This window comes from Lichenostomus cassidix, chromosome 2, assembly GCF_008360975.1.
Source record: "Lichenostomus cassidix isolate B80296 chromosome 2, HeHo_3.0, whole genome shotgun sequence".
Lineage (NCBI taxonomy): Eukaryota > Metazoa > Chordata > Aves > Passeriformes > Meliphagidae > Lichenostomus > Lichenostomus cassidix.
Window position 1 is genome coordinate 12,436,036 of NC_139482.1, and position 243,793 is coordinate 12,679,828.

General features: G+C 38.2%; 3 long non-coding RNA genes across 3 annotated transcripts; all 3 read right to left on the bottom strand.

Annotated features, from left to right (window-relative positions):
* Nucleotides 1-92,246: 92,246 nt before the first annotated feature.
* LOC146440815 (uncharacterized) lies at nucleotides 92,247-95,947 on the bottom strand. The gene is made up of 2 exons (XR_014850369.1): nucleotides 95,838-95,947; nucleotides 92,247-93,377 (listed from the first exon to the last, which is right to left on the bottom strand). It is a non-coding gene; the product is annotated as an uncharacterized LOC146440815 (long non-coding RNA).
* Nucleotides 95,948-125,626: 29,679 nt separating this feature from the next.
* On the bottom strand, nucleotides 125,627-237,257 carry LOC146440816 (uncharacterized). Its single transcript, XR_014849678.1, has 4 exons — nucleotides 237,157-237,257; nucleotides 134,333-134,426; nucleotides 126,849-126,892; nucleotides 125,627-125,827 (listed from the first exon to the last, which is right to left on the bottom strand). It is a non-coding gene; the product is annotated as an uncharacterized LOC146440816 (long non-coding RNA).
* LOC146440817 (uncharacterized) lies at nucleotides 161,260-168,211 on the bottom strand. The gene is made up of 3 exons (XR_014849677.1): nucleotides 167,863-168,211; nucleotides 166,118-166,295; nucleotides 161,260-165,700 (listed from the first exon to the last, which is right to left on the bottom strand). It is a non-coding gene; the product is annotated as an uncharacterized LOC146440817 (long non-coding RNA).
* Nucleotides 237,258-243,793: the final 6,536 nt, after the last annotated feature.

Genomic DNA, 243,793 nt, shown 5'->3' on the forward strand with positions numbered 1-243,793 from the left:
CTTTGCAAATGGAGCATTGGAACAGTGGTGAAAGAAGAAAATAACCTAAACCCTATAACCCAGACAAGAATCCTGCAAAGCTTCTGGGGAGAAGAGAAAGGAAATAAGTACAACAGCATGGTCTGCAAGATCAGCAAATGTATTCATATGATTTTATTTCAAAAGCTCTCAGAGTTTCAGGCAGGGGGAAGAAGTTGATTTTAAGCCACTTAGCTGAAAAGCAGTGAGAATTAGTCTCTGTCAAAAATATGGAAACAATGTCCCAGACGTGTACTTCTGCAACATCTGTATTTTCCATTTCAAGAGTAAATACAAAAAGGTTGGTTGTAGGAGGATTTATCCTTCTCCTTCTCTCCCTCTCACCCCTGAGAGTTGTGTCTCGCCCTTAAACTCAGAGCAGTGGAGGATTATAAAGCATAAAGAGATGTGGATAATTTCCACAGCACTGAACTTGAGATCTACTGTTTCAGAGGTACCATGCAGACAGAAAAGGGAAGATGTATTCCTGGGCAGTGGTAAAATGTCTCTATAATACTGAGATTATGAAATCAGGACACATCTACTGCTTATTCTTTCTTAAAGGAAACAAAAGTTCAAATCTAGGGGAAAATATTTTAAAAGCTCCCTAATTAGTAATCAAAAGCATGTTTATGACATGATATTAGCCTAGAATTAGTTTCCCCTTTTACCCTTATACAATTCTCCCACATCTGCAGTTTTCCTTGTTTCCAGGATGCATCTCTTTGTTACCAGTCTAAGCTTCATTCCCTCCTCTCCTCCTACCAACTTCCATAGAGCAACCCACATCAAAATACTCTGCTAGGATATCAAGGAGGCTTTCCATCTGTGCCTTTACAGCCTACTCTGACCAAGTGTAAAAGTTTCTTATTTTGATTACTTACATGGACATATAGGTGGCCTCAGGATAGCATTTAGCTACAAGTTTCTCTCAACCATCAGGAAAAAAATATGTTTCTGGATGAAAACTCAGTAATTCTGTCCTACCAGTACTCATTGCAACATGAATCAAACATATTTTTGTCGTTCATGTCTGGTGAGTTACAGCTCACTTTTTAGCATTCATTTTGTAGACAGTAACACAATACAGCAGGAATTGTTGCAAAAAAAAAGAAGACTTTGTGAGAAAAAAATAATAGTATAATTTGTATACTTTCTGTGCAGAAGGACACCATGCTGAAGATTTTGGCAACTTACTTGAAATGTTTATAGCAGCTATAATACTTGCCTTTCAAAAAAATGATTTATGGACAGCTGGAATTTACACACATTGCTTGGAATCTGTGGAAGAATCTATAGGGTGGCTCATGTCCTTCAGAAAGCTGGATGCCTAAAAGCAGAGCTACTGAGACTGTAGAAAGTACACTAACAAAGCATCTGCAAACTTGTGCCAGCATTCTTGCCTTTGTCATCAAGCAATGGAAAGGCTTTTTTAGTTAAACTGAAGTAATTAAGTCTCCCAGCTTTCATTAAAAAATAGAACTGTCTGCTGTTGGTCTGAAGAAGTGCACCGAGGGAATGTAAATTTTAATTTCATGGTGCAAGTGTTAAATTATTGCCATCTTAGCTGCCTGCCAATACTACATGAAATGCCACCACATTTTAATAATTGTCCTTTTGTTTTAGGTAGAAACACCACATGTGTTATGATTTGGAAGTTTTTATGTGCAATTAGAGCCCTGAGAACTACAGCAACATAACCACATTCAGTTCACCTAATTGGACTGAGAGGAAACTATCATTTCTGAAATGGTTTTTGTCCTTTTGTGTGCCTGTGTCAGTGCACCCATGCATAAAAAATGAAACTTATTTACTCCCTCATCCTGTGTTAAAAAATGAGAAGCTCCCAGCAGTTCAAATTGAAGATACAGCTGGGTGTTCTAAATTAATCTCAAAACAATTGTTGGAATGCATGTAAACACAAACCTGCCTTTCTGAATCCCAGAATTGTTTCCTTGCATTTTCTTTTTTCTCTCTTATGCTGTTAGTATGGATTTTTTTATCAATTACCTGTCTTTACAGCACACTGGATGACATTTTTCAGACTCCCAAACTATACAAATCATAGCCATTTTCATTACTGTAGAAAGAAATACTAAATTTTTTTCGGAAGTGCAGAACTAATGACAAACTTATAAGATTAAATTGTTGTAAGTGGCATTAACAAAGAAAACCAAATGGAGATATTTTCACCATAAACAGTTTTGAAGGTATTTATAAACTTACACAGGAAGAACATGGAAAAAGCATAAGTGAACCTCAAATACTTATGAAACAATCAACTTCTGCTTAGGCATTTTCATGGTGTGTTGTGGGGCCTTCTCTAAAGGCTTCTAGGTAATACAACACTGACATTTCTACATGGCCAGTGTCTCACTGGCTCTGCAAAGTCCCTCACCTTGTCAAGGAATTAGTTGGTGTATTTGTGTCATTAGTTTTTCAATAAGCAGGTTCACCATTCTCTCTGGACCCACAAAATTAACACTGCCACAAGTGCAACACAGCAAAATCTAGAAAGACAAAGTAATGCCATTAACCCTGCTCTCCTCTGACTTCATGATTTCTTTCCAAAAATTAAGGTAAGAATTGCAAATCCAACCAAAATTATGCTCCCAAGTCCTGTTTCAGTACCTAAGCTTTCCATTAGAACCAATAGCTGAGTACACAGAGATTTAAGAGCTCACCTACCCTTGAGTCTGACCTTTTTTCAAGTAGCAATGGAGTTTCTGAGCTTTTCCTTTCTTTTTCTCCCCTCTTAGAGAATAAAAAATTTGTCCAGGCTTAAGAAAAGTAAGTTCAAAGGAGTTTTTGTCCCACCTTCTATGCTAATAATATTCCTTAAATCATCTGACATCAAATGATCATCAATGGCACCATTCCCTCCTGCTAGAACGATTCCACTTTTCAGGATTCCAACCCTATTGGAAGGGGGGGGAAGTTGATCCTAAGAGAAGTCTGAAGCTTATGTCTCTAATAAGTGCATCTGATTCTGGAAGAATATCCCCTTTGTTTCCTTTGCAGATTTAACTGTACAGTGAGACACCAAAGCAGCTGAAATATTGAGATTTGGAGATTGTCTTGTTCAAAGCTATAGGTAAAACACTGAGGTACCACAGTCCTCTCTTCCAAATGGCTGCAGACATGGGCAGTTCTGTGCATGCCATGATTATCAGTTTTGGACAAATTTATTGACAGAAAATTAAACTTCGATGGGATCTGACAGAAACTAGGGAGGAGTCTTGAAGATCAGGAAAACTCCAACAAAATCTTATCTGTCTTACTGGGATATCTGAGATGTTTACAAGTACCCAGGATTTGTGTCTTTAACCAAAATTGTCTTACTAAGACAACATTGTCCCAACCCCTGCATTTGCTGAGGTGACTAAACCTGTTATCTCCTGCCTTACCTTTCTCCAGGATTCTGCCAGCCATGCAGAGATGCCCACTCTGACAAGCCAGACATTTCTCTACACTCTTAAGTGTCATGTTGATACAGTTGTCTAAACTTATATTTCTAGTGCCATTAGAAGCACACATAAAGTTGGCAGAGAGAACCCAGGATTCTCTCTAACTAACACTCCCAAATGTGGCAGCTGAAGGAAAATCAGGCGTCCTATGACATTTCATGGTCTTGTGTGTCAACAATCCATCTGAACCCTGGATGGGAACAAATGCCTACATAGATGCCATATAAGCATACATAGAAGTTTTGTGTTCAATCAGTGGCAGTGAATCCTATACAATCTGCAGCAATGAATCCTGCCCAAGAGTAAGAGGCTCTGAAATTAGGACATAACCTAGTGGAGTCCCTTGGGACCTACCTAAGAGTTCTTTCTTCGCTTGCAGTATTCTGTGCTGCTTGTGATTCAGTAACTGCAGGTAGAAGAGAATGAAATTTCAATACAAGATACTTGTAAGCTTATTCTTTTTCCAAGAGTACAAGAACAAAGTGACAATTATATTAGTTCTTAAGGTTTTATAGCAAATAAATTATCTTTTTACATTTAGCCTGAAAATATGTGTAATTATCATGCATGTTCCATCAAGGTTTACTGGTGAAGATCTAACCTTGTAAACGGTCCTTGTTTACACAAAAAGACAATTGGGTCTTCTTTTGTTTCAGAGTTTACATTGTTAGAGGCTGAGATCATTATTTTTGAAATGTGATGATGGGAAGACACACTAAGTACCTTGTGAAGTTTTCACAATGAATTCTGTAAATAAAGCCCACACCAGAAATGCACATGTTTCCAAAGAAACAATTATCATGTACTGTGTTTAAATAATGACTCACAATATTTTATCATCATCTGTTTACATAATAAGTCATAATGGCATTTCAAAATATGGTGTATGCATTTTTATGATTGTCCTAATTGTGCAGAAGGGAATTGCCACAGCCTATCATCATAAACTTTGTAAACCTTTCTTGGAGACTGCTTTTTTATCCCCATCCTCTTCTGCTCAAACAAAAGTGTGAAGGAAACAGAGCACACAAATAAAACTGCTTTAAAATAGTCCCATGTGTCTGGCTAAAACAAAAGACAGGACAGTCTTAAAAGTATGGTTATAAACTGAAAAATGCCTATAAACATGGCTTCCTAATGTCCTGGTTTTATGTATCCATAATTATTTCTCTGTCAATATTTTCTTTGTTTATAAATATGCAAATGGCACTGGTCAAAGTGCCAAGACCACATTCCTTGTCTGAGATCTGGAACACAAGTCCTGCTGCTGTTGGCTTCTACTTCAGCCTTAAAAATGCGACTGAATGAAGCCCCTAGATTTCAGCTCCTGAAAGTTTTACATGACATGTTATGTCTAATCTTTAACCATAGTCCACTGTGGAGACTAAGCTCTTGATTGAGCTTTTAAGAATTATATGTTAAATCTCAATTAACTCCTGAAATGTCAGGTGGGCAAAATGCACTGCAGTTCCAGCAAAAGTACTCAGCACTGTCCAAGGGCTTCAACCAGAGACCCTGCGGCTCACAGAAAAATCTAGAAAGGAGCCATGGGGCTCTTGGACCCAAAAAATGCAACATCTGCCAAGACTTCGGGCATGTAGCCTGCAATCCAAACCCAAGATTAGATATTTGTTACAGGACACATATGAGAGTTTAAATGTCTGAGGACACTAGCTCAAAGTAAACACAATAGAAAGATCTAACTCTAGCTCATAACACTGAAACTGAAATGATCTGATCACCCTCTGAACTTTAGACACTGGGTGTCACAGCTGAAAGCCATGGCTGCTCCATCTAGATAGGATCCATGAACCCTGAGGGCTCCTCAGCTGTTCCTCAAAAGTTCAAGCTCTCTTTAAAACTGACAAAAATTAGACTGTAACAACACTTCATACACATTCCTAATTCTACCATTTAATGAAAAATAAACATGAAAGTTTTGTGGAGCAAGGACAGCATGTTCTGTACAGTTTCTCTCTTCTCATCTATCTCCGTGACTCTTAGTCACTTGCAGCTGGAGTGAGCACCACCTGCCCAGCTATGTTGGTGAGGCCAGGACCCTGTGGGTGAGGCCTGTTTCATCAGAAATGATATGTTTAAATTCCTGACATCAAAGCAAACGTGGGGTGGAAAAAAAAATCTTTCTGAAACGTTCACATTTTTGTTGAAGCATATTAATAGAATGACTTGGGTTGGAAGTGACCTTCAAAGATCATCTAGTCCAACCCACCTGGTTGCTCAAAGCCCCATCCAACCTGGCTTTAAACACTTTCAGTGATGAAACATCCACAGAATCTAGATTCTCTGGACAACCTTTCCAATGTCTCATCAGATCTCTTGTGGAAAATTTCTTCCTGATAGCTAACCTAAATATAACTTCTTTCACTTTAAAATCATTGCACATGTCCTGTCACTACAGGCCCTGGTAAAAATTCTTTCTTCATCTTTTTTTTGTAACACGCCCCCTTTTTTTATTGAAAGACAGCAACAAGGTTTCTCCAGAGTCTTCTGTTCTCCAGGCTACACAACCCCAACTCTCCCTGCTTATTTAATTAGATGTATTTTAGCACACTTCTCAGGTCTCAGGTACAAGCAAGCCACCTCACTTCTCTTCAGAATTACATGAGTGCTTAAATTAGATTACCTTTACCTGTCATCTAATTTAACAATTTCTGAAAGACAACCAAAACTCTATTGCATGACCTGAAAAGATTCAAAGCAAGCAGAGGAGTCAATTATTTTTAAATGACACTGATGTCAGGCAACCAATGAGTGCAAGGACTTAAACTTGCAGTTTCAATGTGGCAACTTAAACCTCACTGTGTTCTATTTTAGTTAAGTGGTTTTATTGACCCTTACCTGTTGCAGGTTTTTGAAATGTAAAAGCATGCAAATATGTTTCCCATGCCTCATGTTGCTTTTGCAATAATTTCATAATTTCTTATGAAGAAGTAAACAATTACAATTAAATTCTCAGCATAAATGAACACAGTTACAGTTCAAAATCTGTTGCATTTCCAAAAAGGCATTCCTTCTTTCTTTCTTTCTTTCTTTCTTTCTTTCTTTCTTTCTTTCTTTCTTTCTTTCTTTCTTTCTTTCTTTCTTTCTTTCTTTCTTTCTTTTAACATAGAACACTTCTGAATTCTTCAGGTTTTTTTTTAGGACTTTCTGACATGTATCATATGCTTTAAAGTTTATTTATGTATTTCTCATGCATTGCATTCTTATGGCAAAAAGATCAAAAGGATAGATAGGTTCAGAGCACAAGCCGTAAACTAGTTTGATTTCAAGATGATTGACAATATTTGATTCCTGTTCTGACAAACTATACAAATGACTAAAGAAGAAGGATTCTTCAGCTGACTCTTTTAAATAAATTTCCACTACAGGACTAGACATATCCTATGGCAAACGAAGGAGTTTGCTCTCTGCACAGCTATGCAGCCACTGCTGCAGCTCACAAAGCTAAAGCAGGTATACACCACCTTGGACATAGCTTCTTTTTCTTTCCTGTAAATGCAGGTGCATGGTCTTATAATTCCTGCTACCAGCTCAATTTCTATTTACCTGATCTCTGAGGGATCTTTTTCTCAAACCATATAATCTCCTGATATTTCACTTGCTCAGTTAATTTGGGCAAGAGAAATACCACTCATGGCCATATCAGTGGAGTCTATGCACAGTGTTGGAACACATAATTTATGTTTCCTCCATGATGGCAACTGTCTTGATATAGAACTTCCTTTTGCTTAATTATTAAAAGCTGTATAATGTATCAAGACATGCAGCAGTTCATGAGTAAGCCATTTTTTCTGTGGTCAGCAACTTCTGGCCAACTTAGAAGCTTGAAGAGCATCCAATTTATACATGAAATGGAACTAGTTTGTCTTCTTGGGTCAATGAGTTCTTCACTTCACCAGCCAGGATCTTTCCATGGTTGGTTTTTTTGGGGAGGTTTTTTTTGGGTTTTTTTTTTTTTTTTTTTTTCTTTGTGGGAAAAGAAACAAATTTCACAAAAGCTAGAAGCCCTTGTCAATTTGTATCAATTGTTCTGTCATTCTGATCAGGTTGAAAAGTTCTTATAATTCAGTATTATATATTTAAACCTGTAAAGCTTTTAAATCATTTATGTTAGACATTTTTGGCTTCTTACCTCTTACAAATTATAAATCCTACCCTTCAGCTTTAGTTCTCTTGCAGCACATAGGTTTTCCTGGCAACACCGAAGCAAAACATCTAACTTTAATGTCAGAAAAATTTTCCTATTGAAATTAATCTAAATATTAATTTCCTCTCTATTCTTGGTGTTTCAATGTATCAAATATTTGAAGACAGTTGTCATGTTCCTTGTTATGCCTCAGTTAACTTACAGTTTATATTTTTTGCTCCTTTAATCTTTCCCCATAAATCAATTTTCCATACCCCTTAATCATGCATATTTGTCCTTTCTGAACTCTCTCCAAAATGGAAACCTTTTGTTTGTTCTTTTAGATCTCTTGCATTAAAAGTTCATACTTTTAAATTTATTTAGGCTCACAAGGGAAATTCCAAATATTATATAAAATATTTAATACAAATAAAAAATAATGTATAATAATAACATTTCCTATAGGTTTCATCATATAGCAAACATACTCAAATAAAGTATATTGCAATGTATATTACAAGATATTCCCTCCTTTTCTTTTGCAATTTGTTTTTGTAGGATGACACAGAGTAGCTTTACTGCACTACAGGTTACAATGGCATTTATTTTACCTAATTTTTAGATTGTGTAGTCTTCTAATCTCAGTACTTAAAACCCAAGTGGCCCAGTTTAGATTGCTGCTTCAGAATGAGATGAATCACTGCATTGACTACAATGACTATGAACAAAGTCTCAGACACTCAGAACCCAATCTCACATGAAGTTACTCTACCAGAGGTCTACACACAGAGACTTTTGTGTTTAGTCAAATGAATTCCACCTTTGTGTCATCTTCACATTACACTGCTTGAAAAAAGTGTGCTTGAAAACCAAAGTTCACTGCTCTGTAGTGTGAAAATGTTCTTCCTGCAAATCAGGCTAGCCAAAGTATTGTATTTATCTGAGGATCTCCAAGGGTTTTGGTGTAAGATACAACTGAAGTCTAGACAATGCAGAGATGGGAAAGTTCTCAGTAATTAGAGATCAAGACCCCCCAAGGCATTATATCATTCTCTCAAGCAAGACAGTACCTGGGAAGTTGGCATCAGAGTCAAAATTTACACAGAGACACATACACACCATATAATTAGAAGATTAAGGCAAAATTATGACACTGCCTTTGGGAAAGCCTATCTCTTAATTGTCAGAACAATGATTAAACCTGCCACGTCAGATACTTTTGCTAAACTGAAGATGTTAAGAGGATGAGAATTATAAATCAGAGTTTCTTTTCATAACTCCTAAAGAGCAGCCAGTAAATTGGTAAATTTCTTGTCAAAAACATCGTGATCAAAAAATGATTCCTTTTAATCAATCCCTCCAAAAACTTCAGGTAGGTTCTCATTCTTCAGATAACCAATTTCTCCTCAGGGAAATATTTGCTTCCTAGAGTTCTTCTGTCAAACATTTTTTTCCCAACCAACAAACACGAAAATGCCAATCTTAAGTGATCTAAAAAGCACATAAAAATGTCCTGTAATGAGTGAATGTCCATTTTCTGCAATTTTGGCAGACCCATCTCCTTCCAACCTCAGCAGTTTGGAAGAGTTTCTCCTCTGTGAAGCTGTGCTCATGGAAGGACAGAGAGACTGGAAAAGTCACCAAAGGATCACAAGACTCAAGCCGTAATGCCACCACTTCTGTGGAGCTCAACTTCAATATAGCGCCTGCTTGGAAGAGCTTTTGAAATATCACTGTGAGCATCCCAGGGAAGTGCAGCAACACAGCCAAAGGTGCACAAGTCATTCCTGTGAATGACAGGGAGTAAGCCCAACAAGGAGTGTTAGGCATTCTTTCTGGTAAAATATCTCCCTACAAGAAAATTGAGGTTTTTTCCTCAACGGTATTAGACCACAACTTCTGCACATGATAAAGCAATTGGTAGTGCAACATTGTTCAAGGTCATATCAGATATTAGTGCACCTGGTACGGAGGTTTCCGTGTTATTTAGTGTTGGACTCAAAATTAGTCCACTGTTTTAACAGTAGTGACAATAAACAGACTCCATGTGTAAGACAATCAGACTCCATGCTTTTTTCTTTTTTTTCTCCTGTGTTGCCTGTGAAGTTGTTTATTTATATAATAAATAACAACATGATAGACTATTCAATTAAAATTAAATGCCAATACCAGGATAGATTTTTTGTGTGTTTTAAAAACTTTCATAGATATAAATAGACATCATAGTTTGATATATGGGCATGTGTTTCTCTTTCCATTTCTGTTTTAAGACTTAAAGAAAAATGTGCAGAAAGATGGAGATACAAAGTAAAAATTATAACCCCCAAATATTTATAAGACCTGAAAGTTTTTCAAAACTCTCCCAAAAACATTCCAGTTCCTATAAAGACTAGTAGAAAAAAAATTGCTTGAAAAACATAATTACTAACCTGTTAGATATTTCTCTTTTATTTTACCACTTTCCATCATACAATCAGGATCTTTAAATTGTTCCAAATAAGTTAGCTTTGCAATATACTCTATCCCACAGTTTCAGAACTGAAAAATCTTTTGCCATATAATTTTTAGGAGACCCCTCAGTTTCAAATACTTTAAAGTCACTCACTGTCCAGACTGCATTTTTTCACTTGCAGTTTTGTCCTTCTTTCTCATGTCCTAGTGAATGTTGTGCTCTGTGCCAGTCTTTGTGCCATCTTAGAGGATGGACCTGTAATGAAATTTGAAGTTTCCTTACTGCCAGCACAAAAAAATCCTACCCTGAGACATGTGCTGGCATCACGTGGTGAATCTCAGTTTGTATTGGCCCATTGAACCACTTGATTCCATCTCCCACTACTGGAACTAAAGACCCATTTTGATTCTAGTTATGGTTGGGAAAAGCCAAATAACAGCATCAGCTGTAGTTGGTGAATATTAGAATATGTAAACACTGCTTGAAAAAAATTTACTTCCCACCATCTCTGCAGTGGCAGCACAAAGGAGCTAAAAAACACAAGTATGACATTCAAGTAGAGGTTTAATAAAGGAAATAAACCAACCATATCTGCCAGAATTTTTTTCCATTGCTTTTCTGCAAGGACAGAGCCATATACAATAAACAAACCTTTTAAAGAATTTTTAATTATCATCATAAAAGGGTTCAAAAATTAAAGTAGGCATTGCTTTTGAACAGAGCACAGCTAGCTATTTACAGCTGAAGCTATGTTATAGCATAGCACAGCAATTCATTCTAGAGTAGAGTATAAAATTAATGAGAATGCATCAAGTACACTCAGAACTTCATTACATATAATTCTAAGTGTTCAAAAATAGTAAATGTTTAATGGTGATACAGAAGGTAGTAGAAGAGCAGTCAAAAAGGCCCCTAAAGGATTAAAAAAAAACCCAACTAAAATGAATAAATAAATCAGAGAGTTGAAAAATAGGTAAGAGCAGCAAAATGAAGATTTTACAGAAGGCTACAAAGTTACAAAAAATGCTTTTAAATATATAAGATCAGAAGGTCAGTGAAGAATACAGTAATGCCTAAAGAGGATAATTTTTTAAGGGATGAGGCAGAAATTACTGAGAAATTTAAATAAATTCTTCACATAGCTTATCAGAATGAAAAATTATAGGCAGACAGCAGACCTGTACACACTCAGGTAATACCTTTCCGAAGGCAGAGAGAAGTAAACACTGCAGCAAATACAAAATGTATCTGAAATATTACAGGTGACAGTCTTAGCATGTACCAGATGAACTAGTTCCTCAGAGCTAAAACATATCCACTTCAGAATTCACAGAAAGGGACAAAACTGAGACCACTTCACAGGAGTAATTTAAATCACTTCATTGTTCGAATAACTAATTCCTTATGCAAGACATTACTTTGAAATCAATGAGGTTGTTCAGATAAGTGACAGCAGTGGGATCATGGAGAGGAGGAAGTTTTAGTGAATTTGAAGGAAAATGTGTGGAGCTGCTCAAGAAGGGATCTGGTAAAACCCTTCTTGCAGTGTAACAATAACAAAGTAAGGACTGTATTCGAGTCAGAGAAATACTGTCTCCTTCAGGCATAGAGATATCCTTTTGAGACATTTTTGTCAAGTCCAAGCATAGAAATACTACATGCTTATGGGAACTATGCATTACAAAAGCAATAGAATGTAACTTAAGCAAACTATGGAGCAATAGCTATTGCAGTGAGAGAATCTACTAAAGAAAACCAAAAGTTTCAACTCTAAACAGAAGTGATGAATTCTGCTAATCCAGATTCAAGTTTAAACTCCTAAAAGTAAACACTATTCTACATCAAAGATAGCTATATACCATATGTTTAGCTGCATCTATGAAGGAGTTCAGTAACTTTAGCCTAAAAATTTCAAAGCACAGACACATGTTTTCAGCCAAAACAAAGTGAAAGCCAGCAGTCATTTTGATTCTCTTCACTAAATATTTTTTGATTGTGAGAATATGTGTAAAATGGATACAATTGTAGTCATAATAGCACAGGGATGTATAGGGTTTATAGTGTGAACACTTTGTTGAGAAAGAATTTGCATGCCTAAAAGACTATTTTCTTCCAGGTATAGTGGTTCCTGTAGGAAAAGTATTGTTCTTCCCAATCTTACTCTTTCCTAAAAATCTTAGTTTCGGAAGAAACAAGACAGCTCAGGAGTTTTTCTTTTGGGCCCCTGAGAACAAATCAAGAGTTTTGGAAATGCCTTCTTACTCTGCACATCCACAGGAGCCCTGCTGGCTCCCCACCTGTGCAGGAAACTTGGCTCTTCTTTGGGCTGAAGACAGACCAGGAGAGACACATGGATGTTTGCTCTCTGCTTGCTGACTGAAAACATAGTCTTTTCCTCCTCTGGAGAGAGGACAGTCACTTTGCCAGGGATGTGCCTCTCTGAATCTTTGGAGATGCTGCATGGGAAGTCTGGAAAATACCTGCACGCTGTGAGGTGGGAAACTGGATTGGGCTGTTGGATTTCCCTTTTGTTCAAAGAAATAGGGCTTTGAACTTTTTTGTAAACAGAGGTGCTTCAAAGGGAGACAACTTCCCCCCTCAATCTTTCCATAGAGGAATAATCCTAACTTCCAAACTTTTAACCAGTCAACAATACCAAGAGCAGTCCAGAAACAAAGGGTGAGGCAGTGATTGCTAACGACTGCTAAGATATTAATTGTACACAATGTCTGCAGGTTTCAGCTCAGTTTTAACATGACACTTTTTAAATACTTGGTATTGACCAAAATAAATGACAAACACAATAGCTGCAAAGCATGTAGATGCTTAAGCGTAACTCTGTGTCTTCTTTCCACTCAGATACAAAAAATATGTTTCCAGTCTGTGAAATAAAACAGAAATAAATGGAAATGGTGTGTCTACAAACAGACAATCAGAGGAAGCATTGTTAAAGCAGTCAGCAGGATTATTAAAAGCCATTCATCATTAAAAATAAAATAAAATAAAATAAAATAAAATAAAATAAAATAAAATAATAAAATAAAATAAAATAAATAAAGAGCTCTATCTCCAGAGTCAGCTGAAGACAAGATAACATAATATTAAAAGACCAAACAAAACTAGTGTCTCCCTTTCCAGCCTGTTAGCAAGTCAGTTAATCTGTACAGGATGACTGTGTCTCTAAAAAATATAGCAACAAGAACTAACAAGACAAAGCTCTATCATCAGCCTGAGTCAAAAAAATTCTGGTGAGGCATGACTTAATGTTAAGTGCCTTAAACAAAACAAAATTAAAAGCTGGAATTATAAAAAAATTCATTTTGGGATTTCCAACATACTTTTTTGATACAGTTTTTCAGGACAAATTACAAGGTATCTAAAATATCCTATAGAAAATTAAGAGAAGACAGTGACTGCCTCTTACTCAGTATATCCCAGAAGTTACACACTTAGCTCACCAAACCCTCATGTATTCACTACGTTGATGCTTGAAGTTAGCTTCACCTTCCTCATCCAGATATTATCCAGTTTGCAGCAGAAAATTTCTCCATATCTTACCAGCTGCAGCTGATTCATTTCATGCAAATAACTAGTGGATAAGAAAAATAACATACATAAAATAGCTTGAAAATTCACCTGACCAAGAGACTGCTTGGCTTTAATCCCAAGTACAGTTGACATTTCTGCTTCTGTAAAAGGCTAAAGCTTCCACAAGGAACTGAAAGATATCCTCAGCCCTCACAATTCAGTGAGGGTGAGGAGAAGGAAATATTTGAGTATAGTTGACCCAAAATGTATGTGAACAACCTCATAACTGGACTACAAGCTCTTCCTCCTCCTCCAGTTGGAAAAATTTGCTTCACCCCACCCCAAGTTTTACACCATCTCATTGCTTTCTAGTTGTCTTTTCTTTTTGTTTAATACAGTAGTTTTTGTTGGAATTTCACTTGTAGTTTGGGTTTGCTTTTTTAATTTGCAGAAAAACTAAGAAAAGATATTTTGTGATAATGTGTAGAAAGTTTATACAAATATTTGTAGTTTATACAAATATCAATGAACCAAAAAAACCAGATACTTTATAGAGAACTGACCTTTTCTGTATCAGGTCCCTTTCTTCACCTTCATTGTTATTCCTGTTCTATGGCAAGATTTTATTGAAAACACTATTAAAATGAGTGCATCTGCACAGCTGTAGCTCTTCATGAACTCTTCATCCTGTGCTGAAAGTTAGTTTGAAATTGAGAGGTTGCACTTGTCAATGGGCATTTCTGATGTTTCCATTAGTTTAAAAGCTTTCTTTCCACTTAATTGCAGCTAATTATTTCATTTAGGGGACATAGCAGAGAAGCCATGATTTTCTTCCTCACTCAGTGGTCACAGAGCATGTGGGGTAGACCAAAGTCTAGAAGGATATCTCCAATTGTGACCCATTCCCATTATTTGCTTCTATTCTAAGTTATGTCAGTACAGAGTTTTATAATATGTGACTGAATATTTAAAGTAAATTTATAGCTTTCAGTGGCAAATTACAACTAGATGTGACCAAGAAAGGATTAAGCCCATCATTTTGTTTAAGAGCTCAGATGGTTGGAGTAATTGGATGATAGCTGTAGGGCATCCTTTTGGTCTATAATTAGGTCATTTCTTTCTCATCCCCTCGTGGTGTGTATAATTACAAATTAATTTGAAATCCCACTGTGAGTAAAGAAAATCAGTTTAATATAATGGAAGCGCAAAAGCCACAGGATATTATTTTTAAAAAGATTTTTAGTGTTTATGCCAAAATAGTCTGGCCCAAAGTCATGTCCCTATGGACTGCAGGGCTCACACAGGGTTTCTTTCTTGCCTTTCATGTGGACACAGATAAACTTTCTCTGCTATAATAAATGACATTTCAGACCACACCAGCCATAGGAGTTCTGATAGGCAACAGTACTGCCAGAGGACTCCCAGGCAGGTCGATGATCTAGTCAGCCTTTTCACTCTTCAGCCCTGCCGTAATTTTCTTGCTCTTTGAAACGTTTCGCTGCTTTTCCCCTGCAAGTGTTAAAACGTTGCCCAGCCCTAGCTAGCATACCTGCTCCTGAGTGCTGCAGGAGCTCACCTGTTTCATCTCCTGGCTGAGCAGTGCTGCTGGCAAGTTCCGCTTCCCTTCCTTTATCACCCTCCGCGGTGGGATGCGTTGGAGCTCCTGCCTGCCTGAGCGCCGGCACAGGTAAAAACACGCACTCCTGACAAATGGATAACCCCAGCCCGAGACAATGTTTTGACTTGCTGAACTTCCTCTTTTGCTCCGAGTGTTTTCATCTCTCCCCAGAAATCTTGAAAGGGGTCGGTGAGAGGGTCCCAGGTGTGATCTGAGCGCCGGGAATGTCGACAGCCAGCCGGGGGCTGCGTGGGGTGTGAACTTGGAGGGAAGAGGAGGAAAAAGGACTGTCAGTGCAGAGAACAAGGCTAGCAAGATTTGATCACATTTGTAGGTGTCTTGTAAAAACTGTAGAACATCCCATGCCGTTAGCTTAGTCTTCTGGCAGAAAAATGTAAAGAAATAAAGAAACAAAAGAAAAGAAAGGGAGGGGAATAAAAAGGAAAAAAAAAAAAAAAAGAAAGAAAGAAAGGGAACTGCTTAGATATAAGATCCAAAGTTCATTAGGAGTGTTCTTTATTGCATAGCTCCAAAGCCAAGATGTGCTGGGGCATGTGGAAAAATAAGGAGGTGTTAAAAATCTACCAAGCTTCTTAGTTTTCAAAACCAGTTCAAAGTCCCATTCTTGGATTATGCACACTGTGACCTTGAGGCCTGTTTGGGATGCCATAAAAACTATATTCAGGAAGGAAGAGATTTTCAAAAAAGAAAAAACTCCTTTTCATTCTAGTAATGTCTTTAGAGCAATATTTATTTTTTTTTACATAAAACCTTTCATTTGAGTATATCAACATAATTGTTAGATTAAAAAAATTAAAATCTCAGCAGCACAAGGAAAACCTGGGGCAACGAATTAGGAAGAAGAGCTAGACATTTCAATGTACTTATCACTCACAGGAGAGACATGAAACAATAAGGTAACCTAGTCTTCTCATCCTAGAAATAAAATAGACATGATAATAGAATACATCCATCACAGTGATTCCCTTGTGTAATATCACTCTGCAATTTTTGAAACAAGTTGTTTTTTTGGATTTCCACATCAAACTGAACCAGCTAAACATTAATTTTTGTATTTTTATTAGATTTTTTTAATTCCGAGGAAAAAACTAAAAAATGTGTTTTTTTCAACTAAATCTCATTTCCTACTTTGAAAATTTTCCACGTCCTCCATAACACATGGAAGTTATAGGAAAAGCAAAAATAAAAAGTAAAGGAAAGAATTAGCTGCTCTAATTGTAATTTTTCTTGCTGCTGTATTTAAAACACTACATTAATTAAAAGAGATTTTGTGTCTGTAATACAAATAATACACCTGGGTGGTTAGTCTTCTATAGGAAAAAATCTATGATACAGATCTTCTACTTACAGGTATTCACTTACCCTTCTATGATTTTTAAGAGTAAATTATTTTGAATAGCTGACAGCTGCAAGTGAGAGTTCTTATACAAAAATAAATACAAGAGCCAAACCAGAAAAATTATTGGGTTGTTTAAACTCAATTTCTTAAGATTTTTTTAATCTCTCTAAACCACAATTTAAAAAATGGGTGGTCTCAAATTAGCTACTATATAATAGAGCTTAAATTATGTGAGTGGTGAATTAACTCATTTCCCTCTAAGCCTTTACAACTCTCTGTTTGCTATGTAAATAATTCATGACATTTTACTTACAGTGGGAAATAGAAACCCATAATACAACTTTGTCCTTCTTCTCATATTATTCTCAATACCTTAATGCTAGCAACAAAAAATATGCCATTGGCATAAGCATTTATAAGACAGAAAAACATTTATCCTGACTGTAAAGTTGCCCTATAATCATTCCCCTGTTCAGGAGTGTACTAATGCACTTAGAGCAAATAAATCCTGCTCACAGTTTGCCCACACTCCACCCCTCAGGATGCTACCAGGGCAGCACAACACTCACCTCAAACCTCAAAACCACTGGAATAAAACTTGGTTTGATGTGTTCCTGACCCTCAGGCAATGCTTACAACAGTTCATGAATGCAATTTGAGGTTTTGTATGCATCTGGGAAGTCTGTGGTTTCTCAACCCTTAAAGTTTCCCAGGTGGTATTCTTCCCACTTCCTTCCACCTTTGCTTGGTTCAGATGCCTGGGGAAAAAGCATGGAGATGTTAATTTAGAAATATGGCTCCTAAAAATGTTCTGATGTGGTAACAAGAGAGAGGACATCATGAAGAAAAGGAAAAAGCTGAATGGAGGATGGCAATTCCACTCACAGCAAATATGAAACTTATCAAATTCCTTTGTGCTTCACATTAATCATAGAATGGTTTGGTTTGGAAGGTACCTTAAAGATTACCCAGTTCCAAACCTCCAGCCACAGGCAGAGACACATCAGAGCTAAAAAATGTCATGAACATTTTTCCTAAAATACAGGATTGTGGAAGATGTCTGTTTTCTTTTAGACACTTGATATAAGTGAAAGAAGGAGGTCTACAAGTGTGGGAGGCCAAGTTAGTGGTCCCTGATCTGATTGATATGAATGGTTACCTTCAGTGTGTATCTGTCTGAACCAGGACTTTTTCAGTTCAGTTCACTGCCCTACCCACCCACTCTGAATCCTGGGCTTTGGTCCTTCCTTTGGGGGCATTTCCTTCTCACAACTATTTTACTTTTGGTATGTACTATTTCCCCAGCCACTCTGTCTGCACTGTTTTGCAGCAAATTTGCTACAGTGTTTCTAGGTGGAACCATTTCAGGAAGCAACTCAAAGAATTAAACAAGATTTTAAGTGAAATTGATTTTCCAGCTTTGAAGTCAAATTAGTCACCTCTGTGATTATATGCTGAAGCCTCAGTAAAAGCTTGATTCCTTCATCAGGAGCGGGTTAGAATTTAGCGGTCTTGTAAATCTTACCAAAGATGATAGAAGTCATAGTGCTTTTCTAGGGGTTGTTAGTTTAAACAGTCCTTGGCTGGCTGAATCTTCCATCTTGGTACAAATCCAACCCTGTGTCGCTGGGTAAAGGAGGAGCTTTTCCTCCAATTTGAATTCTGATGGTGTTTCCATCTGCTTTTCCTTCAAGTGCTTTTCTTTCCTTCCTTCAATATTCCTCATAGGGCTGGGCGATCAGTTCCTGTTAGAGTATTTTATGTCCAGCTTTACCTTTCACTTCAGGAACATTATTCTTTTTCAGTAACATGCCATTCATTTTTGCCATGGGCTCCTAAACCTAGTATTCTATACCAGCAACACAGAGAAAGAGACCTATTCCTTGTGTCATCTTCTTGCAGGTAGTAATATGATAAAATTTATGAGATAGCTCACTGCACCTCACAGAAAGAGGGGTCTGCCTGTACCTGATCTATTCCTGAGGGCAGAGGGAGTGGATGACAAAGACTTGTAAGGGTCTGTGAGTGCAGTGTAGTCTCAGGACCAATAGATATTTGGTAAGGCTGATTTCTAATTAAATAAATCTAATTTCAGATGAAGCTACTATTCTTGACAGTGTACCATAAGATTAGTGTCCAATCTTTGGTGAAAGGTAAAATTTTAGGTATACTGTGCAATGATGCAGTAGCCTATAATTATTTTTTAAATTCTGGTTCAAAATTTAAGCCCAGATCACCTCTGCCACTTCCTCCAAGCTTAGATCTATCAAAGTAGCTTTTCATAAGACCAAAAATGGTATGCTGGTGTTTGCCAACAGGAACATTTCCCTCCATTCTCTTTAGAATATTCTATGTTGACACAAGAGCCTTCTATGTTCTTTCTTTCATTGCAGAAAGGATTATTAGACTACCTAGGCATTCTCACATTTCAACTGTAGTAATAGGGTTTTGGGTTCAAGTAGGACTAACTTTAGTTTCCAGATCCTGGGGTTGCAAATGAACATATGTCAGCTGTAATCCTGAGATTATTCAAGGTTTGGGATGCAGCTCAAATTTAATTAAAAGTTTTCATAAGCATTTTCTTAAGCTCCAAGGAGAAGAGAAAGGAAAAAAAGAGCCTACATGAAAAAGCAGGCTGGACTGAGTTGACCAGTCCACTCGTAGGTTTGAACTCAGAAGTGACCAGCTTGTCTGACCTCAAGTTACAAAGGCCATAGATTTCCCCCAAGGAATTTCACCCTTTCACTTAGCAACTCACAGTTGATTTGATCTTTTACAAAAACATGCAGTGTCTATTGAAAATCATGAGGAGTTTATCCCTCCTCACCAGCAGACTTACAGGTAATATTGCATACTAACAGTTGTCACACTTCTAAGGTTACTCAGTCACTGACAGGAAAATCCATTTAAGAAACAAATCTATCCTGAACAAACAGGCCTTTAATCTCTTGCATTATCTCCATTGAAGGTGATTTTACTCTAGGAACCTCAGTAAAAAAGGGTTTTATAATGGCACTGCCTGCATGTGAATGTGTTTAATGACTTTTTAACCCATTAGACATCCATGAGATAACAATCTCAAATAAATGTGCTTCCCAGAAATAGGTAGCTAGATTAAAAAAAATCTACTTTTTGTGGCATAGTGGATTATAATATAGACACTGGAAAATCTTCATAGGAAAAAGGGCTGTAAGTGTTCCAACTACAGAAAAGTTCCATCTGAAAACCTCCGTTTCATAGGCAACACCTATTGAATTGCTCACCCACAAAATCTGCCAATGGGAGTGTATGACCATTCCTCTGAAGGACCCAGGAAATGTGGACCACCATCAGAGGGATCTGAGGAATCCAGCTCACCTTGGCTGAGTTCTTAGTTCTTTTGTCACAGAGCTCTTAGTCAGATTTGCTTTGCTTTGCTTCCAGTTCTGTGAATGTCCTTCTTTTCCTTTCATTATTTTTCTATTTCTTTTATTTTTCCTCCAATTCTCTAAGAAACACTTCCCGACACTTCCCAATTCAATAAATTGAAGAATCTTAGATGAACAGAAGCAAAAATTCTGCATTTTGTTTCAGCGTAGAAAAAAAATAACATCTCTAAGCTAGATTTCATTTCAACTCTTTTTTGTCTTTGTGTCTCAGCTGCTGGCTCACCACCAATCCCTTACAGCATGCCTGTGCCTCAGGGAAGGCACATTCCCACTTCCCCTGTGAAGCAGGACACTGAACAAGTGCCAGAGAAGCACAACCCCCGCCTGCCAGGGCTGCAAATTACAAAACAAATTTAAACATGCATGTTACAGAGAAGTAAATCAATGTATGAAAAGCCACTTGCAGAAGAACAGGAGCAAGGAGAGGATTTTTCTAAGTCCAGCCACACCTAATCCCCCTGTGACTGGCATGCTTATCAATACCACAGCTGGGTTCATTCTATAAAGGTTTATTTCAGCTAAACCAGACAACACATGGCTCTAAATGGTATAGTTCATCCTGCAACAGCAGGGGTCATTTTGGAAAATGTGAGACCAAATGCTCTAACATCAGTTGCGTGGAAATCCAACAGTAGGGAAAACTGTGCTGTCCATAAAGAAGGACAGTATACTGAACCATGGAGAACTATAAGCAGGAAAACAATATTGAAAGTATTCTGAGAAAATAAAAATAATTCAGGAAAGACTTTTCCGCTTTTATTCATTTCTAATGAAAAGAACCAGACCTACTAAGGATGGAGTTACTACCATGGATCTTCCCATCCCCACTCCATGCCAAATCAATATCCGTAAAGATAAAGGAAATTGAAAATAGTACTCTCTTCCTGTGAGGTGATCCATTCTATAGGCCTGTATCAAAGGTTTGAGATTTTAATGGGTAATCAGCCATCTGGAGACATTCCCTCGAGGTGCCTGCATATTTTGATTACAGAAGAATTCAACACTACAGCTCTGCTGCTCAGGATGAGCTTTCTGTGTCTAGTACCTTATATTATTAGACATATATTTTGTATTAATTTATACCTTGGGGAATTCTGGCACATTAGTTTGCAACTTGCAGAAATCACCTGTCTCTTTAAATTGACATCAGGTGAAGTTCCTACAGCCACAGAGTAAAAGCTTCCTCAGATACACATATGAAAAAAAGGCCTCTCCCAGGGACCAAATGGTGATGAAAATGGCCACTTAGAAGCCTTCCACACCTGCAATTTTGCCAGCTCTTGACATTCGGGTCTCATGATTAAAACTTTAAAAGAGATCACAAATAGACTTTGTGATTGTCTTTTTTCTTTCTTTCTTTCTTTTCTTTCTTTCTTTCTTTCTTTCTTTCTTTCTTTCTCTCTCTCTCTCTCTCTCTCTCTCTCTTTCTCTCTTTCTTTCTCTCTTTCTCTCTTTCTCCCTCTTTCTGTCTCCCTCTCTTTCTTTCTCTCTTTCTTTCTCTCTTTCTCTCTCTCTTTCTCTCTTTCTCTCTCTCTCTCTTTCTCTCTCTTTTACTTTCTTATTTTCTCTCTGTTTCTTTCTTTCTGTCTCTGTCTTTTTCTTTCCTTCTTTCCTTTTTTCTTGCCTTCTTTCCTTCTTTCCAATTCTTTCTCTGTCATTGTGAGGCCTTGGAAACTTCAAATCTTTTAAAAGCCAACACAGTGCTTTTCACTCAACCACATTACTGTAGTATATGATCTTTTAAGAAAACCATCAGATATTGCAAGGCTCACTAATAAAAACACTGCAGCTGGCAACATGGTCGAATGAATCATTCTCCCTAGGATTTTTGTATAGACCAAGTATGCTGGCATGAGCAACTGCTCTCCTCAAATAGAAGTGACAGAGCCAGAAGCAATGATTACAGCAGAAAAACTGTGACCTGTCCTTACTAAGCTCCTTTTTATATCTGGCTGTGTTATCTCCTTGTTTACTCTTCTGTGAGCATAGTCAGAGTATGTATGATCTTTTGCAAACAGTCTTGCATCTGTCTTACAAATCTTCACAGACAGATAGTCAAATCCAAACCAGCTGCAAAATAAACAGGTATTGCAATATTATGCTCAAGATTGCAAGTCTGGCTGAGAAGAGCATAAGAACCTAGGCTCAGTGCCTGGTTTACATGTCTGTTTGTTCATCTTACTCACTAAAAAACTAAAAACAGCCTCATGTGTCCACATGAATAATCACAGATGTGTAACCCAGCGTTATCTCTCATCACCCACCCCCTTTCAAAATCTCACAGTTGATTTGTTGACCTTTCTTTTTTCATTTTTTTCTTTTTTTCTTCCCTTTATTTTTTCACTTTTTTTTTTCGTGTACTTGTTCCTTCTGGCCTGTGAGCCTGCCCTCCTTTCTTCTCAGAAATGGAGTCCAGCTGTGTGCTATGGGTACCATTGTGGAAGGCCAGTTCTAGTCCAAATTTCGCCATTCACTTAACAGAGTTAAAATTGTCTATTTTAACACAAATCAGCCGTAGCTCAAACATTCTGGCCCTAAGGAAGGTGTGCAGAAAAGACCTCACATACTGTTTGAGAACCCAGTCACTCTGTGACTGGGATTGAAATAAGGAGTTAGAGGAGGGGTCCCATGAAATCCTGAATGCTATGTCCAACACTGAAGTTGTCACAAGTCCAAGATGTTTGTTGTACTTTAAATGCATTCAAACATTTACCATGAAAATTCCCCAAGTGCCTTGAATTCTGTGTCTCTGTGTGCATACAGAGACCTCCTAGGGTCTCTCAGCCAAAGACACAAAGGTCAAAGTCCCACCAAAGCTCTAAATCCACAAATGTAGATATCCTCTAAACATGACCTAAAAGACACAGGAGCATATTTTGAAAACAATTCCACAGACATCATTCTCTTTTTTTTTTAACATGAGCAGAGTAGGAGTATACACCCACCTCTCCTATTCGTTATTTTGAGGGTAAGAGCTTATCACCGAAAACCTGATAATACTCAGCCCTACATCACCTCTTTTCTAGATGCTATCCTAACTTTTAAGCTATGCAGGTAAAGAAGAGCACAATTAAAGCCCTCCCACCAAAGGTTTTCCATTTTCTATTGAAGTATTAAGGATCTTCTAGTAAAGGAGGAAAATATAGAATACAAACCTAAGCCTGTGGTTACAGCACTCAGCTTGCAAAGGGGCAAAAAAAGTCATGGCTGTTGAGCTCTCCAGGCCTTTTCTGGATTAAACATCCATGGGATAAAATAGAGAAGCAGCCTGTGGTGGAGTGGGCAGCACCATTCCTTCTCCAAAGAGAACTCTCTAACTGCCTGGAGAATGGGTGCTCCCTTTGCCAGCAGCCTACAGAGACCATTGACTGCTCTCTGAGCTGTCACCCTGGGAAAATAGGGTCTCCATTTACTTATCTCCAGAGAGCTCAGATATGCAAAGGGACTGAGCCTCCTGCAGTTTAATTACAAGACTAAGGGCTAAATTGCTCTCCCCACATCCTCTATGCTGTTATTAGAAGGAAAAAGCATGATCATGGTTGCACTTTCAAAAGAAAATTTGCAGACGCTGATCTGCAGGAGAAGCTTCCTTGATGTGAATTTCTCACGAGTGACAACACTACTTCATAGTTCTGAACAAAAGTCCTAAAATTCAGGGAGAGGGAGCATTTTTATGTAAAACAAATAATTCATCAGTGTTTCTTTGTTACTTAATTAAGAGTTCCTGCTCAAAGCCCTGTTTTAGGCATAAAGTCCAAGTATTGCATATCCTCAGCACTATCACCAGGAAGTTTTTCTAAGAGCCTAGATGCAGATGCTAGGCTGTGCCACAGTCAGCATTTTGGTGTCCACAACTCTGGTCAGAGGCTCTAAACTAAACATTCAGAAGTGGAATGGCTCCCAAAAACATATGCTCTGCCCTTAAATTTCTGACACATAATTGAAATCTGAAAGGATACTTAATTATCGACCTGAAAAAGTTAATAAAAGCATTATGTTCATGGCTGTTCTTGTATCATTTTTTTGGCCCTGATAAATCAGGGTCCTGATTAATTTGATTGGATTAGTTGAAAAATTTGATACCTTTATTTGGTAAAATGAATAATTAATTTTATATCAAAGAGATATCATTCTATTAGTGAAATACCTAGAAGTAGCTTGTACTTGCATTTACTAAATATTATAGGTTTATTCCTGATACAAACTAAAAGTATCATGGAAGATGTTGCACCTAAATGGTAGGAAAATATATTACTTCATAACTGTAGTAGATATTTAATTTAATAATTTTGGGAAAATATAACCCTTACCTATTTCAAATTAAATTCTTATTTCATTACTAAACATCTCATGACTGGTTTGTGTCACCACCTCTAGAAAATTAATTCCAAACCTGAGAAAATACAAGTGAAGATTTGAAATTCTAGACTACTAAATTGTGGAAAATTTTAAGCACACAGGGTCCTGAAGGCAATTTTTCCTACAGGAAAAGCAAAACTAAGACAGAGGTGAAAACAAGTCATGACAGGTTGTGCATGGACATTGCTAATGATCTCTGCCTTTGACTCAACATTTTCTGAAATTAGTTTCGCCTTCATTTGCCAACTTTTGTTTTTTGTATATTCAAGTGGTATATTTTTCCTCTCAGTTACTAAAATCTTCCAGAATTATCTAATACCTGACTTTTACAAAATGTCTTCTGTGCAGCTGCTAAGAGCTGTCTACATGGAAGCCTTGTTCAAAAGCTGCCAGTGTCTAATGGCAGTGCTAAATAGCACTCCAGCTTTATAGAAGTATTTAAAACCCTTCAAAATAATCAGAAGGACCTGTCATTCCCCCAGGGGACTTCTGTGCAATTTAGCTGTGGTTACAGGGGACTGGCACTGGCTAGGGATTGCTGGTGAGTGGTAATACCTGTTTGTTTGTGGTAGGTGGTGGTGGTGATTCAGCCTGATGTCGAGGATGTGCCAAATAGCACTAATGCCACAAATACGGAAGGAAATCAACACTTGGAGAATAGGTTTAAAACAGACAGAGTAGCAGTTTTCTGCAGGGAGTGTGGTAAGCAGGAGAAAATCTGAAGAATGGAGTATGAGAAAAGGTTATCTGGGGAAAACATTTGATTAATAGCAGAATAGAGGCTCAGCTGACTGAGATGAGTGAGATGGGAGAAAACACACCAGACTGAGGAGGACAGGAAAGGAAAAGGAAGCAGGTGAAAAAAATCCCATGGAAAGACTTCTGATCACAGAGGTTACTGTCTCCAATTCCACCCCACAATGGCTCTCAGCCCCACAAGCTTCTGGCTAAAATGACTGATTACAGTGTCATGACCATACTAACCTATCATGGTCAAAATTAATAAAATCAGCCCAAATAAAAGGTTTTTATTGACTAGACTTATTGTGACTGAAATGAGAATAGACAGGTCCAGGGAAACCTTATAGCAGCCTTCCAGTACCTTAAGAGAGATCATAAAGCCAGAGAAGATCTTTTTATGAAGACATACTGATAATAGTGATAGTATAAGGGGATACAGATTTAAACTTTAAAAGGGTAGATTTAGTTTAGACATTAGGAAGAAATTTTCAGTCTGGGGGTGTGAGACACTGGCACAGGTTTCCCAGAGAAGCTGTGAATGCCCCATCCCTGGAAGTGTTCAAGGCCAGGTGGGATGGGGATTTGAGTAACCTGGTCTAGTAGAACGTGTCCTTGCCCATGGCAATAGGGTTGGAACTAAATTATTTTTAAGGTTCTTTCCATCCAAAACAATGCTATGATTCTATGATTCTCTTTCAGAACTGTTCACAAAAGGCTAATTTATACCAGAAATAATAATACAATGGGGAAAGTAATGTTATAATTTGATATAAATGCAACCACACAATGATGTGTGTCTGAGAACAACATTCAGATAGCTAACCACAGCTATTTAGGGAGGTGTGGCTGCACAGTGCTGCTCAGGGACACAGCCAGGTCACCACACCAGATTGGCCAAGGATACAGCTTTCCATGGCATTGCTTAAAGCAGCAGCACTGGAAATATAGGCATAAGTAGTTGGTATGGGCCTAGAGCAGAAATGTGTTAGCTACCTTCTTTCTAAAACAAGTATCTAATGAATTTAAGGGGGAATTCTGACTCTGCAAATCATGAAGCACTAGATTTTGAACCGCAGTCTTCCATCTACTTTTTCACACATTTTCCACATTGTGGTCGAGATCTGCCTGATTTCTTATGCCTAAATAAATTTCAGCTCTTCGGGGAACACAGAGAATTTATATAAACAAGCAAACACTCAGTTTCTGTCCAAATGTGTTATTTTCCCTGACATTATAAAGGAGTGAAACAACAGCAGTGAGAAACTGCAAACATAAGAACTATTAGGCCAGCAGAAATCACTGCAGAGAGGGGCTATGACTGCTGCCTATAAATGCATCAGAAGCTAAAACTGCAGGAAAGGAAGCCAAAACCAGGTCTGTCCAAGTGCTGACAGACACCAACTGGGGGGCTGAGCTGGGATGTGAGCTTGCCTGTGGCAAATGAGACCCATCCTTCACCCTAGCATGCTAGCAGCAGTGTAATTCCAGCAGTCAGTGTGCACTATGCTCCAAACTGAGCACCAGTGAAGCCAAAGTGCTCACTGCAGCATGGGATGAGTGCACAGGACTCATCAGTGATGGTATTGTCAGACAAAAGGTAGCAAAATGAAGCCTGCGCACTAAAGAATGTAAAACTACATCCTTAGGTTCATTGAGTCTAGCTACATAGACATTGAAGGGATAATAAAACTTTACCTAATAAATGCTAGTAACCTCTAAACATTACTTAATAGCTTCAATTAAGTGATTTGGGGCTATATCCAACATCAGATTTAGAGTCACAAAAATTTTGGGTGACTGGTCTGCATCATGGAACCTGGTTTATGTGCCAAAATTCCTTAAAGGGAAGTCAAGAACCTCAAAAAAGGACCCAAAACAGCTCAGCGAGGAACAGCATGGAGTTGCAGAGCTCAGCACCCCCTTCTAAATTTAATATTTTCTTATCTTTGAAGGAGCACCATGAGTTTTTCAGAATTGGAAGCAAAATAATGTCGTAAAGTCTACTGATTGTTGTCTTCATATAAGAGGTGGGGTTCACTTGCTTTACAGCAATGCATTAGAGCACACACACACACACACACACACACACACACACACACTAAACAAATACCAGAGCCTGGAAGTAGATGGAAAAGTTTTCCTTAAAAAGTGTGATTTTGGTGTTTTTTTAATAATAGTACATGTAAGAAGACACTAAATATCTGACTGCTAAGTAATTGGTTCTGGTGGAAACAAACCAGTGAGAAAGTGCAGTTCAGGCAGTCAGAGGTGAAGGACATGGCTCTGCAATATATTACATGGCTCTCATCGCTTCATGTGATATATGTGTGAATAATTAAAAACTCGAAGCTGCAACATTTAGGTTAGAAACAGGGAATTTGATTCCTGATACATAATATCTAGAAGCAGATACTTATCAGTCACACTAAATATTATCGGTGTGGAATCTATGTAAAACAAAACAAAACAAAACAAAACAAAAAAAAAAAAAAACCACAAAAAAACCAAACCCCAAAATAAAAAAATCAACCAAAATAAAACAAAACAAAAAAAAAAATGCAACATGTAGTTCCCAAAAGTGAAAGGCAAGCAGGTTCAAGTCAGCCCTTTCATTTCCTCTCTTCACAATTGTAGTTGAGAACACAGTTAACTCAGTCAAGAATCTTCTTTTTTTTTTCCTCCTTTTTATTTTGACAGGGGCTTTCACTCCCCCCACTGAAGGAAACTAAACTCAGAGAACTTTACAGGCATTTCTATTGACTCTGTGAATAATCTTGACTCTATGGATTATCCTCAAGCAGCTGTGGAGAACACAAAAGATTTCTCCGAACATAAGAAAAAGAATACTGATGCAGCCTGGGGCAGTTTTGGGCAGGTTTGGTTTTTTTTTTCCTCAGCTCTCAAGTGATTTTTAAGAGCCAGCAGGTCTGGAAAATGATGAATTTGTTTGTAGGAAAGGTAAACACTGCCAAAATCAACAAGTTCCTTCCTTAGGGGCCTGTGGAGCAAATTGGTCCACAGATTAAGACAGTTCAGTTAAGTCATGTTGGGGCTGACATGAACCCTTCAGGCTCCTTCACTTTTACCCCAGAAAATAAAAAGAGAAGTGATAATATTCTTATGAAGGAATTATACATCGTAGGGTCAGAGAAATGAAATAAATTAAAATTGATCTCCTCTGTAAATTTCCTGTCACAGGATTTGAGAGGCTTAACTGAGAGGGCTGGGAGGTTTACCAGTAACCTCCTTTGTACAAATTGCATTCAAATATGCTCTGTCTTGGCTCTCTGGACTGGTATAGGTGAAGGATTTAACCATGATTAGAGCTGTGTAAAATGATCTCCTATATTGTCACCTCCCAAAGAAATGGCAGTGGGTGAAGTCTAACCCTATTCACAGTAATTTTTCCAACCCAAGCCAGGAAATGTGTTAAACAAGCAGAGCCACCCTGTATTACAGAGGTGGGTTTCATCTTCATGAATGCACAAGATGTGTATGAAAGACAAAGTGTAATGGGAAAAACAGCATTTTACAATCTGCTTTGCACTTTCCCAGCACTTTTTATTTCAAAGGCATGAAAGAATTAAGACAAACTGTTTTTTAATCCTGATAAGAACAAAAACATTCATCATTCTCATTTCATAGATTAAGAGAAGGAAATAGAAACTCAATGCTCATGCCAATTCTAGTGCCATAAATCATAAGAAAATTTTGTCAGAAACAGTGTAAAAGGAAGGTAAGGCAAAGTTTTCAGATTATTCTACTAAACAAAGGTGCCTAAAACTTTAGCAGTTCTGAATACTTTGGCTGGCTGTAGCTGACATGGCCAGGTCATGCATAGTTCAGTTGGACTTTATTGGCATGACAACATCTTCACACACAGCTACAGGAAATCAGCAATGCAGCTGGGAGGGAACACAGGTCTCCTGACCAGCAATTCTGTGTATTAATGACAATACTCTCTTCCCAGTCCCTTACATCCTCACAGCATTTTTCAACCATTAACTAATGCATCAGTGAGGTTTGTTTGAGATGGAGATGCAGCAAGCAAGCTCAAAATAGGAGCATTTAGGGCCACAATTTCAGTGGGAAAAGGTTAACTCACTCTAATTAAATCCCACAGAGGCTCTCTGTTCAGAAACCACATTTTAAAACCAATGAGAGTTAATATCTCATTAACGGGGAGGTTAGTTGCTATAAGTCTGTTACATAAAAAATTTTAATGCTTATTTCTGCTGGAAATTAGTGTAGGGGAGTATCATATTCAAAAGTCTTTGTCAGAAAGGCTAAAGAGCTGCTAATCACTGCAGTTACATTCTCATTCTGACCTAAACTCACACAGCTCTGCAGACTTTTCCTGCACATCCACACACCAGACCCTCAGGGCCACAACCAGAGGGAAAAGCAGAGCTTTTGCACTTTCAGGAGGGAAATATCAAGCCTGCTCACAGTGCTGGTGATGTCCCTCACTGTGCAGAGCTCCTGTGGACCCAATTCTGTCCTGCTCCAGGACATCAGGCACAAATGCTGAGCCCCATCAGTGCCATGGAATTGCTCAGCTCCATGAGACAGAGGTACCACAGCACCAGCACAGCCTGAGCCTTGCTCACAAGTTGTGCCAAATGTGGAGCTGGCATGTAGCACTGATCTCTGCCTTTTACTGAACACAGATTTCTTTGTATTGCTCCTATCATCATCATGACCTCCCCTGACTATGTTTTCTGTTTATTATTGCCACAGAGAAAAAGTTTTCACATGCTTGGTATACGTGCAGACAGTAAAACTTTGCCTACTCTCAGAAAGATGTTTGATTTATAGCAATGCAGTGTTATTTCGGAAGTGAGTGACCGACTAAGAAATTTTAATGAGTTAAAGAGAGACCCAAGGAAATATACACCTCGTTTATGACTCATAGTCAAGAAAAAGGAAGGACTTAGGCCAGCTAGAAGAAAATAGCAAACAAACAGCATACGTGTTGCTAGCGATTCAAAGATATAATCCACAATTTTACTCATTGAAGTTCAAATTTACAATGTCACTCCTGGTTATAAGAGAGAAGGGTTTATTTCCAATACAGTCATGAGTTAATAACTCTAGTTAGTTCGTAACAATTGAAAAGTAGCAACAGGCATCATCACCGATGTAATCACCACAGGGTGGTAACAGAATTAAATGGATTTTAGAGAAAAATACTTAAAATGTCAAAACATAAGCTTAACTGAAAAAAAGATTGAAGTGTAAGCCCAACCCAGAGAATGGAAAAGTACTGGATAAAACACTGGAAAATATACTGCAGGGAACAATCCCTCTTTGGCAGTGGGATAGACTAAATGACCTAATACAACTTTTCCGTCTCTAATTTATATGATTCTATGATTCAACAAAAACAAACTGTGAAATTAAAAACTGAAGCAAGTCTATAACCTTACTACCACATTTTATAAATGTATATATACACGATTCCATAGGTATTTAAAATAGTGTCTGTCTTGGCACTAGTACTACAGGAGATATATGCAGACTGTCAGATTTCCTCTTAAAACATTCATGTGGCTGCCAGGCTGAACAGATGCCAGCAGCCTAAGAGATAGACCTAAGAATAACCCTTGAGACACTCTGGAAAGAAATATTCACTAAAGCTGAAAAAGTCAATTATGATGACTGCTACGAGCTAAAACTCTGTTTTCTTTGTGACAATCAAGGCAAAGAAAAAAAAAAAAAAAAAAAAAAAAAAAAAAACAAGCAAACAAAAAAACCCAAAAAACAGGAACAGAAGGAAAGTTGGGTCCTCAATGTCATCAGCTGTGTTGGAGAATGGATACTCTTAGGCACCTACTACCCTTTAAAATGTTGTCCTTCTCTGTGGGGACAGTCACAGATAAAGTTCAACTATATGGACAATTAATGAGTAGACTGGTCAGAAGATATAGCATTAAATTCCTCTCCTTACCAGATACATGCACATCATGAAAAATTTAATAAATATGTAGTACATCTGAGACCCTTCATACCTTTCTTCTTTTTTTAATATAATGATCTTCTATTAAAGGAAATCACTACTCTTAAATGACTGCAAAGAGAGAGATATATATTTAGGTTCTCTTAGCTTAGTTTAAAAGTATTCCAAATAAGAATATGTATTAACAAAGACTGTCCTGTTTTCTGAGAAGGAAATACTGACTTTCAAATGTGCTTCCCCATGCAGATAATCCTGTGACCACAGAGGTTCCTGCAGTTGTAAATAATTTGAGACCACCTGGACATGTCTAACATAGACAGCCTGGGGAAATAAGTCATTCAAAAGAAAAACGAAGTCCTCTTATTTGAGTCCCTGGGTAGAGATCTGTAGCTCTAAGGCTAATCAATTAGCTCCCAGAAGAAGAATGAGTGGCTCTGTTCTGGAGTACCAGCTTCAGTGCCTTTCTAAACAGTGGAAGAGCCCTGTCATCCTGTTTTAAATAAGGAACAAATTTCACCACTGAGGAGGACAAATATATGATTTAAACAAATAGTTTATTAAAGGAGTGGTTGTAAAAGAAAAGATTCATCCTTTTTTTTAAAAGGAGTATTTGTGCCATCTGAGAAAAACAGCTACTGTGAATTGCTTTTCCACAACAGTGAGCTTCCAATTATTAAAGAATTTCTTTTTCCTCAAAGGAAAAAAGAACACTAGAAGTGTTGAAAAAAGAAAATGCTGGGCAGACGATAATCAAGATGATTACCACTGGAGTTGAATCAAAAAAAATTACTTGGGAAGGTGACACAGCAGTTTCCTGATGGTAAAATAGAAATAGTAGATGCATAAAACCACAGGCTCCTTCAGCTGCTTCTAAACGCTTTTAAAATTGCCTTATTCATTACCATCCCACTTCTCACATCTGCTTCAGCCCTTATTCTACAGCAGATGTTTACACAGCCATCAAATCCTTACAGAATCTCTCATCTCATGACTTAGGGATATTTTAAATAAACTCTGAGATATTTAGAAGCCAATACTACTTTTCAGCAAGGTTTGGGCTCCTAGGACAAGATTCCCAAGAGAATTTTATGCAGAGGCCCAGAGTTTCTACTGCACTGTCCCAGTCGGTCGTGACCCTGGAGGCCACAGCTCTCAGCAGCACAGGAAGCACAGAAGCATTGGCTGGACAAGACCTGCAGACACCCCAAGAAGGAGCTTGATGCTATAGATGGAAATGCCATGGCTTTGTTCGTCTCTCTTCAGCTGCTACATTTGTTTGGCTCCTGTAACTACATTTGGCTGCAGATAGGTCAAAACTGTAATTTAGACCCAGCTTTATAAGTTCAAACTCGACCTTCTCAGATCTAACATAGCTTCTTGACTTGTGCAATTCCTTTGTACAATTCATGGAACAGTGCATAACATGAACATCCCCCCAGTAAATCAGCAGACACATGGAAGAGAAATGCTGCACCAGGCTGAGCCAGAGGATATTTTGTGGGTTTAGCTTCAACTCACAGTCTAAGCAAAGCTCTTGGCTCCAATTTTGTTTCACAGCCATGAACTTTGCAGAGCCAGAAAGCTAAGCCTTGCACAGAAAAATGGAGGGAAAGAAGGGAAAGGTGGAAGCCAAAAAATTCCCTTATAGTGTTATGACTGGGATATTTATTTCAAAGATCTACATTCGTATTCCTCTTTGGGTAATTGAATCTGAGCCCAAGCTTCTCTATGCATATGCTTTTGGGTATCTGGGGACAATGTTTCTCAATTCCTCAGATCTTTCCCTTTCCATTAATTAAGTAGTCTGCTCTTTAGGGTAGAGAGAGGAAAGCAAGAAATTAAGTAAAGGAAAAGGCTGAAGGAAAAAAACACCCTCTAACTTGCCAAACAGAACATTTTCCTGAGAAGTAGGACACCTGGAGCTGAAACAAAGTTGGATGAACCCCATTTTCCAGGGCTACATTTTCTAACCAGGCCATTCTCCTGCAACTGAGAGATGCTAGAGAACGTGTAGGAAATTTGAGTTAGACTAAGTACATCTACCCAGCAGGAAAAACAAGATACACTTAAGGATGAGCTATGTGGACCAAAGTACCACTACTGCAAGTATTTTAAATAAGTCTGTACACCAGCCAGAAGGAAAACCAGAGGGCATTTTGATAATGATGCACAGAGAGCTATGGTGGTACTTAGTCTTTGGATGTAGAAGAAACAGGCTGGTGATATGGATCTAGACTTTAATCACAAGGGTTTAACAGGGTCCCTTTGGAAAATGAGCCTGCAAGTACCCACATTCCCTTTGAAGTGGTACATGGGTGTTCTGAAGGTGCCTTCCCTGTGCAGTGAATGTCATGCAGAGACCTGATGAGTGCAACACCCACAAGTGCTACAGCTGTGCTCAGTAGGTCTCAGGGGTGTTTGGCTGTGTCAGAATTGCACTTCCTGGATGCCCCAACCTGGGCCAACATGGCTCAAATTCTGTTCTCCCTTTATGATAGTTAACTACTACTTTTTATGCCCATATCTATATTCTTGCCCTAAGGAAGCTCTTAATTATGCTTAACAGTATAATGTGCACACCCCGATTGAAAATGTTAATGCCAGTCCTTCATACCCATCTTCTCTATAAATTGGGTCATATGGTGCAGTATACACAGTCTGAGTAACTAGAGTAGGAAATTTGAAAGAACATATAATTCTCTCACAAACAAAATAAGGTGTTGCAATATCTTGTTTCAAACAAAGAATTATTTTATTACTTATTATTTTAATAGCTAAAACCACAGTAATAATAAAACACCAACACTGAACTGATTTTTTTGCCCTCAGAAAATTCTAAAACTTTGAGAGTTTGGGCCCACTTAGAACAATGACAGATTTTTGAAAGCTTGAAATATATTATGGAATGGAATGTCAGCTTTCTTCAGACTTTTAGATATATGCAATTTAGGCCCCTAGCTGCAGTGAACTATCTGGTTTTATGGGGTCTGTCCAGATAGTCTGGATTCTTTGGTCTGAATCTGCAAATGTTTTTTCCCATGCTCAACTTTCCTACTGTGTGTGGTCCCACAGAAATCAATACGATTCCTCACAGTAGTCAAGCTAAACATGAGTGTGATTTTTTGAGTGTGAGTCTCTCATGGCCTGAGACTGCATATTCCCATGGAAAAGCAAGTGTTATCTGGGGAGAGGGAAGGTCCCCTCTGAATCACCTTGCACACTTATTATTCTGTGTAAAAAATGCAAATAAAATTATAGTGTCACTTTTTCAAACTGAAACTGTCTGGAGGCTTCCTTATATGATGCCAAGAATCATAAGTCATGAACCTTAGAATAGGCAATGAGTGTTTCAAATTATTCCCTTATTTTCTCAGGTTGCCTGAGCAAGGATATTTTACATGGCCCTTAATTTATTATCTTTCATAATAAGGAATGTTTTGCAGAAATATAGCATTATGGAACATGGTTGAGCATATTGTTAAATCTAATCATAGTAAATGGGTTTTCTTTTTGAGATTGTATGGTCCTATCTTTCTCCAAGATATTTGGATAACTGGCATTTTCATTCTTCATACATTTCAAGCTCTGTTTGTGTTGCTAAAAGACCTTAACAAAAATGGGTGCTCTGGTAGGTTAACACTGCTTTTCCTTAGGGGAGGGCAACAAGTGCTGAGTCAGAGGGAACATGCAGAAATTACAATGGTCCAGACCATTGTATTCATCTCAAATGAGACAAAAAGTCTACATTTTAAAGAATTAAGAAGGTATTAAGAAAGGTATTAAGAATACCTTTCCTTTTTATTAGTGTTTGGGGTTTACATAGCACCAATTTTAAAACAGTCATTATTTTTATTTTTCCACTGGGGGGAAAAAAAACACACAATCTCATAGAATCGAGTTTAGTATGAAGCGATGACTGATCACAAACCTTGCATGATAGAGGGAGAAATTGTGGAGTCAAATAACAGCTGCCAGCTGTGATTTTGAGCCAGAACAACAGCTTTTCTCAGCAGTGTGCTGGGAGACATCTCCAGGGTGTGTGGGATGGTTTACAGTGCTCTAGGGGAACGGGCTGTGTCACTTCTGTGAGGAGCAGAGCACAGCGAGGGAAGGCAGAAGCCAAAAGATGGGGACAAAAATAAGTACCTGTGCCCTGACTTGCCTCAATGTAATCCAGAGAATGTAACTCATCTGCATTTCAGCCATTTCTAGGATTTTTGCCTTCCTCCCACTGCTAGGCTGGAGCAGCAGCTTATGCAAGTGTGTCTCAGGTCTGAAAGGAGAGAGGAGTAAGAGCAGGGGCAGCAGTACAGGCCAGGCACTAACAAAAGTGCTTCCAAAAGTCCCCATGAAATATTATCTCTCACAGGCAGCTGTTCAATACCTCATGATGTGTGTTAGCCAGTGCTTTCCTGCCAGCCTACTGGACTGCACAGCACATTCACCCCAGCTTACTTTTCTTTATTAGACTGTGAATTCAAAAGCATTATTCTCATTGCCCCACAAACAGCTTCCCTCCCCAGTGACTCAGTGCTGCTCTTTTAACCCTCATGGACCCCCAGCACCTCCCAGGCCATCGTTCATCTCAATATGTCAACCAGTCAAGTGCCTGGGAATGCACTCTGATCCACTCCATGCAAGTAAAACAAATGTATATTTCATGCACATATATGTGCTAAATGCTCCTGCAGATGGCAAAGTTAAATTAGGTTAAATTGTCATCCTTTTCTTTTGTCTGCCTGCATGGGAATCTTCTGCTTTGTGACATTGTGTCTTCCAGGGATTTAAAGCCAAATGAAAAAGAAATAGATCCTGGACATCCCTGCTCACTGATAGCAAGTCCCTTGTACTCCACCACAGCCTGACTGTGAGCTGGTACACAAGCACAAAACACGCTGGAGAGTGCAAGCCCAGCAGGATCCAAGAGGCATCAACATTCATTAATCTGCTGGGGTCTTAACAAAATAATGAAAAAGGAACACATCTTCGGTGTGAGCAAGATGAATATACAGATAAGTTCCATGAGGAATAATTCAGAGGAACTTTGCAATAATTTTCTGCTGTTTGGATTAGTCAGCACAAATAAAAATATATTTATTCACAATCTTAAATCCAGGCTAGGATCAAGAGCATGCTCCACAAGGCTCAATCTGCCCTATAACTGGAGTTTAGAGTAAGGCTTCAACAGATCTCCGAGAATATTTTATTGCGCACCCCTTAATACTGCAAACTCTCCCGTAAGTAGCCTCTTATTTTACTGGCATAAATGCAGATTGTTTTCCCCCAGAGAACTGAAAATAGAAGGCAATAACTCCTTGATGAGTCAGGCTGGAACTCTCTGGATTATTAAACAGTCATTTAGCCAAGCTCCAAGACCACCTGTGAGTCTAGCAGAAGTTCACACACAGCATGGAGGAAGGGCGTGGTGCTGGAGACTGCGACCTCCTCCAATTTTTATCTCCATGGTGTAAAAATTACACTTACTGGAAATGGGAAAAATTAGTATCCTGGAAAACATGGACAGCAAGAACTTCTCTTGTCTGGGCTGCATCTGTTCACCACCTTGGGGGCCACCTTATTGCTGCCAGAGCCTTGAAGAGTATGGGGAGACACATAGCAGTCTCACCACACACGCCAAAGCATTAACCAAAAGATGACTATAATAAATGTCAGAAAGATCAAATTAGGGTCAAGATAGCTTGGTGTCCTTCTTGCTTGCTGCTTACTCAGAAATAATTTCCTCTTTATGTGAGTTATTTGCTCAAGAGAGGTTTGTAAGAGCCCTTATCTGACTCAGCCTCCAGGCAATGATGTTTGCCTCACTAGGTCAAATTGTGCAGCCACTGAAAGCAATGGGAATATTCCTTGGGATTTCAAATGGGAACAACGGCTGAGTTAGCATACACTACAGTACATATTTCCTAAAACTCCCCACAAATGAAAAAGACCTGCCCATTAATAAAAACTAAAATCAACTAAAATTATAACAGTTTCGACAGCTATTATCTTCATGAAAAGATCTTTTTTTCTCCCAAAGGGAAGCCTACTCATACATCTAACTTCACCTATCCTTCCAAGCTAAAAGCCACTGTATTTCCCCATTAAGGTTGAGGACAAATATTGCACTAGCTCCTAAGAAAATTATGCCAAAAACTTGATGGTTTCATATATTAATCAGATAGATTCAGGTTTCCAAAGGGTTTCTGCTCAGTTTTCAAGCCCTTTTAGGCTCGCATTTACCAACTAGTTCACCCTTTTCCTGATTGAGTTTTGAGCCACTTGCAGAAAGACAGAAAGGATTCTGTATTTGCGATGATACTTGACATGTAAACATACTTCCATTTATATCTGAATCTCATAGTTTGCAACTTTTCCATCATCTTCAAAGTCTTTTAGATTAATTTGTTTATCAATGTCTTCCTTTTCTTGAAAAACGGACTGCTTTTCTTTCTCCATTTCACTGCTTTTGGGTTCTCTGTTAGCCTTGAGATAGTGTCTTATCTAATTTTGTGAGACTATGGAATAAGCATCCTATGTACTTTTGACTTCACACTGTTCTCTTCCTCCATCTGTGCAATCCATATTTTGCTATTTCACGTTTTAGAAGTGCCTTGCTTTTACAGTAATCATGAAAGATGGAATCCTTCCCTGCGAGAGACTGTAATGCTGGACTGCTGACAGCACAGCAGCAGCAAGGAAATGTACAAAGTGTAACCTAAATAAGAATTCTCCTTTCCTGGCAGAGTTTTGCATTTCTGCCAATGCAAAGACAGCAGCACCAGCTCAGTCCACCTGGTCCAACCAGCCTGCTGGGCTTGGTTTGGTGCAGTCTACATCTATAGATAATGCTCTTTAGTATCTGTTTCTTTACACAGAGGTATAAATAGTGACCATATATCAGAACCTAAGTCCCTAAAATATTAATATAGAACAGGTACCATAGAAATCTGCCTTTTTTGGTGGTGGGGGGGGGTTTGGAGTTTTTTCACTCAATGATTAGTCATCACTCCAGGAAAACACCAACTTTTTTTTAAGCATCAGAATTTAATTCTTTATTCACCCAGTGTTCCCCAATAAATAAATTCATTTGGAGAGCTAGTTTTATCCAGCTAATACCCAACTGCTGCTGAGTTAATCAAACTGAAGCAGCAAGGAGTGAAAAACAGAGAGCTGACCTGCCACTTACATGCTTTGCAGACAGTGATGAGCAAGCAACCAGCCTTGCTTGCGATAAACAGCTCAAAAATTAGATCCTTATCCAGAATATGTTTCTGTCCATCTGTCTGTAAAAACAAAAACAAAAACAAACAAAAAAGTAAATTAAAAGGACTGAAAATACTACAGAAATGAGACTTTAAAGCAGCATTTTGCAAATCTATTAAAAAAGAAAAGGAAGCAAACAGAAAACAAACCTCTCCATCCCCAACCAGGGATGCAGAGATGCAAGAGGCACTCTTTTGTAAGATTCTGCTTTGCCTCTCCCCACCTTCCACTCACTTCTACCCAACTCCCAAGTGATTATGTTAGAGGTAAAAGAAGGAACAATAATTTTTCCACAGAAATGGAATTAATTAAGGAAGTGATTACTCACTGAACCAAAACACATCCCAGAAGGGCCTTTCTGTCCATGACATTCAGTTTGACAATGAGCACTCTTCTGTAAGACTTGTGGCTTCCTGAAGCTCTACTGAGACCTGCAAGTTGCAGTGTTCAGTCAGCCCTATTCAAACTCAAAACAGAGCTTTTGTATTCCTTTGCCATCTTATTGTTCATCTTCCTCAATTTATAGCACTCTTCAGAGGAGAAATTTAAAGGGCAACACTTCATTCAACAATTGCTACAATCAGGGGCAGCTAAAGAGTTAACTTCAAATGATGTTGCTGTCATGATGCTGTTGAAAGTGCCTTCTTCACAAGAATCCTATTTGTACCTGTCTTCCAAATAAGCCTGGAATAAGATTTCCAAACACTGAGGTTTCCCCTGAAGCACAGACCAACTTTTAGTCATCTCTGTGTAAAGCTAATTCACATTCTAGTGCAAAATCCATCTGGTCTAATTAGGTGACAGAGTCTGACTCTCCCTGTTTCTCACCCTTTTCTATTCAGTCCTGTGCAAGATGGAATAGAAAACTTAATTCTAGATGGTGGAGACCAGCAAACTGAAGAGCTGTTAAAGAAATGAAGCAGATCTCCTAATGCAACTGACTTTCCTTCCATCAGACAAAACCCTGTGCAATGGAGACCCATTAAATGAATATTTGAGGAAGCTGGTCTGTAGCACATCCAGCACAAAGGCTAAAAAAACACTATTAAATATATCTATCCAACCCAAAATATATTTCATATAATGTGATATATTGCCTAAACAAGTATCTCTCACTGAAGTGAACTGCTAAAGTATTTTGGTGCAATGTGGATAAATATTTAGCAGATTTATACTTCAGATGGAATAACCCTTTAGAAGTTTACCATGCCTATGGCTTCAAAATCAGGACATAAGACTACTGACTGCTAATAGGGACTTTATTGATGTCTTTTCCAGTGCAGAAGAAAAACTGTGTGGTTCACTGCTATTGACTTTCACAGCTCCTGACTATTCTTTGTACATGTTTCTTCTTGTTTTGAGGGGACTTTTTGACTTTGTATTTCTTATGCAAAGCCAGGAGATCTGTCACCAAAGGGACTTCAGGCACTAAAAAGATTATTAAAAAAAGAAACTAAAGTTCTATTTTTAAAAAATTAATTTTTCCTCTTTTTTTCTGGATGAAATTGATTAGGATAAAATAATGATTCTAGTGTCAATGGGACCTCTGGAGCATTATTGATTTTAAAAATTTTATAAAATTTTTAGATTACAAGTTCCCTAAGCATCAGTCAGTAATCAATGTCTTAGTTAAAATTCCATCTCTGATAAATCATGGGCATAACTTTTCTGAAGAAAGTTCTTGGAAATAGAGATTGCCTGAACAGGAGCACTCTTAGACTTCCAGGAGGACAAAACTCAGATTCTTTCCTGGAAAACCCCCACTGCAGTCATTCATAAAGCAAACCATTCAAATAATTTAATGTCAAGTCAGCTGACCTCTACTGTCAAAAAGGAATGAAAAAGAAAAGCATTATCTTAATTAAGAAGGCTCCAAATTGTATAAAAAATCATAAATCAATGGCAATCAGTCAGAAGCTGATAGGGAACCAGACACTTAATCAGTGAATTAAAGTAACGTGCTTCATTCAGCTGCCACTTTTAAACAATTTCTGTCATTTATTTTGCCTCAACGTTCAGGTATGAAGCATATTTCATAATGTAGTTTGGAAATCCCAGGGGTATGGATAACAGTAGCATCCTTAGAAATTGCAGATGCCTTTCATATTCACATTAATCATTCTTTCTCCTAACCTTGGCACAATGAAAAGGTACAGCAGTCTTCAAAATGTCCATCTCTGCCACACAAATCATGACCTGAAAAAAATATAAACCTGGTTTAGAGAGGAATTAAAATTAGAAACATTATCTCATGAAGGAATTTCCTGGAAAATAAAGAAATAAGGAATTAATGTGTTTCTGTCTCCTGGTTGATAAAATTTTCCATGGCAAATGAAAACGGCAAAGCCTTTTCATATGGGAAGTCAGAGAATTTTGACTCATTTTTTTCCTCTGAAAAAGTATTCATTTTGAAAACAGTAGAATTTTCTTTCAGGTAGTGACTTCCACAGAAAACCTCTGCTCAGCCCATTAAGCACAAGAAGTTTTCCAGATTCTCCAAAAAGTTGACATATATCGCACGAAAAGGCGCCATGAAGAATTTTGTCTATATCATTGTAACACAAAATGTGTTACTATCTCCTTGTAGTGGCTAGCAGTGCCTTCTTGTCTTAGAGGGGAAATGCAATGGAAAAGAGAATTCCCAGTAACACAACTTCATGACATACTGAAACCATGAGGCAATGTTTCCTAGATGTACTGACATAAAATATGGTAGAAGGGTGAAACTTCCAATTTCAGCGATGTCAAGACTTTTTCCCTCACAAAACGCTGACATTTCAGTAAAAATACATATGATTTTGTAGTGTGTTTGCATTTCACTTGAAAAATAAAATGGGTAGGATGAGTGTTTCCAGACAAGTTCTCTCAAGGAGTGAAAATGGTTGGCAGAAGTTCAGTTCTAAGACCATTGCTTGTCACTTCAGGACACACATCTACCACTACAGAAGCAGACATTCTCCAGATCTGGTCTGAGAGAGCAGTAAAAGCTCACCACAGTGAAAACAATCTGACTTTGCTCCAAAAGAGAGAAAACAGAGATTCACCAAGCTATATACCACCTGGAATGGCTTTGCAGGTCAAACTTCAAATATATTCTGTAAGAGAAGAGTTTATTTTCTTTTTGCTTCCAAGAAGCTCCTTATTAAAACAAGCTAAGTTTGTGGGATTTATTGCACCTAAACCCACTGACAGAGTCTACACAAAGCTACTTGTGTGTTGTCAGGCCATAAGATATGCTGCTAGGTGAAGGTACAAAGAAGACATCACCTGTGCAACAGATTTCTTCACCTAATGATATATCATTTTTCCCTATCTGGAAACAGAATGGATACACAAAGGGTCTTAGGAAACAACTCTATGAGATAAGATATAAGGGAGTTTTTGCCAGCTTAAGCCAATCCAGGGTCCAGTGAGATTTTCCAGCTGGAATTTGCTTTTCCTGCCTCTTACATGTGCACTCACAGCCAACGTGTGAATTTGTCATCAGGCTCTAACAAATTGCTGTTTGTTTTGCAGCCTGCCTATGTCATCCCCAGCAGGAGAGAGCAGAGTGCAGAGCAAGAGGTCTTACAGCTGGAGCAGCAGCCCCACTGACAGACACGAGCCAACTGCTGGGATTCAGCGTCTCCCTGCTCCCCACACAGGCTGATCCTGCTGCACAAACCTCCAGCTGGGTCTCTTCCCACTCTTTTGCCATGTCTGTGCTCTGTAATCCACAGCTCCAGGAGAGATTCCCTTTTTATGGCCACAATTTCTCTGTTCTAGCAGAGATCCAGTCAGCAGACCTAGAACTAACTCAAGATTGCAAAACCCTCTCAGGTAAAATCACCCTGAATGTGACAGAGCTGTGTCCTGTCCCCACAGGCACGTAATCAATGCCAATTATTCATTTCTTTATAAGGCAGTATTAAGAGATTCTGTTACACATGCTGCAAGGACATTGTCATTCTTTCAATTTCTCAGTCTGCAATGGGAGTAATCTCCATAGAGCAGCAAATGATGATAGATGAGTAACCTAAACCAGGAGACTTCTATGTTGTTTCAAGAATATCACTGGAAGGGCTTTCCCTAGCTTCCAGAGCATAGTTATTGGGGTTTTAAAAAAAATAATACATATATATTTGTCACTTATACATTTCAAGGTCATCACCACAAAGAGGAACTCTTTTTTCCCTCACATGTTTAACATTCATGTGGTAGTAGTTAGCAGGACTCTCCTCTCCTCTCCTCTCCTCTCCTCTCCTCTCCTCTCCTCTCCTCTCCTCTCCTCTCCTCTCCTCCCCTCTCCTGCAACTCAGTATACATCCTTAACAACAAACCTACCCATTTTGGAAACACTCTGAAGGCATCCTCCTTAAATAAGTTAATGTGTGTGTGTGTGTATATATATATATATATACATATATATATATATATGTGCATGTTTTTTCTATTGTTAAGTTCACCGGGGAAAAAAACCACCTTAAAATTCCACTTCCTGGTGCTCCCTATAAGCTGAAATTAGAGCGTGACCCCCACAAGCACAAGTATAACAAATATACCTTTACCAACTCTATCAATGAAAAAGTAGAGGGAGAAATAATTTCCTGCTGCAAAATAAAATGTCCCATACATTGCCTTTGACATTAACCTTTTACCAAACACAATTATGTGGCAGATTGTTGCAGTGACTTCTGCAGTGATCATGAAAGAAAGAAGTCTTGCATACATCCCTGAGAACAGCCCTCTTTCTCTCAAGGTGCCCCTCTGCTTCTTTCCCCAGCCCTTAGGACAGAGAGGAAGCCTCACCTCAGGTTTGTGTTGCCAGGCAATGAAGCTGTACAGTAGACTTAGGAATTCTGACTCTCAGCTCTTTAGCTTTCTGCAAAGTGCATCTGCAGGCAAAGTCAAAAACATATTTTGAGAAAATTCTTCATGGCAGTTTTTGTCCTGAAAGATTTTCAGACAGACACAAGAAGAAGTGAAGAAATCTTACTTGAGCATCCAAAATTATGTTCAGGAGGGTAAAAGGTACATAAGCACTTTCCTTCTGGCTGTCCTCAGGCACCTTTGACTCCTTTGAGTCACTGCTGGAAACCCAAGCAAGAACAAAACCCAGCTGGGTGGATGCTCTCTGTGGGAGCAGTCTGCATTTTATGGTCAAAATTTGGACAAATCATGATGGATATCCTGGCCACTTCTTGGTGAATTCAGACTGTAGCCATCAGTTTTACTCTCAAGGGGAGATCCCACTGTAGAGGAAGGGAGAAGGAAGGCATCAGGCTGCCAAATATCTCATATTTCTCCAGAGAAGAAATTAACTCCTGAAACTCAAAGAGGTGTAACCAAGTTCTGCCACTTTTCTTTAATGTGTGATTGTTTTTCTTTCCTAATCTTCATCTTTGGGGGTTTCTTATCATTCCACACAGTCAGAACTTGTCTTGGGACATGATGAGTTCCAAGTCACTGGGTTTTGTCGGATAAGAAGGAGGAGAGAGGCAGAACACTGATTACTGTTGGCTAAGCCTTCCCACTGAAAACCAGGGGGACTTTGCTTGGGCATGGGACTGAAGGTGAGGGGGGATAAAAAGTGCATCTGATTGTATCTACGTGGGTTAAGAGGCAGGATTTCTCTCAGATGAGAGTTTGCATATTGATAAGCTGCCCTGGCAGCCAGCAATGTGAACCCCGTGGTATGCAGGAGAGAGAGGCTTCAAATTAATTTCCTTTAAAGCCAGGGCAGCTTTTTACCTTGGTCAGGTGAAAGACTGCAAGGATCTGGATGCTCTTGCTGTACCCATTAGATTTTTTTTCATCTTGCATTTTAGAGATGCTCCAAATGAAGGAGAAAGATTTCTGCCTAAAGGCTCCTTCCTGAGTTATATGAAATGAATCACAACTTTATGCAAGAAAACAAAGTTATCTCTTCACAGGAAAGAAGAAACAGAGAATGTCGGAGATTCAGAAAAATACAATGTGTGGACTTCATGATTCTTGAAATTTATTTCTGGATGAAAATCCAGACAGCACATTGTCTTGGGTCATTTAAAATCAGTGCCATTTTTGTTCTCAGCTGTGTACTCTCTGCTGAATTCAGAGCTGCCATGGCTCTTTGTTCCTAAATCTCTGTGAAGCCTTGCAAAGATGGAAGCTGTTCTACTTCTCCACCTTCACTGCCTTCAGGTTTATTCTCCTTCCCCCTCTATTGCTTCTCTTTGTTTTGTTGGTTTTTTTAATCCTCTCCTCTTTTCTCTTCCCTTCAGCTGCTCACTCCTCCCCAGTCACATTCAGCCCTGTCCATTGGTCTCTGCTCCCCTCAGCTCTTCATATTTACTTCACTTGTCTTTTCCCTTTCCCCTTTCCTGTCTTATGCTTCATGCATCTCACCTGTTCTTTCTTGGTCCACAACAGCAGTTTTAACTGTTGCATTTAAACTTTAGCTAATATAAAAAATAAAATTATTGACAATTATAATTAAATTAAATCAATTAAATTAAATTTATAAATTAAAAATTGAAATTATATTTCACCTTGAGAGTAACACACTGTTTTATCTCACAGAAACCAGGACCTCTGCAATACATACAGGCTTGAACTGTCCAGGCACACTTTTCTTCTAGTGTACTGTACATGGAAAATAGGCCAAAAAGGCATAATTTTAATCTGTTCATTGAATTCAGCTGTTCTGAATTTATTCACTCTGACAACTACAGGAACTGAGTCGACCCTAAAAGAAAGTACTGCTGGTTGGGTATTTTGCAGGGAAACTGCTTTTCCAAAGAATGGTCATTCATCAGAATCTTTTTGCAGCTACAATGAATACTGAAAATACTGAAAAGGGGGACTTTCTAAGATGAGAAAGAGAAAAATCTTCATAGATTTTTGTTTAAGACAATTGTCCTTTCATGTCCTTCATCCAGACTCAGCTCTTGTCTGGCTGCTTAAAATAAGTTTCTTGCATCGTCATACTCCCCATATCAGGAGGAGCTTGAACATATTCAGACAAGATTTTAGTTGTTGGTTTGCTGTCCCTGATTGAGCTCTGTGGAGGTTTTGGTTGGGCTAAAGATAATTTTCTTCACAGTGGCTGGTAAGGGGATATGCTTTAGATGTATTGTGGAGTTTGTAAGGTGTGTTTTGAAGTCTTAAGTTCAGCAAAGACAAAGACCATATCCAGCAAAAAATAATTTCCTGTCCCATTCTCATAATAAAAATCTGCACCTAACATTCTGGGAAAAAACCACAGGGAATTGATGAAATTTCCTTTGCCACTGCAAAGGAAGTCATGCACTATGGTTCAAATTTTGTACTACTAGGAAAAAGTGCTATTGTGCTAACTTCATTTTGTACTGGCAAAGATTTTGGCCAAATATGTAGGAAATTCTTATAGTTCTGCTCAAACTTTCTTCTACTGTTAGAGAAAAGGAAGGTGCCAGACTTTTTGTGCTGCCCAGTGACAGGACAAGGAGCAAGTTCCATAAACTAAAACACAAAAATTTCACCTCAACATGAAGAAGCACTTCTTTGCGTTGAGGGTGGCAGAGCACTAGAACAGCTGCCCAGGGAGGTCATGGAGTCTCCTTCTCTGGAGACATTCCAAACCCACCTGGGCACATTCCTGTATAATCTGCTCCAGGTGACCCTGCCTTGCAAGAGGGGTTGAACAGGGTGATCTCCAGTGGTCCCTTCCAATCCTACAAACTCCATGATTCTGTGAAATAAATTTTTTTCTGAAAAGGGATGTGTATTATGCTAGGCAAAAATAGCCCTGCTTGTTATTCAGTACAGAAGGAGTTAAACCAGGACAAAAATGTACTCTCTGAACCTGAGAAATATTTTTGGAGACAGTGCTTTGGAAAGGGGAAAACTTGCTTGGTTTTTGTTTAAACTAAAACCAGTATTCTACTGGCTGGATTAGGTTTTCAATGCGTTTTCCAACCTGTTGAACACCTTCCACAAATATAAAAGGACACTACAGACAGAAGTGAAGAGAAAGAGAATGTTACTTTTGTGCACAAATTCCTCCCCAGGGGTTTATAAAGAAGGTCTGTACACATTTTTGTGTAAAGATACAGGACAAATTTACTACAACAGAGAGAAGCAGTAAAAGAAAATTTATTATCATTTTTATCATTCCTGACAGTATTTCCAGCAGACAGCCCAGGTCCATGAACTGTGCCTCAGAGTTTCCACACTGGACAAAATTTGGGAACTGAAATACACTGCTCCTGTCAAAGTGGTCTAAAAGAATGGGCCACCTCTTCTGGTGCACACTGTGTTCCTGCACACAAAACCATAGAAAGGGAGCATCTGGGGCAGGAATGCTTTTTCCAGAAGCAAAACAGATTTCTTTTCCTGATGAGTTTAACTGAAAAACTAGGTAGTTTAGCATGGTGTTTTGTTGGGTTTGGGTTTTTTTTTTAATTGTTAGTTGCCTTTTTTTTCAGATTAAAGATTCTTTTCCTATCTGTTAACTCTGGATCGTTTTTATTCAGTGCCACCAAGTTAACAGCTCTATGTCTGAGGACAGGGATGGGAGATAACAGCAGTTTCACAAAAAGCAGAATACTCTGAGTCAAATACTGTTCCAGAAGCAATAAGCCCAGTGATTCACACTGTCCCCACACGGTATTTCTGCAGGATCTTCTTCACCATTGAAATAAGGCTGTCACGCACTCTCTAAGAACCGAATAAATATATTTTGCACCTGGAATGAGAAACATTTGAAAAAAAAAAATAGCATTTTTCCATTGCAACTGTTATTACTCATTTGATCTGCAGGCATTTCTGCTATATTCCTCGTGGGTCTAATGGAAAGAGTGTATAGCTGAGTATAGCAGCTCACAGCACTGCATTGTTATGCAGTTCAGGACTAAGGGAGCTAGATAAAAGATTAAATACATCCCTATTAGAAAAAAGCATCTTTCTAAAAACAGAACTGTTTCTGTAATATATCAGGACTTTGAGTCTCCTTTTCCACTGGCTGATCTTACTGACCAAATTCTGCCCTTTCTTTGGAATATAACATTTGGCTGCTCTCTAACATTACGCAACATTGTTCCATTTCAGCCTCCGTGCTTCATACCTCCACAGTGTCTAGGGAATGAGGTAGTAGGCTTATTCCAATGACTTTCCAGAGCCACAGGCACTGAACAATGTCACCTGGGACTAGGGTCACCTCACACAGTAACCCCAGAGGAGATACAAAGGGGTCCAAGAGGTTCAATTCCTACATCTTTTCCAAATTACATGAAAAAAAGAGAAAAATAATAAAGTCCACTTTCTGTCCTTTATGGTTACATCAAATTTCAACACCCCACACTTGGTGCTCAGATCCTAGATTCCATGCACAGCTGACACCTGACTTGTCAGGTGAAGCATTTTTAAAGGTGGGCTGTAAAACAAGTGGGTCTGGAAGGAATAGTATGCACATAACTAAATATAGCAAACTCCATTTATAACTAAAATCTGACAGTTCCAGGGCTTACCCAAAAATCCTAAGCAGTTACTTTCAGTTGGCTTCAATAATCTTGGAATATATCTACTTATAAAATTTATTAAGGAAAATTTCATCACAGCATTCTCCAAGATCTCTGGCAAAGAGTAAACATGCTGAAGTGAATTGCTTCTGACTTGAATATTCACCAACACTGTTTATCTTTTGGTGGCCTGTGAATGCAACCATAATTTTACATCTGTGTTTTCAAGTTCCCTCTGAGTTCAGAAACATATTTCCACAATCTGCTAAACTATCAAGAATTAGGTAAACTCTTCTTTTTCAAAACAAACTTTATTAACGTTCACTGAACAACAGAAGTAAATGCACTTAGGAAAATGACTGATACTTCTTTACTTTGCAAACAGAAAGATAATGCTGTCCAGAAAGTTAGAGGGGGAAAAAAAGCAAACAAAAAAAACCAGGGATGCCTGGATATTACAGTATTTTTATTCCAGCTGCCAAGTCACTAAGATCACAGAGATCTTCTGGATTCATGGCAATCATCAGCTTCAGAAAGCATTTGACTTTTCTCTCAGTGCTGCAAATCCCTTTCCCTGAGGATGAAAGTGAAGACATAGTGCAGTACCTATCTGCAGTGTGAAACTCAACTGTAACAAATTGCACCCCTCTACTCATTTTCCTGCACTGGATAAGCATCCTGCATGAAATTTTGGGGTAATAGAGTACTCCCCATACATGAGGCAACACTTGAAAATTTTGATGCATATTTAATTTCTCCTTTAGAAATTTGTTAATAATTACCACATCTGTGAAGGAGAAAACAAAATCAAATAAGCTACAATTTTTTGTCTGAATCAAGTACTGAGAAAGTGCATTATTAAATTGATGAGTATCTTTTGTACTTATCACCATGATTGCAGGCCAATGTATGCACTGGATATGCACATAATTAATACCAGTAATTTCATGAGAGCATCTGTAAGGTCTTTAGAAAAGTTTAAAAACTGGACCAACTTCAGGCAAGAGAGAAAATTGCCAAATTAAAAGGATTTTTACAGGCAATTCATGCATGGAAGAAAAGAAATCCCCCCTATGACTTGATGAAAACATTCAAGGAGAATCCTCATTCTTCTAACTAATTGCTATTTTTTTGTCAGAAATGTAAGCGATTGTCATGGCACATCATAAATTACTGATAACATATCACCAGTGAACATTTGTAAGTGAGATAAATGCAGAAAGTATTTATCCTGCTTCCAGACCAATTAACACTCTGCCACCCTTCACCACCCAAGTTTGCTGGTATTTGAGTTATGGACAATTTGAAGCTGCTTGTCTTTGAATAATCTGAGCTCTTGTGGGGTATTATTATCCCAGATGCAGTGCAGAATTCCAAATGCAAGTCAGTTATGAAATTTTCCCCCAGCTCCCTCAAAAGGGGCCCTTGTTGATTTCTCAAGTGCTGCAGCAGCCAGCGCCCACAGTTGCTCTGTGGAAAGATGTGACTCATGCCCAATTCCCTCATTTAAAATTCTCTCCAGCTCAATAACTTCTGGCAGTCATTTCAGCCCATTCTCTGGGTGTCAGAAACACAGGCTGTTTTATCTGGATGTTCTCTCTGGCTTCTTAAGTGGAGGAGCTGCATTATCATTACATTCCCATCAATCAGGTGCTGTTCACCAAATATTACAGATGAGCCAAGAAAGAACATTGTAAAGCCATACACTGTTTTTACTGTTGGAATTGCTGACCATTCAGTCATTACATTATAATTTATTGGAAATTAAGGAATATTAAGTCACAACTTCAGTAATTTCCTATAGCACAAACAATTTCTGAACTATTCTAACCCAGAGTGACTCAAACCAATCCTTGAACTTGTATTCCAAGAACTCCCCCTTCTCTAGCAAACTCAGACAAACCACTGATTGACATTGCCTGAGACTGCTTTTTGGAAAGGTAAGTCTGTGTCTTCCAGCAACCACACTGCTTCTTACAGCTGCCTTCATGTACACATGGCTTCTCCTGAGAAACACCAGGCAATGAACAGCTCCTTCATTAGGAGCTGCTAGATATGATCAGTTCCCACTAAAATAATATTCCTATTCTGTTCACAGTACATGTGGAACTAATTAAAAAACCAATCTACAATCCTATCATCTACTGCAGCAAAATGCTATAATTCACCACTGTCTTTTAGATAGAGAAAAATAGTAAGATAGCATTATCCAAATGGCAAGCCTTTACATTTTCACAGCCTTCCAGGCTGCATGACATGCACAGTGTGTCCTAAAGTGCCTTCTCAGATCCTGAGGCTGGGAATGTTTTGACACTAGTTTGGATTTACTAATAAAAACATTACTAAGCTTGGGGAAAGAGACACACAAAGTGCAATTTTATTGCGCTTTCTCTTTTCCAATGCCTCTGCTCATCAGTCTACTAAAAAATATTGATTTTCTGGGCTCAAGACAATCTTCCATACTCAAAATTCAATATATCCTTTTAGACTTTTCGGCAACACCTGCATATTTCTACATTAAAAATAATGTCATTGGATACATCAGAAAGAAATTGAGGAGTCCTGTCCCATTTTAATACTTCTTTGTAAAAATTGCAATGTACTTAGGATGCTCACAAAACCCTACACAGCTGGCAAAGCATACATCTGACCTACAGCCATATTTAGCAGAGCCAACTATCTGAACATTATTTTGACAATTTGTCAGATACAGGATTTTTAGAACTATTTATGTAAGGCAATATTTGGAAATGGCTATTTAAAGCCAGCTCAAGCAAGAGCAGAACTTACAAAAAATTTAGCAAAACTTTTTCAAGTTTTCCATTCAGCTCTCTCGATACCTTTTGGCTTTGATTCATCATGGCTACCTTTATCCACCTAGAAATTTAATGCTTCACCTAAGATAGGTAGCTTTTCTCATTTTGGTCAACAAAAATATACAGTTACTCTACTGTAGGTCTACAATTCAATTCCAAATTTTGTATTCTTCCTGAGACAATAAAACCAGAGGGTATTTGCAGTCAATCGTAAAGCACATACGATTCAAAATTCCGCTGATATTATGTGTGAGTTAGAACACACCTCTATTTATTGGTAAAGGGAATCAGGCATTTTGAGGTCAGTGATTCCTTTTAAAACATTCCCTTTTTGTTTACTGTAGCATTCACATTATGCTATCAAAAACTGCATTACTTGAAGGCACAATTTTTTAAAAGAAAAAATGCAATCTCTTAAAAGGTACTGTTAAAAGACACCCAGCAATGTACTTCCAGATTGCCCTGACTCTGGGTACAACCCAGCAATGCTATGTAGTAACACCACCAATCCAAGTGTGCAATTTTACCCATTCAAACCAAAACAAAGCTTCTTACCCAGGCAAGAGTCACTGGAGATCCACTCACAGCATTTGCATGGCAGCAAGAGCATTGAACTTCAGGGTATTGTTCAGGTAGGAACAATGTGATATCAATAATTCACACTGAACTGTTTCTTACAGATAAGTGCCACTGATTGGTCTGGCACCACTCAGATTACTCTGTACAGTTTTCCTTGGTATTAGATAGGTGTTAATACTGCTTATAATGAGTGCATTACTAATTAGGAAATTCTAGTCTGTGGGCTGATTTTGATTCCCATTGATTTTGATTTTAATTTTTCTCCTTTTAGGAGAAAATTAGGCAGGCAGCTTGGGCATGGGTGTGTTAGGAAAGTCAGGAAAGAGAAATCAGTTGTGAGTGTTTATTGTTCTTTCTGCACTTTCTCAAGGATGAACTCAAGCAGATTGTTTGGAGGAAGGTTAATGAATTTAGACCAGAGTTTACAACAGCTGCCAGCGTTCAGGGAAGGGCTGGGGGGGAGCAATCTGCCCGAGGTGAGGAGAAGCTCTTAGAGTAGCAGGAAAGCACATGCTGAGAATTCTGCTTTTTTGACAGGTCAAGTAAAGTGCAATTTATGAGATCAATAAACAGACCTGCCATTATTATGGATTAACCAGACTTTCCTTCATCCAGGGGCTTCTGCATTACTGGAGAAAGTGTATGTTATTCTGGGACCTTCTGAAATAGGCAGTTTTAGTTGGACTATGCAGAGAAAAGGAGGAGGGGGAAGGGAGAGAAAATCATCACAAGTTCAGTTTTTCTTACTATCTGCTTCATCAGTATATTTCTACACATAAATCTCAATATGAAAGTTCACATTTTTTCCAATACTAAACTCATTCACACAGAGCTTCTAATGTGACAAATCCACAGGGAAAAAAATGAAGATTTGGTTTCTTTATCCTTAGATAAATTTTCCTTATTACAAACTCTGCATTAAGCTCTCTCCCATCTAATGTTTACTCGTGTGTCAGCCTGTTCAGCTCTTCACTAAAATAACAAAACAGGTGAAAGCCTCATGCAACTTCATTTTTTATGGTGCTGTGCAGGTCTCCCGTTCTCTGTTTGGGGCCAGTTAACATACCCTGTCAGAGATGAAATCATGCTTCTTGGCAAGTTTAGGATGTGGTAGTAGTGAAATAATGGGTCTGGAGCAATAGCAGAGTTGAGCAGCCAAATGATGAACACATAGTAAATTCCATGATTATATGTGAGAGCATGAAGTTGAAGTTCAGAGGAGGAGAGAGCTTATCTTCCTTGAGAAGGAGCATACAGGGACACTGAAACCACTTACCCCTGAAATTATGGACTTGCAAGAAGAGCTTATCTTTAGCTCTGTGTTCCTGAAACACTAAGAATTACACAACTTCAGCTCTCATTGAGGTTTCTTAAAGCTAATATCTAATATCAGTAATACAGAATCTTGTTCCTTCATTTTTTAAAACATATTGCCATATGAAAAAATAATGTTGCCTTGCTTGAAGCCAAGCAAATCAATTTAGATTTGGAGAATGAATAGATATTATCAGCACAAAAAGAATAAAACAAAAGTGACAACATTTGCATCAGACCTGAAAGTAAACTCATTTCTTATAAGTTTATTGCTAGGTAGGTAAGACATGTACCTCATGACTGTGTTTCATTTAAGATATGACAACAGATTATATTTTCTCGTGAAGATTTTGGTTGAAGTAAAAAAGTCTTTAAAATAAAAAAACACCTGCAAACATTTAAATCATACCTTTTATAAATATATATGTAAGTACACACATATTTAATTTCATCCTCCAAGATTCTTGGCAGTGTGTATTTATGGGGAAAGCTCTACTGCCTGAAAAGTAAGAGAAAGAGAGAAACTAAGTAAATGTCAGTTAATATTTTAATAGCTATTTTAAGTAACTATTCTGTGCTGCTGAAACGCTAATTATTTGTTCAGGGAAATGAAAAGTAGTAATTTATTTAATGGAATACATTTCAGTTTCAAAAAAAGTCAGGATCACACAAACCATCTGGCTTGTCTTATTCAGGTATACTTTTATCCACTTTTATCCAAATTTATCTGAGGTATCAGATGCCACCACAATCTGAGTACAAGGACAAGAATATGAATATTCTTGTGTGTTTGCATACTTTCACAAATGTCAATACAACCCTTGGGGCCATCTTGTCATCTATGGTCCTTTTTTTTCACCCTTCTCCATGAGGAACTAAACAGACCAAACACCAAGAAAATAAAATACACAAGTTGAAAGAGTCCCATGGCTTTAAGATGTAGTATTTCTTTGCTACATTTACAATGGTGGCACTTAGGCTCCTACATCATCTGCTTCACAAGGTGCAGGTAGGAGACTTCCAAGCTTGCAGCCAGCTGCTGCACATTTATCTGTTTTATACTCCTAGCCCCAAGGCTCTGACCTTCAAACACTCTTATTCCCATGCCTGCAATTTTGGGAAGCTGCTTGGCTTGTCTTGCAACATTCATGTCTCCTATTTTCCCCACAGAAAACTTCTACTCCACAAGACACCACAGATTTTTCAGTGCTCTACCTTCAGTTTTTCAGCTCTCCATCACAACCCTGATTTTTTCCTCTAAAGACTAATTCCAATCCACAAAATCCCAGTTTCATCATCTAAATAGGACAAATTTTGGGCAAGACTGAACATACAGAATAAAGGAGACTCAGAAGGGTAGATCCTCTATCATGCACAGTTTTTAAACTTCCTGTAACACAGAAAAAAATTTAAAAATGGGGAAAAAAGTGAGATGTGTTCTATCCCATAAGATATTTTTTTAAGAAAAACATTATTAGTAACAGTGCAATACGAAAAAATACATCACTGCAAGTAGTACTGGTCTCATAAGTCATGAGAACTTATGTATTTTGCAGTTTCAAAACCTCGGTTTTAAACGTATTTCTTAAAAATTCTACGTTCCATGTCTGTCAATGATAAACTCAAGTGTAGCTGCAACAAGATGCATTGCCATTTTATAAAGGGGAAAGGGATGTGAGAAAAGAAGCTGTAGTCTTTTACAAAATATCAAATACGCTAAATAATACCTTAACTGTACATTGTATCTTCTTGGGATTTTTGTGGGTTATTTTCCCTGTCTTTTCAATGAAGTTATTTTTAAATTTGAGGCACTTGTGAATGACATTGTTTCAAGTGTGGCAATACAATCTCAATTATTGAGTGTTTTCCCAAGTGGTAACTAGTGCTGCTCTTCGTCACTCATGCATGTGTGGCACAAGTTCCTGCCTGAGGCTGAGGGTTGCTGACCTGTTTGTTCTTCACAGTGTAAAGTCAAAATTCTTCAATGAATGATCTTATAACACAATTTGAAGGGCTGATGAATGTGAGAAGACAGAGCCAGTGGTGGGAGAAGAATTGGACTATGTTTCGTTTAAATATACAGCACTGCCTGTCCTGTAGACACCTGTATTGCCTATTTAGGCTGTTAATCCAAACCTCCCTCTAAAAATCATTTCAGGGTGTTTACTTTCAACACCTTGTAAATTTTGGAACTGTGGAAGAATGAGAGGAGGAACCTGTGGAATCTCAAGGCCTGCAGGAATCCTGTCAGAACTAAAATTTGCTGGTGGAAGGTAGTCCTGCAGCATTCATATGCTGATAAACAGGAAAGAGCCAGTCCCACAGGCTGCTTCAGTACTGAAACAGCCTTCGTGAGAAGGGTTTGGTTGCTGGGCAGTTAGATAGCAAAAAAGATCTGATGATTAGAACACTGCAGACTTATCCCTCACCTTTCCACTAGTGTTTTACTCAACATTTTCAAAATTAAATGTTTCAGTTTCAACATTTGGAATGGTTTGCCATTTTAGAATTAAACTGCATTTTTGAAGGGGTTAAATAAGCATGGGGGAATAATGTCAGTGTTTCCTCTAATCCAAAGTACTTTTCTCTGGTTTAATGTTGTTTCGTTTTATTGAGAAAAATTGCAAAGGTTTGTTACCCAAACAAAAAAACTCAGATACTAATGAATATAAATTAATTTGGAACAGGAATTAATTAATTGCAATTAAGCAATGATCTTCTTAAGTTTAAGAATAAAGTAAATATAAAAAATTCCCAAAATTTTCAACAGAATCCATACTTTAAAACTACAGCTGCAGATAAAATTTCACAAATTTAAGTACCTAAAGGAGGACTGCCTTTTTTGACCTACTTTTATGCACTCCTAGAAGCTAATATGACTACAGTTTCCTATCTCAGGGAGCTGATTTTCCATGATTATTGCACTCTGCGACTTTGGATATTACATAATATATTGCAGATTTTATATATTTTCTATTAGCCTGCTTCTAATATACATCCTACCATGCATAGTCTAAGATGTATGGATTTTTAAAAAGGTGGAGTTCCTTACCAGTAGAGAATAGTGTTCCATCATCTTTTTTTTAGGCATCTGAAAGTTCATTATTTGGCTGAAGATACTGACTAGGATCCCTCAATACCAACATAAGCATCTTTGGAATTAGATTCATCCATCTGAAATAAGGGACACAAAGCAGGTCATCTGAATTACCTTCCATTCATTATAGAGGACTCTAAATAATATATTGTGAAGTTTTGGAAAGCAAAATTATGATTAAATCAATTGTGCCTCTGATTGTATAATGTTTGTCTTCAGAAACAGGAAAAAAAGATAAGATTTAGGAAGAAAAATCCTTTCATTTTCTACAGATGTTTCGAGTTCCTGGGCTAAAAAGTGCTGCCAAAAATTACAGAATTATTTATCCTTTTTATGTACTCAGTCATGGTCAATGACCAGGTATCTAGGCTGCATGCATAAATTAAACTATTCCCTTTATTATTATACTCGATTCTTAACTGTAAAGTTTTTTCCTATAGCTCTAAATATTCAAAAATTACCTCTGTCTTATCAGAAGCATAAAACAGTTTTTCTGTTCTCATAAATTTTCAGTGACTGGATTTTTTGCTACATCTTCTTATGGCAAACAAATACATTAAAAAATTACATAGTCTTCTAGTAATCCACCTTAAAACATAAACCTTTCCATGGTGCTTCTTTAGAGAGGCTGAGTGTTCACAGTCCCACTTAGATCAGCCATTCTGTACAAGTTCCACATTACCTCACTTTCTCAACTTAAAAAACCTGCTCTGCTCATTGAATTATTAAGACTTCCATCCAGATCTGTCCTCTATACTTACAACATTATTGTATAATTGGAAAATGGTTTAGCAACAGGCTGTGAGTAGAAAAATCAATAGACCTTGATAATGAGATCTGTCTTACATGTTCCTAATCAATTATTTAAAAGAAAAGAAAGTATATTACAGGAGGTACTTCACATGTTACTAATCTTGCAAGCTGATGTTCTGTATTCGTATTTTACTAATAAGGTCTTGTGAGGAAGGGTGAATTCTGTTTAAACTATCATTCATCTTCATTTCATATCCTGCCAAGTCCCTAAGCAAGGCCAGAAGGGCACAAAGCTTTTGTGAAATAATAAACTATTCCTTACTCAGAACGTTGATGACATTATCTTCACTGATATAGCATCTGTTTTCTACCTCATTAATCACAAACATTAAAATGCTATAAACTCTGTCCTTGAATCTTAAAGAAACAATATTTAGCTTATTTTGGCTTAATCTTTTTGACAAGCTCTGCTCTGCCTACTGTAATAGCAGAATTGTTTTCCCTTCATGTCCGTATAATTCAGTATATCTACGTATAATTCAGTAATCTATACAAAGTTAATTTTTGTTCTTCTTTTAATCAGATTATTTCACTTTAGGAGAAAAAAAAACTCCACTGAAATGCAGATTAGACAGCTTCTCTGTGATAGTAACTTTCCTTTTATTTTTGCATTTTTAAGTTTTTTAATACCCAAGCAGAACACCTGGGGTACCAATATGGCATTTAGACCTTGACCTGTGCTGAGTGCATCATAGCTGAACTGCCTCACAAGAACAAGAGTAGAAGGAAACTCTGAAATCTCAACCTGAAAGTTGTGTTTGGCTTCCCTTTATTCTGGTGTCACCTGTAACAAAGTAAAAGTTTTATTACTAATTTCTGCCACCCACAAGAATAATTAATCTTCCTCTCTCAAAATAGTAGACAGGAATTTAAAAGAATGCAGTCAGTAATGCAGGTGATTACCATCATTAATATAAAGAGGAGATTTTTTAACAATTCAGCATTTTTTTCTCTCATTTTCTCTGTATTAAAGCATTTTTAGTCACATTTCATCTGTACAAGATTTCAGATATAGTAAGTCAGACATGAGAAAGAAGCAACAGAGAGTATGGCAGGTTTCTGAATATGTGGTAGTGTTTATCCAGATGCATAATGTGATTTACAAAGTTCTTAGTATGCTGAATTCAAAGCTGTTACTCTTCATCAGCACAATGGCATATATTTTTAAAGTCTCCTTAGAAGGTCACTGGTATGGATTTTTAAATGCCTTGAAATGTCTATTAATCTAAGTTATTATCAAATATCTCAAAGTATTTGATTATTTAACTGGAAGTTATAACTACTGTAAGAGTCATGTTGTCAGTGATCACCTCATACTTCTATGAGGTCTGTGTCTTTTATAAGGGAAGGCAAATGATTTATGAAAAAGGTGAACAGCTGGAGAATGAAACAATGCCTTTTTTGTCTTTTCTTAAACCATGTTTCTTCACATGTGTTTTGATGGGAATGATTTGGTTATAAAAGCACACCAACAAAAGCATGAAGGGTACAGATATATTTGCAGTTAAGGGCAGCCATAGGAAATGCCATGAATGAGGGTGCAAGGTCAGCCTTGAGAACCAGAGGGTCTAAGATTGTAGCTATTAAAACAATTGCAAAATCACACTATTAATGATGCTTTTGGGGTGGTTTGGGGTGGTTTAATGGCAATTGCATTGTATTCGTGTTCTGGATTCTCAATTATCCATTATTTGGATTTGCATAAGCCTTTTAAAATTTCTCCACAGAGAGCTAGAAACTAGCTTTTGTAACAATATCTGCAATTCAGCATCTGCTGTACGGAGGTTTATAAAACTTACCAAGTACTGAGGAAAAAACCCATCAAAAAAAACCCAAATGAATTGGCAATCCTACATTAACATAAAAGCTCTTCTCCCAGTGACAAAAGTTGGTACCTCAACAAAAAGAAATATTTTGTTCAAGACTGTCATTTTTACTATCATTCTTACATACTCAAATTTTACAGCTAACTTATTTCATTTGAATCAAGTCTGTTCTTGTTTTGACTCAAATCAACAACAGACCTCATTATCTTTATGATCATCAGTGCAGGTATCACAGCTTGTCAAGTTCACAGCAGGCCTCATGTCAATAGCTACAGCTGATTAAAAATGCAGAGGTCGTCTTCCTTGTGCTCTTATCTTTCATTTTGATTAAGTAATTAGGAATTTTCTGTAATCAGTGATTGAACTAGCCAGTGCTAAGTTCCTAAAGCAATTAAGGAGGTCCAGGAGAGGCTAAGCAATTTTTGGATACATACAGTTATGTATCTGAAAGTCAATCCAACCTTAGAAGTAGAGTCACAGGGACAATTCAGGCACAGTTAAATATGTATTTATTTAACCATCAAATGTATTAGACACAAGTACAGTAATATATATGGCAAACTGCACCAAATGTGAATTTAAAATAAACCTCCTACAGCCTTGTGATAATCAAGAGAACAGACATAAGCAGTGCCCAATGTGCCATCAATAGTAAAGGGAATTCTGTTCCAGATCAGATTCTCTCTTGTGCCCAGTGCTGAGCTTCACAGAGATCATTTATGCTGAGATCAATCGCTGCAGCACAGCCTCTCGTGTGTGGAGCTGCTGAGTCTGTGCATGGGCAGCCCTGAGAGGCTTTCCTTCAGGATGGGTAGCATTCCCAACACGTCTCAGAGAGAGCACAGGGGTGCCAGAGCAGTGCACAGGGTGAACAATCTAAACTCAGCCAAGCTACCCCACGAGCTGAGACACACAGTTGGATCATAATATGTGGCTAAACAAACTCATATCTCATAATGAAGGAAAAAAGCTCCTTTTTCTGCCTGTGTGGATAGCAAACAGCAAGGTATTGCTTTACCTCAAGTCAGCTCACTCATAGTGTTGGACCACACAAGTTCCTTGATCATGTCATAAATTATCAAAACTGAGCAAACAGTTGACTTCAACCTCAGAATCTTTAAGAAAAGCACCAGATGTCTTATCTTTGGTCTTTCTCTCTGTTTATGTCTCTATTGTTAAAGTTTGGCATTTTAACCTCTCAGTGACATCTCTGCTTTGAGGAGGGCCACAGTAAACCACCTGTCCAAAAGCTGGGAAATCCTGTTCTGGTTGATGATTACCACTCTATTTTTGCTCTCTCATCCCGTTTGAGTTACACCCAAAGAGAATTAGCACATGCACAACTGCAGGAATCCCTAATACATTTTGATTTACTACACACATGTTAATCTGGCTCAGGAGCCCACAGCTGAGATAACACTTTTAAAATTGCTGAGTGCTCTAACCTTGGCCTGTGATACAGAGATGATGAAAATAACTTCTCCTGATAAGTTAAACTGTTGGGGACAAGAATAGGTTGCTACACAGAGAAATCAGTTTTCAATTAATTATAAAGCTGACAGAAAGATTAATAGAGTTGATGTAAATATTTGACCAAGGCCATTTAGAAAGTCCTGGTGTATCTCTCAAACAAACAGCTGAATATCACAAAATCAAATCCACACAGTGCAACTGATTCGGTTTTGGAACTATTCCCAACCCTGACCTGCATAACAAATAGGTGTAGTTACCAGCAGATGTTTACACAGTGTTTTAGAGTTTAGTATTGCAAGGTAATAATGAGTAAGCCTTTCCAATAGCCCAGAAAAGTGAGCAGTCCTTAGACATGTAAGTACTGAGACATTGAGAGGATTGCCCCAAACCCTTTCCAAGGAACAGGAGAAAGAACTTGTAGAAAAATCTCATTTATGACACTCAAACACAGAACTTTAAAATTAACTGATTCTTTTCCTCAATGAAATGCAAACACACACTGTTTCTACCCCTTTAGATTTTTGGTAATCAGCATTTGAAAAATATCTCTAAAAGCCCTGTTTTTGACAGTAGAGTGCAAGAAGAGCAAGGCAGAACTGTGTGTCTAACCCTGCTCTAGAGCTCTGGGGCCATGTTAGCCCAGCATCACCCTTGGGCAAACCTCCCCCATCTCACACAGCTTCCATGAAGTTGTTTGCAGACAGACATGCTGCCAGCAGCTCACTCTGGAAGATCTAAACACTCTCCAGACACACTGGAGTGCTCAAGCCAATCTGCACATTCTGCCAGCACTGCCTGAGGAGCAGCACAGCTCTGTGCAGACCTGACCATGGAGATTTTAGCTCAGTTCTGCCTTGTGCTCCTGAGCTGCCTGAGCAGCTCTGTGGTACCTCTGCTTTGGATGGCCACACGAGATGGTGCTGACCACAGCAACAGTGCTTCCCAGATCATCCTTTAAACCATCACACACAGAGTTCTCTACTTTAATAAATGTTTCCTGTGCCCAAAACCTTTTCTTCTCTCATTTATTAAACCAAGGTTCCATTAATGAACTAAGGTCCAGAACCAGAATCCTTGGACTCAAATTGTGTAAGTAAGTTCTTCCTTAAGTAATGCTGAACCTGCCTATAAATGTAGGCTCATGAAAAGAGAAATTCCTGCCCCACTACATATTTCAAGATTTCTGCAAAGCTATCATAATCTAGCAGAATATTTCACATTGCAACAAATATTTCTGGCTTATAGGAGCTTGTGGAACAAGAAAGAACCTGTAGGTCTTGTGAAAGTCTCTCAATGTTTTGTTCAGCTTACAAAGAAATGTGTTCTCTTACTGAAATCTCTGTCCCATAGCTGGACAAACAGTGCTTGAATTCCAAACATTGCAACAGCTGAAATCCCACAATATTCTTGTCACCACCAGCCCTACAAACCAAAACCAAAGCAAAAACGAGTCTGCTCCTGGCTGAACTGGTTGGAGTTATGCTAAGCTATTCTCGGTACAGAACTGACAATCAGTAGTTCCGAAATGCTGATAATGATAGCAATAAAAAGAGTGACAGTAATAATAATTATTATTATTATTATTATTATTATTATACACCTACATACCTCAAGCTGGATTTAAAATCACCTAAACAGAATAAAACTGATAAAGCCAGATTCAGCATGTCACAGTCTGATCCATCCGCCCAGGAAATTCAGAAACACTTAGCTCACCACAAAGAGAAAACAATGAAAACACTTGCAACAGTTTCTTGTTAATGAGATATTTATGGACCAGTGCTTAAAGTGGAAAAAAAAAAAGAAGAAGCCAGAAATGCTGATCAGTGTTCTTTAGAAGTTAAAATGTTGGGTTTCAGTGTTTCCAAATTAATTACAACACTGAAAAATTTAGTGAAAGGTATAATTCAAAAATGGTCTCAAAATGGGACATTAAAATAAACCCTCCAAGCTGAAGGAAAACCACAGCCAGTGTAACTCAGCAAAGTTACACTCATATCAATGTAATTATACCAAATTGCACCCATTGAGGTTTTGGTAAAAAGTGCAAGGAGAAAGAGGCAAAGGTATATATAGAGATGCCTGAAAGCTAAAGGAAGACATTTAAAAATACTGAATGGAATACATAAAATATCTGAATCCCTGCTTAAACCTATGCAGTCAGCAGAGACTTAGCTCAGCTGCCTGTGTGTGGGAGCCTGCCCTGTGGGGAGACCAACCAACCCCAAAGCTCCGTGTGCTTCAGATTAAAATTCCATTGTCTGTTACAGAAGTTTATAAACCCACTTTACAGGTGAACACACACACAAATGCCTAAATTTAGGTAACTGAATCTGCAAGGCCATTCCCTCCTGAACACCACAGGTAGTGTAGAAAGACAGGCACAACTCCACAGCAGCTATCTGACCTCCATTAGACCATAAAGCTGCATCAAAGTGAACCATTTTCCAAACAGCAGTTAAAAAAATCAACATTTTCCTTTTAGTTCTTAATGGAGCCCAATTTTTAATTCTCAAGTCCTTGCCCAGAATGAACCTCCAATCTTAAATGTTCAGTGCATTCATTTTCAATATGCATTCATTTAGGTAATATGCTTAAATGTTTCATAACATTTTTGGTTTGCTTTGGTCTTCAATTTCCTTTTCATAAGGGGACATTCACCTCCAGAAATGTTAGAAATGGCTTTCATTACTGTGCACACATGCCCTTCAACTTGCCCAGTATTTGTAGAATAGAAAGAACATATTTTCAGAAGTAATGTGCTGGTACTGTGAGGGGGAAGTCACTGAGGAAAACTGAAATGCACTAACACTATGGCTCCCAAAAATAGGTTTCCATTTAGATGTGACTAAATATCACATTTACCTGTTCTTTTTTTGCCTGAAATATCATGTTCTTTACAGCATCTGAATATTTGGGATCACAATTAGCATTGAAAATAAAGGGTATCCACAGCTAGCTTTTCTTCTGTACCTTTCTCGGAATTCTGTTCACTTGCCTCATCCACCTTTCTCTTTTTCCCCGAAACAATATCCCACCTAGGGAAGCATCTTTTTTTTTCAAACACTGCTGGAAGAAATATGTTTCACAGAGAAGGTACAGGAGCTCTGGTGGCTGCCCAAGGGGCTCCTAAAGCTGCCAGCTCATCAGTGTGGCAGGGTTTGTCCATCACACCTCCATCCTGCCCTATATCCCCCACCCTGCACTCTCTGAGGAGCCCAGAGGTGCTGCAGAGCCCAACACAAGTGTAATGAGGGAGATTTCTGCATTAAGGTCAACTCTAATGGAGTCTAGGGTGGATTGCTGTCTACTCTTTTTTCACAATTCCTTTGCAATCAAATAACATGGTGTAAAGACCTTACCTAACAAGTAAAGAGGCCACAAATTAAGACTACAGGTGTCTTGCCCAAACAAAAGAGAGAAAATTTACTCCTTTCTTCTTTTTCATCTCCTTTGAATTGCTGTTATTGCTTGTACCATGAAAATGTTTTCCACCCATCATCACTTCTCCCCAGTAGTTTTCATCCCTCCTGACATGTAGAAGCTTAGTACCAGCTCTCTCCAAAATGCTAAGGTGAGCTGAATTGACTCTCCTGTTGTTGTGTTAACATTTGAATAGAAAATTACAAGCCTTTCTTGTAAATTTACTTGTATTTCCTGCTTTCAGTCTTGGCTGCAATCCAGAGAAACAGAGATGTATGAGAAAATGGAAAAAATGTCATCATGTTTAGGGAGAAGGAAGGATTACTTTTCAGTATTTAAAAAAAATAATCTTTATTCTCACATTTTACTTTCTTTTCAAAATGTTATAGAATTATTAACAGGGAGTTTGTTTTTCTCTCAGGACATCACACACACAAGGAGCAATGAGATTTGGAGCGCCACAGTCCCAAAGCAGCATCCATTTTTACCAGGTAATGCAGAAACATTTTCCACCTGCCTCACCCCTAGAGCTAAGGACCAGCAAGGAGTAACAGAGCCAGCTAAATTTTAATTGATGATTTAGCCACTCCATAGTGTAGCACAATAAAACTCTTTGAAAGCAGTTGCCAGATTTTAATAATTTTAATAGTTGTAAAGCAGACCTAGGGTGACAAACCCATTGCCTGCCTGTGCTGCAAAGATGAACTCCCACATGCAGAGCCATTCCCTGTCTAGTGGCACAGACTGTGCACTACAATGGGTGACATTAACTCATGGAAATTAATGGATAGCCAGACTGATTAAAGTCAGTTTTCTGCTTTGATTTGCCCCAAGCAAATTAAGTGGTGACCCATCATCTTAGATAGGAGCTTTTTTATTTGGTTTGACCATCTTGGTAATCTGTGTGAAAGGTGAGCAACTACAGTATTTATCAGCCCTTAGCCTCAGAGCTGCAGAGAATGCAAGGAGAGCAGAGCAGAAGACAGAAGAGAGAATCTAAACATCCTCTTGTGCTGGAGACACTTGTGCCAATGGTCAGAGAAACTTCTTGGAGTCATGTAAAACTGAGGAAAGGAAAACAAACTGGGCTCTGTTGAAGATTCATCTAAAGATATACATGCTGGAAAAAGAAGTTATGCCAAACAATCTCTAAATTATAGTAATTTTATTTACCATTTTTGGTCCAATGATCTGTGTCATCACTCTTAAAGCTTCTTCTGCTAGAGCATTTGCTACTAATTTTATTAAGTTCTTACTAATGGAATTTTGATCATATTTTCAGTCACATTATTTTCCTTTTGGAAACCAACCTTAAAGTAATGGTTTCACCTTGGTCCTAGGAGAATGTACAGATTCATTCATTTAATATCTTGTAGCAGCAGCACCTTTTCTGTCATTTTTGCAATTTCTTCTTTTCTCATTAACAGTTTCTGTGTTCTTTCATATTTCCAATGGTATTCATACCTTCTTCTACTACATAAATTCTTCTTTAAAATCTCTTACTCAATAATTTTTGTATAAAAATATAACAGAGCCCACTGGATACTTCATTTTCCTGTGAGAGTTTGCTCTTTTTGGTAAACTGATGTTGAATAAGGGCAGAAGGAATCATTAAGTGCTTAAACTTAGTCCCAAATAACACATTATGGAATTCACTCTGACACTTATACTGGAGAAGGTTTTTCTTCTTCATAAAAGATCTCGTTATCTCTCCAGAAATTCAAGGTTCTTTATTACATTAGGAAGAAAAAGGTACACAGAAATTAACAGGAACAATCAAAGAACCAACACAACAAATATAGAGAAAAAAACTTTTTCATCTAAAATTGAAATGAAGACCTTGCCTCGTCAAAGGACTGTACTGTTTGAGAAGCACAGGTCTCAGAGGGAGTAGAGCAGTTAATGATAGAGATAACTCAAAACATATGATTGTTTGAAAAAATGTTTATAAATATTATTAGATTTGAAACCCAGAAAAACTGTTGTGATTATCTAATCTGACACTTATATATCAAGGGAGCAGATCTTGTAATTTCTGCAGTGACTCCACGGTGTCTGTCTGAATAAAAGCATTTATTAAAAAGACACGTTTTCATAACTTAAAAATAATCCTAGTGATAGATAATCTGACAAAATTTACACAATATTAGCCCTTTGTTTACTTACCCTCACTGATAATACTCGTTCATGTCTCATTTATTCATCAATCTTTTAATTTTCAGAAAGTTTCTTACATTTAGCTTTCCTTGCATCACTGTGCTCAGATCATGCCATTTTTAATATTGAATTTCACCTCCTGCATAAAAATACTAGTTGATGCAATAAAATAATTCCTATCCCTTCTTTTGTACATGTAGATCTCATAGACATTATGAGATGGAGGATCATCATTGTAGTTTTTTCAATTCCATCATTCCTATTAATCTCCTTTATAAAGCATAGATACCCTAACAGAACTCGGTGTTATGGCAGGGATGTTACTTATTGTATTTGCAGAATACCTGTTCTGCACAGCTTTCTCTAGTTTTATCCAGGGATTTTTACATTTCTAGTAGCATCATGCTAAAATCATATTCAGCTAAGCCTTTTCCAAGTCTTGAAGATATTTCTTACCTTCCAGAGCATTGCCTGACACACTGTAAACTTGACCTCTGGTTTTCCTTTCCAGATGTGTGATGTTTTGTTTGGCAGTATCGAAAGTAATATTTTCAGAGGTTTTAGCCAAAAAATTCACACTGACCTGTGTTATTTATTTATCCTATTAATAAATTCTCTAGTAGCCTTTGTGATATATATGTCTTACCAGCATTTATTTTATATTTTCTTTTATATTACTGACTAAAATGTTAAATAATATTTAGCCTAGAAATGCTTCACAGTATGATGAATTCCCATACATAACACTTAGAGGTCTATCAGTAAACCAGTTTTTTATTTAATTTAGAACACTACATTATGATAATCATTCTTTTCTTCTTGACAGTTTCCATACTTCTGTGTATTGTCTACATCATTTTTTCCTTCTTTTGTGGCTGGACAAACCTATAAATAACTTCCGTTTGAAAGCCATGAGTCTAAAAATAGAGTGGAATGGAGCTGAATACTCTGGAACACAATGCACATTGTTATTTTGCTAAACGGGTGGGGAGGGGGAGCATACACCTAACAAGTATTTGAACATTTTCTCAAAACTTCCTGATTTAAAAGAAAAAGTTCTGAAGGACTTTTGAAATATCCATACATCCAATCTACCTAACATAAGATTCCAGTTTGTGTCTAGTAACCACTACATTTACAGTGTCTATAGATTTTTTTACAGAAAGTACCTATGAAGAAGGGGAGATCCAGCCTAATTCAGAGCTAGATTTCTCTCTTGAGCTAGGATATCTACACTAAAAGAGTTGTCCAGGTTCCCTGTGCAAGGAGAGATGTGTACCTTCAGACCATTTTAGATAACCTAATTCAGATAACAATTTTAGGAAGAGATTGTGTTCTGAAGGCAACAGTGTCTCTCTGTAGAAGCCTAGATTATTAGTTTGTATTAAACAACTAATTGTTTGTAAAAGCTGAGATGACTACAAATGTGGACACTTAAACTTGGGCAGATGGCAACTCCTGCTAGAGCCTTGCCAGGGACACCTCCTCCTTCCACTGCCACTTGGAGGAGATTCAGAGGTGCTCACAGTCTTCACCAAGAACTTCACTAAAACATATGAACAGGTGAGACACCTGCATAAGACATTACTAACAAATATTGTTGCAATCTGATTAAATAGATTTCAAATTCAACATGTCCTATTTTTACATTAAAATCTTACTAATTGCATCTTTTTACAATCACTTATTATTTTCCAGATTAGCCTTACCTCAGTTTTGCCAAAGAGCAGTGACTTCTCTCTCATTACCAATCAATACCATCCTGTTTGAGTGACTTCTGAAGGATTTTTTTAGGTTCCTCAGTGCTGCAAGGTTTGCAAGTAAAAGAAATTCAGTCTCCTCATTCTGACTCCTTTGGCACTCAAGGGTGCCAGTCCTGCTGATTTCAGAAAAATATTTTACTTCCACTGTTTAAGTTTATGCTCCTTCCTATCTGCTAGCTCAATAGAAAGTATTTCCTTAATACTTTATCACAGGAATACATCATCTTGCTTTTCTTCAGGAACAGATAAAAAAATATTTGTTGAACACTTCCTTTTCTCTGCTGTGATTACTATCCTTATCTCATGTTGTACTGATACAGTTGTTGAACTGTTGTTTGTTCCTGACACACTTAAGAAATTCTTTTCTGAAATTCCCTGATTGGTTTTCTGCTTTTTCAGTGATGTTTATTAACATTTATTAATATCAGCTTAAACACCTTTTCATAACTTGTTGTGAAAAGTAGAATATTACAATCTGTGTGATCCAAGCGTCTTAATGCACTTTTTCTTTGCTTTTGGCCATGGCTACAATGTATCAGAGCATTGCCTTCTATTCACAGTACTGAATCAGAAGTTTGTAAAACTCCCACTGTTTGTTTCTCTTAAAGCATATTTTGCTGTTAAAACAAACTGGAAGCACAGTCAGTCAGAAGTTCTGCATCTCAGTTTGCTCCTCCCAGTTTACCCCAGCTGCTCACATGTCAATCAAAACCACTTGTTATGAATAGATTTGATATCTGCAGAGGTTAACAAATTGAGACCCCATGATGCAAGCTGAGACCCAAGGGGAAGGATACAACATATGGAAGCCAGGTTTTGGTGAGCCATAATAGTCCTGCCTATTCTGTCCAGATGATGGCTGGACTCCAGATATGTCAACCTCCCCTTGGTGTATCACATTGTCAAATAGAAAAACCAAAACACCATGAGAAAGTCTGTTCCCATATGCCTGTAACCTTGCTGAAGCCAGATAAAGCCAAGAACAAGCAGGTTTACAGCCAATTTTCTAATTGAAATACAAAAGACTCTGACATTCTCTTTATTCTGTAAGACTACATGAGAGTTTGACTTCTGTATTTCAAAGGCAAAAGAAATGTGCATATATTCTTATAAGACTAATTTGTAAACAACTTCTAACCCCCACCTAAAAAAGTTGTTTGTTTGCTAACATCCTTACTCTCATGTAAAAATTAGGTGGCATTTTGGAAACTTTCATAGAGAATCAAAGTGAGAGCAAGAAATAGAGTCTAGGTACATTACAGGAGAGGAGAATTAGGAGACTTTTCATAGTACTAAAACTTTTTTTTTTTTAAAAATAAACAATTCTTTTCCTGCATGAATTTTTAAGTTTAAAATATACTAAAATTATTCTACTTCCATGTCTGAATCCACACTTCCTTCAGTTAACAGAGACAGAGAAACACCTCTGGAGGGGTGATTCTATTCATTCTAAAAGGGAATTCAAAGATCTTATATGCCTAGAGTATGTAAAGAAAGAGAATTTAGGATAACTCATTAAAAAACACACATCTATTTACAAACAAATTCAGCATTAGATGTTTAGGTTGCATGCAGGAAGAAACTCTCAAGAAAACTTCCCCAGCTATTATCATTACTTATTAATTATTACTTTGATTAATAAGCTTCTTTTAAACTTTTAATGTTACTGGTTTATTTGATTAGAACAATAATTGAAAGAGAGTTGCACTAATCTTGGCTAAAATTGCCTCAGTTTCTCTTTAAAAAATCCTCTGTTGCTCCTTATGACTTTTCTGAATTTTATCACACCAGCCGGAATTTTCCATGCTAGAAGCAGCCATTCAGTTTCACGTGGAATGGAGGCAGAGCAAGAGTCAGATGAAGGTGAAAAGGAAGAAGTCTGACAGAATTATATATCAATTTCCTTGAGTGATGGTAAGAGAAAAATGAGTTATTTTTCCCAGGTTGATATGCTTGTACAATTGGTTCTTCAACATGGGTCTTTGCTTCTGTACTTTGAAGCAGCATCTGGAACTTTGCAACTGCAGGAGAGACCAACATGTCAAGTATGCAAACCTGCCATAAGAATATGCCAGCACTGAGCCTTTCTAAAATGTTAATAGCCAGAATTTATTTTTTAAAAAACATGAAGGGTAAATACTGTAAGCTCCTACTCTAATCTCTGTGTAATGCTGCATATAGTCTAGGGCTTCAGGTAAAAGAATGGATGGTCCTAAAATCAATATTCAACCTGCTGATGCTGAAGTGAGCCTCTGCAGGAGAGCAGTCTGTGTTGAGTCCTGCCTTTCACCCATCACACCCACACTGAAACCCAGGAAAGGTACTATGCAGCTGAAGATGAAAGATGCTGTTAATCATGTCAAAAATGTAGTGATAGGAGTAGAAAAGTGGGTGGTGAGTTCGGATTGTCTGGAGATTTATTAAAAGAGATCAATGTTGCTACCCACCATGCTCTTAAATCCAAGATTAAACCAAAATACAATCACATGGAATCACATGGAAACCTTGTGATACAGGCACATCTTACCTCTCTTTCTTCCAGGGAGAATTTTTTGCAGTCCCTATAATAAGGGAACTTATAACAAAGACGGAGAGGGACAGGATGTGACAGGCCAAGAGACAATGGCTGTAAACTGAACAAGAGTAGATAAAGATGGGATATAATGAAGAATTTTTTATTTTTCAGTGTAAAGGTTGTGAGACACTGCAACAAGTTGCCCAAAGATGTTGTGGATGGCACCCCACTGGAAATATTCAAGATCAGTTTGGACAGGACTGTGAGCAACACCATCTAGTTGAAGATGTTTCTGTCCACAGCAGTGGGGCTGAACTAGATGATCTTTAAAGGTTTCTTTCAATCCAAGACATTCCATGATTCTGTAATTTTATGTCTGGTCTAAATGATAAAACCCACCCTGGCAGACCTGTTGGTAATGGTAGATCCACCAGATTGACCTCTGTTTCCCAGTTGTATGTCTCAGATCCTCCAGTGACCAACAGAGCCTCATTCCACCTCATATATGCCTGCTCTGCATACATGCCTGCTGACAGGCTCTTGAATTACATGATTTCATAACTTATCTTCCATTCAGTGGGTGAATCAGCAACATTTTCTTTTTCCTCACAGCATTCATGGAGCAGTTTGAGCCCCATTTACTGGGACTCATCCAAGCCTTACCCAGAAGATGGAGTCACCCATTACCTTCTGAGGGTTTGTATGGGCATGCCTGTGCCATACAATGAAGGGTGGTGCTCAGACTGCAGAGTGCTCCCTGAGCCAGCTCTCCAACCAGGAGCAGTGTTGCCACACCAGCAGTGTGCTGCAGCTGAACTGATAACCTTCCTTCCTTGGAGCCAGAGCTCACTAGCATGGGTGCAGTACTGTAGCAGACAGGTGTTTCCATTTTGATACCTGCATGGTTATGGACATTTTGACAATCTCATGGCTAGCTGGAGTCATGGTGTAAACATGTTTAATGATTCTCATCACCACAGCACCAAGATTTAAGCATGCACAGGGTCAAAGCACTTTCAAGCCTGCGTCAAGGCACTTCACCGTTCTTTAACCTCAGTTTTAGAATCACTGGCTAATTCTATGCACTTCCTCCTTCCCACAAATGCACCTAAAAGCACTTCTCTTCAGAAAACTGAAATTAATTTAGAAAGTCTAGTGCATGCCATTCTGAAGACCAAAAAGCAAGTTCAAAGCATTTTCAGAATTGATCAAGCAAATTTTCAATATATTGTTTTCACTAAAAGAAAAAAATATGTATCTATATATATATTTCCTGTAAGTGAGATGGGTTTGGCTTTCAAAAATTTTAGTGATATTATTTGCTTTCAGAACCCCAGAAGTTGAGGTTCTGAGGACTGTGGTGATTGGTGCTAAGTACCACTGCTCTGTAACTTATAAGGAATGCATGTAGGCAAATATATGAAGACATCAATCATTACAGAGAATTTCTGTATTTTGGAATTTATATTTTTATGTCAGATAAAGTACGAATTATAGACTGTGCCCATTCCACTACCAAAACACATTCAAGCTTTTCTATAAGAGACACAAATTAGTCATGAGCCAGCAGGTTTGAGAAACACAAAGAGGTAAATTACAAAGCAATGTGCAGGGATTTAGCTGCATGACTCCCATTAACATCAATGGGATTTGACTGTGTGACTCCCTGTGCACCACTTTGCAAATTTACCCTAAATTGACTAGCGTGGTAATTCCTAGACAGCATGCAGTGGGGAAGTGACTGCTTCTGTAAACACAAGGGACTGTTGATTCTCAAATGTCTCCATGCTGCACTCAACAAAGAACAAGCATTCAAAGAAACATTTTATTCCCTACATCACAGGAGGACAGGAAATAAAGACACAAGCTCAGAACTCCATAGGGGACTCCAGTTCCAGAAATGTCATTTAGGGAAAACAAAAATCTCTTAATGATCCCTGATACTGTCAGATTCCTAACCTTCTGAGCTCAAAAAATACAATCCGCATAGGTACTGAAGCACCAAAAGAGAGTAATTCCTTAGTTCCTGTACTAAAATGGCCTGAGAAAACATAGACTCATAGACTCATAACATGAGGATTGGAAGGGACCTTAAAGATCATACAGTTCACACCAGTATTCTCTTCAATACTGATCCTTCTGAAAAATTGATCACAAGGAGTTTTATTTGTTTTCTGATATAAAAGGTTTATTCATTTTCTTCCCTCCATTCTCATAAAACTTCTCTCATTCTTACACTATTAGTTTGCTAAAGGTTTCATTATTAGGTACTTGAATCTAGCTCACCTTTTATTACCTTTACATATGAGCTGGAACAGTTGTATTCCTGGCTGAATAAAAGAGTACAGACCTCCTTTGCACTGTGTATTTCCCAAAGCAGAGCACACAATTTCAATAAAGGCAAGAAACACAGCATGTGGGACAGCAGAATATCAGCATGCAGGTGGTTTGTGATTTGAGGGGGATGGAGATAGTCAATTGAAAATTATAAAGAAACGTTAGAAATAAAAATTACGTACTTTTCTCCTAACTGAGCCATTATTTTTATATTTTCAGAGCTACCTGTAGTTTTATGTCCCGTAAAACCAATCTGCTGCTCCTCAATAGGTGTCAATCTGACAAAAGTCGATTTGGACATAGCACTGCTTCCTGGAAAGGCAGTATAATGTTGTAAACCTGTTGTAGAAATACAACAGCAGAGGAAAGTAAAGAGCAAAGCAAAGCTCTTCTGATTGCATTATTCTTCCTGGCAAGTTATTATTATGTTGCTGCTTATATTATGCCAGTTTCCAAGAGCCTTAGTAAGAATCTGGCCCATCTCTTGGGTGCAAAATTAAGACAGGTGAAGCCCAAACCCCAAAAGAAGGGGCTAGACTGGTGTGATAAATCATACAGATGTAAAAAGGCACAGACACTCAGACACATACAAGATACATCTAAGCGTTCATCATTACCAGTACAACAAGCCTGTTGTACTCCACTGTACAATAAACTAATTTTTTCATCAGAGAGCCCAAACTTTCCCTTATACTACTCTTACTAGTTCTTCAGTACTCTCAGAGTTAAAGTATGGAGTTCAGGAATGAACTGGAATGAACGAAAAGAGTTGATAAAGGACAGTCCTATATGGCATCAGCTTCCTTCCATACTCTTCAGTCTTTTTTTTTTTTTGTGAGCCTGGAGGAAGATCAGCAGGTATCTATTTCCACCCTGTATTATCTAAGGACTCTCATTTTCATCTTCCCATTTGAGGAGTAAGTAATACTTCTGTATCACTTAGCTCCTCTATTAGCACTGAATCTCCTGAGCCCCTTTAAAGTGGATTCTCAGATTAAAATCAGCTATCCTCACAGTCTCTTCATTCAAAATGCACTGAAAAGCACTGAGAGGGAACTGTATGTTGGATAATTATCCTGATATCTCAGCACAGTGAAAGGATACACACATCCCTTTCATGTCTGTGTCATTCTAAGGGGTTAGCAGTTCAGATCTGCTTGCTCTGATTCAGAAACTAAAAGCAAACCTATCCCTGACTTGATGTTTTTCAAAAATACTAAAAAAAACCAGTGTGTTTTTAGTATAGCATCTGTGAGAAAAAAAATGTAGAAACAAAAACAATTCACCCCCACTCAAAGGACTATTCCTGTTGAAAGAATACTCCCTTTTATCCAAGAATATTCCTTCCCCAGTGAAAATATTGAAACTGTTACTGGATTCCTCTGCAGTCACTTCTGCTGATGAACTGTAGAGATGTAAGCATATGTGCATACTCAGGCATTTCAATACCACTTGCAGTTCTGAATTTTATGGTGTTAGACCAAATATTGTGGATATTAAGACACTCTCAATGATTTATATTTCAGCAAGCCTTTCTACTGCCCTTCATCTGGCCCACAGTCTTCAGCCAAATGTATTCATTTTAATGGTAAGCTTTCTTGTAATCATCTTTTTACCTAGAGCCTTATTCCTGGATTCATGGAGTTATAGAAGATATTCCCTTTTTTTGGTTTTTTTTTTTTGTTTTTTTTTTTTTTGTCTTCACACAAAGAACAATTAGCAGGAAAAACCTGAAAATGTGGTTCCATAAGGTTGAAATGTAAAAATCACCTACTTAGTTGAAAGTAGCTTCTGAAATGCTAGTAGTTAGTTGTTATACCTAAACAATTAGCTTGTTATATTGAAAGAGTGATTCTTCAGGTACCCTGTGGCCTCTTGAGAACTTTGCCTCTCACTTCTGAGTGTTTGGGGCTACAGAGTATGTAGAAAACCCTACAAAAATGACACCACTCAGAACATCTTGTATTCTGCAATTGTCTGCAACCAAGAGGACTCTTGAATTTCAGCTGTGCTCAACTGAGGAACAAAGTCTCTGCTCATTTCAAATGTCCCCTCTCCCCTTCCATGTGTAGGAAATACACCCAGTTAAATTGGTCACAGAAGAATATCAGACACAAATCAGTCTACTGATCCACCAGATTGATGTTTTGTTTTGTGTGGTGGAGGACTCTTGCTGGTTGCCCTGGAGCTGGGGACAGTTAATGAAGACTCTCTCTACCTGATCAGCAGCAGGTATGAGATAAACAGGATCCCTGCTGGGTTCTTCTTCATTTCCTCCCTCCTTCCCCATTTTCTCCTCCTTGTCTATTGTCAAAAGGAATTGAGTAGTTTCCAAAAGACAACCTCAGCAGTGCCCAGCAGGAACTGAACTCAAGCATGGCAAGAGCCTGAGCTCCCAAATCCACATTGATTTGCAGCCCCACTGCAGCAGGAGGATGCTGGGGACCTCACCTGGATCAGCAGCAGACAGCCCAGCCACTTGGCTTCAAACATGGTACAACAGCCTTGTGACTCACAGAAATATAAACTGAATATGTAGTTAGCTCTTCTGTGGGCTGGGATTAGTAATGAGTATACACTAAGATACCTTTTGAAATATCCCTGTTCCTAGATCCCCAGACCAAAGGCCTATTTCTCAGTCAAAGCCATTGGCACCTAGAAACTACATATACTTTCTAAAGGCAATTTGGAAAGCAGGACTGAATGTCTGCATCGAGCCAGAAAACATGTACAGTATTACATAAACCCATTCTTGAACTCTTCTCTATCAAATTTGTTGAATTCTTCACATGATCTATCTGGTTTTAAGAGTGAAGAGTTCAGTCAGTTATAAAACTATAAAACTATTTTATTTTTCTCTAGTAAGACTAACACAAAGAATGGTACACCATGTGTGGCAATTGTTTTGAGACATAGAGACGTATTGAATAGAAACTCAAGCAAAATATTTTAAATTCACCAACGGATAAATTTCAGATAAGAACAAGAATTCAGAAACAAGTGTTGCTATTGTCAATAGATTCAAATCATCCACCATGGTTCTGCATATCCTTTTGTTAAAGCTATGCTGATCCCCCAGCAAGGACTTAGAAAATCTCTTTCTTTTCAGTTCCTGGAGGCTTTCAGTAGCATAATGAGAACTCCAAAACAAGGACTTCTGTATCTACTTTGTAAAAACTTATTTGGCAAGCATCTTTCAGTAGCAGGAAATAACTGTTAACTGATAGCAGATAATCAAAAATGTCTAGTGTTCTGGTCACAGAAATTACTGTGGTATTCATCAGGTAGGAGAAAAAGAACTCATTTGTGTTAGTAACTATGCCAAAAAGAGTTGATACTGTAAAGTCTGATGGAGCACACACTGTATGCATAGCTTTTATTTTCCTGGAAAAGTTACAATCAGATAAAATATATTCATCGGCTTTCAAGCTTACAGAAAGCTATCCAAGACAGTCGTTGTAAATCTATCATTCAGTGATGTCTGCTGTATTTTACTGACTCTTTGATTTTCATTTCTATATACAGCTTCAGGTGGAGACATTTTGGCTGGTGTTACTGTGATAACATTAATAGGCTTCTTGCACCGTTTTTGACTGCCTAACAAAATAATTTATTACTTACCTTCAGGAAGTTACAACACAGGGAACAAACTTGTAGGTTACAATCCATTAAAGCTTTGTACAGGCATTTTGATTTCTCAAAATCATGGGCTGAGTATGGACAAAGCAAAAAAAAAAAAAAAAAGACAACAATCTAGCTGCTTGAAACAAGAGAACTCATTATTAGAGTGAGGTTGAAATTTGCAGCATTGACATCACAGATCTCTCTTCAGGTATTTCAATTCAAAAAAATAACAAAGAGGGCACGGCAGGAAGATAAAACAGCAAGGAACTTGTCCGACTGACACCCATGGTAATAAAATGATAAATAATACTGCTGTGTGCATGTTGACAGATACCTGTAATATTCAGTGCCCTGAATGCTACCTTCAGCATAAAAAATGGGTCAAAAGCTATGAGGCACAGTGCATTGGTATCCACGTGTTTGTGTCCTGAGCTATTGATGGAACTTCTGAGCTGCCTCCACTGCTTGGGGACAAGCTTTGACAGATGCAAGCCACAGCTGTACACAGAAGTGCTGCTGCTGAGCTGGGAATTTTTTCTGACACAGATTCTGCCAGCTTCAAAAAAACAAGGTTCATTTATGGGGAAAGCAAGCCATCTGTGCTGTTCACCATACTGGGGCTGGTAAAGTTTCCTTCCATCAACTACCTTGGTACTCTACAAGTAATAAAACAGTCTCTAGAAAGACTGACTTCCTTGCCAGGCTGCATCTCCAAGCTTTATAACAGAGAACTGAGAACTGTCATGCTTTGCAGTTGTTAATTTGTGACTCCCCTGGGTATGTTGTAGCAATTCTTCCCTCTCACATTTGCCTAATTTAGCACTCCTGACTTAAGCAAATGTTCTGTTCTACTCGCTGTAGGAGTTATGTCTGAGAAAAGAGGCCTGAGTAGGTCCCAGCAGAAAAAAAAGGGAACAGTAATAAGGTAAATCCCACTGTAGTGGAAAGGCTGCATTCCTTCCACACTAAACCTAAATCAGCTGAAAACTACTGTAGTGTGCATTGCACTTGAGGGGGTTTCATGTTTGGACTTGAAAAGCAGCCTGACAGTGGTCAGAAATATGTTTTGAGACATCAGCTTTATGGAATAACAGAATTATGTGAAATTATGGCTGGAACTGTACAGCAGATAAGAATGCCCTTGAACTTGGCTAACTTCTGAAATAGTTACTCATTTCAAAAACCTAACTTAGTTTTACTTCTCCTGAACTATTGTAAAATTTATTGTTTGAGAAATCTTCAGCTGGGGGGAAATTTGAATTAGACAATGGGCTTTTGCATTTCAAGAAGTTATATCTTGTAGTGGTGCTTCTGGCCTCCCTTGTGAATAAATCCTCAGCATATTTATATCTAAGAGAGAAGATAATCATAAAACTACCAAATTCTAAGTTCATTTTTAGTCAACAGTTTTCAAAGCACATTTTTACTAGGACACATTTTAAAAAAATTCAAAAGAAATCCAAGGAAAATTAATTGTATTTTAATTAACTTAATTCTTGCTTTTCAAGACAGCTACAGTGTAGATAAAAGTTATGGATTTATTTTCTAATTATAAGATTGAAGACAGAATTTTTGTCAATTCTGCAGAAATATTGAAAAGTTTAAGAAAACAGAATTTCAGTGAAATATTCACTGCTTATTTTACCCTCATATCACTACACGTTACAAGCAGACAACAAATAAAGCCTCTGCCAAAAAAAAACCTTACAAGCCACAAAGTCACATTTCAAATCTAAGAGTGTCCAGGGAAATGGTACCTAGAATAGTCTAACATCAGTAGTTGGTACAGGTTGCAACACTGTGCAGTGGCTTTTTTTCCACAATTTTGAATGGAAAGACGGAACTCTCAGACTCTCTGACTCTGAGTGACTATTTTTGGGCTCAGGTTAAAGCTGTCTGGTTCTATAATAACTATCAAAAGCTTACGAAGGGCTAGCAAATTATTTATTAAGGGTTTTGCTACCATTAACTCCATGTCCTGATATTAATAAGACAATAATATTGTGGCAAAATAAAGTTGGGTAAGATGGATCATGCACAAGAAAAACTCCTGGAGCAACTAAGACAAATCAACATTTAAGCTAAAGTTTAAGTTTTGTTGCCATCTAAATCAAATCCTCTGAGCAAAAGACTCACCAGAACATTGACAAAAAGTAGAAGCAAATTTAGAACAAGCTCACAGTACATTCCAGTATTAGTCTTTCATACCCTTAGAGATTAAATGAAGAAAACTTTAAAGTCCCCCTTAAAATAACATAAAATTTGGAGGGCCTATAAAGCCCCTGATTTCCACACATTCAGTCAGAGTTGCTTGTAGTGTTACAAGTGTGAAAGAAATGTTTGGTTTGGATTTTATTGGGTTGTGAGTCTTTTTCCCAAATGCTAAGAGTAGGTGACTGCAGAACTGGCTAGAAGGTGAGAGGTGTGAGCTTTTTCCATATGCTCACTCAGTTTGTACTTTTATTCCCCTTCTTTTCCAGTATATCTACCAAGAAGCCTTTTGCAGCAGCCTTTTTGTACTTGTAAATCCTGGGGAAAGTGGCAGGTGCTGATTCAAGCATTCTCCAAGACTTTATTTCATTTCTTTTCCTTGTCTTCTTAATTTAAAATACATATTTATCATGACAAAAGTCAAAGGTGTATCACAGCTCATGCAACAGGTTTGAACTTCATGGCAAATGCTTTTTATCACAGCATTGAAGGCACTTTTTACAGGTTAAGGAAGTAACTTCTGTCTCTCTTGGATCCCTATAGCAGACATCCTTCAAAGAGCTGGAAGGCAGATGACCACCACTCCAACTGTTTATGACAAATCCTAACTATTCCAGGAAAGAAGATAGAACAAGAAATCTCTTCCTTCACAAACTGCTCTTGGGAAAAAAAAAAAAAGAGAAAAAAAAAAAAGAAGAAAAAGAAAAGGGCTATTGTCTTCAGACAGGAACAAAGATTTGACTTAAGATAGTCAAAATGTTGCCTATTACCCTCACAAGGAATAGTGACTGTTCAAAACCACCTACATGTCTACAGTCACTATCTGCATAGTATCAAGTGATGCAACATTAATTTTTTACAAGTTCTTTTCTCAGGGAACTAAGGAGTCTGACTCAGTAAATTACTATTCAATTAAATCAGTCAAAATCACAATCACTGTGTGTTAAATGAGAGCTGGCTAGGATCTTCTCCATATTTTGTCTTTCCTTGCAATTTCCACCGTCACCCTTTTCATTCTTTTAAAAAAAGGTGATGAAAATGAAGCCCCACCTAAATTCATATTTTTGCATGCTTATCTCTTTGAAGGAACAGGTTTAAAGCAAACTTCCCACATCATCAAGGTTTCAATCCTGCCAATCTTTCTGAGGATGGACATTGCAACAGGAGGGTAGAGACTGAGTTGGCTGCAAACCCACCGACCCTGCCTGGCTCAGAAGGGGCAGAAATGCTAAGCAAACATATGACCTGCAGTGATGAACAGGAATACAGGATTTAAAGATAAGCTCAGTCAGTCAAGTCCGCAGACACTTGGGATTGCAGGATTTGTTTAGCTGGGGTCAGAATCCTGTCCTTGTTCAAAAGTACCCTAATGTCAATCCACTGAGAACTGACTAATAAAGAGCACCAGAAAATTATCTCTGCGTGTGAGAAGACTAAAGTGTAGAATTTCTTGTAGGCATGGAGACAAGTTATATATTAAAACAGAATTATTACAATTGCCTGTCAAAGCATACAAATCTTTCCTTTCTTATGGGATGTAACACCTTTCCAACCATACAGAAAGAGCCATTTTAAATAATTCTTCCAGGAACTGTTGGAAATCCACAGCACCAGATATTGATCCACCTGTCCTAAAGCATCAGTTTCATGAGCTCATATCCTCTATTTTTATTCCAAACCAGCAGTATTGCTGTGGTTCCTTGTAATTCTCTTCTATCAACAGCAAGGAAGTCAAGACAGGAAGTATCCAAACAGCAAGACCACAAAGGGCATATTTATTTAGTGATTCTAATGTGCAAATCTTGAGCACGAAACAAACTTGTATCTGTCATGGTTGACCCTAGGTCTGCCATAGGTCCCAGCATGTTATGCTCAATTAAATCATCTGACATATGCTGAAACTTTTGACTGTGCAGACTGTTTAGGCAGCAACATCCTCACCAGATATATTACAGTTAGTTAAGCCATGTTAACTTCAGTGTAAACCTTAAAATCTTGGGTCTGGATCATGTTCTGAAGAAAGCTATTCTCTCACATTATTTAATGCTGTACACACTGTAGGCTTTGTACTGACACATTTAACAATGGCAATCGGATTTCTTATTCCCCAAAATTCATTAAGCCAAAGCATGGAGCAATACACTACAGGTAGCAAACTGTAGCAGATTCTCACTCACTTTAGTAGATAAGTGACCAAATAACATCATTGTAAGTCTGCTCCAAAGCTATCTCAAAAGAGACAGATTTGCTGTGGTGCAGCAGGTGATAGTTTTTACACTGATGAACGTGAGCCACTGCTATTTCTGTGATGCTGCCTCTCACCAGAAGCTGCAGAAAACACTGCCAAACATGCTGTTAGCTGATATTCATCAAGCAGCAGCCCGACCTTTTGTGCTTTCTCGCTCTCCCAGGGAGCATCCTGTGCCCCCACGCAAAGGAACACAGGAACCCAAAGGAGGAAAATAACAAAACATCCTCATTGACCAGCGAAGGGCAGACATCACCCCACACAGTGATCAGCTCAGTTTGATCACAGCTTCACTCACCACTTACAGATGCCTAAAGCCAGAGTGTCTCTGACCCTCATACCTCTCCACAATCACTCAGCTGGACACAGTTCCAGCCTGCAATGGTCAAGAGGACAACATGTATTTGCCCACTTTCCCTGGCTTCAGCTTTTGCCTTTATTGATTATGATCAGCTGTAAAGCCTGTGAATTCTGGGTGCTCCAGGGGTTTTCTTGACAGCTAACTAAGCCTGAGGCAAACACAGACTCATGCAGCTCCAAACAATCCTACCTGGGTTTCTTCCTCCTCCCCCTTCACCATGCACTGCATTTAATGGTAATTGTTTATGATAAGGAGATTGTAATTAGGAACATGCACCAGCATAAGTGTCCAGTATTTCACATGCCAAGCATGTGCCACCAGCACAGTCAAAATACCTCCAAAGGTTCCTTTAAATTTTTATTATTTTCTTACAGAGATAAAGAATCCCTCCCCCACTATGCACACATACATTTATGCAGCTGAACTCCACTTTCTCTTGACAGCTGATTCAAATACAGACCAAGTTACTAATGCTGCACAAACAAAGTTGGGGGTTCTCTCCCTCTAAGTAGGAGACAAACGTCACAGAAACCAGTCCAGTGAACTTTTAAAAATGGCAGTCAAGCACAGAAATTTAGGGCTAAGCATATGGACAAACACCTAGTCAATGTGTCATTCCCAGTCCAGTGTTTCTCTGAGAGTGAGAGGCAGTGTGCTGATCTTTGTTTGCAATTCCTGCTTGTGCTGCAGGAGTTCAGAATATATATAACGTAAGACTATTAGGAGAAAGTAAGTAGATACAGAGTTCCCTTGCAAGCACACACAACTCCACACACATGCAAAGACAGCAATCCTGTGAGAAGGGAAGTTTCAGGTTTGTAAAAAGTGCCAGTGGGAATGGTAATTTGAGTCTTATGTTAACACTTTTTCTTTAAAAGTTGCTTATTCATTCAAGCTATCAACATGTTGACTCACTTCTGTTTGGATAGAGGTAATAGCTGCATTCTCCCATGCATTCCAGTTTCAACCAGATTAGAGTGCAAGTTAAGATTCTTCTCCCGTGGCTGACAGTCTTACAGAGCTGTCAAGACAGCAGAAGGCTTTCTCCAGGTAAATGAGATCTGCATTGCCATGGCACAGTTCTTGCTAAATCCTTTTATCTGATGCTGCCATCAGTGAGACCCACCAAGGAAGAAATACATGCCATGCCAACAATTATGCATACTCTGCTAATTGAGTTTCCTTGCAAAACAAAAAGCTTCAAGGAAAAAAAGAAAAAAAGCTTTATGCAACTGCCAGAATTAATGCCTCAGTCTTTTGGATTTCACTGCAAATATAATGAACAAAACCACTCCAGTTGTATATTTTATAGGATCTAGAGAAGAAAAAGGCCTTTTTCTGAACTACAGACACTTGTATAAGCACTTTTTGCAGTTTAGATTTATCTGAAAGATGGCTATTTCACTTGATTAAATAGAGATGCAATCATTGTTTGGAAGATGGATTTCAAAGCAAATTATCAGGCAGTTACAACCTTAATGTTTTATCATTCTACCTTACTGAATGGAGCTCAGTAAATTGGTTGTCTAAGAACCCCAAAGACAGACTATGCATTTCAGAGCCTTTATCCACCAACCTACTCCATGCCTCATAGAGCAGCCTAATCAAGAGTCTAGAAATGCAAAGGAGCCCTTTAAGATCAAGAGCTTTGTTGTATTTCAAGTCCACAGCATTAAAGAAAGAACCCAGTAAGTTTTCTGGACAGTCATGCACAGAATTCATGGCAATGTCTGAAATAGCAGGTGAGCACTTCTATACATTATCATTTTCCCAACTCAAAACCAGCTCTATCAATCCAGCTCTTACAGCTCTTGCTTCCTCAGGTCAGTCAATACAGATTTACCCTCATCAGGAAAAAAGAGAAAAGTCAGTCTTAACTGTTATGAGAAGTAATGTCTAAGGTAAGATAATAGCATTATATGATAGAAACAACCCTAATGTTTAGGCTGCTCTTCAATTATGAGAGATTATGACCTTTTCCTGAGAAACCTTTGCAATGAAAGCCTTTGCTGCAGACCTTAGAAATTCAGCAGAGAAAACCCTTGAGGTAAAAAAAGTTACTTCCCCTTGTCTGAAATGAAATTCCATTCAATTTCAGCTGCAATCTCAACAGTTAAAAAATTTTAAAATCATATTTCCTTTCTTTCCCTTGCATGCCCCAGAATGTAAGAACAGCTGCACTAAGTCAAACTAAAGGTTCATCTAACTCAGTTCCCTTCCTCTCTGACAGTTGCCAGTAGCAGGTGTTTAGGTAGAACATGTAAAATATAGGGCAGACACACCATGATATTCCTAGCTAAACCTCCCAGCTTCTGACAGCAGTTTAGGGACTTCCTGAGTCTTACTTGAAGCCCACCACACTGCACATATAATTAGATGGTATATTCCCCACGTGCATTACTTTGCATTACCTATCAACATGAATTTTGTCTGCCCAGACATTCAGTATTCTCAGATAATCCTGAAGATCGTTTGACTCCAGTTTATTGTTCTTATGACTGAAAAATTTTGTATCATGGTCAGTCCTTGTCAAGTGATACTTCATCCCTTTCCCACGCTATTTAGTAATACCTAAAGTTGCACAGTTCTGGAGCAACTTTCTGTGACATTCAAACACTAATCCCATGCCATTCTAAAAATTACCATTTATGTAATTCTTAACTTTCTTAATAATATTTCTTAACTTCTTCTTAACTTTCTTAATAATATTCATCCCATGATAGCTTTATTTCATTTAGAAGCTTTGGTAAGGACTGCTGAAAAAGTTAGGATTTTTTAAGCTTTGTACGCAATATTGACCAGGGCAACACTATCCACATGATCCTTTACTGCTTCAAAGAACTCAAATGAATTTATTCACAAAAGCTGTGATGGCTCTTTCCCACTGAATTGGTCTGTGTACTCATTCACAGTTTTATTATTGATTACACCAGATTTCCTAGTACAAAAACCAGACAATTACTCAAAACTCTCTGGAATTAATTGTAGACACTGGTGCCATGTTTCATTCTTTATGCAAGTTCCTTCTGAGGTTGTGGGTAAACAGCTATGACAATTTGCTACCACCCTTTTCACTGTGGAACAATGCTCCGTAATGAAATATCTCCTGTTAATACATGACTTTCAGATAATTTCTTTCCAAGTCACCCAGCATAAAATATCTCCCTTTCATGTGATCTGTCTCCTGTCTCCCTCCAGCCCACAGTGAGCAAGGTCCTGGGCTGCCCATGTGCCTCCACCTGAGGATTTCTCAAAGCAGAATAAAGCAGCGACTCGGTTGTGCCCTGTGAACTTCTATGATCTCTCTAACTTCCAAAGCTACCACTGGGGACCAATTTAGGAACACTAAGCTCTGAAGGGTATTTAAAAGCTGTTTAATGTAATTCTGAAATACACACACTGTGATTTTAAAGTCAATTGCAAATTAAACACAACTTTTTCAAATTCTGTCTAATTAGGGGATCAAAAACCAGGGATGTCAGTTCTCTAAGCTGCAAATAATGTTCCTAAACTAGCAGCTGCTATTTATACCCTTTTCACATTGCAAAATGGCTCCAGCCATTTGATTCAAGGAATACCTGCACAACTGTTTTGTGTTTGAAAGCAGCTGGAGGGTGAAAGTGTCTTTGGTTTGAGCATGGCTGACCTGTTTAATTCTGCTGCCTGAACCAGTCTGTAAAGTACTATCAATTCAATCTTTTTCACTGGCACAGCCTCTGGACACTCATAATAAGGCCTATGCCAAACAAAAGGACTCCCTTTGGCATTTCTTGCAGGGGACACAAGTTTTGAGTGTAAGAAATAAAGGGGATATTTTATTCAGACTACTGAGCAGAGGCACTACCTACACTTCTCCTTGGCTCTTTCATTTCTAGACCTAACAACACAGAGTACACTGTAACTAGTGAGCTGATGCTTGCTCTGCCCTTTAATGTGTTAGCTTTTCAAAACTGAATTCATGCACATGGGTGACCCCTCAACCAGCACAGAGAAATAAATGATTATTTAGAACCTCATGTCAGTGAATCCCATTAAAATTCTTACTCTATGATTTAATATTTTCAGCTTACTACATACCCTCGTGTTGAAAAGCATGCTTGTAGGCAGAAATTGTCTAGGCAAAGCTGGTTGTTTTAAAAAGTCAACAGAGATATGAAGCAGCTGAAACTCTTGATTTAAGGAGCATATGATTATTTTTGGCAACTAAAAACAAATGAAGCTTTTAGGCAGAAATAGGGGCAGCTGTGACAGGCTTTCCATGAAGAAGAGAAACACCCGTATTTGCTACATCTCACATGTACAACACAATGTATTACCATGAGAAATCCACTAAAATAAGTAACTGTTGGATTTATAAAGTCTGAAAGTTCAAAATAGGAATCAGGCACCTTTTTACTAAACTGTCAGCAGGGTGGATAACATAGTACTTCAGCACCTTCAATCTGCAAACACACTGAAAACTGCATCAGTCCTGGCAACATGAAGCTCTGGGTGTACACAGTTTGCAGCTAAGTCCTGGGTTTTGCTCAGCTAACACGTCTAACCCAGATCCTCAGGCTTTGATCACACCTATCACATCCAGACTTTGTACAGGAAACACTGAGGTAGTTATGAATTTTTATTCCACACCAGTGTTATCAGGGCATTTAGCAGAAAACTGGAATGTCAATCTGGTCCTTGTTTTAAATCAGATAAAACTTCAAAAACCTCTGTCCCTTTACAGGTGGAGGATGGTGGCAGTGCTTAGACATGGATAGGCAAGAGAAGAGACTCTTTCTGTTGTTGAGGAGTCCTTAAATTCACCAGAGGGATGGGGATAGATGAAATTACAATCTGACAAGGACATCACAAAAATCTCCACAGATTCTAAAAGACCCTTGGTAGCTAATTAGCACATTGTGAAAAACTATTAATGTTAGCTATGAGATATTATTTTGGTGTTTCATTTCACTATCTTTACCTGGTTATGAAAAAAATCTAAATTACCTAATTCTGCATCCATGACCTCTGATATAGACACATAGCACAATTTCTCCAGTCCAATCCCAGCTGGGATGGAGCAGCAAATACTGCATCATTTCTGAACCTAGTTTGAGTGAGGAAGAAAAATGAGCTTTTGCACCTAAAATCTAAAACTCTTTTTTCCTCAAAGTATTAATTAATTAAATACAATTATATAAGTTAGTTGTTGAGGATCCTAACCATTTATCAGCATTATAAATGTCCCTGAGTGTACAGTATAGAAATAACAGTCAGAAATGCTCTCACTCCAAATGATGATTTGCTCCAAAACTGTTACGTTTTTGTATTATAAGCTGCAACTGTCAAAATACTGAGTTGCTAGAAGTTTTGAAAAAAGTTTTGCAGGTATTTGTGTTACTGTTCACTCCCAGCTCCTTGAAATCCCACACTGGGTCACACATTCCCCCTTGGACAGGCATGGGTATGTATATGGGGGATGGAGGAGTTAATTAGAAGCTGGAATTCACACAGCACAGCAACAGACACATGACAGGATTTCCCAAGGTTACAGATGTAGCTTGGTGTCAAAATTTTAAAGTAATTTTATCAGGCTTTAGATGTCACATCTCTTTGATATTAAATATCCAATAATCTGATTATCTAGCATCTCAAACAGGTGGCACTGCACAACTGCACAGTTCTTCAAAATAACTTTGGAGCATAAATCTTAAAACAGATTCCACTAAACTCCACTTACCTTTCAGTGAAACACAGCAAATTCAGACGAGCTACAACATGTATTGATGTGTACTAGATACACTGACCTTCCTTTAAGATTAGCCATTTAAAAATAAACACCCAAGAATTACTTTTATTGTGGTTTTTTTCAGATCACGGAAGAGAAAAAAACTAAATATTCATACATTCCATGTCCATTTTCCATGGAATTCTACCAATCTTCACTTTCATTGCTTCTTTAATGTTGGCAAGGAGAAATTAATTGCATTAATTCCTTAATTTTTCTACGAGGAATCTAACTTTGATTTTTAAGATATGGCACTTTCCTAATTAATTTTATTTGAGGATGTTCTTCCCTGAAAACAAACTTCAGGCGAGGTTATATGTAACCACATATTTTGCCTTGGTTTGAAATCCTTATACCACTAAAATTTTTTTAGCACTTTCAAAATAATTAACAAAGTCAAAAAGTCTCTCATGACATCACATCTCAGCCATGCTAAAGCTTTCTGCTTTAATCTCCACTCTCTGGCACTGAAGTAGCACTTAGCTTACCTAGGTGTAATCAATTAATGCAGGAAAAATCCAGTCCATGATGTCCTTCATTCTGTAGTCTTAGCCACCTTCATGAAACTTCATGCCAGTAACTATATTCTATACAACTGCATAAAATGTTAAAATAAAGTCAGGCAGAAAAACCTGGCTTTTTGCCAGTTTCAAAAGGCACGGAAATATGTTATTCTCATCCACTCCAGGTTTACAAATTTTGCTGTGAGCAAAACACATTTTTGCTGCATCCTTCCCTAAGTAATTTTCCCAGGGTAGAATATGATTCTTCCTTGAAGAATTTTGCTTTGCAAAAAGAAACTGCTAGAACTTTTTTTCTTTAAAAGCACTTTTTTGGAGTACATTACAATGAAACACCTCTCCTAACCACCTAATTATTCCAGCATCTATAGAAATCAGAGACAGGTAGTGGCAAAGTATCAGTTCTAAATTCTTCCCTAAAGGTTTATTTTCTCTGCACTTTCCCAGCCTAGTGGAGCTCATGCTAGCCAAGTTGCTCAGACATTCACCTGAGGATGCCAGAAGAGTCTTCATTTTGGACTAGGAGTGAAAAGAAACACCATTCTTTTTGGTGAGATTTAATAATCCTCAAACCATCTTTCTCAAGGAAAATACATTCATTAGCATTGCACAGTCCACGCTACTGTGTTATCCTTTAGCAACACTGAATCAAGTTGGGTCTGAAAAAAAGAGAAATAAAACACTTTCTATCTCTCAACTGCAAATTCACCTCAGCAGGGGCACCTCCTGGAACAGGGCAGCTGTTTGCCATTCCTTGTACACCATAAGGACCAGGTGCTTTTCCCAGTCCCAAGTGAATGCATAAGCCTCTCCTTCAGGCTGCTGAGGGATATTTACACTGCAGGTCATGCTGTCGTCTTCAAGCTTCCTAGTCAGTAGTGTCCCAGTAGCACAGCTATGGCAGCACAGATATCAAGGTGGGTAACAAAAGGCTGTGAAAGAGAAATGTGAAGAAATAAAGTAAATATGCAATAATTAGCCCTAACAGAGTTCTTTTAGCTGCTGTGGCCAAAGTGCTACAGAGCTCTAGGCTAAGTTGTTTAAAGCTGCTAAGGGGTGTCTTACACTCCATGTCCTTAGCATTCCTCAAAAGCTCCTTTTCCTTTCTGTTCCACCCTGACTGGATGCTGATCCAACAAGACACTTCTGATTTATTTTTTTGGATGAAGTTGGCAAAACCATGTATGTCCAGTGGCTTGATTTGTCTTCCGTGGCTCTTTCATTCCACACCAGTGAGGAAGCTTTTTGTATTCCGTGGCATGCTGTAAGGTTTGCTTTCTTTGCTTTTTTAGTTTAGGTCATACAAATTAGATGCAATCAGATCTCATGCTTGTGATCTGAACTGCTCACCAATATGTCATATCTTCCCGAGTATAATACACTTTACAGATGCAGAAAGAGCAGAGAGTGAAAGTGCTCTGTTATAACAGTTATGGAGGTTGGACTTGGTAAATCAGTGGCTTAAGCTGTTATAATAAATAAGATGGGTATTTTTATGCAGTCCTCTGTACACAGACTCAAAAACCTAACACAGGAGAGGCAAAGTGCAAAAACAGATCTCAGCAGAGCCAAGATGATAAGCTTGCTGCATTAAAAATATTAAATCAATAACTTTTTCCCAAGTGGTCACTTAAAAACAGCACATGTCAAAGCATTTTATCAAATGAATAAACATAAGGAAAGTGTGGTTAAAAGAAGAGTTAAGGGCCAGGGCTCCAAAGCTAACAATGACTCCTGGTTGTCACAAAAACAGTCAGTGCTGGTAGAGGAGGGTGGAACTGCTAGAAGAGCTGAAAGCTGAGCTATGCTTTCTGCTCAGGCACTGGTCTTACAGCCCCTAGAGTGTGTGTTTGGGTTACTTTAGTGTCCTCTTTGTGAGTTTTGAACCTTCTAAGGATTATTTTACTTATTTCTACCTCCAGCACATTATTTCGAAGGCTTGACCTCAGGCCAACACAGCTAAATGTGTCTGTGCACTCAAAAGTATGATGGCCCTTTATCTTAAATTTACCCTGAGGCCACCAGATAACAGGCATGCATCTATGCAGTTAGACTGGCAAGGGTATGAGGCAGAGAAAATAACCAGTTTACACACTCTGGAGAGGCAGAGCAGGATATTCACCCTGTGCCCATTGTGGGTGACACAAACCCCACTGGCTTCAGCATCACTGAGGCTCCACCACACAAGCATGCATAGTAACTGAGCTAAAGTTTAAAACTTGGGCTTCACAAAGACTTTTTTTTCCTTTTATATGATGGAAAACCAGACATGCCTTACATGCAAAGTGAATGCCAGAAGAAAATCCTTTAAGACACCGTGCTGCTGAAAATTTTGGTCGAATATACTTTGGCAAACTAGATACTCACTCTATATGTGCTCTGTGAACTTTCCCCTGGTGAAAAAAAGTCATGCCTTGCAGCTATTTCAGAAATGAAAATACCCCATGAAGGTTATATTAAAATATGTGAAAGTGTATAAAATATATACACATTAAATGCAAAGTCTACTGTCAAATGTAGCATTTAGGTTGCTCAATCAACCACACACATCAGGAAATTCCAAAAGTTAATGGTCCATGGTCTTCTCTTGTATAACTCCACTGAAACTATTTTGCATTCCCAAAATTCACTGACATAGAAACACAAGAAGAATTTCCATTCATTTTAATTTATTAATGTTTGTGTTACCTTATTCATGGTGGAGACTAGTAGAAAGTTTTATCTGGGCAGGTTAACATCATGATAAAAATGAGCTAATTTCAATCTGGGTGTATAATCTTTGCATGAGAAACATGCAGTCAAGACCAAGTGTTCCAATTTAGTACTTAACATCTCAAGAGTTAATTTCCTAGCTCTACTGCAGATTCCAAAGTGACCTTTAGTAAATCACCTAAATCTTCATGCAACAGTAATTCATCCCCATATTGGTATGTTTAATATAGAATAACTTTCAGCTTGATCTACTTTATTTTCCTCTGCAAGAATAATGAAATAAGCCAATTTTGAAGCTGGCCTTTGTCATATTTTTTTATTCATTTGAACATTTATCTTGAAATCATGTCAAAAGGAGCCCATCTTTCCCACACTGTCATAGCACAAGTAGCCTTTATAACGCTTTACGAAAACTCAAAACAGACTCACTAGTCATGGAAAACATCATCTTGAAAGGACTTTTAGAGAGCCAAGACTGACTTAAATAGGATTAGAACTAAATCTTGAACACATAAAGCAAATTTGGGCAATTATCCCACTGACTTTCCCATTGTCAAAAATGTCACCTAGCACTTGTGCCACATTAGCTGTCACTGTTACATTTTACATTCTCCAGGAAGAAATGCACATAAGTTTGCTGAAAATATTAAAAAGTTTCATAGTTCCATTGATTTCTTTTCAGAAAATAAGATATAAAGAAAGCTTTTGTCTTGTACTTTTGTTCCTACTATTTGGTTCTGTTACAGTTTCCTACTAATCAAAGGTTGGGTGAGGAATGTTTATTGGTTTTAAATTGTTCTTTAAATTTAAAATGTATTTTAAGGTATTAATATATATAATATGTTCTTATGTATTTGCCAAATACCTTTTATTTTTCCCTTAACCTAATTACTTACTGAAAAAAAAGCAGATCAGCTCTATTTAAACAAGTCATTGTCTGAATTACTAAAAGATACTCCACTAAAACTGCAAATCCTTAGTGTTTGCTTAGAGAAATTAAGCTGAAACATATTGGCAGCACTAAAACACTGTAGGCACTGTTGATTCATACTATAAATTGTCCTTGCATTTTTATTATTTTGTTGATGTGTCTTGTTGATTAAATATTTCATATACCTTCATATATATCTTTATCTCCTCTAGAAGGTAAAATATACATGTGGACTTCTTATAGTAGACTCTCACTTTTCTAAAATGCAGAATATACTTGCTGTATTTAAAGCAAGTCTTTCACATGTACAAACTTCATTGACTTGCATGGAAATATTATAAAATGCAGATATTTGCTCCTGGGGGGTGGTTTCAAAGGTGTTTAAAAATATGCCATCTGGTTGTCCTCTAAAATATGGCAAAACTTTGTTATCCCAATTAGTTTACATACTGATATGGACCAAACATACATTGATATTCCTTGTTGGGAAGTATATGAGATCTAGTTATAGATGCTCAGTTTTCCTTTTCAGGGTATATCTCAATTTGAGTGTAAGCACAGTATTAAAAATTGTGTAAAAGAAATGGAAAAAAACTCCCTGATATTTCTCAGCCTTGAAGTGTGAAGTTTTAGAGATGTCAGATTTCACATTCTGTTTGTTCTCAGAGATATATTTTTGTCTTTAGAATTGCCAACATATGGCTAAATAAATGTGAAAAGCATTTGCAAGGCTGTCATGTACAAAAATATCTGGTTAACCTCTATTTTGCATGAAAATAACTATTTTGCATGAAAAACTCTGTCTCCCAATGTATCAATAAAAAAAATAGGACTGATTCCCCTGGAAATGTCAAGTGTGCTCTGAATTTCAGAAAAAAAATCAATAATGAACACTCGTGCTCTGCAGATCCAAGTGCCCCAAGAAAATGCTATAAATCCAAAGAATGCTCCTGCATGCTGCATTTTATACAATAATCTCTAACTTAGCAGACAAATGTGAAAAAGCACATGTAGCCAGGAAACTCCCTCATGACAGCACAGGGGGATGGGAAAGAGCACACATGTTACAGGTGAGACCAGTATTCACTTGGGCTCAAAACTGAAAACTATGCTGGAGAAAATATATGTATACCACTAACTAAATAAACCTTGTAAGAGTTAAGCCCTTCCTCATCTGTAAAACATTAGCCATAAGTATTATCGTTACCAAGTGCTACAACCATCTGATGTAAAAAATGATTTTACATTGACCATTTATTTTCTATTTCTAGGTAGTAACTCGTGCTATGCCCTGGGTTCAGTAAAGATATCCTTGGACTGCCCCAGTCAGAAGTACCACTGCTAACAGGAGTTTGCTGGTGCTGCTTCTGCCAAGAGTGGCAGCTAGGGTGGAACAAGACCTCATGGCTCCCAAGCCCACAGCTCTCCACTAGTCCTCCCTCTGTGACTTGCAGTGGGCTGAGGAAAGGATAAACTACAAAGTCACCCACAGTGCTGGGAACAAGGACCAAAAGTTCAGATCTCTTCTTTCCCAAGAAATGGATGGCCTGAGTGGCTGGAAGAGGTTAGTATTCATTGCAGGCAAACCTCAGTGCAATGCAGGGATGTAGGGTCCCTGGAAATTCCTTAAAACAGAGGGAGATGATTGCTTATGTTACAAATAAATCACAAATGAGAAAGCTCCAAATTACCTGGAGATTGGAAAAGTGACAAGTGTCAGGCCATTCCTGACAGATTTAGCTATATCACTGCTAGAGAAAATGTTTCAGCTTCCCAGATTTTCTCAGCTAAAATACAGTCAAAACAGAAATGAAAATGCATAGTTAATAAGATGACAGTTGTTTAGACCCCCAAAACAGACTTCTTTTGAATTAAAAATGATTTCTGAGAAATAAAAAGTCCAAATGCTTTTTCAACATTTTTAATTTCAAAAAAATAATAACATTCAAAAATTATGGCATTCTTTTAGTCTGGCTTTTTATTTGATAATTTTTGTGTTTCCTTAATTATGCAATACATGGCAGACTCTTGGATTTTCCCAAGAGGTTATAATACACCATCTCTTAGAAACAAACACTTTAATTGGGTACACTCTCTTTCTGGCTTGTACAATGTGTGTAATCATCTTCTAAAGCAGAAGAATGCAGGTTTGCATTCCACCAGTTTGAGTAAAAATATGAATGCTGGAGTGGAGGGTATTTATAAAGGCCATATTTGGTCTCAGGGGTTAACTTCCTTATGCAATGTCTCCTGCTTTGAAATAGCCTCTGCTGGAGCTTCTCTTGCTACCAAGCACAGGGAGAGTTTCAAACCAAAAAAAAAAAAAGGCTAAATTCTCCTTTGTGAACACCCCACTGCTAAACATGGAGGATTTTCTCATTAAGAGATTAAAGCACAGGTACATTTTAAATTGTCAAATGCTCACAGACTGATGTCTTCATGCTGTCTCCAAATCCTTCTGCAGCTGGTGCTTCTCTCACCACGATCTCTGCAAGTCCCCTCAAAACCCATGTGCATCCATAAGTTCTAGCTGGATTCAAAACCCAGCAAAACAAGGCTTTCTTGAGCCCTACAGGATTAGCAAATACTACAAACTTAAAATTAACTACAGGAAATGTAATGCACAGTGCACAGATCCAGTGAATGCTCCAAGAGATCACTCCCAGGTGTAGAAGGTGTAGAAGGACAGACTCAGACCAGCTTCTCATGGTAGTGATAGAAACATTCCAACATTCACATTTTGCACACGTTTCAGCATTCATATTATGCAATTACTCCATAGTGAGAGCTATGTTCTCTGAAGCATGAATATAAAATAAAGAAGCTTTCAGTGGAAAATATGTATGCTTTCATCAGTGTTTTTCATTTAAATGTTCTTGCATGCTAATCAGAGCAATCATTTAGAACACAAACTCACGCTTCTCGTAGCTCTCAGTTCATTGACACTGCACAGAAAGGCCTATGGATTTCAGAAGAGGCATCAGTCCAGAAATTGCTCCACTTGGGAAAACCTCTGAACTTCTGTTTTCTTCCAGATAAATTAAGGACGTTTTATAACTATGGACATCTGAAAATCTGTGGGTGATAAAATCTGAAAGAAAGATCAATATTTAGGTTAGCAGATAACTCTCCAGAGTTGTCCATCCATCCATCCATCCATCCATCCATCCATCCATCCATCCCCACTAGAAGGTAGTTTCACATCAAATGAAGGGCAGTAAATCTTTCAAACACACAAACACAAAGGGAATGAACTTAGTCTAAGAGTCATCCAAAGCAACACACAAATGCTTTCCTGAGAGACAACAGGAATATCTCTATATGGATATCAACAGCAGTACACTCTGCCAGAAGTCTGACAACTCAGGATAGGAAGAAAAGACATATGCAAGAGTCCAGACCATGTTTATGAAGGTCTAAAAAGGGAAAGCCACAGTTCTTTCGTAAGATCACGATTCCCTTATATTTTGTCATGTAAGTCAATATTATCGGCAGCAAAATTGCTAAAAATCATCTCATTCAACATCTGTTCAACTTTCACATGACAAAGAATCATCTCAGTCCATATATTTTTCTAATAACTAGATAAGCTACACTTAATTTTCTCTAGCACCTCAGTAGAGCCTAGAGGAGAGAAAATATGGGGTTTAGACCTTTTAGAAAGTTCATGTGTGTAGAAGTATATCATGCTGCCTTCCAATTTCTCTGAATAGGATTAAAAAAAAAGAAGATTCCCCAGAAATGCCCAGAGACACAGGACACAATCTGGCAGTCTTACTCATAGGCTACCCATGGAGTAAAGGACTTCTTAAAACAAGTACAATTTGTAGGTTCCAGATTTATAAAGCTAATGGAAAATTGGGTCCTTTTATTTGCATTGTGTGAAATGTAAAAGCAGTAAATAGTAGAAGAAAAGATTTCAAGAACATTTTTGTTTGTTTATTTCACATTATCAATTAACACCACATGTTAATACTCAACATTTTGTTTTTTAAGACTGTGGAGTCCTAGGCTCAGATGAACTATAACTTCTGGTTAAGCTTGATTAACTTCCCAAATTCTGCTCTGTTCATTCTTGCTGTCATATTGAAATCCAATATTCAAGGGGATGCCAAGTCCTTGATGAAAACAGTCTTTAATGATATCCTAACCAATGGATTAGAATTAGATTGGGCTCATATGGGAATAATCAATCACAGTTTACATTTAGGCCATTCAGCACATTCAATATGCACTCACACATACAATGTATAAAAAGATATATACTATTAAAAGCATTGTTTTGACAGAATTGAAGAAAATACAGATTCAAAGTACTCTAGGTCATTTGGACACATCTTTCTTCCATTAATTTTAATGGAAGAGATGGACCAGGTTCATACTTGGCTTGCAGTGACACAATTTCACAGAAGTCAGTTGGACAATATTGATTTACTTTTGCTAAGAATAAGGGTTTAGATCTCCCAAAAGAGAATCAGTTTGTGAATCAAAATTATACTCTGCCAGAAAAATTCAAAAGTACTCTCATTTGGCAAAGATATATTGATTAAAAGCCCTGAGCTGTATCCTTTCTTTCAAATGTTTCATTCTTACTGACTTTAGCATGTATGAACACAAAATATTTAAGTCCCTTCTAACATTAAAATTTTTCATAAATAAGGGCTACTAGATAAGCGATCTTCTGGTTAACTTCTTGATAGGTTTCTGAGAATACTGATATCTTAAAAAAAACGCTACTGGACTTTCTCAGAAACATGTTAATTTCGGCAGCATTTTGTTTCAGCAAAATATCCAAGCAAATATTGTTCAGTTATATCAAATCATGCCAACACTGTAAGAATGCTAAACGACTTTTTATTTACTTTCTATTTAACACATTATAAAATACACTATAGCATAAAATAAAGACACAAAATCAAGACAAAAGAATCTTGATTACCTAAAACATATTTTGAATGCATTTTTCCATATGCATAAATGTACTGCAGCATAGGTATTTCTTAAGATACATAGTTCTTAACATGATTCGTTGACATTCATTTCAAAATATTTCACTGTTAATGGTTTAGGTTGACTACCTACCTAGATAATGCATTTTACTCTACTACATAAACATAACACAAAATCATTAATTAATATAAGTATGAATTAATGAGATGATGCAAGCTATCAACAAATCTATGTTCTATTTATTATCTGTAAATTTTTGTCTTCAGAGAAGATGATTTTAACTTATGATTTTAACTTTTTTAAAGGAAACCCATTGTGAATCCAATCTAAATTGTAATAAAACAAAGGTTATGATAATCCACTTTTTTCACCTTCCTTTTTTTGATCCTTGAATAACATGCTTTTTTAAAAATGTCCATTAAAAACTTCAAAAAAATAAACAGCCAAAAAATCAGACCTTATTATCAGGAGAGTTTCTCAAATTCATGATTCTCCAAGAGTGAATTACTCAGATACAAGGTAATAAACTTTTTAAAGCTCCTTCTTCGCCATATCATATACACGACAAGAAGATTTCTGAGTAAAGGAGAAAAATACTTACTGTCTATTAGAGGTGGTGGGAGATGCTGAATTAATCTTTCCATGGTGTCCTGTAGGCACAGTTCAATAAGAAGAACCACAAATAGCTGCATATTAAAAATATAGTACAACTTACAACCAGAAAAAAAAGTTCTATTTCTCTGGAAAAGCAACCACCAGTTACTCATTACCACTCTGTGCTCTCTGATTCCTGGCTTTGTCTTTCAGATTCCCACCCAATCAGGTCTACTTCATGTCCAATATTGGATTTTAGTTTCACTGAGGGACAATAGTCTTTCCAGTGGAAGTTATTTTGAGCACCCCTGAGTGTAGCTTTGCCAGACCTTTATACAGCTCAGTTTTCTGCTTTTATACTTGTGAACAGACTATTGAATGAATATAAAGTGTCCCTGGTCATGTTACAGCTACAGCTCCATGAAACTAATCTATGTGTATGTTAATATATTAAGGACATGCTATACCTTGTTTTTAACCTGCTGCAAGATTAAACTACTATTCTGGAATACCTTGAATATTTTTTCCTCCCTATGAAGTTTAACACAGAAAAATACAAAATTTTCAATGCAGTCCTACAATGACATTATGGTGGTTCATTTTGAGTGCTCATGGCAGGAGGGTGCTGCTGTTTTCAAAAAACTTTGCCTGGAAATACAGAACTATAGAACAAATAATTTCAAAAATAACCTTAAAAGGCCATCTGGTCTAATTCCTGCTGAAAACAGGACCTGCTGTAAATGCCTTCCACAGCACTGAGTCATATCGAACAGCTTGGTATTTCTATTTATCTAGAGACATTTCTTACAAAATTAAATGGGCCCTGGACATTTATGCCATACTAGAAATTCACCTGTTCAGAAAGGATCCTCGTGAGAATGATGGGTTCAGCATCAGTAACAGGACTCAAGAATTGCTGAAGTGGTTGCCTCTATGCACCACAAGTCAGTTTTAATAAGTGATCACTCTTACATATTTGATGTTTTGATGACTGTTAAAATCTATGGAAATTTTGTGCTGATGTGTTACAGGTGTCAAAAATGTCTAATGTGTGGAATTGTTGGTTTGTCAGGTTTTTTAACATATTTTGTTGTGCTTCCAGCAACAGTGGAGGGATAATCTTTTTGGGATATTGAGTCTGATTACGTTGAGTAAAGGCTGATTTTTTGCCAAATGAAAGTATAAAGCTGTGTGTAGGCTAATCTGGAGACAAGAATTATTATTTAATTGGTTTGTGCTGATAGCTTGGTGGTTTTTTTATTTAAATAAAACATCACAGAACAGTTGTGACATTTCATCTCTTTAGTTAAGTGGAAAATATCACATGCTTTAACAAACAGACTTTTTTTACTTACAAATCAATGCAAGTATGAATTTGCAGACAAAACAATAATATATTCTGCCTGCTAATAACAAGATGAAAAGCTTTGTAATTTGTAAAATAAGAGGGGCAAAGAGCTAAAACACAATACAAAACAAAACCAAAAACTGCAGGGTGCCTCAAAAAGAGTTGTTCAGTTCACAGCTGCAATCCTTTTATTTTCCCTTTCCCTCCTACACCAGAGCTGAATGTTCTGGTGGTATGCAGTGATTGCCTTCTGTAATGGCCAGAGCAATGTATTTCTCTCTTTCTGAGGACCTTTATTTCCTTCTGCATTTTAAGAAGACCCCTCTGGAGAAAAGGGCATTGAGAGGTGATGAATTTGGTATGGAAAAGACATCACAGAGCAAAGTTGCAATATTAGGATACTGCTAGAACACTCATTAATGTCATCTCATTATAACTGCTTAAGACATTCTATAAGCCTTGCAACCATTTCCTGGGCTATTTGCTTTTAACACCTTGCTCCTTTCTGTGTGTACCTCCAGCACTCCCACTTTTTATCTCATCAGCCATGAACTCTTCACCTTTTCCTTCAACAGCCCACTCCTGCTAGCTCACAAGGACGAGCAAAATGTTGCCCACATCTTAAATTTACACACATTTTCATATTTCAAGTCCCTGACAGTGTCTAGGCAGCCAGTGGCCTGAGATCATAGCCACACATGCAGCCCTGCATTGTCTTGCAGTTTCTCTGTGCTTCCCCTGGTTGCAATGGACCTACCAGGTGTGTCTGTCTTGTCCTTAAAAGCTGTGAGTCATACAATGAAGGATTTTCTCCCTTCCTAGTCTTTTCAGAGCATGTAGTACAGCTTGGTCAGTGAACACTGCTAGTGCAATAGTAACATACAATCAAGGGGTGATAGAAAAATGTTTGCTCACAAGAAGCTAACAAAAGTAATACTGTTTGCTACCCTCTTTGATAAAAATAATGAAAAGTTCTTAAGACAATAAGACCCAGTTTGTGTAGTTGCTAAAAGTTTAAAAACTGATAGGGCTGTCTTTTAATTGCTAACTTGCCCTGAATCAAAAATTACTGCTTGGTATCAACAGCTTGATAAAGCCAGCCATTCACTAATTTATAGGGTTGTCTAGCTTTTAATGGATTTATGTATGGAAATGCTAAAAAAATTAAAAATATTTGCAGAAATATGGTCTACAAAGCCTTCAATAAAACATTGTATCATCTGTGGGAATGTGTAATATACTCTGGTACTCAGTGATTTATTGCTTCCCTTTTAAATGACACTTGCTGTATTCTAAAGGACTTTCATTTGACATATAGCATTTCTTTTCTAGTCCTTAAATACATGCACATTCACACACAAAAGCACATTGAACAAGACAGATGTACTAACATTTGTTAGCAGGTCAAACTAAAACATTTTCAAGGACGCAGTGTTCTCTTTGACCTGTTAACACTTAAGCAAGCTGCAACAGCCCTATATAATTCAAATTGTAATATGCTTTACTTAACCTTTGTTAACTAACACATGAAGGAACAGCTTTTCCTTTTAGTGAGGACAAAGCATGGTATTTCAAAAGGGCTTGTGTGAGTTGAGAGTATGGCTCTGCACACAGTAAAATCCTACATTTGACTGCTGAACCCATTCTTTCCCCTTCCCACCCAAATCTACATGGAAACAACAGAATAGGGGGAAAAAAAGGTGGAATTAAAAATACTTTGAGTTGTTTTCCATACCAGAAAAAAAAAAATTAAAAAAATCATTTTGCATTTGTGCATGATATTCTCCTGCAAACATGAAATTTCTTAAGGCACTTGTCAGGAAAGACCAAGGAATGAAGGATTAAGCTCATAAATATGCTGCAAAATAAGCTGCACTGGTTTATCCACTAACTAAGTCACTGGAGCACATTTTATAATCTCCAAACTACAGCTCTTGCCTCTGCTTCTGGGATTTGAGGTCAGAATTTTGACAGTCCTCAGCAGAGCACGCCTTCACAAGAGTGCTGTAAACTCCTCCAGGCTGCTCCTCAGAGTAGCTGGAGACCAGGTAACATCCTCATCACTGAAGTGCTGAGTTACTGGAGGGTAACTCCTCTCCTGGTTCTTTTCCAGGGGTCATTTAAGCACACTACAAACTTTTTAGCAGCTTCTGTTTCAGAGAATGTAGGAGCTCAACGACACAAGAAAAATGTCATCTCTTTGGAGGAGAAATTACTTTATTCAGACACACTCTGCCTAGCTCAGATCTCCCATGTGGATTCAGTAGCCCAGTCACCACATTTTCAATTTCTTCTTAGCTTTTTGAGCCTCCTAAGCCTTTTCACTGTGGTCTGTGATTGCACTTGACCTTTGTATAGGAAACAGAGTGAGGGAAGGAAAAGGTCCTGCCAGACACAGGCTGTCCTTAACAAAAATATCAGTAAAAACAAGGCTATCTTAACCCTCCCAACATTGCTCCTCCATTTTCAAGAGAGAAGCTTTTTCTTCAAGGGCTGAAGAAGTGTCAGGTGTGACAGTTACATGAATCTGTAAAAAGGATTTATGAAGTGACTGATTTTCTATGCACAATAAATAAATGATAAATACTTTCTGCAATGTTGAAAAAGCTGTGCTTACAAAATCTCTAATTATGTCTACTTTAACAATACAAGAAACAGCTCAAAATTTATAAATATATTTTAATTTTCAAATAAGCTCAGCCACAAGCAGAAAGGTGTTACTTTTTTTTTTTTTTTACTTACCTGGTTTTCCTATGATCTCAGACAGAGTCATGTTCTTCAAGCCCACTTCTGCTCTGAGGAATCAGCCCAGTTTGTATAAAGTATGTGGGTAGACTTTTCATGACCATCTGAGTTTAGACAACCTGGCAATTGATGCCAGGGCTGTAACAATTAATGATGCCTCATCCTGCTGCATTGGGAAGTTTTCAGGAAGACATCTCAGCATTTATGATTAAGGGACCAACCAGAGCAGGTGTTATGTGCCAAAGACCTTAAGCAGAGAAAGGCTTCAGATAAAAACTTTATGAGTTTTTCATGCAGAAATGTAACACACATGAAAAAACTTCCCATGGTGTCCACAGTTTCAGGCGTCAAACCATGTTTTCAAACATAAACTGTGTTGCTGAAACCAGACAGCATTATACCAGAGGAAGTATTAATCCACACCTGATTAAAGACCCTCACATTGCCTCCAAGAGACAGGAAGACAACTACCCAGGTGAGTCAGATTAAAACCATGACACTAAAACCAGTAAATGAAACAGCCTGGGGAGAACTTGGTGGCCCTGAGACCAAGGGACACAGATCAGGTTATGTTCCTACAGCTTCTACTTATTGACATAACCATAGAGATTAGGCAATCTGCCAAACATACAGAATACTTCATGAAGACATCTAAAAGTATGAATAATTTTGATTTCTGCATGGCTTCTGCTTACCTGACTGCCCTTCATGGACTGCATGAAGTGCTCTGAGGGCTGGAGCACCTCCCCCATAAAGGCAGACTGAACAAGTTGGTGCTGTTTAAGCTGGACAGGAGGCTGATCCAACCAACCCTTGTAGAACCTTTCACAATCATAAAGGAACCTACAAGAAGGCTGGAGAGGAACTTTTCACAAGAGCATGCATTATCCATTTAGACTGGATATGAGAAATAAGTTCTTTACCATGAGGGTGCTGAAACACTTGGAACAGGCTGTCCAGAGAGCTGCTGGATGTTCCACCCCTGGAAATGTTCAAGGTCAGGCTGGACAGGGCTCTGAGCACCCTGATCTAGTTGAAGATGTCCCTGCCCATGAGAGGGAGGTTGGACTAGCTGGCCTTTAACAGCTCCCTTCAACTCAAACTATTGTTCAAGGCTGTCATTGACCTCAGGTCACCCTGTGTTATCCTTCTTTCCAGGAGCTCAGTGCACAGCACCAAAGAAAAGGAGAAATTCCCTGAAAAGCTAAATATTCTGTCTCAGTAAACAGGCTGACTCCCTATAGGTGGAAAATGTTGTCCTGGTGAGTCTAGCAAATTTTGGGGAACATCAGAGATAAAAAGCCATTATCACTGAGCCCTGGTGCCCTTTGACTGTAGGGTGGTCTGGGGAATGTCCTTCCACCCCCTCACTGCAGTCACCCACTGTATAGAGTGCAAATGTGACTCTTAATTCAATTCCACAGTCTATTAACTTTCCAACACCTTCCCTTCTGACATATGAAGGTAAATGTTTCCCCTCTTTTGCTGTATCCAATTGCCTATGTGTAGAAAAATTAAGTCTCCATAAGGTATAATATTGAAATATGAAATGAAGACTAGAGTGTTCAAATTATCTTACTTGAATGATCTAATGCCAGTAATCTACTTGAAGAATTTTGTACAAAACAAAAATTTCTTTTCATTTTCTCACCCAGTTAATTGTAGGATTGTGAGTCCTGAAGAGCTCACGGCACTGGGCAAGAGGAATATTGAAGAAATAGCTGTCTTGGATCTTATCTTGGATCTTCAGATCTAGTCTTGCACCATTCTGGGATCTCATACGAGTCTGTTGACCAGGGCAATGATTTTAGGGATAACTGATACTACAACCTAGACTTAGCTAAAAGCAATCCAGCCTTGTAGGCAAATTTAATTTTCCACTGTCAATAAAAAGGATTCTGCCAGGGAGGACCTCAGAGAAGCAGTGAGATTTCTGTTGGAAACCTCTAAACTGAAATGCTGAGATTTTAGGAGGTTGATGGGAACGAGTGTCTCGGAGGTCATCGTGCAGTTTATAGGGTCTCAGGAAGCTGCAGACATGGCTTTTCTCTTTTCCCACTTCTCATTGCTTCCCTATCATTTTCTTTCTATATGAAGTCAAACCACTGAAAAGACAATAAAAAAATCATTCCAGTGTGGATCAGACTTGTGAAATAATATGAAAAACCACCATCATCTGTTTATTTTCTTTTCTTTTCCACCATTGATCTCCAGGAGAGCTACACAACAATCTGAACTTTGTGATGCAACCTGTCACTGGCTTGAAAGCAGGCAAAGCAAGGAAGGAGGGGGAGTGAGAATTGCAAGAAATTAAGAGAGTTCTCAAGACCCACCCTTGCAGATCCTGGAAGATGTTAACATAAGGTCTCCTAGTGGCTAGGAGCAGTTCTGGAGGCAGATGAGTAAAACTAAAATAATTTTAGAATAATAAAAGCTGAGAGAATTTCTGTGACTCAGCATGTCCCCATTTTTAAAAATGTGAGTATGAAAGGACCACTAAGTAAAGGCCTCCTGTCTTCTTATTTAAACAAATGAATTACAAAACACATCAATACCAAAGGGATACTTGCTATATCAACCATGAGCAACATTTTTTCTAAAGTGCATAAACCATTGGGGAATACATGTTATTGTCCTATGTGTGAAAATTCAGGTTCGTGGAGGGCTTCAAATACTCTCCAACACAACTATTGTTTCCTTCCTCAGAGTGTTCAGAACAATGGTGAGTGCATGCAAGGAGAAGGTTTCAATATCTGAAATACAGCCTGTGCTCACAGAGTAAACAGTTTCCTTAGTGGCTACTATCTTTCCTTCCCAATACCCTGGTCTTACAAAGGAAATAATTGAAAAAAACTGAGCTATACAAGGAAGACTGCCAGAAGAAGACAGACCATCTAAAAATACTAACTAACTGCAAAATAATCCTTACAGGTAAAGGCTGAAATCACTGACAGATCTCTGATACCCAGCCAGAATTGCCTCCCTTGGCTTTCAGCCTTCTACCATATGTATATGGTGACTTATCAAATAATATTACACAAATTGCTCCATTTCTTGGTTAGAGCTCCTTACATGTGACATGGGGAGAGTACCAATATCCATTATTGTCTGTTTCTATGTGCCCCTGGTGTTCTGCTAAAACGTCTGTAAACATTTAGTCATCACTGTACCAAATAGTTTACATTCTAAATTTATGTGACATTTATCTTTGACTTTGTCAGGAATTACCATCCATGAAGAAAAATACAATTCAGAAAAAAAGTGTTGTAGGCAAACATTTGTCTCAATAAAAGGCAACAATTCACTCTTTTGTTGCTGTGTTGCTGTAGCTGTTTGATATTCTGAGTTTTAGGTACAAATTGCAATTCTATTGTGAAGTTATGAAATATCACATTACTGTTTTCAGCCCAAATAAAAGCACATGCTTAAAGAAATATTGTGTACTTTAGTACTCATAAGACTGATTAGTTTGGCTCTTTAGTGCACAGGTTCTTTGGTGTCACTCTCTTTAACATGTTAATAAGTGTTCAGCACCTGAAACGTCTTTAAAGCATTATGCTAACCCTAATTGCCTCTGTGCTACCTTCTCAATGGCTAAAAATGCAGTAATCACTAAACACTAATGAGGAATTTATTTATATTACGACTGTATCTCACAGTCTATATCTGCACATTGAAATATCCTAAATATCAGCTCAGTCTCCACAGTACATTTGAAGGGGAGAACGAATGAAGTGGGAAATTTTATTTCTAATATTCCTACCTTCCCCCTTTTCAAACACAGGAATAAGAATTTCTGCTTTCAGGATGTGCACTGTGAACCATGGGTTTAATTCCTTAGCAAATCTACCCCAGGATACACAGGCTGAGCTCTAGCACTCCAAGAACCCTAATAGTCCAATCCAACTGCTTCAGTCCCAACTTTCCTGTTTCTCCTTTCTGTGCAGGGAAGGAGCCAAAGTGGTGTGATGTTCATTCCTTGTATGACTTCACCTGCCATGAGTTTGGCACAGACAGTTACAACTCCATTCTGAACCTAAGACTTTCCAACAGGACTTGAAACAGCACATGTCAATAACACTTCCCCATGAAAAGATAAACAATGTTTTCCCATCAAAGTTAGGTTATTGCACAATTTTGATTACACTGCGTCAGTTTTAATCAACTGCTTTGCTCTGTGATACTGCTTAAGGAAGAAAAAAAGAAGGAATATCATTTTCTCCTCAAATCTGTCATCAAGAACACCAACTACCATCTTAATAAACTTTCCTTCAAAACACAAATTTTGCCAATCTCAAAGGCTGTCATCTCTGAGGTACATTGAACTAATTAGTAATTTAGCACGAGTAGAGGGAAAGAAGTTCACTTCAGGCACTTTGGTAGACAGACAAAGAACAAAGTCCCTTTATCTGTATTAATACTTAAAAAAATAGAATTAATGTCCTGCAGCTAAAACAGTACCTGGAATGATTTTATGGAGTCAGTGCTTAGTTTCAAAACATTCACACACTAAAAATACTTCATTAAATAAATTAGGAATCAAATTGCTTTCCTTTCAATGGAAGGAAAACAATATTAATAAATAAGTAACCTTAATATATGGATTATAGCAAAGTCAGACTCACCAGGATTTCACACAAAGGCTACAGCATGGCAGTATCTGCCTCCTAACAACTAAATGGTGATTCACACATGACTTTGTTGTGGCCAAGTCTGTGTCTATCCCCACCCAGCTGCAGGCAGCCACAGCACTTGTCCCAAAGTCTATTTCACTATTCTGTTTCCCTTGTTGCTGTCTTCCTGATGGGAGTCCAGTTTATTTTCCTAGGGAAATTGGATGATCCCACCATTAGAATATTTTGTTTTCAAATGCAGGTCCATGCCATTTCCAAAGCCAGGGTGGACAACCCTTTGGGTGGCCAAACAGAATCAATTTCATGTATACTCAAGAGAAAATAATAAAATCTTTTTCTTACATATACAGCCACCTTCCAAGTCAGCCCATGGCTAATAGCCCTGACTTCTGACAATCTGTGCCCTCCAAATGAAAGTTGTATCAAGTTAAGCAGCTATACCACAGCCCAGAATTGTACAGCACATTCTGCTCTTTCCCAGCAGCCTCCTAGTCCACCTAGTTTAAATGCCTTGCCTCCAATAGCCTGGTTGCATCGGAAGCAGAATATTTTCTATAGCAATTAATGTGCACAATTTGTAGAAAAAAAAAATTTATACACACAACAATGAATTAAATATCAAAAATCAGTATCCAGCTAGTCATTATTGCCTGTAATGTGTTACACCTACATGCATAAAGTCAAAGAAACAAACACAAAAAGGTTTTTATATGTGATTAAAAAGAAGGGAAAAGTACCCTGAGAGTGATTAAATGTACTCTATTGACCTTTATTTTTCATGTTTAATCTTTCAAACAAACAGTTTGCATGATGAGAGCTTTCAAACCTACTGCAAAATTCTTGTGAATTAGGAAATCATGCAGTGAACTGATATAAACTGCTGGGGTTTGGGACTTTAAGTCAGTTGGTTTAAAATAATTTCCTTGAATTACAATGCAAGATATATTTTAGTAGAATGAAGAAATAAGTATTGGTGTGATGATGAAAAAGTTGGTATTGCAAGTGCATGTAACCTTTGCATGGCTTAATCTTTTCTTCTTTTAACAATCAAAGCCAAATATAAAGCCACTACACAATTCCCCCAGTCTTAAACTACAATTCACTTTTTATTTCCAAGGGAGTCTTGCTCACTTTGGTGTCATAACCATGTTGTTATCTCTTGCAGGACCAAAGATGTCAATGGTAAATTGTATATGAATGCAGTGAAAGGATTTTGTTGCTTTTTTCATATTTATATGAGATTAGCCTCATATAAATATCTCATATATGAGATTATGTGGGAAGCAAACTACTGTGTATATATGTCCTTACCTGATAGATGGCTGGTAGAAAATTAGTAGCCAGAATAATCTTTTTACCACATAGTCAGAGCATAAGGCATTCTAATGCTAATTGCAATTGCTTGAAGTATAAATACACAAAGAAAAATATGAAATGAATGAAAGAAAAATTATATTTTCAGTGTCCAACCTTTCCAGGCTTTCTGGAGCTGGGCACTCCTCTGACTCACAGAGCCTTGTGACACCTGTAACCCAGCTAAAAGGGATAAGGACTGCAAGAAAAGGAAGCTCCAAGACCAGTTTTGGGAAATTATCTAAATTTCTTAAATGTAATTTGTAAAACTTTTGTGTCAAGTCACTTGCCTAAATTGACACAGACACTTCCCAGAAGAAAAGGAGGCCCTCTGAGTCCCAGAAAAGTGGTTTAATTACCTCAGCATTCTTCCTTATCAGGAGCCATAAGGCAATAGAATAACTACATAATAACAGTGCTTAAAAGCTCATTGTTTAGACCATGCAAAGTGAACTGAAGTGCTGTAAACTGACATTTAGAAAGCTGACCTGAATGGAAAGCAGATATTTTTTTTCAGTCACTTATTCTCTCCGCTGCAAAATTTGAATTCTAAACTACAGTTAAATGCAACCACTGGCAATTATTATTTTAAAATACCTTAAAAAAGGATGAATATATGAATTTTCTTCTGTCTGAGGATACCAGTACTAGAATGGGATGGTATAATTTAAAAACACTCTGAAACAAGCAAACTCACACCCTATTTCAATTTCTTAATTTTACTTGTAAATTTTCACCAACATGCCATAAGTAAACTGCTTGCAGCATACTTTAATCATTTGCCAGTCACAGTCAAATAAGTGAGATTTCTGGGTAGGCCATTTGCCTTGGATTTGAATCCAAATGACAGAATTATTTGGATATAGCACAATTAAGTCTGTCCAGCTATGATGGCCATTTAATGAGCTTCAGCAAGGCAGAAGGGAGTTGGCTCTACCTGTCTAACCAGGGTTTTAATATGCCATAAAGCTAACATAATAAATAATTTAAGTGTTGAAACATTGCAAAGCTAAGACTTTCCCAGTGACTCAGTAATGTGGATTGTCACACATGGAGACAGCCATTAGAAATCCAACCAAAAACAAAGTGCAAAAAAGTAGATCACAATATTTGACTGCTAAATATTACAAATGTGCTGTCTCTCTTCATAGGAACGTGTTATGGTTTGAGATAGTTGTAAGCTTCACTTGACAGGCATTTTTGTGGCTCTGCCTATAGGTCTGCTCTCAGGTGTCATGTTGCTAGAAGGCACAGTCCTGAGGAGGAGAGAGTGGATGAATGAAGGAAGACAGGGAGCATCTCACAGAGTTGTATCAGAAATCATACGCTGCCCTATTTTAAACAGAAAACCCAAATGATTTCTATCAGACACTAAATTAACCCAGCAGGGATTTCTGACTGTTCCAGAAAGCTACTTTATTCATAAGAATAATTGGATATTCGAGAGATCGTCATGTTTTGTACCACGAGTCGTAAGTGTTGGCTCATCCATAAAGGATTGTCATGGGGTCTGTGCCTCTTCACCAAGGCAATTATGCAGTTGGTTAAGTTCAGCAATGCCCTGAAACCTAGCTTTAGGACAGAGTCAAGGTCCTAAACCAACAGGAGTTGGTCTTTTCAATGACAAGCAGGGATGAAGTGGCAGCATTGCCCTAGGAGCCTCCTCTGTCACTTATTACATGGACCAGCTAAAAGGAAATGGAAATGATGCTGGAAATGGAGAAATGCATGGAGGTGAGGGGGATAAGAAGACTGTCCACCTTTAAGAAAGAAATGTGAAAATTACCCTTAGTTATGGTCCTCCAGGAACAAAAAGAGGATATGATTGTTACATCTGCTAAATTTTCCAAGTCCTCTCTTCTTTTCAGTGACAAAAATACATAATTCAAAGACAAAACATTTTTTTCGCCACCATAAAAAGTTCACAAGTTAGGAGGTAATTGCATTAGCACGCTGAGAAAAGAGAAGAGAATGCAAGAAATCCTGATTGGCGTTTCTCTGTTTAAAAGGAATTATTTTCCAATACCTGAGCATGCCCAGAGGAGCTAGTCTCTGAGCAGCTGTGAAACAGAACCTTTTTACTTCAGGGTTAGTGCAGGGAGCTCATTAGCACAGCCTCAACCCTCAGCTAAACAGCCTTGTTTGCATATTGAAGCAATAGAATGTGAAGGTGTTAAAAAAGAAGAATTGCAGCCGCTACTCCTGACTGACATGTCTATCTGGGCTCTTGTGTTTACAAGAGAATAACGAAGCTGCCCCAAAGCCCCTACTGGGCCTGATTATTATGCAGAGGCTTCTTAGATTATGTATAATTGATATCCATTTTCCCTCCAGCTAACCAATGGCAGCTCTCAGGAGTAATGCTCACTCTCCTGCATCTTACCAAGCAAGCAAACACTGGAAATTGCTATCTTTTGCTAGGCTTAATAATTTTTAAAGACCAAAAATTGACATTTACATTTTTCAGAAGCACAGATTACTGCACTGTTGGTGGGGTTTTCCTGCTAATAGCAATCAAACTGTGGAGATACTGTATTTAAGGGTGATGATGATCTGGGGCTATGTTAGTGTGTCATTTCTATATATTTATGTACACACACATTCAATGGACTGTGTACATAACGTGTGTGAATGCCCCAGTTTTTCCATACAATAACAATACAGCAACAAAAAGCAAGGGCAAGTTCTGAAAGCTTATTTTCTGCCATTTTTGGTGAAAGATTTGCAAGGTGAGTTATGCAGGCAAGGACATTCCTTCAATTACATTTACTGGTCCCCTTTCTGTACTTACAATAGTTATCTTCATCCTTACAATTTAGGCCAAATGCTCAATTCCTAAATCTGACACAGGCATGAAATTGAGTAGTGCAGTGCTCATCTTTTATTGCTCAGATAGTTCTCTCCTCTTCTAAGAGGAAATCCCATTGAAGTTCTTCCTCAAAAATGAGATATTCCATTTAGCCTTTCAATTACAAAGAAGTTATGAGACATGAGAAAGGGGAGGATTTTATTTCATTGGCCAGTTTTTTTGAGATTGGTATTTTTTTCTGCTTCAGAGCTTCTAAAAAGATGTTTGTGTGGGAGGATTGGGGACAATAATTGTTAAAGTTTTTCCAGTAAAGAGTTGATTTTGAAAATGAAATGCTAATAGCTGCAGATAAATACAGCAAGTCTGTATAACCCTCTCAATGTGCTGTACTTCAATCCTGACCTTCAGCCTTTTTGCTGTTTTGGTCCTGGATATCTCCTCAGCACAAGCTGTCAGTTGCATGGAAAATTTTTTATCCATACAAATAGTTTCCAGAATAAGGATGTGTCCAGTCCAATCATTTTCATGTCACCTTTCCCTCTAGAGGTGAAGACCTAACTCACTAATCCTTTCTGCTACCTAACCTTGGCAGAATTTTAATTTTAATCTGCTCTCTGAGGAGATGCACAAGAAAATGCAAGGAATATTAATACATGGGCTGAACTGAGTTGAATGTGCAAAGGTGAACTTTCTTCCAGTCACTTGGATATATACCTATTCACAAGCATAGCCATTATGAGTGCACTAAACCCCCTCTCTGCACAAAGCAGGGCAAATCAGCAGAAAGGAAGATCGTGAATTAATTTAACCATTTATACCTTCAGATTTACTTGCAAAAAATCTACATACTTCTTCCATCCACTGAATACCTGAGCAAAATTGGATACTAATAATAATAATAATAATAATAATAACAAGCGAGGAGAATACAACCTTTACATAGCTGATTTTTGTTCCAGTAACTTTTCAGAAACCAGGGAGTAGCCACAAAAAACTGAACAGTTTGCAGCTGCCCTTACCTTAGCATACCTGCCTTTATGTTACAGAAACATAAATAGACAGAAACCAACTGTAGCAAAAAAGATTCTGCCTAAAGAAAAGCCAGGAACAGTCCCAACAGGCAATCATTCATATAATGATCTCCTGACCTCTATTTAACAAAAACTGCACACTAGTTCTAAGAAAGAGTGAAGTCAAATAGTCCTTTCAGAGTTGCACCTTTGGCCAGTGGACCACAGGACTGCAGTCTGCACTATCACACAGGGATTTCAGGCCAAATAATTACATTCCAAGCAGTGTTAGTCCTGCACTGACCATGTAAATCTGTTAAGAGCTAGAATAGGTCTCTTTCATAATGTAAGCTTTACCTAAGCCTGTGCAAAGTGGCTGCTGCCGTTCTACAGAGAGCTTCCTGGTCACATAGGTCTGTCTCTCCACCTCCTTTCAGGTGCTAACTTTCATTAAAAGAAGCTTTAATTAAATATTAATTTATTACTTATTTATTACATAGTGCTTTTCCATGTCAAGAACTGCTGAGCTTGCCATACAGATACTATTTGATCTCTGGGAGGAAAGGAAGAAGTCTCTGTGTCCGTGCATGGGAGGAGGCATGATCCGTATTGAGATGCTGCCCACATTATGAAAGACTTATGCCACATCCAGCATTTATGATAAATCTCAGGAGTGGCTGTATTATAAGGAATGTTTGTGTTGCTCACACCCTCAGTATGATTTTGAGATGCTCCTCAAAATTATTTGTGGTATTCTGCCTTCACCTCTCCTTGGAACAAAAGGTTAGCAGAAAGACAGTCTCACCTTTTCTTTTGCCTTTCCTTTAAAAACACTGAAGAACAAGCCTTCTTGGACTTCCACCACACTTCCACAACACTTCCACCAGTGTCCAAAAGAGGCTACAATACTTTCTTTTTATTCAGAAATATGGAACCATCTCAATTTGGGGTCATCTTCTGCAGTTCTCTCTCATGAAGAGGGAGCATGTCTGGCCTGATTTGCTAAGTACTTGTAGAAGCTGTCAAGACACAGAGGCTGGCTTTAACAACACAAAATTTAGACTGTTACAGTGATATGACTCTTTTCCTTCTATTTTTGGTTCTATAAGCCTAAAATAAGGACATAAAGCCACCCTTCTGTAGAGTAGACCCTGTTTCTCAGTATTCTTTCCTTGAGAAGTGATTTAATTAAAAATTATTTTTCTTTCATAATGGAGAATACTTTCCAAAGTTCATTTACCATCATCACAGGGAGAAAATTTGTGTTGACTGTCCGAAAAAGATCATAATCAGTAAATATGCCAGGTGATGTACAGCCCAAAACTTTCATCCAATTCTCTGTAGGATCAATCAGCAGCAAATAAGAAATATTCAACATTTGGTCCACAAAAGCATTTAAGCATTAACTTACATATACAGACATATTGAGTTCAAAAGGTTAACTGAGAACCTTGTAAGAGGATTTTCTCTTTCTTTACATTTGATTTAAATCACACCAGATTTTTCTCACCCCATATTAGTAATTCCTTTTGCAGATATCCAGGGGAAACCAAGGCACGCAGCCATAGATGAAAATCTACATTTTAAATCAGATTTGAAACCATCTTTTCTATTTATTCTGTGCTTTTCATTTTCCTTGGTAGGAACAGGGGTCTTCAAAGTAACAGCTTCTGTGCCACCCTGATGGCACATGGCACACAGATGAAGCCATAGCATGAAAATGACTGCAGAACGTGACTACAGTAAAGAATAATTGGAGGCCCAGGAACCTATGATCCAGAATAAATTTTAGTTTGCCACTGAGTGTGCTTTCTATTCATTACTATTCAGTGGATGTGCCATACACACTAACAATAAAAAGTTTACTCTTGGTACCAGAAATTCTCACCTGCAAGAAGGCAAAACAATGTAAACTGGAGACAAAATAACTGCTGAAATGAATACTTAATGATTTCTTCAAGAGGTTAGCATGGGGAGGGAGGAGAACAAAGTTTGCCCTTCAAAGACTGCTCTTGTATAAGGTCAGTGAAATTTGTTTTGCAACTCTACCGAAATAAAAAACAAATTCCTTCTTAATTAAATTGGTCCTTTCTTTGTTGCTGCTCTCAGACACACTGTGAAACACCTGAAACTTTCTGTATCCTAAGAAACAGACTATATTTTTATGTAAATGTAGAAAAAATTATAATTTCTTTAGTAGCCAAAATTCTTATTGTTCTAAATTGTTTCCTACTTCTACAAAGGAATTTAACACAATCCATTTGTACAAGTCAATGTCCAGGAGTTCCCTCAATTTTCATTTCCTCTATGCCCTGCTGGGCTATTGCTATTATATATTGATCTGAATATCACTGGTCTCAGGGCCTCACAAAGTGTTTTTGCCTCAGAATTGACAAAATTTTGTGCACAGGAGTGACAAAGACAATATGACAAGGTAAAGCAATGCTCTTTGAAGAGACATTAAAAGTACCACTATGTAAGTCAATTGCCTCTCCCAGTTCAATGAGCTAAAATTTTAAGTACTAAGAATCTGTGTCCATAAAAACATAGGTCCAAAATTTTTCAAGACGTTATAAAAACCAGTCCCTTATTTATTTTCAAGACTGTTAGTCTTTCTATCTTTCATGTTTATCACTGGATTTCTCTTAATTTCCTGCCAGACCAGCCACATAGAATACCACAGAGACAAAAGAAAACTTCTACAGTCAAGAGCTGTTTGCTTGGGCTGCTTTGTTCCTCAGAAGTCCTTTTTCAGGCAGCACCTCATTGCTACAACAAATTAATCACCAAAGCCCTGGTCTGGTAATGAAGTGCTATGGATTTGCAACAGCACGAAAGGCATTACATCTATTACCTGAAAGAAAAATGAGGTGAGTGCTCAGCATGGGAAAATTAGCACAGCAGCAATGTCAGAGGCCAGTTTTCCTCTAGAGCGGCTACTAGAGAAGTCAGCTAAGCCTCAAAACCCTCTGGTTCATTTTTGGCCTGAGCCAGAGTTATCTCTACAGTTGCACTTGAAATCTAGAACTGCAAGGATCTTGGGTTGCCATTTACCACAGGTTTGGTGAAACAAACTATTCTCAAAGACTGTCATCAGCATGATCTTTGTTACTGCTCACAGAGGCTTAGAATCAAATACAGGCTACTCATTAGTCTATTTTCATCCTCTCCCTTTCCAAGCCTGTTATAACTTTTATCATGTTCTGAAGGAACAATTGTGATGTTTAGTTATTTTTCAAGTGACTAAATTAATTCTATTCTCTTTCATCTCAAAAGGTTTTTACATTTTGCCACAGTAAAATAAGACACTTTCAGGAGACAGGATGGACAGATGTCTTCAGCTTTAAGCTAAACCAAGAGGATGGGGAAAGCATATAAATGTATAAATATGGCATTTCCTGAGTCCCACTGAAACACCCTGCAGAAACACTCAGCATATGTCTCCTCTGACACTTGAGACTCAATCCAAGGCTGTTATAACAATCAGTCTCTTCATGCTCCACGGAGAGCCTGGCTCTGCTCAAGCTCCACAGCTCTCTGGAGAGGAAGAGTCAGCAACTGCTCTGCACAGTTCTGCTGGTCCAAGCTCTTACTCGTGCAGATGGATCAAGGGCAAGAAATCATCCACCACCAAACAGACCAGCTCCCTTCCTGCAGAATGGATATTCTGAAACTGAGATACAGCTTGGCTGTTTGCAGATAGGCCCTGACACAGGAGCTGTGTCATGACAATTTTGCTCTGAATCCACCAAAGTTACTCTATTTTTCTTTCAATTACAATTACTGCAGCTGAAAGCAGAACCAATGCCAAGTAGATTGTATTGCCAACACAGCAACTGGGAGCTCAATAGCAAAAATGTATCCCCTTACCTTTTATTGGAAATTTATCTCCCAGCAATAAAGAGAGAGAAATGAAAAGAATATGGTGAGGTTTCCTATTAAAGCGTTACTAGGCATGTCAAGTGCTGAACACATTGTGCATAAACACATCATTCTCTACCTCTCAGTTTTTTCTAAATCAAGACATTCTCCTATCTCTCCAGGCATTACATTTTACTTACATTCAGGACAGTAGAATTGCCAAGAGTTCATGGCCTTTTTTAGGATCATAATATGAGCCATTAAGAAAAACATATCCATTCAAGATTCCCTATTTAAAAATAATTTATAAATATATCAGAACCATGTCTCTGCATTATTCCAGGATATCATTTAACAAATTTTAGCAGAGTGAGAAAGGAATACGTTTCATATGGTTTCCCTTACATTTCAGATACCTATAAATATACATACAAAGAAAGCATAGAACATAAACATTTTTGTAATTAAGGTAGCTCAAAAGAAAGCACATGCCATCCTATGATAGATGTCTAAGGAAAGTGTAATGAAGCTGAGTTGGTTCAGTCTAAATATTTAACATTAAGATGCCTGAAATTAGAGATGAAGACTGTGTGGCAGTCTGAGATCTGCTGCATGGCAGACCAAGACAAAGGATTTGGGCCAATGTGGAAGGACTGAGACCACCTGTATGAACTAATTTTTGTTACAAACTTCAGAAGATATATAATACTGCCTAATTTTTGTTACAAACTTCAGAAGATATATAATACTGCCTGTTTTCTTGGAGAATTATGTTCTTTGACCATAGGTAATAAAAGGAATTTGAAAGGAAAGAATATATTGTCGTTCACTTAGTGAAGTAATTTATTTGAGAGATTTTGTACAACACTCCAGTGTGCCAATTCCTTCTCCTGTGACAAATAAGCAACTGTGTGGAATTTAGAAATTAATATTTATCTACATCTCAAGCACAGTGCAAAGGACAATTTGTAGGTGTGTAGGGCAGCAGCAGACTTTCAGTAATAGATTCATCCCATACCCCAAACATGAGAATTCTTCTTAACTAAAATTAATTTTGCATATCACACCTTCATACAAGCCTCACTACTGACCTTCTCAGTATCTTTCATTTAGGATTTATTTTTGTGTTTTACATAAGAAATACATAGATTTTTGATAGTAAGAAGGCTGAGCTGGACTTTCTCCAAGAATTTTGGATTATGATGTTGAGAGAAATAGCCATAATCATTAAGAGTGTAGGACAGCCACTTAAAACAACACATCTGCCCATTTTTCACATTGATGGTAAGAAAATTTTACATATTTTTAAAACACAAGTTTCACTAGAAGAGGAAATGGGACAGGTGATGTGGGGACATGAAGAGCTCAGACTCTCTTCCAGGAATGAAGAATCTGGGCATGGCCATCAATCTTCTAGCTGTGGAACACTCTACACCAGGAGAACTAACAAGCAGTCTAAATAAATAAATTAGTATAGATAGTAAGATCTCCCCTGAATTCAAGGTAACAAAACACCTTTCTGTAGTCAACAATCCCTTTAACCATCAGTCATCAGTTCATTCATCATTGCCACAGCAGAAAGCAGCTGAAGTATTTCAAAGAGCGTCATTTCAGAATTGCTGCCAGAAATTGGAGATGAAGGCTTATCAGCATGGAAAACACAAATCTGGCACAGACCTCATGTAAACTAACAAGTAGCAAGAAAAGTGAGAGGCTCAATTCAAATGCTTTTTTTTGTGCCATTCCACCCTGCTTTGAGGTTGTAATTCCTAAGTTTGAATCACTGGAACACAGTAGCTGCTCTCTTGCCTTAGTCAGTGTTCATCTGGCATCCAGCAACATGCAGCTTGGCCTGTGGTTACACTTTCCAGGCATTACTACACAAATGTGTAAACAGTAAACATAGTCATTCATTGAGAAGATATTCTTTCTATTAATCTCTCTCACCAAAAGAATTTCGTATATCTGCTAGTTAGGAGCTTCATTAGAAATACAAATCTATGAGGAAGATGAAATAATAATACTAACAAAAAATACTTCCATTAATATCTTATTTAGTAAAATGAATATTTAACTACCAGCTCCAAAAGGAAGCTACAGTCTACAAAATCTGTGCTTGTAACACAAAATATTAGAAACATCCTCTCCATGTTAAAAGTCAGTTAGGAGAGTTGTGGTAGTGAAATTAGGATGGTCTACAGAGAGAAGCATAGCAAGCTGTGTAGGGGAAAATGTCATTCTGCAATGAGGCCAATTTTTATAGTTAGAGAAAAACAGATGAGTTTTCCTGCACACAAACTTCTCTTCAGAATGCAGTGGTTTTTTTGTGGTTACATATCATATCGTGTTATCACCTTCTGTTCTTCTTAGTTACTTCCACATGACATAAATATTTATTCTGCTGACCATTCCAGCTTCCTAGAATGAATGCCATCTACCATGTAAAAAATTTTGTTTATAGACTAGGCTTTGCTTCTAACAGCACCAAGTCTTTTTATAGCTCTATTACAGTAGATATATTATTTCTCTCTTCTGTACTGCTGTTGCCTAATGAAACCCTTCCCAAAATTGTGCCATGCACTCTAAAACCACAGCAGGAGGCATTCTTACATTAAAATCTTTGTTACCTAAATAAAGAAAACAAGAGGAGAATGAAAAAGAGGGCATGTTACAGCTGGGGAACTGAGACACAGACTGATTTGCTCATAAGTATTTTCCAAAGACATACAATAAATCAGTGGCAGAAGGTCTGATTCCTTATTCCCTATTCAGTCTCAAACTTTCCTTTCTTTTATTATTTCCTCTTCTACATGATATTACTTACCCATACACATGAGCAAGATAACTATCACAACTATTATGCTGTGCCATTATATAGCACTAAGGATGAATAAAAATGCAGGCTATGGAGTATATCAGTTTTATACTCTGCTTTCAAATGTCACAGATCTCCACCCATAACTGTTCTGCATCACTGTTTCCATAGTAACAAGATAACATGAGAGACTTTGGTGTATGTTACTGTCTCTGAAAGAGTCCAACCTCAAGATGAGAATACCATATTGGACTTTGTAAATGAATCCTGATTTTTGCTTTTCATGCAAAATACATCCTTGGATCATGTACCAACTTGAATAGTGAAGTTATTTAATTTGATGATAGTAAAGACAGGATAGAAAAGAAAACAGGTTTTAATGTGTGACAAGGAGCTGAAAATGCTTTTCCTTTTAGATAACAGAAGCTACAAGGCAACAGATTCTCATGCCAAAATAAAAATATTTATAGTAAACTGACAGGAAGGAATTACGTGATGGTAGTAGCATATAAGGACCAGAAAAAGACTGTAGGGAATTCTTAATATAGACTAGGGCCCAAAAATACAGCTGATGGCTGAGGAAAAGGTGTGATGTGAGATTACTCCATAGTACAGATATAATGGCAGCAACCCAGGTGTCTGCACATCCCAGCAATTGAGAATTGGGATAGACAAGAGAAGTAAAAGATCCCAACAAGAGGACAGCAAGCTGCAGTAGAGCTGAGAAATAGCAGCAGGTACAATGGAAAAGGAGATGATTTGTGCAATATGATTAAAAAACTTCTGGGAATAAGTACATGGAAACTGTAGGACAGAGGAGAGAGGGGATGGTACTGCAATGGTGAGTAAGAAGAGAATCACATACAGGTTGTAGACAAATAATACACATTGAGCTCCAGGAACAATTTTTAGCACTCCTAAAAACTTGACCTAAGGTACAGCAATACCAACAAACCTCTTCCCACTGCTCAGCTCCAAAGCACACTACAGAAGCTCACTTCCTGATCTTATTTTTGGAACATTTTTTGGTACATCAGTTGTTTCATAGAATAGTTTGAAGTGCAAAGTACATATAATGGGTTGTAAAACATAGGGAATTTTCTGACTGGCTCTCTGTGTGGCAGGAATGTGATTGAAATACTGTAATATGATGCATTCTTATAATTCAATTACTTTTTTCATCTATTTTGGCTGTTTATATTTTTTGTCTACCTTTTGATGTCTAAAAGTTAAATTAATTCAAAAAGTCTATGGAGTTGGAAGAGTTTCCCTCTGACTAGCAGAGATGTGCATGGCTGGGCTTGTATTCTCCTACCTTATGTATCTCTTTGAATGGTTCCAACTTCAAGGGGCTGACAGCATTTCTTCATTTGATCAATAGCCTGAGCAGTTGCTACGTGCTCTGCTGTGTACAATGGAAGGGGCCCGGCAGTGCTACCTCTCTCAAAAAAAGCACTAAGAAAAAGTCACTTCTTTCCCCAGCAGTCCTGCACACAGCTCTTTATGTGTGCTGAATGTCACTAAATCCACACAGCAGCTCCACACAGCCGTGCTGGAGCAGTGGCAGCCCCGTGCTGCTGAGGTCAGCAGCCTCAGGAGAACACAAAGCAGGGGCTTGCATTAGTCAGTCCAGAGCTGGGCCAGAGGAAATTAAATTGCCTCCACCAAAACGTTGGCCAACCCTCACCACAAGGAAAGTCTTCAGTTAAATGGTCTTTTCTTCTCTCAAAACTTTGCTTCGCATCATTTGTGAGAGGAACATAGGGGAACCTTTGTAAAATCATGAGAGCTGGGGATAGACTCGTGTGAAAGTATGAAAGTGTAGCTCTATGGTCTACTGTGCAATAGTTTTCCACATAAAATAATCTATTCTCCTATTCCTGTTCCATTCAGGCTGGTGGGACTCAAGTGGCTCTAATGAGACAAGAATGAGAAAAGGCAGACACATAGACCATGAACTGAGTTTCAGTAATAATGTTTCTCAGAGGCTGGTTATGCTCCTGAGTTTTAAACACCACTCCCTTATTGAAGGATGATAACTGAAGTGAAGATGAGTATAAACATGTATCTGTATCTGAACAAAAGTGAGATTTGCACCAAGGCATCCTGTGATCTCACTCCTCTCCCAGTGAACCAGTCCTCTGACCTGCCCCGTGAAAGCTTTTCTTCTTCCTCCCTCACTGACAGCTCTGAGCATCCTTTTCATCCAGAGGTCTCTGCCATTTCAGATCACCTGCTCCACAGCTGACTTTTGCCCTAGCCCTGCTCAGGTTTCTAGGGAGTTCAGAAATGACCTTATGTTTTACAGAATTCAGTCAAGCTTTCAAACACAGTAAGAAATTTCAGAACCTATTGTATACAGTACCTGTCCATAATATGGCACACCAGAAATCTTCCTGTCCTACCTGCAGATTACACAGCTAAAAAGTATTTAACCTTCAGCACATGCAAGAGCAAGAAACAATCAGAATTTTTCCTCATAGTAGGGACATGAGAAATACAAACATCTGGGAAATCATTATGGAACAAAGCTTCCAGGAGAAAACTGACATTATAGTAATGCTGATATATAGATTATCATGGGTTTTAGGATCTGCTATGGAGCTCTTCACCCTTTGCCTTGCAATGGAATTTGCTAGAAGATACCAACAGAACTCCAGCCTCTAAACCTAAGCTTCATTTACTCCCAAAACAAACTATAATGATATTCTTTGAGCTGAGACTCCTCTGATTTGCTGGGTGAGAAAAGTAAAGCAAATAGCTTTGGAAGCTATTTCACTCCTTCACAGGGAGGTTTGAAGGGGATGCTTTTGCAGTGTGTTTTGTTTTACTGAGGGGTTTTTTTTGACAGTGTTGATTTGCAAGCCAGCAAGTTTCAGTGACTTCCCATTTTACATTGACCCTACCTCACTTGGTCTCCAGAGAGTTATTCTTCTGTTCATCACTTCTAAATGTTATTTTTGAATATGATATATGATCCTTGTTGCAGATCTTACCCTGCATTACTTCTCCAGCTCCCTGCTTCCTTATTAACTGTGTTTCATCCCTTTCTGTTAGGGGAAAGTGCAATTTTTACTTTTTTCCCAAATGCTCCAGCAGCAGGCAGGATAACATAAAGTAGCTTTCATTTTTACTATTACAGCCCACAGGATGTGCACAACAAACTGAAGCAAACAAACCAAGCAGCTGTATCAGAGTTCCTGGTATGGAACAAAATAATATCTTTCTTTCATCAGGATTCTCACCTGTGACCTCACATTGTCTATGGATGCATTTGGTATTGTTAGATGCCTGCAATACAGTGGTGTGGGATGGATACCAAAAGGTTTTCTTAATAACAAGCTAGAAGACAACAGGCATTTAAGGGTGAAATTCACTTCACAAATTTGAAGTGCTTGTTTTAGGATGAGGTGTATAAAATCTTACTTTTAAGGATTGAGTCTTTAGGGGCTTGGGGGCTGTTTGGGAGCTCTATATTAATTTGATTTCTCCAAAGCAATCCAGACATAAGTGGATCAAAAGTGGAAAATATATGGCAGACATTTACTTCTAGAAGATGTAGAAAACTGGGGGGTTAGTTCCTCTTCTTGATCATAGCAGGGTTGTATTAATTGTCTAAATGGTTTAAGATATAGTCCTCTGTAAGGAAAAACACCAGGTGATTAAAAATAACCACTCAGTGAAGAATGCACTAGGGAACACATTGAGAGAATGGGAGAAGTATTTTAGAACATATTTTAAACCCTGACAGTTATGGAAAACAAAATTCTTATAATCTCTATATGTTTCATGGTTTTCTTTTGTTCTTCAATAGTATCATGTCTTCTTATAATCAGAACAAGCAAAGAAATCCACCTAAAGCCAACTACAAATTCACCACCCAGATCTTTTTTTTAACCTCCCTGAAACTGCAGGTCATTGGGTTGGACAGGTGAGAACTTCCCATTCATTAAGGGCTCTGTAGCCTCATGGAAGTAATCCTGAAACAAAACTGAAATAATTTCTCCTAAAGATTATGCCAGTCCTCAGGTTAAAGAAAAAGCCACATGCTTATTTTCCTTCTACTGCAAATAAATAGTATCTATCTTAAGAGAGGGTTCATTGAATATGGAAGAGGAGGGAAACTTTTGTATTGATTTTCTTGGAAGTTTTGCCTGCTATATTTATTTATTTATTTATATTTATTTCATAAACTTCTGTAGTTCTCCTGGTAATGTCTGGGATCTTCCTAACTCATTCTGTACCACACAGAAAGTTGTCATAGGCTTGAAGCTGTTAATATGATTATATCATATTAAACCAAAAATTGAGAAATAGAAAGACATAGAGATACTCATCCTATATTCCTGGACCTCTTGTGTCAAAAGCATCCGTTTCAAAAACTTTAATTTCAGAGAAAGTCTCATGCATGGTGTGCTTTTCTGTGTTCGTTACGAAATTTAGACTTACACTTACCCAACTCTTCAACCAGGAAATAGAAAAAGAGAGAAAAGTAACATAAAATATTCTCCTTGGGTTGTATATTATCAGCTATCCTGGAGGATTAGAAACCCATTTTTTTTCCCTATGAAAGCTTCCTATTTTTGTTTTGCTAAGGGCAGAGTTTCTCTTCAGCTCTTACAAATCGACTTCTTCAACAGCTCTTCAGCTCAGCCTCAATTCCTGCAGACTCAGTTCTCTTCAGAGTGTGCAGGGGAGAATGGAGGATCCCAAAGAGCAAATGGGGTGCTTAGGGAAAGAGTATGGAAACAGCTACAGTACAAGACTAGTTCTTTGTTATGTGCTTGCAGCATTTGCCAACCAGAAGTTTAGAGAATTCTCCTACTCAGGACTGAATCAGGCCAGTTATTTCTAGTATCTACATACATACGTGTGTGTGTTTGTGTGTGTGTGTGAGTGTGTGTGTGTGTGTGTGTGTGTGTGTGTGTGTGTGTGTATGAGTGCATGCACAAATATATATTCATTAAAACTTAAAATCAACTCACATTTTTGGTCTCTGTAACACTCTGTGTCATAAAGTTCCATGTATTGTTTTGCCTGGTTTTTGCTACGTGGTAATTTTCAGCTCTAGTCTTGTAAAAAAATGGTAGAAAATTATTCCCCATCCCTTTCTCTTTTTCTTATTTTTCTAGCCCTCTCTCATATTCCTACTTGTCTCTCTTCTCTGAAATACAAGGTCTTAATCTATTTACTATATGTTCACATAGAAATCTTTCATATTTATTGCCATACTATTCAATCTTTTGCCTAAATATTCTTGCTGGTTTATATCTTTTATTCAGGGGGGACATCAAAACTTTTGGCAGCATTTAATATGTGAGTTCATCCCTGATTAACAAAAAAAAACCCATATGTCTGTGTTCTGATCCTCAGGTCTGTGATTCCTCCCTGACAACATGAAATCATCACAAAGCCAGCATGCTGAGGAGGATCTGCTCAGAGCTAGCTGGTGGGAAACACTCAGAGCAAGGAGATGCAACCACTAAATCCCACCCTTCTCTGGGATTTCACGAGCTCCAGATCAGGAGTACAAAAACCTTCTCATGAGGAGCACTCCATGGCATCATATATAAAATGCTGTATTGAATGCAGAGCACTCACTGGATCTGGGAGAACTCTGGTCCAATTCATCCCTTTCTGATGTTGATAATTCCAAGCCATCCTTCTTGGCTCCATAGGTGCATCCACCAAGGTGAACCTACAGGTGCATCTCCTCCCAAGTGACACCTGGACTGGTGGGGAAAGCATCCCACCCTCCTCAATGAGTCTTGGAGGGTATTTTTTGTAAGGTTTTTGGAAGCTTTAAAGGAAGGGATAGGGAGTGTCTTCTGTTCAGACAAGAGGAGTAACAGGGCACTCTTCAAAGGGAAGAAACCTGGATTTAAATCTACAGAATTTAGGAACTAAATTGAGGTTTTCTGCATGCTGGTCAAAAGCTCCAACTCATGAGCTGCAATACAAAGGGAAAAGACTGTTTATACTTTCCAACATTGTTGAAAGAGTGGGGGCATCTTTATTCTTGAAATTCTCCATGTAAAAGCTTGATTTTTGTGCATTTGCATTAATAAATATGAACAATTGTACACTATGTAGTGACACTGTTTGAAGAACAGGAAAGTAAGACATTCTTTCCTATTTTTCCTGGCATGCTCACGCTTCAGAAATGAGATTTCTAACCCAGTATAGCAGCACAAAAGTAGAGAAATTTTGTCCAACAAATTGCAGAATCTAGCAGCAGGGAAAGATAGGAATTTTTTTTTGCCTTTCTTTTTCCCTTGCTTTGTTGGTAAATTTTTTCCTGTAGATATTGGAAATGAACAGAGCAAAAGGAAAGGTGGGCTTGAATTCAGAAGAACTGAAGCTTTGATCATAAAAAAGTTAAAAGTCAGAGCACAGAGAGTACACATATCACTAGGTCAGGGGAAGTGATGTCACGCTCATAATGAGCAACAACAATGCTTCTGAAAAAAATAACTTCAAAAAATGCCTCCTAGATATTACATCAAGGGGTATGTTTGCATGTTAACTGCCTCCAAGCAATCTTTTATATTAAACTACTTTACGTGCAAGACTTCCAGATCGTTTACAGGGCAAGTGCCTAGGAAAGTAGGGGCTTTCCAAGCGCCTGAAAAGATTGTCTGACTGATTGTCTGTCTACAGGTTTTCTTTTAAACCTATTTTAAGTATATGATCCCATCCCAGCTATTTAACTCAGGAACCTGCCAATCACACACTGCCTAATTGAACTCTCGGCTACTGTAGGATTGCAAGCCACAAAGCATATGAGCAAAAATGTGAAAAAAAGGTTTTTCTGCTGTTATTTCACTCTTCAAACCCAATTTGAAAAGGTCAAATTTCAGATTGCACAACCCCATTGAGACTCAGGGACTAAACTGGGACAATCAAAAAAAAAAAAAAAAGCTAATTTTTTTCTTCTACTTTTGAAAACCAAGAGGAGGTATTCAATACTAGTTACTTGCTGGGGCTGATAGCATGGTCTTAGGGTGGGAAAAGGACAATGAAAACTGAAAAAGGGAGACATGAGTCAGTTTTTGTACTGCTGAGCTACTAAATGATGACTGACTGACTGTATGTCATCCCCTTCAGAGACACTTTTAATCCTGCTTTCTCTTGTTTGGCTTTTTTTTCTTCAAAGAGAAAATATGGGAAAACAAACAGAATTAGGGGCTAAATAAGGGGAAATACTTCTGGAATACATTCTACAAAAGGCTAGAAATAAACTGTATTTCAGAACGGTTGGACTGTGGTTATGAGCCAAAGCCCCCGGAGGTTAAGAGAAAATCTTCTTGATTTCAACATGTCAGAACCTAAACCTCAGTATTTGATGGAAATGAGAGTGGCAGTATCTATCTTGGCATGTATTAAACAAATTTAAACCACTTATTTAATCAGCATACAAATGTATTACCATTGTCTCCATGTTTATCGATTGACTGCATAAAAATGTGTGACCTCAGCTGGCATAAAACCTCCAGTGGAGTAGTGAGGGTTAATGTCAGGAGAGACATCTGAACCATAAAGGAGAAGGGACTTTACACTGCCATGGTCATCCATGCTCTTAAAAGGTATGAAATATGACTGAGTGAGCTCATAATGTTGGCTGAAGAGGAGTTACTCTAAGGAAGAAAAAGCATCTGACCACATACGCTCATGAAGCAGGTGGTTTGCAATTATGATCACCCCAAATGTTGTCAGCAGTGTGTCTGGCAGCCTCTTCAATATTTAAGGGGTAAGTGAGTGTTAATTCTATTGACTTTATTTGCAGAACTTTTCCCTTCCTGGGAGCATTAGTGACTGTCAGGCTGTACACTTTACATAGGTCTCTACTTGGTGTTTTACTTTTAGAGGATTTTTTTCCACCTGAGGCACTTCAGTCATGTAACTTCAGCAATCAATTTTGGCCCAAAGCAGCACAGGCCTCAGTCACAGAGAAGCAAGTATTTGCATGCAAGCTTGCTATTAAAGCACCAGGGAGAAGAGTGAGTACACAAAAGCTAAAGAAATTGGAATCTGAGCTGAATCATCACACAGTCAGCTAAATTACTGGCCCTGTAATTAGCCTTTTTGGAGGTCTCTTAATTGTTAATCCCTTTGCTGGTTATAATTGCTTTATTGAATCTAAATTAATCCAATTTTTTAAAAAATAATCATGCAATTCGAATGGCTACATAAAATTAAAAATATGGAAACTACTTTGCTTGAGAACTAATTTAGATTAGGCTCTGTTGAAAAAATTAGTCTTGGGAATGTTATTTTTTGCACATTTTTTGCATGAACATTGAGGTCCAAGAATGAGAGGGATTAATATTTCATTTCCACAGTGTATACAAAGCAGTTGTATTCAAAAATTCACTAGATTGGGAGTATCCATTGCATATGGAGAGCGAGTCAGTGCCAAATCAGAACTGGATCCACTCCAAGGAAAGAGAGCCAGGGGTTAGACATCTGTAAGGTGTTGGATGGGATGAAGACAAAGGTAAAACACTTCTGTTCATTACACATCTAGAATATTTCCTAGCCACTCATGTAAATCAAATTTTCCATACAAAAACCACCATATCTAAAGATGGACATTTGCATATTTTTCAGTACACAGGAATTTTATTTGGTCCCATAAGGACTGACTTAACCTGAGCATACACCACTGAAATATCCAAGGTTTTATCTGACCTAGCCTGGGATAGAAAAAAAAAATATCATCCAGGTGTCTGGGACTTCCAACACTACCAGGAATTACCTCATTATCCTACAGCACTAGCCTCATCAGATAAAGAGTATGGGGGAAGGACATGGAAACACGAGAAGGAGAACAGATAAAAGGAAACTAGGGAGAAGAAAAACATGTTGAGTCTTAATTGAGCTTGGAAAGGAAGCAGGAGGAGAAAAACACAGTTGGCTGGTTTATGATTTATTCTCTTTAGTGATCTATGTTCGCAGTAGATTGAAACGTGCTCTTGTTCCTAATATATATTTTATTCCTTGTTTATCAAGTGTGAAGTCAAGGATGAGCAAGTTGAAGTTATGGGCAAAGTATGATGCTTCTTTAGAGCCAGTCTCATGAGGAATTGCGTTGTAAAGCCCAGTGAGCATGTTAACATTTTCCAAGTGGATACACATCATTCTACCCTGAGCCTCAGCTCAAGGAATACATTGCTTTAGTGTGTTACAATAAACATCTACATTTATCAAACAAATAAACATCTGAATGTATTAAACATTATATAAACTTTTATATGGATAACATGCAATCTTGATGTCCAGTGCTTCACCAAAAAATCATCACTGACTGAGCCCAAGAAAAGAAACTGAGGTTAAATTTGGAAAGAGAAAGAGGAAAGGAAGAGCAGAGCCAGATACACAAACCAATGGAAATACAACCCTCTTCCTCTTTCTCCATTCACCTACAAAATTAAGGAAAGATGGTCAAGTTTGGAGAGGTAGGAAAGAACCAACACAATGAACAGAGATCACTGATAACATATCTCCAAAGTTACATAAATAACTGTTGAACCAGACTTTGCACTTTTGATTCCTTTTTGTGGAATATTTCACTGGCTTCAAGAGAATTTGTATCAATTCTATGTTGACATGCACATTTAAAATTCCATATTCACATGTACAGATATGTATTATCTTTTTTACAAATGACTTTGTGGAGAATTGAGGCTCCAGCAGGCTCCTGCAGTATACATGAGTATTTAGAATACCTAATATCACAATTAGACCTGACAAAAATGAAAGAAGTGTTTGAAACGAGCCCAATACACCTAAGTGTCCAGCTGCCCTTGGGACAGCAAGCATGTAGTAAAATGTCATCTTTGAAGTACATCTCTCTATCTCTTTCACACAGGTGAAAAACAGCCACTTCAGCAATGAAGCTTGCCAGCTGTTCAGAATTCTGTGTCTCTACATGCTGTTCTCTTCACTTGGTTATGATGCCATCAGTAACTCTGTACTTACAGAACTTTTAACTAAATGTATTTTAACTTGTGCACAGTAGAGGATTTTACAACACACAGCTATCAAATGAACCATTGTTATAACACACTTTTTTTTTTCCCATGATCATGAAATTCATAATTATATAGACAAAAAAAAATCAGTGTCATTTGGATGTATGTCTCAAAGTCCACATATGCATTTAGTGTTATTAACATGTTGTGGTCAATTTTTTTTAGTCCTTCTCCTTGTTTCATATAGAAGTGAAAGAAAAAACAACCTATGGAATCAATAAGTTCCCTATAGACAGCTCCAGGTATTTACCAGTATTTTTCTCTATTGTTTTAGTATGACTTTACAGGGAACCAAAAGTAAATACGTTAAAAGAGAAACCATCAGCATGCTTCTTATTTCTCACTACACTATATCAGCCCTCATGTCTCATTTACTCTTTTAAACTGCAAACACTTTTGGATTCCTTACCTTTTGCTTTAGCTGAGATCATCCTACTCTAGGTATAGCAGCACCTGTACAATGCCAGATATATCTGTCTAAAGGAAATGTACAGTGTGTTCTAGGACACTCATCTGTCCTGGTGCTGCATTCTTCAGTGGTCCAATGCCCAGGAAAGACACATTAAAAAGATATATAATCAAATTAACTATAGAAGTAGCACAAATTCTAAAGGCCAGTATGAAAAGATGGCAGAAACCCAATGGAGAAATGCTTTTGTGAGCTCAGGAGCATGCCTGTGACAATTTGGTAGGGAAACAAAACATCATGAGAAGACACTTTTAAGTGCTTTATTAAGAAAAAAAAAAAAAAGGTAATAGTTAACAACAAAATACAGTTAATTACTAGTAAGTGGGCTAAAGTGTTGACTCTAAGACAGGATAAGGGGAGTGAAGTCATACCTTTTATTAAGACTAATTTAGTAGTAATAAACAAAAATTCTTCAGGAGCACAAATCCCATTACGGGGGCAGATGCTTGTCTATTTTCCAGCTATATCAACTGGATTAGTAGGAGAGATTGCTTTTCCCCACAACCTTTCCTTGCTTGTGCTTCTAGGCTATCATACTTACAGCATTATCACTTTATCTTGAAAGTGTTCAATGATCTTTTTGCTGATCTCTTTGCTTAAAAGATCAGTTTCAATGTCATAGCTAACCCCATTAAAATCATAAATAGAAGAGTGAAAATCAGACTAAAAAAAGAAAGAATAATGATAGAATCTACATAGATAATATAGTTGTTTTCTAGTTGGCTGGCTCTGGTGTAATTCAGTTCTGAGAACACTGAAAACATTTTATTAGCCACTAACAATTATCTTTTGCAACTTGAGGGACACAGATTCCAGAAGAATAAAAAGGGCAAACACTTACTTTAAAAATGTCAAAAAGAAGAAGAAAGCCTAACTTGAATTACCAGCAAAATAACAAAACAAATAATGAAAAGGTCTGTGTAAGAATTTGGAATATAAACAGGATATAAGAGACAAATGATTTTTTAATAAATAAATTATGTAAAAGCAAATTTATTTCTCTCCATGGTAGATAACAATCTCTAAGGACAGAAGAGAAAAAATACTATAATGAATCTGGATTTTGGCTTTTGACATCTCACAGGGCATTTGTACAGACAAGCACATTTGAGATAGGAAATTATTTGGGAAATGCCATTCCCAGAATTAGTTATCAATAGTTATCAGTGATTCATTTTTAAATGAGCAAGATGCATCAGGTCAGATTCTGCTAGAATCTGCATGACTTGTTCATTATTGAACTGGCAAATGATTAAGAAGTTTTTTGCATTTGAAAATTACAGTAAGATGAAAAGAATTCAAACCTATCAGAGTGCAGAATGTACATTTTAAATTATCTTGGTGAACAGCAGAAATCTGAGTCCAGCTAAGCAATTAAATGAATTTACATGTACAAATACAAGTAAAATTACCTGCACAAATATAAAAGGGAGAATGACTAACCAGACAAACACAGTGTAGAAAAGAATCTGGCAGTTAGAATGGATCACAAACAAGCAACAAAATCGTTCAATTGCCTAAGAAGCAATCATGCTGGGTTAGAGAAAATTAGTACATTTTATGTTCAACACACAAAATATTCTTTCCTTTCTACTCAGAGCTGGCAATTCTTTACCTGGATCCCTGTGACCACTGCAGGTTATCACATTTCAATACAAAATATCAACCAGCTGGAGCAAGTCCCAAAATTACAAATAAGAGTGAATTTTTAAAAAGTTATCTAGCATAAAACTTAGCAAGAACTGAGCTTGGAAAGCATAATCCAGGAGGGGAAGGACTACGAGGAGGTTTGATAGCAGTTCTGAAATTTTCAGACTTTTTCTGAAAGTAGGTAATGAATTTTTTTCCCTAATCTTTTAAAAATAGAAAAGATTGCAATAAGGGAGAATTAGGTTAGAGGTTAGAGAAATAATACAGTGTGAAAGGCCAACTAAGCAATGAGTAACAGACCTACGGAGATTTTTCCTGATTGCTAGAAATTTTAAGGAGGAGTAAGCCAAACAACAGTGAGGACAGGTTTTCTGTATTGATCCTCTTTTGGAGTAAACTTTTGTTTTAGTGGATCTCATAAATATTGCACAAAAAGTATTATTATCAAACTGTATGCAATTTTCTACCCTTGCTCTTGTGGTGCTAGACATATGCCTCTATAAGAGCATTATAATGTAAGCTGAATATGAAAAATGAAAGTAAAATGAATGCCTTAAACAAGGAGTCAAAATCCTTTTAACTAGGCAGCATGCTAGTGACTACAGCAGAGGAGTGGAAACTGGAGATAAACATGATTCTCACAGATTTTTTACAGTAGACCACTGGTTTCAATCCAAATATTTAATTGATCCAAATAGATTAAAGTTTAATTATTAATTATACCCACAAAAATGAATGCCTTTGTGAGTAGTCCATACTGCATTGGCTTCTAAGGTTACTGCATGTTCACTTGTCTTTTCCTTCATATTAAAAAGTATATTAAATAAAGTCAATTTCTGCATCCTGTAGCTCTGACATGTCCATTATTTCAGAAATATCAACACTTACTACTTTGTTTCCCACTCTGAAAATTTCACGAGGTCATTAGTTATGTCATACTGTGAATCATATTTATATCACACAACCATGATTATCAATAAACCTATAGGTTTGATATATGTATCAGTACACCATACAGAGGCAAATCCTTCAAGCAGTATGGATGACACTCCTCTAAGTTTCTCAGACAGATGAAATAATGAAAATTACACCTTGGGCCTTTAAGAGGGAAGGTTGTTCCCATCCTCTCTGACATAACTAGATTCAAATAATCTCTACTTTGTTGTAGCATCCAAGCCTTTGTCACTTCTTACCTTAATATTTCTGAGAGAAATAATACTTGAATGTCTAATTAAGCCTGTGATGTCTTCCATTTCCAGCTCTTTATAGTGCTTTAATAGCACATGTGCACTGTTAAACACACCTCTCCATCTGGGTGGAAAAGTACCACTGAGGCCAGGAGAAATGCTGCACACAAAGCTGGCGAGGACCAAACCCATGAACAGTGAGAAGGCAGTGTGCTGAGCTTACCCTCACTACATCTGAAAGTCCTTCTCTTTCATAAAACACATTTCCTAGCCTTAAAAAATAATGGGGAATAGCAAAGAACAGCTGCTGCTGCAAGCAGCTAATGTTTTGCCTGTCCCTGTTGCTGTGGACTCATAAAACTCACAAGTCTTTCACTCAACTTTACTCAAAATGGTAAATACATACTAGCAAAAGAGTTTACAAGATCACACTTGCCAGTATGGATCCTCATAGTTTGAATAAATCTGTGCAGCTACATATTTTCTAATAAAAGTGAGCTACTAGAGCCTCCTCATAAAATACAGAACTATGAGAGAAGATTATTTCAGAAAACTTCTTTACTTCATCAATTTTTTAAAGGATTTCTGAAAAATCAATGTCATCAAAATAATATTTGAGAGAGGTTTAAAGTTATTTTTAAAAACAAATACACATACTTTCTCACAGGAAAGAGAAAGCTTATAGTGAGCTATACAAAACCACAACCTACGGCTGCTCTGATCATTATTCCCTGTTCTCAGTTACTGGAGTACATGCCAAAGCAGCTAAGATGCCAAGGTACAGGAATAAATGTGTTGGAGCTTTAGAACTGCCTCTGGATCTGTCACACGGCTGGACTGTCCCTGTGTTGCTTGTCTTACTCCAGAATGCCATTTCCTTTCCTTTCAACATTTTTTTTGCACATATTTTTTCTGGTTTTTATCCATTCATGAACAACATTCCACTCAAACCCCATATACATGCTGTGATACACAAGGTGTGTTTATAGAACCTTCAGGCTAATGAGTGCAGGTTTTGCTCAGGTGGGCAGATGGATTTTGGAAGCACATACCTACTGACATGGAAAATTCATATCTGGAGCCTTCCTGATGAAACACAGCCTGTACACACTCTGAAGCCTTCACAAATACAGACCACACCCTCTTAGTCAAGTACCCATTTCCTATTACAATGTCAGGGTTTTTTCCTGACTAAATCCTGTTTCAATATGGAAAACTCAGACTTTGTCCCATATTTCATGTGTCCTGACAGGAGAGTTTAGTGTGCTGTCTGGAAGCAGCTTAAGGACAGAGCTGTATTTGATTTCTATTTTGTATTCCACCGCTGACATAAAAACAGAACTCTTACTTTTCAGGTGGTGCTTGTGGGTACACCACTCGGACAGGAAGCTCCTGACAGCATCCAGAATTCCTGGTGTGGCTGACACTAAGGTGTCTGAGTCATTCCCAGCATCTGTACCTCCTACAGGTATGTACACAAGGTGGGCAGCCAGGGCAGTTTGTCTCAACACCCCCAACAAGAGCCACAAGGCACTGGGTCTTGAGGTCCAGCTAAAACACCAACTATCTCAATCACCCTGTTTGTAAACCACTATTACAACAAAGGGCTTGTCAGCAGGAATTAGATCCTGCAGGGCAAAGCCGCAGTCAGTGCTTGCATGGTATGATGCAAGCAAGTTCTGGACTTCCTCCTCCTGCTGCTGCTGTCCCTGAGTAGTGCCCTGTCAAAACAGGCATTGCCTGTCTTCCTACCTTCTTGGCCTTGGTTTTGAGCCATGGATCACGATGTGATGTGATTGGTGACCTATGGAGATAGGGAATGAGCCTGCATTCTCCTTTGGACACTGGACACATATCCAGCAGATGGAAGGGGAGGTATTACATCTTTACCAAGATCTATCCAAGGAGCTCCCCAACATCCACTGCCAGCTTGCAGCTCAAAAGCACAGCCTTTCTCCAGTGACAAGACACATTTACACAATAAGTTCCTTAAGGCACAATAAGTTCCTTTTTCTTTAAGAACAAGCCTGTGTTTTTGAGGAATAACAGAAAACACTATGTATGCATTCATAGATTGAAAAATAGTAACAAATATATTCTCAAAAATATTAAAAGTGCACATTAGGAACCATTATGAAAAGACAGTGATATTGCACAGTATGAATCACATTCTTACGTACAGAATATCCTAACCTGAATTTATCCTTGTTCAGCTTTTTCAGAAAGATGGAATAATCTCTGGGGACCTCACCAAGCACAAAGAGACAAAGTGATGTGTCCGCAGTAAGTAAAACAGTGATTCAGAAATGTCCTTCCTCAACCCATTATCTGTCATGCAATATTTCTTCACTTTATTAACAGGCTAAGAGATCATGTGAATTAATCACTGTGATTAATTGTGCTTATAGATAAAATGTATATTGCAGATTATGTATTATTATGTCTGGGGTTGGGGAGAAATCATATATTGCATCAAATGACTGTGTCAGTTCTGTTGCAAGCTCAGTCCTTGCTGCTCAGCTATAAATAGTGCTCACAACACATGTGAAAAGTATCATGCTCCATTCCGAGGTGGGAAATTGCTGAAGAAAAGTGTTCTGGTAAACAAGCCCTTCCTGATGGCTCTCTGAATATTTGGCAAGGAGCACAGGCCTGGTTTGCTCTGCTGACAAAATCTGCCTCGCTTCTCCCTGCTACTAAAGCAAGGCTGCTTGTCAGGGAAGGCTGAGACTGCTGATACAGAAACTGAGGAGTCTTGGTGTCAGCCTTGGGAAAGCCCAGCCAAAAGTGCACTTTTCATCAAACCATCTCTCGGGTACAGCCCAGGTGTTCATTGCAGCTCAAATCTCAGTTGTTAACACCATGTCCCTGCCAGCCCTCACCACAGGCTCAGCACTGCTCAGCCCCACATGGCAGACACAACAGATGTATTTTCCCAAGTTAGAGATTCTTGAGGACAACAATTTCACAGCCTGTACACAGCCTCTTTCAGTGCTGCTCAGAAAGGCATGTGTCTCACTGGAGTCTTCTCTGCTACAGCCCAACCACATATTTCTTTCCTGTCCGCCAATAATATGGAGAACAAACTATCCTCGTTTGTACCCTCTTTGGTTTGCTTTTGAATATCCTAGACAAGGTCACTATGCCTGCTAACAATATTTTACACAGTTCAAAACTGTTAAGTGCTCACATACCATCCTGCTCCAGAAAGTACACAGGATGCAGCATGGATGTTGCATGTAATGATTTGATGGAAAATATCTGCAAGGTGTCACACACCTCTGCTCTGTTCCACAGTGTCACATGGGCTCTCCAGTACCTGGATGGCTCAGCATTCAATGGTCTGGTTTCCCATTTCACCTAACACATGCACAGCGCTGACTGCAACTCTGCCAAACATCCCATGTAGTACCCCTGCCAAGAAGCCTGGGAATGTTTTCCCTTTCATTCATTAAGCCATTCTTACACAAGCACAAAATATGCCAGCTGACTTTGCTGTTACTAAACACACCACAAAACTGATATATTGTTTGTCCAATGTGTTTAGTCTGCAAGCAGCCACAATGGGATGTGTTCATACCATCCCCCTCGACAGTTTGCACAAGTCATCCTTCAGAGATGCCCACCCCTTTCCAGTGACTCTGTGAGGAGCACAGCCTCCTAAATTTTGGTGCACCAAATCATATCTTAGTCTGATATCAAAAGTGAACAGTGAGTCAGTCTTGCATCACCATCAACATCGGTGATTATCTCAGCATAGGCCTTTTGACATATGCAATATTTGAGCAAAATCATGCAACAGAACTCCCATAAGCATTTTGGCTGGCAAAACCCAATGGGTCAAATACTCCCAAAAGAAGCAGCCTGGTGCTGACTGAAATTAATTCTTCTCCAAATACAAGTGAAAGCACAGAAAATATATAGCAGTCTTCAGTCTAACAATGATGATGAGGCATCTAAAGCAGAAGTCTTCATTTTGAGTCACTGGTCATTGTACACACACCCTTTAAGTGGTTAATACTGAGTTTCACAGCATAGATAACGTGTTGCAAACTTCTCTGTAGCTACCCAGATCTTCAGAGAGAACCTATCTAGTTAGCATTGACATTTAGAATATGTTAATTGTTTTCCTTCTCCTTTACTTTTGACAGCTACAGCTTAAGAAAGGCCTTTGATATAGCCCATGACATGCCTGAGGGTATTTTTAAAAAGCAGTTTGGGGAAAGAGGAAGAGAATGAATACATGAAAATAAAGCCTGATCTAAATTAGTAATTTACATGTTCCCAGATGTTTCCTTCTTGAGATCTTGCACAGAGCAACTGTATCTGATCACCCCTAGTTTAAGGTTTTCAGTTTGTCACTTAACCTCTCCTCCTTTTTCATAAGCTGATCTCATGTTTTCCAGAGTAATGTTGTTTTCACTTCACATCATCTGTACAAACAAATGAAGTATTCCCTCCCCCACAAACACAAGCAAATGCTCACACATGCTCCTCTCTTTGGTCTGCATAAGGTAGCTTGGCACCAAAAAAATATGTGATTAAGTTTTAACAAGTGTCAAAGCCAAGTGGCTCACAGACACTTACCTGGAGATCAGAATGAAGTTTAGGTGCTTTCTGAAATTCAAATTAGCAAGTGTCATTCTTCCTGCCTTCTACCACACTTCAGGGAATGTTTGATCTGCAGAGAGAGAATGAGACACAGAAAATGAGCAAGTGAGAAACCAGGATGCAAGGGCTCAGGCTTCCCACTCCCCAGCATTACCACTGTCTCTGGGAGCATATGAATAATCATGGTTACTCTTGCTTACACTGTCCTTTGGCAGGGCACTAATGCAGTGTACTGTAGAACCAAATTACTCATAAATATTTAGGTCAAGGATTTCAGCACAGAACAAAAGTACAATTAACCATTCAAAATGATGCCACTGAAATTTATTTTTGACACCATCAGCTGGAGGTGAGCAGGCATGCCTTTGTAAAGTTACGATGTAGTCTATCATTTGTAATACAATAACAATGCAAAAAAAAAACCTAATCAGAAAATTCATAATCTTTTTTTTGTTTGCTAAACCACACATTTTATAAAGGCTCTTGTGATCTCATGTTACTGCCATGTTGCTCAGAAATAAAAGACACTGCAAGGGAAGGAAGGAAGGAGATCTAACATCTCATGACCTACATGGATTCTTCATTGTTAAAAATGCTAAATTTAAGTTGTTTCTGTATCAAGAAAAAAAAATAAAGAGACTGGCATACAGAAAGTGCATTTTATACATCAATACAAATTTTTCACTACACATGGTGGTCTGAACTAAGGTATCAATGCTTACCTATATCTACCCTTCATACATCTCTAATACACTATTACACAAGTGCTTGGAAAAATAGGCCAACAATTATAAACATAAAAAGAATTGCAATAGCAATTTATGAGCAATAGTGATCTCCTTTCATTTTTAACTGAAAACTATTAGGTCCAGTGAACTGTAAGACCTGCATCCTTTGTCCACCTGAGTATCCCATTAAGGTGCAGCTGACATGCTGCAAAGGGAAAGAAAGATAAAATGAAAAAGAAACTAATATCAGGGAAATAGGAACTGTCCAAGAAGCACTTTTTTTCCTCTTGCTTCTGCTCAGTCAGTCCTATACCATCAGTCTTCTACCTTCACAGCTTCTATGTTGGCATGGCCAAATCTGAACTGTCCATCATCCAATCTCACACTGAGCCAGAGCTGAATTTTAATCAGTTTTAACTATATAGACTGACCTTTGGTTGATTTATACACATTTTAAATACTGATTCCCTCTTCCTGTCACCGGACAGAAAAAATGATGCATAGTTTATATTGAATCTTCCTGCTTAATACTGGCTTGTTGAATTTGGGATTAATGCTTTCTTGAATATTGATGCAATTGTGGGTATTGATACAAACAATGTAAAAAATAAATGGGACAGGGGAAGAAAATGTATGATCAAGGCAGCGTGAAGTCTTTCTCTCTCCCGTGTGTTTTTCCCATAATTCCAAAGCTTTACTTTCAATCCCTCATCAAATTGCACAAGGACCTGTTACACCAAGTGCTCACGAAGGAGGCAGTGGTGTGGGCATGCAACAGGCACATGGCACACAGCAGAGGAACCTCTTCCCAGGGACTCTTCCTGGCTGAAAGATGGACCAAATGCAGCCCTGGCAGACCATGCTCTCGACTGCATCTAGTTCCCAAGTGACCTGTTTTCCTATTCACTGAGCAGTGCAAGACAAGGACAAAGGGGAATTAATACATTTGAAACCACATACGCCTCTTATTGTTAATAAGAGCTCACGTATATATAAAAGAAGTACAACTGCTAAGTCTTATTAACAAAGAATCAGCCTACTGTGACTTGCTAATCAGTTTTATATGTACCCATCCTTGGAAGTGTTCAACGCCAGGTTGGATGTGGCTCTGAGCCACCAGGTCTAGTGGAAGGTGTCCCTGTGCACAGCAGGAGGGTTGGAACTGGATGATCTCTAAGGACCCCTCTAACCCAAGCCATTCTGTGATTCTTTGATTCTATGAGTACAGGGTGTGCTGTGTACCTTAAAATCTTTGCAGTGATCCTCTAACTTGTCTTTGAGTGCTGCTAATATTTATGTGGCTATTTTTTGTAGACAGCAGTAAGTAAGATCAGAGTGCTTTCTAAAAAATATAAGAGGATTTAAAATAATGAAGGGTTCAGGTGTGAAGGCATTATTTTTACTTTACTTTTATTTTTGTTCTTTGGCATATTTGACAATCTATTTTTTTAGACTGATGCAATCCATTCAGAAAAGGTATCACGGCAGCAAGTTTGAACTGCAGTGCAAAAAAGCAACAAAGAATCACTGGTTTTGCATTGTCCAGAAAGGACTGCCTTGTCCAGAAAATACTTTTTTCAAATATATATACACACACACGCATACATAAATGCCTTTATTTATAGCTCTGTTGAACTATAGAAGTGAAGAAAGAGAAAAGAACTGAATAATTCATCAAATTTTCTTCCTTTATCACTCAGGTCCAATTTTCCCACATAAACATATAAAACCAAACTGAATTCTAACAAATTATTAATATTAAAAATGCAACTACAGGATTTCATCCCAAAGAAAAACAGTCTTGCTAGTCAGCATTGGTTTGTGTGACTTCAGCTAGAGACAGGCATGCAGATCTGAGGCAGATCCCTGTCTCTGTGCCTAGCCAATGCAGATGACAGAGTCCAGGGACTAACAAGTCTCATCCTAAGCAGAGATCTAAAACAAACCATTTGAATACACTGCAAAATATCTACTTCTCTCACTAAAAATAAGGGCAGCCCAAATAACTATCTTGGGTATGGAACCCACAGATGTTCAAAGTCATGAGAGATTAAAAATTTCCTGTGTCCAGTCTCTGATAAACTAACCTACACAAGTTGAATTATGACTACAAAACAGTGTCAAGCAAATACATATTAATATTCAAGAATGTTCTAAATATCCTGTTACCTTCAAGTCACTGTAGGTAATTCCGGTTAAAATGTGCTCTCTGGGAATACCAAACCAGACCCATTGCTAACTTTATATGTCAATAAAACGCTCTCCTATGACAGAAGAGCTTTGACTTGACTGTAGTGAAATTGAGCCTTATGCAGAGAACATCCTTGCTATAGTGTTTACTAATTTAGTTTGCAAGGCTGTGTTTAGAGGAATATTAAGAATTAACTAGCATGTTCTCTATTTGTGGATTATGTGTGTAATTCCCCAGTCTGAAAGAGGAGTATATATATCTAAAAATAAAGCTCCATACACAGTTTCCCAGTAGACAATTGCTTACTCATTTAAAATATATGTTTACTTAAAATTTTGTTCCCTGGAACAGCCTAATGAAATATACATTTCATTTTAGCAGGGATTCCCAAAGGAGTCAGCTGCCAGGCAGCCTTTTTCTAGCTCCTTCCATGCAAACTATGTAAAGCAGGACACCAAATCTGCAATAGCAGGCAACACTCAGGAATTAGAGTTTCAGCTCTGTTTATGCTGGCACTGCCTGAGGAGTACCTGGATCTGAACAATTCTGGTAGTACATTGATAAGTCATTCCTAGCAATTTGTTACCTGACATTAATTTCCTACAAAACCATGATATCGAAACATGCTCCACATAAAATCACTTTTAGGAAAGTCAGAGGCTAAGAGGAAATGACTGAGTGAAATTTCCCTAGTTATGAATGCTTTCAGCATTTTGGCATCCCAAACTCCTGCAAGCCCCTCACAGATTAATTTATCTGCTTTTTTCTTAGGCAACGGAGATATTAATTCTTCCAGCTAAAAATCTACCTTGAATTCTGTCCCACAATTTGAAACCCTGAAGACAGACTCAAAAAAAAAAAAAAAAAAAAGACTTAAGAAAGTTAAAAACTATTGCATAAAGTTTATGACTATGAGTGTATTCATACAAAAGACTTAATACCCTGTATCACATTAAACATGGTCACACAGACCATCTCCATTTTTAGATGGAGTCAAATATCTATATGCCAATGAAAGGACATGTGTGAAGAAACATTTCCTGGTTTTCATGTTCCTAATGAGTGTAATTTATATTATATTAATTATTTAATAAATATATTAAATTCTTCTTTTTATATTGCTTATCTTATTTTTATTTATTTCTATTATTTTTATTTCTATTATTACAAATCCTTCAAAATTAATGTCAAAACAAATAGTGGAAACAAAAAAAGTACATCGAAACATAGGACAGGGAAATAGTAGTATACTTCTTGGCAGGAGTCCTGAAGATATTTATATCAGGAGTCATTTAACACTAAACCAAAAGGGATCCAGGCACCATTGGGTAAAAGTAATACCAACAAGGAAAACTAAACTCTATGAAATTATACTGAAAAAAAAACATTTTTAAATGTACTGCTTTCCATCAAAGCGTTTCACAGAGTAAACACCTTGGAAGAGTTTGACTGAACTGACAGATATATGAATCTCTCACTCACAAATATAAATCAAGATGAAACTACAGATGGTTTTGTAGAAGAAAATAGAGGTAAACTCCAGAGACAACTATGGTTTCTGGTAAGGAAACAAATATACAAAAAACAAATATGAAAACAGTTGGAAAATACCAAAGGAGTGAAACTCTCCTCAGAGCTTTTATCCAGCAACTAATATCAGAGGTAAGTGGCACTTGCTATAGGGAGAGTAGAAAGTGGGCTACTCTCAATATTGTTAAATACAGGATTGGGTTCTGCTCAGTCTGTCAGACCTGCCAGATTTGTGGCATAACCATCTATCTCAAAATGCATTGAAACTGTAGGATAAGAAAACAGCATATCTTCAGACTTTTCTAAATTAGGCAGAGCTCATAACAAAGTAACTACTAAAAATAAAAAGAAATTTAAAGGCGGTAGGTTAGAAATTGAACAGGAAAAAAAATAAGAAAGAAAATGGTAAGCAATTTTTTTATTATTATTTTAATATCACACTCTGGCTCTTTGTAGCCTAAGTAAGGTATTTACAGAAAACCATAGAGTTCAGGACAATTTGGCATTGAAAGAGGAAATGAGCCCTTAGTCTTGAAAAAGAACATCAAAACCAAGAGCTAGCAGGGTCTGTCATGATAAAGTTATATGAGAATCACTTTGCAGATTTGAAGTGCTGAACATTAAAATGCACAACACTCTTCTGTTTAAAAGTGTTATGAAATACTTTCCGACTCTTTTCCAGAACAGATTGCTGGAGCAATGCTGGTCCCCAGCCTTGCCACGTGTCATATTCCATTCCCCTGAGGAGACACAGCAATATCAGCCACACAACTTCAGGCTAAGGAAGGAAACAATCTCTCAAGCTTCTCCAGCAGATGATCAGATATTGTACAGCCTCCCCCAAGGTGACAGCCATCAGCAGTCATCTTTCCCCAGCACAGCACACAGCAAAAGCCCTCTGTCTCCCAGTCATAGTCTTTATCATCTCAGTAAAATGATAAAGATATTTTGTTAGCAGAACTGTTGCCCTCGTGACTTGAAAATGGATTTGCAAGACTGAACTGTAGTTGTTTCATATAGACAATTGTTCCTTACAATTGTAGCATCAGTGCATAGGTTACTTAAATGAAACCATTTATCTCCCCTTTGATACAACCAGCCTATTATTTTTTTCTCTTCTGAGGATGCAGATTTACAGTACTGATGTGACATGGTTATCTAAAAGAATTAGACCCTGGCTTCTTGTCCTGTTTCTGGCTGGGACAGAGTTAATTTTCTTCCTAGTGCTAAGGGTTTGGATTTAGTGCAAGAAACAGGTTGACAACACAGCAGTGGTTTAGTTGTTGCTCATAGTGCTTACTCTAAATCAAGGACTTTTCTGTTTCCCATGCCCTGCCAGTGAGGAGGAGAACAGGAGGCCAGGAGGGAGCATGGCCAGGACAGCTGAGCTGAACTGGCCAAAGGTATATTCTGTGGCCCAGAACATCTTGCTCAGTATATCAGCTGGGAGACGTTGGCTGTGAGGGGCTGATTGCTGCTCAGGGACAGTCAGTGGTGGTAAGGAATTGTCCTGTGCATCACTTGTCTCTCGTGAGTTTTATTGCTCACTCTATTTTTATTGTCTTGCTTTTCATTATTGTTGTTGCTGTTATTACATTTTATTTCAATTATTAAACTACTCATCTCAAGCCACAGGTTTTATCTTTTTTCTGAATCTCCTGCCCATGCCAGTGGGGACATGGGGTGAGAACTGAGCGTCTGCACAGTACTTTGTTGCCAGCTGGGGCTAAACCACAACACTTCTTTTTCCCTTCCTTGGCCTTTATTTCCACCTCCACACCCCAGGCTGCACAAGTGCTAACACCACCTATTTCTCCAGAGGATTGACTTCTCCATCCAATTTACCAAGCAGTGCAGCAGGGTCAGGGGTGCAGAGTTAATGCAGCCAGGGCAGGGTGACTCTGGCAGCCAGGAGGGCTCAGATGTCTCACACACAGCAGCCAAACCCCATAACACCTCAGGTCACTTTGATGACACTGTCCCATAAGAAGCCCAAGTAATTAGAGACCTGAGATTTTCAATTGTGTATGTAATTGCTTTGTAAAAAAAATCAGGTAACAAAAGGTGTCGCAACAATTTGTTTATAAGTTTATTAGATTTATGACTAAAGTTTCATTGAAAGAGGAGACATGAGAAAGTGTAAAAAGAACTTACTTTATTAAATAAACATGACCATATCTACTCTAACTATTTATCTGCTTTATTAGTTTACTAGAACTGCCATGGAACTATTATATTGTCACTTATCTTAAAAAAAGAATAATGATAATCTGTTCTGATAGCATTTCTATTTATCTTAACAGATGTATAAACACTTTTGTTCAATTTGTGCATTAAATTACAATTAAAAAACTTATCAAGTTCTACCCCTATTAAGTTTTGCAGGATTGCTGTGCTCTTCATTACTGTTGTCTCTCAAAATATCACCTTCACTTCAACTGTAAATAGCCCAGGAAAATAGTTCAAACCTTAAAGGAAAACTTCCAAAGAAAAGATATTTTTTCCCCTCATGACTGAGACCTTTCCCAAGGGAACAGGCCACTTTTGGAGGTGTTAGTGCTTCATGTTTGCAGCAATGGCAAAAAAGTGTATAGAAATAATGGGTTGGCTGAGTTTATTATGAAAGGATTGCTCCTATTAGGAGATTCAGGGCAAATAAGAGTCAAGATAAAACAAAGTTATGGTGGAAAGCTTGGAGAATTTGTACTAGTTTCAATATCTTTGCTTCCATCTTCTAAATTGCCAATTGTCAAATGTCATTACTGCTCAGGCTGTTAGCCGCTCATTTGATTACAGCATAGCTCCCTCTCTGGAGCATGGCTCTGTCCATGTGTGAAATCATAAATTGTGCTTGTGCAGGTGCAAAAGCCTGGGAGAACACGAAGATGATAATTAAACTATTTTTTTGTCCTTTTCATACATAGTTACATCTACAACAAAAACACCAAAAGACTAAGCTGTTTGCTTCCATTTGTCCTTAAAGGATTTGTGGCTGCATGTACCTCAGTAGTCGCCATGAGTTCTTGCACAGTTTTAATACTAATTTATGATGAAGCATACCAAATGAACCACAAGTTATTTAAGAAAATGAAATAAGGGAACTTTTGAGGTTTGAGCAGGAAAACAGACTGGAGTGTGAGTAGTCTGATGTAAATGAATAGATAGCTTTAATGAAAATGAAAGAGAAGAAAACTCCCTCCTGGGGTTCGTTATGCCTCTTGAGCTGTTGGTAGTAAACTTAATTTTTAAATGCTTTGAGGTGATTAAGAACTCAGGCATCACTCTAAATGTAAATAAGTCCTGTTTCATTTCCTTGCAGTTAACTGACTGCAGCAGTCACCAACTACTTAGCTTGCTGATGTATTTGAGATCTCTAGTGTAGTTCATAATTAACCTTCTTCATATGAAGTGAAAATGTTAGCAAGCCTGGTGTTGAACGTATATAACCAGGTTGTGACATATTCCCTCACTAGTGAAAGAGAACGTTTATATTCATAAATCATGAGGGCATTATTTGAAGCAAAATATCTCAGAATGAAAACAGAAATGAGGTTTGTTTCCATTCACTCTGGATGAAGCTTAAAAACACAACCAAAATATATGCAGCTTAGAAACTTCAATGTAAACAGATAAGTTATTTATAGTAAAATTTAGAAAGCCATTAAAGCTTTACCTCTTCCTCCCCATCAGCTGTACCAAATAGAAAATTTCAAGAATTCTGTATGTGAATATCACAAATGAAAAATCTCAGATGATAATCCAGTCTTGCAATGCATATATAAAAAAATAATAATTAACATCAATAATCTTGTTCAAGGCAGTGATTGGGACCCTTGAAATCTGTATTCTCATTCCAATATCTGGAATTGAGATAGTTTAATGGCTAGGCAAAAGTTTCAGAAGTGACTAATTTTGTTCACCAGCTTGTAATTACCTAACCAAGGACATGTTAAACCACAATAGTGAGGCAACCAATACCCATCTCTGGGACAAGTTCCCCAGCTTGTGGCCATGGACCCAAGCCTGTGGGTGTTCAAGAGGTGTTTGGACAATGCTCTTAAGTAATCTGAATTTTATTTTGCCCTGTGTGGAGTCAGTACTTGGGCATGATGACTCTCATGGTCCCTTCCAAATCAGGATATTCTATGATTCTCTGAAGAGTAAAGATGCAGACTTTATTAATACAACATAAGTATTCAGGCAGTCCAAAGCCCAGGAACCTTGGGTTCAAACCCTAGTCCCAAACTCTTATAGTGAAACGTGTCTTTCACTTGCTACCAGGTTTCTTTGTGATCCACAAAGGCATCTGATATGTGTCCAAACATATTATAAATACTTAAATATTTCAAGGCAAAGGGAGACCTACAGAGATGTCCACTTTAATATCTACCTGCAAAGTCAGTCATTTCATATGTTTAGTCAAACCAAATTTAAACCTTTTTTTTTTTTTAACTCAGTTGCTTTTATTCACTTGAATACCAGAAGAATTGTCAAAGGAAAACGTACACAAAATAAACACGGAATTTTCATAGGCCCTGTCTAAACCAAAAAGCCAGAAAAATCTCACAGCTGTTAGGTACACCTCTGCCTTGCAGAGAAAGATTGTGAATCTAACCATGGCAGATCAGAATGAACAAAAAAAGGAGAACAAGTTTCATCATCAAGTAACCTAGCAAGAAACTGGTAATTTCCAAATGAATAGCAAAATGCTAAAGTCATTACAAATAAGGTCTACAAAAATGCAGTTGCTCTTTTCCCAGCACTGGTATTTAACCCCAAGTAGTTAAAGTGGAAGAGGGAGAAATGTCCTAAATTGGTCAGCATAAAGACTTCCTAAAGTTGCTGGCAATCTGATCTTAGCTAGAATCCGCCCCACCTAGAATCCTCTTTTTGTTCCAAGACTGTCACAAATTCATTAGTCAATTTGCTGAACAAAAATTGACCTCATCCATTTTGGACAGGTCTTTCCAGTGAATTTTACTCCCAATTTCCATTCTCCCACTGAAAAGCTTCATTCAACCTTGTTTCCAGATTAAATATTTCATTACAGTTTTACCTGAAAAACATCTTGAATAGAAATTAACAGCTGGATTGCTAATTCCTTCCTTCAAGAAATGACAACACAATATAGTCATACACAGCTAATGAGTAATCTTTCACTGCATTTTAACCATTAGCTTTTACAAAAGTTACCAAAAGAGTTTTTCTTCTCCCCTGCTCTTCTCCAGCTTCTGTATCAAATTACAGCTAGTATTACTTATGTCTCTATAGCTCACACCTGTAGCTAGAAGAAGACAGGGAGGGAAAAGGGGTTGATCTAGTCATTTATTAATGTCAGGGAGCTTCAGGCTAGATCTATTCAGTGGGGGAGAAACATTGTTATTGCTCAGTAAATTGAGGCAGGTCGCGTCAGTCTTGCAAACAAAAATTCTCCAGTTGTTCACATTTGCTAAATAAAGGTTCTCTGGCCAGCTGCCTGCTGACAGCCACAGAACTGCAGCAGCAAGAAACATTGCATATCTCTCAGGCACCCGCAGGGAAAGCAATGTTGCCCCATAAAAAGGTTCATAGAATTTCCAACAAAAAGACACAGAGGAATCACTAGAAAACACATTCGAAACACGAGCCTGATTACCCAGTTTTATACATATATTATCTGTAAGGAGGAGCTGGCTGTAACATCTCCAGCAGGCAAGGTCTTTTCTTTCCTTTTTTTTTAAAATATGTTTGACTTCATCATATACTTTTTAATTTATGCCAAGTTTGGGAGTAAGGCTTGTATATACCTGTACATGGATACGTGCATTCAATGACTGTGAAGATGTAAATTAATATATGACTATAACCAGAAATTAATCTTTGAAAATAACTCTCAAAGCAAGGTAATACCTGCCAGAGAGTACACTTCCATATTCATTTTATCAAGCACAGCTGCTACCTATTTCTATGTTTAAAATTCAGGCCCTCTGCACAGTACTTTAAAATCTCTTCAGAATTCTACATCAATGCTCTTATTTGAATCACGTTATTAGCAGGTGGACATTCTCTCAAAGGCCAGAGTCATAGCCCATAACAATACCAATCAATAAGTGTGGATTTAGAAAGGTAATTTCTGTTCTATCCTGCTTACCAGGGATCTGATAAAACTTTCAGTGACTGCAGCACCCCATGAGAATGTATGCAGGCAAAGAGCAGGTCATTTTGCTCCTTTTGCTCTAAATTGTTCATAGGGCTTCTCTTTTGTGTGCTAAATGAGGACAGATTCTTTGCATGGAAGTTCCCCACCCCTCAGCTCTCCTCCACACACCGTGACAGACCCATTCCCACAGAGAACAGGTCACCTTCACTGTTTTCCTCCACACAGAATCACAGAAGGGTTTGGGTTGGAAGGGACCACAAAGATCATCCAGTTCCAGCCCCCTGCAGAGGGCAGGGATGCCTTTCACTACACCAGGCTGCTCCTCTCAAGGGCTGCTAAAGGGAAGCTAAAAGCCTTCTCATCTCACTGACTGGCCAAAGCAAAAGTATTAGAAATCCTGGTATGCCTTTCCACCCCTCTGGATGGTCAGCTCAATGCAGAAGCAGGCAGGAAGGAACACAGCAGGTGATGGACACCAGAAGAGCAGGGTCAGCTCTGTGCTGTGCAGTGGGTGCTGCAGTTCTGGGGTGTGTGCCCTGCCTGCCACAGCTGAACCCAGGGCATGGCCACCTCCCCACTGGGAGCAGGGATCTCTCACTCACTACTCCCTAAAAGCAAACGGTCATCCCACAAAACATATGTTTATTTTAAGCCTTTAGATTTTTAAACCAATCTTGTTTTTCATAGAGATGAAAAAGGTGTCTAACCAGTTTTGGAAGTTTGCAAACAGCAAGCAGTATGAAGTATGCAAACCCACAGTAAGTCCTGCCACCTTGGCGTAGTTGAAGTGGTCAAGTATTCTTTCACAATACTTTGGGATGGGCTACAATTTTCTTCATTACACTGCTGCATGAATGGAACCTTTCCCAGGCCTTACCTGTCTGGGATACCAACACAAGCTTGTTCAGAGGAGTACTGCTGACATTAATAATGAAATGCAGTAACATCCCATTAGCAGGGCAGGAGCACACAGCCTAGATGCAGTGCCTAAGTTTGGCTTCCCCAGGTGAAATCCTGGAGGATGCTCAGCCCCAGCAGCCCTCAATGCAGAGCATTAGAGGGTGCTCAGCATCTCTTGCAGTATGAGCAACACTGAGCAGCTCCAGCCCACACTGACTGCCTGGGTGAAGATTTTCTAATCTTATCCTCAAAGCTTTTCAAACCCTCATCCTAACAAAGGTCTTAGGGGACTTTTTAATCTTCATACTTCTCAAACTCAATTTAATTTAGCTTCTCCTCTCAATCAAGTCAAAGACTTAGAGGGATTTGAGGAGAAATACAATCTTCTTTCATTAAAAGCAGGGTCTTATCACAGATCTTTGTGATTTGTATTGTCCTGGCAATAGGGGAGATCGTGTAACTGGGAGTGTTTATTTTCTATGAGGCAATTAAGTCTGAGAGATATGATTGTAATTCTATGTGCTTACTTGCAAAACTATGTACTCACTTACACCTGGGCTGGGCCTGGGCACTCTGGCACCAGTTGCTGAAGTTATTTGTGTGTGCACATATCAAGGGCTTTGCGAGGTCAGAGAAGACCATTCAACTGAGACTTGAAAAACCTTGTCAGTGTAAACAAAGTTCTTATCAATTTGAGAAAAATATTGATTTTTTACATCCCATTGCTCTTTTCCTATCAAATATACAAAAATGAAACAGGAACAGAACAGAAACAGAGCAGAACAGAAAGTTAGTGATTACATATGATGTGGTCTCCTTTTCAATTTAGAAAGATGAGGTGGTTTTCTCATGTTAAATAACTATCCATCTGAATCCATATCCCCTTTTATTCTGTACCCTGTTTTAATATCTACTGAGTAAAAAAAAAAAAAAAAAGCAAAGCAAAACCAAACCAAAAACAAACAAACAAAACTCCCCACACCACCCCCCAAAAACCCCCAACATTTAACTTACAGGACAGAGAGAAGGTTGCCTGCACAAGGCTATGACTTGCCAAGCAAGGACAGCCACAACTGCTGATTACAAAAACGCAGTTTTCTGTTTTGACTGAGGACGAGCTTTTCCAGTAAAATGTGATACCAATTAGCATTTACTGTACATCAAAAAGACTGCTTCTTAACCTTTTGTGACACTAGAAAGAGCTGAGGATACTGCAGTTAGTCATATGATATACAGGTACCCAGTTAATCATAAAGCACAAACACCATCCTGAGATAATCACACAAGAACTGCTAATTATGAAAAGAATAGATTCTACCGGGGAAAAAAAAAAAAACAAACACTTATTCTAAAACTTTTCTCCTGGGCAAGGTGATTTTTTTCTCTTTTCTTATACTGATGTTTATTACATTCAGTCTTTGCTCAAGGGATTTTCTTCCACCAGCTTACTATTCTCAGCTACATCTAATCTTTCACACCTGTTCAGATTCCTTAACTCTTAAAGTTAAAAATCCTGCACATGGATATCTCTCTTAATTAACTCCACTGCTTGTAGCAGAAATCATATAACTAGGAAGACTTTGGTATGAAAGTTGGTTCTGAATCACTTTCATTTATTACCCCAAAAATGTGACACAAATCGACCCATATTTCCCAGTCAGTGAGAAATACTTACTTACTTCCCAGTAAGCAGCTCATACTTACCTGAGTTCTCCCATTTTTGGTAACTTCTATCCAAAGAGCAGCCTGATGAAGCTGATTTTGATGAAGTTAATGGTGACAAAAAGAAACAAAGCAATCAGAAGCATTTTTACCCCTAGTGCATTTCCCTTAGGACAGAGGACCTATACTATTGAATTAGGATGAATTAGCACTGAATTAGATACTAGTGCTGAATTAGTAGGTCAAGGGTTCATCAATGTCATTTAACATCATCTTCAACATAAGAAGAGTACTTTGTCCTGATCAATTACAATTTGTCCTCAAGCTCAAGTACCAGTGTCATCCTACAGCATCAGAAATGTTCACAGAATCTAAAAAACTTGCACTATATCTTGCAGTGTTTAACAATAAATGCTGCATTATCTCAGATTTGTTTTTCAGTTTCTACAATAGCAACCCACAAAATACAGAATATAGCTAAAAAATGAAATTATATGTTCAAGGTAACATATCTAGAAGATTGATTAAAACCTCTGGATAAAGATTATGGCCAAAACTGCCCCCCACTTGGCACATTGGGACTTCCACCACTAGAGTAAATTTTGAAAGCTACACAAGACCACAAGACAAAACTCTCACAAGCCCAACTACCTCCCAAAAACCTTGTTTTCCACACAGTTAGCAATATATGTGTATATGTGTAGGGATGATTGTGTTCTCCAAAAAAAAAAAAAAAAATTCAAGACACATTATTGCAAAAGCTTCGCCATTTTTTGGAAAAAATTAAGTCCAGATGCAGCAGATGTTACTTATGTCGGTTAATGTGGCTGTGGAAGCAGGGTGCTGGGTGGTATAAGGAACTACAGGATGCAAAGTCAAAATGGAAATGAGATTATCAGGGTCTGTCTCTAGAGACAAAGTGATTATTCTGACAAAACGATTATTCAAAAAGAGAAGTCTCTGGCAGGGAACAAAACTAATAGAGTGAGAGTTATAGGGGGATAGTGTGCATTGTTCAAATATTGGTAAATAAACTGCACAGGAAGGGGTAGAGCCTGAGGTACCAGTCACAGCAATGGAATTGCCTATTTACTGGGTGAGGAGAACTTTTCCAATCAAATTAAGGTTTAACAGACTAGGTGGGTGAGTGGGTGTGGGTGTGTTTGTGTGTGTGTAAAATGACATATTGCATACAAATTGGTCTTCACTTCTTAAAATTACAAAGCTGGGGTTCTGTTCCTCTCAGTGCCCTGTTTTCCAGCACACTGTTACCTAGAACTACTGGTGTCTAATTATGTGTTTCACCAAATGGCACATTTACAGGAAGCCATGACCAAATGTTCCTACTAAATCAGCCTCTCCTGTATTAGTCACTTTTCTTACAGGAGAAATGGAGTTTGACTCTTCCCTCATGTAAATACCTGTTTTGAATTGATCTCATCTCACTGCCTCTACATGTGATCTGCCATTGCAAGTAGAAGACAACTCTGATCTGCTGTCTCAATTAACTTTTCAAGATACAAGTTGTCCTCCAAATAGTAATGACATACAGAACCAAAAACATGAAAAAGTTATGTTTATATATATAATGTCATATTTCAAAAGAATTAATTATTTAACTAATGTAAGCATAAGAATAAACTTCCACTATGTAGCAAAGGAATGCAGAGTATGAGGGAACTTTCACATCTTTCACACATATTTTATTGTACATAGGTGTGCATTGACCTTGAAATTTATGTAAATAACAAAACAATTCTTATGACCAGGGAGAAGAAAGAGAGAAAAGAAGAAAATTCTATAAAATATTTTCCTTCCTTCCCTGCCCAATACAATTCCAATAAAGAGACTAAGAGGTGATGGGTGGAGAACCTTCTTCAAATATATTAGGATTCACACTTTTTTTTTTTTTAATATGGGTGACTCTTACTATAGAATTGCCATAATACCTGTCAGTTGCATATTTACTATATGCTATAAAAAGTTCCTCTTTATAGTGACATCATTAATCTGATTTGGAGGAACTTTGCTGATCTCACCTTTATATGAGACTTTTCCTTGCACAGGAGTAGGTAGAAGGGAATGGTGAATATAGGAGAAGACAGACAGTTATGTTATTTTGTGTCTGCACAGCACAGTGGAGTCATTACCACTGCAAAATGTCAGCAACCTGCAGGAGGCTTCTCTTTCCCTCTCAGAGTAAAATGAAAGCAGATCTGCACCTCCAGATTGCATCTTTCCATTGGAGTAGACAGTGAAAGTACTACTTAGCAATGATCTTTCCCATATTAGACACACAGAATGGTAAGGCTAGAAAAAACTTAATTCCATAGGGCTTTTTTAGAGACAACACAGCAAACTGAACTCTCATAGGATATTTTTTAAATCTGCTTATGTTAATCATGTCATTGAAGGAGGAAAACTATCCAAAGGACTATTGACTAAATCACCTGCAAAGGGTTTATATTGACAACTGATACTCTTTCCAAATGAAGCTCCGAGCTAAGCATCACCCTTTACAGATATTCACAACATAACTCTGGGTTTCCTCTCTTTTCACAGGGAAACAATGGGTTTCAGTGCTGCTCCTCTTCTAGCATCATTAGAATTTAACTTTATCCCATTTCAGAATAAATGGAGCTCATTAAAAATATCTTGTGCTGTGACTTCAGATTAAAGATGCACCCAGCAAACCACTGCATCTTAAACAGAAAGATAAGTAGGACTAGAAAAATAATACTCCCTCCAGAGTGCTCTCTCTTCCTTTCTTAAGACAGTGATTCTGAGAAAAAAGAAGTTATCTATTTGAATAAATGAATATAGGAGAGGGACAGTTGGCCTTCTGTGAATATAAGTTGACCAGTTGAGCAAGAAATGTTTCAAAGACCTTGAGTGCAAGTCTTTGTTTATCAAGAATAAGCAATCAATCAGCCAGAGCACACAACAAGACCTTGTTCAAATAATGGATAATGCTGAGTGCCTCGGTCACACAGCTTAGATTGGACAAGTAAGTTTGACATTACCAGCAAAAAAGGCAAAGTCAACAGCATAAAAGTCACAGAATAAGACAGTTCAGGGAGGTCTCAAGCACAGGAATGTTAATATACATTCAAATGTACAGAGGGCTTTCTGGAGATTTTTATTAAACAAAATGTTTATTATTTAAAGCTATCAAAACTTGCCTTGAAAACTAGATTAAATAAACCCCTCACATTTGAAATCTCTATGACTAAAGGCCCACTTGTGTTAATTTCCATGAGATTAATAGTACAAAGATTATTTTTTCTTCCTGTATGTATTTGCATATGTTTTCTATATTTCATTTATAGCAATAGCCCCCGTTTATATGCTTCACTTGAAAACAGGCCAAATGTGAACTACCGCACAGAAAAGAAACAGTCTATATGTTCAAGAAAAAAATTAATGTCAAACCTAGTGCAAAACAAGAACTAATTATTCTGTGAAATACACACATATCTTTCTATTTCTCTGTCCAGCAGTTTCTCAAATATGTCTTTCTGCATTACAAATGAAATTATAAGTACTCTCAAATTTTGCAGCCAGTATTTCCTGACAGTCGTCTGATTACCTGGTGATGGATGAACTTGCACTATTTACACAGGAATTTGGTGGGGGGGAGAGGGATAAAGGGAGGGGGGTGTCTGGTGAGAGGCCAGAGACCAGATATAGAGAATGATTTCACCTCCTTGGGTTAATGAACAGTAACAAGATGAGAACATCTTTTTGCAGCCTGTGAATTTTACTTGAAAACAGAGCTTGGTTCAAGACAAAATTTATGGGTCTGCTTTACTTGCTGCTAACTGAAAATCCTATCACATGTAGTCTTTTTTTCTCCCACATATTCTATGAAAGTAGTGAAAATCTTCAGGTTAGCCAAGTTATTTAAGACCATAAGATCATGTCAGCTGTGGTATAAAACACCAATTCATAACCCAGGCTGTTACTGTGAACCATTTCTGCACTGCATCCCAACAACCCATTCCTCAAACCTTTAGCTGCTCATGTAAACTGATTTTCCTTGAGCCCTTGCAGAACTTTTCGTTCAAAATTTCTCTGTTATGTGTCTGATGAAATTCATGCATTTATTATTTATATATAAAAAGACTCAACCACAAACATCAGATGGTAATTTTATAAGATAATCTGGTACATCTTTTGGTTCTGATAAACTGAGCATTCCTGCAGCTACACAGAGGGCATTAAATCTCCGTAAATAAGTATCGGTCTTATCTCATTTATTTCCACATGCACAGGAGAGACAAATGCTGGAAATGGAAGTCTGAGGTATATTTCATAGTGGACAGAACCAGGATGTACTTCCTCCTCCTGTGCTGCACTTGGACAAGGGCTCTCCAAGTCCTCAGGCTCTGCTGTGGCTCTGAAAAATTCATTTTGCACAGATAGAAAGGAAATAAATTACACACTGATCACTGTATTTAACTGCTCCTTCTGCCAAAAGGGAAGATATTGAGTTGAATTTTAAATTAAGTGAATCTGGGAGATTTTCAGAAGATGAACTGCTTGATGCCCAGTTCACCCCAGGGGCTGCAGAAAGGCAATAGGTTTTTGGTTGCTTGAGATTTCAGTGGTTAAATGGCAAAAGCAATAAAAGCTGAATTTATGCAGCGCTAATTTTCCTCCATTTAGGAAAAAATATATACAAAAAGGAAGTTAGTGCTTATGATAAAGTCTAGAGGATTTCTTGTTAAATGTATACTGACCTTTAGTTATTTTGGAGCATTCTATCAATTGAAAGACAAAAATATAGAAATGGAAAAGGTTCTTACTCATTAAAGCACAATGATACACACCTTTTTTAACACCATTTTTAAATTCCAAGATGATGATGATGATGATGATGATGATGATAAACTAATGGAAAAGTTTTTATGGGATACTGTTGTTCTGATCCATAATCAACTCTCCAGGGATTTTACCAGGAATTGAAAATTTTGGCTAAAGTATTTTCAATTTCACCCCTCATTTCTTCCAGCTGGTTATAAAGCTTCCCCAAAGGATTAGCATGACACAGTGGCAAATGGGTGACAGACAACACAGTAGATGAAAAATTGCCTACTCTCAAAGGGTAGTAGTCAACAGTTCAAAATCTGTGGGCTAATTAGGGGTGGTGCTCCCAAGGAGCCAATTTGGAGGATGACACTATTTAATGTCTTCATCAGTGAGCAGGAGACAGCAAATTAAGAGGCTGATGGCTGATGCCAGGCTATGGGGAAGAGTTTCTATGCTGGGGAGCTGCCTTTCCACGCAGAGGGTTTCAACAAGCCAGAGGGCTGGACAGAAAGGAAACACATCAGGTTCAGCAAAGACAAATGCCAAGTCCTGCCCTGGAGATGGAAATGTCCCTTGTGGCAGCACAAATTGGGGATGGACTGCCTGGCTCATAGGTCTGCAAGAGGGGCCTGGGCAGGGGTGCAGAATACAGTGCTGCCTTAGCAGAGAGCATAGCCAGAAAGACAAGGGGAAGGAATATTGCTCCTACTCAGCTCTTATGAGGCTGCACCTAGATCCAGCTTGGGGCTTACCAATATGTGACATATTTTCAAACTGGAAAGAGTCCATGGAAAGGTCATTTAGCTGGGGGGCTGGAGCAGATTAAATCCAAGGAGAGGCTGGTGGAACATGTTTGGTCAGCCTGGAGAAGAGGTGGGTATAGGGGATTTAATTGTAGCCTGCTGTAGGAAAAGGAATTTGCATGAGGGTGGAGCTAAACTCTTCTCTGGGGTGCTCAGCAAGAGGCAATAGTCACAACAAGTTGCAGCAAGACAAGATCTAATTGGACATAATAGGATAAAAATGTAGACTGAGAGTGATTAAGCACTGAAAGAGGTTGTCCAGGGATGTGGTGAAGTCTCTTGTCTAGGGAGATTTTGGAAACATGACTGGACAAGGTCCTGATTACCTGGTTTAAATCTGAAGTTATTCTCACATTGGGTTGGGCAGGATAACTTCTGGAGGCTTACTCCAACCTATCTCTTTGACCCAAATCCATCTTATGGGTAGCACCACCTCCAAAGGCTGGAGATGGTCTGCAGTCCCTCTGTCATGCCAGATGAAAGCACAAGACAGTGCTGCCTTCAGGAGACTGAGTGCAGCAGCAGCAGAATGCAGCAACACTGTCAGAGGATCAGCTGGGCCAGAGCCCTTCTGTACATCCACTCTGCCGCAGTGTCTGAAGAGCATCAAACACTGTTGGAGTTTGTGTAGAGCACAGAAGAGTCTGTTATGCACAGAGGGGAACAGAGCCAGCACAGCAGTTTGCCCAGGAGACCTGAATTCTTTTATCCTGACCTGTTGTCACAAGCTTTGTTCAACAAACTCACTGGATCTCTCTAGGAAGCCCCAATGAGACAGTTTGCATGTTTACTCAGAGACCAGTCCAGTGAGGTCCAAGTCCTTTGGACAGCTTAATAAGATAAATATTTATTAATTTGAGTTACTATAATGGCAAAAGTGTTTACTGTCTGTGAGAATTGCTTCCTTTTGGTCTCCTCCCTGCAATTTTCTACAGCTGGAAGTTGTTCTTTCCTTCACATTGCCTGACTGCCCTATGAACTCCCCCTCACCTCTCTCCATCCTTCCTGTGCAACTGGCATTAGACTCTAATTTCAGCTGGTTTTCCACTCTGCTATTTCTTCACCCACTCTCTTCTTAGCACAGCCAGCCTGGGAGAACACCCACCAGCCATTTTTAGGGGTTTCACGTGTCTCTCATGCCCATAATTCCTGCTACCACTTTCTGCATTATTTTGCTTTTGTCTGACACACTTTTGGCTGGTGTGTCAGACCAGGTGCCTGGATGCTCATGGGAATGGGTGTGGTGAATGAAATTTATAGCTGATGGTAATGGAAACTTCTTAACAGCACTGAATAGCCAGGGTTAGGTGAGTGCAAACTGCAGGAATTCAAAAGACCAGGCAAGAATCCATGAGGGAGTCAAAGTAAGGAGATCTATTTGTATTTCCAAGCCATCCTTCCTTTGAGCCTGACCCCTGGCAGCCCCTGCTGTGGTGCACAGCAGCACCAAACAGCCATGGTGTACACTATCCTGCAGCAGAATGAAGAAAGCTCTCCCTTCTGCAAGCTGAAGCAGGACACACACAGGATCAGGATTTTTCATCTTCCCCATGCTGCATGCTCCCCTAACACACAATCAAACATTGCTGGCTTTTACAATCATGTTTTCTAAAGAAAAGGAAATAAACTATAGCTGATTATTCAACACCAAATTTGTGGAATTTTCTTTTTATTAGCAAAAGTTAATAAAATCACTGTGAGAGCCCAGATTAATGCAGCCTGGTGTTTTAGAGCACCACAACTGTGACTGCTATGGGGTGTGTTGGGGTATATGGTTCATGTATCGCAGATGAAGCTTTCTGCATGATGGAGACATTCAAAAATCTTCTCTTCTCATTTTCCTGACCCCATGAATGAGGCTGTCTTGTGATCACACACACACACATACACACGTGATGAAGACCTGAGCCTCATCAATAAATGGAAGATGGAGAGATGGAGCAGAGAGGTATATTTAGAAGTCAAACAGATTTTTTTGCTTGGCCTGTATTTTTTTCCTTTTTAATGAACACATAGATTTAGGACACATCATCCTATTTGTTTCTGGGTAGCAGGATATTTTCAACACCCCTTATTTTACTCGTTTTTGTCTAGCTCTCTACAGCAAATGTAGGTAACTACCTAAGCTCATCCATTTCCTCTTGCAACCCCAGGTTTCCAGTGATGATTGCAATATATAAATGCAATAGTTTAAACTGCTTTATAAAGCCCATTAATGTAACCAGTTGCACTTTGCACCTATCAGCCTGTCTGTTGTTATAATTAGAGCAACTTTTGAACAATAAACCTCCAAAAACATCCATCTTGTAGGTTTTGAAATAAATACAATAGTACGCTAATAAACTCCAGGAAAAAAAAAATCCTGCTCCTAGCCCCTACACATGTTCACAGTTGTATTTTTAGGTTATATATAATAGACAGCAATCTTTGTTTGGAAGCAAACACACACTTCCCCAGTGAACTGCAGGATACACATAAATAATCAGGGCTGGAGAAAGGTCATCACACGGCTACAACTGGGGTTAGCAACAGCACTGAGCAAAGCAATTGTTCAGAATGCCTTAAGCAAAGCAAATCAAGCTGAGTGCAACATAACTGACTGTGCTGAAAGCTGAAAAGACTTAATCACAGGGATGAGGCAACCTTGAACCTTAACACTCAACAAATTTTATTAAGAATCCACAAGTTGTGAGAGAAGTTACACAGTTAAGATGTAGCTCAAGGGAATAAGTGTGCAAAACAAGAGGAGAAGAATTTAATAAGGCCCAAAGACCACCAGCTGAGCTCACGAGAATCAATCAGTAAGAGCTTGGTCCCAAGGTCTCCTTATTACTGCAGTAGGGAACATATTAATGGTATATTCAATATATATTGACTTGCAAAAAGAGATTCCTGGAAATGTTTCCCTTTTAACCTTTGCAACATAAAATTTAGTTAACAGCAAACTGTGTCTGTTTCTCATCAGAAAAGTAAAATAGATTTCATCAAGACCTACTTGTCCAAAAGCTCAATTTCTGTAACTGAAAATTTAATTCTTTCATTTCAATGCACTTGGGCACTGTCTCGCGGTCATGTCATGATCTCATTTGCTTTGTTGGGCCAGAATCCCTGGACAAATTTACCTGCACTCATACCTAGCAAGAGCCTCTGCCCAAAAGTAGGAATTGTCTCATGGAAGGCACAGGTATTTTCATAATTAAGCCCTTCACAGCAGCCCATAAATTGTGCCCAGAGGGTATAGCATGCTAAGAGTCTCTGCTCAGCAGGAGGAAAGGTGGCAGCAGAGAAAGGAGGATTTTCAGAGGTGTAATACACTTTGCAACTGAATTGCTGCGTGCTTTAAACACAGCTTCACAACCCTAATTAGGAAGCTAAGCCTTGTGATTTCCTGATAGATTCCTAAATATCTTAGAAAAACCCTTAGGGAGAACTGTAAAAGGCAGAAATTCCACAAATGGACTGTAACTAAACAGAATGAGTTTTGAATGTCACTCCAATCTGTCCACAAAGTCTGCTTTCTGTCTGAAATTTCTTCTGTATGTTCTATATGAAGGAAACATATTTGCTTGGTTTTTTTCTTTTCTTTTCTTTTCTCTCAAAAGTTCCTTGTAAACTAGATAACACATCTTGCCCTGAATTCTGAAGGCATATTAAATTAATGTGCATACTTAATCTTGTCTTAACGTGTCTTTTGAGTTGTTTGTTTGGGTTTGTTTTTTTCTTTTGCTTTGGGAGCTACATTTGATGGGATGCAGCAGTTGTACAATCCTACTGATCAACTGATGTTCACTGTTGCACGAATGTTGTGAAACTTAGGTAATTGAAGTTTGTAAAAATCCGTACAGAATCTTAAATGAAAGCTGCTTCAGTTTAAGTAAGAAATAGTTATTAGGAGTAGAAAATGGAAGGACATCTGATGGAACAACATATAGCAAAACTACAAAACGGAGGATCTCTGCAAACCATAACTAGATGAGCAATCATTTGTAGCTCCTTTAGCAGAACAGAGTGATTGAATACCAATGGAGCCTGATCTCATCTACCTCAGCTGCACTGACAGGAGCTGAGTTACTCCTGATTTACACCAACACAAACAAGACCAGAATCAAGCCAGGCAAGAGCCCTAAGGGTACTCTTAGAATGAGAAGAAAAGGAAAGAGCTCCACACTAGACAAATCCACCAGCCCAGGGGATTCCTAGTTTGAACTGCTTTTTACATGACAATTGCCAGTCCTCTGGCAAAACTGCCATTTGGTATGTACAAAACCTTGCAATCATGAAGAAGAACATTTTTCTTCCACAGAGAAAAAAGTCAGTGTTTGGGAAGGGACAATGTCTAGTTGTGGTTAGAAAAAATTATCTGGTAAAAACAATTCCTCCTTTCTCATCAATTGCAATAATTTCCAGTATACCTGAAGGAAATCTGTTTATTTTACTGACAAGGGCTATTTTTCTGAGTTACCTGCAATCTGGATGTTCTTTTGAGACAAATCTGTAGAACAACGTGAACATTCTTTTACATCCCCAGCAACAATCCCAGAGAAGCTTCACTTGCAGCCCAAACAGCAGTTGCAGGAGTTGGGATGGAATTACAGCATAGCTGGATGTAAAGAACATGATTGCACTTAAAGGGGAACTTGCAGCTCTTGAATAAAAGTTCAATCTGCACGTCAGATGGAAAGATCACTCAGAAATAGCCCTGTATGTTGTCAAAATACTTTCTAAGGTAACTTCAATGTATATTCAATGCCATGCAGGACAGTAGCTATAGAGGAACTGTGAGAAACAGCAAGTCCAAAAGAGAAATATTTGGACTTACAGCCCACACAGGTCCAGCTGGTTCCTGAGCTGCTGTTTGACACAGATCTCATCTTAGCAGTTAATCTGCAATTTTCAAGTGAGTATTCACTTAGTTGTTATCACCTGTAGCAACTACCTGCTTCTTATTACAACATTGCATTGAAGAAAGAGTCTCCGTACAGTCACCCTTGCCTTACACTCCAGAACTCCATTTTCAGCCTCAGACTACATTGCATACTACAAACATATCCACAATGACATGACCAAACAGTGCCAACCTTGAAACCAGAAATCTGGGAGAAAGCCAAGTATTAGAGACAGATCTGCAAAGATCTGTTCAAATATCCATATTTAGGGGGCATTATTCTTCTTCAAAGACTGACCAAAAAGTTGAGACTATTTCAGAATCCTGACAACTGTAGTATAAGACAATCTAATACTGCCCTCTGCAATACATTTCTTCCCTTGATAGCTGTATGTGGCAAACAAAAGTATTTACTAATTCTGCCTATTGTACCTACATCTGATTTGAGTCCCTCTGCCAGAAAAGTAACTATCTGGGGAAGAATTCTTGAACAAGAGAGTACCAGGAGCACAGACCAAATGATCAGAGTAAAACCAAGGTAGGATCCACTTTTCTATTATGGTATTTTTAACACATTGCTCACACTAAAGTCTTCCCAGATAACATAATGTAGTTTTCTTTATTGAGAATAGTATTTAGAGACTATACTTTGGGGGTTTTGTGGCTACCACAGTAGATGATAACTAAATTCTATGTCATGTTTTTCTCTTAAGACAATGATCAGCAAACACCTAAGATCACTTGCTTCAAACTGTCTGTCGTTTGAATACTTCTTTTTCTTTGACACACAACATTAATTCTTGGAGTATTTTGCCCCACTGGTCCTTTCTTGGTTTTAATAATAAATCTGAACCCTCTCCATCATGCTTATTTCAATCTCATGTGTATAATGAGATAGAACATTTGCAATCTGTTGCTTCTCACCACAGAAGGTGAGACAACATTGCCCAAACACCCCTCCTGCTTGCTCACTACATTTCTGCTCATCACTTTCTGTCTCCTGCTGTGTGTGATGGTAACCCTTCTCCTGCCTGGGGTGATTAATAGATGTCTACTTTCTTCCTGGGTTTCACTTTCTTTGGTTCCTCAGCAGTCAAATCCCTTCTTCATAGACCTGGAGAGCTGCTGCCAGTCACAGTAAGCTCTTCAAGAAATGCTCACCTTCACTTACATGCCACATTACCTTACTTAGCCTTTCATTTGATTTTCCTGGTCTTTGCTAGACCCATACTGCTGTTTTTGAACTAAGGTGGAGGCAAAGAAAGGGTCTGATTCGTATCTTGCTCCCTTCTAATTTGCCAGAGCCTTCACACTTTCCACTATTTGCTCTTTATTTGGGGAGTTCTCTTTTCATTAAGACAGTTCTTATTAGCCAAATTCAAAGAAGGCCAGACATCTTCCTTACATATCTGGCTTACTGCTCACAACAATCCTTCCTTGTATCTGAGATGTCATATAGTGTGGCTCTGATTGCATTTGCACAGCTGTAAATATATTTTCTTAAATGGAGCTTTTCCTGATGTGAACGGAAAGCCCTATAATTTCTTAGCCTAGCTATTCACTTTAGCTAAAATAGGGGTTTATTATTATTTTGTAAAAAGAAGATGCTTTCATTCTGACCTAGATAGGAATCTCTTTCTCTTCCCTTCTTAAGACAACTATGAAAACGAGATTGTAAGTCTCCTATGGAGAAAAGACTTGGACAAATCAATAATTTATGTTATGATTTTGAGAGACTTTCACCTTGAGGAAGTGCCAGCCCTACCGTAATTCTGTAGATCTTGTTTGAAAATGTTTTCCATTACTAATCGGGAGAACCTTTTTTTTTTCTTATTATTTATACAAGGCTCCTTTGATTTTCAGTGTGTGACACTTCAGAATGAAAATGGTGTCTGCATTAATTAAAAAATGAAGAAGAGAACTCTTACTTTCCTTCCCCCTCACTTAAAATCCAAGTAAAACGCTGGCAGGCAACACTCAGCATGTAGTGCTCTACTTCCAACCATGAACCCCTTTTATAGATTTCTGTCATTTTAGCTGCTTCTGGCTAAAATCACTGGTTATAGCAGTGACTTGGAAAGAAAAATGAGCAGAGAGTTAAGAGCAAAACGGGGGGTAGGTACATGTGGCAATTAAATAAGCCTGCTACAAATCTCATGTTTGAGATTTGAACAGAGAACATGTCAGTCATAGCATTCCTAAACAAGACCCTGGCACTGCCAGCTTTATGCTGAGGCCTTTAGGGGAAAAAACATGTGAGTCTATGCCCATGCACCTTTCTTTTGACCTCCACAGCTTACCCAAGAGCAGACTGCCACATCAACAGCTCACTTCCCCACACCTCCTGTTGTTTCAAGGAATCCTCACCATGGCTTGCAGCAGCATGTTCTAGCCACTGGCTTGTTTTATCCACAGGATCTCTTAGAGATTGGATAATTGATGGTCACCCAATCTCCCACATTGCACCACGAGTCCAAACCACTCACTGAAGATGAGATAGCATGCCTAGGTCTGCCCACACACAGGAGACACCCCAGAGCTGCAGGAATGGCATGACCAACAGCAGGGCCAGGAGCAGACTCTTGGGATAAGTTCCACATTTCTGCCTCGGCCACTGCAGGCAGCTGTGACATTTCTGAGCCACTCCTGGAGACAGGAGATGACCTTCAGGCCTTGTGGAAGTTGTAGGACTTGTGCCTGACTGCTCTATTCCAAGTAAATTAATTCACTTCCATCCTTATAGCAAAACAAATCCAAGTCATGACAAAGGTCTAAGAAACCTGGAAGATATAGGAATGGGGGGAGGGGGGAAGAAATTAAGGAAGAGTTCTTTGGGTTAGGATTTTCAGTGTGAGCACCAGCTTCCAGCTCCAGTGGGTTCAGACTTTGTTGAAATGTGAAGCACCACTCTGCAAAATTTTTACAGCATTCTGGGATGAAATTACCTTTTTTGTGCAGACATTTGACTATCACGCCAAACTCTTTCTCACAATTCACTGCTATCACTGTGGGGAAAAAAAATCCTGAGCTATTTAAACCCATATTGTACTGAAACAAAAAAAAAACCCCACCCAGACAATCAAACAAACAGACCCATGTATTTTTCCCAAAATTTCCAAGTCTTGATAAAGTCTTTATGTTGTGGCCTTACATAACATGACATCACATCAAGCAGGGCAAATCCCTAAAACAAACTCCAGAAACACAACTTTTCATCAAAACAGAAAGCATGGTTTTATTCAGATATTCTCTTTTTCACACACAATTAAAACCAATGTAGGTAATGAATGAACTGATAGGATGACAAAGTTTGTAGTTCCTGGACAATTTAAGATTATTCAACCCTTATCATAAGATGAAAAATAATAAATGTTGGGTTTTGACAACATCAAAATTTCATCCAAACTCCCAGTGCACATCAAGTTACACTGGGAAAGGAAACCATACAATCTCTAAAGATTCAGATGTATAGATGGGATCTATATAGCTCAGAGGCTCTCCTGACTCCTAATCACACTTATTCCCTCCCCATTTTGATATTAGATTTTTTGTTTTTTCCTCACCTCTGCTGCTCCAACAAAGCAGCTCAGATATCCACATATGTACAGAGCATTCATTGCAACAACTCTGTGACTAAGACAAACTGATGAATATGTAACATGATCTTAAAAAATGCATGTGAAATATGCAAAGCCATCAACTTAATGAGTACTTTCATGTTGTCCCCTTTTTGCATTGAAGGGTCAGTTTATCTAACAGAGAGCATCAAAATAAATCACTTGTATTCTGAAACCTAGATAATTCATCTGGCAAAATAAGGATAATTATTTGAAATTAAGCAAAGGACTGGAATTCTTCTAACATCGAATGGCACAGGATGTGCTGTTTAAATATCAAGGCATCCAGGACATATTAGTATGTCATCTGAGGCCTTAAAATTGTGACATAAGAAGTGAGCTTCCATCTTAGCAGTATGCAACCAGAAACTTTTTAAGAATATTCCCTGAATTTAGAATATTGGAGTAGCAATTATTCATTTTGATATCTGGAACTGAAATGTGACTATTTTGCAAAATGTAACACCAAGAAAAAGCAGCATCATTTTTCATGCCTTTGTTATTTCACCTACCTTCTGATTATCAGAAAATGAATTTTTGAAATCCTAAAGAATCCTTAAAGTGCTTAAAGCATCCTTTTAGAGTGACAGAAATGGGCTTTTATTTGTACAGTGGTGCATGATGAGTGTTCATATTGGCAACCATGGGTATATTAGAGCTACTCATTCAGAAATCCCACAGATTGGTGTCTTTGGGTATTGCCTATGAAGTGCAACTCTAAAAAGAAAAACAGGTAGGAACTATTCACAGTTCCAGTCAGTCTGGTAAAATGAACAATAATAGCATGTAAGTTGGGTAGTTATCTCAAAACTTCAGCATTTGCAAACACAGGGTTTCAGAAACCATACTCAGAGTGAAATCTGACATAAATTGTACCTGCATTAAATTGTTCAAGTAATTTTGAATTGACACATTCCTAATAATTCCCAGCCATGTTTGTTTGGAAACAATTAAACTAAACTTGTTTAAAAAATAATCTGTTGATGTATTTTCTCCATCTCTTCCACCAAATAATTCAACTCCAGAAGTTTCACCATGGTTTTTATAATGCATGCTTTTTTTTTCACCTGGGTCATTTCTTACTCATGTGAAAGTTCCATCTCACTTTTTGCCTTCAACAGTTTGAAAACTTTAGAGAAATCATTAATATTAAGAAGAATGCCAAAGACGATAGTTTTCTCATCTTGTCTTTGTTTCTCTTTTCCTCTGGGCCACATAAGGATATTCAAGTCAGCAGAGACAGAGTTTCTCTTTAAAAAACCTGCTGATTTAATATTTAGTAGGTGATGGATTCCACCTCAACAATCAGACTCAGGAATAAAAATAGTCTGAATCCCACTCAGTGCCATCCACAAATCCATAGATAGAAACCCAAAGTATTGTACAGCACATTTCCTGCTCAGTAAGCTTGAGACAAGCTGCTGTGATTCCCTACATATACACATATATTCTGAGCTGATGCCTGTCAAACCAGCCCCTGGTTAAGTGGCAAGCATAATACAGCTTCCTTTCCCTAGAGGTAACTGTCCTCATTACTGAAGCGAATGAACCCCTAGGTGTATAATAGAATCTTCTTTAAAATATTCATCATATGACAGCTGGTATTTCAGCCATATTTGACTGGAATGTTACATTTTGGGGAACTTAGGGCTCCATAGTCAATTAACCTAGCATTTTGCTCACCATCTAATTTACTTTTTTTATCAGAAATCGTTAAACATTTATGTTAGTATGTAACTTGTTATTCTGCTGTTCAGGACTGAGCAAGACATGCAGACCAGGGTTTCCCTTACTGCAGAAATATCCATTAGAACATCTGGACTAGCAAAGCTGAAACTTTACACTTTCCCTCAGCCGGAAAACACCAGCTTCTCCAAGGTGAGTCACATCATCCGGCATCATTCTGTTTCCTTCACACTTCTCAGAATCAACACTTCAGGCTGTGAAAACCTCCCTCTGCCAGCAGGTCTCAGGAAGACCATGGGCAGGCAGGGGGAAATAACACAGGGGCCAGAGTACTCCACCAGAAATCAGAATAAAGAAGCTATGTAGGGAGAGAAAGAGACAAATAGAGCAGCAGGTTATGCACCCCAAACATTTCCATGTTCAAACACCAAACAGTGCTTTCCTTCTTGCCTCTCCATTCTTACTTCTGTCTTGAAACAAATACTGTGTTTTTCCCTGCCTACTCTTCCCATTTTTTTCCCCCTACCTGCTCTTAATTACAGCCACAAACTTCAGTAGGTCCTATTCCACCTGCAATTCCACACACATTTCCACTCACAGCACACCAACAAGCCCAGCCTGTGCAGAGGGAAAGTTGTCACCAACATGCAAGGCTGCCCAGGAAGTTTACACAGCAATTGCTCAAACTCTGCAAGCCTTCCTGACACCAACTCAGCATTCCAGCACACCAGCATCATTTTTAAGAGATTTCTCATGTGATTAGTGCTGTCTCTCCATTCCCACATGCTACTCAGACATTGGTGGCAAAAAAAAAAAAAAATCATTCTTAGTCTCATCAGGACTTGTTTGTCATCAGAATCCCTCTTTAGTTTTTGTCTTTTGCTTAGTTTTAGCCTACTTATCTCATTATGCTGGTCTAATTAAAATCATTTGCTGACAAATATTGTCAGTAATGTAACAGTTGGCTAAATTAACACTGGCTTAGCCTTAGCTTTGTTATCAGCTTAACTACACAGCACTGATTGATAAGCATTTTAAAGCAGGAATTCCTTTCTTCAGGTCAAATGCAGAGAAGGCAAAGCTGGAGATTTGAATGTGATACATCAACAAGTCTTACCAGAAGAAAGTCAGATATAATTGTGCTGAAGTCAAACCAAACTCATCTCTGCATAACTTCCCTGCAAGATTGGTCATAAAAACAAAGATGCATTTGGCCCAACCTGTTAAAACAGCAGGAGCATAGCTTAATATCATGTTCTAAAATTACTGTTGTAAGCAGTATATCTTGTTTTCTGATTCTTATTGACTTTTTTGGCATAAATTGAGTATTTCTAAACCACAATTATTCCTACAGATGCAACTTAATTGCAATATTCATCACCATATATGTCTAAATGATAGGGATGCTGAAGTGTTTTACAGTGAAAACACATCCAATTTTAATGAAGTTCAAAAGAAGAAATGTTTATTTATGGATTAAAGTACACAAAGATCTGCTGCTCACACTTGCTGAAATACTGACAGCTTTTTTTTTTTTTTTTTAAGGGAGAAAGAGAATGCAAGGGAAGGAAAGACTTCACATCTTGTGCATAGTTGTGGTGAGTGGATCAACGTTCCCAGCAGACAAGCAGAGAGCTCCTGGGTCTTTTGACACTGGTGGAGATCAGATGATATACAGCTGAAGTCTGAACACAAGTTGCCTCTAAGAGGTTGCATCTGGTGAAAGGGTGGAGATGTTGTGCTGATAACCCATTACAGCTGCAGGGGGATGTCTCAACATGTCTTGAGAAAGACTGCATATTTCTGTGTTTGGAGCTCAGGTTTGCTGCTGTTCAAATCCAATTACATCATTTTAACACTCCTAAAAAAGAAAAAAGAGGTGGAATCCAAACTAGAACAATATCCTATAGAAAAGTGCTTTCTATTTAGTAGGCTCTTATGAGAAAAAAAAATAGCAGAACTACATATCTAAAATTAGCCCCTCTGCTGAAGACCTAAATTTAAAACAACTTTTAGAGCAGATGTGAAGGCTTCAGAGCAACATATTAATATAACAGAACTATGAAAAAAAATCAAATACAGAGAAAAATCCAAGTTTTAGATAAAATTTTCAGAACACTCCTCCCCACTTCAGGAATTTGCAACCATCACCTATTGAATGAGAGCTGTTGCTGTTGGTCTTGAGAATCATTCATTAAATGAGTGTGCACAGAAATATTGCCAGGGGGAACACCAACCTCCCAGAGACAGACATTCAACCTGCTTGGAATCAGATGTTTGGAAAGAAACTAGAAAACTGTGGCTGTGCATAGACTTGACAGTGCTCACTGGAACAAGAAGAACCCAGGTTTGCACAGGCTCTAGCAAGTTCACTTGCGCAAGAAATCCCAACTGTTAAAAAAAAAAAACATAATTCATCTTGGGGAGAGGAGTAGGTGGGGAAAGGGAAATATAACAGACAGGTAATCCCTATTGCTCTGGAAACTACTGCTATCACTGATCTGCTGTCAAACCATCCCAAGACAAGAAAATATACAATCTGCTGCCATTATTACAGCCCAGTTCTCTATGGAAAACAGTAAGTCCAGAGTTAGCCCTCAGTTTACATTACATGGAGTGAGAAAGAAAAAGAAGACAATTTTTGCTAAGCCAGCTAACAACAAGCTGCTGCTCCAACGCTCTGCCTCAGGCCATGCAGCCTCAGCTGCACCATCTGCCCTGGAAAGACTCCAGGCAGGAAAGAGCAGCTGAGAGTGCAACAAGTTGAGGATCCAGTATAACCATGACTGTTCTGTGCTATCAGCTCACCTGAAACCTCACCTCCCCAGTTCCTGTTTCTTGTTCTCAGACACCTCCTTTGCTAAATTGTTATTTTTGATGTGTCCTCCTCTATCCAGATGTCTTAATTAGTTGTTTTTCTCTGGGTGCTGGTTTTGTGTGCCTTTCCAATGCGTAACCTTCTCCCTGAATTCACAAGCACAGCATCCTGGGTGACAGCACAGTGAAATGCCAGGTACAATGGAGGCATTAGGCACCAGGAATAAAACACAAGTTGAGATTGTTTTTAAGGGCAGCAAAACCCCTTCCAAGATCTTGTGACATCAGTTATCAGAAACAGAGATTAAATGCTTTTCCTATTTTCAGCAGCAACACTCCCACTGATTTTAACACTGCAAGATATGCCCCTGCCCACTGAAACAAATCACCTGTACATGAATGCAGTCAGAAAGAAGAGGCCTCCAGCAAAGCAATTTCTTCTCTTTAGATTCTGAGGAGTAATAGTAAAAAGATCTGTCCTTTCAATCTGTATCTCAGTCAACTCACAAAGAGATGTAATATTCTGGATCCCACTCTTTTGTTTTCCCTTCCTTGACACCTTACCACGTTTCTCATTTTGTTTATACATTTCCTTGTCATTTCTGACATGCAAGAGTATACATGAGGCCATAATGCAAAGATGTGTGTGCTTTCTGAAGGTGAACAGTGTTAGCTTAGGAATGAAATCCAATGGTCTCCTAGGGGCAAGAAACAAGAAGGCAGCATGAATCAACTGCAGACTTAATGTGAAAACAATTTTGGGTAACAGATCAGGAAGCAGATTGGAGGTGTTTAAATGCAAGTCTACAAATTCAGGTGGAGAACATGACTATTGTGCTGGCAGTGCAATCCCTTTGCAATTCTCACCCACAAGAGAGAAAAAGAGTCACTCGTGAGCTGCCCTGCCTCAGCCTGCACAGCAGAGGAACTCTGGCTGTCCCCTTGTTAGACACTGCACACCCTAACACCCCTTCTACCGACTTCTGAGGCAGCAATTCCCGTGGGGCATCTCCACATCAGGCCAGAAAATGCTCCTGGCAATGCAGAGACTGTTGTGCTAAAACCCCTCCATGCTCCTGCAGCTGTACATAGTTCCATGTGACAGGATAGATCCTGAGGTCTGAGTGTGCACCTGAAATATTTTGCTACTGTCTTCATGACATCAATGTCAAGTCTTAAATTGCCTTGAGCAGGAGCAGGGTAGAAAGTCATCACAGGAGTTGCTGAATGGAAAATGTACATTACCTGTAAACTGCCTTCAAAACTCATTTTAAAAAGAGAATTTGGAACAATCTGACATTGTTTTCATCTTTATAGATGGATTAAAAAAGACACCTGAAAATAATTAAGCTGCCTATGTTTTTTACATACATACACATTATTTTTTGCTTTTCAATACCCAAATCCTGAGTATTTCCACTGCTCTTACTGCTCTGCAGGCAAGCACTGATTCTCTGCTGCTAGCTCATCGCATCCCCAAGGTAAAGGCAGGACCTGTTCTTACATGTTGAAAACTAGCACAGAGCAGAATTTAATGATCAGAAAAGTACATATTACACAGGCAATTGCAAACATTTCAGTGCTCAGGATTTTGAAGAAAGTTATTTCTACTGTACTGTTATGTGGAATGTTTTCTGAAATATTCACATGTATATTTGATTCCATCCTTGGGACCTGGACATCCAGCAGATGGATTACAAAATCTGACTTGCAATTGTTTTATTATCAGTGCTTACCACTGCCAAATCCATGTCCTCTGACATCTCTGATAGAATCCCATCATCTGTTCAGGGAATATGAAGTGAGACCCAGCAGACTAGGAAAGGATACAGGTGTTCAAACACTGGAGGAGAGGAAGTGAAATTTCCTGGGCCAGAGAAGAACGTAAGGAGAAATTAAGGGAAAGGAATGAGCAAAATGTCCTTTTCACTGCAGCAGGTCTGTTTGGGCTTGGGCACATCTCTCCCCTTCACTCACAGTCAGTTCAGTGACCAAAGCCACTGTTATCTCCTTCCTGCTCCTGGAGAGGGACATGCAGCTACATATGACCTGCGTATGTGAGATTCAACATGAGGTTCAACAACCCAGCATGCTGTGAGTTTCAGAAAGGTATCTGTAGGGGGAAAAGGGGAAAAAAAATGGAGAAAGCAGAATAAAAATACTCTCTCAGAACTGAACAGGTCAGAAGAGCAGTCAGAGGGTGCAGATCCAGCCATTCATTGGCAGTTCTTACCCAGGGACCCTCAGGGCCCTGTGGCAGCTTCTGCTGAGGTGACATATTTGTTGCAGCCCATGTCCAGGCAGCGTGACCTGGTGCCACCACACCAGCACCAGCTGGCACTGGTTCAGATATATCATAGAGCAGAAGAGTGAACCAAGCAGGGACACTTAATTTTTATTCCTTAAAAGGAGGAGACATTAGGAAAAGCTATCTGTAATGGCTCTGTCCTTAGCATAAATGGAGGGGCTTACAAGGCCTTTGCTCTCCTTAAATATATTTAGAGAGAGAAAGTTCCCAGTCTGGCACATTTTGCCAGCTGTGTTACTGATTTATAGTCCACTGTGTTGTTCACAAGTGTAATGTGCAAAAGGCAAACATCTGCCCATCTGAACAAAGCCAGTAAGACAGAAATGTCCTGTGACACCCCAGGGTACTCCTCAGAAAAACCTCTCAGGAGGTTCAGAGGCTGTAAGGAGGAGCAGGAGACCCCCTGCTCACAGCATGCTTGCTTTCCTCTCCTGTGATCACACCAGAACACTGCAGACCGTGTCCATGGCTTTCCATGCACGGAAAACAATGCCAAGGAATCTTTTAAGAGAACAGTGTCACCAAGTACAGTCAAGAGCTTAATGAAGGCAGCTTTCACAAATCAAGTGAAGAGCTCTGGACACAATCCAGAAGAGGATGTTGGGAAGCAAATTACTGCACTGACAATAAATAGAGTTCCTATGTCCAAATTTTACAGTATTTACTTGTATTTTGTGGCTATTTCCCTCTGTAACAGCCAAGAAAGGCACTCAGCACAGAAAATTGTAACAGCTGCTTTACAAAGTGTATCTGAAGCTTCCATTTCCCATATTTCCATCCTTACAATTGAGACTGACAGTCCCAAATCCTTCCATTATATTACCGACCAAAATAATGCTATTGCAGCAAAGTCTGTGCCAGCTTAGATGCAATTTTAAAAGTACATTTGTTAGTATGTACCAGATGCTTTTTAATTTATCTAGTAATTTTGAATATACAGCATTTGTCAACTACCTATATTTTAAAAACAGAGATATACTACCATGACACAAATGGTAGTATCCAGATTATGACAGGCACTGAAATCTGTGATCCAGGTTTCCAGGTTGTTGCAGGTGGAGATCAACGCAGTCAGCCAGACACAGCAAAAATCTACACAGAATCTACCACAGCATCAGGCCAGGTTGTATGGGGTTTTGAGAAACTTGGTGTAGTGGAATATGTCCCTGTCCATGGCAGGGTGTTGGAGCTAGATATTCTTTAAGGTCTCTTCCCACCCAAACAGTTCTATGATTTCTATGATTCTATCAGTAAATCTTTCCTTTTCTTAGGTGACCTTTTACATCTGCTTTAGAATCTACTGTTTTTAAGGACTGGGTTTTTTCTACTTTAGGGAAAAACTATTCTTTTCCCTAATGGGAATAATCTGTAACAGCCACTAGTCACCTTTTAAGAGATGCCCATTCAAAGGCATGTCCCAGAGACTCACATTAATTGCATGAAAAAATATGTTCTCTAGTAAGCTCTGGCATGTTGCAAATGCACTGAATGCTTGACATTTTTATGATTATGCTAATGTTGTGACATTTGATGTGCTTGTTTTTGAAAAAACATCATGCAATTAAGTTCTCTGAAGGAAAACCAGAAAGAAACAGATCAATCACTAAGAAGGCAGAAAGAATGAAAACTGCTTCTACCAGCTTTAGAAACAAATGCCTGCTAGTCAATGGCGAACATTTGAACTAGATATTTCAGATTTGTCAGTTTTACTCTGAAAGTAAAGAGCACTGATAGGGTGACTTTCAATTTTAACACAAGCAGTGGCTTCACTTTCACATCTTCCCTCTACCTTCAAAGTATAATAGCGTCTGTCATAAAATGACTCTTTCCATCACTGAAAGAATTACGTCTCTTAGAAAACTCTTCCTTCCCCTTAGACATTTCAAAATATGCATAACCCAGTTAGGTCATGGAACCTTGATTTTGACTTCATCCTCTTTTAAAACATGGTGTCTGCTTCAGTTATATCCCAAAATGAAGTAGGAGAGAGATAAGATTTTTTAATGCCAATGCAAATAATTTCATAATTCCTCTCCCTCACCTAGAGACCTAAAGATTAGGAGGAAGAACCAGAGAACTAACATGTTCTACTGGAACAACAGAGTGTTTGATGGCAGGAAGGCTACATGGATCCAAGCTGTGGAGTCAAGAAGAAACACAGAAGAGCAGCAGACACTGGAGGAGAACCAAAGGGAGATCCAACTGCTTATTTTTGCAACAAAGCTACAGAAGACATAAGAACTGGCTACAGGTTAATTACAGCAATGGTGAGAAGCAAGATCCATCTCCCCCGCCAGATCCTTGGAAGCAGCAGCTCACTGAAAATGCTGAAGCAACTTAGTAGCAACTTTGGAAGCAAATTAAAAGTACATTCATAACCTCAGGGACTGTATACATTTAATCTCTTGGTAAAGACAGGCACTAATCAGATTGAGTTTAAAAATAAACCTAACTTGATGGAGACTTACTATTGATGAAATCAAGAATCAAGTTAATTCCAAAAAATTCAATTCCATACATAATACACAATTACGGCAACAATAGCATGCTTAGGAAACTGCAAAAAGGGACTACAAAAAGAGGGTTTGATCCAAAAAATTGAACTTATGGTCAATTATTGGCAAATCCTGATTTAAACTCTGAAAATGTAGTTATAAAGAGGACTAAGCTAGAAAATTGTAGGAGTAGTTTCCACTTTTTTCCCTGAGACAGTGCAAGGCAACAAATTTCAGTTAAATAATTGGTCTGAAATTGTAGGAAAAAAATAAAAAGGATATTCAAAAGGAATGAACCAACAAAGCACAAAGCCTAAGAAAATCATCTCTTCAGCACGCTCAAAGACTCCTGCACCTTTTCGGCTCCTAATAAAACATGTACACCTGAACTTTATTAATGTTCTCAGTATTTGGCTTTTTTCAGATACATGCACATCATGTAGAGCCACTTGACCTACAGCAAGATCTCCTTACATGATTGGAATGGCAACAGATGCAGCATTTCCTGAACACAAGTGAAAATTAGTGGGCACTCCTTTTGCCACCCCTCCAGTAAGACATTAACCTTTCCTGAATTACTTTACTACAGAGTAAAAGTAAACCCAAAGCTTCCCAGATCAAACATCCCTCTCTTGGGCTGTTTTATCTTGGAGACTCCTCAATGTGCCATTTATTTCTTACCTCGGTCATGGTCTCCGCCAGACACCTCCTGCTTTTGCTGGCTGCAAAATCTTTCAGAAAGATGACCCACTGGCCAGTGGTGGTCAGAAGGGAAACAAACTCTGGAAGGAGAGAGTGTTTCTTTCCACTGAACTCTATGCCAACATGTGAGCCCAGCTATGAACACTCTGCTCTCCTGCAGGTATGCACTTAGCAGAAATATACCCCAAAAGCTGAAGCTTTTAAGGATGGCAGTTTGCTTTTTAGTACAGACCAATGTCTCACTGCGTGACCTGTAAAGACCAAGACTGAACCAGACCAAACGTACTACAGCCTATTTTATCCAGCTGGGACCAAACTGTGAATAATTTGGGTAGATTTCATCCTTTTCTAATTCCCTGGAGTGTAGATTTCTAAAACTCAGCTAGTCCATTTAGGTTCTTTTGGGGTTTTTTTTTACGTTAAAGAACAAAAGCAAGCATTTCAAGATGATTCATCTGACCTATTTTTGCTGATCTACACTACAATGCGATCGATCACACCTTAAATTTTGTTAAGTCAAATGACTCAGCCTCTGTCTTGATAAATAGAGCATAATTATTAGCTTAGAAATTTTGAACAGAATGCAATCTTCTGCTGACAATGGAGACGAGACACTGCAGGCTACTAAACTCAGTACACCTAAATTATTCTTCTCCTAGCACCCCACATATAACCTACAATGAAGCTACTTTGTTTTCCACCAGTAAAGAGGACCTTTGGCTTCTTCCATCTTACCTTCCTTATCTGATTTTTGTAATGCAGAGAAGAAAAATTATATTTTGCTTAAACATTTTCTTCAACATTTGCGAATCCAAAACAGAAATGGAAGTGTGCCTAGGGCATTCACTCTTGAATATCTGGATGTTATAGATTCTACTAGATACAGAAAGATCCAAATTTGAATCTTGGTTTGAATTCATTTTCCTAGCCAAGCTCTACTAGTAGAAATTAACAGGATCTAACATAGTAGAATATCAGACTTTACACCCACCATAACCTGATGTGGTTTTTTTAAACCCAAACCTGACTAATTAGGGTTTTTTTAAATGCATGGTCATTATAATTAAATGTAATTACAATATCCATAGCTTTAAATTATGGTTCACTCAGATTTAAAACAGCTTCTCCTAAATTAAATTATTTTAAAGTATAAATTGAACTAAATAAGGAAAGCATGTAAAAATAAAAAAAAACCACCAAGCTCACAGATATATATTTTTTCTTTAACAAATGGTATTGTGAAAAACAACTAATGAAGTAGCCATAGTTGTAAGAGTAAAGTCAAAGAAGTAAATCTAAGATTAGACCAATAATTTCCAAATTCTCCAAGATTTTGGTTACTTTTGCATTGCCAGTTCACTTATTTCAAAGTGCTGAATTCACAACCATGAAAACTAACTACAGCTGGGGTTACCCAGCATCTCTGAATCCAGAGCACCACACCTTCTTTCAAATTTAGAAACTCCTTCAGACGATATTTGCCAACACAGTTTTCTGTTACACTATGCAACTCCTTAAACTATTCACAAGTCATTCCTTAGACCAAAGAGATCAAACCTCAGTTCCACTGAACACTGAGGGAGTCCTGACGTTAATTGCAGGGAGGTAAAAATTACCCTCTGCAGAAATAAGTAGAGGAGGTGTACATGAAGTTGTTGTACTTCTTATAAGGAGTCTGCCTTACCTTTGAGTCATTCTATAATAAATACCATATCATTGCTCAATTGTATGGAAATGGTGATTAGTGGTTCTGCAAATGTTTTGTTTGGGATTTGCATTTTCTCATCAAAGGATACTTCTCTGCCTTCATATGCTGTCAGCCTCTTTCAGATGAGACGGCTGAGCACAGAGATGCCTCAAATATATCAGGAAGAAAAGAAAACATATTAAACCACAAAAAAATGTACAAGCTAAACACAGAGACTCTGAGTTCAACCACAAGGGCTTGGAAATTAAGGGAGCTGTGGCAAAAAATTTGGGTTGACTAAATACCATGCTCCGAAATTTAAGCTACTTGCTTTAAAAAGAAATTTCAGAGACAAAGGCAGAATGAAAAGCAGCAGGGAATTTTAGCTTCTGCTCCCAATTTCTGGCTTCAAAATCTTTTTGCTTTATTTTACAACTGAAACTTTGGGGGTTTTGTGTAGTTTAAACAGCTGTCAAATACATGTGCTGTAGACCCTCAACCATGAGGAAGTGGCTGATAATAGGGAAGGGATAATAATGTGGAGCCACCATCCATTTCAGAGCTCCCAAGATATCCCTGGGTTTTAATAGGTCACTCCCACCATACCAGCGTGGTCAAGGAGCTCCAAATGCATTTGCATTGTGATGATAATTTTGAACAGAATTTGCTGTGCCCAAAACCAAAAGACAGCTCTTTGAGTTGCATTGATTTTGTTAAGACGGATTTCACATGCATTTACTGCTGGCTGTCACCATAATGCTATGATAAGAAATATCCATTTATAGCACTTTTTAGCCTTATTGGAACACAACAAAATGCTGCTTTTCCTTCAGCATGTCCAAAACTATAAACTTGCAATAATTCATCACATCCTTTGTATAAACATTTAATCAAACTACTTCAAATATGTATTGTGCAGCCAGTATGATCATAACACTTTGAAATTAACAGACCTTAACTGCTTTTAATTCTAAATGGATACCACTGCAAGTGTGAAATAGCCCTACAACTGAAGAAGCAGGTGTCCATATAGAATAGAAAGAGGGCTGAGCCACAGACTCTGGATCTGGGACACTCCTGATGTGAAAAAATTCATTTAGAGCCCATTGTTACCTAGGTATTCAGTATAGTAACATAAACAGTATCCATTTGACAAACATTGGTTTGTCATTGTAGAACTCATGGCTTCACTTTTTGATTTATGATGTATAAAATACTTTGATGTATCTAACAATTAAACTAGATTATTGATTTCTTTTTTCTATAAAAGTTCTCTTGACTGCTGTCTCTAGAGGCTGGCATCCTATACACAAAATACAATGTAAGTAATCAGTGTGTTTCTTACAGCATTCTTTAAAGATGGAGGAAAAGTTAACAGAGTACTGAATTTTCTAGTACCAGAGCTAAGTCTGAGAACACCAGAAAGAGCATCATCTGGAACTAACTGAGATGTAAATTTACAGTTTTAAGATACCTGTCCATTAGGTGTGAGGTGAACTCATTCTACTACACAAATCTGAAGAAATAACATCCTTAGCCAGACTACATCTAGCAGCCCACAGCCACACACTGCATTTCCTTCTGCTTAAGGTTTCCATTTCCACTCAAGACTTGAGCAACTATTTTATTTCACACGACCAGTAAGTGGCTGCTCAAACAACATACTGATAGAGCCTCCATTCAATCTGTCACTGCATTCACTGCCCACGAAAATTCTGGAAAAGAAATACAAAACCACAGAATGTTTAAGGTCGGAAGGGACCTTTTGAGGTGATCCAGTCTAACCCCACTGCTCACACAGGGTCACCTACAGACAGTTGCCCAGACCCATAACTAGGCTGTTTTACAATATCTTTGAGGAGGAGACTCTACAAGTTCTCTGAGCACCCTGTACCAGTGCTCAGTCACTCATAAAGTGAAGTGTTTCCTCATGTTCAGAAAGAAACTCCTGCTTCAGATGGAGCTCATTGCTTCTTGTCTTGTTATTGGGCACTACTGAAAAGAGGCTGGCACCATCCCCTTTGCACCTTCCCTTTATATATTTACTTATGTGGATAAGAGCCTCTATGAACCTTCTATTCCCTAGGCTAAACAGTTCCAGCTCCATCAGCCTTTCCTCACAGGAGAGATGCTCAAGTCCCTTAATCATCTTCATGGCCTTTCAATGCACTTTCTAATATATCTATGTCTCTCTTGTGCCTGGGAGGCCAGAACTGGACACAGCACTCTAGAGTGACCTCATCAGTACTTCAAAACTGGGAAGGATCTCCTCCCTTATGCTGCAGGAAACATTTCTCCTAATACAGCCCAGGATACATTTAGCCTTTGCTGCAAGGGCACAGTGGTGGCTCATGATGACTTGGCATCCCCCAGGTTGTTTTCTGCCAAGCTTTCCAGTCAGTTAGCCCCAGCATCTGCTGGTGGATGGGGTTGCTCCTCTGCAGGTGCAGGGCCTGTCACTTCTTGTCCAACCTTCAAGGGTTCTTGTCAGCCCATTTCTCCAGCCTACCCACATCCCTATGGATGGCAGCACCATCCTTGGATGTATCAGAAAGACATACCTTGTGCCTGAAGTGTAGAACTTGGGACTGATTCCTCATCATCTTTTCCAGCTACAACTACAAAGCCTCAGTGAGTCACCAGACCCTTCCTACTTGGGGGAAGTAAGGATTCCCAGGCTCACCAGCTACACCTGCCCAGTTCTGTGTTCACTCCAACAGCACGAGGGACAGCTGGATCTTACAGACAACCTTCTAATTAGGCAAATTACATGGCTCATTAGAATGCTATTGTTAAGGCACTGAAGTAAAAAAGGACTGTGCCTCACACTGACACGTTGACAGCAATTTCTGTTCTATCAAAACAAGCATCATAAAGACAGATTCTTTCTCATAAGCACCAGCAGTTTTTTAAGAGAAAACAAAAAGCAATATTTGGATGGGGGGGGGGGGGGAGGTAGATTTATAACAAAAACAAGGAGTTTTTTTCCTGTGGAGAAATACTAGAGTCACAAGGTTCAAATATTTTAAAATATTAAATTTATTGTCTGATTGAAATTCACTATAAAAATCTTATTCTAGGGAACTGATTAAACCCCTTGCCAAACGGAATATGTATATAAAAAAGGGAAATCTTTCATTTTTGCTAGCAAACAAAAAAGAAAGTTGCTTAATACTACTCTGAAGCTTACTCCACCTCTTCTTTATAGCTCTTCATTAAATCCATTAACTTACGATCGAATCTTGAGCTATATTTAAATTTACTGAATTCAGGAATTATTCCAACAGCACCAGACTAATGAGAGAATCAGGCCCTAAGAATTGCTTGTATAAATATTGTCATGCCTCTACATAGCAACTTTTTCTTCATTTTTTACCATTATTACATTTAAGTGGGAGGGCTCTTGCAGGCTGCATATTCCTCACTCATCACTCCCACTTTGCAAGGCATGTGTTTAATGAGGCTGTGATCAAAATCAATTTTACAAGTTTGCCTGGGTATCATAAACAAAGAGCTTTTGGACTACAGTGGTGTGAATAACTACAATACATCAATCTGTACAAAAGTAGAAAGACAATCAAATACTCAAAGGGACATCAAACTTTACAGTGCCCTGAAGAGAAGCTTTTATGATCTCTAGAGGAGACACTGTATTAAGGCCAATTGAATTAATCCCAAATTTATTTAACAAGGCTGGACTGATATGATTTTTTTACAGTTTACTTCTCAGCTGTTAAACACATTTTAGATAATCATCGGATATTCATTTTACATGCAATAACATTTTTATTGAAGTTAACACAATATTACGTCTTAAGAACTCTTTTGAAAATGTTCCCTTAGGAAAAAATTTATCTGCAAAGTAAAGCCACGAATTGTGTGCCTAATGGGTTAGCTAATTTTGTAAATAAGTGAACACATATCATTACGACACTATTCTAATGCCATACATATCCCCTGCTTTAATACACATAGTAAATGCTTTGCCTGGGTTTATTTTATGAACATCACTGATTTACTCATCCTGGAGAGGTCAAAAGAGTAACTACAACGATTGCAGGCTACTGTTTTACAGCTATCTTGTTCTTTCCTGTTTTGAGAAAGAATTTTGTCAGACCAGACTTTTTTTTCTGCTCCCATAAGATCCTCCTTTGACTTCAAGGAAACTCCTCCCAGAAAAATTGCTTTGGCCCTAATCCTGAAAGCTGATCTGTGTCAATGGACATGCACAATATCCCATTGAACTCAGTGGAGCTCGATATGAAGATTTTGTTGATTTAGTATGAAAAGTAAAAGTCACAGGTTTCCAAGGTAAAGCCTGTACTTAAATCTACAGTGATTAACTGCTTCATGTTTAGCTGCAAGTTACACCTGCCTACTTTCCTAATGAAATGTAGCAGGAATACAATGAGAACAATACAAATGTTTCAAATTCTCAAAGTTAGTTTTCTGTACTGAAATTATATTCATTTCAGTGACTTTCTGACAATTTTGTTTATAAAAAGATTTCAAAACCACCTTATGGAAATAGATTTTTTTGTAAGCCCTTTTTCTCTAAATCACCTAATTCTGTTAGATAAAAAGGAACAGCCCCACTTAGTAGTTTGCCTAAAAATTGTGCTCTTCTGGTAAAAAGCCTCATTGATCAGAACTGCAGTGACAGTGAATTGCATGTAACTGTCCTGAGATGATTCTTTACAAATTTCTACCCAAGTTTGAAAGTCTCCTTTAGCAAAATCTAATAAACCTATAGCCACAGAAAAACCTCAAGTGTTTTCAAAGACTTTAACAAGTTGCTTGTAATTTTTTCTGGTTTATTGAAGGAAAGGGAGTCAAGAGGAAAATTCCAATAAAACTGTATGTAAGCCAAAGGTTTGTTTATGTTTGTATGGATTAGCATTCACACATTTCCTGTTACTAGACTTCCTATTAGTGATGTTTAACCACATATCCTGGGTTAAGGAATAGCTCCTGAAATCAATTTCCTGATTAGGCTAAGAAAGGTCAAAGGTTAATTTTGCAGCCACATGATTAAGCTACAACAGCTACTGCATAGCCTTAACATATAAAGTTACTGCAAATATTGGCTAAAGGAGGTGGCACACTCTGGTGAGTACACAAAACTGTTATGGAAAAATAATCCCAGAGTCTTACTCACTCTGTGTGAAATTTACTCTCTCCACATGCACACATAGAATACACATCAGTGGAGACATCTCTCAAATATGGTGAGGCCAACCTGGCAACCTCTAACATGTTCATCATTTTAAACGTGGCTGTGTGATCACTGCCAGAGCCCAACTGCCAGCCAAGAAACCTCCTGCTGTACATCCTATCACACACTTTATTCACACACTTGCTACAGACCTTGAAGAAGAAACAAGGCTTAATGGTAATACAAGAATCTACAAATTTATATTTATCATATTCTGGAACAAAAAGCACAGCGATTTCTGCTTCCTTAGGAAAAAAAATCAACAGGTGGATGATGAATTTGCAAGCAACACTGCAGCAGATACTGTTGTTTTACCAAACCAACAGAAATAAATGCATTAGTATTTTTTGCCATTTAAATAATAAAGTGTACAATCCTCTACCCAAACACCTCAGATGAAACAAGAAATATCTGAAAAAGCTGGTGAAGCTTCTGCATGGAGGAGTTCTTGTTTACAGCAGTAAAATTGATTCTTTATTAATAGTGGCATGAGTAATGACAGCCTATTGACCCTTATTGATAGCAATGAGGAATTTTAGAGTTAAAGCTGATTATCTAGATTCATTCTCACTGCAGAGCATTGCCCTTCCCTGCTGAGTTCTCATCTACAAATTATTTCATACTTATTCAGTTTTGGTAACTTGCTAGCGTAGAAGATGACAGTCAAATAAATGAAATCCCATGTAGTGATATTATAATTTTCTTTTAGGTCTGTGAGACAGGTGATGGGGAAATTTGACGCTGGATTTACTGAAGGTGGTGTTGGTATTTAGTTATCTCATTACAACCACTGGAGATTTAAGAGAGGGCTCACAAGTAATTAAGCAACTTGGGTTGCAAGTCATAGTTTTAAAAATAAAACTTGGTTTGACTCAAGCCCTACCACTGCTAATACAACCACCCCTCTTTTGGGTGTTCCTCTCTATCTAACATTATCATTTATATTTGTATCAAGTGTGGCAGCATTTTACACTTGTTTTGCACAGGGAAGCCCTCTAGATAAGATGCAAGATAGTGGAGACAATCAGTCATCAGTCTTTACTCAGGATTTCCTGACTGCATGTGAACAATAACAAAACCTACTCTCTTTTTTTTCAGGTTTTTTTGTTGGGGTTTTTTGTTTTGGTTTTTTAAACTAATGTATTTGAATATTTATGCAGAAATAGAGAATCTCTGTTTCTTATACTCAAATCTAGTTTAATTCCAGTCACAAGGAACTGGCTCAATTTTCACATTTGCAAGTAAGACACATTTGTTGTTAATCAGTCATAGTCATTCAGCCTTCATTCCTTATAAACAAAACACCTAAGTAGATGCACACGAGCTGTTCTTCATTCACTTGTGGACTTAACATTTGGAATTCACTCTTCCAGCCATGTGAGTAGTTCTACCAGTCAGACAGTACAACTTTTGTTCTCTAACCAGATTTCTTAAACTTTGTAAACAGCATAGCACTTGAAAAACATGTTTCACCATCCAATAAAAACAGTGAAGATTACCTGAGAAATAACAACTTGAAACTGAAAGAACAATCTAATGACTTTTGTTATATTTAAATAATTTTTTTTTCCTGAGGGATGTTTCTGCCTGGCTGAAGGTACCCATTTCAGATTTTAAAATACTCTTTCTTTCCTAGCATGCAGTGAGCAGGGGAGAAAGATTTCTCTTGTCACATTCAAACAAACTCATCACTACAAAAGCAGCTTTCCCGTCTGTCCAGGAGCTGCCATGTTACTGACCTGTGCCTCTTTTTTCTCCACATGTCCCCTGATTTAGCAGGACCTCTTTCTGGCCAGCAGCTTTGACATATTACCAACTGATTTTGGTAATCTGAAAACGTGAAGTTCTGGGACTGTTTACATCTTCTTTTCTAGGGATTTTTTCTGCCTTTTTGGTGAGGGAGAGTTGAATAACACAAGATCAGTCATGTAGAAATATTTCACACCTCTCAACTCTATTTCTTTGAAATCCCAGGCAGACAAATGGCCACTGCTCATGAAGGGTAGGACTCTCCAGCTCATGGGCAGTGAGGTAGATTATCTGCTCCTCTCCCAGGAGAAGAAATACTGCACACTTTCAATATTGATGGAAAAACTGTCAGAGCCCTTGCCTTAAATGACAGTAGAGCAACTAAAGTATATAATCAGATCCTAGGAGACCTGGGTAATATGTTCTCCTAGATAAAAGGTGTTCATCCCCTATTTTCAAAGAAAGTGCCCTAACCACTAAATTAAAGCTTGATCAAAGTGCTCTAGTATGGCTCTGCACTGCATCACAGAGCAATACATGAACATCCACTGAATTCATCTAGAACCCAAGTCTGACTTTAGTTTCCTACTGGAAATGAAGGGAGAAATATGGCCTGTGGTTAGATATCACTATTCAAGATTTCCTTGAATATACAGCAACTACATTCCTCATTAATTGCCATCTACTTCTGTCAAGATAATACCGCAGTAACTCCAATGAAGTTACAACACTTACAGTAGTACAGCTGATAGCAAAACTTGGCTCGATATCCTCAAACATAAATGGATATTTTATCTGTTTAGTGCATGCTGTCTCTTTTATTGAAACTGAAACAGTGAGACAAAAGTCATCCTGAAGAGACCAAAAGAAACTTAAATATGTATTTTTTCTAAGCATATGAATATTTTATGATTTATGGTTTCCATAGTGCTTATTTACTTTGCTCAACATTTTGAGTTGTCAGAATAGGCATTAGACAGAGCAACAGAAAAATGTAAAATAAGTCAGTAACTGCATTGGTTTGAAAACAAACCAATGGGAGAGAATTAAAATTAATAGGAAAAATAAAAATAAGTGAAATAATACAAGGAAAAGCACTGACAAAGTCAGATAAAACCTGACACCCAGTCAGGGTGGTGGTAGCAGCCTAAACGAAGTAGTTCAGTTGAAACAGCAATCCTGTGAAGGTCTGGTCTCCAGCTGAAGGTCCAGTGGTAGCTCTTATCCTCTGAGAACCCAGTAGACAGGGCTAACTCAGGCAGTTCCAAGGCCAGGTTATATCCAGGTGGGAATGCTTGGGTCCTCCCTCCTGGGTGGAGCATCTCACAATAGGGTGAGATAAGTCCATAAGTCATAGGGTGGGTCCTTGATGGTCCATTGTCTGTTTCCAGGGGTGAGTCATAGCAGGAGATAACAGCTAAGGGCCCACAGCTGGTGGTAATAGAATACGAAATACATCTGTATTGTAACCTAGGACAGTAACAAACTGAGTTCTTACATTTTTCCTTGGGATGCAGACATGAGGATGTACACACTATCAACAGATTGTAAACAACATACTAATTGTTCTCTTGTCCCAAACTTAAACCAGGACTTCAACACTCCAAAAAGTATTCAATACGCAATTTAAAAATTATTCTGGTCACATCGAAATGTAGAAAAGCCTCAATAAAAATAATCATAGAAGGAGAAGACAAACCAGGTATATTTTGAAAGAAAACAGTGTGTATTCAGTACAATCACTTTATCAGATTAGCAAGTTTCTTGCTGATATCTACAGTGAGATATTTTCAAGTCACTTGTGCAGTTTCAGAAAAGGTTAAATATTATGAGGGATTTCTTTAAAATCTGTATTATTAGTATTTCCTCCATTTATCATTCAGTCTTCATCAGAATTAAACCCCTATTTCCACTTAGCATTTTGGTATTAGTTTTAAATGTATCAAAATTTGCTTCTTCCTTTTAGGTAATGGCAAGGTAGGAAATAGCAAAGACAGATTTGCTTGGGAAATGCACAATATTTTTGACTGTGTGTTTTCCAAATTCTATGTTGTCTTCCAGTGAAAAGCAAACAGAGATATTTAAATTACTTAATTGCCTCCCTAGGCTCTACCTAAACTTCTCCTTAAGTCACACTCTTTCAGTGAACCTCAACAAGGCAAACTGAAAGCTTTCTTTGTTATCCTGGGCTACAGCACCTGGATGATGCCAAAAAAAACTAATTCAGAGCTCTTAGCAAAAGGGTTTCTTTCTCTGACTCCTCCCCAATATTAAATAGAGAAAAAAATGAGTTTTTTTCTTTTCTCTCAGTATTAACTAACAGCAGAGATAACAAAAATATCATCTCCCTCATGTACACGCTCATCTTCCTCCTTTTTTTATTTCTTTTGAGCCTCTTTGATTTCTCATGGTTATTATTCATCTACATAAATGTTACCCTTGATGGTATAAAGTGGTTTTACATGGAATCCTTGTAATGTAGCAACTCATAACCATAATGTAGGCTAAAATGTGTTACCTAAATTGCTGTGGTTTCAAAATTTACAAAAAAAATGTATTTCCTAGGGCAATCTAACTTCTCCTTTTACTACAACAACAAAGTAAACCCATTAGGAAGACTATGAGTTGGAGCAATTAATTACACACTTAATAATATTTTATAGTTTTCTAAATACTTCCAAGTCCTTTCCAAACATTATGATTCAGTTCCCACTACCACTCCTCACACAGTCTAGGAAAATTAATGGAATTATTCCAAAAGCAATTTACATTTAGGTTCTGGGAAATTTTGGGGTTTGATTCAGTTTTTTTAATAAGAATTTCATGAACTTTGATTGTATGCATTTTGCAGAATGGGAAGTAGAAACCTAGACATTAGGTAATTTCATGTAACAAAATGGTGGAAAGTCAAGATTTGTCTTTAAAATTAAAGTTTTATGTATCTCACACAGATGAAGTGTTCCAAAGGCACAAAAGGTGGTGAACCACAAAATCATTATCAAAGCCCTCAGAGCTGTATCTTACCTCACTTTTTTTTCATCTTCCTATGTTACGGCATAGTAAGAAAATAAAGAATGAATAACTAATTATTGCTTAGAGTTTCATGTTTATTACATAACTAAAGCCATAATCACATTAAAAAGTTACAGAAATGAGAAGAGTATAATCATAATATCCAAAAATCTTAAGCATTTCAAGCATTCCACTGATATGACAAAGACTTTAGCAGCCACTCAAATCACACAGTTTGCAAAGGCATCCTTTCTCAAACAAAATAATTACAATTTAGGTTTCAAGTTAAAAAAAAAGACAATGACAAATACTAGTTGTAGTATAACTGAGTTTGAATTTAAAAATTATTAGGCAAATATTCATGATTTAAAGATGTTGAGACTGAGAGTATAACTTACTAAGTGAATGTTTAATAAAGTCAGGTACAAATTAAAAAGCTCAATATGTACTTCTCAATTCTGCACAGAAATCCTCAGTTTGGTGGTTGGAACCACATCAAATCAAATTTTTACTAGGTTTCAAAAAAACCTGCATATATTCATGGTTTCCAGAGGCTAGTCAAGAGCTTGAAATATTGGTCTTGACTATCCAGTCAAGACCAATTCTTTCCACAGGAAAGTAATTCTCAGAGGAAATTATTTGTCACACTACTTCCAATCTAAAGATCTAAACACAGTCTTTCCCCTAGCCTTTGGCACAACCCATAATAATTGGACCATGGGAGAGAGCGACACAAAAGTGCATCCACAAGATGCATGCCAAACATGACTACCAGCTCAATCATTTGCTTTCTCACCTTTCCTCCCCATCAGGAATAATCAGTAGCTGAAGTATTAAATGACATGTCGTAGTCATTCACTGATGGAGGAGCAAGACGGAATGACATATTCTGCTGATCATTTATAGCTATTGGTTGTTACAGGATACTAACTTGCAATACACAGCCTTGTTTGAATTTCAGATGAGCAGATGGCCAGATGGATTAGCCTGTAAAATTAATATTCCAAACCCATACTCAGCAGGACTTTGTATGGGAACTAACTGCTTCAAAATCCATGAAGTCAGTTTAGTGGATTTTATTTTTCAGGCCTTGTTTATCATTTCCTCCACAGAAACCTGAAACAGCAAAAGGCAGTTCTGGAACACTTTGGTATTTTGGTGCCATGGCTTCCTTGAATATTTTTCACCATTCCAGAAGCACCTATTTCCAGTGCACACCTGGTGAAAAGACCAAAATTCATTTATCTAGCTTACATTAAAATATTTGCATAACCCTACAATGAGGTGCACAGTACATGGGATCTAGAGATATTTAGGTGCCAATTTTGGCAACAAGCTTTAGCAACACTGTTGAAGTTATTCCCAAAACCATTTCTCTTGCTTTTCAGGCCTCTCTTTCTGTAGGATTGTTGTGTACAGACACCTGGCAGATAGGGTCATCTGCAGTTCCCAAAATGCCCATAACATTGACCTGCTGAAACAGGAAGGACCCACTTGCTGGTGGTCATAGTGACAGAGGGTGCAGCTACCAACCACAGCCTTGTGGAAGGGGACAAGTTCCAGATATTAAAAACTGAAATTTTCATGTCCCCTGGATCTTTCTGAAAAGCTTACCTCAATTGCAATTAGTCTGTCTTGGCCTCTGACCCACTGCAGATGAACATAATACAATTCTTGAGGGGAAAATGCCGTATTTTAGATACACCAGCTTGATTACTATTGATTACCTACTAGCCTCAGTGGTAATTTCCCTTTGTCAGTAACATTTCTGCCTGACCGCTTCTTCTGGGAATTGGGTTTTCTGTTATATTCCTCTTTTTTCCCCAGACTGATTCCAAGAAATATATTTTGGTTATTGTTTTGGGTTAAGCAAGGGAGGTAATAGAAGGGAAAGGCTCAGCTCTAATCATGGCAGGAACTTATTAAAGAAATCCCTCATTGCTCCAGGGTAACCAAAAAGGTAACTCTACTTTTAAAAATTAGACTGTCTTATGAGGTAAGTTTTCCTTTCCCCCTTTGATGGAGAAAAAACATAATAATTTAAGATAAATAATATATGAGGCATTAGAATACCTCCATATTGTTATGATCTTGCAACTTAATGCGAAGACTGAAAGGATTCCTACAGTTAAATTACTGTGTGGTCAAAAACTAAGTTTAGAGCTGACTCTCAAATATGATGACCCAGCTGAGTGGCTCAGGAACAATGACGTTGGGCCTCCAAGTGGCAGATGAGGCTTTTGTTTTATTTGTTTGACAGTAAATATCTGGGCTGTTGCTTAGCAGCCACAGACAGAGACAGAGGCGTTTCCAGACAAAATAAACTGCACTACAGCAGGTAAACCTTTCACAGCAATTACCAAATGGAAATGAGATCTGAACTGATCACTGCAAAGCAACCCAACACCTTTGTTTCCTGCAGATGTTTTAAGTGCACAAACGGCAATTTGGGATTTCTCAATGCCAGTGTTACAAGGCTTCACATAATAAAAAAAAGCAGTACACTGATTTTAAAGAAAGATATGCTGAGCGTCCTAGAAACAGAGACCAAAGTTTTCAAACTTCTGCCAGCTGTTAAATCCATATTTAAATAACACTGTAAGTAACTAGATTTTCTCTCAGAGACAATGAGCATTTACAACTCTTGCTGAACTCCAGGGAATTTTTATGTGTCCTAGGAGCATTGCACTCATCCAGAACTGAAATACAAATAACAGAGCACCAGACTGAAAAGCTTTTGTGGATGGTTTTAACTTGATATTAATTCTAATTAGTTTATTTCTACCTTTGCTGTCACAAAAGCATCCCCACATCCCGAGTTCTCGAGCAAAAACTCATGCTTGTCACCTACCCCTGCATGCTTCATTTCCACACAAAGTCTGCAGCTTTCACAGGACTCACCTCCTATACCAAAAAAAAAGGAAATGCCAAAGCTACTCTTGCATATCACAGCTGTACAGCTCTAAGGCAGGTATTTCACTGAGAAAGCAGCACTTGGCCTCAGTGAGCAAACAGAAAGGGCCAAATTCTGCACTCGTTACCCTGGGGCATTCCAGCACAAGGAGGAATCTGCATGTGAATAACCCTAGAGAAGAAATGTGTTTCCAGACACTTGAGCTTAAAGACTAAAAAAATGCTGTTGTGAATTCTGTCATCTTATATTTTCATTGACGGGTTTTTGGGGGTGGGTTGTGTTGTGGGATGGTTTTTTTTTACTCTCAGAGTTGATCCACGGGGCATTGTCATTATGTTGCTGTCTCACCTTTCAGTTGACAGACAGACTTCCTGCTGGAGAGACATTATTATTTAACCGGATCCACTCATCCTGCCACTGATTTGTTTTACTTTTGTTCCTGGCAAAGAACAGCAACTCTAGGTAATGTTTCTTTTCTCATTTGGGCAAGTCCTTCAGAACACTTTAGTAAATTAACCCTATGTAGTTCACTTAGTAAACACAGGATCTCCTGAAAGGATTTATAAAACTAAATTACTTTAGAATTTCCAGACAATCTTTGTTTTTCTTTCGTTTTGTCTGACACAAGCTTCAGAAAAGGCTCAGGAAGCAAATGTGAACGTTTAATTCCTCGGCAAACAGAAGTTCTAAGCACAGCATGAGAGAATCAAAGCAAAAAGGAGAGGTTTTAATAAACAATATAGATGAAGACATGCCAACTCTGTTTCTGAAGCAGAGGTATTATCAATGAATCTGCAATAGCCTGTTGTAATTACATTAATCTTTTCGAGCTAAGGTTACCCTTTAGACATTGTAATCCCTCTGGAAATCCACATTTCAATTTGACCACAATCAAATATTCATTCATTAAGTTTAGGGTGCATGTACTTATATTTGTGTATAAATATTTAAGATACATCCTGTACTATACACCACTATACACCACTGTTCAAAGAGAAGTAGTTGATTTCCTAAAAGCATTACTGAGTAAAATTTGCTCATTTCAGTAACATCAGGCCAGACAATTGTAATAGTCTTTTACATTCATCTACAAATCTATTCAGAAAACATATTCAATGCAGCTGTGTTCAATGGAATAGTCTCTCTCTCCCTTGCTGTCAGAGTTTAGAAACTTCTAACAGGTGTTAAAAAGGCTTTAAAATATTACATTATAGATGCCAGTCATAAAGTTTTCCTCAAGGATCCAATTCCAACTTATGCTGTACATAAGGAAAATTATCCATTTAACCTAAACAAGCCTTGGTCTGAGAGTGACAGCTACTCACCACCAACTTCATACATATTTTTTTTCTTTCTAGCTAGAAAATTAGGAATATAGTTTGCTCAGGGCTGCTTGCAGACTAAATGAAGGATTTCTCTTAAGACTCACCTTGTTTCTTCACTCCCCAAATGCTCAAAGAATCACCAAGACAGCTGCCAAAGTCTTCATTCATGCAGATTAAATAAAAACCCACAAATAAATAAATAATTTTTAAAAAATTAAATAAAAAGGATTTGTGCCCAAATGCAGAGTGTTGCAATAAGTAACCATTAGACACATAGGCATAAGGAAAGAATCCAGAGATTCATAAGCTCAGGGATTTGCTTTATATAGGAAAAAAATAAATGCCTCTGATTGCTAGAAGTTAGGCAAGATTATTTCCAGGCTCTTCAGTTAGGATTTAAACACACAAAGGAGAAACAGTAGGATCACAAATATATGTGTAACCTACTAACAGTCTGAATATATACAAAGAAGCTCTCAAAACTTACTACAAGTACCAAGAACAGTTCAGCTCCAGAGCACAAATGTCTGCAAGCGAATTTGAAAGAGGACAACATTAACCTCTTGTAGAGAAATTAGCCCAGTTAAAACCAGTTTAATTACCTGAACACTCACTCTCCTGTAGTCCCCCCACCCTGGAGAATACCCTAAACCCATACCCAGCAGAGGTGGCAGCAAGCACTCTGTACAGGATCGTTGGAAAATGGAGAGAGGATTTCTCAAGCAGAGTTAGTATGTTTCTGTCAAAGCAGCATTAACAAAAACCTGCACAGAAAGCAAAGTGAAGTGCAAGCAGATGGGAGCAAGTCCTGCAGATGGCCTGTAAGACCATCCTGCTCTGGAGGAGCCACACAGGGGCAGATGGCTGGGTCTGACTTGGAAAAAAGTGTTTTGTAGGAACTTTTGAAACCAACTAGGCAGTGCTGCCTCTGCATCAGCTTCTTCAAAGTGAAGATCTTTACTATATTGACCAAATGTGCAAACAAAAGCATTAAAATAATCCCTTTGAAGTCCCTTGTCATATTAGCTGCCTGGGCTCCCTGTCCACCCTGTACATACTGTCCTAGATTTCTGGGGTTCAGCAAACCCTTTCCACTTCCATACTACTGCAAATCCTCTTCCAGCTGAGCTGAGCTTATTTGCAGGGACCAACCCAGAGCTGAACATCAGCACTCTGGCAAATCCAAGCCAACAATGCACAGTACTAAAACCATTACAGCTCCCTGCCAAAACTGGTGTATGGGTGCAAATGTGCAGCAGGAGCAGATACCCCTTCAGCCTCACCATTAAATGCTAAGTATCTCCAAAGGAATTCAAACAGCAGCCATAACTTCTTTCTGTGCACAGCAGTGCATCCATACAGGTGTAATTTTTCCCTTGTAAATACTCTGCCTTGGTGCATTGAAAGCTGTGAATACTTTAAGTTAATAGCTTTTGACTTCAATCCGTAGGCAGTGCAGGATCAATTACCTAATTACATATATAAAAATCTGTTTCCCCTCACCATCAAAAAAGAAAAAAACAACAACAAAAAAACCACCCATGCACAAAAAAACCTGACACCATACAAACCCACCCATATCTGAGTACAACCATAATAAAGTACATTCGCTCACTTATAACTAAGTCAGGACACCTTAACAAGAGAGATTTGCAGCAAGGTTTTCTGTTAAGTACAAACTCCTGTTCCCTTCACTTTCAGTCTTCCTGCTACAGTTAACAATTATTGCACTTAAAGACAAAGCTGCTCTGAAGGAGAATAAGAGCTGGAGCTGCCAGAACTGAGGCTCAGATATTCAGTTAATAATTTAGCAGCAGCTACTTGTCAGGATATACAAGTTCACATTCCTCCTTTTCCCCACAGAAATGTCTTCTTCGGGAAGGAATTTCTTTGGGAGGTCACTGTTAGAGAAGAGAGTGAATAGCACTATCTGCAAGAAAATGTCTGTTTCAGACTCCAAGAATTATTCTGGATAACTTGCACAGACTTCTTTAAATAGATGTTAATAATATTTTTTAAAAGAATATTAAATCCTCTATGCTGAACTCTTCTGCCACACTGCTGCATTTCATCTGATTTGAAAATAATCTGGGTTTTGCCCTCATGCAGTTCTAGCAAGAGATCCATACAAAACATGTAAACTGAAAGAAAAGAGTAAAATTAAGTTCTTCACCATTTAAATTTTAAGTTTAAATAGAAGAAGAATGAGAGTAATTAAACTATGTCCAAAACCTAATGTCAAATTCTGGACCGCTGAAAAGAGTCCATTCACAGCTTATTATAAAATAATGTTTATTCACATGCAATATTTTTGTCTATTAAATATCACTTTTTTTTCCAGAACTTTACAGCTGCCATTACAGGTAAATGGTACCATTACTTCTATTTCTCTGTTAAGAGAGTCATCAAATTAAACAATATTTCTTCAGTGCATCATCAAATATGATATACTCATCCACACAAATAGAAATTTTGAACTTCAGACTGTAAAAATATGCTCAAAAGTAATAAAGGTGGTGCAAATGAAAATCATCTGGGGGAAAAAAATATTCTGTGTTTTGATTCATCTCCTTAGCCAAGCAAGGCAAGGTATTTAACCAAAGTAAGTTTTAGTGATCAACTCTCCAGATTAAAAATACATTTTTCTGCAAAATTCAAATGCATGTGTGTTCTTCTACATCATTTTTTGCTATGTACAGGAGATAAATTTGAGGAAGTTTTATTTCACTGAGATCCAAATTCATCTCACTAACTGCAGGAATTTCTCTGGGGTGCCTAATTAGGAGGCACATCAACAAAGGTTGCCTATATAAGTCATTGCTGAGAGACAGCTTTAAAGGATAATTCAGTGTTGCTACTCTGAAATTGCCTCTTCTCATGCACTATAGAACAGGGCTCCTAATCTCAGCTGGGTATTACAATTAGTTGAAATTAATTCTGGCCCCATCCCTAGGGTTCCTACAGTAAAAAAAAATTCTTTTTTCTTTCATTCTGAAAGTAAAAGAAACATTATTTTTTTTACTCAGAAACCCATGAAACACTTAGGACAGATGCTCCTGTCTTTCACTTGACCCTGCAGGCTTCAGAAAACCTATGGAAAATACCATTCTCACTGGTGCTATGGCTTCACAAAGTCATAACCACTGCCACAGCCTTAGACTGTATTCAATACTCCCAGTAGACATTTCTAGCTATCTAGCTTGAACTTCAAATTCACCCCATTTCTAAGCCATTCCAGTCCCCAGGAAGGATCTTTAGCAGTCTAAGGCTGAACAAAAAGAACAATGATGTGGCTTCCCACTGCAAACCTGCAGTGGTTTTGAGCACAGATGGAAAAAGTAAAACAGAGTTTGCCCCATGCATGATCCAGGACTCAGTGCACCCTGGAATCCTGAGGACACAGAGCTCTCACAAAGATGCTCTGCTCTCTAGGTAACCTGCTTGTGGATTTGACAGAGGAAAAACACAGAGTCATGAAATTTAAAAAAAAAAATTAAAAATATAAAAATCAGATCCATGTATTTATATAACTTCTTCTCAGGGTACACTTTGCCACAGTCCAGGGACACAAGCTCCATTCACCCAGCCAAGTTCAGCATTTTGTCTATAAACCAGGTTAAAACAAATTCAGGCTAGATATGCCAACAAAGTAAGAGTCATTTAGGAATGCTAAGTGAGAATATTCAGCTTTCTAGCATTTGGATGGGGATGGGGAAGAAACAAAAATTGTATTTCCTAATGCTTCTTTCCTTTAAAGACTAATTTATTTTTCCCCAAAAATGATGCCTTGTTAAGGAAAAATCAATGCTTTTTCATCCTTTCATCCTGTTCTATATGATATATAAGAAATTAAAGGAAAGAATCAGGGAGGTGTTTTAGCTTGGTTTCAGGGTCAAAATTCATGTCTGTGTAGTCTGGAAAGGCTGCAGTGACTGAAGAATTTATGAAACTGTGATGTGAGAAACAAGAAACAGGAAAACGTAAACCATGCAGACAGAGGGATTGCATTGTCTGGTGTCCTTCAACCAAGCTTTTCAAGAATCACTAATGATTTTGGCTTTTACAGTGCCTGAATTGCCTATGTGGGTATTAATTTCCAGAAATTTCTGAGTATCTTTCCTCTGAAAATCAAGCCTATTGAAACTATATAGAGCTGGGAAACAAAAAAAGGAGGCATGGAAAACTTTCTTTAAATTTAGAATATTTTTTTAAACACCCACTTACCTACAATGCCCAAAAACACACTTGGAAAAATAGTGTCATTGTGAAGTGATCAGATTATCTGCTATATAATTACAGTGCTGCAATACACACCCCTGAGATATTCACATAGCCTGTGAGGAAAACTAGAGATGATAATGTATTATCTGAGACATGCAGAGTTTAAAAATAGGCAGAAATAATGCCTCCAGACATCTTTTATTTGCTACACCAAGATGATACTCTTAAAGTGTTTTATACATTTACTAGAGATTGAATTTACCATGTTAGTGATTAGCCATAATCCAAACTATTTCAAAAGAGTGTTTTTACAGAAATTTGTGGGGTTTTTTCCAAGTGCAGACACTCTCCTGCAGTTATAGATACAATCATATGTGAACCCTGCAGAAACTGATAGGTTTGATTTGCACTTAAGGGTTCATATAACTATCAGGCCAAACAGGACTACACAGATTATTTCAGGGAAGCTTGTGCTTGGCTGTCTGTAGCATTAGGACCTTACCCATGACCTCTACAGACATGCAGCTATCCTAATATTTGAACATTTATTGCAATCCACTTTAAAATATACCATGGCACACTGAATTATTATGTGCCATAACTCGGTTTTCCAATACCACAGGAATTTATTCCCAGCAAAATAGAAGATGCAAGCAGCTGCACACAAGATTAAATCCCCTACCTCCAGCAGTTTTACAAAAGTTTTGCATGATATATGTTCATTACACAAAGCTAAGTGCCCACCAATCAAACTGCTATGAATGCCCCCAAACTGGTTATCTCTTTAGAAGATAAAGTGTGCTGTTTATATAACTTATTAAAAATTGCACCCTTGCATTCCTTTTTCAGATAAAAAGTGTGAGGGCACTGCTTTATCACTTTAACTATGTGTTTCTTTGAACATATTTGTGCTTTAAAGTAAACACCAATGCTATTTTTTTACGACTGCTAAAATCAAAACACATCTTCTCAAACTAATCTGTACAATGGTTGGGAAGAGCCTTTGATTCAGTACCGTAATTATAAACAGGCACTAAGTCAGATGTACTAAAAGAGCATCAGTCATTTAAAATCAAATTAACAGTTTGATTAATCAAACACCAGACTGTCAAGTCAGATAACATACCTGATGCCTTTGTTCAGTTACCAAAGAGGGTTTCCACTTAAAGCACCACAGAATTCATCAGCTAAACAAATTTTACTCAAGCAGAAAACTTTGGTTTTCTTCAAATGTTCTCTATAGTATTACTAGTAAAATTCTTAGGACAAGCCAAATTCTGATTCACTTCCATGTGGTCACATGGCAGGAATGGGCAGATAGATTTCCTGTGTCATTGAGGTCCACTTTTCCAGCAGAAAAGTGCAGTGGGATTCAGGAGGATGTGCATTAATAGAATCAGATCATGCATATGTGGTATACCAGAGTGGAAGAAAACCATTTAATTTACTAATTTCCAGAAGTTAGTGATTATTTACTAGAATATGCGTGAGAGGCTGGTTGCAAATTGTATGCATTTTCACACCTGAGTCCTTCTCCCCTCCATTAGAGTATTTTCTATTCCTTCCATACCACTGAAGATCCATCTCCACAAACATTTGGAAAGACCCTCCACATTAGAGGCAATATAACTGCTGCCATTATGTTAAAACCCTAAAATGGAAAAGGTCATGCTGTATCATTACAGTCCCAGAGTAACAAAAAGCACCGATGGGGATATATCATCCTAAAACAGCCACACACATGTAGCACCATGATGGAAAACACCACCCCTGTGTTCCAAAAAACAGGGTATTCCTCTGTGCAACTGAGACCAACCAAACTTGAGAAATTGTGACTGAAGAATCGTCCTCTGAAGTGAAGCAACTCATCCTTGATCCTCTGTAAATACAACACATGGCACCACATCTGGCAGGAGGTGTCTCCAGATGTGTTGTATTTGATTTATGAAGAAAAATTATGTCAGCCAATACAGAAAGAAGGCATACATTTGAGACCAGAGTGTCTCAAACAGAGAGAAAGAAAAACCCATCTTTCTTCTGCAGTATCCAAATTCTCCTGGTGTTGGATAATGCTCCAGAATTCGTTTCCAATCCCTTGGGTGTCACAAACAGCCTGAAAACAGCTACAAAATAAAGGGAGGAAGAGAGTTTTTCACTGCATCGGTTCACCCACTATTATTAGACACTGAAGGTTGCACCTATGACAAGCTCTCTGAGCAGTGAAGCAGCATCAACAAGCAGATGTGTGTTTCTGGGGATAGGCCTGCTTTCAAAAGAGTGATTGCAAATGCATGTCCTCCACAGTGTCTGATCTGGAGCCCATTGCTGGTATGGCAAGGAAGGATAAAATGGAAGCCTGCCAAGTATACCAACATAAAACCCTGAATTCATAGCATGCAAGTAAAATTAACAGGAATAGGGACTAATTCCAGATTAAACAGCAGCAAAGGAAAAACTTGAAGAAACAAACCCCATCACCTCATACACCAAAGATCTTTCTGTCATGATTCAGTATGCTGCCTGCATATATCTATGGATTTGTAACCAAAGGAAAATCAAAAATGCCTCTTGTAAATGGTGTTTTGAAAAACTGATAATTTCTTGGCTTGATTCCACAACTGCTTTTGATACTCGTCCGTTTACAATTATGATTCAAACTTTAAATGCCTCTATGCTTCCAGCCTAAAATACATACTATTTGCTAGTTGTATTCTGAATGACAATTCTTTCAAGGCATCTGCCTGTGTAGCCATTTGGGGGCCAAACAGTCTATTTCACCTTTATGCATTTTAATATTCAATGCTGCCCATTGATGAGCTCTATTGCATGTGAAAGACCTCAAAATGTGCAGAAAGTAATTGTCCAGTGGGATATTTCCCCCCCCCCCCTTACCCTAATTACAAGAAAAACTCCTTGAACCTGGTCTAAAAACAAAAAAAATTAAAAAATAAAAAGCAAGGAAAAATCTTAACCCACTGCTCAGTGCGTTAAGAATGAAGCAACGATTATGGCTTATAGGAAATCTAAAAACTTATGGTAAAAACATTTGTCTTGCTTACATTGGCATAAAGACAAAAGGTTTCAAGGAAAACTTATATGGGGTTTGCCAATTCATTACAGTATTTCTGCTAAAAAGAATTTCCAGCGCAGGTCAAAATCCAATGATATATGAACCACAATGTCTTCTGAGGTTTGGATCATGTACACCATGAAAATTATGGCTGCTTATCTAATCTCTGAAGCTTCCTTTCTTCCTTTCCCCTTCATAGTCTTGATCTCTCCCTCCACAGCCTCATCTAAATTTATTAGTACTCATACCAATCTTTCTCACTGTTTTTAAAATATCACAAGTAAATCTCACCAAAGTTTTTTTTTCCTTTTCTAACCACAAATATCAGTCTGATAGCTGTTTCAGATACCAAACCTCAGGAAAAGAGAAGTGTTAACCTATTGCAACACCAAGATTCAAAGCCTGTATCTGGTGGAGAGATTTCTTCTTTCATATCCACAGATGTTTCCTCAGAATTCACCACAGTTCATCTCACAGTTCACTGCATTCACCTCCATCTCACAGTTCCACTGCAAAGACATGCCCTAGACATTGTAGATACTGCATACAAAAATTCACCTATGTATTTGCACAACTATATAGGCAATTTGGACTTCAAAATTTTATTCAAACCCATTACACCTGGAATTGAGAGAGTTTGCTGTTGTTCCTCTTTTAAAGCAAATACTTGATCTTCAAGCCAAATGGACCATCAGATACTGAAGACTAATGAATGGCTATGTATTGTTTCACTTTAATCCCCATTGATATTAATGGACGCATAGTTTTCAGGCTGGGGCACCTAATAGCAAGCAACCTGTTCCCTTCATGTTTGGAATATCTTCTATACTGATGCAGGAAGATTTAAGATGAAAGAAAATTTGATCAGTGCTATTCTCTGGGAAAAGTAATTTTAACAAAATCCAAAGTTTTCATCAATTTTGATGAAAACTTAGATGTGATATAGTTTCTAATAAACAGTTGCAGCTACACTTTTTAAAATTTCCATTATATTCCTACTTCATCACTACACTTGTTCTATACCCTTGCCAAAAGATACCTATTTGCAGCATGCATCAACACTAACAAAGCAAAATCACCTATCAGGTTACAGTAATTCAAAATTTTAAAAATTAAATTTCTCAGAGTTTCCATGCCGTGAAAAACTTCAAGTTTTGCTCCAAGTTAGAAAAAAAAGAGAAGCTTTCACATTTTATCGTGGAAAACAGAAAAATGCCATTTTCAACCAGCAATATAATACATAATTAAGAAACCTAATTTTCATGGCCTTAGATGAATATGAAAGTGCTCAAGATAGATATGGGCTTCATTTTTAGAAAATCTCAGAAGCATAAAACAATGATCAAAGCTCAGGACTGGATTTCTAAACATTTGGATTCCTTATTTCTCTTTTATATTTTTATTTTAAAAACAAACAAACACAAACAGACAAACAAAAACTTTTCCCAACAGTATAATTTCATCTACTGGCACTGAGTACTGATTCTCTTCCACATCCTAATGGACATTTGGCTCTGTCACTGACACCCCCTCGTCTTGGGACATATGTAGGAGATTTCAATATACAGGCAAAATAGGAATGAACTAATCCCTTTAACCTTAATCCATTCAGACCAATGGATTTTGTATTCTCCATGCAGATACACTCTGCTGAAAGAACACAAGAACACTGCATTGTAAAATAATAATTTTGCTAATAAACTAACAAATTTTACTCTATAACAGAATCCCTACATAGCAAGACATTCTGAAATAAGTGTAATAAAATATCTTATTTTCCTATACATTGGCCAGTCAGTTTCCAAATGGAATTTCTACGGAATTTCCAAATTCCATAGAAAAGGTCACTTTTAACTGGTGTCCAAGCAAATAATTACAACACCAAGCCCTCCATGATCAACAATACCTGACTCCATTTTTAGCCTCATATTTGCCCAAAGTCTAAAGCCATGTTAAAAGGAAAAAAAAAAAACCAAAACTACAACCAAATCAAACAAAATTATAAATATTTACTATATTTCATAATTTTCTAAATCATAATGGCTTAAAGTATAACCATATTAAATGAACAACAGAAGGGTAAAGTTCAGACAACTGAGTAAATTCATGTCCCTCATCTGCTGTAAACAAAGATTACATTCAGAATATTCAGATAAAACTAATTCAGATTGAATAAGTTCAACCTCTTGCTCTCAAGCATCTGATCAATAAAACAGAGCTTTAAAATTGTCAGAAAGACAGAGAACTTCTCCAGAAGGCCATCTAAGCTGAAATCTACACTCAAACTCCATTTGCTTTAATCTGGCATATAGAATATAGATATGTCATCTGGCACACTAATGTATATATTCCTCACTATTCACAAGAATTTGTAGGAGTCTGGACCATTTCCTACATCAATCTTAGGGGTATAATAAAGAGAAGCCTTTCACAATATGTCACTGTGATTCTAATTCCATTAACAGCTTTATTTCACCAGAAACTGTGGCCCTCCATATATGTGCTCTCGAGACTGAAGGATTTTCTTTTCCCCTTTGCAATAGTTTTAAATACAGGCTCATGCAACTGCACAGAATAATAGTACTCAAAGGAAAAAAAAAACCAAAACAAAACAACACCAAATGTTATAGAAGGAGATGTAATCAGCAAAATTCCAGAAAAGGGGGAGAAATGGGATTAATCTAATAGCTTTTTCATATTGGTACTTGCTGTATCTTTAGAACAAACATTTATGGAAATTGAATCAAGACTTTCTCAGACTTCCTGCTTCCTTTGTAACATTCTCTCCCTTTCTGGTCTACATACTGCAGAATAGATTTAGCTCCCTTTTCACTTGCCACCTTCAGATCATGCTTTCCAAAGAGCATTTGGAGGAGAACTGCATCTAATTCAGTCAGTCCAGCAGACTTAAGGATCTGAGCAGGACAAGAAGCTCTTCCCACAGCAGACAAATGATCCCATACTGTTCTTTGTATTTTTAATTCAAGCAGGTATTTCTCAGCACTAATCAGGACAGCTCAGTCATCTGCATATTGTTGCAACATTGTTTGAAACATCTGAAAAGTCAATACCAATAAAAATATGTCCTCACAGTGAAGAGTTCCTTTATTTGACATCAGTTGCCCAACACATCTCACTTCTGTACAAACACTGTGCAGTCTAAAACCAGAGACTGGAAACAGCTTAGCTACAGGCTCAACAAGTACAATGGAATTCACCCCTTTTTCCCACTTTTTCCTTGCTGCAAAGTGAATAGCCATGGTTCAAGAAGCAATTGGGGTCACATCTGAATTCACTTGCTCCCTTCCAGGGCAGTTTTCTCCAGCTGTGGGCCTGAGGAAGACAACTTGGCAGACAATGTCAAATTCTGGCCTCTTTTCTTTTACATTCACCAAGAGACAATAACACAGGGCCAAGCCTGCTTTCCTGACAGCAGAAATTCAGGAAAGAGAGTGCATCACTTAAACAAAAGAATGAATTATTTATTCCATTGCTAGCAGAACTCTAACTAACACTTTACAGGCTTACATAAACATCTATGATCTGGAAAGAGAAGGTGCACCTAAAGCAGACTGTTTATCCTCTCAGAAAAACTGGCTTCTACCACCTCAGCTGAAAGCATGGGCATGTGTGCAATCCAGCAACACCTAAAGACCCCAAGTAAACTTGGGACTCCTTGTGTCAGGTGCTTCAACCACAAATGCCCAGGGATATTGCTACAAAGAATGTACTGTTAAAAACAAATGAACAAACAAATAAAAAGAAAACCAGAAAAACGAAAATAGAAGCAAACAGTCAAGGAGAATGAGAAAATATGTTTATTTCCAGAGATTCCTGTAAAACTGAGGCACACACAATATCAGGCTACACTGGAAGGGTGTACAAAGGGCAACACCCATCAAGGTATCTCGTGGCCTAATCAGAAGGTTACAATTTCTATTTTACTTCAAATCCTTTTAGAATATGTGAACATATACCACTCACTTCTTCTGAGTAGAACTACATATCCAGTGGATTTTCATATTTTTGGACAGCACAACATTCCTTGAAATTACTCCAAACCTGAATAACAGTGTTTTAAAATGAACTCCAGTCACAGTTTCATTCATCCTCAGTGGTGATCCAGCCCTGGAAGGGGCTGGAGATCAAAAATACCCAGACCACATGTATTCTTACATAAGGGTGGCCATGCCGGGTCAGACCAAAGGTCCGTCTGGTTGGACATCCTGGCTCTGACAGCAGCCAGTGGCAGATGCCTAAGGAAAAGCATGGAAGCAAGGCAGGCACGCTGTGATCCTTCCCCTAGTTACACTTCCAGCACCCTGTGGTTTCAGGGCTTCCTAAGCCAGAGGTTCTGACAGCAGTTTTATATGCTGAATTACAGGGCTCAGATCCCCAGCCCTTTATTTTGTGCAACAACGGGAGAAAGAAATGTTTTGCAGTTAATTAATTCATGTGTTAAGCAAGATCTGGTTTTTTAGACTCAACACAATTTAGGGGCTCCTGCTGCAAAATTGTATTTGTTTAGGCACATTTCCATGTCACACATCTAGACACGAATTCCATCGATCTTCTCATTTCATTTGCTGTTTGAAGCTGCAAAGAATCCACAGTTTGTCCATAACAGATGCCAAAAACCTAGAAACTTATTACACACTGCTCACAGTGTGGGTTCAGATACATTATCAGCATAAAAAGAAAAAGGCAAATTAGGCCACAGTAGGAGAACACATTTTTAATACTACAGTCTGCAGTTTGCATCTCTAATTTAATGCTGCTGTTTCCCAAAGTTATGCTGCATCATTCTAAGTTTCTGAATTGAAGAGATGACAGTGAACTAAATTTTTACAAGTGACTGGGCAATGCAGATAGTCAGTGCTCTTCATGGATTCCAGAAAAATCTTCAGGGCCAAAGGGAATGAGACATTTTCAAAGAATTCTTTGGGCATGCAAACTGATAGAAATTAGGTAGGAATATGTTTGGTGTATCAAATATGGTGAAAAGGGAGATTTTAGTGCATTCTTCCAAAAGGACAGAAAGGAAAATCAGCCAGCACCTATAAGCAAATTGCATACACTCTGTAAATGCTCAGCTCTGTTGGTTAAATACACACATCACACACCAACGTCACATAAATTATCATCTCAAGAAATCATTGCTTACTGAGAGGATTATCTGTGCCATTATGGCTTCTCTCTGGAGTTGATAGCCATCTTTTACATCCTATCTACTGTTAACTCCAGCTAAAGCAGAAATCTTGGAAGTAGATATCAAAGAATAGCAAAGAAATACAGTCAGCAAGGAAAAGTAAGTTGCAAACCTTCTGGTTTCATGTTGCATCTTCTCAAGCTTCCAGTCAGCTGGAGGAGCTGTTTTGCTTAATTTAAAGTTTAATTTAAAGACGGTGAATCTCCCAACTAAGGATTAGATAACTGTAATTGAAAAACCTCAGGGACAGTGAAACTTAAAGTTAGGCTGGATTTATGAAGTTATGGACTTTTCTGTTTAGGAAGGAAAATTCAGACAGCTCATAGATATGAAAGGTTTTGACCTATTCAGATGGAAGCAGAAAGGCAAAAGCCCAGCACCTGTTTACTTTACACTAAACAGAAGCCTTTAATATTAGACAGCTTCAATTTCAACAGTCACAGTACTCTGAGATTTTATACCACTCAGATGAGGTGGACTTACCAGAATTTACCCACTAAAATTACTTCCAAAAGATGATGAGTCCCCACCTTGAAAATTTACTTTGCTAGTAATCATAGGATGCATATCTATGCACCACAAAATCAGTCACCAATGAACTCTATATCTGCCGTGGCTGCTCGCTACCAGGCAGGCACAGTAGAAAATTACTCAGAATTATAATTAATCTCATGATTATTCAGCCAGCATTTCATTTAAGATGCTTATAGAAGATCATTTTACATTGTCCAAAATAAGCAGCCTGCCACCATTAGATATTTCCTTCATGCAAACTAAAGAATTCACAGCACAGGAGCATTTCAAAAGAACCACACAATAGTGAATTTTCATGTCAGCAAATTGTTAGCAAAAATTGCAAAAAAATAGCTGTTCTTTGTGATAGATATTCAACATGTTTGGGTCTCTTCTGCATTTCTTGGCTTGCTCAGGGGAATGAATGGTTTGAGACCTTTTGGTCTCTATTATAATCCAAAGTATTGTGTTACTTGAGCAAACAAATTAAACATAGCAATTAAGTACTAAAAAGGTGTCTGTGATTCTTGATATCCTGAAGTGGAATTAAGTTAACATTGGCACTCATATAGCAAACATATTATAACTGTTGAATGTTTATTCAGCAATACTGCAAGGCCTCAGAGCCTTTAAATTAAATTTACATGGCCAGTATTTAAATAGAGAATCAATGGTGCATATGTCTGTAGTGTTTGAGACATGTATGGTTTGCTAGACTGAATCACCAGGTAAGCTTTTAATTACCTTTTTTTTGTTATTTTTTCAGGAAAATATATAAGATAGGAAGTGTTTAAAGATATCAGACCCATTTGTCAGCCTCAGGCTGATTAGAACATAAATTCCACACTGCAGCTTATAATTTTAAAACTCCATATTCAAGTTTTTCTAGAACTCTGGCAAAAGCACCGTGAATCCTGGGACACAATTCATCTCATCCTGCTGATCTGTCATTTGCACTTCTGAATAGTATCTTTGCTGTACTGATGGCCAAACTGGGTTTGGGAAAAGGTTCTTTTTTAAATTTTTAATTTGATAGGTGGTACACCGTTACTCTGAGCCTCTAATGTAGGGTCTTTAATCATTTTACCCTGTTGGCTGCTCTTTTTCAAGAAGCTTTCTCTTTTTTACATGTTTTCCTTTTTTGAATTTAAATATTACTACAATATAAGGGTTTATTCCTTCCACAGGACACAAACTGTGAATTTCTCCTGATCTCTTCAGCCTGAGAAGTAATAACATCTTGAAATACATTCTGTGCCATGTTGAGGATTTATCCAGATATTCTCTTTTTTTTTTTTACTTTTGATTATCACTAATAGAGGAAACCTTTCTAGAAAATACCAAAGACTGTACTTCTTAGTGGCAAAAATACAAGCCCAAACTGCTTCTGATGCATTAGAGAAATTCCTATGCCACTGAGTCAACCTCTGTAAGCGTCACAAACCACAAATCACACAGGTTGCTGATTAACAAAGCTCATAAATATCTTTCATATTTTGGGGTAAGACTTTTTATGCAGGAAAAAACAAGAATTGCTTAAACTGTTTGCTTATAATCATTTTACTGCATAATATTAAGATTTCCTTATTTTTTAATATAAAAGAGCTGTAAAGTTATTTCATCTTCTTATATTTTAATTATATAGTATGGATAGTCAAGTAAAATGCAGTTTCATATTCTGTTTCCAAGAAAAGGTGTACAATCCTCAGTGGGTGGAAATTTTACAAGGTAGTAGCTAGAATCTCAAAAAAATGAAACAATATTTACCCTAACTGAAGTGGTATCACCCCCACCACCACCAAAAATCCCCCTTTTGTAAACAGTCAAAATAAGCTCTGGCAAAAATTGTTCTCCCTTGAAGCAGTAATTGTGGAATTTGCAGTCTTAATTATGGAAATTTGTAAATATAACACAACCAATAAACCTTGCATAGATAAAAACAGCCTTAGCCACATCTATAAAAGAGCAGTTATCAGAACAGTGTTTCCTAAGCACAAGCAGAGCAAGGGCTTAGCAGATCCAAGGTACTGTGTGCATGAACACAAGCATGACATAATCTGTGTCACATTGACTATTCCTGAAAATTGATTTTGAGACATACTGGAAAAACTAGTTTTAAAAATCAGAGGCAGGAAACTACATTTCCAGAAATGTGTGGTTTTCAATTTAATTAAATATGAGATTTACATTGTTTGGAACAGACCTACATTTGTGTATCTAAACTACAAAATAAATAAACAACAACAGTAGCCCATATATTATTTAGTCCTCCATCTTTGGAAGTGCAATGGTATGTAGGATTAGATTAAAAATACTGGTCCCATGTTATTGCTAAACTGACTACCAGTAAAAACTACCACTATTGATATTTAAAGGCTAGATTTTCAAGAAAATCCAGCATTCAACATTTGGACACTTAACCCAGCAGATAGACTTCCAAAAGAACTTTGTCCCCATTTTGGCACTGAAAAGTATTAATTAGATTTCCAAGGACTTGGTCCTACACAGTGCCAGGCACTGAGGCTCTGCAGCAGAGGAGCACTTCAGCACATTTAATTTAAACATGTAAACTGTCCCACAGAAGCTATGGGGCCACATTTGCACACTAAAAAGCTCTCACAAAATCTGTTGTGCTACTGGCTCAGGGCCACAGTTTCCAGCAGCTCACAGGAGTGATCCCAAAAGTAGTGATGAGACCTGAGCACATTTGAAAACCTTCCGTAGATACTGAGCCTTGATTAAATTAAAGGAAACTTGCTCCAATTTGTCTGAGCATTTGCCAGTAGTTGTGGCCTTGCTCTCTTGCTTCTGTTAGGAAAGGAGAGAATGTATAAGAAATCCTGTTTTATTGAACAAAAAGGGAGAAAAAAATCAATACCAAAGGTGAATATAATTACCTTGAAATCTACGTCTGTCCTTCCATTAAGTACTGTAGACCTAAGCTCTGTGAACACCTTCATAATCTCTATTGCCATGTTTATTTCTCTTTATTCATTTACCGTTTTGTTCACTGATGTCCCTCATACATGGACACCTGCAAAGCAGTTGAAAGCATTCCCTGGAAAACATTCCCTCTGAATTTCTTTTCCCATTGGTTTTAGTTCAATTTTGGCTTTTCCACAGTCTTGGGCATTGGCTTCTTATTGTTTCTACAACCACCGCATAAAGGCAGAGGTCACCTTTCTTTCCATTTAGAATGACTGAAAAGTGATTATTGCTGGTGAAGAGCAGCTGGGAAGGTGCCACCTTTAATAAACACAAAATAAAATGCTGCACAGAAATTGCCCTAAGGGCTGTCATGGCATCAGTGTGAACTATCAGTCATAACTGGATCGGTGATCACTCCACAGATTGGAGAAGGCAGCTCTCCTGCCAACAGGAGTTGCCCACTCCTGTGCTCCAGGACCCTTCTGCTCCCCTCAGGCCCCCATGGCCACTGAATTCTGCAGCAATGGGAGTATTCCTGCCCTGCATGAGCCACTTGAGCCATCCCATCTGGCTGCACAGCCCACATTAGCAGCACTGTAACAGCATTTGAACTGCTTCTGTGGGACATCTCTTTTTGTTCCTGTGAAGCTGACAGCCTCCCAACTGCAGCTCCTCTCCAGTTACGAGTGAGCAGTGGTCAGGGATGCCAAGATGATACTGTCAGTTCCAGCATCACATCTGATGGCATCTCTCTGCTACCATGTGCAAAACTTCACACAGCCTTTTATCCCAAGTCTATGCTTTCACACATATACATTTACAGCTGTTAAAATTGCCATCATTCTTCACCAAAAGGACATAAACTCCTATAGATTTATCACTTTTACAGAAAGCTTTTTAGATAAAGGGAATTAAAGCTGTTCTTCAAAATTATGCATTCTTATAATGTGTAATAAACATCACACTAAAAGGGGCAAAAAAATTTTAAAAAATGAAAAGAGCATTCCATGCAGCCAGCAGCTGACAAGCATCAAAGATTTCATTTCAACATTATGTCAAAACTCATGATGCTTTAAGGTTTGTCAAAACATTAGTACATCTCCAAGGCAGATGTCTTGACTCCTGAGGGCTGTCGAATGGCTGGATTGTAGAAAAGTTACCAAAAAAAAAAAAAAAGTACCCATGTATCTAAAATTTTTGAGAAAAAAAAGCCTCCATACAAACACAGCAATAACAGCCACCCTTACTTTTTGGCTACAATTCTATTTTATATTTGGCTACAATTCTATTATCTGCATTTACTATATCTAGTACTCCTCAGCTGCTAAGGCCTTTCTGATTTCACTTGCACTCCAACTCTAAGCAATTGTTACTGCTTTCTACTGGCATTTCCCCTTACTTTTCTTTATGTAGGTCTAGCAGATTTTTATATATGTTATAATACACATTAATAGACCCTGCAAGAACATATCAGGCTATGGATAACAAAAATTATAGCTAAAAAAAACCCCAATTTAAACAGAAAAATATCTTGTGCTTAATCTAACTTTGGTCCAAGATAAAATTTTACCAAGCATACTGCTCCACAGAATCTGTTATATATCTGTGCTCTAATGTTAACCAGTGGCAAAAACAATATTCTCCAAAACACACAGAGACTTGGTCCTGTGCAGGGCCAGGAGCTGGACATCAATGATGCTCCTGTATTCTCTCCAACCCAGGATATTCTATGATCTGTGACCTCAAATAGGTGAACTCTTCAATTCCAGTGCCCTTTACCTGGCCTCAGGACCACTTACTATGGCTAAAAGAGCCAGTAGCAGAAGTGTTAAAGATATATAAGATGTATTAATTGTATAAAGATATATAAAACCAGATCAGACTGGATTTATGAACCAAATTACATCAAAACATCTTATTAACCTCAAGGTTCTAGGGGAAATAGCCATTGACATGAAGAACTGTAGCAGCAGCAGCAATCTAGACTCTCAGAAAGCCTTTCACAATTTTTCACATGATGGATTAGCACATACAGTATTAAATATTAGCTGCCCTAAGGAAAATTTTGAGACTGGACAAAGAAAATCATAAGACAAAGTAGCTGGTTTATAGACAGAAGAAAGAAGATCAGAATTTAAAGTATCCATTCACCATAACATGGCAAGAGTTGTTTTGCACAGGATTTATAACTCTTCATATTTGGATTAACAGTTTACAGAAAGAATTAAAAGATTAAACCCGTCTATTGTCATCAGCATCAGAGATTATGAAATGGCTAAAATTAAAAGAAATACTTATATTTTTATTAAAATGTAAGCTCAAGGTGACATGGGAATTTTAAGTTCAACATGTAGAAAGATGCAAGCAGAAATGGTAACTCCTTAATTAAATACAGGTCAAATAAGAAGAAAACATTGTAAAGGAGAATGTGATCTTAATTGGTATGATCACAGTTTTTACTTCAACTAACACAAAGCAGAAATTTAAATGTATTTTGCTTTTCTCTGAAAGGCTCTTCTGTAAGAGGGAAATCCTCATGGAAATCTAGAGGAGTTTCATGACTAATTTCAATGGGTCAAGATTTCACCACAAGTGTGTGACATTGCTGGTTCTGTGTAAATAAAGGAAATGTCACATGGGGAAATGATGAGGTTTGATGCAACAGGAAAGTTTTCCACCTGAGAGAAAACTGGAACAAGTGCAGATGGGGTGGGTCAATTTACCCTGATGAATTTTCTTGACTAATTTAATGATTTAGTTTCTGTAAATTAACCACAGTTGGATGCATCAGATGCAAATGGGCCTGTCTGAAATCACTTAACAAATGGTTCCTATAAATATATATTACACTCCAGAAAAGTTCACTTTCCTAACATGCTTCTGGTTCACTCCCACCTTTTCCCTTTTTGTGCAGAAATGAATGGCTATTACCTTCTGGACTGGTTCTAGAAGGTCAAAAGATAATTTAGATTAATTTCATAGTTTTTGTAATGAAGATGCTCACTCTTTGACTCTCAAAGATGAAAATACACAGCAGGTCATTGAATTATAACTGGGAGTTTAATTGTACTGGTTCTGCTGCTGAAAGCCATGTCTCTATTTACTGGGCAGATGGAGAGCCTGGAGAGGGGTTGTCTTTGAAAGCTATCACTTTGAAGTACATCCTCACAGAGAAAAAAATGCATTTTATACAAAAAGACATCAGATTTCCTCAGAAGATGCAGTTCACTGCTACCTTACACCATGTTGTCCCCAGGTGCCAGTCACTCATTCTTTACACCAAGTTAGACCATTGTGTTTGAATTACATGTTCAGCCTGTAAATTCCATCAGATTTAGGTATGGAATCAAGACATCATTGTCTCAGCTTCTATCACACCTACTGCAGGAAAAGAAGATTCATGAGGTTACTGAGACACCACAACTCACTGTTCAGCACATCTGTGCAAAACTGCAACCAGCTCTAGGACACTGCCTTTGCCTTTTGCTTGTTTACTCTCATGAATCAGCTCTTTTGGTTTCTTTGTCTGCCTGTCTTAGGGTCTGCATTCCTTTTTTTGTAACACCTTTCCTTCACATGTACCTTCATTCTCCTTACAGACAATCACTAGTCCCATTCGACATAACACACATGAGCTAAAAGTTTAGGTGAAGCTGAAAATTCATGGAATTTTGGAGTCCACACTACAATGAAATCAAAAGCAGGGCAGAAATCACTGCTTTGGTGATATTCAAACTCCACAGTAATATTTTTCCAGGAGACCTGGGAAATTTTGTGGTGTTCTAGAGGCTACAAAAATGTATCAATCAGAACATAAGTCTGAATGCCTCTTCCTGTGCAGGTAGAGGTCTTGGTGACCCTGCTCCTGATTCATATCCCAGTAGCCTCTCATCTCAGGAGCCTTCTGCTATCACAGCAAGACACAGACATACATTAGACATGCTGGCTGGCCTTCTGTGTAATCCTGATCCACAGGTGTCTAATTGCAGAGAGAGGAGTAAAGAGAGTATCCTTATCAGTGATAGCTCAGTCTAGTGCTAGAATTAGCTGTGACAAGACCAAGTTACAGCATTTTTCCTAAAACACCTACTAGCAAGCAATGTAACTTCAGTAAAAGCTTAATGTTAGCATTATTGACTCCCTTAGAGCCTGTTTATGCTTCAGCTGGGATTAAAAGAGCACATGAAATCTCAGTGTCTATTACAAACAACTAGGAACAACCAAGAGTACAGGGAGATGCAGCTGGAATAAATATATAGGCACACACAATTATTTAGAAAGAATTCTGGAATGGCTGTTCTTGACTAGTTCAACAAGACTAGCCATCTTGACTGAGTCAAGACCTCAGAGGAGATGGTTTGCTAGGTCAGGGTGACACAGAGATGCTTTGTAACAGAGAAATCCTGTATGGCAGACTATCAGCCTTGGTCATCTGACTCACCCTCTGCAGGGTCTCATCCATCATTGGGAGTTACCTACACTCTCATCTGGTATGACTTTTGGCAAAAATTATGAAGCCATATGAAATAAATTGCGGTCATATTGATCTCATAAAAGTCTAGATAAATTTGGAACAGAAAAAAGGTATGAATTAGTAACTTTAATTACTTGAGACAATCTCAAAGTTAATCTATCCTTCATGGGATAGTCTCCTTTCAACAGAAAGAGGAGTTGCACCACGTGTAATTCAACCTTCAATTTGACAGCCCCCTCTAAAACTCATATGGACAGGTTCATTCAAGAAGGAGAGAGAACATGTGGTCATGGGAGGAGGTTCCTTGACACTTCCAAAATCTACACTGGACCTCTGAAAGAAAGATAAAACTGGAATTATTGTTACAGATAATCTATCAATACATTATGAACAAAGAAAGTCAGGCAAAAACTGATTTCTTCAGCATCCACAAAAACCATTTTGCCTTTTTAGGACCCACTGGGGAATTTGGACTGGGCATACATTTCCTCTGCAATCTCAGCTATGACCTGAGCTGGTGTTCTCCCATTCTTCACTACAAGGTCTAACTGTGACATTCACCCTGCTTTCAGCAAGGGTTTGTACCAGATGAATACCAGAGGTCCCTTCTAACCTAAAGTATTCCATGATTCTAGAATGTTTTAAAGTATTCCATGATTCTAGAAAGTTTATTAGGTTGGGAAGTTTATCTTACTGCCCCAGGAGCTAAACACTCCTTGGGACAGGTTCTCTGCTGGGTTAATATAATCCACTGCCCCAAAGAAGACAATGCTCTCAATAAAAGACACACATCCATTGCCCAGAAACACAACCAGACCTATAACAATGCTAACCATGGCTGTGACAGGAAAAACCCTTGGGACACATGAAGTCCTATACATGATGGAATTTCCTACCCAAAGGATCTGTTTCCGGGAAAAAATTTTTTGTAAAAATTTTGTTTCTCAGTAAATGCCAGGCCATCCTTCATGTGAGGGTGTTCTACTCTGTTTTGGTGCAAAAAAGGGCTTCCAGATCACCTATTCTTCTCATGGAAGAACTACTTTTAATATCAAACACCACACAAAATATATGCATGCTGGCAGAAATTAACCTCTTTTGCAAGAAAGAATTAAAGATAAAAATATTAAGAATATTTTGAAAAATATGCACATTTTCTTTGTAATGCTCATCCCACTACATAGCAGCTCTTACAATGTGTTCCTAGAATCATTTGGGTTAGGAAAAGTTTCTATCTATAGGATTTCAAGGGCTACCTAAATGCAAACCTCCTGCAGCATAATTTCACTAATCCTACAGCATCCCTGACAGATAAGCATCTTGTTGCGTCTTGCATATTCCAGTGATATTGGTTACGAAACAGCCTTTGGCAGCCTTTTCTATTGCATAATTACTCTTATGATGACTGAGTTGACTTTATTACAGATTTTGAAACTTGGCAAATATCCTCTATTTTGAGGATTTAAAAAGGTAAAATCTAAGTTTGGGGTCCATTTTTGCTATAACTCAAGCTGTTTCTAAATAGCCATGTAACACCTAAGCTACGTAAGTTGGTGCTTAAGATTTTGAACCCATGGAAGATTTTTGCTGTAAAGTTGTTGTGTTCTTCCACTATATCTTTATTTCTGAAAGCAGGCCAGTCTTAGGTCTTTTCTACTCAAGTCCTCCCTTCACTGATCATCCATGTAAAAACCACAGTCAATGGCTGAACTCTCATTTTGATAATGAATTTAAAATTAGACAGGACAAATTTGATTATTTTTTTAAAAAGGGTTTTCTCTCTCATGATGAAATTTAAGGTTTTTCATTATTGCTGTTTTTTTGTTAAGCAGTAAGAACAATTGATGAGAGTAATCCACAGGTATCCCTTTGAATGCTCACAGACATTATCAGGTTTGGTATGTGATGGGTTGGCCCTGTCTGGATGCCACCAAAGCTGCTCTATCATTGCCCTCATCAGCTGGACAGGGGAAAGAATATATAACAAAAGGCTCGTAGGTCAAGATAAGGACAGAGAGACCACTCACCATCCTTGTCATGGGCAAAACAATTCAGCTTGAGGAAAAAATTAAGTTATCGTCAATCAAATCAGAGTAGGATAATGAGAAATAAAACCAAATCTTAAAAAAACTTGCCCTCCACCAGTCTCTTTTTCCCATGCTCATCTTTACAGGTCTGTGGTCAGTCCATCACATGCTGTCTCAGCTGCTTCTTCCTCCTCAGGAGGGACCCCTCACCATCTTCCCGTGTCCTTATGTGCAGTCACTCCCACAGGAGACAGTCCTCCACCAAAAAGTCCTGCCAGCAAACCTCTTCCAGGGTAGGCTCCTCTCTCTCCATGGGTCCACAGGTTGTGCCAGGAACCTGCTCCAGCATGGCTTTTCCATGGGTCACAGCCTCCCTCAGGGACCCCCATGCTGCAATGTGGGGTGCCATGGGCTGCAGGTGGATCTCTGCTCCCCCACTGACCTCCATGGGCTGCAGGTGGATCTCTGCTCCCCCACTGACCTCCACGGGCTGCAGGTGGATCTCTGCTCCCCCACAGACCTGCAGGGGCACAGCTGCCTCACCCTGGCCCTCACCACAGCCTCTCTACATCTGCAGCACCTCCTCCCATCCTTCTCCATCAGCCTTGGTGTCTGCAGAGCTCTTTCACTCACATGTTCTCACTGCCTCCAGCTGCAATTTCCCCTTGCACAGTTAATTTTCTCTTGTCTCAATATGTTAGCTCAGAGGACACCACAGCTGCTGGTGGGCTCAGCCATGGCCAGCTGGCACTGGTTCTGCATTGGTTCCCTCAGATACAGGAGAAGCTTCTGGTGGCTTGTCACAGAAGCCACCCCCAAACCCTGCCACCTTGCCACCAAACACATTTTCATGTCTTCAGATTCCAGCCTGCAGTGACATCTACATTTTATTAGCCCAGTGCATATGCTGTCATTTTCTACTAACAAAGCAATATACACTCCTCAGACAAGAAAGGGACAATGCCATTCACAGCAACTTTCATGCTATGACAACTCGTTCAGATTAAATGACAGGGTACAATTGATGAGTGATTTGAATTAATAACACTCTCAGGGGGCAGAAGAAGCTACTGCCCCAAGAACCAGTCTTCCTATGACAAAATACATTCCAGTACTACCCAGAATTTTAATGAGTTATTTACTAGACTGCTGGAAACATTGGATTAGTGTAAGGAATGTGTCAATTCCAACACTCATAGAAACTATTTTTACCCCTCTGGAGTAGTGTAATTAGTAGTGTAAATGCCCAGGAAAGGCTCAGTTGCTATTTGCAGTTTGAAGACTGTGAGTGAATAAACGTTGCAAGTTGTTTTGTTGGTGAGCTTCAGTGAGAATCATTAAGATGGAGCAAGGGGTAAAGATCCAAACAAAAAAAGGCTGTTGCTCTGAGCCAACTTTTTTTTCTGCCCTTCACTACAGGAGAAAAGCCACCAACACATGGGAAAGAAAAAAAATAAAATGAAAGGCTTTACCTTCACGGTACACAACAGTCTTTGCTGATTCTTAGATCTTTCTTCTGTGCTTCCTAATAACATGAGCTGTCAATGTTTGCTCTAACACTTAGATCAGCTCTGCAAATACACGGTGAATTAGCAAGAAGAATTCAAGGACATTTATCACAATAAATATCATATATACCCCTCAACCCCCCGAATTTGCTTCAATGTCATGACTTTTGGAAATATAACTATTCAATGAAAAAATGTTACAATTATGCCCTGTTCCATTCTAAAGAAAACCAAGCAAACCAAAGGTTAAGGTATTCTTTTGGTGATTTTGTTTTTTCCTCCCTCATTTGACCAAATCCTTGGGCAAGGAGCTTATTTGCTAAGCTAAAAAGCAGCAGAGAGTTTGCAAGCAGAAAACTCTATTAATATTTAACTTGGACTAGAACTCCCCATGTGTTGGTGGAATCAATGCACAGTGACTTCAAGAGGTGATACTGACAATATATCTACCAGGAGTAATATTCTGAAAAGTCTTGTAGTGACCATATGGCATAATGAAATTAAAATATCTGCTTTTCCAAGTTTAAGCTAATACTTCTGGTATCTGACAAATATGAAGCATTTCTGGTGAATGCTTTTTTACATGCTTTTTATTACTCACAAACATTTATGAGGTTAATTTTCCTTTGCCAAAGCTGAATTTTTCTTTGCTTCTTGACTACTAAATGGACAGTGATGCTGCTGTTCTAACGGTGCAAAATCTGTAAAGTAAAACATCCAAATTGGTGCCATTTTTTTATGAGGAAAACTGAAGAAAAAGGAATAACAAAATGTTGGGATATTTTTTGAAGACCTACCAGGTATTTCTCAAATTCCACAAAGGTAGTGGCACCAGCGTATTTTTGCAAAATGCATTTTCTTAAAAGTTTCTCAGTCCTTTAGTCTGTAACAAAATGAAAATGTGGGAGATAAGCATTACCTGAAGCCTCACCAGGGTGACCAGTTCTCTCTTCTATCATCAGTCACCATGACCAACTCCCAAGTCATGATACAAAGCTAAATTTCTTCCTACTTCTTCATGAAAGTCAAATATGTTCCTCCTTTTATTGAAATCAATAAAACCTTTATACTCATCGCAAGAAAGAGAAATCTGTCCTACATCACCATGCTTCAACATACCCATCTATAAATAAACAGCTAGAGAACTAAAGAATTCAATTAAGTTTTCATTTCTCTCAGTCAACTGCAGATCACAGAGGAAGCGTCAATGACAGCAAAGACAGATGATGAAAACCTGATCAATTGCTATCACTTCAATTTAGATAAAAAGTCACTCACTTTTCAGCTCTGCTTGGTGCCCAGAAGAGATTAGATTAAAACTAAATCAAGAGAAAAATAAAAAATCTAAACAACAGCCAAAGAAAACCTTTTCCCAGCTCTTCTAAATGTCCTCAGTTAATCCTACCAAGTAAAGTCAGGCTACCAGCAATGGCTAAAAGCAAATTCCAGAAAATTATTCCTTTGAAAGTTATCAGCACAGTTGAGCCTTCAGAGAAAAGGAGTATGAAAAGTTAAACTACCTGTTTGCTTGACTCCCTCTATACTGGATTTTGGACTGTATTAGAAAACTTTCTAGAATATGGCTGGGGCAAACATTACAAATTCCTGTCTTCATTAGCTACAATCGTGTACCATGGTGCTATGTGTGATTCCCAGAAGTTCTGGTGATACTCAATTCTTATAAAGTCACTGCAGAAATTTGCTAAGATCTGTCTATCACACCCTGATTTATTTCAGTTTTGGAAAAATATAGATAAAGCACTGAGAGGCAGGATCAGCAATTGACACTTTAATCTGTATTGGATAACAGTTTTGCAAGTGGTTTCATAAGGCTAAATACAAAGAACATGAATTTAGCTCATCAACAGAACACAAGTAAAGGAAGAAGACATCTATTTCACCACCACAAGGCTGTCATCACATAGAGGAATGTATAAAACAACAACAGAAATAAAAAATCTTGACTTAATTTAAAAGAAAAACACATGCTTTATTTAAAAGCTGAGGAATTACAATTGGTTCATCCTACCAAATTCTGTGTACAGCAGCAGTCCAAGTATGAATAGCATATCTCAGCAGGCAGAATTAGCACCAAAGGAAACATTTTAATGAGAACAATATTAATCCCAGATTTTATCTTCCTTCTGTCAACATTTGTCACCAGTACAAATTACACAGTCACTTAACACATTGTCTGGTGATACCCAGTCCTGGGGCTGAGCACACACCAAGGCTGGAGCTGTCTGGAACCAAGTATTGCCAACATCTGACCTTGCACCCCACAGGGAGACCCCCATGGACATGGGCAGCTCTCAGCTCATCACTGAATCCCACTGTCTGTCTGTTATTGCACACCCCACAGACAGACAGAGCTGCACCAGGAGGGCAGCAAGGAGCAGCTGCAGGCACCTGGGACAGGTCATTGTCCTTCCAGAGCAGCTGAGGGGCCCTTGGGGAGCACAGGGAGCACAGAGTGGGTCACAGACTGTGCCACCTCTTCTACCAGGCTGTCCCAGGGCTTCTATTGCCACCTCCATGTGATATGAATAATCTTTTGGCTTAAATTCTCTTTTCTAGCTGTCAACAACCAGCATAGCACAAGAGAAAAAGAATGTTTCAGTAACAAAAAAGGACCAAAATTTTTAAAGTATCATAAAATATTGCTCTTCTTTGAGGAGAATGTGGTATGACTTGGCCAAATTACCTCATAAGGGCCCAGGTTGGCTCAAAGATGAGGACACTGAATCAAAAAAATCTGAATGCTTTTCTGCCTTGGCTGCTACAAGAAAACTGGTTTTTCTTCAAGCTTTCTATTATTTAATTCATACAAGGCCACCATCTAGGTCAGCTAGGGTTTTTTTGGGAGTAGCTAGAGGCAGAGAGCAGCAAGCACCTAGCACCACACAAGTGAAAGTGCTGGCTGTGCACTTGGATATGTACAGGGAAGAAAAATGGGATAGAAAATTCACTCTAGATAAGGCAAGCAAAACCATGGCATCCTAAAGATCCACCAGACAGAAAGAGGTTACAAGGTTGAATGACAGACTCCTACATATTTCATGGAAGCCACATTTTCCAAACAATTCAGAAGTCCCACACTGAATATTGTGTTAGCCCATTTAAAATACCTCTTCCCAACTCTATGCTGGCTGACTCAGCTTTCATCAACCATTTGTCTCTCCAGTTCCATATAAACGGTCAATTAATACTGACACTGTTAATAATTCTTCTCCTATGTGGACCATAAAGTCCAAATCTTAGTTAAGGACTCAGAAATGTCAAGCAAAATGTAAAAGGCTTGATTGCACAGTATCCAAGGCTCACATCCCTCTCCACACAATCATTTCTACACAGAAATTACCTTGGCATGATGACCAGTGGTGGTCAAAAAAGCAAACAGTAGAGATAGTCCAACAAATTTTTGCAGGCTGTCCCTGGGAAGACCTGATAGACGCAAGTTTTGATGTGTTTTTAGTAGGTATTATCTTTATACTCACCCAGTTTCACTCAGCACAGCCAACATCTCAACACTTGATGTGAGTTGTCTGGCTGACATGCAACAACACAGTGGTGAAAAGGGATTGAAGTCAACCAGTTACATGTTTGGACAAGTCTTAAATTTCACAAGAGTACAGACACTTGCAAAAAAGCACTGTTTGGCTGCGAGGTTTTTGTTGGTGGTGGTTCCCATATTCTTGTACCCATTATTAGTCAGCTATAACAAGAACATGGAATAGCTACAATGAGTAGCATTTCTCCAAAAAGGCAGGAAAAGAAGATGTGTAGATCCAATAGTTAAATTTCCACTGATGTATAATGCCAGAAAACACAAGTTTAGGAAACTGAAGATTTCTCTTTTTTAAATTTTAGTTAACCATTGCTATTAAACAACATTTCTCACTGAAAAATGCAGGACTAGTTTGTCTGCTGCAGTTTGATATATTAATTCCAAAAATTGCTGGCATTATGTTCCAAGATTTAACTGCACTGCAGTGCCATGGCTACTCAAGAAAAGTGAGAAAAAAAAGAAAATATAAAAATCAAAATATACATCAGTATAAATACTCCTTTTGAAAAGAAATAATGAGCTACTACTTTGGAAAAGCACAGTAACCCTACCCTCAAAGAAAAAGAAACACCTATCAGTTATACTCTTATTGTTGCCATTCCAGAGGCAGACTGGAGAATTATTACAGTAGCAAAAAATAGAAGTGCCCATAATACTTTCCTTAAATAAAATTTATTATTTTACCCAACCTTTTACACACAGCATCCCATCTTCAAACTAAATTTTCTCCCTTTCCTCTCCTCTCCCCTCCAGAGGCACATGGCTGAAATCTATCTGCAGACTTCACCATAACCAACAGTTTCCATATTTATGAAGATCCAGAAGCTAATGTAAGCTTCTTGCTGAGATGACAGTTGTGCCTAAACAGAAGAAACACAGGGGGGAAGAAAAGGATGAAACAAAACAAGTGAAATATAAAGCCTAGCTCAATAGTAGCTTTTTAGATCTCCTGAAAAAGCAAATCAAGACGGAATATATGTGGAGTAAGCCTTGTCTAAACTAAGACTGCTCAGAGGATATGTTTTAGCTGACCTTCACTTTTAACAGCAGTGAAGCAAAGGGTGCACACACCACAGTGTGATTTTGCATTATGAGGGACATCTACCACATAAAAACAGCTCTGCTAGGTTGTGTGATTATGTGTGGAATTCTGGGATTTGTTCATCTTTGCTATGAATTTACTGCTCTATTATTTTTCAGAGACATCTCTTTTCCTAGATGCCCAGAGTAGCATTTGATTAATTAGTGTGGGTTTTCTGGCTTACCCACTAAGTTGATTTGAACAATCCATTTGTTAATATAGTGAAACACACGTTCACGATTACAAATTGTTTAGCAAGTCTCAACAAACAAGTCCCTTGGTGGTCCTGAAGTTTCTTAAAAGCAGACGGATGTGGTACAATTTTATAGATTCTCTTTCCTATTTGTGAAAAGCTGCTAAGGTCGGAAATAGGCTTTAGTGCAAACAAGGGGCATTGTCAGACAATAAAGAGACAATTGCCGGTGTTAGCACAACAATTAATTTGTTTGCAGAGAACCACTCAGTCTATTTGTTACCAGAAATGTGCTAATTATTCCTGCTAATTACATGCAAAACCTTCATTATCACCTATATGAGGAAGAGGACCCCTCAGGTTTCAGTGACAAATTAATTACTGTGTTTTCCTTCTGAATGTACTTCTTGACAGTCCGTGTTATCTGAAAAATAAATTGGCTAGCAGGAAGCTTGTCTCCAACAGACATTCTGCAAACTAAAAGCAAACATATAAATATCATATCAAGTCACTACTGCTATTTTTTTAGGCAGGTATATTCTGAAGCTCTCAGAACTTCTATATTAATTTACAAGCTCTTAATCCGAATAAAATGTATCATGCACTGCTAAATTCCACCATGTAGAGACTTTCAGAGCCCTCTACACATCTATAAAGCAATGGATAAGATAGCAGGCATTGGGTTTTAAAAATACAACAAATTAACCCAGTGGTAAACTACATGTCAGTAAAACACTGATATCATTTCAGGGAATATATATTATTTAAAATTCATAACTTAAGTGAAAAGGACAGCAAAGCGGCTGAACTATTTGGTCTTGCATTATTACCATTCTAATTTAACATATAGGACAGCTGGCTCCCAAGTCTTTGCAATGCAGGTCAGGGGCAGGGGAAGTTTCATGCAAAAGGATGAGGAAGAGGAGGCAGGCAGGCTGAAAGTCTTGATTTGAAAGGCAGGAACATTGCAAGTGAAAGAGTTGCAGCACAATAAATCTGGCAGATGAATTAATGGAGAGGCTGCAGTGAATGCTCAGCACACAAGATAAATTGACTATTCAAAAAAATTATTTATATCTCTTAAATTTTGCTTAGAACCTGTCAGGTAAGTTTCAGCCATTCCTGTATGACACTTTGCTAACAGCCTGCCTCCACTTTCATTAAAAGTTGCTCTGGCAAGTTGTGCCCACTGTTCATCCTGCTTATAGTTACTCAAGGCCTCTTCATTTCTGTGTTTGGTACCTTAACAATTCAGAGTATCAGCAGCATGCATGAATGGGCACATCATCCTACAATTCCAGAATGTGGATTTGCAACCGCAACTTTAGGAGCAGCTGCAATATGATATTGTACAAAAAAACAGCTAATCTGTGGCTGGATACAAATGCTGAGTTCTTGGCAATGTGTCAGGGATGGGAGAGAGCATCTCAGGCAGGGCTACTGAAAGGTTAGAAAGTTTCATAATGAACCAGGTGATGATTAACACACATACAAAGTCGTATTTCAACAGCCACTTCACCTTACGAAGATAAAGCAGGAGTGGAGGAGTGGATTCAGACTCTGGGTGTCTGTAAGCCTCAGCCCCACCTCTCCAGACCATCAGCACAGAAAGGCAGTGCCCAAGAGCACTGAACCCGGCCTTGGAGACTAAGAGAGCTCATCCATGACTCGCTGGACCTATGCCCTTCCTTAACTGTAATCAGGGTATCACTTGTTTACAGGCTGCTCTACTACTTAAAACATAAGATACTTCATTTTTTTACTTGCATATGTAGCCCATTCTTCAGACCTTTGTATGTAAGTGGTTTAGATAAGCCTCTCACTCACCTAAGTAATCAAGCATGTTGCTGCATTCTACAATGTTCTCCCCCAGAGGCAGGAAATCCCCAGAAATAACTAGATGGAAACATCATTATTCAAGTCTACCTCCATCCTCACCTTTTACTCAAAGCCTTTAAAAACTGCAGTAACAATACTGCTAATAATATGCTCAGTTTCCATACCATGTACTACTGAATACAGTTTCCATCTGTATGTTGGTTTGTCTCTTGTGTCAGAAGGTAAGTTCCCCAAAACAAAAGACATCTCCTTTGTGTATTCTTGTTGTAGTTAGCATGTCTTAAACACTACTAAACTGTAATTATTGCTAACAGAAGTAGTAGCAGTAGAAATAGTAGAGGTAGCAGTAGTATTATGAGGAGGAAGCACAGTGCAAGTTTTCCAAACCAGAAATGCAGGGAAAGATTCAACATTTGGAGGCCAATGCTACCTTTGTCATAACTTTGAAAAAAAACCAAAAAAAAACCAACTAAAAAAAAACAAAACCAAAAAAACTTTAATAACAAGCCAGCAAAGAAAACATAAAAACTCTAATGTAACCACAGCTGTATATACTTATAATTTTTATTTTAATTTTAGTCTCTAATTCTGACTGAGGTTCTGGCATATATGCATTGTCTTTGAGTCCCCTAACTCAATATCTACCTTCATTCAAATAAATCATAAAGAAAACAAGTGGATGAAAAGAAGGAGTGCTGTACTCCATCTAAGTGCAGCAAGTTGGGGTTTTTTAAGTCAGACACATTCATGTAAAACACAGAATGTGCATGGTTTTATTTCCCAAAAATAGTAACTCATTAAATTATGCCTAAAGCTCAGTTCCCAGCAACAGCATAGTCTGCTTTATTGATAGGTATTAGTCCAATCCATGAGGATAATAAACAAAACTTTTTACTTATAAAAAAATCTCACCTCCAAATCCTAACTTATTACCAGGGTTTTTTTCCAAAGGATGGGAAGGGTTCCTTGGCATAAGCAAAAATCACATCCCTGAATGTCTAAACACACCTTTTTTAAGCACTACATCACTCTGTATGACTGAAAACCTCAAAAGATAAGAGATTAGCATTGCTCCTAGGCCTCTAACAAGTGCCCTCCAACCTGCTGTACCCCAAAGTCATTCAGATCCAGATGTAAAATTAGCCTACTATCAATCCATTGAAAATTGGCCCCAACAAGCGAGTGTTTAGGAACAGAATGCAAAACCAGGGCATAACTCACTCATGATAGAAAGATCTTTTCTAGTTTATTGTAGCAGGTCACTCACCAGACCCTTTTATCTGTTTGTCAATAACCACAGCAACATTTGACAGACCCTGAGAGATGAATGGCAGTAGGGACAACATGTGGCAACAAAGGAGGATTCTAAATCAGAGGTGCACTTGATGGACGGGGGAAAATAATCTGATAAACAGAGATGCACAAAGAGAGCTGCATATCATCAAAATTATTGAGAACTGGACATGAGGGGGACAATGGAAAAGCAGGTGATCCTAGCCTGTTTTTGCTATGACAGAGGAGGAACAATACATTGCTCTCACAGTGAAACATTTGAGCAATAAAATAATGAGCATGCCTAGCAGGCAAAGCCTTTGTAATTTGCCTGGCCTGAATTATGAGAACACATTTTTGGCCTGGCCTATACCACAAAATATGAGTAGGATTAAGAGCATTCAAAGTAGCTGACAAGATGCTGAAGCAGAAGAGAACCTTCCCACAGAGACTAGAAAGTTGGGGTCAGCCTGGATTAGCTGACACATAAACTGCATCTTGTGTTCCAGAGGCTTAATCACTCCACTTAAACCTATCAGCCTGCAAAAGTAGCACTAGAAAAAAATCATAAACTCTTTGTCATAGCAAAGAGTTGCATTTTGGCAACTATGTGACAAACAATGACTCAGTAATATTTCTTACTCTTTTCCCCATGTATGAAGTTTTTAGAGATCGCCTCCTCCCTTCTTATTCGTTTAAATCTAGGTGAGAATTTCCCTAGTCAGAATTGTTATAGTTGCCACAGTTTGGTTGTAAAGGCTATTTTTTCAGCCGTAGGAGCCCAGAGACTTATACATCTACAGCTACAGAGGAGATGGATCCACTTGTCCTGAAACCAACACTGGTCTATTGAGTTCTCCAAGAGAAGAGGTAAATATTGAAGTGGAAAAGAACTGATCTAACTCAGATATATAGTAGCACTACAAGTTTGGGGCGGGGGGGGGTTGTTATTGTTGTTGTTTTTCTTTTAATTTAAAAGCACATGCACTAAAATACCAAGAAATTTTAAATTCCTTTACATCTGATGAGTAGAGGGAAGTAGTTGTTGGGTACAGGATTTTTTTTAGATCTACTTTTTCCTTCAGGTTTTCACATGCTGTTGCATAAACATTTCCTGGCTCAATATTGTGTTTGCTCACACCGAAGTTCTTCCGCAGACGCTTTTACTTCCTGCTGCGAAGAAGGGGGAGGGAAGGCAGTGTGCAGTGTAGCACCATTTATCCTTTTCAGACAAGGTTGGATTTAGAAAAGAACCAGTCACAACTTGCTGGGTACCAGAGGCCAAGTAAATGATTTTACTGTTTGATTATCCACATCATTCAAAACCCGTGTCAGTGGCAATTGGCCTTGGTTCCTGTCATACTGGGACTTGGGTTGCACAACAAGTTTGTCTCGCAGAGAAATGCGAGGTTTCTGGACTTGAAGGCTCCTGGAACTGTTAGTTTTCAAAAATTTTGTCTTGGACTAAGCACCTTAACTCCTCCCTGTTCTCTAGCACAGCAGCTAAAATGGAGCCATCCTGCTGGAGCCTGTAGAGCCAGCAGCTTCCCTAGGGATCCCCCACACCCTTCCCCTCACATTAATGAGCAGCTAACTAACAGAGTAAATAGAAATAAATTAGCAACAAACTTATTCTGGTAGATATCAAGGAAGAAAAGAATCCCAAAGAGGAATTTAAACAGGGAAAAAGATATATGAGCTTTACAGTTCATTGTACAAAAGAGTGCTTGTGTAAGATACAGCATTAAAAAAAAATACCTTTCTTAAACAAAAGACATAGGACTTGTTAAACAAAATAGAAAGTAAGTCTCCAAGGCTTGCGCCACTAATGGAACTGAGGGAGGGATGAAAAATGTTAACATTATCTCTGTCTCAGGAAGTCCCTAAACCATGATTCAGTAGAAGGTAGGAGAGTACACCAAGAAGGGATCATTACGTGCTTGACATTTCCTTATACGCTACCCCAGGCTGCTGTCAGAAACAGGATACCCAGCTAGACAGATGTTTAGTCTGATCCTGTATGACTGTTCCTCCTCTGTGATAGTAAGACATAAATGTGGATAGGAGGAAAGTTATGTGCAACTCAGGGATCACATGAAACTTGAAGTTGATGCAGGCACAGCAGCTGACAGTGAGGAGATTCAACCTGAGGCATGTCAGCTCTGGGCAAATACTGATTGTGGACTTTACCCCTGGGAGCAGTTCATACTGTCCAAAATCCTTCTCATGGATTTTAGAATTTGTCTTAAGGACACAGGGCACCTTTAGAGTTAGACCAGTTCCCCTACCCTCCTCTGGTCCTTCAGTTACATATTTCATTCTTTAAAAAGGAAAAATGTTTCTTTGATCTCTGTCTGTAAATTAATACCTTGCATCATGCCATTGCCAATGTGGACATTTCCTGCACTGCATCATTCTCTAGGTCTTTGCAAGAAAACAACTCTACCCAATGCCACAAGCCCTTCTGATATGCAAGTCAAAACTTGTTCACAAAGTACAGTGTTCATTATCCTGCCACCAAGCATTTGGGAGCTAAAGCAGATATGCAGACAAATTCTGCAATATAGTGACAATGTCACAATGTCAGCCATAATTTCTACAAGGTACATGGATCACCCAAATCACCACAGTTCAAACACAGGTGGAACAATTCCTAGTCAGAAAGAGTTTTACTTCCTACTTTCCTACAGACTACAGTGAAATAAGGATCAACAGTCACAAGAAATTTTCTTTCAGCACAGCCATCAGAAGGACTACCTGTTCTTGCTCCTAGCCATTTTAACTAATGCTCTTTCAGGCAGGTTTGCTAAAGAAACTTTATATAGAAAATGTGATATAACAGTGGCAGCAAGTAGCCTATAGCACAGCTTATTTGCTGTGACAAATTGCACAGAGCATGCTGCACACCAATACTCCATATTCTCTTCTGGGTCACTGAATTGATTCTGGTTCAAATTCCTGACAAACCATTTCATATGTAAAGACATTAAAGGACTAAAACCATTTTCTTTTGCTAGCTCAGTCTAGCCTCTACTCTAGGAGCTAGGGTAGCCTGCAAGGCAATACACAGCATGGATACAAGCCCACTCAGACATTTCTTGGATGACTATCTAGCCACTATAATGTTATTTAAAAGGGAACTGCTCCATCTTTCTCACAGCAGCAGCTGCTGTCACTGCATTTCCTGAGGAGATGAGGCTGTCCAAGGATATTGTGTGCTCTGGGAACGCTTACCAGATCAGCTGTCCCAGGTAATTCTGATCCCATAACATCAGCTTCCTGGATCCTAGTCAAGCTGACAGAGCAGGGCAACAAGCTCTGCCAAAACAGAGCTGGTTTGGACCTTGCAACCAGCATGGAGGCACCAGGGAACAGTAAAGGTGCTGATGGAGTTTAGGTGTCACCAGGGCTAGACTGCAATTAAGAAGGCACTCTTAGAGCCAGAGTTTTGGACTTAAATAGCCTACTCTTCCAAAGCTCAGGTAAAAAATTCTGATGACTTCTATGGTCTATTTTTCTCAGCAGTATTGTACATGCTACAGATTTATTGCTCAGCTGACTGAGAAAATTACTTACTGGTTGTGTGCACCACAGCCTGATCTCCCAGATGATTCTTCAGGATAGGTAGATAATATGTGAAATAGTTATAATGGAATAATTTTCTCTATGGAGGGAATCCCCTCATTTCACGTCAGCCATCTTTTAAAATCAGTATCTCTTTCATAAAGAGAGGGTGATTTGGTGACAGTATCAGCTTAAGCAACAACTTCAACAAGGTCAGACCTGACACTTAACAAAAATACTCATGAGCAAAGTTTAAAACACGTGGGGCAACTGGCCAGAAAGCAATATTTTCTCTCTGTTCTGGTAACAGATGAAGAAGTATAGACAATGAGCTTAAATTAGAGAGAAAAATCCATGTGTTTATGTTATAATCATCAATGTCACCTTGCATCAGAAGAAACAATACACATGCAGAAGGATTTCTTTAAAGATAATACACTTTAAATTCCATTGGTATACATTTTTAGCTCACAGCTATGAACTTTTCTGCCCTGGGACTCTTGCAGACTGGAGACTTGCTCAACAAGCCAGGTACACCAGATAAGATTCACACTATATTAAGAAGAAGAGAAGTTCTCAATACAGCAACAGAGCTGTTTAATTTACCTTACTCCACTCTGTCCATCAGAGTAACACTAGCTCTTATTGCTAAGTAAAAATACACATAGGTCTATGTAAACAGAGATACAGAGATGGATATTTTGTTAATTTACAAAATGATTAAATACTTTTCATCAATCTTTACATACCAAGGAATGCTTGTAATTTCTATCACAAGCCCCATTCCAGACATAACATTGTGGTCTTTTGGAAGACAACAATTAATCTGCTACCTCTCCAAATAATATCTGAGTGACTTTGGTTCAAGACCCCTTCCAGATCAATAGTCCCTCATGACAGAATCTACGTTTCAACAGAAAAAACTTTACTGGGGTAGGCAGGGGGGAGGTAGTTTCCACTAAGACTGTGATGCTTACCAGTGACACTGAACAGCAACATTTTTGATGCTGTGTGACACCAAATGAGAAATCACTTTCTAATTAAATGGGAAAATAGCATATATATGAGGTAACAGCCAGCTTCTGAGTGTGGAAGTAATACCATTTTCTCATTCTGCAGGGTAGGTCTGCCCTGCTTATTTAAAAGGAGACACTGTTAAAAAAAAATATGACCTTGGAAAGATTTGCTATGTATGGCATACAGAAACTGTTATTCCCAAGACTCCACAGCTCCTAAGTGTTTCAAAAACAGGCACAGAAGAATGAAAAAACCAGACAGGTGACAATAATGGCATCAGCAAAATACCTTATTCCTCACTCAAGTATTTTATATTCAAGGCACAAGTTACAACTCATAAATTTCATTAAATCTACCTAATTTATACCATAATCCATTGCCTCTTTGTATTTCAAGGGAATAGAAATACACGAGAGATTGTGGACAAAAGTGATATTTCTTGTAGGAATAAAATCCAAACAGAAAAAGAGAGAGACTTAGGCTTAATCTTCCTTATTATTTGATAAAAAAGCATTTTCTGAGTAAAGGTACAAGTTATTTGTGGTTTTGATCACTCCAGTACGCTGTTCCATACCTAAGAGCAGAAAATGTTTCAAATATTTAACAAATCAGGGCTAATTATACAGAATAATTGAATCCTTAATATAAAGCCTGAGAGACTTTATTCTTCTAACGTTACTTGCTGCTGATGTGAATACCATGAGAAGAGATAAAGCCACAGACCTGTTAATACAAAGAAGACAGTTAAAAATTACTTTCAGTTTTGAGAAAAACACTAGGCTCTGAATATAAGTTAATTATTAAAGTTCAATTCCCTTTTTTCCCTAAAAAAGTTATTTTAATTACTGGGTTTTTATGCCAAGTGTCTGCTTAACTTAAGAGAAGAAATTACTTTTTATTTGAAGCATTGCCTAATAGAAATAAGACTTACTCAAGGGCAGTGTTTTATTGATAAAGCTTTTTCTTAATAATCATCATATGTCATAACATTTCACATGATTCATGAGGTTCATATTTTTTCAAAGGCAGAAACAACTGGAAGTTCTGATCTGAGGCAAAGGAAAAACCCCAAAGCACTGTCTAAAGTTGGAGTCATTTTTGCATTTTAAACCCTAGATATAGTAAAAGTCAGGTCTTCATAAAAGTAGGAGAGGTAATTTGTTACCATAAGAGCCACCATTTTTAAGCTGTTATGAGTATTTGCATACATTTACATGCACTGAAAGCACAGCCATTCAGAACAAACAAGGTTCATTATGAAGACAAACATGCTGAGTATGACTGAGTGACAATCTGCACAATGGCTGATTTAAACTTTACATTCACCGACCATTTTTCCGAGGAGGAGGAACAGCTAAGGATGCCCTACATCTCTTCAGCCACTTTTTATTTTTGATAATCCCTGGGGCTGCCTCTGTTAAGGTGAGAGAATACACGAAGCAGTCAATTCAGCCTGTTGAAAACCTCTGCTATGGTCTCTGACTTCTAGCAGGCAAGCTTAAATGAATCTCTCTCAAGTAGTGGAATAGGTAGGAAAACTGGTTTATCAAAAAGACATACACAGTTCCCTTAAACAGTTCAACTTTAAGGCATGTCTGCATGCATTCCTACTGCCTGTGACAATAGTAACACTTCCTTTCAGCCTAATAGGTCCTGAGCCCCATCCTTTGTCTGCTGATTAACTGCTCTATTCATTGACCAGACCACTAATTGCATGCTCCTTATAGTTACCCTACATTACTGTAAGAATTAATGAGACACAATTACAGCTCCCAGAAATCTCAGGCCTAGCCAACTGCAAAGCACTCCAACTGAATAAGAACTCCCCAAGAATAAAGAGAAAAATTCAGCCCATTGTTCACAGGAAGCAGAATGTTTTTTGTTAAAAAATTGTATTTATTTGAAGCTGTTTCATAATTAGGCCCTGGAGAAAAAAAAAAAAAAAAAAAGGAGAGAATAGAGAAAGAACTTGGGAACCAGCATTCACTGAGAAATCACAGCGGATGCAAAGAGACAAGCACACAGTTCAGATATGAAGAGAAAAAAACATAAGGAAGGAGTGAATAAAAAATTAGTGCTATGAACACTACAAACATCTATAACCAATTAGCTGTTTAAACAGAGCGTGTCCCACTGTATGAGAATTACCATTAATGCAACCTTATATTTGACAGCTTCAATCTTGAACAATTTAAAATAAGCATATGGCAAGCTTCTGCAGCCATGTCTCTACTATGAGATGGAAGAAGAGGAATTTAATTTCCCACTCTCAGAACTTAATATGCATTAGAAGTCAGTGTCATTAGCCATGAAAGTCAAAATGAAGGACAGAAAATGAGGTTTTTGAAAATCACCCATATTGAAAACTGCACTCACATTTAATCTGTGTAATCAACAGCCACAGCTATTCAAAGTCTTAGTGACTACAATCACTACCTATTAGCCTGTAAGTAGTTCAAAAGCTATTATTCTCACTTGAACAATTTTCCAATACACATGAGACAGCACTAAGTTAATGAAGTTAATATGCAAAGTCAATATTCTTTGTTATGAAGTCATTCCGTTGGTTCCTCTTCAACATATTTTCACCATATAAATACGATTTAAATTACACGTATAGTTTGACAAAGCCACTGATACTTAAAATAGAGTTTGAAATGCAGCACTATACTTTATAGTCCTAGTAACCATTTTCCAGGGTTCAATTTATAGCAGCGACTGAGACCCCAAACCAAGCATGTCAGACTGGCACTGCTACATTCCAGAATCAACATCTTTGGACAGAGACAACATTTTTTGTACAACTCTACAGGGATTCTCAATAATTGCACCTAACTGCGGTAATAGTTTAAATTCATGGAAAATGGATGTTCTTCTGATATTATCGCTCACTGATATCACAGCAGAACGCTTTCCTGCATGAAGCAGACAGTTACCACCATGTGGTGCTGAATCCCAAGCAGGAAACAAGGCACAAATATGGATCAGAGACCTTTGTGTTCAGTGTATAATAAGTCCAATATCCCTGTCATAGAACAGCAATCATTAACTCAGGGATCTTTTGTTAAATGGCCCCTGTGGCTGGACTGGTAACAGCAGGGATCGAATTTGCAATCCTCAAGACTAGATTCATCTGTCAGGGAGACTGCAGGCCTACAAATTCATGCATTTCCAAAGTAAGTCTCTAGGACTTCACATGAAAATACCTATTTCAATTAACCTTGGCTGATTAATCAACCTCAGTGCATGGCCACAGAGCTTACATATGCAGCTCTGTCTCTGGCAGAATTATTTGAAATGGGCTTTCTGCATGTCTTGAAAAAACCTTTGAGGAAAAAAGAAACCTTTGTCTCAAATAAAACATCACCTAGCTTGTTCAAGCTGTTCCCATTTCAAGCCCAAAAATAGAACAAGTCTGAATTCCTGCAGAGTGTGATGTGGAATTATTTCTACTAGTGCAAATGATGTATTCTGGTATCTAGCCCAGCCTTCATTTCAGATGATATGAAGTAACTTAACCAATACAAAATATCTACACACTAGAGGTTAGCTGTAATTTCTAGTTAGGGTATCTCTTTCCTCAAGAGGAAAGGGAGTCCTTCCCACAACAAACATTTTAAGCCCACTGTTTAGGGCATCAATTCCAAGTAAGGTAGAACGTCTAAATTAAAGATAATTAGAGGCATAAAGGAAGAGCATTGTAAGAAACAAGGGAAGGTTTCAAGTCCTAACCTGAGCCCACTCAAACCATTTCTACTCTCTTGTTCTACCACCAATTTCTTTAAAACTACTTGTTATTTATGGTACTGCATGTAGCATCAGCAAAGGACAATCCTGATCTACCAAGTGTTCCCACATGCTTATTTATCCTGGAACTGATTCACCCAAGGAAGATTCCACTTTTGTACTTCTTATCCTTTAGTTTGCATGTTGCACATCATAAGCTTCACTACTAGGGAATTTCCTTCCCTCCTTTTCATAGTTATATCTACATCCAGCCCCCTTTCTTCCTGAAAGTAGTTCGGTTTAGCATTGATTTTGTCCATACAATCTCTTATGTGTGGCCCCAAAAGTATCTCCAAGACTAGAACCACCAATAGGACAGGAGTCAAACATGAAAATTCATGCATTTTCAGGCACTATTCATGCAACATGCAGCTGTAAGACAGCCTTGTTGACAGAAGAGTAACAGGAGATATCCAGAGTTGCTCTGGAGGTCATCCTTGGGAGCAAAGTAAGCACAAGCTGTGATGTATCATCTCTGTGTGCAGAGATAAACTGGCACAGGAGTCCCTACAGGATGAGGCTTACAGCTGATTTACACTAGAAAGGTTAATATAGAAATTACACCAACAAGACTCTTCTTCCCAAGCAACTTACACCTATCCCTCAAGAGAAGTCAAATGCACAGGTAAAAGAACTCCTTATGCAGCTTCTGCACTGGGGTTTTTGCTGGCATAGCTATGTCAGCAAAAAATTCATATCCCTCCCTGACAGGCCTCCTTGATAACACTTTCAAGTGCAAACCAGGTGTCAGTATTTCTGTTATGACAGAAAAAGAGTTCTACACTAGTCAAGAGCTGAATATTTGGCCTTTCATGACCTGGAAATGTCCTTGCTTCCAAGGAGGTCAAATCCCATGATCATGTTTTCCACCAGCATATACTCTCATGAACACTGATTAATACAGTACTAGAATGATACTGTATTAACACATATAGTGTAGGAGAAAATATATCAGTAGCAAACCATTTATATTCTGCATTCCCATGTAAAAATTGTCTATTTACGCCATATTAATACCACAAAAAATCCAGAGAATGGGAGGCACCAACAGTTCTATGTAAAAAAATTGCTGGGATTTTTAGATTAGTCTAAAAATAATTTTAAATCTACTAACCTCTGGCTATTTCATTTGGTTATATTTGGCACTCAGAAATATTTAGTAATTCTAAGAAGAGATTCTATAGATTGAATTCCCAAATACATGCCAGAGCATGGAAGAAGCTGACCAAGTACAAACATCTTTCATTTTAATCTGCTTTGTTAGGTAGAAAGTTAACAATACTGGTTTGAAAGCAGCTAGATAGCTTTAAAGACAAGACAATTAAATGCATAAATCTACCACATGGCATCAGGCAACAACCCCAGAGCTGAAAAGATGATTGGAGGAAGACATGCTGCCACAGGCAGAGTTGCAGAGGGTCCTTCAAGGATCACCAGCTCTGTACCTATTCCTAACATAATTTACCATATCCTCTCCATCTCCAGTTTAGTTGCTTTCTGATCCTATAAGGTTGTTTATGGAATATGTTTAGGCCTTGCACTGGTGGGGCAACAAAAGGCCCTTGGAAAGCACCCCTCGTTGAGGTGGAGTGCAAGGGCCATGGTGCACCTGGGGTGTTCCTCAGTACACACTAGGATGTTCTGTGATAAAAATCAACATTCATGGCCATTGATTAGCCAAGCAGAGTAAATCCCTGAGCTACAAGAAACAGTCAATCACATTCATTTCTTTAGTTAATTAATTAAATAACATTCCTTTATTGACTAGAAAGAAAGAAAACATATTTCATATCTAAGTGCTTCAATCACTACTCAAACTGCATCATACCCCTAAAACTGAGATAAAGTTCAGCATGGGAATAAAGTGTTATGTTGATTTATGTCCTGATTTACTATTGCTAGTTCCAGAAGAGCAAAAAGCAGAGTAGAGAGTAGTTCCTGTGACAAAAGCATTAGACTGGACTTTACAGGTTCTGCATCCTTTAAACACCCATGACACAAACCCATAGCCCTGCACTTTTTGTCAGTCAAATGAAGTAGAATTTGGCTAACATGCCACTTGAATATTGGACTTACATTTGTCAAAAAACAGACTGAATGAACAAAATAGTCAAATACCTGTCAATTTTGAGCCCTAATGATTCCTTTTATAGCATCTTTACAAGATGCTCTATAACTACCAGCAGTCTTGTATTTCATATGTGCCATTGTAAGAAGGAAGCCAGCCACTGGAAATTAAGTGCCTTTATTACCTATAAAAAGTGTAAGAGTGGAAAGAGCTGGAAAAGAACAGACAGTCTAAAGAAATTCAGGATAAGAATAGGAAGAAACATCTCCCAAAACAGAAGCATAATTAAGCATCCAAACTGCCAATTAACAGTGAATAGCCAATGAGATAAACATGTATGGAAGAATGCAGGGATGTGTGGGGAATTAAGGGGCTATATTGCAACTAAGCTTTATACGTGGAGAGTTCCAAGGTATTTAGGCTCCTGAATCCTACTTAGGAACATAAAGTCCCCCTCAGTTCTACAGGAAATTAGGCACCTTCACATCTCTGACGATTCAGGTTCAAGAACTGCTCCCACAAGACATCAGTGTCAGTGCCTCTCTTGGGCCTGTCTCACTGTATTAGGCAACCAGAAGAACATTACCAAGAAACTCTTGATGCACCAGTGACTCAGAACAAAACTCTCACTCCACCATAAATACATTTAATGTCCTACACGTAGGACCATTTAATGAGACTCAGTAAAGAGCAGTTGTGTGGTGGAAATGCAGAGTATGGGGGAAGGGAAGTTACAGGCAATTGCTTATTCTGAACTTAGGTCCAGGTTCAGAAATTTCCTCTGTAAAGCTCCCAGCCTTTCTCCACACACAATTATCATGTACCATTTGTCTTACTGTAGAACCTGCAAGTTCAGGCTATGGATCAGCCCTACACAGATGCAAAGTGAAAAAGAACATGCCTACACACCTGATGCAAGTCATGGAACCCAAACAGTATGCATAATATAATTCTAAATAACTTTATTGTCTTAAAGCTAATTACTATCATCCATAGTAGAATTAGCATAAAAACATTCTTCATATTACATTTGAACAGGCTTAGAAAGGAGAAATATGCATTGAACCACAAGGAGAAATACAGATTATTACAGTGTTACATAAACTCTGAATAGACAGGAGAAATGCCTTCTTCGAAAGCAGAGGGTTTTTTTTACATAGCTAGACAAAATGTGTTCCATGCAAATGACTTACAAAAACTGAACACATGGGAGCCACTCCAGTAACTACAGTCTTGGAGGGCTTTCTGTTATTAACACAAGAATATGTTTGGATATCATTTATAGCACATACTCCCCAGCAATAATTTACCCTACCGCTCAAAAAACCTTGTATAAGGGTATTTCACTGTTACCACACAAAAAATCAGAATCACTTCAGAGAGAGCAACAAAAGAAATTTGCATCTGACACTAATATCTTCATAGCATAAAGTATATTTTAATGAAGATATTGTCAGCTATACATGTGTTTATGCTTTTTTTCTTCCCTTCTCATTTGGATTTTATTTCATTTATGTCATGATCTACCTCGCAAGTTTAAGAAATGCATCATTTATTCATGACCTCTACTTTCTTTCAGAACCTCTCAGTTACATAGAAGACCAGGTTAAAGAAAAATCAAGTGGTTTGTCTGGTAACAGTTGGTGTCAAAACAAGCCATGTACACTGAATTTCTGTTAGTGAAAGTCATAATAAAAAAACCCAACCCAAAAACCAGTGCTTGCTTTACCTATTCCCAGAATAAACTCTCATAATTAAACTTTCTACTTTTCCAAGTAGCTGACTATGTATTCCTGCACAGCAGGAGGTTTTCTCCACAGACATATTGACTTGGACAATAAACAAAGCAAAAATCCCTGACTGGAATTTACAGCTAAATTTAATCATGCATATTGTTAATAAAATTTGCATATATGTCTTTCAACATTAAGAAAAAATAAAAGTTGAAATTCAATGAATTTGGGCACTGCACTGCTTTGCAAGAAAAAAAAATGAGATTTAAGTTGTAATTTCCATATTTATTGAGGCTGTATGTCAAAGGAAATCTGTGCAAAAAAAAATCCTGGTGCTGCCTTGATGAGATTTGAAAGATGACAGCATATTAATAGTAAAGGAGCTTCTCCTTAGCAAAGATGGCTTAAACAGTACCTATAAAACACTGATGAAGGGCCCCCTAATTTTAGAAAACATTTCCAGCATCTCTTATTTCTCTGTCCTTCAACCACAAAACAAGTAAAAGCAGTTAACATGTTTTGAAGAAATATCACCCACCCTTTCCCCTCAGTGCCAACTTTCCCCATGAAATATTTACAGATCAGTCAGCATTGACTTCTTACAATTAAAGGTGGTAAGGGAAACTTTAATTGACACTTTTTCATCGATTTTTTGTCACAACATTGCATCACCAAAGCCATGAACATCAGTAGCAAACATTCACCTTCTATTTTTAATTTTTGCGTCTCTTTTGACAGCATCTTGGACATTTGGATGTCTTAAGAATTTGATTTAAAGGAATTAAGGTTTCTAGTTCCTTTAAAACTCAGTTACTTTACCTGGATCTGCCTAGCCACAAAAAGTAGACAATGGAATGCAGTTCTGCCAGCATAAAACCTTTTAGATAAGCAAAAATACTTTCCCACTAAAGACAGAAGATCATACTCCTTTGAGGTACTTTTCCAGTACAAAAGCTGGATGTATTCCAGGCATTATGCTGCTGGTTGAGTGGTTTGGGTTTGTTGTGTTTGTTGGGGTTTTCTTCTTTTTTTTTTTTTTTCATATAACTGAAATGGTGAATTTTTATCAGTAAAGCTCTCCTTAAATTATAAAAAAAGTTCACATTACCACAGCATGTACTTTATGGCTTTTAATACTTGCACTTGCTCTGGGCAGGATTTTAAGGGCACCTGTAACCTATGCTGAAGTCTTTAGAGTTTGGCTACTCCTAAACTGGAGGACTGAGAAGGCAAAAGTGAGGAACTTGGTCATCACTTAAGGCATTACCTACTGTTGACTGTGCAAATAAATGGCCCAGTCATTCTTTTGTTAGGTTTCAGGCGAAACAAACAACCATTAACACTGAAAAAAAGGATTTCCAACACCCAGGTGGGATGCACAGATCAGCCCACACCTCTCAAAGCACTTCTAGCACACACTGTGGGCCTGGGCAGGAGATCTCTGAGTCCTGCTCCTGAATTTTCCCTTCAAATATAGCTACAGCATTTTTCTTTTCTAATAAACAAGCTGTGCTGTGAGAGAAGTGCACGACAATGAGCACATCTAGCACTCAGACTGTGGCTTTAAACAGTTTAATATCATCACAAGGTTTAACAGAGGCTCTGTAAAACAATATGGTACCCTCCAGAGCACCCTCTTGTTAGATCCACGTGTTTCAACGTTATTCAGATTTTCTCGCAAAATGCTGCATTCAGATATTGTGTGACAGAGATAGATGAGGAAGTGCAGGCGTAATTTTATTCTGCAAATGTGCAATGAAAACTAGGTAAATAACCTCAGTGACACAGAGGAAGTCATCAATATCTTATGTGCATTCTGGTCCAATCACAGGAAACCAAAAAACTACAAGAAGATGTGATTTTCAGTGAGGTAACCATGCGAAGCTGAGAGCTCACTGGGATGTGATCATGACATTGAGGTCAGCAGAAGTCAAGGATCACAAGTCTCCAAATACAAATTGCTGAGCAGGAAACCAAGCCAGTAGTTAAACCTTGCAGAATCAGGCACTGAAATTAATGAGTTAAAGATTAATTCACTCACAGACTGTGTGTACATGGTCACCTCATGGGGCCATCACCAGGAAGACAAGAGATCTTCTTAGAAGAACTGGCTCTACCAGAGGCTAATTAACAGATATGCTGACTGTAAATAAAAGCAGGAGGTGGTAAACAGAAAAGAATAGAAAGTTTGATGGGGCTCCCAACGGATGCTGTGTGTCAATAAACGTCAGCTGAAACTTAGATGCTGCTTTTGTGCTCTCTTAAGGAAATCATTATAATCACATTATTCTGTAGCACAGTCTAGCCTGATCTCCGTGCATCATACTAGAGAGCATATTTTTGATCAACTAGACATTTGTTAATTACAAAACCAAGCATCTTGGAGTTATTTTGTTTTACATACAGAATGAAGCATTTTATTTAAAAGTGAAAATTATTAAATTCAGATTTACTACCCATAAAACTAACAATACCCATAAAGCTAACAACTATTTCTTATATCCCGAAGAAAATTAATGACTCTTGTAAAAATATTGTTTGTTTCCAAAATGCCAGTTAGATAGCACAAACATGTCTACAAAACAGGCAAGAGACTGATATATACAATGACAATTAGGCTTTTTAAGCACAGAAACACTTTTTCAGTTTATCCTCATAATTTCCTAAACCTGTAAAACAAATATGCCTTAACTCTGGGTTTTGACTTTAGATTCTTTATATTTATTTTACCATAGCATTTTTCGTCACTGTCTATTTCACAAATTTTCTGTCAGTAAAGGACTATCCATAAGGAAAACAGTTTTGATAGTACTGAACACTTAAAAGATGGTGATATTCATTTTCCATTCTCTGCCCCACACCCCCAAAAGTTAACTTCCACTGCAAACCAGATTTTTCATTTCCTAATCCCCTCTCCATTTAAAGACCTGATTTGACAAACCTTTTCTCAAGCAAACAGACATTTTAAAGTAACCAGCATCACTGACAGGAGGAGGACAGACTATTTTGCATGAGAAAGTTTACAGGATGTAATCTTCTCTTTTCCTTGAAGTTAAAGTAATTACTACCTAGTACTGAAATGAAAGCAATTTAATAGTGTCAGTCCAATTACTTGTGAACTCGTGTTTATTTTGTGCCAAATTACTCCCCTCAATTCTTCCAGTTTCAAGAGTGGACAGATTTGGCAACTCTATTTGCTTCTCAGTTCTTGACATTATCATAAAAATTCTGATTAAGGCATACAAATGATGTGAGAGAGGTTGCACTATTCTGCCATTCTTGACACACTTTAGAGACAGGATTACAATATCTTCTTTAACTTCACAAAATTTATAAATTAATTTTAATATAATTTACATATTTTTACTGCATTTCTGGGAAAACATGAACATGTTTTTTTTACTTTTTCCAACTCATGAATTCTAATGTACTAAAATTTCTTCCTTGTACAATGATTATTTGAAGTAATGCTAATTGACTGTGGAGCACTATGCTTCAGAAAGTATTTAGATTCCACACATAAGTAGCTGGTACCATATGAGCTCACTCTGATGCTTCAATATTGTGCTTTCCTTTCTCCATTGTCCTTCCTGCCACACTTGGGTTGATTAACCTATTTCTCAACAATACTCAAATTATTTCTTCCTTTCAAATGTTGTCTGGCTGTTATATTTTCTTGCAAATATTTACTTAAAATGATTCTAAAATAATTAAAGGGAACTTCTAGTACTAAAATGTATAACAATAAAATTGTGCTGACAGAAATCTGAATAAAAAGTGTCTGCCATGTCAGGAAAAGAAATGAAAGAGACCCCACCTATTTTGGTCAATATAACATCCAGGTAAATTTAAGCACACAGGAGTAAAAATAAATATATCTCCTTTCAGGAAATCATAAAAATTCTGAAGAGTTTATTAAAAATATAGAAAAAAATAGCTGCTGTCATACTAAGCATATGCACATTTACTGATTTGATCCTTAATGCCTATGAAAACTAAATCAGCACAGTATTGCTTAGCAGTCATGAACTAAATTAAACTGCCATGAAAATAAAGTTAAGAATATCTGGAAAGATATTTCTGTGAAGTTGTTATGATATGAAACAAGCAATAAAGAATTACAACCAACTTTTGCTTAAGAAATGCCACACGTTGCCAGTTGGTGGTAGCTTCTGGCAACAAACTGCATTCTGACACTGAATTAATGACAGAATGTAACACATACTGAAACTAATGTCGATCATATCAACAATTTTCCTCCCTGATTTTTAATATTTGCTCTGTTTTCTCTTCTTGTCAGAATACAAGTTCCAGTGAACTTTGCAGGAGTCTCACACTAATGTTCTACCCACCAGCTCTGAAGAACACACAAAAAGGTTCACAGTTGTATTTATGACATAGTTGTTGCAAATTCTTACTTCTACAAGAAGCAACAAAGAAGAAATGGAAGCTGCAAAATCCATTAAAAAAAAATCAACAGAAAGCTTGAGACTCCAGAATCACGATCTATTCTCTATCCCTACGCTCATACCTTTTGTGACTGACTTACACTTTTCTTGCAGAAAAGATTTTAATTTCTGATAAATTTTGCTGAATTTCAGATGGCCAAAGCCCACAGTTACTCATTTATCAGCGTACTTCTCCTCATCCAAGGATGGCTATGACAATTCAGATCAAAGGTCCGTGTAGCTCAATATCCTGCTTCCAAAAGCAGCAAGTCAGAGTCAAGCGAAGAGAGCATGAGCAAAGAAATCAAGTACAGTATTTTCCCAAAATAACTCCCTAGCCCTTCAAGTATATTCCACTCAAGAATTCCTGCGACTGATGTGATTTATCTATTTATCTTACCTAATGGACCTTCTCTCTGCAACACTTATCCAACTATCCCTTAAACTTTCATATACTTCTGCATCTACAACATGCTAAAGCAAGGCTACCCTGGGCAAAGAACTGTATTGCAGTGATGCTGGTTTGTGCACAGTCAGTGCTCAGTACTCACATCTTCTTATTAAAACACAGCCAAAAAAAAAAACCAACAAGACTGATGCACCCCTCGAAAGAAACTGAGTTTGCACATACCCCAGCAAGTTGAGTCCAGTGGGAATTAGCACTCTGAACACACTAAAATGCTGCAATAGCAAGAATTATAACAAGGTTGAATATAGCTGGAAAAGCAGGCAGATGTCATGAGTGAAAAAACAGACATCCTAACAAAAGCAGCCAAAAAACTCTGTAAGCCTCCCTCAGTCCAACAACCAAATTTTGATCCAAGGAGGTTAAATATAGGGCTGCTTGAAAATTTTCCACTGCATCTATTTTTGATGGGAAACGAGGCTTTTAGCTAAACACTTTCTGGTTGGATTGTTTGGGGGTTTTTGGCATGTCTAAATATGTGCTTCTGCAAGTTTTCTTTTCTTACCAAAAAGCCAAACTTATCAACAAAAGTATTTTCAATGAAAACATAGCATGTTATTAAGATATGCTAGTGTAGAATTTCATAGTATCTCTAGCTAACCTGCTTTATGTGGCAGAACTCTATCAACTAGACTTACCATTTAAATGAGAATTCTGATGACAGATCACTTGGAGGGATTCAAAACAACTTCCAGCACTCCCTTCAAAAAGTAAAGATCATAGAATAGTGTCAAAGGTGTCATAGAATAGTGTCAAAGCCTCAGCCTCAGCCTCAGCCAGCAGGCATCCAGGTTGTAATGGCAGAGGAGGACTACAGCAATATTTTTCAAATCAAGAAGTTTTAGCTTTCAGACAAAGTCTTCCAGTCCTCTGAATTCTGTCAAAGCATGTAGGGTTTCCTGGGAAATTGAAACAAAAAAAAAAAATAAAGCTGTTCAATTTTTATGAAAAATTCATGCAGGAAATTTCATGGGTCAAGAAAGGTCTTTCTAACCTAAAGAAAGACCTAACCTGCAGATTCAAACCTATCATCTGGACCCACCCACCCACAAATCAGGAAAACTTTAAACAGCAGTAAAATGTTGCAGGTTTTCCATCACAGTTCTGTTAGTAAGTTAATATTCTGTTTAAAAGCCAAGGAACTAAACCCAAACAAAAACAAACAGAGCTCAATGGATGTGATAACTTAATGTATGACCCTTAACTTATAAAAGACCAACCAGCCAACCTTACAAAAGCAAAAGGATGAAGATAAGATTCAGACAATGGTTATACTTGCTAAGTAAGAAATCTGTAATGCAAAAATATGTATAGCAAAACTGGTGAAGTAGCAAGAAAAGAAGATATTCCGCTGATTATTCCCTTTCAGAGTTCTCCTCCAAGTCAGTAAAGTAAACCAGAAGGAATAAATCCAATAAGACTAATAACAATAAAAAGTAACAGCTATCCCAATAAGGCTATTACCACCCCTTTTCTTGGAACCCCAAAATCCCCTGGAAGAACTGAAAACTTTTCATCCAAAACCAGACCCTGACCAATCTGAGACAGACGAAACACTCAAGTAATACTACCAGGAAAAATCTTACAACTAAATTTCTAGCATTTCTCTCCCCTTGTGGCTGTTTCCTGACATACAATTGCATCCCGCTGACCCCAACAGCAAAATAAATGTATAAAGAAAATAAACAAAAGACAAGGAATCAATCAAGGCTTCACCTTTTTTAACACTGTTGTGAACCTACAAAAGACAACTGCAGAAAATCTCATGCCAGTGGGGTACTTCTTTCTTTCCCCTCACCATACACACAGAGGACAATTCTTGCCATCATTATGCCAACTAAGCACCAAGAAAATTCAAAGGAACTGACAAAGGAATATCCTTATTTAAGAACTCAGTGAGTAAAATGAAAGGAAGGACATTTTGCTATTACAGTGAAATTCTTTTCAACACCTTGCTTTTCAATCATACCATTCTTTTACTAAAATAAAAATAGAGAAAGGTTTTTAGGAGTTTCTGCTGAGACCAGGCACCTGAAACTCTCTATAAGCAGTTCCAAATACTGTCTAATGCTGATTCCCTGCATAGTGTTAACATTTTTGACTGTCTAATGTTATAAAATGAAAAGTGCTAACACAATTTGTCATTCTCAACACAAATTTATTCATCAAAATTAGTACAAGCCCAAGACTGCTGTCCTTACTCATATCTGGAATAACTAACCACCGTTGTCCCAGCAAAACTGGTACAGTGAAGGATTAGTCAGGGTCTAACTCTAGAGATAAAAAATTTGTTCAGAATAAATGAAATACAAAGAACAAATATTCAAAATTAGTGATGAAAGATACATCTGTTATTTCCATTTTATCTCCTGGGCAATACGCAATTTCAGTAAGAATTTTTCAGTGTGATTTTTATCATTCAATATTTTAAAAATTACTACTGGGCATCCATCAAAAGTTGGGATTGGAAAGAGTGAAACTTTAAAAATGCCTACTTCAAACATATGCAAAACATTATTCCCTTGAATTATAGTACTACTGACCTACAAGGCACAAAAAGTAGCATCAGAATTTTTGACCAACTTCATATCATTCAAGGATTTAATGACACCTTTCTCTTCAAATCAGTTATACAGAGTTTTGCTTTCTCATATCTGGGTTTAAGCTTTATTCATGCCTTTCAACACAATGTCATTTTTTTCTTCAGTTCACTTCTTACTCAGAAGCACAGGACTTCTTAAGTTTCCCATTTAATTTACAGCATGGAGAGGTCATACATGAAAGCTAATGTCTCCATATAGCTTATGCAGAAGTTCTTAAAGTGGACTACACTATTTAATCTTGTCTCTGCATCAACCTTTTCCCACCAGGCTGGATATTTACCAGAAGCTTTGCAGGGGGTTATACCCAAGCTGTTAAAACAGAGGTCTCCAAAACTGAAGACTGACAAAATGGACTTCCCAGTCTGTGCTGGGAGTAGTGACAGTGAATGTGCCACCTGAGCATATTGGAGCATTAATCACATTTTGATGGAGCACAGAGAAAGAATCACAAACATGACTGCAGGAGTCACTGCTGTGCCAGAGGCCTGGACATGCTTTCCCTTTGAGAAGAGAGTGGTGCATGTTTATACTTCCATATTATCTCCCAGAGATCAAAAAACCTCTCCTTGCCAACCTGAAAACACATAACCTTCCTGAGATTCAGGTGTGCATTCACATACTAATGTCCTAGCAGCTGCCCAAAAGTGAATTCATGGTTATCTGGATAATCAGAGGAAGACAACACTACTCACTATGTCCATACATGCCTCACATGCATTATGGTTAGCAATTTAACTGTATGAAATTTGTGTTATTCTCCAAATACGATGACAACGGATCAACAGACTGTTTAATCAGCACAATTTGTCTTCCAAAGTCACATGATTAATCATGTGTGAAATATCACACCATGAGGTATTACAGTATGTAGCACAGGTGGGTTATAAATGTAGTTGCTAAATAATGGTGGGAAAAGAAAAAAATAATATTAAGGAAAAAGCCCTTAAGAACACTTATTTTCCTTCATAATCCTTATAATCTGTATATTCTTGCATTCCTTCCTCCTGCATTGTTTCACCATTGAGAAATGAAGCACTATGCAATTACACTGAGAAGGCCAATACACTGCAGCCCAACCACCAACTGCACAGTGTGGGAGAGCAGGGCTAAAGCTCTTCAACAGGAGTTCATCTTATATTGCCCTCATGCTAAACTGCTGATCCCACTGACTCCTTACACTCCTCACATTCATTCTGCCACTCATACAGCTTCTCTAGTGAAGCCCATGCATTCAGAGCAGCCTCAGGAAGAAATCTAATCATGATCTGCTTCTATGTTCAGCAGAAAATCCTCCAGCCACATTCAGGGCCACAACCTGCAGCTTCACTGGTGGAGCAATCCTCAGACCACAGCACTGATCAATCACTTTATCATCACTCTTTATGACAAAGGGAGAGTAAAGTACTCTTCCAGCAGCTTCTCCTGCCCCTCTGCCACCTGCTCACTGCACTCCAGGAGTAGCCATTGCAGAACATTGTATTCAGCCTATTTTCTTGTTGCCTGAAGTCTCTCTTGCACCTCACTGAGCAACAGTGGTACTGTGGTTCTGTGCCCATTGACCATCATGGTATTGTGCCCACCGACCGTCAGATCTGACACGCCTGAAAAAAATGTAAGCAGAACACTGTTCTTGCCTACAAAAGGCTCTCATGAATCACAATAAAGTACAGGCTGACTCGGTAGATGCATGAATGCCATTTATTTACTTTTGTAAAAGCTAAAATATCAAGCTGTAAGACAGATATGCACACTGTATTCTCCCATCCCTATTTCTCTTCAGGTTTCACAGCACTGGATTTGTGCTCATAATTTGTGCTTTTCAGACTTGCGGAAGTACAAGTCAGTTAGTTCCTTCCCATACTTGGATGTCCCATCATACATACCATTGCTCAGTTCTGGACCACATGTGGCATGTGAGAGAAAAGGACAGACTGGGAAAAAAACCACTTTCTCTTACTTTTAATTGGAACTTTTTAGGGGAAAGCTGAACATAGTAAGATGCAACAATTCTACCTTACTCTGTTTACTAAATGGCCTGTAAAAATACTCTTTCTTCCTGCTCCTATTTATCCTGTCCTCAAAACGTTCCACAGTTTCCAGTTTCATGGTGTTGTTCAGTGTATTGTCCATGCAAAATCCCCTATGTCTTGCAGCTAACCAGCATTTGTGTAGACAGTCTCTGGATAAAGCTCTGTGGCCAGTGATAGGAAGGAGATCAGCCTAGCCAGCCCTTCTGGGTTTAATCCATGAAATTACTGCCTTCAGTCAAGGCTTCATTCTAACAAGATTATTTGAACAATTTCCATGGACCAAGTTCTTCTTTTCAAACATTTTTATAAAAGCACCATTCAGTGACCTATCCAATGCAGACAATGCCACACGAAAATTTACTGGAGAACATTGAGTGAGAATTAAAAAGCAAATTTTTTTCAATCTTAAAAACATAAACAAAATAGCATGTTAAATCTAAGATTTCATGTGGCATTTTTATTTCAAGTTAAAGTAAAAACCAAGAGCAAATTTACTTGTTTTGAACTAAAATGCCCTGTAGTTACCATTACCTGGTTTGGTGGGATCCATATAATCCCAAATGCAAATCCCAAAGATGCACACAAAATTTAAGCTTATGTTAGAAGGGCCAGTGGCAAACCTAATTGTTTGAATAAAAGAGGCCTGAGTATCTGCGGCAACAAAGATCTCTAGTGATAAAGACTAGCCACAAAGTGACTAGATTTGACAACAAGTCAAATCTATAACTTTGTGTAACAAGTTATAAAAACTGTAACATTCTTGCCAGCTTTACATTTCTGCATGATTTGATGACTGGACATCTGTTTTGAAATCCCTGGGGGGGAAAAAAGTGTTCTAAAGTATTCTGCATTGCTATAGCAAAGCTCAGTTTCTCAGAAAAAGCAGCTGCTGAATTTTCTGGAATAAACACACAAACCATTTTAAAGATTTGACCCTTGATTTCCTTCATCACAGGACTTCTAGGGACTTCAGGGAAGTCTCCAACTATGAGGAACACACAACAGGCTCTGATTCCACTGTCTTGAGCTAACCAGGCTGCTTTTCAGTCACATAAAGCAAAGCAGCCTCCTCACAGCTGTGCTGTTTTATATACCTGAAAGACAATTTTAAGAATTATCATGGTCTTACTAGGGAATTTGGATATGCAGTCATTACTAAATTGCCATAAAGTTCCATATTTGCTATTCTGTCATTACTGAACAGCTTCGAGACACACAGTATCTTTGTGCTGCATCTCTTTCCTTGCTGTAAGAAAGCAAGAGCATATGAATGACAGCAAAAATGAAGCCAAATGTACTGTTGAGAAACTTGGTATTCTCTTATTTCTAGGAGAGTTATAGTGTAATTCTAAACTGCAGCATTCAGCATGTCTCCTGAGCTTCCTCGCTGAAATATAGCAATGGAAATTTTACAGCATCTGTGTTGCTTTTGGAAGCCATCACCTCACATCTGCTGTCTCTGTAGCGTAGAGTTTAAGTTCAGCATAAAAAGGTACTTTGTAACAGGCAAGAGGAATCCTGACAGAGTGGTAATTTACAGACTCGCCCAGCTCTCCTGACTAGACTCACTCAGTTTTACATTCTGTAGAGATTTTTAAATAATGTGCGCTTCAAGCAGCCACCAGCAAAAGTCAGTTCTTAAAATGGAGCATCGCATCCAGGACCGGAGACTTTTAAAACCTCTGCCAGTCACTGAGTCCTCTGCCAGACAAGAAACCTGAGGGTTTTCCTCTCAGGGCATTGTTCGAACTCGTAACACTTTTCACAATGGTGTTAACTAAATTAGCGCTAAAATAACCACCTGCTACTTTGGGAAAAGTTCTGATTTTGGTCAGAAGCAGCACTGCCGGTAATAGCGGGAGCGATTCCTCAGCCCGAGCAGCGGAGGAGCGCGGCCACGGCCTCCGAGAGCTCCCCAGCGCCGTGTGACCCGGGTGGGCGCCGGGGTCGGCAGCGGCGCTCGGCAAATTGCAAATCAATTGTGATTACACAGCGGGCGAGTTTATCGCCCCATCATTGCCCATTTCCTCCTAGCGGGGTAATCCGCGCGTTCGCTCACACGGCGACAGACCCGGCGGCAGGAGCCGGTTGTTGGCTCAGCCAACAACCCGGGGATTGTTCCTTGTTTGGCCTCACGCGTTCCATTTCCTCCGGGCGCCCCGCACCGCCCCCCGGGGCGGGCTCGCTCCCCCCGGCCCCGCTTCTCCCGGTGTGACTCCCCGCGAATCACACGATTCCCGCCGCCGGCAGACGGGCCCCGCCGCGTTCCCGCGGTTCCAGTCATTAGGGCCTCAGCGGGAGCGCCAGGCGCAACAGCGCCTCAATTAACAAACAAACGCCCCGTCCCGGGAGCGCGACAGCCCCGCGGGACGGCCCCGCTCACAGCCCGCGCCCGCGCCGCCGCTCCCCTTAAGGTGGTCTGGTGCGGCGGGGCCGCCGGAACTCCCGCCCGCCCCTTCCCGCGGCGGGCGGGGGAAGGCGGCGAGGGACTCCCCGGGAGCGGAGGGCGGCGGGGCCCCGCGGCGTGGGGCGGCAGCCGAGCGGGCACCGAGCCGCCGATGGCTCTTCGGGCGGGACGCGCCGCTCTGGGCGGCTGCAGGCGGCTCCTCGGCGAGTCACCGCCGCGGCGCCGGGCTGGCGCG